Raw genomic sequence first — 288358 nt, 5'->3', positions numbered from 1 at the left:
CGCCTAGAACTTAGAACTAATTAAACCTAACTAACCTAAGGACATCACACACATCCATGCCCGAGACAGTATTCGAACCTGCGACCGTAACGGTCCCTCGGCTCCAGACTGTAGCGCCTAGAACCGCTCGGCCACGCAGGCCGGCTTCACACAGGGAAGCACTGGCTCCGCCACCGAACAAGGATTGGTACCGACAGGGTATACATGCCCTTGTTTCGAACAGGATGGAGATTACATGGAAAATTAGGGTGTGTAGATAAAACACCATTCTTCTGTGTGTGTAATTCTCATTATGTTCAATAAAGAATTGCTGAAGGAAAAAAACGCAGTGCATTACTTTTTGGGCAGCCCTCGTAGAAACGTAGTGAAACATCGTCACGACGCAGAATTGTGAGCGGGATCGAAAATCGAATACAGGTGTTCGCGTTTCGAAGACTTCACTCAGATCAGCTAGGTACCGGAGTGTGAATCAAACTGCATAGCTCTCCATATCTAACGGTCTGCGGAGTCTAATTTAAGTCGAAGTAGACTACATCCCATAATCGAAGAGTGACCAATGTCAACAATACGGAAAATTTGTACTGTTGTTCAGGTTAAGATTCTCTTTGAGGTTGTTTGCTAATTCGAGCATTACTCCAGGACTAATGCCTTCAGATTGTTAGCCATTCAAGAGGGGACTCAAAACTTACTTATTAGGGACGGTATAGCCACCATTGTTGTGCCCCTCCCATCTCTTTCTTTCTCCTCTCCATACAGCTTCGAATTTTACCATTCTATTTCTCTTCCTCTAACCTATCTACCTCTTATATATCTCTTTCACCCCATTCTATCGCCTTATGTCTCTGCTCGATGTGAATAACACACAAGCTGCAAGAACATAACGAGAAAATTCCCAACTAACAATGGAACTGACATTTACAAAAGAAAAGTATGTTCACTTTCATATACATAGTCACTATTATTATTATTATTATTATTATTATTATTATTATTCTTGATTGTTATAATTATTTTTTATTGTTATAATTATCATTGTACTACTTTTATAATCTCTATTTTTTTCTTTAACATCAATACTGCATAATACGTTATATGTCCTTAATGTTATGTAGAAACTGTAACTCGTTCAATCTGAGTATGCCTGGTTAGGTGTAAGAGAGGGCCTGAAGGCCCTAATCTTTCCAGGTAAAATAAATGCATAAATAAATAAATAATTTCAGTAATTTTTGTTGTCCTGTGACTGATGGCAGCAGCGGATGATCGTTCCAGAATGACGTCTATTATTAATGTGCGTACAAATCAGAGATGTATCATTTAATTCCTCACTGTTAAACAAACTGCGTCAATAGAAACCCATCACGGCTAGTTTCAGGTGTATGGAGACACAGCAGCAGACGTGAGTAATCGTAGGCAGTGGGGTTGGGATTTCAACAGTGGTGGAAAGGACGTGCACGATGGTCACGACCTGGTCGACTCCGCTGAGCTGTCATCCCTCATGATAATCAGCGTCTCTGTCAATTCATCTGTGATTATTGGCGAATTACGCCCGCGGAATTGTGTTCACAGCAGAATTTCGAATGTAATGCCTCAAAAAATGAGTTGCGCAAACTTGGTTGTAGCAAAGTGAGTGTAAGATTCGTCTCGTATATGCTTGCGTAAGCCAAAAAAATTAACGACTGGCAATTTTTTGGGACCTGTTGGACCGATACAAGGCTGAAGATGAGAATTTTCTGACTTCACATCTTCAGACATCCATCTATTTGGACATAAAAAATATGGGTTACGTGACCATTATTTCTCAGACACGGATGCTGCCGTGAAAGCTGTAAGACAGTGACTAAACTCAGGAGGTTCAGTTCTTCTATAAGCGAAACATGCACCTTTGGTAACCGATAAAACGAATTGTGGTGACTATGTAAAAACTGACAGTATGTAGCTCTATTTAACTACGAGGGCATCCTGAAGAATAATGCCTCTGAAATTTTTGTTTGAAAAATCTTAAAGCTTTTTCAACAAAACGAACATTATTAAAACTATACACCTTTATTCTTCATGTCCACATATTTATTTCTCAACATAGTCACCCTGGAGACGAACACATTTCTCCCAATGAGAGATCAGTTTGTTGATACCGTCACTGTAGAATGTTTGACATTGTTGACCTTTTCATGGCCTTACCTCTACTCACCGCTTCACCACTGTCAAAGTGAAGTCCTCACAGATGTTTCTGAAGTTTTGGAAAACGATGAAATCGGATGGGGTCAAGGCTGGACTGTATGGAGGACGAGCGACGACAGTGAAACCCAGGCCGTCCATTTGTTGGTTTGCTCCTATGTTGCAGCGTTCGTTGTGGCCTGCCATTGTCATGCTGATGGAGGCGGTGTTCCATGGATGGACTCTTCGAATTCGAAACTCTATTACACCACGCATCGACACAGTTACGTTACACATCGCGGTATTACACGCCACAATTCAGAGCCCTCTAGCGACAGCGGGTGCCAAGTATGTAGAAATGAAACATGAAAATCTAAAATGTTCACAAAAAATGTTTCATTTAAATAGCTTTAAGAGCTTTCTCACAAAAAAAGTCGGGGACATCACTTTTCAGCACTCCCTCGTACGTTATTGTGCTTTCTGCGCCTACTGCAGTTACTTTGAAATTAAATGGGAGGCATTAGTTTCGGAAAGATCCTTCTACATTATCCTCAGTTCTTATCAAGTACGGAAGAACGATGATTTAGTTTAGCGTGTCATCGAAGACGAGGTCATCAGAGACGACGCACAATCTCAGATTTCTCATGGACAAGGAAGGAGATCGGTCGTGCCAGCCCAGCATTTCGCATCCGGGATATGCACCCCCGCCGGCTGTAGTGACCGAGCGGTTCTAGGCGCTACAGTCTGGAACCGCGCGACCGATACGGTCGCAGGTTCGAATCCTGCCTCGGGCATGGATGTGTGTGATGTCCTTAGGTTAGTTAGGTTTAAGTAGTTCTAAGTTCTAGGGGACTGATGACCATAGATGTTAAGTCCCATAGCGCTCAGAGCCATAAACTTTCGGTGCCTACAGTGTCACAATTTTCAGTGTTACACAAATTTTTATTTTTAAAGGGGATCACTTAAGACTATATCCATGGGTTCGCCCCTCAAATGTCTCCCTCATATCACAAAATTGTTGTCTGATGTAGTACAAACGGAAAAAATAAATTCCTTTTTAAGCACAGTTTCGTATATAATTTTTATTCCGAACCTTACACCTGTGTCGCAGAACAAATCTTACATCGAGAATACTTCATACAAGTTTAAGGCACATAGACGCAGGCAACAGAGCATGCACAATGTCGGCACTAGTACAGTGTATATCCACCGTTCGCAGCAATGCAGGCTGCTATTCTCCCATGGAGACGATCGTAGAGATGCTGGATGTAGTCCTGTGGAACGGCTTGCCATGCCATTTCCACCTGGCGCCTCAGTTGGACCAGCGTTCGTGCTGGACGTGCAGACCGCGTGAGACGACGCTTCATCCAGTCCCAAACATGCTCAATGGGGGACAGATCCGGAGATCTTGCTGGCCAGGGTAGTTAACTTACACCTTCTAGAGCACGTTGGGTGGCACGAGATACATGCGGACGTGTATTGTCCTGTTGGAACAGCAAGTTCCCTTGCCGGTCTAGGAATGGTAGAACGATGGGTTCGATGACGGTTTGGATGTACCGTGCACTATTCAGTGTCCCCTCGACGATCACCAGAGGTGTACGGCCAGTGTAGGAGATCGCTCCCCACACCATGATGCCGGGTCTTGGCCCTGTGTGCCTCTGTCGTATGCAGTCCTGATTGTGGCGCTCACCTGCACGGCGCCAAACACGCATACGACCATCATTGGCACCAAGGCAGAAGCGACTCTCATCGCTGAAGACGACACGTCTCCATTCGTCCCTCCATTAACGCCTGTCGCGACACCACTGGAGGCGGGATGCACGATGTTGGGGCGTGAGCGGAAGACGGCCTAACGGTGTGCGGGACCGTATCCCAGCTTCATGGAGACGGTTGCGAATGGTCCTCGCTGATACCCCAGGAGCAACAGTGTCCCTAATTTCTTTGGAAGTGGCGGTGCGGTCCCCTACGGCACTGCGTAGGATCCTACGGTCTTGGCGTGCATCCGTGCGTCGCTACGGTCCGGTCCCAGGTCGACTGGCACGTGCACCTTCCGCCGACCACTGGCGACAACATCGATGTACTGTGGAGACCTCACGCCCCACGTGTTGAGCAATTCGGCGGTACGTCCACCCGGCCTCCCGCATGCCCACTATACGCCCTCGCTCAAAGTCCGTCAACTGCACATACGGTTCACGTCCACGCTGTCGCGGAATGCTACCAGTGTTAGACTGCTATGGAGCTCCGTATGCCACGGCAAACTGGCTGACACTGACGGCGGCGGTGCACAAATGCTGCGCAGCTAGCGCCATTCGACGGCTGTGCCGTGCGTGTGATCATTGCTTGTACAGCCCTCTCGCAGTGTCCGGAGTAAGTATGGTGGGTCTGACACACCGGTGTCAATGTGTTCTTTTTTCTATTTCCAGGAGTGGTTGATGTTACAGCTTGTTGTGAGCGGTCGTGACTACGGCCGTGTCAAAAGGGAGCGGCAAGGTTCTCAGCCCGAAAGCTCATACTGTCAATATTTGTTCTTTCTGCCTCTGAATAAATTGTAACTTGATACTTAGAGGGTCCTTGATGATTATAATTTTAAATCTGTTTTAGAAAAAGAGGTTTCTAGGAATAAAATTTCCATTTGTTGAAAGAAATTTAATTTGTTTTCATCATTTACCCACTGGCAACTACTTCCACGCTCACATAGTGTGATTAAATGCGTTAATGTTCTTGATGAATCGCTCGTAAATAAAGCAAATTCTTAAGAAAAGGATTTGAAAGTAAATTCACGGTTCACCATGCCACTTCCTTTTGTCTTGTATGAAGTTTCGGGTGTGTGTATGCATATTGGGATTGTCTGTTACCAGTGCTTGTATAGTGTAATGTTCCCGTTACTATGAAAGAGACTGGAATGAAACAAAGGATGATACGGAGATAACAGCACCAAGGTGGCGGCTGAAATTATAATCTTCATCCGGTTGACGGATTATTACGTTTGAGGACTATTTTGTCTTGTTTAGTGGTCATAGTCGAATGAAACGTATAACAAAATGACGTGATTCTCGCTTTTGTCTGTTAATATTTCACTACCTGCCACGAACACATCCATGAAAATTTCTCTGTTCTTGCCGTATCAAATTCAGATAAAATTCTAAGCTTTCGGTGATATCCACCATCTTCTTTGTCAGAGACTAACTGTTGTGAGCTGTCAAGAGCTTTTTTTCCTTTATTGCATTTCAATTCCCTCCCAAAGGGGGGGGGGGGGAGGCTGGCAGCAGCGTAGTAAGCCACTCTACAGCCTACACAAGAGCTAAAGAAAGAGAATGAGAATATAACAAACAATGAAAACAAGCGATAAAATGGCGACTTTTTAAAAAACTAAAATGGCAGAAATGGAAGGTAAAAATATAAAAATATGGGGTTGACAATGGAAATGAAGACGCATAGTAAGTAGACAGGTACAATTAAAAAACACAGCAATAGTCTGATTTCAGTTCGCAAGAGTTAATAAAAGCACACCTATCGACAGTGTGGTGTATGTCCGCAACACTGAAAGCAGATGCACAACAGTGAACACTCACTTAAAACTGCACAACAGAGGAGATGTTATGGCAGAAGACGGGGGGGGGGGCAGACCGATGAGTGATAAAAAAGGGGTGAGGACACATAAAATGGGGTGGGTCAAGGCGGACATGGGAAGGAGTGGGGAAGGCAGAGGAGGGGAAAGCAAAAGGACTTGGGGGAGAGAATGCATTTAAAGAGAGGGTAGTTGTGGAAAAAAGGAGGGAAGGGGGAGAGGAAGCCCAGGAAAAGGACAGAGGCAGGGAGTGTGAGGTGAGGATCAGAGTTGATATGAGGGATAAATGGAGGGAGAGAGGGCATCATCCAGCAGGGGGAGTTGACAGAAGCCACCTTGAGAAAAGGAGATGTAGGGTGTAGAGGTGGAGGCTATGGAGGGTAGAGGGGACACAACAGTGAAGGCGCAGCAGCAGGTGGGGTTTGGAGAGGAGAGGAGCAACCAGGGGATTGGTGTATCGAGTAGGCAGGAGGTGTAGAGCATGTGGATATGTTCAAGAAAAAGGAGCAGATGGAGGAAAGGAATCAGATCATAGTGGAACTGCATGGAGGACAGGAGGTGTAAACAGAACGCGAGGTGGAGTGCGTGGCGCTCGAGTATCTGGAGAGACTTACACAATTTGGGGGTGGCGGATATCCAGTGAGACTACCACAACAGAGGATGGGATGAATTAAGGATTTGTAGGTGTGGAGGATGGTAGAGGAGTTCAACCCCCATGTCCAGCCAGAGAGCAGTTAAAGGAGACAGAGGTGGTTGTAGGCTTTGGATTGGATAGAGTGGAGATGAGGGACTCCAGTGAGGTGATGGTCAATGGTGAGTCCAAGGTAGGTGAGGGCGGGGCTGAGGCAGACAGGATGGGCACAGATGGTAAGGGAAAAATCAAGGAGCCAGAATGAGCAAGTGGTATGACCTACAATGATTGCCTCAGTCTTGGAAGGATTGATTTTGAGGAGCCACTGGTTACACCAAGTGGCAAAATGGTTAAGGTGATTCTGGAGAAGGCATTGGGACTGTTAAAGGGTAGGAATGTGGGCAAAGAAGGCAGGACAGCATACTGCAGGAAGTGGACTGGGAGTGGAGGGAGGGGGGGAGGGGGAAGAGTTGGGGCATATCTGCTGTGTACAGGAGGTATAGGGGAGGGGAGAGGACTGAGCCCTGAGACACACCTGGGGAGGGGTAGAAGTTGCGGGAATTTGCATTATGTATGGTAATGTAGGAGGGTGGCAGGAGAGGAAGGAGGCAATCAGACAGACATAGTTGATAGGAAAAGCGTAGTTCTGAAGTTTAAACAAGATACGTGATCGTCGGCCTTTTCAGGGTCTAAGGAGACAAAAATGGCGGAGCTGGAGGGAGAAAAGATGGATCAGGCGCAGGAGCTGGTCGTTGGCAGAGAAAGAACGTCGAAAGTCACTTTGCGTGTTGGGGAGGAGGTGGTGTCGGTGGAGGTGGTGATGGATGCGCTGGGTGAGGACAGATTCCAAGAGCTTGCTGAACACTGAGGTGAGAATTATAGGGTGCCAGGAAGAGGCATCCGATGGAGGCTTGTTAGGTTTGGGGAACATCAGGATACGGGAAGTTTTCCACAGATCAGGGTAGAAGCCGGTGGCAAGGCTTATGTTGTAGAGGGGCTGTCAATAGCCGAGCACAGTCTGTTAAAAAAGCACAAGATCTTGTTTAAACAAACGAGAATACTGGCTCATGCTTCGAACTTCTAGGACTTTGTGATCAGAGAAGCTGTTGATATCAGACCTTGTGAATACAAATTCAGTATAGAGATCGGCTATGCACTTATCAACGCATGGAGACGCGCTTTTGATAAGGGAAAAAACGCAAAGGAATTCTTCCCGCAGTTCATCTCCCAATGCGGTGGATGGCGCTGCAAGCAGTGATAGATAGAGAGCGCAAGCAAAATTGTGGAATAGAGCACGCCACGCGTCGTCATTACGTAATCCAGCCAATTGGCGTTCTGGGCTATAAAAGAAGGAATCTTGCCAGTCTTCAAAAGAATCGAATTTTGAGAAACCGTAAAATTACATTACGAGAAAGCAGTGGTCAGACTTAAGAGCGCATATACTCAAGTCAAAAAATAAAACACGTTACAATTATGTTAGTTTCAAATGCGTACCTAACTATGAACATCAGACTGATGATGTTCATAGTTAGGCATAGATGCCAAAGGTTGGAACGTGTTCCATTATTTGACTTGAGCATATCTGCTCTTAGTTCTGACCATTGCTTTCTCGTAATGTAATTTTACAGTTTCTCAAAATTTCAGTCTGATGAAAACATCCATGGAGATGTCGAAAACTAGGTCAATGTACCAAACAGTTGTTTGCAACCGGTTGGGTGTGTGATTCCTATGTTGTAAGCAAGAAATAATGGCAGCAAAATGGAACAATATCACTTGACGATATGTAACAGCAATGTCTCGATGCGAAGGACCTGTTACAACAGATGCAAGCGAGTTTGCTCCATAAGTTACCAAGGCTGTAATGGTGCATGAATCCAGGCCAGACAGGGTACAATTTCATACTGATAACTGATTTAATACTGTCAAGTTCATAGTAAATCTGACTCAGTTTTGCAATCAGTGCAATAACATCACTTACCATCTCAACCCGTTAAGTTTCATTTCATTTCTACCTTCCCTTACGAGTGCTTCACTGCTTATGTCGAGACTGTATATGTTTGTAAAATCCACTATTTCAGTTTCGGACTTGGGTGATTTTCGTGTGGAACACAGCAAACACGATTTGTGTGTGTGTGTGTGTGTGTGTGTGTGTGTGTGTGTGTGTGTGTGTGTGTGTGTTGTGTGTGTGTGTGTGTGTGTATGTGTGTCAGCATCACATCGCTCATTTTCATTGGCGTATGTGATTTTTTGGTAATCTAGTAGTAATCAAACTACTGCACATAGTCACCTCCAACTGTTAAAATTATTTATTTTTGTAATCTACAATTGACACCCACTGCGTATTTCGCACTTTAGTTCACACAGACTTTAAAATTATCGTATAAATATACAGGGTGTTACAAAAAGGTACGGCCAAACTTTCAGTAAACATTCCTCACACACAAAGAAAGAAAATATGTTATGTGGACATGTGTCCGGAAACGCTTACTTTCCATGTTAGAGCTCATTTTATTACTTCTCTTCAAATCACATTAATCATGGAATGGAAACACACAGCAACAGAACGTACCAGCGTGACTTCAAAATGTCCTCCGTTAGCGAGGATATATGCGTCCACCCTCCGTCGCATGGAATCCCTGATGCGCTGATGCAGCCCTCTGGAGAATGGCGTATTGTATCACAGCCGTCCACAATACGAGCACGAAGAGTCTCTACATTTGTTACAAGGGTTGCGTAGACAAGAGCTTTCAAATGCCCCCATAAATGAAAGTCAAGAGGGTTGAGGTCAGGAGAGTGTGGTGGCCATGGAATTGGTCCGCCTCTATTAATCCATCGGTCACCGAACCTGTTGTTGAGAAGTGTACGAACACTTCGGCTGAAATGTGCAGGAGCTCCATCGTGCATGAACCACATGTTGTGTCGTACTTGTAAATGCACATGTTCTAGCAACACAGGTAGAATATCCCGTATGAAATCATGGCGGTGAATCGAGGTAAGTACAGTACAAACTGACGAAACTAAAATGTGCTCTAACATGGAAATTAAGCGTTTCCGGACACATGTCCACATTACATCTTTTCTTTATTTGTGTGTGATGAATGTTTCCTGAAAGTTTGGCCGTACCTTTTTGTAACACTAAAGTAAGAAATACCCAGAATGTTTCAGTTGCAGATTTCAAAAATAAATAATTTTAACAGCCGGAGGTGTCTACGTTATTATTTTAAGACTACATACTACACTCCTGGAAATTGAAATAAGAACACTGTGAATTCATTGTCCCAGGAAGGGGAAACTTTATTGACACTTTCCTGGGGTCAGATACATCACATGATCACACTGACAGAACCACAGGCACATAGACACAGGCAACAGAGCATGCACAATGTCGGCACTAGTACAGTGTATATCCACCTTTTGCAGCAATGCAGGCTGCTATTCTCCCATGGAGACGATCGTAGAGATGCTGGATGTAGTCCTGTTGAACGGCTTGCCATGCCATTTCCACCTGGCGCCTCAGTTGAACCAGCGTTCGTGCTGGACGTGCAGACCGCGTGAGACGACACTTCATCCAGTCCCAAACATGCTGAATGGGGGACAGATCCGGAGATCTTGCTGGCCAGGGTAGTTGACTCACACCTTCTAGAGCACGTTGGGTGGCACGGGATACATGCGGACGTGCATTGTCCTGTTGGAACAGCAAGTTTCTTTGCCGGTCTACGAATTTTGGAACGATGGGTTCGATGACGGTTTGGATGTACCGTGCACTATTCAGTGTCCCCTCAACGATCACCAGAGGTGTACGGCCAGTGTAGGAGATCGCTCCCCACACCATGATGAAGGGTGTTAACCCTGTGTGCCTCGGTCGTATGCAGTCCTGATTGTGGCGCTCACCTGCACGGCGCCAAACACGCATACGACCATCATTGGCACCAAGGCAGAAGCGACTCTCATCGCTGAAGACAACACGTTTCCATTCGTCCCTCCATTCACGCCTGTCGCGACACCACTGGAGGCGGGCTGCATGATGTTGGGGCATGAGCAGAAGACGGCCTAACGGTGTGAGACAACGTAGCCCAGTTTCATGTAGACGGTTGCGAATGGTCCTTGCCGATACCCCAGGAGCAACAGTGTCCCTAATTTGCTGGGAAGTTGCGGTGTGGTCCCCTACGGCACTGCGTAGGATCCTACGGTCTTGGCGTACATCCGTGCGTCGCTGCGGACCGGTCCCAGGTCGAAGGGCACATGCACCTTCCGCCGACCACTGGCGACAACATCGATGTACTGCGGAGACCTCACGCCCCACGTGTAGAGCAATTCGGCGGTACGTCCACCCGGCCTCCCGCATGCCCACTATATGCCCTCGCTCAAAGTCCATCAGCTGCACATACGGTTCACGTCCAGGCTGTCGCGGCATGCTACCAGTGTTAAAGACTGCAATGGAGTACCTTATGCCACAGCAAACTGGCTGACACTGACGGCGGCGGTGCACAAATGTTGCGCAGCTAGCGCAATTCGATGGCCAACACAACGGTTCCTGGTGTGTCCGCCGTGCAGTGCGTGTGATCTTTGCTTGTACAGCCCTCTCGCAGTGTCCGGAGCAAGTATGGTGGGACTGACACACCGGCGTCAATGTGTTCCTTTTTCCATTTCCAGGAGTGTAGTAGTAATAGCAGTATCAGTGGTTGTTGTTGTTTTTGTTGTTTTAGCCATTCTTAGATTATGTTTACTAGGATGGTGGATATAACATAGTATTACAGTTAAAGAGGGGAAAAAGGAAGATCGATGTTTGCAGGCATTTACATGGTTCCAGACCTTGTTTGAGAGGTATCGGACAGGAGAACCTACAGTATTCTGTACCCCCATTCGATGAGTCTCAGCCGCGAGATCTAAGTTTTAACCAAAGATAATGATGCACCGTTTGATCAGGAATATTACGCAACCACTCGCCCCTTACTGTCCAAATTTTCCTGAACAAAACTGATTCTACTTGCATCAGGTCGAGATGATATACACTCCTGGAAATGGAAAAAAGAACACATTGACACCGGTGTGTCAGACCCACCATACTTGCTCCGGACACTGCGAGAGGGCTGTACAAGCAATGATCACACGCACGGCACAGCGGACACACCAGGAACCGCGGTGTTGGCCGTCGAATGGCGCTAGCTGTGCAGGATTTGTGCACCGCCGCCGTCAGTGTCAGCCAGTTTGCCGTGGCATACGGAGCTCCATCGCAGTCTTTAACACTGGTAACATGCCGCGACAGCGTGGACGTGAACCGTATGTGCAGTTGACGGACTTTGAGCGAGGGCGTATAGTGGGCATGCGGGAGGATCCTACGCAGTGCCGTAGGGGACCGCACCGCCACTTCCCAAGAAATTAGGGACACTGTTGCTCCTGGGGTATCAGCGAGGACCATTCGCAACCGTCTCCATGAAGCTGGGATACGGTCCCGCACACCGTTAGGCCGTCTTCCGCTCACGCCCCAACATCGTGCAGCCCGCCTCCAGTGGTGTCGTGACAGGCGTTAATGGAGGGTCGAATGGAGACGTGTCGTCTTCAGCGATGAGAGTCGCTTCTGCCTTGGTGCCAATGATGGTCGTATGCGTGTTTGGCGCCGTGCAGGTGAGCGCCACAATCAGGACTGCATACGACCGAGGCACACAGGGTTAACACCCGCCATCATGGTGTGGGGAGCGATCTCCTACACTGGCCGTACACCTCTGGTGATCGTCGAGGGGACACTGAATTATGCACGGTAGATCCAAACCGTCATCGAACCTATCGTTCTACCATTCCTAGACCTGCAAGGGAACTTGCTGTTCCAACAGGACAATGCACGTCCGCATGTATCCCGTGCCACCCAACGTGCTCTAGAAGGTATAAGTCAACTACCCTGGCCAGCAAGATCTCCGGATCTGTCCCCCATTGAGCATGTTTGGGACTGGATGAAGCGTCGTCTCACGCGGTCTGCACGTCCAGCACGAACGCTGGTTCAACTGAGGCGCCAGGTGGAAATGGCATGGCAAGCCGTTCCACAGGACTACATCCAGCATCTCTATGATCGTCTCCATGGGAGAATAGCAGCCTGCATTGCTGCGAAAGGTAGACATACACTCTTCTAGGGCCGACATTGTGCATGCTCTGTTGCCTGTGTCTATGTGCCTGTGGTTCTGTCAGTGTGATCATGTGATGTATCTGACCCCAGGAATGTGTCAATAAAGTTTCCCCTTCCTGGGACAATGAATTCACGGTGTTCTTATTTCAATTTCCAGAAGTGTATTTCCTTGAATCGTTTTATATTATTTATCATGGTATATAACAGTATTACGTTCTGTCACTCTGAAAGAGGCACCCATTAATGGCATAACATCACATTTAGTGCCTGCACTTATACAGAAGCACGAATGGAATCCAAAGCTTATTTTCACGAGGCAGCCGTACTATTCCTGTGTCCCCGTGCGATCCTCACCGGTTCGAATCCACACGGTAGTTTTATGACTGTTGGTATCGCTCATTAGACACCCTGGGTAGATTTATTGTTTTGTTTTCATCGCTTATCACTCCTCATCTGACACTGCCGTATAGACTCACAACACAGTTAAAAATACGAAAGCACAGAGATGTAAATCCAGAGATAAATTACTTGTCCATAACAACACTTCGTGCTCTTTCGCCTTCTTCACTCCATACGAACATAGACAGGTCGGCCAAGAAACTGCGGTTTCATTGAAGTTGCTCTGAGTACCGTCATACTGTAGCTCCAAAAGCAAATTACAGGCATAAAGGTCTTCGCCACAGTCGTGATTTCTATCGGTGTGACTCAATAGTGAGCTATGGTTGGCTAAAACACAGCGCTCTTAAGAAGTTCACAAGTTTAAACGTGCCACGGAGATTTCACAGGAATAACATGTGCTCTTCGCCTCTTTTAGCGATGTTGTTGGAAACTATATGAATGAGGGATGTGTTGAACGCCAAAATTACACTGACAAGCCTACGAAACTAACTGATGTTGATTGTCTAGATCTAAAACCCGACTTACGAACCAGTCGTTACACTGAAAAGCGATAAGACTCGGTGCTGCTATCTAGAAGGTTGTTGAGAGTATTCTAGCGTTCCGCACGAAACTGTCAGCTCAGGCTACCTGCTATGACGTCACTGGGAAAGACACCCCAGCAGACCGGACTTCGACGCTATCTCCACTCTCCAAGTAGTGTTGATTTTCTGTGCGGCTAGTGAAGTGTTTTGGGTTGACGTTCTACATTTCTAGTGAACACTGACTTGCCCATGAAACAAATAAGTAAAGGCATAGTCACCAAAGCGATAAGCCCCCTAAAATACTAGACTTTATGTTTCATCTTTCTCCGAAAATACTGAATCTATTCTGGGTTTAGCCACATTAGTAACACTTATAATTAGCACCTTACGAAACAACTATTAAGAACGAAATTAACGCTAATGACAATATCACTTACTCATATCTTTCAAAAATGTAAAATGGAAAGCAAGACTTTTTCTAGTAGCGTACTGACAGTTTTATCACAGGGGTTCGCGCCGGCTGGAGTGGCCGAGCGGTTCTAGGCGCTACAGTCTGGAGCCGCGCCACCGCTACGATCGCAGGTTCGAATCCTGCCACGGGCATGGATATGTGTGATGTCTTTAGGTTAGTTAGGTTTAAGTAGTTCTAAGTTCTAGGCGCCTGATGACCTCAGAAGTTAAGTCCCATAGTGCTCAGAGCCATTTTTGAACAGGGGTTTACGTCAGGACACACTTGATCTTTACTAAGAGAGTGAAATGTGTTATCTGCTGTACAGTCTTCTGGCCTTGTTAAGACGTCAATGGACATATTGATAGAGAACTCAATTCTGTCCTCAGCAATAACAACACAATCAGAAAAAGGACTACCTTCAACATTTCCGGTGAGTTTTCTAAGAAGTGTCTTTTGAACTTCTTGGAATTGTTGTTAACTACACCTAGACCGCAAACTCTGGAAAAATAATTCGCTGGTCAGTCTTGGTTCAACCTAGCAGTCATTATGTGTCATTACTGTCGTTCACATAAAACTTGTAATTATCTTAATATATTTTGGAATAATGTTAAACTTTGCTCATTGCTTGACCAGTGGTATTCAGGTTCATCTGACAATTGTCTTGAACTATAAACTTACGGAAATGCTAATTTGAGTAATCTCATTCTATTTTAACCCATTTATACAGACCCTTCACCTTGACTAATTTCAACACTAGCTGTATTAAAATGGACCGGAACTGAAGGATGTAACTGTTTTACGACCACTACGACAAATACACTGAGTAGGATCACGGTTCGTACTTAGCGCAACGAAGAACAGAAGTCGGCGGCACAGGCGACGTCAGGGAGCGCTGGCCAATGAGAGCGCGTGCTTGCCGGGGAACCGCCTACATGTTCAATTTCTACCAACCGTTTTCGACAGACACTGATCGCAAGACTTATAGCACTGCTTAGAATAGTGCTTACAGCGACGTCATTGTCCTGCGGAAGAGTGTGAAAAGGTTTTATGGACTGAAGGGCCACGTTACATAGCGTGACAAGTGGAGAGTACCTTCCAAACAGTATTTACCTGATTGTGTTGTAGCGACAGTACATTCTGGGGAAAGAGACGTGACGTTACGGTCAACAATACACTTCCCAAAGTGTGAGAGCAATTTTAAAACGAATATTTACTTTATCGGCATTGTATGTTTCTCTCAACAAAGCAAGGACCATTTTACTGCAGTTCTAAGAAAATAAAGATTATTTGGACTGAACTGCTACGGTCGCAATCTGCACCCAGCAATTCCCTATGTGAATATCTAGTGCGTTGTTTGCATGGCTCCTACCAAATACTGCATAAAAATTCAAGACCCATTAAGAGATAAGGATGTATTTGCTGCCAATATTTGTGCTCTGGAGTGCGGTGTGTTGCATAAATCTAGAAAAAGTTTTTAGAACGAGCACTTCAGCGTCGACGCAACGAGAACACAAAGAGTGAACTGCCCTTGGCTAGCCATCTCTGTCGTTTAATCGACGATAATCGCGTAATATGGAGGATTTTTAATTGCTGCACAACGTCTCATTTGAGCCGTAAGTTCCAGTATTTCGGTTTCCATCGCTCGAGTCAACCAAATATTGTGATACTTCAACCAGATCGACAGTTCTGTTGCATCGTTCTCTGATCGACAAGTGTCATGAAGCATCCAGTGGTTGTCTCATGGCCTCGAGTGCGCTTCCTGTTTGATCCACGAACCTGAGTAAACTAATAATAACCAACGGAAAAATGCTCCTACCGGAGCACGAAAAAGCGAATATGCTCCTGTTGAAGAGACTCTAACTGAGAAGTGAGGTACAAGCCGCCTCATTCTACCATCCTCAACACCTTTAAAAATTTGCCCAAAAATTTTCGCACTCGAACAATTCCACGTTCTTTGTAACATAACAACTCACCTCCAACTCCCAGAAGCTCCCCTAACTGTAACTAGCTCACACCATCTATGTAAGTCGTTTATATCCGAATGCACGCACACCCGCCCTTCTCGTTCATTCATTCTCATCATCTCTTTGTGTCTCTCTGTCACTATCTCCTGTCTCACAGCCGTAGTCTCCACCGTTCTTTTCTACTACCATTGTCTCCTTATCACTGTCTCCTTCTTGCTGTCTCTTACTACTGCTAACTCATTCGTTCACTGTTTCTCTCTTTTTCCATTGTCATTGTCACAGAGTCCTTTTCTCATTATCACTGATTCTCACCTACTTTCACTTTCTACTTCTCTTTATTCCTCTCTCTGTGGCCTGTCTCCTTCACTCTTTTCGTGGTACTGTTCCGTCACTGTCAACTATGTTCCACTGCCATTGTGTCCCTCTCTTTCTCTCTCACTTTGTTTCCTTCGCTCTTTCTGTACCACAACCACTGTTTACAATCATTCAGTATTTATTTCTTTTCCTTCTCTTTCCCACTGCCACTGTCTCCTTCTCTATCAACATAAAAAATGCAAATATATTCGCATGTCAAAATTCTTGGAAAACTTTTGAAGATGCTGAGGAAGGTAGAATGAGACACTTTGTACCCCAATTCTCAGTCAGAGTCTTTTAAACAGAATCATACTCGCCTTTTTTGTGCTCTGATAAGAGCTGGTTCCATTCTTATCCCTTCTACAACATAGCATGTCACTCTTATGAAAAGAACTTAATGGATCACTAAAATTTTGATAGTTGACATTGAAGTAAAGTGAAACTAGTTTTACACCTCAGGCTGTTTTTTAGGTGCACAAATATTATGTACGTGCTTCTGTACCACAACATAAAGTTCCCTGGAGTATTCTGATGAACCAAATTTTCGCTTCACACTGTAATTTACGTGCGTGTTTTACATGTACAAACAGGGATATCTTGAAAATGGATGAAGATATGAAGAAAATTGTCAAGGTTGTTAGAGATCGGAATAGTAATCATATATCGTAAAACTTTCGACCGTTTGCCATGCAATAGCCGTCTTGGAATCCGCGCTTCGGTTTTAGTATCCACAAACCACGTTTTTCGGGTTTCCTCATGAACCGCCAATGAACTAAATGGTGCCTTCACAAGCTCCTTAAGGCGCATTATATACCACATATAATGCAAAACGAACCAATCGATTTGCTCCATTTGCTTAAGCTGGAGGAAGTGTGCAATATTCAAACTTTGACCCTGTACAAGACGATCCTTCTGTTGGTTATACAAATGGTCACTAACCTAACGTCTAGCCAAAACCCTTGGCTCTATCCTTCTATTACCAACAGAAGCAGAGGTATGAACCCTGAAAAATCCCTTTTTATGCGCACCGTTTTGGAACATACGCATTTGGTAGTGGGTGTTGTAGCATACGTACCGACTGCAATAGCGATTGCAGCTTTTGCCTGATCGGCCAGCAGATGTCTCACACGCTGGCCTAACATTGCAGGATAATTATGACAGACTCTCGATGAACTTAAATTGTGACACAAAGCTGCGCACGAGGCCTATGACCGTGATTTAGAGCACTTGCTATATCCCCGCTAACTGCGTCGCTTGAAAAGAGCTGATCGTTTTTTGTTCAAAAAAGTTTTATACTGACGCGTCCTAAACGAAAAATGTACAGAATTTGCAGAACCTAGCAGGAGAGCTTCTGTAAAGTTTGGATGGTTGGAGAGGAAATACTGGCAGATGTAAAGCTGTGAGGACGGTGCGAGAGTCGTGTTTAGGTAGCTCAGTTGGTAGAGCACTTGCCCGCGAAAGGCAAAGGTCCCGAGTTCGAGTCTCGTTCCGGCACACAGTTTTAATCTGCCAGGTTCAAAAATGGTTCAAATGGCTCTGAGATCTATGGGACTCAACTTCTGGAGTCATCAGTCCCATAGAACTTAGAACTACTTAAACCTAACTAACCTAAGGACGTCACACACATCCATGCCCGAGGCAGGATTCGAACCTGCGACCTTAGCGGTCTCGCGGTTCCAGACTGTAGCGCCTAGAACCGCACAGCCACTCCGGCCGGCAATTTGCCAGGAAGTTTCATGTTTAACATTGTCCGACCGAAACTGGACGTGCCCTCCCCCGTCCTCCAACAGTGAATGGAGAAGTGGAGCGAGTGCCCTCTGCCTACCCTCTCCACCTGTTGGTATGACGTTGATGTTCGTTAATCAACGTGCTATTCGAGAGCGGAAGGCGCGATAAACATTCTGCCAGCGGTTCTTTGACACTTCTGCCAGACACTTTACATAGATGTAGATGTATACTTGAACTGGGTCAGTAGCCCTCCCCCGGCCCATCCTAGATTATTTAAAGAAATGAATGCCTGGATGTACCACCGCATGATGTTTGAGTTTTACCGCTTCAACAGTAATCATTTAGCGAATGATAAACTATTCTCTTGTTATTATTTTGTAGGGCTGTAAGCAAGAAATAGTTAGCAAAGGCTTGAAACTACGTTTAAAGTTTGTTGAAACCCGCTAACTGTTCCCTTTATCAAACACTGCATGAGTATAGTCTGGTTATTTTGGTCCAACTTAAGAATGCTTATGCCGTCATATCTGTTTAACTATGCTTCGTACAGTGGTACAATTTTGCTGGCACAGTCAGTACTACAGATACTCCAGAAAATTGTATTAGCAGTAGTAGTAATAGTAAAAACGAAAACATTAAAACGCCATGCCCCGATGCTAAAGTTTTACTTCATGAATAGCAAAAATTAGACAAGCTACCAACTTCTCTCCTTTCATGTTTTTTAATTATGTTTAAAGTGTTTTGGAAGCCACTAACGCCCTTATTCTGAAATAAGGAATGAATACATTCCGGATAATTTGCGCGCCGTGAATTCTCCTACCTCAAGACAAATACAGAGTTCCTAACGTTAATAACTGGCTTCTTGTACTAAACCTTTAACGTAAGATTATACCTGTTACTAAGTATATTATGACAGATTTTTGAATTTTTAAATTCGGTCAATATTATATGAAATAATGAAAATGAAAGTTTTGTTGTCCCTCGAAGCCTTTAGACAGGCAATGTGCAGCTGGAACGAGATGACCGTTTTTGCCAGTAAACAATACCTACATTACTAAATGGTTAATCTGGTTCATGGTTCATGCTTGATGGTGCAAGGGCAGGTTGCCTTACAGCTTTCAGGAGCAACAAAAATTTGATTTTGCAGTCTGTTGTTGTTGTGGTCTTCACTCCTGAGACTGGTTTGATGCAGCTCTCCATGCTACTCTATCCTGTGCAAGCTTCTTCATCTCCCAGAACCCACTGCAACCCACATCCTTCTGAATCTGCTTAGTGTAGTCATCTCTTGGTCTACCTCCACGATTTTTACCCTCTACGCTGCCCTCCAATACTAAATTGGTGATCCCTTGATGCCTTAGAACATGTCCTACCAACCGATCCTTCGTCTGGTCAAGTTGTGCCACAAACTTCTCTTCTCCCCAATCCTATTCAATACTTCGTCATTAGTTATGTGATCTACCCATCTAATCTTCAGCATTCTTCTGTAGCACCACATTTCGAAAGCTTCTATTCTCTTCTTGTCTAAACTATTTATCGTCCATGTTTCACTTCCATACATGGCTACACTCCATACAAATAGTTTCAGAAATGACTTCCTGACCCTTAAATCTAGTCTCGATGTTAACAAATTTCTCTTCCTCAGAAACGCTTTCCTTGCCATTGCCAGTCTACATTTTATATCCTCTCTACTTCGACCATCATTAGTTATTTTGCTCCTCAAATAGCAAAACTCCTTTACTACTTTAAGTGTCTCATTTCCTAATCTAATTCCCTCAGCATCACCCGACTTAATTCGACTACATTCCATTATCCTCGTTTTGCTCTTGTTGATGTTCATTCTATATCCTCCTTTCAAGACACTGTCCATTCCGTTCAACTGCTCTTCCAAGTCCTTTGCTGTCTCTGACAGAATTACGATGTCATCGGCGAACTTCAAAGTTTTTATTTCTTCTCCATGGATTTTAATACCTACTCCAAACTTTTCTTTTGTTTCGTTTACTGCTTGCTCAATATACAGATTGAATAACATCGGGGAGAGACTACAACCCTGTCTCACTCCCTTCCCAACCACTGCTTCCCTTTCACGTCCCTCGACTCTTATAACTGCCATCTGGTTTCTGTACAAATTGTAAATAGCCTGTCGCTCCCTATATTTTACCACTGCCATCTTCAGAATTTGAAAGAGAGTACAAATTGTAAATAGCCTGTCGCTCCCTCTATTTTACCACTGCCACCTTCAGAATTTGAAAGAGAGTATTCCAGTCAACATTCTCAAAAGCTTTCTCTAAGTCTACAAATGCTAGAAACGTAGATTTGCCCTTCCTTAATCTAGTTTCTAAGATAAGTCGTAGGGTCAATATTGCCTAACGTGTTCCAACATTTCTACGAAATCCAAACTGATCTTCCCCGAGGTCGGCTTCTACTAGTTTTTCCATTCGTCTGTAAAGAATTCGCGTTAGTATTTTGCAGCTGTGACTTATTTTTTGGGATTGGAATTATTATATTCCTCTTGAAGTCTGCGAGTATTTCGCCTGTCTCATACATCTTGCTCACCAGATGGTAGAGTTTTGTCAGGACTGGCTCTCCCAAGGCCGTCAGTAGTTCCAATGGAATGTTGTCTACTCCGGGGGCCTTGTTTCGACACAGGTCTTTCAGTGCTCTGTCAAACTCTTCACGTAGTATCGTATCTCCCATTTCGTCTTCATCTACATCCTCTTCCATTTCCATAATAGTGGCCTCAAGTACATCGCCCTTGTATAGACCCTCTATATACTCCTTCCACCTTTCTGCTTTCCCTTCTTTGCTTAGAACTGGGTTTCCATCTGAACTCTTGATGTTCATACAAGTGGTTCTCTTTTCTCCAAAGGTCTCTTTAATTTTCCTGTAGGCAGTATCTATCTTACCCCTAGTGAGATAAGCCTCTACATCCTTACATTTGTTCACTAGCCATCCCTGCTCAGCCATTTTGCATTTCCTGTCGGTCTCACTTTTGAGACGTTTGTATTCCTTTTTGCTGCTTCATTTACTGCAATTTTATATTTTCTCCTTTCATCAATTAAATTCAATATTTCTTCTGTTACCCGAGGATTTCTACTAGCCCTCGTCTTTTTACCTACATGATCCTCTGCTGCCTTCACTACTTCATCCCTCAAAGCTACCCATTCTTCTTCTACTGTATTTCTTTTCCCCATTCTTGTCAATTGCTCCCTTATGCTCTCCCTGAAACTCTGTACAACCTCTGGTTCTTTTAGTTTATCCAGGTCCCATCTCCTTAAATTCCCACCTTTTTGCAATTTCTTCAGTTTTAGTCTACAGGTCGTAACCAATAGATTGTGGTCAGAGTCCACATCTGCCCCTGGCAATGTCTTACAATTTAAAACTTGGTTCCTAAATCTCTGTCTTACCATTATATAATCTATCTGATACCTTTTAGTATCTCCAGGCTTCTTCCATGTATACACCCTTCTTTTATGATTCTTGAACCAAGTGTTACCTATGATTAAGTTGTGCTCTGTGCAAAATTCTACCAGACGGCTTCTTCTTTCATTTCTTTGCCCCAGTCCATAATCACCTATTACGTTTCCTTCGCTCCCTTTTCCTACTACTGAATTCCAGTCACCCATGACTATTAAATTTTCATCTCCCTTCACTATCTGAATAATTTCTTTTATTTCATCATACATTTCTTCAATTTCCTCGTCATCTGCAGAGCTAGTTGGCATATAAACTTGTACTAGTGTAGTAGGTGTGGGCTTCGTATCTATCTTGGCCACAATAATGCGTTCACTATGCTGTTTGTAGTAGCTTACCCGCATTCCTATTTTCCTATTCATTATTAAACCTACTCCTGCATTACCCCTATTTGATTTTGTGTTTATAACCCTGTAGTCACCTGACCAGAAGTCTTGTTCCTCCTGCCACCGAACTTCACTAATTCACACTATATCTAACTTTAACCTATCCATTTCCCTTTTTAAATTTTCTAACCTACCTGCCCGATTAAGGGATCTGACATTTCACGCTCCGATCCGTAGAACGCCAGTATTCTTTCTGCTGATAACGACATCCTCTTGAGTAGGCCCCGCCGGGAGATCCGAATGGGGGACTATTTTACCTCCGGAATATTTTACCCAAGAGGACGACATCATCATTTAATCATACAGTAAAGCTGCATGCCAGCGGGAAAAATTACGGACGTAGTTTCCCCTTGCTTTCAGCTGTTCGCAGTACCAGCACAGCAAGGCCGTTTTGGTTAATGTTACAAGGCCAGATCAGTCAATCATACAGACTGTTGCCCCTGCAACTACTGAAAAGGCTGCTGCCCCTCTTCAGGAACCACACGTTTGTCTGGCCTCTCAACAGATACCCCTCCGTTGTGGTTGCACCTACGGTACGGCTATCTGTATCGCTGAGGCACGCAAACCTCCCCATCAACGGCAAGGTCCATGGTTCATACTAATAATAAATCTGTACAACTGTTGTTTCTGTTTGTTTGTCTGTTTAAACGCTTCTCCTAAACTACCAGACAAAAGGTCATAGAGTTTTCGCATCTAATCGTAGTATAGCTTGGGGCGCCGTACAGACTTTAGTTCATCAACAGTGGATCACGGAAAAAAGATATTGTGATTTAAACTTTTACCAAAACTCATGTATCTGTCTGTTTCTTTGTCTGAACATGCTTATCTTAACGAGACAAATTTTCGTGGAATTTTCACAGACCACTTCTCAGCTTGAAACACCGTATAGGCTTTAGTTCTTCAAAATCGGATCACGGAAAAAAAGACATCGTGATTTAAAATTTTATCTAAACGCGTCGTATTTGCCTGTTTTAACACGCTGATCACTTTCATGGGGTTTTAGTATGCAATTTGAGCATATTTTGAGTCACCGTCTATTGCTCAGAATGGGATTGCGGAAAGAGAATATATCGTAACTGAATGTCTTATACATACTAATATTATACATACGACAGTAATTCTGTCTGTTAACGTTTTCATGACTAATCCCCTGAACAATTCCCGATGAAATTTGATAGGGAGACAGCTTGACCCCTGAGGAAGAATATGGACCACTTTAAAATGTGTGTGGTACAAGATAGTTATTCATTTGAAGAATATTCCGCGAATTATGGAAAATATTTACTCTTCGCGAAAGCTTTTGATATTTATTTGTGAAAATGCTTTTATTGGTCGACATATGCAACATAGGACTGTGTTCGAACACGAATCGAACTGTTCGAACAGCTTACGTCACACTTCGGAATATCTCAGGAGTGTGTTCGATCTTTCGATCGGGCTGCGATCTAGTGGCTTTTGTTGGTACTAACACAATAACTTTTCCTAGCGTTTCTAATCCACTGTGGACTTTAACAACAAAAAACTGTGAAACACGCAATGAAATATCTTCTGGGGTGCAGGTCACGTGTAACAACGGAAACTATCAAACAAATAAATGATTGCAATCATGATTCTACGTGAAACTTCCTGGCAGGTTAAAACAGTGTGCCGAACCGAGACTCAAACTCGGGCCCTTTGTCTTCGGCGGGCAAGTGGTCCTTCCTTCCAGGAGTACTAGTTCCGCAAGGTTCGCAGGAGAGCTTCTATGAAGTTTGGAAGTTAGGAGACGAGGTATTGGAAGAGTTGAAGCTTTGGGGACGGGTCGTGAGTCGGGCTTGGATAGCTCAGTTGGTAGCCGGCACGGTAGCTTAGCGTTTTCGGTCTGATGGTTTAGCCACCCTCTGTAATAAAAAAAAAACTGAGTGAACGGATCAAAAAGAGTTGGTAGAGCACTTGCCCGCGAAAGGCAAAGGTCCCGGGTTCGAGTCTCGGTCCAGCACACAGTTTTAATCTGCCAGTAAGTTTCAAATAAGCGCACGGTCCGCTGATTCTGCGTAATCCTCGAGCTTTCGATCGTCCAAGACGGAACATTGCGCTATAATTTATTCTCGCGATAAAAATTACAGTTACTTTATTGCGATACAGTTCGTTTGTTCGGCGTTTAATTGTTGGTTGCTTATCTTGATTGTTTCATCTGAATGTTGTCGTCTTGTTTTCAAACAGATTAAAATCTGGTAAAGTTTTCATCTGTTATTCAAATATGTAAACAGATATTAAACTGCTCACTTGCAGCCCACTTGGTAAGCCATTAACGCCTCCGATAATTGAATAAAAGATTATACTGGATTCAGTAAAGTAATATTTTGGGAGGGCAACATTTTCATTTTTCTGGTAACTTTACTTAAAAAGCGACATAAATGCAACCAGCTGATTGCGTCATTCACCAACTATCATTAACAGTCGCTGAGTTAAAAGATCCAACAGAGATAAAATAACATATAAATGTTTCTTATATCCATACATACTGTATGAGAACGCTTATTGTAAATTTGTTCAAACGCAATAGGAATTTGTGCACTTGTAGGATTTATTATTGTTTCTTCCGCTGTTTCACGAAATTATGAAGTATATACAGAGCCATAGGTTATTATTGTGGCCAGTTCGTAGTTTCTTGCGTATCCCTTGTACCAATGCCGCGCGAGTCAAATGTCACGTGATTGTTCGAACAAGCTCGACACTGTATCGAACGCTGCGGTGTATTTGGAAATCTGAGCCCGTTCGAACGCCTGTCTCGTTTGTCCAGCGATAGTGTTCCGTGATACGATTCAAAGTAATTAATACAGTTCATGTACAACCTTGAATATGTTTAATCCATACTTCTACACTATTAGTTGCATAATGTACACGTTGCATAGTGTGCACCTACTTCAGTAAGCATGATGCTATAGATGTCCGCCGGTGCCTTGGGAACAGCTTGGAAGGGACGAGACTCTGGTGCACATCATGCGTCATGCTTACCTGAACACGAAGACACGTGAGGGCAGCTTAATGACTCACCATCTCTCATCATAACAGAACTTTGATATATGGATGCAGTTGTGGCTTATAATTATTGACCGAATTTAAAAATTTAAAATCATGTATTAACCTACTCAATAAAAGGTATAATCTCATATTAAAAATTATTGACCAAATTTAAAAATTTAAAATCATGTATTAACCTACCCACTAAAAGGTTTAATCTCATTAAAAATTTAACACATGAGGCCAAGTATTTGGAGTATGAATTAAAATCCATGGAGAAGAAATATAAACTTTGAGGTTTGTCGATGACATTGTAATTCTGTCAGAGATAGCGAAGAATGTGTAAGAGCAGTTGAACGGGTAATCGGCTGTGTCTTGACTGAAGGATATAAGACGGACATCAACAAAAGCATAACGAGGATAATGGGATGTAGTCTAATTAAATCAGGTGATGCCGAGGGAATTAGATTAGGAAATGAGACATTTAAAGTAGTACATGAGTTTTGATTTTTGGGAAGTAGAATAACTGATGATGGTCGAAGTAGGGAGGATATAAAATGAAGACTGGCTATGGCAAGGAAAGCGTTTCTGAAGAGGAGAAATTTGTTAACATCGAGTATAGATTTAAGTATCAGGTAGCCTTTCCTGAAAGTATTTGTATGGAGTGTAGCCATATATGGAAGTGAAACGTGGACGATAAATAGTTTGGACAAGAAGAGAATAGAAGCTTTATAAATGTGGTGCTACAGAAGAATGTTTAAGATTGGATGGATAGAACACGTAACTAATGAGGTTGTAGGCCTACTGAATAGATTTGGGGAGAAGAGGAATTTGTGGCACAATTTGACCAGAAGTAGGGATCGGTTGGTAGGATGCGTTCTCAGGTATCAAGGGATCACCAATTTAGTATTGGAGGGAAGCGTGGAGGGTAAAAATCTTAGAGGGAGACCAAGAGATGAATACACTAAGCAGGTACAGAAGGGTGTGGGTTGCAGTAGTTACTCGATGATACGCCCCGCCTAACTGCAGGACAGGACAGGTAGTTTAAATTGTGGAAATGGGTCAATATAAGGGGCTGTCAGTTACACTCGAACATACAACTTTATTATTTGATCAAACATTACAAGAAGCCAAAAAAATTTTAATCATCCAGCTTTAATCTTAAGGACTTAATTACCAGCTGAAAGCCAATTTAATTTAAAACGGCTGAAGGCCAGTAACTTAAAACGCAAGCATAATCGTAAATTTAAAAGGCAAGCCTTATCCTACAACAGTTCTTTAGTTAGGCTGAAGGCCCAAAGAATCAGACACTTCAATAGCAAACAAGTTAAATTCAAATTGGCTGAAGGCCCAACACTTAAAACTCTATAACATTAATTTTTCTTTTAAAAAAATTTCTAAATCCAAAGGCCTTATGTGAAACAGTTCTTTAATTTAGGCTGAAGTCCTTAATAGCAAAACAACTCAAATTCAAAATTGGATGAAGGCCCAACACTTAAAATTCAACATCATTAAAATTTTTAAAATGCCAAAGGCCTTAGGTGAAACAGTTCTTTAAATTAGGCTGAAGGCCTCAAGAAACTTACGCCTAAAATGCAAAACAAACTTAATTTTTAAAAAAATCGGCTGGAAGCCATAAAAGTACAAACCACAAGAACAAATTTTAAAAAACGCAGCACACCCAAGGGCGCTTAGTCGCTTAGGTGAGACAGGCAGTCTGCCCAACAATTCTCAATCCGACAGCAACTCAACAGACAGACAGTCAACGGACCAATCGACAGGATGTCGCAACAGTTCACAACGAAATTCAGACGAAACAATGTGAACAGTTGGGACTGATTGGTAGGTTAAGTAAAAACATTGGTGTCCGGGATCGGTGACCCTCGTAGCGATGGGAACAGCCCCTTACACTCCGACCGCGCTTGGACCCCGCCAGCGGCGCCGGCCAGATACGCGCCAAGGAGACTTCCTCGCTGTTCCACGCCAACGTATCACCCGCCCAGGCCCGGAAACAGTGAAATACACGTCGGCCTATGAGACGACCGACCGAACGACCAACCAACGATCGTCCCGCTCCAATCTCTCTCTGTCGCACAGTTCACGCGTGTCGCCAGCGGTCGGCGAGCACTGGCTGTCGACGCCTCACCGGCGCTCCGTCCTCCGACTGCACTGCTGCTGCTGCTGCGTCTCGACTGCACTGCTGGTCCTTCCCGAACTGACTGTTGGACACATTTTTCCCCGTTACTGAGTTTCGATTCCCCCTGAAGGAGGCGGGCTCGCAGCAGCTTATTACGACGCTCTTCAGCCTACAGAATTTGTTTTAAAAAGATGAAGAAAATAAAAAAATAACAGTAGGCGATAAAATCGGTGACTTAAAGGTAAAATGGCAGAAAATTCTGGAACTTAAAAGATAAAACACAGGGTTGATGATGCGAATAAAATACACAGGAAGCAGAAAAATAATAGACAGGCAATTACAAAACACGGCGACAGTCTGGTTTCTGTTCGCAAGAGATATAAGATGCACAGCCAGCGACACCATGATTTCTGTTCGCAACACTGTGGAAAGACTCACAACACTGAACACTCACTGAAACACTGCACTAAAAAGTTGGCACAAATATGACATACCACAGCCGAGAGCAGGTGAGGGGAAACTGGACAGATGATGGGAAAAAATGGGGGAAGGAGAGGAAAAGTGAAGGGGAGAGGGGGGAAAGGAGCCAATGGAGGATGAGGATCCATAAGAGGGGTGGGGGCGCCGAGCAGTCGTGCCAGGGAGTGGGGAAGGCAGAGAAGGGGAATACAAAATGACTGGGGGGGGTGAGAAGGGAGATAGGGAGAGGTTAGGTGGGGAGAAAACACATGGTGGAAGGGGGGGAGGAAGAGAGAGCCCAGGGAAAGGACGGAGGAAAGGAGTGGATTGAAAATCAGAGTTGATAGGAGGGATAAATGGAGAGAGAGAGGGCATCATCCTGGAGGGGAGTTGATGAAAGTCACCTTGGGAAAGTAGATGTAAGGTGTAGAGATGGAGGGTAGGGGGGATACAACAGGGAAGACATGGCAGGGGGTGGGGATGGGAGAGGAGAGGAGCAACCAGGGGGTGAGGGGGTTCAAGGCGGCGGGAGATGTAGAGGTTGCGGACATGTTCGAGGAATAGGAGCAGATGGGGGAAAGGAATGAGATCATAGAGGATCCGCGTGGGGGACGGGAGGTGTATACGGAAGGCGAGGCGGAGTACATGATGCTGAAGGATCTGGAGGGACTTATAGAATTTGGGGGGGGGGGGGGGCGGGGCAGATATCCAGGCAGGACTGGCATAGCAGAAGATGGGACAGATTAAGTAGTTGTAGGTGTGGAGGATGGTAGAGGGGTGCAACCTCCATGTCCGGCCAGAGATGAGTTTGAGGAGTCGGAGGCAGTTGTGGGCTTTGGATTGGATGGAGCAGAGATGAGGGATCCAGGTGAAGTGACGGTCAATGGTGAGGCCAAGATAGGTGAGGGTGGGGGTGAGGCGGACAGGACGGGCGCAGACAGTAAGGGAGAAATCCAGGAGCCGGAAGGAGCGAGTGGTATGACCTACGATGATTGCCTGTTGGACACACGACGTCCTGGAAATACTATCGGTCGCTCCAGAGATGGTACTACAGTGCACTTATCGATACGCGCTGCTGCTGCTGATCACGAGCAAGTAAGTCAGGAAGTTAGTGACGCCAGTAAATGGTATAAGAAAACGAGGCGGCAGTACTGTAATAGAAGATGGCAAACAATAAATGTGATAAAAGCGAGGCGCGCACGGCTCACTCGGAACTGAAGTTGCTTGCACAGGATAGAGTAGCATGGAGGGCTGCATCAAACCAGTCTCTGGAATAAAGACCACAACAACAACAGGACCAGTATTACAGTTAGAATCTGTGTACACATCTTGAGGCAGCATAGTTCACGACACACAAATTACTCCGTCCAGTGTTTGTGTAAGAGAACAGTTAGTGACTTGCAACGAACTTCATATGTAATTTCAAACATTTTCGAAACTTTTTCTCGCTGACACACCCCCGCCGCCCCCCCCCCCTTTAGAAAATGACGCATGAAAAAACGTTTATCTCTTACTTTCTAAATTTTCTCTGTTCAGCATCATTAGACGTGACGTTTTAATTTACTACTTCTTTGTTACTAACTCCACCACCAATAAATTTTGCAGACAGTATCCTCAAACACAGGGTGACAATTATTGAACTATATGAAAAAACGTAAATTAGTTACAAACTATGGCGTGCACACACTTTATTCAACATGTAAACGTCAAAAAAATGGTTCAAATGGCTCTGAGCACTATGGGACTCAACTTCTGAGGTCATTAGTCCCCTAGAACTTAGAACTACTTAAACCTAACTAACCTAAGGACATCACACTCATCCATGCCCGAGGCAGGATTCGAACCTGCGACCGTAGCGGTCTCGCGGTACAGACTGCAGCGCCTAGAACTGTACGGCCACTTCGGCCGGCTGTAAACGTTACTACAAATATTTGGAATCAGGTTATGACGTTTTCGATACGCCTGCCATCATTGGCGATGATGTGGCGCAGACGAATAGCGAAATTCTGCATGACCCGCCGAAGTGTCGGAACAGCGATGTTGTCAATTACCTCTTGAATGGCTGTTTTCAGGTCAGCAATGGTTCTGGGGTTATTTCTGCACGCTTTGTCTTTAATATAGTCTCACAAATAGGAGTTTCATGTTTTCACATGCGGAGAATATGGCAGCCTGTTGAGGCCCATTCCAGCGGCGACTTGATACCCCAGAGCCAGAATGTGGTCCACAAACTGCTCCTCCAGGACATCAAACTCTCTCCTGCTTCGATGGGATAGAGCTCTGTCTTGCATGAATCATATCTCGTCCAAATCAGGATCACTTTGGATTAAAAAAAAAGAAACTCGGTCCGAACAGGCCTTGGAAAGCCCAATGGAACCGACTGGCCGCTCTGTCATCCTCAGCCCACGGGTGTCACTGGATGCGGATGTAGAGGGGCATGTGGTCAGCACACCGCTCTCCCGGCCGTATGTCAGTTAAGACACCAGAGCCGCTACTTATCAGTGAAGTATCTCCTCAGTTTGCGTCACAAGGGCTGAGTGCAACCCGCTTCCAAACAGTGCTCGACAGACCGGATTGTCACCCATCCCAGTGCTAGCCCAGCCCGACAGCGCTTAACTTCAGTGATCTGACGGGAACCAGTGTTACTACTGTGGTAAGGCCGTTGGCGGTCCCTTTGGATAATGGAGATGAAATTATCTTCCAAAACTTGCACGTAGTGTTCGGTAGTCATGGTGCCATCAAGAAATATCGCACCGATTATTCCGTGACTGGATATTGCACACTACACAGTCACCAGCTGAGGATGAAGAGACTTCTCGATTGCGGATTCTCAGTCCCCCAAATGCACCAATTTTGCTTGTTGTCGAAACCATCCAAACGAAAGTGCGTGACAACAACAATGCGCATACGTACATCCATACTAATCCCCATCATGCCCCGGCACCAACTGTGCAGTAGGAAGGTGCTAACGGAAACCGTTCAGAAGCTATGACGATTTTGTTTCATATGGCTCAATAATTGTCACCTCGTACCACTGAATGTAACTGCAAATTTATATCATTGTACGGCACAGTTCAGGCTATATGCCGTCATAAACATTGAGACATGCAAAAAATTAGCTCTTGCTTAAATCGGAGTGTATATTATCATATTGAACTCATCCAGTGTTTGATAACGGGGGTGACGTCTAACATACGTTAGGCATCATTTCAACTCATTTTTCTTGCATACGTGCTTCAAGTCAGACATTCAATGCTTTAACCCAATTGCAAGGTAGTATGACGTTTGTAGCTATTTTATATATGAGTGTTAAAATAGAGAATAGGAAGTTCAATACTTGTGGTATCTCTCTCAACTAAACATCACAACGCCTTCCTTTTTACTTTCTTGTTTACCTCGTATTACATTCTCGCCGTCCTTATATTCGAGTACTTCTGGTCCGTTTCGCTGTTCGTCCCTCTTCTCGTGGTGACCACACCAGGCACTGACCGGAGCAGACTCCACGGTATATTGGCTACGTCGTAAAACAGAGCAGGACGTGGGAGGTGCGGCTAAGTAATTACAAGCGGTCCGCCGCGAGCTGAGCCGGGCTGAGCGAGGTGGAAGTGGAAGGGGTCGGGTCCTGGCAGTGGATGTCCGTCCTGCCCCCCCCCCCCCCCCCCCGCACCTTTTATTGCCCCGCCTCTTGCCGCGAGCGCGTCCTGCTGCCACAACTGTAACTTTGCCGCAGGACGAGGATTAGACTCTTCAAGGGCAGCCGACATGAGGTGTGACGTAGCCACTACTGGCGCATCGATGGCACTGTCTTCAGAGCCACGATGGCTGTTTCCACTGTGCCTTCTTATTCTTCACACTTTATCGGTTTACTGATTCCATAGCAGTGTGTAAACTGTTACTGAAGCCCCAGACAGATTAAAATTCTATACCAGACTGGTGATTGGGCTCAGATGCTCTTTTGTGACCAAACAATTCCAGATTAAAATTTTATACCAAGCTGGTGATCTGGCCCAGTTGTTCTTTTGTGACCAAACAATTCCAGATTAAAATTTTATACCAAGCTGGTGATCGGGCCCAGTTGTTCTTTTGTGGCCAAACAATTCCAGATTAAAATTCTATACCAAGCTGGTGATCGGGCCCAGTTGTTCTTTCGTGGCCAAGCAATTCCAGATTAAAATTCTATACCAGGCTGGTGATTGGGCCCAGATGTTTTTTTGCGGCCAATGCAGTTCCAACAAGAGCCATCCACTACAGCCTCAAAGCACCATTCAAGGAAATCTCTCCTATGCTCTCTGAGGCCTCACAGAAATTGTTTTATTCATTTTCAGTGTTCTAGTGGCTGAAAAATTCCGGACATGTCACTTCTGTCAGGCTCTCTGTCATCTAAAGCTAACATTACCAGCATAAAGTTAATGTCATGCAGTCCTTGCGAAATTACATTTCATTTTTGGAAATCACTAAAGAATTTTTTTACATTTTTGTGATTTCGAAGTTACATTTGTTATGTAGATAAGGATAATGTTATATCTTCCGCAACTGAACGTTTATTCTAGTTTTTACTTGAACATGTTCCACCTACTTGTATTAAAACACGCAGATTAGCTTCTATAAAAGCAAAATAATTATTTAAATATTCACTATTTTCTGGTATCGCATTAAGGTTACGTTACCGTCTACTCTACTTATAGGTCTGTGATTTAGCGCTTACTTTGATGCCTCCTAATCTTTCTATGTTCCCGTTGTTTCTCACGTTATTACTAGAGGAATACAATATATGGTTCAAATGCCTCTGAGCACTCTGGGACTTAACATCTTAGATCATCAATCCCCTAGAACTTAGAACTACTTAAACCTAACTAACCTGAGGACATCACACAACACCCAGCCATCACGAGGCAGAGAAAATCCCTGACCCCGCCGGGAATCAAACCCGGCCGTGGGAAGCGAGAACGCTACCGCACGACCACGAGATGCGGGCAACACAATATATGTTTTCAATTAAATGTGTATCAGAATTGATATTTCACTGGGCACAACGTTTCACACTGTGCATCACAATTGACTTTGCTGATGTACAGGGTGTTTGAAAAAGATTTTGGACGGTGATACTTACGAAATATGGAATGTGACAGCAAAGACTTGTGTGTTGTTCGTATGGTCCTGGTCTAGAGTTTCACGAAATCACTGTCAGATGTCAGCCAATGCGTCTTCTCAGTTTTCAGTCTTCTCAGACGAAGGAGTTCTGTTTGCTGCAATTTGCAAAGACTAAGTCAGTGATTTCTGTCCACTGTGCTTTTCGTTGGTGTTTTGACATTGGTCCGCCTGCACCCAAAAACATTCATCGTTGGTATCGTCAATTTCAAGAGACAGAATGCTTGCGCAGAGTTAAAACTCCAGATCGACGTCGCACCTCTGATGACATCGTGGAAAGAATTCGGCAAACGTTTGAGCTGACTCAACGAAAATCTACTTGCCACACAAGCAGAGAACTGGGGATTGCTTACCTGGCAAGTCTTTAGGCGTAGTTTGGTCTATAAACCTTGCACACTACTATTAGTGCAGGCCCTTCGATTTGATAAAAGGAAATGGGATGAGTTCAGCATTGCTCCGCTACAGGACATCGAAGACAATATATTTTAAACGCAATTAATTTTCAGTGATGAAGCAACATTTTATGCTAGCGGCAGCGTAAACTGACATAAAGTGCACATATGGGGACTCCAGAACCCTCTTGACTTCACTGATCATGAAAGAGACTCACCTAAAATGAACATGAATGGCTTGCTTGTGCCATACATACATGAAGGTCCTAATCAACCTAAAAATATACTACACATAATACCTATAATTATTAGTCTGCAAATGAAGTAAATAGTGATACACTGTTATTCAGTACACTTTTGTCAGTCAGCAATAAAAATATCTGCTCGCATACCCCTACCACCCTATACAGGGTGGTCCATTGATGGTGATGGGCCAAATATCCCACGAAATAAGTGTCAAACGAAAAAACTACAAAGAAAATTGTGAGCCGGACTATTACAGCGAAAAAAGCGAAAAAAGTGGCCCAACTAAAACATTCATATTTCTTTATGTGCTACACGAATATGTAATAAAAATGGAGGTTTCTATTTTTAAAAAAACACAGTTGATATCCGTTTGATCTATGGCAGCGCCACCTAGCGGACCAACCATAGCGCCGTCTGGTTTCCCCCTTCAGGCTAGACGAGTTTCGTTCTTTGTAGTTTTTTTCGTTTGATGCTCATTTCGTCAGATATTTGGCCTGGTTTACTACCAATGGACCACCCTGTATATACTCATAGATTCTACATATGCATAACACCAGTTTATAGAGAGAGAGCATGTCTATAAACTGGTGTTATGCATATGTAGAGTGCTGACATTCTCTCTTTAATGGCATTATGTGACCTTGGTATCTGCTATAAAAATTTATTTTAGTACTGCCAATATATTGTAGTTTCAGCTTTTATTTTTCAGTTCATATGTCTTACATTTATCTTAACTCCTTTATTGCGTTATTTGTTGTGAAGCCTATTTTTCAACTCTGTATTTTTGAAGACGTTGCTAATTTTGTTTGTGATTTGGCTTTCAATTGTTATGGTGTGCCATTTCCTGTTTATGCTCTGAGATGAGTTAGTACATCTGCACCAATTCTGGGCATTTCCATGTAAATGCTGTGTTGAACGAAGCAAAACCAGTGACTCCAAGTGTGCGTGCTAGTGCATGGAGGGGCCAAAAACAAAGGATTGGGCCCCTCCACGCCCGCACCAACGTGGTGACCAAACCAAAAGTTCTACTGTCACCTCCGTATAACATGTTAGTTTTTAGAATCAGGAGTCACAGGATGCAGGCTGTGATGTTATCCATGCGTCTGGGTAAGATTACTCATTTACATGGTCCATCAGGAGATAGAAGTGGTCGAAAGCGATTGAAGGGTAGCGGTTTTTAAGGGCAGAGGGAAAAAAGTGCCAAGGCAAGCGCCAAGGGAAGAAACCTCTGCGATAGTAGGACGGGTAGTAAGGGCAGTAGCGGATTACTAGCTGCGACAGCGCATGCAAGGTGTGGTTATGTTAGTGCGAGGTATCGTGCATCGTTACCGTTGTCGTTGCTGGCGCTCGTTCCAGGATCTGCTGCTGCTGGGTCCCTGAAACATTACATTGTCATCATATATTAGTGGGCGATCGGTCATAGATCAGCTCACAGTGTGGGGGGTGTGTGTGGCTGGTTTGCGTGCTGTGTGCAGTACGGTTTCCCTGCGATTGCCGGTTTTTCGGCGGGTTAAGCATCTGGGGTTGCCAGTAGTAGCTGAGTTGCAGGGGCTCGCCAGTACTGTCATGTTAGCGTGCTATGGACCATAGATGTTTAGTTTCGTGCTAATAGTGTTTTTGGTCTATTATGTTTCCATCTATGGTTGTGGTCGTAGTTACCCAGAGAAAGAATAAACGGGTTACGCGAGTGTCTGGTGTTTCTGTATAGTCGTGTGGAGAGTTTTTGGAACACCTGCAAGATGGTATCTAGCCGATATTCCCGGTGAAGGTCCGCGGTGCGCGTGTAGCGCGGAGCGTTGCTTATGATTCTGAGTACTTTGTTCTGTATGAGCTGCAGACGGCGCACACGTGTGGGCGCAGCGTACCCCAGACGGGAGCAGCATACGTCATCAGAGGTCTGATAAGTGTGGTGTACATGGACCTGGACACCCTCCTATTCAGTGTGCTACACCTGTTAAGCATAGGGTAGAGTTGTTTGAGCCTCGCGTTTGCTTTGTTGGTCACGTGTTGGATGTGGTCCCCCCAGAGTAGTTTCCGGTCCAGCCAGACACCGAGGTATTTGACCTTCTCTCGGAAACGTATTGGGCGTGCGTGTAGTGTTATTTGATTGCAGTGTTGATGTTTGCGCAGTAGTTTCGGTCTTCTGGTGAACAGAACGGCTTCGCACTTGTCGACGTTTACTCTAACACGCCACTTCACCAACCAGGGCTCTGCCGTTCTGAGTGCGGTCTGTAGTCGTGAGTTGATGTTAGACGGCTTCCAATCTTGCGCTAGGATGGCAGTGTCATCCGCGTAGATTGCCATCGTCGTGTTATGTGTATCTGGGAGGTCGTCAATGTAGAGGTTAAACAGTAAGGGCCCTAGGATGCTTCCTTGGGGTACCCCTGCCTGCATACCGTGTCGTGTTGATTGTTTGCCCTGCACGTCAGTGTTGAAACTCCTGTCCGTGAGATATGAGTGTATGAGACGTACGAGCCCGCCGGGGAACGCTGCGTCGTTTAGTTTGCGTATGAGGCCGTTGTGCCATAGACGATCGAAAGCCTTCTCGATGTCCAGGAACACCGCACCAGTTGCTTTGTTCATGTTGTATCCGTGTGTGATGTATTCGACGACGCGGAGGAGTTGTTGTGTTGTCGAGTGGTGATTCCTGAAGCCGAATTGCTCCGGCCTCAGGGTGTCATTTGTGATGCAGTGCCTAGTGAGTCGTTTTAGTATTACCTTCTCAACAATCTTGCTGAGCGCGCTCAGCAGGCTGATGGGTCGGTAATTTTGTGGGAGGGAGTGGTCTTTCCCCGGCTTCCTGAACATCAGGACCTTGGCCGTCTTCCAAAAGGCGGGGAAGTGTTGGTGTTTGAGTATGGCATTCGTGATGTGCGTGAGATAGTCTATTGCTTTATCCGTGAACTCCTGGAGGACACGGTTTTGAATGCCATCGTGACCAGGGGCCTTCCTAGCAGTGGTATGCATTATGGCCCATTTCACTTCAGCTGTGCTAGCCTGGCGGATGTTGTTGCGCGCTGGTTGGGCCAGGATGCGAGTGACCTCCTGCTCTGTTGCAAGTGTGAACGCTGGATCTGACGGATCCATGTTCGGTGTGAATGACGCTGCAAGTGTGAGGGCCATCAGTTCAGCTTTTTCTTCCGCAGAATATGCCGGTCCGTCGGGCCCTTGTAGTGTGGGTGTGTAGTGTTTCTCCCTGGTGAAGTGTCGGGCCATCTGCCACACGCCAGGTCGCGTGGTGTCTAGCCCTGCGAGTTTTTGGTCCCACTGTTGTGTTTTAAATGTTTGTATTTTGTCCCGGATTATTCCCTGGAGCCTGTTAATGTGCCGTTTGAAGTGCTGGCGCCTGGTACGCTGCCAATACCTCCTGAGGCGGTTCCTCATTGAGATAAGGCCCAGGATCTCCTGGGGCAGGGCAGCACTGTAATGTTGTGGTGTGCGGATTGGTATGGTGCCGGCTATTGCGTCTTGGACGGCGTTAGTGAGGGTTTCAACAGCATCATCTATTTGGGCTGTCTCATTAATTGCATGGGTAGGTGGGATGTGACTGTCGAGCGTTTCCTTGAACAATGTCCAATTCGCGCGCTTGTAGTCGAGCATCCTGCGTTGGTCAATGTGCTGCAGTGTTTCTTCAATGTATAGCATAACAGGTTGGTGATTTGAGGGCAGATCGTTTTCAACAGCAACGTTGAGTGTCGTTGTTATGCCCCTGATGAGGGCCATGTCTAATACGTCTGGCCTGTGTCCCCTCCGGTAGGGAATGTGCGTCGGTTCGGTCGGCGCTAGTGTAATGTAGTTTCGTCCTAGCGCGTGTTCATATAGTTTTTTGCCGTTGGAGTTTCGTATACGTGAATTCCAGTCTGGGTGTTTCGCGTTAAGATCTCCAGCGGCTATTACGCGCGGTGATATGTTGAGTATAGTGCTGATGTCGCGTGTCACTATGTTCTTAGGACTGTTGTATACTGACACCAGTGTGGTATAGGCTCCGTTGAACTTGACCCTGACGGCGGTTGCCTCTAATTTTTCAAGTTCAGGGAGCACTATGTTTGTGTGTTCAATGTCTTTGTGTATGATGATGGCCGTTCCACCGAAACCAGAGCCGTCCGGTCGGTCGGTACGATAGACGCAGTAGCCGGTAAAGTTTAGGTGGTTGTGCGGTTTGAGTTTAGTTTCGCTCAGTAGTGCGATAAGGATGCCCTTACGCTCCATGAACGCGGCAAGTTCCGCCCTTTTGTTGTTGATCCCGTCTGCATTCCAGAACAGGATCTGTGATAGTGTCTGGTTGTTTGCGAAGGGGGCCGGGTGTGGCGTATTATCCATGTAGGGATATAGACAGTGTGGCGAGAGCTGTTTGTATGGCAGTCCAGTACTGTCCGGGTTGGGCAGACATGAGCTGTGTGAACAGTGTGGTGATGACCGCGAAGATCCTGGCGAAGATCTGTTGGGTCGTATGCTGGGGGAATAGTGTTTCCATTATTCCCCCTTGTGTTGTGTTTGTGTTGTGCGTGTCGGCCTGTGGCTTGTTTGTGGTGTTAGCGGCCGCTGGTGCGGGTGTTGGCGTTGTGTGTGGGCTGGCGCTTGTGTTGCTGCTGTGTGCTGCAGTCTGTGGTGCCTGTGTTACAGGTGTGGTGATGGGTGGAGTAGTGTGGGTGCTGGTGTCGCTGGCTTGCTGACTGTGTGTCTGCGTTTCCGTGTTCTGTTGTTGCCGAGTGGTTTGTTGTGGCGATCTTGTGTACCCGTTCCTGTTCCCTTGAGGTCGCCTACGCCTTCTCTGGGTTTTCGGTTCTGGGGGTCCTTGTGTGGGTGCGTCTTCCTGTGCGGTCTGCGTGGTTTCGCATGCCGTGGCCTCAGGGAGTGGGGTCGTGTTGTTTTGGGGAGCTGGTGTTGGAACCGGTGTGGTTGATGTGTTTTTTGTTGGCTGAGACGGTTGTATTGTTGTCGCAGCGGTTGTGTTTTGTGCGTGTGATGGGCGCGGAGGTTCCGCCGCCCGCACCGCTCCTCCAGGGCTCGTAGCCATGGCGAACGTTACACCGTTCCTGACAGGGTTTGGTGCGGGCCTTGGACGTGGTATGGCGCTGAGTCCTCTAGCTTGTTGTATTTTACGCCTCTGCGCCTCTCTGTATACGTCGCAGCCCCTGTAGTTGGCCGCATGGCCTTGACCACAGTTGGCGCAACGGCGTGCGTTTCGTTGTGCTTGTGTACAAGCGTTGGATGCGTGTTTGCCAGCGCATCCGCGGCAACGGGGTGCCAGGCGACAGCGAAGGGCCGAATGACCGAATCGCTGGCAGTTGTTGCATTGTTGGGGGACGAGTGGTGGTTCATATAATTCTACCCTTACGTCCATCCGCAGAAGGCTTTTTATCTGCAGAAGGCCGCGGGAGTCAGCCGTATCGGCCATCTCGACCAGGTAGTGTGGTAGGCGGGTGTGTGTGCGGAAGCCCGTCATCCGGTTAGCACTTCGGCAGTCGTAACCAAGGAAGTTGAGCGCCGCTTGAACTGTTTTGTTTGGTGTGCTGGGGTCCACTCCCTTCACCACGTACTGCTGTGTCCGCTCTTCAGCCGTTCTGTACGTGTAGTGCTCGATCCCCTGTTCTTTGAGGAAGAACAGGAGATCTTTGTACTCTGTGTTAGTAGCCACGTACAGTGAGGCCCTATCCCCAGAGTATTTAGTGTGGAGCGTGCAAGGTGTGTGCCTCGCTTCGAATGTGGTGTTGAGGACGCTAAGGTCCCCATAGTTCTGTATTACGACTGGGGGAAAACCAGTCTTTTGTTGTGCGGGCGTAGCTGCGGTTTGTGTATTTGTGTTATTACTGACCGCAGGTCGGTTCGTGTTGGTTATAGTGTTTGTGTTCCTAGCCGGAAGTGTTTGTTTCGGTGTAGGCAGCAACGCCTTTCGGCTGCCTAGCGAGTTTGGTTGCTCGCTTGTACCTCTTGTGTTTCATGGAGGGGCAGTGATGTCACAATACAATAAGGCAGCAAGCCCCATCCCTTTTCCAATGATGTCGTCATCATCACATGACAAACGATGACCCCCATCCCTTTTTCTCTTCCCCCTCCTTCTCTCCAGCCAGTCTCAGTGTAGTATTACAATACCACATCATTAGATTTCATTGCACAAGGTGGTTATAATCAAACTTTCGGTATTTGAGCGAGTGTAGATTAAAAACTATTTACCATATGGTTACCAGCTTTATAGAAATGATGTTCAGTCTGTGTGCTGCAGTGTTAGTAGTGTTAGTGTCAGGTCACGCCATTATGCACCGCTACTGGTACTGTAATACAGCATTGGAAGACAAGCATAAGCGTGCGTTACGGTTGAAGATTGACGACATGACCCTGGGCAAGGTGAGCAGGGCATTTCTTGTAGAGCTGTTTTGTCCAAACAACAGCAACAATGCTACTATTCTTCACGAGTATCGACGTGCAATGTTCCACTCCAGGGTTGAAGAACATGGTTCAGAAGCTCGAATTAATTGGCAATTTGGGAATTGCTCCTGGGAGAGGTCGAGAGCCAGTAGCGATACTAATTGTTGAAGAAGTTGCTGTTTACAGGCCGAGAACGCTGCAGGCAATTTGCGATCTTCAAACAGTTCACAAGTTGTGTCACAACAACTGAACCTTCTACAGTCCACGACTTGAAAAGTACAGCAAATGATTATGATATGCTATCTCTCTTCTGGTTCCAGGGAATCGTTGATGCACATTGCCAGTACATTGAGCAGCATTTGTGACCTCGAACATAGACACTGAATGCAATCAACCAATGTTACCCTCTCACTTGGAAATTAAAATATGTTTATTTCGTGGTGTTTTCGTTATATCTCTTCCGCTTATCCTTAAAAATCTTTTCACGAGATTTCATTGTTTTATCATCACTTGTTTTTAATGGTGGCTGGGGTCCTCTCAAGTAGGGAAAATTAAATTATATCCACCTTGATCTCCACGCCTTTCGCATCAACACCTCTATTTCTTTCAGCCCCTCCCTCATAATTAAATCTCATCATAAATTACGTCAATATTTCCATATCTGCCTCATCATCATGATTTCAATGATTATTACATCACAGTGAATCTCATATATATATCTCTCTCTTTCTCTCTCTTTGCCGCATGGGGTAGCCACGCGGTCTAAAGCGCCGTGCCACGTTTCTAGCGGCTCCTCCCATCGGAGGTTCGAGTCCTCCCTCGGGCGTGGGCGTGTGTGTTGCCCTTGGCGTTAAGTTAGCTTAAGTTAGATTAAGTAGTGCGTCAGCCTAGGGACCAATGACCTCAGCAGTTTGATCCCATAGGAACTTACCACAAATTTCCATATTTTCTCTCTCTTTCCACCTCTGTCCAACTGTTAAACGTCAAAAAAAATTTCAAATCTACCTCAGCTCCATCAAGGCAGTATTTCATAGAAGAAATGAAGAAAATACCATACAAACATATTACAGCCATAATTTTTATTATAAATAATTTTATACAATAAATTAGAGTGAAATATGTCTTGTACAACAAAATGTTTGACGGTTTGTGCTATCAGAACCAGAGTAAACGTATGAGTTTAATATACATTCTACTTCGTCCTCAACATTTTTCAGAATATCGTTTATTGCAAACTGTAGGCTTTTATAATTTGAGTAAAGATTTGAAACATCTCCATTATACAACCACATTTTGACTGCTGTATGTGTCATAAAGAAACGAAACGGCTCCAAACTGAAATTTTGTGAGCAAACTGTAAATATGAATAATGTATCCTTAATGTACCGATCAACCAACTCATTATACCAAAACAAAAATATGTCAGTCAATAAATACATTCGTACCTTATAGTTCAAAAACAAGAAAGTCTTCAGAATTTGTGACGTGCATTATTTTCACATTCACTTCCGAAAAGGCAGTTAGATTGCAACCCAAAGCAATTACTTTACATGTGAGAATCAATCGATTCTGCAGCTTAAAAAAGGAGCCACAACAATGTTGAGATTTGATATTGATATCTCCTATAGTTCCATTGGTTAATACTTTATCGATAGGAAATGACATTTTGTATGCTCCTTTTTTTATACAGGGGAAATATTTAAAAAATGTTATGTAGCGTTATTTTTGAAATCAGCTGCGCCCATGTTGTTCACTCTGTTATGGTAAATCACGCAAATGCCACTACTCTTTGAGAAAGTCAAATTCACCCACGCTGAAGGTCACAGATCTTGATGGCAGATATATTTTGCAGTCTTTCAGATGAACCACAGCTTCGAATCTGATGTTGACACTTCTTGAGCTCAGTACTGGAAGGTGCTACCATCCCTCCAACGCTGGTAATCCTTCAGTATAGACTGCACTTCCCCCCACATCAAAATGCTTCAACTCCTGTAAGATACATGTAGAAAAATGCCTGTTTTCATATATTCAAACAAGCAACTGATAAGTTTCTGTTAGTAGTAGTAAGTGCGGTGCTTGTAAATGTCATACTTGCATTTTTAGTACAGAAAGATGGAATGAAATTAACGATGATGATGTCGTCTCTGACAATGCAGCACCAACGACAAAGCTACTGCCGAAAGTCTTCCAGCTAATAGAGCACACCACCATGCTGAGTCGGCAATTTCCAATAGACAAAAAATATTATTAGTAAGCATTAGTAAGCAAGTTCTATCTCACTGATGCATCATCATATTTTGGGTTACCAATATTCACAAAAACAAGGTCTTGGAGGAACGCAAGTTCCAGGATACTTTGAATCATCAAGGAAACTGAATCTCGGATGTGTGTATTGAATCTCTGCAATAGGAAACGGACATGTGTACCCAATACCTCAGCATCTCTGTGCTATAGCTGACAACAGTTTGTCGGTAAGAAACGTTTTCTTCTGTCTTACTTATATCACATAAAATAATCCAATATATGGAGAAAAAGAAAATTAAGGGTCTGTTAGATGATCAGTTTGCCTTTAGGAAAGGTCAAACCACAGGAGAGGAAGTCCTGATGTTGCGACTGATAATGGAAACACGAATGAAGAAAATTCGAGACACATTCAAAGGATTTGTGGTATGGAAAAAGTGCTCGACATTGGAAAATTGTGCAAAATGTTCGAAATTCTGAGAAAAATAGACGTATGCTATAGGAAAAGACGGGTAATATATAATATGTACAAGAACCAAGAGGAAGCAATAATATTGGAAGACCAAGAGCGAAGTGTTTGGATTAAAAAAGGAGTAAGATGGGGATCCTCTCTTTCACCTCTACTGTTCATACATCGAAGAAGTAATGACAGCTATCGCTATTCGTCCACGAGACTCAGTGGGCCATAGACACGGGTTTACAAGTAGATGACGTGTTTCTTGACTTCCGCAAGGCGTTCGATACAGTTTCCCACAGTCGTTTAATGAACAAAGTAAGAGCATATGGACTATCAGACCAATTGTGTGATTGGATTGAGGAGTTCCTAGATAACAGAACGCCGCATGTCATTCTCAATGGAGAGAAGTCTTCCGAAGTAAGAGTGATTTCTGGTGTGCCGCAGGGGAGTGTCATAGGACCGTTGCTATTCACAATATACATAAATTACCTGCTGGATGACATCGGAAGTTTACTGAGGCTTTTTGCAGATGATGCTGTGGTGTATCGAGAGTTTGTAACAACGGAAAACTGTACTGAAATGCAGGAGGATCTGCAGCGAACTGACGCATGGTGCAGGGAATGGCAATTGAATCTGAATGTAGATAAGTGTAATGTGCTGCGAATACATAGAAAGATAGATCCCTTATCATTTAGCTACAAAATAACAGGTCAGCAACTGGAAGCAATTAATTCCATATATTATCTGGGAGTACGCATTAGGAGTGATTTAAAATGGAATTATCATATAAAGCTGATCGTCGGTAAAGTAGATGCCAGACTGAGATTCATTGCAAGAATCGTAAGGAAATGCAATCCGAAAACAAAGGAAGTAGGTTACAGTACGCTTGTTCGCCCACTGCTTGAATAATGCTCAGCAGCGTGGGATCCGTATCAGATAGGGTTGATAGAAGAGATAGAGAAGATCCAACGGAGAGCAGCGCGCTTCGTTACAGGATCATTTAGTAATCGCGAAAGCGTTACGGAGATGATAGATAAACTCCAGTGGAAGACTCTGCAGGAGAGACGCTCAGTTGCTCGGTACGGGCTTTTGTTAAAGTTTCGAGAACATACCTTCACAGAAGAGTCAAGCAGTATCTTGCTCCCTCCTACGTATATCTCGCGAAGAGACCATGAGGATAAAATCAGAGAAATGAGAGTCCACACAGAAGCATACCGGCAATCCTTCTTTCCACGAACAATACGAGATTGGAATAGAAGGGAGAACCGATAGAGGTACTCAGGGTACCCTCCGCCACACACCGTCAGGTGGCTTGAGGAGTATGGATGTAGATGTAGATGTAGAAATAGAATGGTTCAAGTGTGGGATTATGATTTAGGATGGAAGGAACTCAGATGTAAGCAACATTGCTATCCTCAGTTAAAGTGAGGGAGGACTGCAGGGCCTGTTAAACAGAATAAACAGTCTAATGAGTACAGAAAATGGAATAAGGATAAAAACGAAGAAAGACGAAAGTAATGAAAAGAAGCAGAAATGAGAACAGGGGAAAAACTTAACATCAAAAATGATCAAAAAGTAACCTTGGAAGCAAAATAACTCATGACAGACGAAACAAGAGGACGTTAGTAGCCAAGTATCACAGGCGAAGAGGGCATACCTGGCTGAAAGAATTCTGCTAGTCTCAAATGTAAGCCTTTGAGAGTGTACATTTGGAGCACATCATTTTGCGGTAGTGAATTACGGGCTGTAGAAAAACCGGAACAGTAGAGAATCGAAGATTTTGAGATATGGTGCTGCAGAGAAAAGTTGAAAATTAGGTGCATAGAGAAGGTAAGGAATGAGGAGGATCTCCTCACAATCGGCGTAGAAACATACATATTAAGAACACTGACAAGAAAAAGAAGAGACAGGGTGATAAAATATGTGTTGAGGCATCAAGAGAACAAATCCATGGTACTAGAATGAACTGTGGAGAGTAAAAACTGTAGGTGAAGACAGAGACTGGAATACATCCAACAAACAACTGAGGGCGAATGTTGCAAGTGCTACTCTGAGACGAAAAGGTTGGCACAGGAGAGGAATTCGTGGTGGGCGGCATTAAATCAGTCAGAAGACTGATGACTCAAGAAAAGACACAAAGTAATCGAAGAGTTCACAGCTCAACTCCCATCAGCAGTTGCCTACCTCCTTTCTTTGGCGTTGCAACCTGCACTCTGTTGAGCATCCAGCCAGAGGCCCATAATGTTGACGCTATAATTCGATCTATATTTTTCAATTTTCCTGTCGGATCGAATATGATCTGTAGTTATCGATGCAAACACCACACACATTGTGTGTGTCTCTCTGTAAATTGGCTGTGATTCACAACCTTCCGCATGTACACCGACAGAAAACAATTGCAGCACCCAAAAATAATTAATATAGAGCAATGAAGTTTCGGCAATACATTTGTCCAGGTAACATATTTAAGTGATTGATACTGCAAGATCACAAGTTAATGTAAGCGCGAAATAAGCCATTGCTATTGTGAAATTCTGTTACATTAATAACCAGTGTAACAGCCAGACTGTTGAATGCAAGTCTGCAAACGTGCATGCCTTGTGTTGTACAGGTGTCGGATGTCAGTTTGTGGGAAGAAGTTCCTTGCCTGTTGCAGTTGGTCAGTCAGTACAGGGACGGTTCATGCTGGATATGGATGACGCTGGAGCTATTGTCCAATGATGCCCGATATTTGCTCGATTGGAGACAGACATGGCGATTGCGCAGGCCAAGGGGGGAGGGGGTATTTGGGCGATCGTTATACTGTTGGAAAAAAGACCCTTGAATGCTGTTCGCAAATGACAGCACACAGGCCGCATCATCAGACTGACGTACAGTTTTACAGTCAGGGCGCATGGAATAGCCACCAAAGGGCTTCCACTGTCATACGAAATTGCATCCCACACCACAAATCCTTATATAGGCCCAGTGTATCTAGCACCTAGACAGGTTTGTTGCACGCCCTCAGCTGGTGTCCTTGTAATCAACACATGGTCATCATCATCACTGACACCATCTTTCATCAATAAACACAATAGGCCTCCGCCCTGCCCTCCAATGAGCGCTCTCTTGACACAACTGAAGTTGCAAACAGGGGTGGTTTGGGGTCAACGGAATGAACATTACAGGACGCCTAGCACAGAGCTGTCTACATCCACATCTGCGTCTACGTACATATGCCACAAGCTGCCGTACGGTGCATAACGGAGGGTACCCTGTACCACTACTAGTCTTTCCTTTCCTGTTCCACTGGCAAAAATAGTGAGGGAAAAACGACTATCTGTATGCCTCCGTTCAAGCCCTGATTTCTCGTATCTTATTTTCGTGGTCCTTATGCGCAATGTATGTTGGAACAGTAGAATCGTTCGGCACTCAGCTTTAAACTGCAGTTCTCTAAACTTTCTCTGGAGTGTTTCTCGAAAAGAACGTCGCCTTCCCTCCAGGGATTCCCATTTGAGTTCCAGAAGCGTAACGCTAGCTTGTTGTTCAAACCTCCTTAGTACAAATCTAGCAGCCCGCCTCTGAATTGCTTCAATGTCTTCATTCGATCCGACTTGGTTCGGATCCCAAACAGTACTCAAGAACAGATCGCACCAGCGTCCTATATGCGGTCTCCTTTAAAGATGACCCACTCTTTCCTAAAATTCTCCAAATAAACCGAAGTCGATGATTTACCTCCCCTACGAAAGTTCTTACACACTCGTTCCATCTCACATCGCTTTGCAACGTTGCGCCCAGATATTCGAATGAGTTGACTGCGTCAAGCAGAAAACTAGTACTACTGTATTCCAACATTACAAAAAAAAAAGGTTCAAATGGTTCTGAGCACTATGCGACTTAATTTCTGAGGTCATCAGTCGCCTGTAACTTAGAACCAATTAAACCTAATTACCCTAAGGACATCATACACATCCATGCCCGAGGCAGGATTCGAACCTGCGACCGTAGCGGTCGCTCGGTTCCAGACTGTAGCGCCTAGAACCGCACGGCCACTCCGGCCGGCCCCAACATTACAGGTTTGCTTCCTACTCATCAGCATTATCTTACATTTTTCTTCATTTAGAGCAATCTGCCATTCGTCAGACCGACTGGAAATTTTGTCTAAGTCGTCTTGTATCTTCCTGCAGTCACTACACTTCGACGCCTTACCGTGCACCACTGCATCATCAGTAAACAACCACAGATTACTGCCCACCCTGTCCTCCAAATTATTTATGTATATAGAGAACAACAGCGTTCCTATCACACTTCCTGGGCCACTCCTAATGATACCCTTGCCTCTAATAAACACTCACCTTATTTAAGAGGTCTGCGATCCACTCACATATCTGTGAACATATTCCATATACTCGTACCTTCGTTGACAGCCTACAATGGGCACGGCGACACATGCTTTCCGGAAATCTAGAAGTATGGAATCTGTCTGTTCCCCAGTTCGCATTACGTCATGTGAGAAAAGGGCAAGCTGAGTTCAACATGAGCGATGCTTTCTAAAACCATGCTGATTCGTGGACATAAGCTTCTCAGTATCAACAAAGTTTATTATGTTCGAACTGAGTATATCTTCAAGTATTCTGCAGCGAACAGAAGTTAGGGATATCGGACTCTAATTTTGCGGCTCCGCTCTTTTACCCTTCTTACACTGAAGCGCCAAGGAAACTGGTATAGACATATTCAAATACAGAGACATTCCAACAGGCGCAATACTAGGCTGCAGTCGGCAACGCCTATATAAAACCAGTGTCTGGCGCAGTTGTTAGATCGGTTACTGTTGCTACAATCGTAGGTTATCAAGATTTCAGTGAATTTTAACGTGGTGTTATAGTCAGCGCACGAGCGATGGGACACAGCATCTCCGAGGTAATGATAAAGTGGAGGTTTTGATGAGTGTACCATGAATATCAGAAGTCCGGTAAAACATCAAATCTCCTACATCGCAGAGGCCGGAAAAATATACTGCAAGACGGGATCAACGACGACTGAAGAGAGTCGTTCAACCCGACAGAAGTGCAACCCTTCAGCAAACTGCTACAGATTTAAATGCTGGGCCATCAACAAGTGTCAGCGTGTGAACCATTCAGCGAAACATCATCGATATGGGCTTTCAAAGCCGAAGGCTCTCTCATGTATCCTTGATGACTGCACGACACAAAGCTTTACGCTTCGCCTGGGCCCGTCAACACCGACATTGGACTGTTGATGACTGGAAACATGTTGCCTGGTCGGACGAGTCTCGTTTCACCGAGAGGATGGACATGTACGGGTATGGAGACAACCTCATGAGTCTATGGGCCCTGCATGTCATCAGGGAACTGTTCAAGCTGGTGGAGGCTCTGTAATGATGTGGGGCGTGTGAAGACGGAATGATATGGGACCTCTGATACGTCTAGATACAACTCTGACCAGTGACACGTGCTTAAGCATCCTGTCTGATCACCACTGTTCATTCCAATGGGCGTGGTCAATTCCAGCAGGACAATGCGACACTCCACACTCTCAGAATTTCTACAAAGTGGCTCCAGGATCACTCTTCTGAGTTTACACACTTCCACTGGTCATCAAACTCCTCAGACATGAACATTATTGAGCATATCTGGGATGCCTTGCAACGTGCTGTTCGGAAGAGATCACCACCCCTCGTACTCTTAGGGATTTATGGACAGCCCTGCAGGACTTATGGCGTCAGTCCCCTCCAGCCCTACTTCAAACATTAGACGAGCCCATTCCATGTCGTATTGCGGCACATCTGCGTGCTCGCGAGGGCTCTACACGATATTAGACAGATGTACCAGTTCCTTTGGCTCTTCAGTGGATATACCGCAGTCACCTGGGCTTTTTTCCAGTCTCTTGGGACTTTGTTCTGGGCGAGAGATTCACGATAAATGCGGGCTAGGTAATGGGCCAATGCAATAGAGTACTCTTTGTAAAATCGCACTGGGATTCCAACCGGACCTTGTATTTTATTTCCATTCAAATCTTTCAATTGTTTCTCTACGCTAGGGATGCCGTCCATACACGAATTTGTTCGATTGTCTAATGATGGTATGTTTGCACGATTTTTCTGTGTGAACGACTTATTGAATGTGTAATTTAAAACTTCGGCTTTTGTTTTGCTATCTTCAGCTGCCACACCAGAGTGCTCAACTTAGCAATTTTACATAAGACCAAAATTTTCTCTATACCAGATTTTTTGCTAAGGTTGTATGCTTCGCGCATAGAACTCTTCACAGATGCACGAATCTTTTCTAATCTTCCTTCGTCGTCATTGCTGCGTCCCCTTTCGAGCCGAGAGTGCAACAGTCTCTGCTTCCTCGACATTCTCCGAATTCCGTTGTTAAACCATGGTGAGTCTTTTCTATCCTTTACCCACTTACTAGAACATAACTCTCCATACCACGATTTTGCACATAATTCCTCTACCTAAACCTTAACGGAACTAAATAATGCCATTTCACCGTCCAAGTGAGATTGTAACTGCTTACATGCTCTACCTAGCGTAAAACACTCCCCCAACCTTCTACACTAGTTAATAAACTTCCGTAATCATAGTTGCTAGAATGACATCATTATCGCTAATCCCCGTTCTACACTGACACTGTCGATAATGTCTAGCCTACTTGTAGCTGCAAGGTCTAAAATACTTCCATTGCGAGTTGGTTGTGGAGCTAGCTAAGTCAGTTTTCAGAAAATGTGTTGAAAACTATTTCGCATGACTGCCTGTCTGCACCTCTCACAACGAATGCATAGACATCCCTGTCTATGCGCGGTACTTTAAAGTCACCTCCAACTAGTATTGCATGATCTGGGCACTTACACACTACTGACCGTAAACTTCCTTTGAATGACTCTTATAACTGTCACAGCAGAATCTGGTGGCGGGTAGAAACATTCAACAATTAACTAGGTTTCACCTACACCTGTGATAAGTGGCCAGGTAACTTCAGTGTAACACTTAACTTCAACCTCAATAGAGACAAAATTTTGCCTACTGTAATGGAAACTCACCCTCCTATAGCATTTAATCTGTCTTCCCGATATACGTTCCACGACTTGCTAGATAGCTCAGAGTTTATTACTTCGGGTTTCAGCCAGCTCTCGGTCTCAAGAATAATTTGAACGCGAGAACTTGAAGTCCTTGAACTCTCCTTGAAGTATCCGATTAGTGATACCGAGCGAGGTGGCGCAGTGGTTAGCACACTTGACACGGGAGGACAAAGGTTCAAACCCGCGTCCAGCCATCCTAATTTAGATTTTCCATGCTATTCCAAAATCGCTTCAGGAGAATGCCGGGACGGTTTCTTTGAAAGGGAACGGCCGATCTTCCTCCCTATTCATCCCTGATCCGAGCTTGTGCTCCGTCTGTAATGACCTCGTTGTCGGAGGGATGTTAAACAATAATCTCCTCCTCCGATTTGTGATAGTTCGTTGTACCACAGTGGTGCCAACTGCCGATCAAATTGCTGCTGAAGATGCAGTACGATGCACTAGAGGCTTAAGTTGAACACTATGATCTTCCCTCTCGGTAGTGGCACGAGGCCGTCTGGAGACCGGACTTCTTGCGACCGTGCATTCTGGAGCCATCGCTGCCAGCAATCAGGTACAGCGGCTACATTCCTACCAATTCTTCCTGAAATGTCGCAGAAGGAGAATTCAGCTTCTCGTTGCCCTGTTACACGACCACACTGTAACCCACTGAGGTGTAGATAAAGGCGTCTTTGTTGCCTAAAAGGCATTCTTCACTCACCACGTCCAATCTCAAAGAAAACCAACGTTCACGACCGTTATAGCGTGTGTTTAAATCAAACTTGATTTACTTCGTCATAGTGGCGCTACTTGGTATTGTGATTTTTTCCATCAGTGTATATGCGCTACTAGTCTAGGATTAATTGTGCTAAATTGATGCAAGCTGATGGTTAACCCCAAGGATGAAGCTTCAGTATATTTTATAAACAATATGAATTCATGAAATAATTTATCTGTGCTAGCATCAGATTACATAGAAATCAAAGCAGTACAGTCGTCTTCTTTCACCCTACCTTATCTTATGTCCTGAGGTAGCTCAAGGTCATCCTTTCTCAAGGTGATCCTTATTAGATATCACATCAGTCATCCCATGCAACAAAACTATAGACTTAGTGCACATCGATGCCCTTCGATACCATGTTCTAATTGGAAGAAAAAAGAAACAGACAAATATTTTTGCTTGTATCACTTTCAGCAAAGGAATCTTTCATTTTTAAATCAAACTGAAATCACCATATTGAACAAACTGTCCGCATCTCGTGGTCGTGCGGTTACTTTCGCGCTTCCCGCGCCCGGGTTCCCGGGTTCGATTCCCGGCGGGGTCTGGGATTTTCTCTGCCTCGTGATGGCTGGGTGTTGTGTGTTGTCCTTAGGTTAGTTAGGTTTAAGTAGTTCTAAGATCTAGGGGACCGATGACCATAGATGTTAAGTCCCATAGTGCTCAGAGCCATTTTTTTTAACAAACTCACTCCTGAGTGAGAACGCTCTTATATACGGTGTTTTACAGTTCATGTTACACACTTCAAGAGGATGCAGAAAGAACCTCATAGAACCTTTCGTTTCCATATTACAAGAAAAACAAAAGCTCTTCCATCGCGCGCTGGATTTTCTTGCGCAGTCTGCCTGTTGTGTTAGGCTCTCCACACTCATGATACTATGATGACGCGATGTCACGTGATGTCCTGTCTTTCGTGCTACCTGCTGATGCGCCGGTTGTCATTACGATGACTGGTAGTGCAGTAAGAAGATGTCTGAGTTCACGTTCAAAGCATACACCAATATATTGTTAATGTACAGTGAAGCTCGCCGTAATGGAAGAGAAGCTCGACATCTGTACCACGAGTACTTTCCAAATCGTGTGACTCCATCTCATCCTTTGTTTGCCAGAGTGGAACAACGGCTGCGGCAAAGTGGAAATTCACAAGAGAAAGAACAAACTGTGGGGCTCCAGCAACGCGGTGCAGTGTCGTATTGGAAGAGGAAGTGCTTCATCAAGTTGGAGAGCACCCATCTACGAGTACTCGAGGCATTCCACGTGACTTGCATGTGTCTTTCTTGTCTGTTCAAATGGTTCAAATGGCTCTGAGCACTATGGGACTTAACATCTGAGGTCAACTTTCCCCCAGAACTACTTAAACCTAACTAACCTAAGGTCATGATACACATCCATGCCCGAGGCAGGATTCGAACCTGCGACCGTAGTGGTCGCGCGATTCCAGACTCTAACGCCTAGAACCGCTCGGCCACTCCGGCCGGCTTTCTCTTCTGTTTGGCGCGTTCTGCGTGAACAGCAACTCTATCCATATCAGTCACAGAAGGTACACGCCATGCTCCGGGCGGATATTGTGCCACATGTACTTGGCTTTTGCACTGTTGTGTGGATTTTTCGCAGTTTCCAAGGCGTATTTTGTTCACCGACCAAGTGCATTTCAACAGCAGAGCCGTTTTGAGCACTTGAAACTGCCACATTTGTGATCGAGGAAACCCCAAAACCACGTGTACGCTAAGATTTTGGCACACCTTCGCCATCACAGTGTCTGGCCAGCTATCTGCCTATCTGCGATGGTCGTGTGATTAGGCTGTACATCCTTTCTCCTCACTAACGGGTGTCAGGTACTTGATATTCCTGCAACAGCTGCTGGCGGAGTTTTTGGAAGATGTGCCACTGGATATTCGGCACGAGTTGCGGTTCGAGCATGACTGCGCGGCAGTACATTTTGCAATTCGGGCCGGCCGCTAGGACCGACGGTTCTAGGCGCTTCAATCCGGAACCACGCTGCTGCTACGATCGATGGTTCGAATCCTGCTTCGGGCATGGATGTGTGTGATGTCCTTAGGTCAGTTAGGTTTAAGTAGTTCTAAATCTAGGGGACTGATGACCTCAGATGTTAAGTCTCATAGTGCTTAGTGCTTTTTTTTTTTTTTTTTTTTTTTTTTTTTTTTTTTTTTTTTTTGCAATTCGCTTCCGAAATCATCTGAACGTAGTCTGAGGTGGCAGGTGGATCGGTCGAGAAGGACCATATGCTGGGCCACCAATATACCCAGATTTAACCACTTAAAACTTTTTCTCGTGGGGGCACATGAATTGTCTTGTTTAGGGGACCCCTGTACAGTCGGAGGAAAATCTGGTTGCACGGATCATGGCTGCAGCGGAAGTGATCGACCATACGCCCCGTATATTGGATAGAGTTTATTTGAACTTGCTGCGCAGATATGTAGTGAATATGTTGGTCGTCATATCGATCAGCTGTTGTAATATAACAGTAAATAGGAGTGAAATCTGTACATTTTGTATTCCTTGTAATATGGAAACGAACCGTTTCCAGACACGGTTTCCTACGTAAAACTTGACCTACTAATTACCCTCTAGGACCTATAGAAGGGTGTAACGTGAACTGTGAAACACCCTGTGCGAAATTAACAGCGAGCAATACAGAAATTATGTACATTACATTAATAAGAAAGTCACAGAATCTTTTACAAAAGTAAAGATACACACTGAAGCGCCAAAGAAACTGGTATGGGCATGCATATTCAAATACAGAGATATGTAAACAGGCAGGATACAGTGCTGCGGTCGGCAACGCCTTTGTAAGACAACAAGTGTATGGTGATTACTGCTGCTACAATGCCAGGTTATCAAGATTTAAGCGAGTTTGAATGTGGTGTTATAGTCGGCGCACGAGCGATGGGACACAGAATCTCCGATGTAGCGATGAAGTAGGGATTTTGCCGTAAGACCATTCCATGAGTGTACCATAAATATCAGGAATCCGGGAAAACAAAAAGTCTCCGATATCGCTGTGACCGGAAAAAGGACCTGCAAGAACTGGACCAACGACGACTGAAGAGAATCGTTCAGTGTGGCAGAAATGCATCCCTTCCGCAAACTGCTGCAGATTTCAATGCTGGGCCATCAACAAGTGTCAACATGAGAACCAGTCAATAAAACTTCATCGATATGGGCTTTAGAAGCCGAAGGCCTACTCGTGTACCCTCGATGACTGCATGACACAAAGCGTTCCACTTCGCCTGGGCCCTTCAGTACCGCCATTGGACTGATGATGATTGGAAACATGTTGCCTGGTCGGACGAGCCTCCTTTCAAATTGTATCGGGCTGATGGACGTGTACGTGTATGGAGACAACCTCATAAATCCATGGACCCTGCATGTCAGCAGGGGACTGTTCCAGCTGGTGGAGGCTCTGTAATGGTGTGCGGCGTGTGCAGTAGGAGTGATATTGGACCCCTGATACGTTTAGATACGACTCTGGCAGGGGACACGAACGTAAGCATTCTGTCTGATCAGCTGAATCCATTCAGGCCCATTGTGCATTCCGACGGACTTGGGCAATTCCAGCAGGACAATGAGACACCCCACACGTCCAGAACTGCTACAGAGTAGTTCCAGAAACATTCTACTGAGTTTAAACACTTCCGCTGGCCACCAATCTCTCCAGACATGAACATTATTGAGCATGTCTGGGATGTTGTACAACGTGCTGGTTAGAAGATATTGAAACTTCTTTATTTAATTCGGACGCTGCTGAAGGAAAAAAGTGCTTAGTGCAACTGAACCTTCTAAAACTGCAGAGAGAAATTGATCGGACTGTCACTTCGCTTGTCTTTATCGTTTGAACACTGACCTACAGAATTTTCCCTGAGAAATACAGCTCAAACTTATTCAATTAATTAATAACCCACAATATACAAGGATAACACAATCTGACTATTAATTAACACAAAAGAATGGCCCTGAATCAGAAGAAATTCTAGCAATAACCCATACATTTCATAAGTCACTTACCTCACAGAAAATCTTCATGTCACGAACTACAGCAGCAGCTACAGCATGTATACATCCAGCTAAATAAAAAGATTCTAACTACTGTAAGCTCTAACTGCTAATAGGCATGTGGTTAGCAAAGGAAAGATTTTGTTGCAGAGCAAACAATATATTTAGCAGATTTTACCTTAATCATGTGACATCCAGATCCAAAAATCGTATAATCGTCAGTGACATACGGTTCCAAAAATTATATCGTCAATAATTACATTGCCCACATTTTACAATCCATGTCGCACCAATATTAAATCTTCATGACAGACACATGTCCAGACCGCCCGCTCGCTCTAACACTGCTTCTAACCTCCATCAGTGCTAACTACTCAGGAACACTCATCTTCAATAATTTGCCAGCAAACATAAAAATTTTAGTTACAAATAAAGATCAGTGCAAAAGGAGCCTGAAAGACTTCCTAGTGGCCAACTGCTTCTACTTCATTGACGAATTTTTTTAATAGAAACAAATTGTGTATCGTATATATTCATACTATTAGTATTGTTATTTCAGCTTCAAAAAAAAAAAAAATGACATGTTTCATATCCACGAGGATCTCCTCAGCACGGATCTATGGAACGAAATACTAATCTAATCTAATCTATTAACTTTTCAATGCGAGTCCTTCCAGCCACAGTCTCTCTTACAAAGGGCGGACAGCGCTGTCAGTGAACTTAATGCAGTCTATAGCGCTGCATAGCGCTGGCAACATACAAACACAAAACTAGGCTACCTGCAAGATCTCCACCCCCTCGTACTGTTACGGATTTATGGACCGCCCTACAGGATTCATGGTGTCAGTTCTCTCTAGCACTATTTCAGACACAGTCGAGTCCATGCAACGTCGTGTTGCGGCACTTCTGCGTGCTCGAGGTGGCAGGTGTACAAGTTTCTTTGGTTCTTCAGAGTATAAAAATGTATTTGAACGTAGGAAGACCTGAACCTACTTTTTTTGATTCCATAACTCCATTTCTGCAGCCATTACACAGCTGAGAATGCATGCAACTTTCAACAATAGTGTCTTTTCTCTTAGGGTCTCCTAAAGGTTTTGACTAACGATGTGTCATTAAATGACATTTAAATATATATGAAATCGTACCAAAAATACTGTATTTGTGATAAATCGTCACTGTGTCATTCCCATCTGTCTTACATCATAACAAGCAAGTTGTAACACAAACGACCAAATACGACGAAATCCAATGTGGCATCTTCAAAGTTCATTTGTCGACTGTTATCAGGTTTCTTGTTTGTATCAAAGACACTTTATTTTGTCGTCACTTCCTAGTGAAACTAGGGTGAAAGCGGCTTCCCCCTTAAAAAGCAATCATCCCTGAAACTTAGTGCTGATCCCAGAGATGCTTAATTACGCGTAGTTGCCCTTCACAGAAGTTGCATTGGTTCTCATATCGATGTACATGCAGCAAGAGTGACGTCATATATGTAAAGTGTGAATTTTCTCCTACAGTTCATCTGTGAGGCTTACAATATCGTCTACATGTCTGTACCAGTATAAGTTTTTATTGTTTTTGTTCTTATTCTTTTTGGAAAAATTATGTTTTCTGTGTGATTCATTAAGAAGATACACTTTTGGAAATTGAAATAAGAACACCGTGTATTCATTGTCCCAGGAAGGGGAAACTTTATTGACACATTCCTGGGGTCAGATACATCACATGATCACACTGACAGAACCACAGGCACATAGACACAGGCAACAGAGCATGCACAATATCGGCACTAGTACAGTGTATATCCACCTTTCGCAGCAATGCAGGCTGCTATTCTCCCATGGAGACGATCGTAGAGATGCCGAATGTAGTCCTGTGGAACGGCTTGCCATGCCATTTCCACCTGGCGCCTCAGTTGGACCAGCGTTCGTGCTGGACGTGCAGACCGCGTGAGACGACGCTTCATCCAGACCCATACATGCTCAATGGGGGACAGATCCGGAGATCTTGCTGGCCAGGGTAGTTGACTTACACCTTCTAGAGCACGTTGGGTGGCAAGGGATACATGCGGACATGCATTGTCCTGTTGGAACAGCAAGTTCACTTGCCGGTCTAGGAATGGTAGAACGATGGGTTCGATGACGGTTTGGATGTACCGTGCACTATTCAGTGTCCCCTCGACGATCACCAGAGGTGTACGGCCAGTGTAGGAGATCGCTCCCCACACCATGATGCCGGGTGTTGGCCCTGTGTGCCTCGGTCGTATGCAGTCCTGATTGTGGCGCTCACCTGCACGGCGCCAAACACGCATACGACCATCATTGTCACCAAGGCAGAAGCGACTCTCATCGCTGAAGACGACACGTCTCCATTCGTCCCTCCATTCACGCCTGTCGCGCCACCACTGGAGGCGGGCTGCACGATGTTGGGGCGTGAGCGGAAGACGGCCTAACGGTGTGCGGGACCGTAGCCCAGCTTCATGGAGACGGTTGCGAATGGTCCTCGCCGATACCCCAGGAGCAACAGTGTCCCTAATTTGCTGGAAAGTGGCGGTGCTGTCCCCTACGGCACTGCGTAGGATCCTACGGTCTTGGCGTGCATCCGTGCGTCGCTGCGGTCCGGTCCCAGGTCGACTGGCACGTGCACCTTCCGCCGACCACTGGCGACAACATCGATGTACTGTGGAGACCTCACGCCCCACGTGTTGAGCATTTCGGCGGTACATCCACCCGGCCTCCCGCATGCCCACTATACGCCCTCGCTCAAAGTCCGTCAACTGCACGTACGGTTCACGTCCAAGCTGTCGCGGCATGCTACCAGTGTTAAAGACTGCGATGGAGCTCCGTATGCCACGGCAAACTGGCTGACACTGACGGCGGCGGTGCACAAATGCTGCGCAGCTAGCGCCATTCGACAGCCAACACCGCAGTTCCTGGTGTGTCCGCTGTGCCGTGCGTGTGATCATTGCTTGTACAGCCCTCCCGCAGTGTCCAGAGCAAGTATGTTGGGTGTGACACACCGGTGTCAATGTGTTTTTTTTTTCCATTTCCAGGAGTGTATTTTACGTATGAATTCCCAATGGAAGGGCCTGCTTTCGTAAATGTCACTCTTAAGACAAAAAAAAAAAGACTCGGAATTGTCCGAATAGGACGAAAATCAGTAGTTGTGTTGTTCATGTACAGTCAAACAAATTATTACAATTGCTGGAAAACTTGATGATTTATTTTAGAGTAAGAGCTTTAAAAATTGAGCAAGTCAATAACATGTTGGTCCATGACTGTCCCTTATGCATGCAATTATTCGGCTTGGTATTGATTGGCAGAGTTGTTGGTGTCCTCCTGAGGGATATCGTGCCGCATTCTGTATAACTGGAGTGTTAGATCGTCAAAACTCCTAGCTGGTTGAAGGGTCCTTCCCATAACGCTCCAAACGTTCTCAATTAGGAAGATGTGAGGCGACCTTGCTGGGCAAAGTAGGTTCAACATTTTAAAGAACATAGTTCTTATTATAGGAAACAGCGATCTATAATTATTAAAAAATTAACTGGAAACAGTCTGAGCTCTGAACACTATGGGACTTAGCTTCTGATGTCATCAGGGAAACAGTCTTGGTCGCATAATTTTTTTTAATCTGGTTACCGGTTTCGATCTTATTATAAGATCATCTTCAGACCTACAATAAACAGGACTCCTTACAACATATAAAGGACGAAATCGTATATTGATAAAACAGTAAATATCGCTGATATAACACAATTGTCTGCCGGAGGCGGTGGCCCATAGCACCCCTCTTACTTGTGGCTGGCGGTGTACTGCAAAGTGAAGAACACCAGCCGCTAATTAAATACTTGAAGCCCCATCCACCGCCTCCGGCATAACGTTATGGATACCCAATCACGTAAGCTGCATTTCTGCCGCTTAAGAAAGTAACATGGTAGTTACTATTAAATCATTATTACCTTTTATAGAACTTATAAAACAAGTTACAATCTTATAGCTTATAAAACATAGTGCAACGGGTAATTACTGCTACCTAAACAGTGTGGCCCTCTATCATGTACTGTTATCGACCAAAGCAAAGATGATAGCAAGGACGCCACTCTAGTAACCATGGCTACCTACTCGTCTTGCTAGGGCCAAAGAGGTTATCTGTGGGGAAAGCGTCGTGGTCGCTCTAAGGTTTCCAGGGATCAACACTGTTTCCAGTTTATTTATCAAAGTAGGTTGGCAAGCATAAAGAGTAGCACTAGAAACTCTCGTTGTGAGCGGTCGGGCATTATCTTGCTGAAATTTTAGTCCATGATAGTTTGCTACGAAAAGCAACAAAGAGGGGTGTAGAATATCGTCGGTCGACTGCTGTCCATAAGGGTGCCACAGATGACAATCAGTAGGGTTGAAACGTCCCCTTAGAACAATTGTACACGACTGTGCTTAAACTGACACACAATAGTTTTTAGCGCAACGCAATCTGACTTTCAGTAATCCCTACAAGAGAATGGCCCCGACTAACATTAATCTATATGTTTCACAAATCACTTACCTCACAAAAATCTTCGTTACTCGAACTACTGCAATACAGCGAGCGCCACTACTGCCAGCTAACCAAAAGATTCAAACTACGGAAGTCACTAACTACTGATAGGCACAGTTAGCAAATGAAAGATTTTAATAGAGAACAAACAATGTATTTACCTTAATAGTCATAATATATATAGCAGTTCATGACACCAATTCTTACAAATTTCAAAACTCCGCCACCTCTCTCCCCACATCCACCACTGCTGGCGGCTCACCTCCAACTGCGCAACGCTACGCGCTGTTAGCATCCAGCTGCCGCTGCCCGACACTACAATGGCAGACAACAATGCAAACTAGCCACATACTGCGCACGGCACTGCCAGTGATTTTCATACAGAGCGCTATGTGGCGGCGGCGTTGCGAATAAAAAAACGTAAACAGCTTACTTACAGGGTCCTGCTATAAAATGTAGTGGTGCCTAAGACCATCACTGCTCATTGTCGGGGCGAATAGCGGGCGACGGTCAGGTTGGTATCCCACCGCTCTCAGGGACGTCTTCAGACATGTCTTCAAGCCAGAATCTCATAGACTGGGGCAGAACTGTCTTCAGTGATCCACTTCCAAATGAGTTCTGATAACTAGCGAAGACGTGTCTGGAGGCTCCCTCGACAGTGATGGGATACCAATCTGACTCGCCCGGCATACTGCCCGACAATGAGTAATGATGATCTGGGATAGCATTTCATTTCATAGCAGAAGCCCTGTGGTGGACATCCGGGGCACACTTATAGCACCCTTACAGCAAGCTGTCTTGGGCATACATTTCAAAAAGACAATGCCTGCTCGCACACAGCGAGATTTTCTATTGCTTCTCCTCGTTCTTGCCAAACCCCACTTTGGCCAGCAAGGTCGCATAATCTCTGCACAATTGGGAAGGTTTGGAAGCAGAGTCCTCCAAACACCTGGAATTTTCACGATCTGATGTGTCAATGGGCAGAATTTGGTATGATATCCCTCAGGAGGACATCCAAAAACTCTATCAATCAGTGCTAAGCCGAATAACTGCTTGCATAAGGAACAGAAGTGGACCATTGCGTTACTGACGTGCTCAATTTGCGAATCGTCTAATTTTCTTTGTCTCTAAATGTCGATCACATCTGCCGATTTCCGTCCTATTCGGATAATTCCTTCACGGTGTATTCTTGTTTTCCTTAAATTGTATTTTTATGATTTCCGTCAGCTCTTTAGGAATCATATTCAAAGGAGAATTTTTGCGGAAGTAATAGAAAAGGCCGACTTGTGCTTCATCTCGTGCATATGGAAGGCGGCTTTGTGACCGAGCGGTTCTAGGCGCTACAGTCGGGAACCGTACTGCTGTTACGATCGCAGGTTCGAATCCTGCCTCGGGCGTGTATGTGTGTGCTGTCCTTAGGTTAGTTAGGTTTAAGTAGTTCTGACTCTAGAAGACTGATGACCTCAGATGTTAAGTCCCATAGTGCTTGGAGCCATTTGAACCATTTTGCAAGTGGAAGCGTTAGACCTCAGTAATGGTGGGTTATTTTATCAACTTACCAATATCGCTTCCATTTACCCCAACTTGCAAAACTGATGTCATTTACTTTCTTCCAGGTAATCCAAAAATATGTTTTAGCAACAGGTCACACCAAGTTTCAGCACATGTATTCATTTATCCTAATAGCACATTCTTATTACTTAGTTTTTCTGGCGTGTATAAAGTCGCTGGAAAATTCTTGCCCCCACCCCCTCCCCCCCGCCGATGCTCTAAGGACGCGTACTCCGTGAAGCAAGGAGCTGTGATTGACAGAACTTCAGCCAAAGGTAAGCAGCCAGTCTTGACTGGTCGATCCACTAGCGAGCTTCACACACCAGCACTAAGCCTCGCAACCCTGAAAAGTTGCCCTTTTTAAAAGGGAATGGTCCCTCAGAAGAGCAGCTCTTTTATCCGCCAGGCAGGAGTAACAAAATCACCAACTGGTATCTGCAGCTAACGACACTGAAATGGCGGCAGCTAAACATCCGTAAAAACTTATAGCGTATTTACGAAAAATATTACACAGCACGCTTTTTGAAAGAGAAGAAACAAAGTATCCTTAATCTGCCATTTCCGTGACACCATCCGCCCAAGCGTTGGTTTTACCTTCCCATTAACTGCCCCTCCGGCGAGCATTTGCCATGAAAAATGACACAAATAACTACAAAGGCTTAGTATGTGACAGACCTTATCACTTGGTGTCCACCCCATTGCCATCACGAGAGTAGCATGGAAGCGCGATTGATTTTATGTTGACATACTTAACCGTTACGGCATCTGATGTGCGCCAAACGAGATGCATGGTGGCTACATGATTCAACTTTGGGAGGAGGGAGGTTCGCACCCAGATTTAGTTTTGCTATTGTTTCTGTACACTGAGGTGACGAAAGTCATGGCATACCTCGTAATATCGTGTCGGAATTCCTTTTACCAGCGTAGTGCAGCAGCTAGGTAAAAAGACGAGGGCTGCTAGAAATCCTTGGGAGTTGTTGTTGTTGTCTTCAGTCCTGAGACTGGTTTGATGCAGCTCTCCATGCTACCCTATCCTGTGCAAGCTGCTTCATCTCCCAGTACCTACTGCAACCTACATCCTTCTGAATCTGCTTAGTGTACTCATCTCTCGGTCTCCCTCTACGATTTTTACCCTCCACGCTGCCCTCCAATGCTAAATTTGTGATCCCTTGATGCCTCAAAACATGTCCTACCAACCGATCCCTTCTTCTAGTCAAGTTGTGCCACAAACTTCTCTTCTCCCCAATCCTATTCAATACCTCCTCATTAGTTACGTGATCTATCCACGTTATCTTCAGTATTCTTCTGTAGCACCACATTTCGAAAGCTTCTATTCTCTTCTTGTCCAAACTAGTTATCGTGCATGTTTCACTTCCATACATGGCTACACTCCAAACAAATACTTTCAGAAACGACTTCCGGATACATAAATCTATATTCGATGTTAACAAATTTCTCTTCTTCAGAAACGCTTTCCTTGCCATTGCCAGTCTACATTTTATATCCTCTCTACTTCGACCATCATCAGTTATTTTACTTCCTAAATAGCAAAACTCCTTTACTACTTTAAGTGTCTCATTTCCTAATCTAATTCCCTCAGCATCACCCGATTTAATTTGACTACATTCCATTATCCTCGTTTTGCTTTTGTTAATGTTCATCTTATATCCTCCTTTCAAGACACTGTCCATTCCGTTCAACTGCTCTTCCAAGTCCTTTGCCGTCTCTGACAGAATTACAATGTCATCGGCGAACCTCAAAGTTTTTACTTCGTCTCCATGAATTTTAATACCTACTCCAAATTTTTCTTTTGTTTCCTTTACTGCTTGCTCAATATACAGATTGAATAACATCGGGGAGAGGCTACAACCCTGTCAACATTGTCAAAAGCTTTCTCTAAGTCTACAAATGCTAGAAACGTAGGTTTGCCTTTCCTTAATCTAGCTTCTAATATAAGTCGTAGGGTCAGTATTGCCTCACGTGTTCCAATATTTCTACGGCATCCAAACTGATCTTCCCCGATGTCGGCTTCTACTAATTTTTCCATTCGTCTGTAAAGAATTCGTGTTAGTATTTTGCAGCTGTGGCTTATTAAACTGATTGTTCGGTAATTTTCACATATGTCAACACCTGCTTTCTTTGGGATTGGAATTATTATATTCTTCTTGAAGTCTGAGGATATTTCGGCTGTCTCATATATCTTGTTCACCAGATGGTAGAGTTTTGTCAGGACTGGCTCTCCCAAGGCTGTCAGTAGTTCTAATGGAATGTTGTCTACTCCCGGGGCCTTGTTTAGACTCAGGTCTTTCAGTGCTCTGTCAAACTCTTCACGCAGTATCGTATCTCCCATTTCATATTCATCTACATCCTCTTCCATTTCCAAAATATTGTCCTCAAGTACATCGCCCTTGTATAGACCCTCTATATACTCCTACCACCTTTCTGCTTTCCCTTCTTTGCTTAGAATTGGGTTTCCATTTGAGCACTTGATGTTCATACGAGTGGTTCTCTTTTCTCCAAAGGTCTCTTTAATTTCCCTGTAGGCAGTATCTATCTTACCCCTAGTGAGATAAGCCTCTACATCCTTACATTTTTCCTTAGCCATCCCTGCTTAGCGATTTTGCATTTCCTGTCGATCTCATTTTTGAGACGTTTGTATTCCTTTTTGCCTGCTTCATTTACTGCATTTTATATTTTCTCCTTTCATCAATTAAGTTCAATATTTCTTCTGTTACCCAAGGAAGAACCCTGGAGATACTAAAAGGTATCAGATAGATTATATAATAGTAAGACAGAGATTTAGGAACCAGGTTTTAAGTTGTAAGACATTTCCAGGAGCAGATGTGGACTCTGACCACAATCTATTGGTTATGACCTGTAGATTAAAACTGAAGAAACTGCAAAAATGTGGGAAATTAAGGAGATGGGACCTGGATAAACTGAAAGAACCAGAGGTTGTACAGAGTTTCAGAGAGAGCATAAGGGAACAATTGACAGGAATAGGGGAAAGAAATACAGTAGAAGAAGAATGGGTAGCTCTGAGGGATGTAGTAGTGAAGGCAGCAGAGGATAAAGTAGGTACAAAGACGAGGGCTGCTAGAAGTCCTTGGGTAACAGAAGAAATATTGAATTTAATTGATGAAAGGAGAAAATATAAAAATGCAGTAAATGAAGCAGGCAAAAAGGAATACAAACGTCTCAAAAATGAGATCGACAGGAAGTGCAAAATGGCTAAACAGGGATGGCTAGAGGACAAATGCAAGGATGTAGAAGCTTATCTCACTAGGGGTAAGATAGATACTGCCTACAGGAAAATTAAAGAGACCTTTGGAGAGAAGAGAACCACGTGTATGAATATCAAGAGCTCAGATGGCAGCCCAGTTCTAAGCAAAGAAGGGAAGGCAGAAAGGTGGAAGGAGTATATAGAAGGTTTATACAAGGGCGATGTACTTGAGGACAATATTATGGAAATAGAAGAGGATGTAGATGAAGACGAAATGGGAGATACGATACTGCGTGAAGAGTTTGACAGAGCACTGAAAGACCTGAGTCGAAACAAGGCCCCCGGAGTAGACAACATTCCATTGGAACTACTGACGGCCTTGGGAGAGCCAGTCGTGACAAAACTCTACCACCTGGTGAGCAAGATGTATGAGACAGGCGAAATACCCTCAGACTTCAAGAAGAATATAATAATTCCAATCCCAAAGAAAGCAGGTGCTGACAAATGTGAAAATTACCGAACTATCAGTTTAATAAGCCACGGCTGCAAAATACTAACGCGAATTCTTTACAGACGAATGGAAAAACTGGTAGATGCAGACCTCGGGGAAGATCAGTTTGGATTCCGTCGAAATGTTGGAACACGTGAGGCAATACTGACCTTACGACTTATCTTAGAAGAAAGATTAAGAAAAGGCAAACCTACGTTTCTAGCATTTGTAGACTTAGAGAAAGCTTTTGACAATGTTGACTGGAATACTCTTTTTCAAATTCTAAAGGTGGCAGGGGTAAAATACAGGGAGCGAAAGGCTATTTATAATTTGTACAGAAACCAGATGGCAGTAATAAGAGTCGAGGGACATGAAAGGGAAGCAGTGGTTGGGAAGGGAGTGAGACAGGGTTGTAGGCTGTCCCCGATGTTATTCAATCTGTATATTGAGCAAGCAGTGAAGGAAACAAAAGAAAAATTCGGAGTAGGTATTAAAACCCATGGAGAAGAAATAAAAACTTTTAGGTTTGCCGATGACATTGTAATTCTGTCAGAGACAGCAAAGGACTTGGAAGAGCAGTTGAACGGAATGGATAGTGTCTTGAAAGGAGGGTATAAGATGAACATCAATAAAAGCAAAACGAGGATAATGGAATGTAGTCGAATTAAGTCGAGTGATGCTGAGGGAATTAGATTAGAATAATGAGACACTTAAAGTAGTAAAGGAGTTTTGCTATTTGGGGAGCAAAATAACTGATGATGGTCGAAGAAGAGAGGATTGGCAATGGCAATGAAAGTGTTTCTGACGAAGAGAAATTTGTTAACATCGATAAATAGTTTGGACAAGAAGAGAACAGAAGCTTTTGAAATGTGGTGCTACAGAACAATGCCTCTTTTTGTCCGGCGTAGTGCGGCAAATCGACGTGGCATGGACTCGACAAATCGTTGGAAGTCCCCTGCAGAAATATTGAGCCATGCTGCCTCTACAGCAATCCATAATTGCGGAAGTGTTGCCGGTGCAAGCTTTTGTTCACGAGTTGCCCCCTCGATTATGTCCCACGAATGTTCGATGGGATTCATGTTGGGTGGTCTGGATGGCCGAAACGTTCACCCGCATTGGCCAGTAGGTTCTTTAAACCAGTCACGAATAACTGTGACCTGGTGACATGGTGCATTATCATCCCTAAAGATTCCATCTTTTAGGAGCAACGGCTTCAAATGAGCTCCATGTAACCGACCATTCCATAAAAAAAGCCTACACCATTATGGAGCCACCATCAGCTTGTGTAGTGCCGTTGTCTTCTCCAAGTCATGAGCTCTGTCCCGATATTTGTCTGTCCCGTCATTTAAAACTCCGGACCACCTATCTCACATCACCAGGATTCCACCCTTTTCCCTTTCGTCCCCATCTTTCTCTACTCCTATTCGCCTTCATATTACAGCCCTACCCACACCCCGAACCTTCTTTCAGTTTCTGTCTTCTCAACAGCCACTCCTTCTGCATAGATATTGTCCAGCTACTGTACTTAGACCCACACTGTAGTACCTAATAAACACCTTCTTTCCCCTCCAAAAACAGCCAGTTTTTTCTAATGCAGATCCTTTAATTATTAGTGAAAGTACTATGTACCGTTTTCTAGATTACCGTTTATATAACGTGCTTAAAATACATTAGTATTTGACAATATTTTTGAGATATTCCATCGGTTCTTGGAGGAACATTGACATATTAATAACTTGAATAGAACTTATTAATGTTCCACAATAATATTTATAGTTCGTTATGAACTGGCTTTCGTTTCCTTAGGCCATCGTCAGATAACTTAATGCTAAACAGATACTCCACGCCGGCCTTGGTGACCGAGCGGTTCTAGGCGCTACAGTCTGGAACCGCGAGATCCCTACGGTCGCAGGTTCGAATCCTGCCTCGGGCATGATGTGTGTGATGTCCTTAGGTTAGTTAGGTTTAAGTAGTTCTAGGGGACTGATAACCTCAGAAGTTAAGTCCCATAGTGCTCAGAGCCATTTGAGCCAGATAGTCCACACAACTTCAGAGTGAATTCATAGCTGTACGAGATATGTGACTAGATGTTTAGCACTGACAGTGGCTTAAGAAGCCGAAAGCAGGTTCATAATGAATTAATAAATATTATTGTGGAGCATTAATACGTTGTATTCAAGCTATTAATACGTTGTTATTGTTTTTATTTTACCTTTTGCTTTTCTCCTGTTTTAATTTCTAAAAAGAAACAAAGAAAATCAAGTTTCTTTTGGACAAAGGCTTTCTTTAAATTAGTGCTTTCCCATTATTAAACTCATTTCCGAAATTTTTACCATTTAATTTATAGTTTTCGTGTTGTGTATACATAATACCTTTGGCTCAAGAGCGGGTTGATTGTACCACTGCCTGCTTACCCCGTACGTTATGGGGCTAGGTGGATAAACAACAATAAAGAAAAAAAACTGTTCGCGGTAAATGTATGTCGTTGGCTCAGCTGTTGTTTGTACTGACAACATTTGATTTATTTCGATAGTTTCTAACAAAACTGAGAAGTTTCAGTCCATGTTTGATTGGAGATAGGCAGCTGATCAACAGTTTTCTAACACCTTTCTTGCTACCAGCAGTGATAAGAAGAGTAAAATAATAAACTTGAATTGTTCATCAAATCCGAGCTTTGAACTTCAAAATTTCGGTTAACTGTACTATCTAATGATAGAGGGAACACTGCGGGACAATATTTTGATTCTGCCCATTCATATATACGTCAGTCATATCTCTGTGAAGCATTAGCCTTCCAACACTCAAAAACGACAAATATTTGCTGACACCAAGCAGACCATTTTACTATTTAATCAATTTCAAAACTGAAGTTATGTCGTTATTAGTCTGTGTTATGCCGGTGATGAGATTCCGCGAGTCTGAATATCCGGCCCGCGCCTGTGAAGTGACGGGACTTCTCGTTTCAGAATTTTCTAATTTCGCTCGCAGCACTCGAAAGCAGCGGATGTTTATTTATCCAAATTAATTTCATTTAACTGTTGAGATGAAAAGTTGACGAATTTATGTGGGAATGGTAGACTGAAATGAGCAGAATTTAAACGCATTGGAATACGTCGTGTTATTTTTTCTGGTGTGTTTGCATTTAATTTTTAACTGGACGAACAGTAATTACATGCACCTAATGGAATCGCAGAGCCAGCTTCAACTCTAAGCCCATAGGAACTGTGTCAGTCGTCGCCATCGACCAATGAATCGGTAACTCTGAATATGAAATGCAGTGGTTCTATACAGAATGGAAAATGAACAAGAATTATTCTAATATCTAAAGTTAGAAACTGTTTTTATGTCTTAAGGCAGCATGTCATTCGAAATACCCAGAATATGTTCATCCAGTATTTGCGAATGATGGCACTTAGCGACTTCCAACAATCTACACACATAATTTCAAACCTTTTCGAAACTTTTTCTCGCCGACAGCTCTCACAAGTTAATCAGAGGGAAAAGTTTATCGCTTACTACAATTTCGCTGTTCACGCAGTAAAATATGAGAAATGGCGGGTTAGTTTATTACTTCTTTACTACTAACGCTATCCACAACACTTCCCTCAGACACTAACCGTATATGCCACTGAATGTACCTGCAATATTATATCATTGTACTTTACACAGTTCAGCAGATACGAGGCCTAAATATTAAGACGCGAGGAAAACTAGTTTTTCTTAAAACGGAGCGCTAATTGACTGAAGTATGGTCTTCCACGTTCTGATAATAGGAGCGGTTAGTGACTTCCACTAAACTTTCGACTTAATTTCTAACCCTCTTCTAAACTTATTCTGGCTTTAAATGTTTTAAATGCTTACAGTCAAATTACAATATAGGAATTTTAAGCGCTGTTCCTGCACATACAGAAAATATTTGGTTGGTGCATAAGTTGGTAGCGTTTTTGTTTTGCATGTTGGTATTCCTGTTGCTATGGGTTTATTTATCGATTGCCATTTTTCATTTACAGTTCACTGTTGATATATGAGTCTACACATTGTCATTTTATTATTTAGAGATAGTGAGTGGAGCTGTGGACGATAGAATATGTACTGCCAAGTGGAGATATTGGAATATTTAAGCCATGTTCTATTTAGGTTTAACACAGGGTTAAATTCCATTGGAAGAACACAAGAAGACAATTTCTTCTCTCCTTATGGAGGACCGTTTTGACATTAGTGACTCCCCGCGTTCAGGAAAACTTTCGGTGTCTGATGAAAATCGTTTAAACGCATTAACCCACGATGATTCCCGTCAGTCTACTTGAGAACCGGCAAATGTGATGAACTATGATCATTCCACCATCTTGCGACACTTGTATGCAGTGGGTAAGGTTCAAAAATCGGGCATATGGGTGCCGCATGCTACAAGTCAAAACCACAAAAATCAGAAGTTGAGCCGGCCGAGGTGGCCGAGCAGTTCTAGGCGCTGCAGTCTGGAACCGCGCGACCGCTATGGTCGCAGGTTCGAATCCTGCCTCGGGCATGGATGTGCGTGATGTCCTTAGGTTAGTTAAGTTTAAGTAGTTCTAAGTTCTAGAGGTCTGATGACCTCAGAAATTATGTCCCATAGTGCTCAGAGCCATTTTTTGAAAATGCGCTCCGAACGTGGCTCGATGAGTTCTCACCTAAAAACCATACGCTCTCTAGAGTCCTGGAATTGAAACGTTACTCCACCGTTGACACACTGTTGTAAATAGTGAAGAAGAATATATTATTGATGACTAAAATCTCTGTTATGTCTATCTGTTGTGCTTATTAAGCTTATGGAAAAAGGCTACGAACTTAAGCACCAATCCAATAATGAATGAAAGGTGGTCCACGTTCTTACAAAACGGCTTTCACACATACACATTCTACCAATACAAAGCAAGTTGCTTAGAAAAACATCAGTTATCAGACTCACAAAATCGAAGACAAAACACCCGACACATCTACACTGTTATCATCTGACATCACAACAATGTGCACCGATATGCCATCGGAATAAACTATCAAAATAATTCAAAAACACTAGAAATCTCAAACATTTTAAGAGTAATCACAGGTTCAAATATTTCAAGTTAAAGGAAGAATTTTACGGTCGACGGGATAGACTCGCCATGTGATAACACGTAATTGGCTTACCTTGTAAATATCTTTCTTGACAGTCTTGGAAGCAAATTATTTGAAGAAATATTATATATTCATGCCATTATGTTAATGACATAGTTACCGTGGTAGATGAAACACATGACAATGCCTACGCAGCTGAAATGACGAAGTACACAATATAAAAAGAAAATCGAAATGAATAACAGCTCATGAGAAACATTTCTTTCTCGATTCTTAATAAATTGCCTTAAAGAGGTTATGTTGTACATCAAATTAGTTGCGTTACTAATGTTTGTAAATATATTTGTAAATAACTGATTAAGCACAAAAGTAGGGAATGTACTACCTGCAGTCAGCTGTAGCTAGGCAGTAGTGTTTAGCAGTCGACGTCTGGACGTGCCGTGAATTCAGGGTAAGCAACTGAAGCACTGCTTCGGTAACAATAACTGTAACAATATATTGTTACACGGTTATTCAACAATAGCTAGACAAAACCATTATCTTTCTTCGAAACACGCAGAACTAATAAGTTCATTACGTTACATTATTGATAGAGCACTGCGAGCCGGGCCCAAGCGATACTAGTGGAGGTTAGCTGAGCAACGAGAGACTTGCGCACGTTCCTCCATTGCACATGTGCAGTTTGCACATTTTCTTTCCTGAAAAGTTGCTAGCTTAGGACTCACATATAATACAGACACAGAGTGCATTAATAATCGTACGGTACTATCTTACGGAACTGCCGAATCTGTATGAAGGAGAGTGAAGATGTCAAGAAGTATGTAGTAATACATTGAAGCGCCAAAGAAACTGGTATAGACATGCGCATTGAAATACAGAGATACGTAAAAAGGTACAACACGGCGCTGTGGTCGGCAACGCCTACATAAGACAAAATGTGTCTGGCTCTGTTGTTAGATCGGTTACTGCTGCTACAATGGCAGGTTATCAAGATTTCAGTGAGTTTGAACAGGGTGTTGTAGGCGGCCACGAGCGACGGGACACAGCATCTGCGAAGTAGCGATTATGTCTGGATTTTCCCGTACAAGTGTCTCTTAAATATCAGTAATCCTGTAAAACATCAAATCTCCTACATTCCTGCAGCCGGACAAAGATCCTGCAAGAACGGGACCAACGACGACTGAAATGAATCGTTCAACGTGACAGAAATGCAATCCTTCCGCAAATTGATGCAGGTTTCAGTGCTGGGCATCAAGTGTTAGCTTATGAACCATTTAACGAAACATCATCGATATGGGCTTTCGGAGCCGAAAGCCTACTCGTATACCCTCGATGACTGCACGGCACAAAGCGTTCCGCTTCGCTAGGGCCCATCAACACCGACATTGGACTGATGATGACTGGAAACAAGTTGCCTAGTCGGACAATTCTCGTTTCAAATTGTATCGAGCTGATGGACGTGTACGGATATGGAGACAACCTTATGAATCCATGGACCCTGCATGTTAGCAGGGGACTGTTAAAACTGGTGGAGGCTCTTTAATGGTGTGTGGCGTATGCAGTAGGAGTGGTATTGGACCCCTGATACGTCTAGATACGACTCTGACACGCAAGTAAGCATCCTGTCTGATCAAATGCATCCATTCATGTCCATTGTGGATTCCGACGGACTTGAGCAATTCCAGCAGGACAATGCGACACCCCACACGTACAGGATTGCTACATAGTGGCTCCAGGAACACTCTTCCGAGTTTAAACACTCCCGCTGATCACCAAACTCCCCAGACATGAACATTATTGAGCATATCTGGGATGCCTTGCAACGTGTTGCTCAGAAGGGATCTCCACTCGCTGGTACTCTCTTACGGATTTATGGACAGGCCTGCAGGATTCATGGTGTCAGTTCCCTCCAGCACTACTTCAGACATTAATCGAATCAATGTCGCGTCGTGTTGCGGCACTTCTGAGTGCTCGCTGGGCCCCTACACAGTATTAGGCAGGTGTACCAGTTTATTTGGCTCTTCATTTTTTCCTCGGTATTCTAATAAACATTCAGACGGACATTGGCTATTTGCTTTTGTTTTTTTTTAATAAAAGTGTACTGCTTTTCTGTTAAAACTGAATGTGAGAAAGAATTTGCTGTGCTGTGAAAATGTGTGGTTTTGTTCTCATTCTCTTAGACAGCTTTAACAAAGATAGCAGGGCATTTAAGCCATTAGACAAACAGTTTCTCCCTTACATATTCTTTGCCATCATTTACATTTTTAAACAAAAATACTATACACAGCAATGTGCTGTTTTGTTTCCTGCCCCGCTGTCAGTTTTCGCAGAAAACAGGGAAGTTGTATTTATGGTTTACTGGCTTATGATAAGAATGCTACAAAGGAAACTGAATTTACAATAATAACAAACAAGGCTGAAGGTCGGAGAGATGGGAAAGGTGAGACGAATAGTGAGGGGGAAGGGAATGACCATAGAGAGGGGGAAAGAGGAGATGAACAGAGAGAGAGGGAGCAGGAGGATATGGAGGAAGAGAAGAGGAGGAGAAGATGGACAGAGTGAGTAGAAGGACTGGATGGACACGAAGAAGGGGAGAGCAGGAGACTTCTGTGAAGCCTTGCCGGGTTCAGTAGTGTTTAATAAAAGAGCTTTTGCCCAAGCTGTTTCTTTGCAATTTTCCCAGAAAAAAGGATATAATAAATTTGCACAGCCAACAACAACACTACCGAACTTGGTTCAAAAGACCTGTAATTTACTACACATTCTGAGTGTAGTATGTATGCCAACCGTGACTGGTTAGCCAGTAGCGTCGACCTAAAAGTGGGGTTTTGGTGGTATTACCAGTTGTTTTGAAGGGATGGAAATGCTAGTTGGATCATAAGTGGATAGCGGCATTTGAGAAATTTATTAAATCGATAACGGAGCACGGACTGTCTGTTAACCACCTACGATCGCCTCTAGCTGTAGCTGCTTCTGGCGAAAGAAACTGCACATAATGAGTAGTTTAAAAGTAAAATATCTCTACACAGTTAAAAGATCAGATGGAAAAGGGTCGTCCTTAAAAGGGGTATCAGTGCAGTGTCTCTTCTGGGAGAACAAGAATTGGTCTTTCGGAGACACGATGAAACAACAGATTCAGGGCAATTGTGTGGGTTGTTGAAGTACACTACGGAGTGTGCCCATCTCTTAGAGGAACACATAGAAACGTCTACCGTTTTTAAAGCAAATTCTGATCTATTCAAAATTATCTAATACATACCGTAGGTTTCTACCGTTTTAACAGCTATAGAGTGATAAATTGTGGAGGTTCCTTCTGTTGCCGTCAAGGTTGGCGAAACTTCAGATGTAACAAATAAAGCACATTTTTCAGTTGTCATGCATAATGTATATGAGGGGGAGCTGAAGGAAAGATTCTCGGATTTCTGTGATATAAGTAGTGAAAACAAGCCCTGGCTCCTGCAGAACTTACCTGGCACTTCTTATCAGAATTAGGATCTAATGAAAATTAGACGCTGCAGCTACTATGGCGGGAAATCCGAATGGGGTTCTATCATTAATCGGAGTCGTACTGACACTTTTTACCTTTATGCCTATCTACTAAATCTTGTTTTTTCTCGTTTATCAGATACGGAAATGTAAAATAAACTATAGCTAACTAAACTCCGTCCGAACAAGCCACGAAGACCCATAGATACCGACCGGCCGCCGTGCGATCCTCAGCCCACAGGCGTCACTGGATGCGGATATAAGGGGCACGAGGTCAGCACACCGCTCTCCCGGCCGTATGTCAGTTTACGAGACCGGAGCCGCTACTTCTCAGTCAAGTAGCTCTTCAGTTTGCCTTCAAGAGCTGAGTGCTCCCCGCTTGACGACAGCGCTCTGTAGACCGGATGGTCACCCATCAAAGTGATCTGCCGGGGCCCTGTGTTACTACTGCGGCAAGGCCTTTGGCAGTGTAAAATAAACTACCGGGAAAAATGCTGCACCCTCATTTATTGACAAGTGAGTTGACAGGTAACTCATCGTTGTAGGAGTATATGGTAAAAAATTCAGAGCAAATGAAATACACACGTCACACTAAGAAGAGCACGAACACTCTCATCTATACACAGCGGAACACAGGCGTATATTCTTACATGCAGATGATTATAAAAGTACCGAATGGCATCCTGCGATAGATTGTTCCAAGCATCGAGCGCCTTTTGGTGTAATTCGACAATGGTTCTTGCCAGGCCTTGGAGAACGAGTAAGTTCCCGCTTCATAACGCCCGCCGGCCGGGGTGGCCGAGCGGTTCTAGGCGCTTCAGTTTGGATCCGCTCGACCGCTACGGTCGCACGTTCGATTCCTGTCTCGGGCATGGATGTGTGTGATGTCCGTAGGTTAGTTAGGTTTAAGTAGTTCTAAGTTCTAGGGGACTGATGACCTCAGAAGTTTAGTCCCATAGTGCTCAGAGCCATTTGAACCAATTTTCATCACGCTCAGTAGGTGTTCAGTTGGCGAGAGATCTGATGATCTTGCTGTCCACGGCAGTTGTTTTACACTACGAAGAGCAGGTTGGGGTTGCAGCAGCCGTAAGTGGACGTGCATCGTCCAGCTGGAAAAGCACACCACCTTCCTGTCCAAGAAATGGCAGTAGTACAAAGATAATAGCCTGTGCAATGTAACGGGCACACCAAATGTTACAGCGAGTTGTAACAGCGAGCCTCTATGAAGCCTGGGACCTGAATGTCGTGGAAATGCACTCCGGGATAGGCAGTTCACCAGGTCGACATCATACACATGTATCTCCACCACTCGCATACAGTCCGAACCTCTTCCCACTACTAGCCATAATAAAGGTCTACTCCACTCTCTAAGCGACCCTTTTTTGGCGGTGTCGTAGAGTCAGTGGTAGCCTGTCCAGAGGCACACGTGATCTTAGACCTGCTGCAAGCAGATGGTTCCCAGTTGTCCCTGGTAACACAGCAGGTGCTCCATGTGCCTGGATTGCGTCACTTGATGAAGTTCGATCGGCCACCGCTACTCGCATAATACGTCGCTTTTGACTTGCGCATCTACTACATCACGTCGAGAACTTTGTCTACGGGTTTGGGAACGTTCCACAGACCATTGCTGGAACCACTGACACACCATCAATACTCTCTGCTCAGCATGTGCTGCAAACAGTCGATAAGTGCATCCATCTTCCAGGAGGCCCACGCTGTTGCCCCGTTCAAAAGGGTTAAGCTGTTCAACGTGATTTCGTGTTTGTCGATGTGGCATGATTGTACCCGAGAATGGATGCAACAATCACTGTTCACTCTAAACTCAGCACATTTACTGCCTGAAGAGTCAAAACATCCTGCACACAGAAATGCCTCCTTAGCGCCAGTTGTTCATAATGACTGTAACAAGTCAATCACTAACACTACAGCCCTCACTATGCGCTAATTATGCCCAGGTGATGCTGAACATGCTTCTTGAGGGTGTTGTATTTTTTTCCGGCAGTGTACTTTTTAGATCTCTTGATGGACTTGCAGCTTGTTTTCTGACATCATCTAAACATCTTAAATTTCTGGATAAATTTTTGCAACATTGTCTTCCTCACGTCTGTCCGACGCGATTGAATTACTCATAAAGATTTGCAAACACTGTGCAGATGTGGAATGGTGCAGATGTGTTTAGTGCTATACTACAACATCCTCAAAAAATAGATTTTGATATTTTAGCATCTGTTAATGACTTTTTTGGCACTTTTAGAAGATTTCATATTTGTTTTTATCTTGAACGCATTCGACAAAATATTTGCCTTCACCGATGTGTGGTACAACATCCTTCAGAACCAAGCAAGTGACATTTTGTACTACGAATAGAAAATTCAAGAAATTCGCCGCACCATCGCAGCGCTACGTGACGACTGTGAACAAGTTTTCCAAGCAACCGTGTTTCAAGCAAGAGAACCTTCTAAGAGAACAGATATCAACTATAAATGCATTTACTGCGAAGTATTTGATAACATTAACAGCCACTTAGATTTAGGATTTCATGACTATTCTAAAGCGAAATTTTTAAATTTACTGTCACATGGAAACTATGGCCAATTTTCTAACCAGTTCCCCGAAAGGTGCTTCCCAAGTCTCTTAGATGCATGTGTAAAGTTCTTCAACGCCATTCGACTGAAAAAAATGAGCTGACTATAGAGTATAGTGGTGAAGAGTTTAGAAATGTAACCATGAGTGAACGTGCAAAACTACTGAGCAGTAATTAAATGCCAAACAAAAGTTAATATGTTGGCGTCATTACCGTGTACAGTTCCTGTGAGTACGGCTTCAGTAGAAAGGTCGTTTTCAGCGCTGAAGAGAATCAAAAGCTACTCTCGAAATTCTGCTGGATAAGAGAGGGACTGTCTCGTCCTGGAATTATTTCAGCTGATATTCACTTACAGGGAGATATTAGAAACAAGGAAAATTTATTTGAACAAGTCGTTACCAAATTTGCTTCACAGGAGATAAGAATGGAATTTCTATTTCGTTCATCTTGCAGAGGGGATCTACCGAAGTGTCAGGGATGATTTTAAAGCCAGAAACAGGTTTTTCCTATTAGAGTTTCTTTGTAGTAATGTAAACTGATGTTAGGACTAATCACTTTAGTATCTATTCGTTTAATTTAAACTAATACGAGTTGTGATTTCGGTTTTTATAATTTATGCTTGTGTAAAGTTCTTCAACGTCATTCGGCTGAAAAAAATAAGCTGACTATAGTGTATAGTGGTGAAGAGTTTAGAGATGTAACCATGAGGAGTGAGACAGGGTTGTAGCCTCTTCCAGATGTTATTCAATCTGTATATTGAGCAAGCAGTAAAGGAAACAAAAGAAAAATTTGGAGTAGGTATTAAAATTCATGGAGAAGAAGTAAAAACTTTGAGGTTCGCCGATGACATTGTAATTCTGTCAGAGACAGCAAAGGACTTGGAAGAGCAGTTGAACGGAATAGACAGTGTCTTGAAAAGAGGATATAAGATGAACATCAACAAAAGCAAAACGAGGATAATGGAATGTAGTCAAATTAAATCGGGTGATGCTGAGGGAATTAGATTAGGAAATGAGACACTTAAAGTAGTAAAGGAGTTTTGCTATTTAGGAAGTAAAATAACTGATGATGGTCGAAGTAGAGAGGATATAAAATGTAGACTGGCAATGGCAAGGAAAGTGTTTCTGAAGAAGAGAAATTTGTTAACATCGAATATAGATTTATGTATCAGGAAGTCGTTTCTGAAAGTATTTGTTTGGAGTGTAGCCATGTATGGAAGTGAAACATGGACGATAAATAGTTTGGACAAGAAGAGAATAGAAGCTTTCGAAATGTGGTGCTACAGAAGAATGCTGAAGATTAGATGGGTAGATCACATAACTAATGAGGAGGTATTGAATAGGATTGGGGAGAAGAGAAGTTTGTGGCACAACTTGACCAGAAGAAGGGATCGGTTGGTAGGACATGTTCTGAGGCATCAAGGGATCACAAATTTAGCATTGGAGGGCAGCGTGGAGGGTAAAAATCGTAGAGGGAGACCAAGAGATGAATACACTAAGAAGATTCAGAAGGATGTAGGTTGCAGTAGGTACTGCGAGATGAAGCAGCTTGCACAGGATAGAGTAGCATGGAGAGCTGCATCAAACCAGTCTCAGGACTGAAGACAACAACAACAACAATTTATGCTTTAAATTCAAAATGTTGACCAGTTGTAGGTATTATAGAGATGAGGCTCTTTCCTGGTTTACTGTTTTTTACTTAATATAATATAATGTTATTAATTAATGAACAGAGTAATCATATTTATTGTGTAATATATACTAACATAATATTAAGTGCTTCGGCTATCCGAACGGTCACTGGAGTCCACTGATGTCTGGTGTGCACAACAAGAATTATTTGTGAACATGAACGTCTTACACGTTGATGAGGATGTCTATGTAGTAAATTTACACTAATAGGTCGCCTCAAATATGTAATACCCTCGGATGTAAGAATTTTTCAGACTAAATAATAAGCAGTTCAGCTGGCGTTGTCGTTAAGGGACGCACTACGGCGAGCAGCTGGTACACCTTGGTTGTTGTTGTGGTCTCCAATCCAGAGACTCGTTTGATGCAGCTCTCCATGCCACTCTACCTTGTGCAAGCTTCTTCATCTCCCAGTACCTACTGCAATCTACATCCTTCTGAATCTGTTTAGTGTACTCATCTCTTGGTCTCCCTCTACGATGTTTACCCTCCAATACTAAATTAGTGATCCCTTGATGTGTCAGAATATGCCCTACCAACCGATCTCTTCTTCTAGTCAAGTTGTGCCACAAACTCCTCTTCTCTCCAGTTCTAATCAGTACCTCCTCATTAGTTATGTGACCTACCCATCTAATCTTCAGCCTTGGTTATGAAATAAGAATTAATTTTTTATGGCCGAGTTCTATTATTTGGACCGAGAGCAGCAACTGAAAAAGTTATAGTTTAACTATAAACCAAAGATTTACTTATTTACCGGAAAGTTCAGTTGCTACATTTCCTGATCAGTTTGATTTTTAATATCTTGGATATTAATTTTAAACAACAAAATTAACAATGGATATCATTTCTCTTTGATTAAGTCCAGTAATGTTGTTTTGAAAACTAGAAAAAACTAATATGTGCTTGCTTGTTTCATTTTTTTCACTAAAACCACGGTGTAAAATTTCAAGCGAATTCTGTTAATGAAGCTGAGTGCAGATACAAAAACAATTTTCAGTTTTATCCCCTCAGGACCGGGAACCGACTTATTTAGTTAACAAATTTTTTTGCAGGTCGAAAAGGCACACGGTAAGATTGTACTGACCTTCGTTCCGGTACTGAATACTAGCGGTTTGTTTTAGCGGGTGTTTCACAGTCATTTGAATAATGAATATGGTAACGACTGCAGTATGCGTGTATAGTGTTACAGAACGACCCAACTTAACATCTGTCTTAATGTGATTCTCTTATTAATAATCCAGTAAATTTCGGCTTACGGTCAAACGCTTTTTTTACATCCAAAAACACTAAAAATCTTAGGGAAGATCATTCACTATAGTGCTCAATTGTCACGGTATTATCCGTACTTATGCAGAGGTAATACGCTTGTAGCAGTACATAAGTGTGTCTGAATCAAACAATTGTAAAAACGTGACATGACATAAGGAAGTTAAAGTCTCTTCCAAAATTCCAGGAATCCTGTGTATGGCTGTAACACGTGTATCACACCTTGCTCGTTTAGTTTCGTCGTTGCATGCAGGGTTTCCATTCTTTCTTTCTCGTTAGGTATCTGTTACCATCGATTAGACGCTCACTTGAACAATTTTGTTTCTGTCACCGTCTTATTTTCAGTCAAAATAAATGAAAGGTGCAGATGTTATTTGTGTTCATGTGGTGATAGCTGAACTGACGTAAAAAGCCGCGAGTTCATGCTTTGTAACACATTTTACGAGGGTCAGTCAAAAAGTAATGCCTCCTATTTTTTTTTTCTACGTTTAATTGTCAGGAAATTTAAATGCAATTACATAGGTTAAAAACCACAACATTGAGGATCATTTTGTCATTTTTCAATGTAATCTCCGCCCATCTCTACAGTTTTGGTCCATCTTTGAACAAGGGCATGTATCCCAGCACGGTAAAAATCACAGCTCTGCTTCCTAAGCCATTGACGCACGGATGTTTTGACGGCCTCCTCATCTTCAAAATGAATCCCACGATGAGCTTCTTTTAGTGGCCCGAACAGATGGAAGTCTGATGGTGCCAGGTCAGGGCTGTATGGGGGATGAGGCAAAACTTCCCATCCAATTTTGACAATCTCGTCAGAGGTGTGACGACTGGTGTGTGGTCTTGCATTGTCATGCAAAAGAAGAACATCTGCCATTGATTTTGTTGGGCGAACTCGCTGAAGACGTGCTTTAAGTTTTTTGAGGGTTGTGACGTATTGAACAGAATTTCTCGTATTGTGCATCCCTGCTCCAAAAAATCAACCAGAATCACACCCTCTGTATCCCAGAAAACTGTTGCCATAACTTTCCCTGCCGATCGCACAGTTTTGAATTTTTTCTTCCTCGGCGAGCTTGTGTGACGCCACTCCATTGACTGCCTGCCTCTTTGATTCGGGTTCAAAAAAATGCACCCATGTTTCGTCCCCGGTCACAATTTTTTTCAGAAACTCATCTCCCTCCAAACGGAAGCGCTGCAAGTGTTGGGAGGCTATTGTTTTCCTTGCCTCTTTATTCTGATCGGTTAACATTCTTGGAACCCACCGTGCACAAACTTTTGAGTACCCCAATTGTTTAATAATCGTGATCACACTGCCTTTACTAAGAGAAGTAATGCGACACACTTCATCTGCAGTCACCCGACGGTCACCACGAATGATGTCATCAACTTGCTGAATGTTGTGTGGAGTCACTGCACTCACCGGCCTGCCGCTCCGCTTTTCGTCAGTCAACGGTGTTTGCCCTTCAGCTTCCTTACAACGACGAACCCATCGTCTAACAGTGCTGACATCCACTGTCACAACACCATACACCTTCTTCAGTCTTTCATGAATGCATATGGGCGTTTCACCTTCTGCATTCAAGAATTCAATCACACAACGCTGTCTCAAACGAACATCGATGTCGGCCATCTTACAAACTTCTGCTGTGCTGCCACCTGTTGACACAGAAAGTTACTACTGCAGTGGATTGCAGAAGGTTTGAGGAATGGCGCCAAATTCAAATTTTTCACTTAACTTAATTTTTTTAAGTAGAAAAAAAACGGGAGGCATTACTTTTTGACCGACCCTCGTATTAAAAAACGGTGTACTTCAAAATACTTTTGTGTGGATATCATTAATTTATAACCGGTTCAATTAGTTTATCTTTATATTATTAGAAGGACAAAGGAAAAGAGTTATCCTGAATGGAGGGGAAATATTCCCTCCGGCTGTAGCTGTCTTGATATAAAGCATTACAAGCCCTGCGGGATGTTGCTAGAAAATATCCGAAACGTTTGTTATTTTGGTGTGTTACTAAACAATGTATGTTTCAAAAGAAGTTAATGAAACTGAAATCGTTCATGGAAGCCTTCGCGTTCATGCCACATTTATGTTCTTTTTCGTCACTGAAACCATATAATGGGATATTCAATTTAGTTCATCTACATCTACATGTACATATACATGGATACTCTACAATTGCATTTAAGTTCGTGGCAGAGTGTTCGTCAAACCACCCTCCCAATAATTCTCATTATTCCACTTATAACACTAACGTATATCACTCTCGGGAAAGGCACATCAACACTCTAAGGTGCCGTGAATCACGCTAATGTTACCATCTGAGAGGATTTTGAGCTTCGACCGTGCGTGTGTCTAATGGACAAGGGTATCGGACTATAATTTTGAATTTGGTGAAATAACAGAAAAAGCAAATTGGCTTTAATCTTGGGAGTTAGCGAAAGTGGTAAAATAATATTGAAAGACAAAAATGAACTGTCGCCCGCCCAATTAGGCACATTAATTTGGAAATATATATTTGAGAAAACTGAATATTGGTTATTAGAGTTACTTTAGTTGAGATTCACGTTTTAATAGCGAAAAGGATACAAACTGACACAGTACACTCTGTACTATGTGTAGCAGCAGTTACCTATAACACACACCAGTAAATTATGGGGAGCAAATTTGGACCAAACTCATACTAATGACAGCCACACTCAAGAGCATTACTTAATCAAATACTGAAATGTCACTGCATGAGGTGCAGAACTAAATTTGGACATGAGGGGCTTCCATCTTGACTGACATGAAAAACACTAATAAAGATGAAGAACATCATAAATACGCTGTTTATGCTCCTCTACATATATCAGTTTTCCTTAGCAATAGTAATAGTTCAATTTTTTCCTAATAGGTGGAGAATATGATGGGGACCCATAAACTAGTGTAGTTTCACTAGTCAACGTTCTTGGGTTATTACAATTTTAGAGCCTAACTCCAAAAGCTAATCATTCACTTCACTTGGAGTAATTCATAAATTACTTTGCAAGACAATAAAATACAACACGGGTTTAATTAACTTCAAAAAAGGAACCTTTCGTGATAGGTACCAAAAACACACCTTCTTCAAAACTGTACATAATTTTTCTTCTAACAATACGATTGTAAATATGTTCATTAAAGATTTTTTCGTGCTTGAACTTTAATTACCTGTGAAGCAGGTATTTTTTGCAATAATACTTACACAATCTTACACTGTAATCCTACAAAACTATATTTTATAACAAACTAACGATATTTTAGCAAAAGCCTATCCAACTTCACTTTTGTGGTTTTGGCTTCAATTTTCACTGCTCCTTTCACTTTTGGCAAAAAAATAACTTTTTAACATATGAATGCAAGAACTGTTCTTTTAAATCAGGATACTCGGTTTTAGTAGCACTTAGGTGAGGACCCTGAGTAGGTTCGTGATCAGGATTGAAAATATGGCTCCGGCCATACATTTAGGTTTTAAGTGATTGAAACAACACACAAATTGACTGGTCCATGCTCATATATGTTACTTAACAGAATGTATGAAATTTGTGAAGCAGTGTTGAAAATTGGTGGCAGGCGACATGTCAGCTAACTGTACTCACGGCTCTTGATATACGAGTGCTCTATAAAATCTCTTATTGGCGTCGGAATTTTATCATATTAGAGCCATTCCATTATGCCCTGAATACCAAAAAATTGCCAGATCCACATCTGAGGCAAATCCCTTATAATGCAGTTTCCAACTGCCTCTCTTAGCACCGTCGAAACGTACCGTGCTAAGGCTAACCACATACTGGGTGCCGTTCACACAAATGAGCCGCTCAGTTCGACCGCCAAACCCACCTTTTACTTCGCGCCATGCCACTCCCGTTGCGGAGTGACTTCCCTACAGCGTTTATATGTTAGAAATACAAGTGCCCTAAGCAAGACCCAGCTTTTAACAAACATTTTATTTTTATAAACATATTCATATTACAATAATTTACCATTTCAACATATTCTTTTGCTTTTTCATATATACATTACAAAACTCTTTTTCTTGCCATAGATCAAGCAGTTTCAACAATACAGAAAACACACGTCATAAATTGCAGTTACACAGTTACGTATTATAAGCCTACTTCTAATCGATATAAGTGCTACACACTCTCGAAAAGCGCGTGTGGAAAACGAACACCTGTACCTTTCCGTCCAAGCTATGATTCCCCTTATTTTATTATGATGATCGTTTGTGCCTATGTAGTTCGGAGTCAGCAAAGTATTTTGCATTAGGAGGAGCAAGTTGGTGATCAAAATCTCGTGAGAAGATTGCGCCGCAACGAAACATGCCTTTGTTTTCATGGCATCCATCCGAAATCCTGTACCATGTCTGTGACACTCTCTCCCCTATTCGTGATAATACAGAACGTGCTACTCCTCTTTGAACTTTCTCGATGTACTCCGTTAATCGTACGTGGAAAGGATACCACACCGCTCAGCAGTACTCCAAAAGAGGACGGACAAGCGTAGTGTAGGCAGTCTCTTTTGTAGACCTGTTGCATCTTCAAAGTGTTCTGACAATAAAACGCAATCTTTGGTCCGCTCTTCCCCAAAACATTTGCTATGTGTTTTTTCCAATTTAAATTGTTCGTAACTGTAATTCCTAGGTATTGAGTTGAATTTACGGCCTTTAGATAAGACTGATTTATAGTGTAACCGAAGTTTAACGGATTCCTTTTAGCACTCATGTATATGACCTCACACTTTTCATTACATATGGTCAATTACCAATTTTCGCACCATTGAGATATCTATTCTAAACCATTTTGCGATTTGTTTTGATCTTCTGATGACTTTACTAGACGATGAACGACAACATCATCTGCAAACAACCAATGACAGTTGCTCAGATTGTCTCCTAAATCGTTTATGTAGATAAGGAACAGCAGAGGGCCTACAACTCTGTCTTGTGGAACGCCAGAAATCACTTCTGTTTTACTCGATGACTTTCCGTCGGTTGCTACGAAGTGTGACCTCTCTGACAGGAAATCATGAATCCAGTCGTATAACTGAGACGATATTCCATAAGCACGCAATTTCACTACAAGTCTCTTGTGTGGTACAGTGTCAGAAGCCTTTTTTGGAAACCTAGAAATATGGAAACAATTTGAAATCACTTGTTAATAGCATTCAACACTTCGTGTGTGTAAAGAGCTTGTAGTGTTTCACAAGAACGATGTTTCTTCAATCCGAGTCGACTGTGTGTCAATACACCGTTCTCTTAAAGGTAATTCATAATGTTTGAACACATTGTATGTTCCAGAATCCTGCTGCATATCGACGTTATGATATCGGCCTGTAATTTAGTGGATTACTCCTACAACCTTTGTCGAATATTGATGTGACCTGTGCAACGTGTAATGTCATATAGTGCTCTAGAATATCGTGGTCGTAGCATTTTTTTCAGCTGTTATTTATAGAAGTAAACTGTAAAATTCCAGTCACAGTTTGAAACGACGTCTTTTCATTCTGGGAATGAAAAATGGGTGATACATAGCTGAGACGAGAAGAGAACAGAAGCTTTTGCAATATTGTTTCACGTAAGAATACTAGGGATTAGATGGGTAGATTGAACAACTAGCGAGGTGGTGCTAAATCGAACTGTAAAGAAAAGAAATTCATGGCAGAACCCGATTAAATGAAGGGATAAGTTGATAGAACACATCCTGAGACGTCAGTCAATCATTATTTTTGTAATGTCTTTAGTGGTAGGAAGGGGAAAACAGACAGGACGGCGCGGGGGGGGGGGGGGCGAATTGGAGAAGGAGGGAGATCTATATTTACATCTACATCCATACTCCGCAAGCCACCTGACGGTGTGTGGCGGAGGGTACCTTGAGTACCTCTATCGATTCTCCCTTCTATTCCAGTCTCGTATTGTTCATGGAAAGAAGGATTGTCGGTATGCCTTTTTGTTTTGATCCACCTGCCGCTTTGACATAAGACCAAAATTTCTTAGAATTTTCTACTAAGTCAGTATGTAGAACTTTACTTTCAAATGCACTGAACGCCTCTCGCATAGACCTGCTCACACTACATTTTGCTTCGCGTAATTTTTGTTTGACTGCAAGGCTTTGGCTATATTTATGTTTGCTGTGAAGTTCCCTTTGCTTCCGAAGCAGTTTTCTAACTCGGTTGTTGTACCACGGTGGCTCTTTTCCACCTCTTACGATCTTGCTTGGCACATACTTATTAAATGCATATTGTACGATGGTTCTGAACTTTGTCCACTGATCCTCAACACTATCTGTACTTGAGACAAAACTTTTGTGTTGAGCTGTCAAGTACTCTGAAATCTGCTTTTTGTCACTTTGAAACGTCCCCTTAGAACAATTACACAAGACTGGTCTATATGAAACGTCCCCTTAGAAAAATTATACACGACTGTGCATAAACTGACACACAATAGTTTTTAGTGCAACGCAATCTGACTTTCAAAAAACCCTACGAAAGAATAGCCCTCACTAACATTAACCTATATGTTTCACAAATCACTACCTCACAAAAATCTTCGTTACTCGAACTACTGCAATACAGCGGGCGCCACTACTGCCAGCTAACTAAAAGATTCAAACTACAGAAGTCACTAACTACTGATAGGCACAGTTAGCAAATGAAAGATTTTAATAGAGAACAAACAATGTATTTACCTTTATAGTCATAATATATATATATATCAGTTCTTGACACCAATTCTTACAAATTTCAAAACTCCGCCATCTCTCTCCCCACGTCCACCACTGCTGGCGGCTCACCTCCAACTGTCCAACGCTATGCGCTGTTAGCATCCAGCTGCTGCTGCCCAACACTACAATAGCAGACAACAATGCAAACCAGCCACAGACTGTACACGGCACAGCCAGTGATTTTTTTACAGAGCGCTACGTGGCGGCGGCGTTACCAATAAAAAAACCTAAACAGCCTACTTACATAGCCCCCATGCTCCCCACAAAAAAAATTTACAAATTGTTTTGGGCAGTGGCCAACACAGATTTGAAAATTTTTTTCATAATTACAATGACAAACAAATGAAATGCACACACTTATCGATACAATGTTGATCAAAAGCTAAAATTTTCTCACAGTCCATAAAGACAGTCCTGATCGTTCATCACAGTAAAATTGCAGTGTTTTTCTCAAAGTCTGAGCTATAAAAGAGATTGCACTTGCAAGTAGTGGATTTCTAGGCAGTCTTGATGAAGTAGTGTCGTCCTTCCAACGGAAACACAGTGCTGACTCTTGACATGCAGACAGGTAATGGGCCACAACAGAGCAAACTCACAGTAGAGTCAGTGAAGTTTTGAAGAATATTGGTAGGTAGGTCAACACAGAGTAGACCCATTGTAGTAGTCCTGGTAGATATTACGGTATTGGTGGGCCACCAGAGGTGCAGACCCACTGCAGTCCTTGTAGAAATAATGGTATTGGTGAGTCATCAAAGGTGTAGACCCACTTCAGTCCTTGTAGAGATAGCCAGCAGCCATCTGTTTGACCGTGCAGGCGCACAATCACCATTGACGAGTCTTGCGGATAATATAGCAAGTCCATAACCACCACTTGTGCACTCACAAAAATTGTTTTTGAAATGTCCTTAGAACCAGCAATGCTGTTATCCACTCCCTTACTGAATTATTAACACACGTACAAACACTATCAGTCCCTACTTCTCACATATTGTCCATATACTATGACCAACAGAAACGTGTGCAGTGAAATGTAATTTACAAGTTACTTAATTTGATGAACTGGTGTCAATTACAATTTTATAACATAAGAATACAATAACAAAGGTACAAAATACATCTTTAAAGAACATAACAATACAGATAACATTTGCAGTAGTACAGGCTTTAGAAAAGAATCGAAATAGCAAATACATCAGTGTTACAAAAATTATAAGTACATACATAAAAGATCAGAATAACTTTTGAAACATCAACTTCACACATGAGCATTAGAACAAAACAGAATAAATAATGTGTAAACATCTTTACAAAGTAAATAACATGTTATTAATGCAAATTATATTTGAGGATAACAGTATTCCTCATCACAGTGAATGTAGATTAGTATTAGAAAAATTCTGCAACGTAAGTCTTATCAGATAAACATATAAAGACCGGTAGAACATAAATACACAAGGGTACACAAACACATAGTGGGATAACAGAAGGAAAGGACAGGGTTTGTTTTCAGTGTAACATTTGGTACTGCAGTCCAACCCAAAACTTCATTCTGTAGATCTTTCGTCATATCTCAACATTTGTTTCCACCAAAAATATCCTATCCAAGCATACTTTCTGTATTTTGTTCACATCCTCTTCTAAAAATAGTTTTTATCAACTGTACACTACTTTTTTGGCCAAACCATTTTCTTATAGCTTCTCAATGCTTTTCTTCCAATTCATCATAGTTAGTTTCTTATATGGTCTACCCCCTCTTAAGCTAACTTAAACGTACTGAGCTCAGATGCTAAACTAAGGGACGAGGCAATGCAGCAGCACAAAACAATTAATACAAACAGCAATGACAAAAAAGTGCAAGTAACCAAAGCAAGCAGCAAGAAATGTAATAACTTATACATAAACATGACAAACCCACAAGCAGAAAAAATGGTACACTAAAGACAACAATGCAGATAAGGGAATGTTATAATCACATCTTAATGACTATGTAATGAAAGTGGCGCACCACAACTTATTCTACGAAATAAATTACCATGTACTTGAAAAGAAAATTATGTATGCAGTTCCTGTTACTAGTCCCTTCTTATTGTTCTTTCCTTTCCAAGTGCTCCTTTTTTTAAAGAATGTGGATCATAAAATTATTATTTAACAGATCTGTTGACAGAAAGTTTTCACATTAGCAAATGCATTTACTTTTATTTTATAAAACCAATGTTGTAACACAGCTGGAAAACAGATATCAACTGAAATAAGCAATTATGCAAAGTAAAGAATAAAAACATCATTCAATAGCTATGTGGCATTCCATAAGTCAGAAGAAGTTCTCTCAACTCTCGTAGAAAGACACTTGTCATAATCAGGTGTGCTGATGTAAGAACGTTTCCAAGAAATGAGCGTGTCGTATTTGCGGTGCTTTCTACAAAGGAATGTCAATAGCGAGGATAATGGCCTCCCTTTTTTTTTCACCTGTGCCTCTGAAAGGCACACACTAATAGCTTGTTTCCCGGTGGCTGTCGCCCAGCTGGGTGCCCACGACGCATTACGTGCAGGTGGTCACTTAACTGTCTTACCGGGTATTTGCGGTGCTTTCTACAAAGGAATGTCAATAGCGAGGATAATGGCCTCCCTTTTTTTTTCACCTGTGCCTCTGAAAGGCACACACTAATAGCTTGTTTCCCGGTGGCTGTCGCCCAGCTGGGTGCCCACGACGCATTACGTGCAGGTGGTCACTTAACTGTCTTACCGAAATATTTACGACACCAGTTTCCGCTACAGTGGCAGTCTCATATAAAAAATTTCACAGGTCAAGAACTTGCGTTACAAATCTGTAGAAACAAAATCCTATTGATATAACAGTGTCCAAAAAAGTTCCGTCGGCATTGTAATACATTCACACATTTACATACATTTCATAACTCTTAAAGTACGATTCTTGGTTTCCAACCACTTTTTTCATAAACCAGAGTCCCTAACCACTACTCATTATTCCTTACATTATTCGTCGACACTTCTTCAATATTTCATCACAAAGATATGTAGCATAATCAAGTAACTCATATAGCATCAGCTTATTGATCATAAACATACCGCAACAGCGTAATACACATCATCATCATAACATCATAAAACCTCAGCCAAATCTCAAAATCGTCGTAGCTTCTTCCAATAATTTCAAAACTTAAAAAAAATTCTCTGCTCATGTCAAAAGTGTCATCTACCTCAAACATACTTTAAAAATCATGATCTCATACCCAATTATGTCATTCAAAGCTCTCATAGTATCACAATGGTTCCGAAAAAGTATGAACAGTTCACAAAGTACAGACAAAATACAATTTCGTAAGTGTGAAGTTATCCAACTGTGTAATTACGTAAACATCTGTCACTGATGTAGTATAATAAATGTTTGTCTCTCAGTTAAATGATCAGATAGCTGTGTAATTTATGTGTTAGAGAAATATGGTACCGATGTGTAAAGTTGTATAAGCAAATACCATATTAGCTGGGGCTCCTTGTGCTTGCCACACACATGGTACACAAAGTAGACGTGTACCCCCCTGAGGATTAATGTAGTTATATCCTCAGGTGTTACAGATTACAGCAATGGAATGAAATGTATCACGGAAAACCTTTGTATCATTGTATGTCAAATATCTTTAAAAATAAATGTTTTAAGTACAAAATTAATCACTCAAATACGTGTACTGTAGCGATAAACTGTGCGTCTTGTTGTAAGATAATTATGTGGAAGTGTCGTTGTTATCGTCCTCTGTAAGCAAAGTTCTGCTGAAGTCAATGTACTTCCCTTGTAATAAACGAAGTGAATTGCTTTGCGTATAGATATATTAGTTATTACGCTTATTGCCGTGGTGAAGAAAGTACTGTGCTGTAAAGTATTGTTGTGCTACAGAAAAGGCTGTCTCATTGTAGCTATACCACAAAGTTACTACTAAAACACGTTTTCCTTTCCAGAAGAATTCAGAAAAACTGTGCAGATATAAAACAGATACACCACAAAATCACAATGTAAATTGTGTCACACATTAGTAGCGTCGTGATATAATCATGTAGCTATCACAGAAACCAAATGCTAAGTCATCTTTAATCTCACAGAAAGTACTTCAAATAAAGAATGGCTATTCAACTAAACCAAAATGTTGCATTAAAACCTCATTGACAGTATATGTTCTAAGTATGTAAGCCTTATAGTCGTTACGTAATCGTGCAACTAACAAGCAAGAATGTACATACATAATGACACTATGACGTCTGTTCACTATAACAATGCATTCGTAATTTCTGTTTAAATAAGTTCTCGATTCTTGACTGGATATTGAACTTTAAACATGCTTGCATGTTAACAGATTCTAAGTCTGACAAATAGTACTAGTAGCGTTAAGTGAAAAATTTTATGGCAAACACATTGTTAAAAAGCAGATTATCTTCCAATAGACGGTTTTACATGTGAAATGTGGTGCAATCTTTTACCCTTTATAGTACTCAAAGTTTCAACTTGAACGCAATTATCATGCGGTATACGTCGGTAAAGAATACTGTAACTTTTCTCAAGGTTAGAGTCTATGTTATTTCTCGCTAAGCCAGCCGGCGCACGTGGCTGCCTGCGGTGCGAGTCATTGTCTGCCTCTTTGTTGGCGTGCGTCGTTATTGGGATTAGGAGACCTAACTTCTATAAATTCACCTTGCCGAGAGGGCCCCGCCCGTTTGAATCCCGCCAGTTCTGATGCAATTCAGGTCTGTCGTTATGATCATATCGTCTGTCGTCAGGTCGATAGATTCCATAGTTTCTTTCTTGTCGGTCACGTGATGGAGAATTTCTCCCTGAATCGTAACTGCGCGCTGGACCGTTGCGTCTAAAGTTATTCTGTCTCCCGTGATAATAATAGTTCCGGTTGCCATATTGTCTGTTTCTATGAGTGTCTGTGTGATATTCATTACTACGGAAATGCGATCTTTCTCTGTAACTATTACTCTGCCAGTGGTTGTCATATGGGTGGTGTCTGTTTTGTTCACGATTTGCGTTGTAAGAATAGCCTTGTCGTGTCCAGTTATTATTTCTTTCATCGCGGAATTGCGACGGATTTGACCTGTAATTGTTGTGTTCCTGTTTTCGAGTTGCGCGATTGTCAGTGTCAATTTGTAATTCTTGTAAGAGTCCCCGAAAAACTTAACTGTCGTCTTTGCAACATCCTGCCAAAATAATATGTCGTAAATGTTCAGGTAATTTGACTAAGCAAATGCAGATTAGTTCTGAGGGGCTGTGTGGGTTTGACAGGTGCTGATTCTTGTGCGACATGTCTTCAGAATATTTCACAAGACTGGAAAATTCAGATTGTTCGAAATGTTTCATGATTATGATGCCATGTTTTACTTGGTCTTGTGTGGCTTGAGACCAATATGCTGAGAGGAAGGCATGATAAAATTCTCCTTCAAAGTGACAATCGTGAATGACCGATCACATTCTTACAGCTGGTTCATTCTCTAAGTGACCGCACATAAATTCTAATCTGTGCTCTAATGACCAGTTAGGAGGAAAACAATGAGAGAATTGATGGAGCTACGCTTGTGGATGAATGTCGTTGCCAGAATTCTTAAATGTTTTGAATTTACGTGTAGTAATGAACAGCTTATAGTCAAAATCATCATGTCGGCGAGTCGCATGTCGGTCATTGTTACGTCGTTTCGGCGGTTCCATCTCAAAATTCGGTGTACCTTGCCAATTTCATTCATAGTTTTCGAAGTGCCCTGTGTTATTATTTTGTGGTTGTTCTGTGTTTCTATGTCCCTCTTCCCGTAATGGAGCGCGAGTGTCCTCTGAAATATGTAATTCTTGTATTACTTGAGCCAACTGATCTTGTACTTCCCGCATTTCTCTTTTGTACTGTGTGTTGATTTGATTTTGATTCTGTTTGAATTTTCTAATTTGTTAATACTCTTCAGTGTCAGTGAAGGCTACAGGTTTTGTGTCATTCAGATCCATCATCTACCTTTGTAGATAAGTTAGTGAACTGATCTGAAAGTTCGGCTACTTTATCTGATAGTGAAATTATTTCCTCTGTGTGTTTTTCTGAACCAAGTTTCAGAGTGTCCATTTGTGTTGAAATCGTATCTACTGTGTCCTTTAAGTTTTCCTGAGTTTTTGCAAGATGCGTAACCGAATCGGTAAATGCAACTGAGTCAATTTTAGCTTGCAAGCTCTCATGATTTTCATGAACAATAGTTTGCAGTTCTTTTATGGCTGCTTCGTGATTCTGTAATGCATTTTCATGCCGCGAAAAAATAGGTTGAAAATGCTCACAAATTTGTGTTTTTACGTCATTACAGAGTTTTTGACATTTCGATTCGATTTTATGTAATTCCGTAGTTAAATCTTCAAGTGTTTGTTCAAGCGTATGTTCCACTGAGTCTAACTTTTGAAGCTTTTGTTCCATTGTGTCTCACTTTTCAAGCTTTTCCTGTGTTTGTCTCTGATTTTGTTCCATTGTGTCTAACTTTTGAAGCTTTTGTCCCATTTGTTGCATTAATTGTAATAACAATGCACTGGTGTCTGAAACATGTTCCTTAGTGTTATTCGGCAATGCATTTGAACCGGCAATATTCGCAGTTTGAAAAACAGAAAATGTGTCTTGACTTATTTGAGAAAACGGTGAGGACGCAAAATCTGAATCTACAGTATTTGCAAGATTGTGTCCTGTCATTTCGGAATCCTGAGGCGAGCTGTTGCCGACCGATCGATCGATAATGCTTCCCTGTTCACTAATTGTTCCACTGCCTACACCATTATTTGCAACCCGCTCCATTTCCCTATGCACAATTACCAAATTACTACTTTGAACATTAGTTAATTCATTACATGGTGGCGCTAACACACTGCTTTCGTCTTCACTGTCATTTCTCAGTTTACTTTGGAGCCTAGTATTACGTTTTTCACACGCCATTATTGTCACAATATTTCACACGATAACACAGAAAAGAACAATTTGAAGAGCAAAAATAAGAAAACACATTAACATAGCAATGAAAATAATATCTTGTTAATTGCAAGCCCAACTGCGAAATACTTGGTGCAACTCTGCATGCATGCCACAACTGTTTTACTGTACAACAATGAAAGACAGCAACTACAGAGGAAATTCTCTCTACAATTACGCGCTAGCAATAAACAAAGGCTACACTAACTACACAAACTACAAGAAAAAAATCAGAAGATTCCAGTGAGGTATCCTCGGCTAAGTGTCGACATATGAAACGTCCTCTTCGAAAAATTATACAAGACTGGTCTATATGAAACGTCCCCTTTGAAAAATTATACACGACTGTGCTTAAACTGACACACAATATTTTTAGCGCAACGCAATCTGACTTTCAGTAATCCCTACAAGAGAATGGCCCTGACTAACATTAATCTATATGTTTCACAAATCACTTACCTCACAAAAATCTTCGTTACTCGAACTACTGCAATACAGCGAGCGCCACTACTGCCAGCTAACCAAAAGATTCAAACTACGGAAGTCACTAACTACTGATAGGCACAGTTAGCAAATGAAAGATTTTAATAGATAACAAACAATGTATTTACCTTTATAGTCACAATATATATATCAGTTCATGACACCAATTCATACAAATTTCAAAACTTCGCCATCTCTCTCCCCACGTCCACCACTGCTGGCGGCTCACCTCCAACTGCGCAACGCTACGCGCTGTTAGCATCCAGCTGCCGCTGCCCAATACTACAATGGCAGACAACAATGCAAACCAGCCACAGACTGCACACGGCCCAGCCAGAGATTTTTATACAGAGCGCTACGTGGCGGCGGCGTTACCAATAAAAAAAACCTAAACAGCCTACTTACAACTTTTGCTAAACAGAAAAGTCTTCCTACTTTATTTAATATTTCTATTTACGGCTGAAATCATCAATGCAGTAACCGCTTTATGATCGCTGATTCCCTGTTCTGCGTTAACTGTTTCGATTAGTTCGGGCTTGTTTGTCACCGGAAGGTCTAATATGTTATCGCCACGAGTCGGTTCTCTGTTTAACTGCTCAAGGTAGTTTTCAGATTAACGACCGAGCCTTGAATACAGCACGACTCAGTTCAAAAAGATATAGGTATTCAGAAATGAAGAAACTAGCATTGGATAGAGTAGCGTTGAGAGCTGCACCAAACCAGACTTCGGACTGAAGAACGACGTGAAATGAACGATTATAACACAAACAAAATCATCTGTAAAACGGTCGTATTTTTTTACTTTTTTTGGTTCCTAGGCATATTTCGAGGTAAACACTCATCCCCGGTTGGTTCGTTTTTCAATAGCTTCCATTCCTGGCTCAGTCCGTTTTGAATCCGCGTGCTGCTGTGTTCTGACAAGTATCGATATATAAGGCGGGTTACGAACTTAAATCACAACACCCGGAAATTATGTTATAGAACTTGGAATACTGATTTCTCTGGCGTTACCCTTGTTGTAGGATTCGCACGATGTCTAGTGAATTTTTGTTCTAATAATTTTTATTACAGTCTCTTGTTGCATTTCTCTTTGTAATGACATCCGAATTCGTCCAAACGTAGAGCCTGTAGTTGCAGAGCGACCTGTAAGTTTTAACTGCTGTGTGCAGCCTCCGTAAGTCACTAATACGATTTAGGCAAGATCAGAGTAATTACAGCAGGCACAGAGGTATTTAGGAAAATATTCTTCTATCGCTCTGCGTGCGAATGCGACAGAACGAAGCCCTATTTAGTGCTGCAATTGGGAGTATCCTCTGCCATGTACTTCACAGTAGTTTGCAGAGTAGATATGCAGGTAAAAGTCAAAGTTAATGCCTTGTTGTTAGATAAAAGGAACATACTATAGTTGGTTACTAAACCTACGCACAGAGAATCGCAACACCTGAAACCAATTATCGTAGAGTAATGAAAATACGAGAATACATTTGTTTAGATAATATATGTGAGTGTTTAACATTGCAAGATGACAACTTAATGTAAGCGCTATATAAGCTATCGCAAATGTGAGACGCTGATACATTAATAACCAGTGTAACCGCCTGAATATTGACTGCAAGCATGAAAACGTGCATGGATTGCGTTGTACAAGGGCCCGATGTCAGTTTGCGGGATGGAATTCCATTCCTGTTGCACCAGGTCGGCCAGGACAGGAACGGATAATGCTGGTTGTGGGTGACGATGTAGCAGACGTCCGATGACACCCCGTATGTGCTCGACTGGTGAAATAAGTCGTGATACCGCGGGCCCAGACAACATTTAGTTAAGTACAAAACATTTTTAAAAAATTTAACATTATCGCCGACAGCTGAGTGAGTAGCGTGAAATTGTTGCAGTCGTGAAGCCGATGCTTGAAATCACGCTAGTAGCCATTTGTTTTTAGTTTTATTTAAATTCCATATTTATCATCAAAAGAAAACATTAACTGACAAATACTGAACCGCACTTTTTTAAAAAAAATAGCATATTTTCATTTTTAATTACTAACTGCATACGAATTAATTAAAATTTGGTGCAGACACGTGACATGCCTTATTGTTGAATGAGAAAATTACACACCTCGGTAGCACAGTTTCATTTCTGGAAATGAGGAAGTACCGTTTTATTCCCTGCTTGATGTTTCGCATTTTCCTATCAAATTTTAACTTATCTTGAATACCCGTACTTTCGTGCAGTCAGTAGTTAAAAACGCGAATATTGAAGTTTCATTTAAAAAAAAATATGATTCCTTTTCTTTAATTAACTTTCTCATTGGATAATAAATGTAGAACTTTAATAAAAGTAAAAAGAACTGGCTGCTAGTGAGATTTAAACCATCGGCTTTACGTTTGCAGGAGTTTCAGGCAACGCACTCAGGTGCTACAAATGTTACTGCCATTCATTTGTCTTGTACTTAACTGCGCTCGTAAATCTTCTAATTTTGAAAGTAGATTGTTTTCAAGGTTGTTTTCCTTTTTTAACACTTGCACCGTACTGCTTTAGGAAATTTGATTTTCGGTCATTAACCTTCGTATTCTGTAAGTACGAGGGTAAGTCAATTATTATTCTCAATTTAGTTATATATTGTTTATTTTGGTAGTACTGTCGTTTTACGTTGATGACGCATGCCTTTTGTTGTTATATCTTTGCAATTTTTAAGCTGGTAGGTTAGTTTCGTTATCGCTGCCATCCTGTTAATCATGGCTGCTCCGCTGTCTATTTCCAGCAAAGAAGAGTAACGTTCAGTGATCCGTTTTTTGTGGTCAGAAGGCGTTATCAGGGGCTGAAATTCATCTGAAACTTTGGGTACAGTACGGGAACAATGTTTTGTCACAACGGAGAGTCTACGAATGGATTTAAAAATTCCAAAATGATCTCACAAGTGTTAAGCACGATGAAGGAGCCGGACAACCGTTTACTGCCACAAGTGAAGAAACCATAGAGCGTTCACGTGAAATGATTCTCTTAGACAAACGATTAACTACTGACAATTTGGCACATCGTCTGCAAATTAGTCACGGTTCTGCCTACGCAATCATCCACCACAGATTTGGGTATCATAAAATTTGTGTATGATGGGTCCCAAAACAACTCACACAGATGCATAAATAATCATGCTTGGACATCTGCAAAAAACATTTGGATCACTTTGGTAACTAAGGGGACAACTTCTTAGACAGGATCACTACTGGTGAAGAAACATGGATCCATCATTACGAGCCGGAGAGTAAACGGCAGAGTATGGAAAGGGAACATCCAAACTCGCCGTGCAAGAAAAAGTTCAAGCCCCAACCGTCCGCACGAAAACATGCTTACGGTCTTTTGGGACGCACTAGATCCAGTACTGGAACACTATGGGGGAGGGGTCACAACAATAAACAGTGTACGTTACAGTGAGATGCTTACTGCCAGGCTAAAGCCTGCAATTCGAAGCAAACGCTGAGGATACTGTCAAAAGGTATTGTATTGTTGCACGACAATGCCTGTCCACATACTGCTGCCCACACTGCTGAAACGCTCCAGAACTCAGATTTGAAGTACTGAATCATCCTCCATATTGTTCCGATCTTGCTCCTTATGACTATCACTAGTTTCGTACACTCAAACAGGTATTAAGGGGCCGTCGATTTGCCACGGACGAAGCAGTGAAAGAAGCGGTGCATTTCCTGGCTCGTAGCTCAACCGAGAACCTTCTTTTATGAGGGCATCAGGAAGCTTGTAGAACGATGGACCAAGTGCGTTGACACGCAAGGAGGCTATGTCGAAAACTGATGTTCTTGTAAGTTTCCTATTGGATTACAATAAAATTTAACTACTTTGCGGATAAAAATTGACCTACCCCCGTATAAAGACAATCGAGGAGCTCAGTTCGTTAAGATTCCAATGCCAATAATGAAATTAATCGTTCATCAGTGCTACTATAGGTTTTGTGAAAATAAATCAGTAATGTTCCTGTGAGCATCATACCTGCATTAGTCGTGCAATGTTTTCAAAGTGCTCCGATTTTGCCTGAAAGTAACACTGAAACTGAAAGCGTATCGGAAACGCACAACTTGGGCGTTGCACCGGCTACTTCCCTGACGGCTCGCTGCGCAACGGCGATGTTCCACTGTTGCCCTCGGGCCTTGCACAGAGGCATTATTTGCTACACTCCCACAGACGTAAACACTGCGGCCTGCTTTGTTGCCACTTCCGCCGGAAGGAGCCTCCCGCGCCGTTTACCTCTCGCTATTCCGCGCTCTGCGCTGCATGACCACTAATCGCCCCCCCCCCCCCCCCCCAGCCAACACAGGAAGGAGCACACATGAGCTACGATGGTCAGCTTAGCCCGGCCTCTGATTCACACGCAACATCGCTACGGTGACAAGGATTTATGCTGTAGATCTGCTCTGTACGTTTTGCATCTGAGAAACAAATTTATCAGGCTGTATTAAGAACAGTGCTGTCACTGTTCCTGGACAAAATGTAAATGTATTGGTATTCTTTTCACTTTATTTTATCACACTTCATTAGCATGGTTCTCTAATTAACTGTCTTTACTTCAAAGGCAAAACTGCATTCACGAAACACATATTAAATTTTGCATTCACAACACATATTAAATTTCATGTATATACACAACACCTGTAAACTTTGCAAAGTATGATAGAACCTGGTTGCTAAAATTGCAATACTGCATGCCCTTAATGAGTTTATTTAGTGTTTCATATCATCAGCTACAGTGCACTGTGCAGGTTACAAATCTTGATATTTACTTTTTAACCTTTTTTTCCATCCCACCTCTGAAGGAATGGTGGGATGTAGGACAGCATAACCCTTTTCAGCCAATAGTAGTAGTCTGTGCTGTTGGGACACCGATTATTTGGGACTGTTTTCCACTTATTAAACTTTGCAAGATTTTTAATTCCATATAGATGGATAGTCGACATGAAGACGGTGGTCACTAAGTTTCCTTTATTCTAGATCCCAAAATTTGCCTTACTGCTGAGGGAGAAACCTCTCGGTCGAAAAAACCCCAGCTGGGATTGATTGCCTGTTGATCGGCTTATATATCTACATATTATCTCAGTGCTCTTGATAATGTTATATTGTCATCTTGGAATTTTGTTGATGTAGAAATATTCCATCTATTTCTGCAGGAGATGAGAAACTTCAAAATCTAGTTGATGTAGAAAATATTGTCTCCCATTATAGGAGATGTTGAAGTAATTTTTCTCATTAAATTGCTCTTTCCATATCAGGCTGTTACATCTTCCCAAATCCTTGTAGGTGTTGTTAATCTTTTGACAGTTTCATTTATTTCGCCGTTTTCTAGAATTTTCTGTTGGAGTGAATTCGATACTGCTTCGAGAATAATGTAGAGAGAAACTGTACAATTGAATTTTGGAAAATTAAACGTTGTAGGATCGTGCTACAACAGTGATTTTCTAAGTCCATTGTTACGTAGCCTGGTGAGCTCGAATCTGGTGATCTGTTCTTTTATTCTTTCTAGCATCTTCTTAGTTTTAACTGTTCCATGAATGGAGTTTGTTGAGCGTAGATCCCAGCTATTCGCAGTATCCTCTGGTCAGCAGATTATTTTTTTTTTGTTTTTTTTTACGCTTGGTCAGATGACAGTCCACGCTTCAGATCCCTATTTGAGAATGTGTCGGACAAAAATATTTTGTATGTAAGAAGCGCAACTGGTTGCTCCGCTCCAAGTGTTCGGTATTTCATGAGACGTACTAAATTAAGTCGTCTTTCAGGTTCTTTAATCTTTTCAGTCCCAATTTAAAGAGTTCATCAAGATACCGTACAAGATATTTGACATTTGGTTGTGGAGTAATTTCTTGCCTCCAAAATCGAATGCGAATTTTGTAGGTGTCCTGTTGATTACGATTAATGAGATTTTGTTGGATTAGTTCGGATTCTCCATTTACTGAGCCAGGTTAAAAGTTTGTTGATGTAGCTATTCCCTTGTCCATTGGTTGCATTGCAGGTGAGTGCGTAGCTCCAATAAGTTTTGTCATCTGCTTAGAGACCAATGTCTCCAATCAGCCACCTGGGTATTGGAATTCCAGCTGATATATCGCATATGCCGCACACGTATATACAGTGTGTTACAAAAAGGTACGGCCAATCTTTCAAGAACCTTTCCTCACACACAAATAAAGAAAAGATGTTATGTGGACATGTGTCTGGAAACTCTTAATTTCCATGTTAAAGCTCATTTTAGTTTCGTCCACCTGCGCTCAATGGGTCACGTTATCATGATTTCATATGGGATACTCTACCTGTGTTGCTAGAACATGTGCCTTTACAAGTACGACACAACATGTGGTTCATGCACGATGGAGCTCCTGCACATTTCAGTCGAAGTGTTCGTATGCTTCTCAACAACAGATTCGGTGACCGATGGATTGGTAGAGGCTGACCAATTCCATGGCCTCCATGCTCTCCTGGCCTCAACCCTCTTCATTTTCATTTATGGGGGTATTTTAAAGCTCTTGTCTACGCAACCCCTGTACCAAATGTAGAGACTCTTCGTGCTCGTGTTGTGGACGGCTGTAATACAATACGTCATTCTCCAGGGCTGCATCAGCGTATCAGGGATTCGATGCGACGGAGGGTGGATGCATGTATCCTCGCTAATGGAGGACAGTTTGAACATTTCCTGTAACAAAGTGTTTGAAGTCGCGCTGGTACATTCTGTTGCTGTGTGTTTCCATTCCATGATTAATGTGATTTGAAGAGAAGTAATAAAATGAGCTCTAACATGGAAAGTAAGCGTTTCCGGACACATGTCCGCATAACATATTTTCTTTCTTTGTGTGTGAGGAATGTTTCCCGAAAGTTTGGACGTACCTTCTTGAAACACCCTGTATGTGTGCAGTATATGTGAAGTATGTATACAAGACTGAAGTTGCGGATAAAAAGCTAGTATACATATAAATAATTATTTAATTAAAGAATATAATCTCGTAAAAACATTCAAAAGCCATTGAAAACATTCAGACACAGAAGACTAAAAAGCAGAAAATAATTGGTTAAATAAAAATAAAGTTTTAGTATAACACGTTTTTACAGTGGACTAAATGTGTAAAATAATTTCTCCTGGTTCCATATAGATTTCTTATCTCATACAAATAGTCCTCAGATTTTGTGCTTGTGAATTTTTAATAGCCATGATAATACTTGTAAGTTTTGTAATGAAAAACGTGGTGCATATGCAAATAGTTATCACTTTACATGGGTGAACTATTCATGCATCAATTATGTATTGCACATGACCCACAATTTTCGGTATAAATCTTACAAGTACTATCGTAGTAATAAACGCTGGAACCGCGTTAGAGACTGTAAGGCCTGGAAATAAACATGCACTGCTCTCCTCTCTCTATTCACTGGGCTCAATATATCATTTGTTACTACAGGAGTAATCCTAAGTTTGCTACATACGTGATCGTAAAGGAATAGATCCGAAGTGATGGTTCATTAACTAGGGAAACTTGAAGCAATAGGCATTGGGGGACTATCAAAAAATGGTTTGATCCTACCTGCAAAATAGGTCACAAGCTCCTGAAGTGAGGCCATCTCACAATTTTCATACTTTGAAACTCGTATCAGAACCAAAACATACTGAAATAGGTATTCCACAGGGCAATATCCTGGGTCCATTTTTGTTTCTAATTTATATCAGTGATGTACAGGTGCCAGACAGCTCAGCCAAAATTCTGTTATTTTCAGATGACACAAGTGTCATAATCATTGTGTACTACAGCAAAAGAAGATCTCTCATATTCGCAGTCATGGTTTTTTAAAGTAAGAAAACTTTATATACAAAAAATTAAGTTTACACAGTATGAAAGTAAGTGTTAAGAGGAAAATATGTATGGTACATGATGCTGGAAATGCACATTGGCCATCATTTAAACTGAAACGAAAGTGTTATGTATCTTACTCGTAAACAAAGTTCAGCATGTTTTGTCTGAAGGATAATAACCAAGATATGTAGCCCAGAATGTACTATAACTGTGTGCTTTGGTTGCAAGCTATGGCATAAGTTTTTGGAACACAACCAAGTCAAGATTAAAAACAATTTCTGTTATACAAAAAAGAGATATTCATATCATGACTCACAGCACATCACAAACAGACTGTAGACGTTTAAACCGCTATCATCTATATAAATTTTAAAATACCTTGAAGTGACCAGTAAAAATCACTGTAATCTTCAAACCAACTCTAGCTACTATAATCACAATGCAAGGCATTATACAGACTTCCACATTCACTATGTAGCAAAAACCAGAAGTCAGAATCATGTGAGCCACTTAGGAATTAAGCGTTTAAATGCACATCCATTCCCAGTTAATGATCTGGAAGGCAAAAGTAATTTCAAGCATAAAGTAAAAAAAATATCTGGTGGATAAATGCTTCTACACTGGCAATAAATACCTGTCTCAGACAATAAATTGAAAACTTCACTCGCTTTCTATAATTTAAACGATTTTAAATTTATTTTGAAATCATGAAATACTTACATAACATTCTGTTAAATTCCCCAGTACATTTTGCATATAAGGCGCAGTTAATGCCCTACGTATGTTTGTCATGAGCTTGTGTTTTTTGTGCCCTAAGCGTTTGTTCATTATTTGCTTTGCTTGTTTATTATGTTTTGTGTTGTTATCATGTGTTAAATGTGCACATTGTGATGACAAATCCTATATCGCATGTGTGATCTTTTGGACGACGAATAAAGAAAAAAAATAAAAAATGATAATAAACAATACTTCAGGACGTAGGAAGAGTAGATCCACTGAAAGGACAATCGACTAAAGACTGTTTTAAACTTGTATAATCTGAACAAAATTGTGGAAGTCATGCAAGATTTAAGAAAAAATGGGGGACTCTGAAATCGGTGGAAAAATTGCCTCGGTGCAAGACGGAGGTTGCAGGACCGACAGACAATGTCTGCCAGTCGAAAAAAAAGGTACACGTAAATTTTTAACTAACACTTGGCAAAAGGGAGATGTACGACGCATAATGATGACATACAGCAGTAGAACAGAGCAGTTTACATTAGTTGCCGTCTGGAGGCGTCGGTGGTCCGACGGCAAACACGAAGTGCCATCGTAATTTCGGGTGGTCAGATCGTCGCAAATTGGACAACAGGACCATGGACTGACTCTCCAACTGAACGGTGGTACTACACTGAAGCGCCAAAGAAACTGGTATAGGCATGTGCATTCAAATACAAAGGTATGTAAACAAGAAGAATACGGCGCTTCAGCCGGCAACGACTATATAAGAGAACAACTGTCTGGCGCTGTTTTTAGATCGGGTACTGCTGCTACAATGGCAGTTTATCAAGATTTGAGTGAGTTTGAACTTGGTGTTATAGTTGGCGCACGAGCGGCGGAACACACCATCTCCGAGGTAGCGACAAAGTAGAGATTTTCCCGTATGACCATTTCACGAGTGTACCGTGAACATCAGGAATCCGATAAAACATCAAATCCCCGGCATCGTTGTGGCTAGGAAAAGATCTTGCAAGAACGGGACCAACGACGACTGAAGAGAATCGTTCAACGTGACAGAAGCACAACTCCTTCTCAGTGCTGGACCATTGACAAGTGTCAGCGTGCCAACTTCTCAACGAAATATCATCGATATGGGCTTTCGAAGCCGAAGGCCCACTAATTTACTCTTGGTAACCGCGCGACACAAAGCTTTACGCCTAGCCTGGGCCCGTCAACACCGTCATTGGACCGTTGTTGGCTTGAAAGACGTTGCCTGGTCGGGCGAGTCTCATTTCAAATTGTATCGATCGGATGGACGGAGGCAACCTCATGAATACAGGGACTCTGCATGTCAACAGGCGACTCTTCAAGCTGGTGTGGGGCGTGTAGAGCTGGAGTGATATGGGACCCTGATACGTCTAGGTACAACTCTGACAGGTGACACGTACGTAAGAATCCTCTCTGATCACCTGTCTCCACTCATGTCCATTATGCGTCCCGACGGACTTGGGTAATTACAGCAGGACAATGCGACACTCCATACATCCAGAACTGCTACAGAGTGGCTCCAGGGACACTCTTCCGAGTTTAAAATTGAGCGCATCTGGGATTCCTTGTCAATGTGCTGTTCAGAAGAGATCTCCACCCCGTCGCAATTTTATAGATTTATGGGCAGCCCTGCAGGATTCAGGGTGTCAGTTCCCTCCAGCACCACTTCAGACATTAGTCGAGTCCATGCCATCTCGTTTTGCGGCACTTCTCCGTGCTCGCCGGAGCCTACACGATATTAGGCAGATACACCAGTTTCTTTGGCTTTTCAGTGAAGATCTACTTCCTGCTGCCTCTAACGGTGAGTTAACCATCCCTACATGGCATCGAAGTGGTAGAACCATGTGATCTGGACTGAATGTACTAGCCACGGAAACATTTTGATACTGCAAAAGAACTAGGGTCAGGAGGAAGGCGAGCTCCTGCTATGAGCGCTATTTAACACTTCGGGTTTCGGAGAAAACAGCGACTGCGGAAAGGTTCTACTTTTCATAGCCAACCTAACATTGCTCATTTATAGAGTCTTCATTCAGAACGCTACAGAATTAGCGTGCAAATGCGGCCGTCTCATCAGCCATGAACAGTGATTTTAATGCAGAAGTTTACAACCCTACGGCATCTCTGTCACTGACCATGCCTCAAGACGAGAGCCAGGGAAGGAGAAATGGAAGTGGAGAGTTTGCCGAGTTCTTAGTTAGTTCCAGCGGCGACGGTGGCTCTTTTGCTTGAATGAAGCCAGTGGTTTTCGTTGCAAATATTGAAGATCGGTTTCAGGAGGTTGCAGCAATAAAAAAGATGACAAATGGGTCTTTGCTGATCAAAAAATCACACGCCAACCGTCTCAGGCAACTTCAGGCATGTGCCAAGATCGGGGGTATACCAGTCACCATTTCTACTCATAACAAGCTCAATAGCCTTCAAGGTGTCGTACTAATCCAGCTAGGAGTAGAGTCCATTTGTTTCCTCCATCCAGAAGGGACCCAAGGATAATAGTGGACACTGGAGTTTTTATCCTAGCCTTCGACGGCAACATTTTGCTGTTAAGATTAAGGTCATGATTTATAGGTGTGATGTCAGTCCTTATTTTCCTCCTCGAATGAGATGTTTTAAGTGCCAGAGGTTCAGACACACATCCTCCCACTGTTCTAATGAGGCCTAGCTGTAGGATATATGAACAGGCGTCCCACGAGGGCAGCGTTTGCGACCAACACCTTCAATGTGTCAACTGTCCAGAACTGCACTTCCCTCGTTCACCGCAATGCTCAGTGCTCAAGATGGAGAAGAAAATTCAAGAGTATAAAACACTTGACCGAATTTATTACCAAAATACCAAGAACAAATTTGAAAGACTTCATCCTACTAATCTGGTCCCCAATTTTGCGACTGTCGTCTCACAGTCCATACCTCACATGATAACAATGTCTCGCATGACGACCCCAGGCCCTGGTCTTATTCCAGGGCCTACCATACAGCTGGGTGTAGGAATGTCAGTTCTCTCATCCCCTACACCTACAGTGCCCAGAGATGCCTAATCATCCTCTGGCATCAGGGATGAGGACAGCTGTCACGGTGGCCCCCTCTCAAGACAAGAACCAGCAGGCACAGGCTGCTGTCCAAAGAAACATATGAACAGAGATGTCCCCTGAATTGAAAAGAAAAATATGGTCCTTTTCGCTGCTATAAGAGGAAATGGGGAAATCTTCACAGAAATCGAAGTCTCAGAGGGATAAGAAGGATAAGCAGAAAGGTAAACTACTTTCTGAGGCTACCAATGTGCCACTTCCCAGCCCTGCAGCAGTCGAGCCCATGCACATGGGCGACGGATCGCGCAATAGGGTGGACCACGATCTGGAAGCAAGACTTCGTCCGATTCATATGGTTTCCAATTTTGCGACTGTCGTCTCACAGTCCACACCTCACATGATGACAAGCCTGGCACGTCACCTTCAGACCCTGTTCGCATTCCAGGGCCCACCATTCAGCTGGGTGTAGGAATGTCAGCTCTCTCATCCCCTACACCTGAAGTTCAGGTGGTGCCCAACTCATAATCGAACCTGTATTTTCCATTCGCCACTTTCTCAGACCTTACAGCAACGCTCCTTCAATGGAAATGAACAGCTACTATCGGCATTTGCCCCAACTCCATCAGTTAATGACAAATTACTCTGTAATTGGCATAGCACTTCAGGGGCCGTGGTTTATGTCAATACACCTCCCTGCTCTGAAAAACTGTTAACCCTACTGTACTAATCACGTTAATGTCGAGAGAGCGTCCGGTGTGGTGTGATATTTTCAATGAGCAGGTGCCCCTTACCACTGCACTACAGGCTATAATAGTTAGAGTCTACCTATCAGTTCGGATGACAATATGTAATGTTTATCTACCCTCAGACAGACCTTTCCATTATGCCGAGCTGTTAGAGTCAGAGCTCCCTGTCCCCTTCCTGTTATTTGGGGACCTAAAATGCTCATAATCCTTTGTGGGGTGGCTGCACTATGTCTCACAGAGGTCGAGTATTAGAACATCTCCTTTCAGAATTGGACCTCTGCCTGCTCAACAGAGGAGCTGCATCCATTTCAGTGTGGATCATGGAAAGTTTTTAGCTATCGATCTTGCATTTTGCAGCCCGAGTAACTTACCCCTGATTCAGTGGAGCATCCATGGCGACCTTTGTGACAGTGACGATCTTTGTATCCCTCTATCCCTCTCCACTCATAGACGTCTAGAACATGCTCCACGTTGCTCACTTAAGAAAGTTGACTGGCAGGCATTTTCTCTGCAGCCGCTTACGAAGGCAGCTGTGTGACAGATATCGACAGACTGTGCAAGATACTGTTGATGCTATTACTCATGCTGCAGCAACAACGATACCCTACTCGTCCGGCTCACCCTGACGTCCGCCGGTGTCATGGAGTTCTGAAAATATTGCCACAGCTAACTGGGATAGTCGCAAGGCGCTTCAGCAGCACAAGCGCCGTTCCTCTCTGGATAATTTAATAGCATTCAAGAGACTCCAGGCGAAAGCGTGGTGTTTAATAAAAAATAGGAAGCAGAAGTATTGGGAGCAGTATGTCTCAACTATGCGATCCCACACCTCATCGTCCCAAGTGTGGACTAAACTCCATCGCAGTTGCCGCCATCCACCGCCCACGGCGGTTCCTAGCATCCTTGTCAAACGTAACATCGGCACTGATACTGTGGTATTGTAAGGTGGCGGTATAATTTTGCCTCTTAGCATGCTATTTTAAATGTAGAAACGTAATCAAGCCAACGAGTTTGGTGCCATGTATGCCCTACTTCAAGTAAAGTGATACTAATTTGCATAATACAGAAAGTAATCCTTCATACATGGCCGACATGAACTCTATACTAACAAGTATTCCCTGCTCTGCATGTTAATAGTCACATAGTATTGCAATCACTTTGAACTGAAGTGGATGCAGGGAGGTCCCAGCCGTCGAAAGAAGTAGATCATGGAATGGATTCCGAGAGGGGCCACAAACCTTCGACCCTTTGCAGCGGGAAGGCAAGCACCACTAGCTAACAATAAGCCATTAAGCAAGCTTCGTTGACTCACACCTTCATGGAATGGAAAGACACATCTCAGCAATGCTGGGCTCCACGTGGCCGCTCTTAGAGGACCAATACACAGAATTCGCATTTTCGAAAAATGTTGTGTCACACAAAATAAAGTTAACGGCGGGGCAGAGACGACGGTACAGAACACGCTTAGAAAGGCCACACCTGATGCCTGGAAAAGCTTCTAGGAAAGGAATGCTTTCAGAATCACAATGGGAGGTCTCTGAAGAGCACGAAATACACTCCTGGAAATTGAAATAAGAACACCGTGAATTCATTGTCCTAGGAAGGGGAAACTTTATTGACACATTCCTGGGGTCAGATACATCACATGATCACACTGACAGAACCACAGGCACATAGACACAGGCAACAGAGCATGCACAATGTCGGCACTAGTACAGTGTATATCCACCTTTCGCAGCAATGCAGGCTGCTATTCTCCCATGGAGACGATCGTAGTGATGCTGGATGTAGTCCTGTGGAACGGCTTGCCATGCCATTTCCACCTGGCGCCTCAGTTGGACCAGCGTTCGTGCTGGACGTGCAGACCGCGTGAGACGACGCTTCATCCAGTCCCAAACATGCTCAATGGGGGACAGATCCGGAGATCTTGCTGGCCAGGGTAGTTGACTTACACCTTCTAGAGCACGTTGGGTGGCACGGGATACATGCGGACGTGCATTGTCCTGTTGGAACAGCAAGTTCCCTTGCCGGTCTAGGAATGGTAGAACGATGGCTTCGATGACGGTTTGGATGTACCGTGCACTATTCAGTGTCCCCTCGACGATCACCAGAGGTGTACGGCCAGTGTAGGAGATCGCTCCCCACACCATGATGGCGGGTGTTGGCCCTGTGTGCCTCTGTCGTATGCAGTCCTGATTGTGGCGCTCACCTGCACGGCGCCAAACACGCATACGACCATCATTGGCACCAAGGCAGAAGCGACTCTCATCGCTGAAGACGACACGTCTCCATTCGTCCCTCCATTCACGCCTGTCGCGACACCACTGGAGGCGAGCTGCACGATGTTGGGGCGTGAGCGGAAGACGGCGTAACGGTGTGCGGGACCGTAGCCCAGCTTCATGGAGACAGTTGCGAATGGTCCTCGCCGATACCCCAGGAGCAACAGTGTCCCTAATTTGCTGGGAAGTGGCAGTGCGGTCCCCTACGGCACTACGTAGGATCCTACGGTCTTGGCGTGCATCCGTGCGTCGCTGCGGTCCGGTCCCAGGTCGACGGGCACGTGCACCTTCCGCCGACCACTGGCGACAACATCGATGTACTGTGGAGACCTCACGCCCCACGTGTTGAGCAATTCGGCGGTACGTCCATCCGGCCTCCCGCATGCCCACTATACGCCCTCGCTCAAAGTCCGTCAACTGCACATACGGTTCACGTCCACGCTGTCGCGGCATGCTACCAGACTGCGATGGAGCTCCGTATGCCACGGCAAACTGGCTGACACTGACGGCGGCGGTGCACAAATGCTGCGCAGCTAGCGCCATTCGACGGCCAACACCGCGGTTCCTGGTGTGTCCGCTGTGCCGTGCATGTGATCATTGCTTGTACAGCCCTCTCGCAGTGTCCGGAGCAAGTATGGTGGGTCTGACACACCGGTGTCAATGTGTTCTTTTTTCCATTTCCAGGAGTGTACATTGTTGCTATGTTTCTTTTTTTATATATAAAACAGAAAACAGGCCACAGTGGGAAGCACCACTATTTTTAACAAATACTCCGTTATCACTTGATGAAAGCGTGGAGAACGTGATAGTGCGCGTGGACAACTCATATATGGGAGGCGTCTGCGAGTATAAGGGCGAAACATTAATGCTTTGGGCCAGAAGGAAAATAGTTTCCTTTCCACTTCCAATATGCTTCTCGAGCTTTATTGGGCCAAGAAGCGACGCAAGTCATACCATAATCAGCATTGGCCGCAACGACTTGTGGTAGGGGATAAACACAAGGTACAGTGGGAGGGGGGAGGGGGGGGGGAATAAGGAAGATATTCAGACTGGGTCCTTGAGTGAAAAGGAGAGAGGTTTCAGATCGCGTGTGTAGACGGAACATTTCCTGTTGTCAGCCTAGAATGGTTCAAATGGCTCTGGGCACTATGGGACTTAACATCTGAAGTCATCATTCCCCTAGAACGTAGAACTCCTTAAACCTAAATAACCTAAGGACATCACATACATCCATACTCGAGGCAGGATTCGTACCTGTGACTGTAGCAGTCGCGCGGTTCCAGACTGAAGCGCCTAGAACTGCTTGACCACCACGACCGGCTCTGTCCGCCTATAAGAGCCTTTTAGTCAACACTTGCGTTCACAGGGTTCGAAAATCTTGTGACATCTCCGGAGTGGAGATTATGGATTTCGACCCAAGGTAGTTAGGTTCTGCAGAACAATAACAGAGGGCAGAGGTATACACGTTGTTAAGCCAGAGCGAGTGGACATTGCCGATAGCTTAGCTAGGGAAAAACACAGTTTTTCGCCTCACGGAAAGTCAGGGAAGTTTCTGACTGCTGATACAGTCAAGGCCAGAATAGTATTGAGGTTTACAGGCCCCCACAGCTTCAACGCGCCACCGTCATCATACGCATCTGCCGACCACAGCAGCTGCTGACAAATCACGGTAAATATCGCATTTCTCAGGCACTCAGTAAGGGAGTCACTAGCTTGTGTGTGCACTTCAGTTCTATTGGAGATTGGCCGGCCGCGGTGGTCTAGCGGTTCTAGGCGCTCAGTCCGGAACCGTGCGACTGCTACGGTCGCAGGTTCGAATCCTGCCTCGGGCATGGATGTGTGTGATGTCCTTAGGTTTGTTAGGTTTAAGTAGTTCTAAGTTCTAGGGGACTGATGACCACAGATGTTAAGTCCCATAGTGATCAGAGCCATTTGAACCATCTATTGGAGATAGGAGTGGCGTTACGTATTTTCTTCTCATTCCGTCGTGTCCAGACTAGCCATATACCGGGTGATCAAAAAGTCAGTATAAATTTGAAAACTGAATAAGTCACGGAATAATGTAGATAGAGAGGTACAAATTGACACACATCATTGGAATGACATGGGGTTTTATTAGAACCAAAAAAATACAAACGTTCAAAAAAATTCCGACAGATGGCCTTTCATCTGATCAGAATAGCAATAATTAGCATAACGAAGTAAGACAAAGCAAAGGTGATGTTCTTTACAGGAAATGCTCAATATGTCCACCATCATTCCTCAACAATAGCTGTAGTCGAGGAATAATGTTGTGAACAGCACTGTAAAGCATGCCCGGAGTTATGGTGAGGCATTGGCGTCGGATGTTGCCTTTCAGCATCCCTTGAGATATCGGTCGATGACGATACACTTGCGACTTCAGGTAACCCCAAAGCCAATAATCGCACGGACTGAGGTCTGGGGACATGGGAGGCGAAGCATTACGAAAGTGCCGGCTGAGCACACGACCATCACCAAACGACTCACGCAAGAGATCTTTCATGCGTCTAGCAATACTTTTTTTGGCTCTAATAAAACCCCATGTCATTTCAAGCATGTGGGTCAATTTTTACCTCTCTATCTACATTATTCCGTGGTTTATTAAGTTTTCAAATTTATACTGACTTTTTGATCACCCAGTATATCACGTGTGTGTTCATAGGGCTTAAAAGTCGATAAAGATACTGGTAAATATACGTTATTGTCCAGCAAAAATAGCATAGACAATAGGGCATGTTGAAGTGTTGTGAGTGTAATATTTTGGATGGTAAATTGTTTTGTGATCATTGTATTGTTAAATATTTTGGGGTTCTTTTCTCAAGTAGGAACGCTTTTGAAGGTTATTATGTGTTCATGTTTATCATGATTAATTTCATTTAGTTTTGTGAATACATTGTCAGCATTTTCCTAATTATAGAAGATTTTCCAACATCACCAACTATACACTTGAACCCAACATGTATGGTGATTCTGTAATAAAAAGATTTAGTACAGGTAACTGTTGTTTGTGTGTTCTAAAGTAGAAACTACCCATTCCTCACTAAAATATTTTAGGACATGTATGACTGCTGTTATTCTGATGTCTAATCATGACTTCATCCGGTATCTCCTTACCTTGCAGGGCCTGGGTTCACAGGCACTTTAAATCTGTCAGATATATCCATGTGTGGCAAGTGCTAAGGGTGGGTCATAACAACAGGGGGAGTACGTTAGAGTATTTGCTGAATTTTTGTGGCACATGTCTCTAAAGTGTCTGCTTGCAGTAAAGACCTTCCCCATTTCCTGACAAAGAAACACATTATTGAGCACTGCCCATTACCTTTCTATGCACATGGCTCTCTTACATATAATGTTCCTTTTAGTGAGTGGGAGCTTTGCAGCGCTTTGGCAGAATGTCGCGATACAGGAGTTGGACCTGACAAAATCCACAAACAAATACTCAAACATCTTTATGTTGACAGCATGAAACATGTCCTCAAGCTTTTCAGTCGCATTTGGCGCGAGGGAGTATTTCCCTCTAAATGGCAGAAAGGTATTATTATTCTTGTCCTGAAATCAGGAAAGGATCCACATATTTTAACTACCTACCGGCCAATCTCTCTAACGAATGGGCTGTGCAAGCTATTTGAAGAAATGGTTAACTGTCAGCTTTGTTAGTACATTGAATCCAGAGGGCGTATAGCAGATTCCGAAGTGGCTTTTGGGCTTTTTCGTATCGCCAGCATCTGATTGCTGTGTTCTTTGACCTACAGAAGGCATAAGATACCACCTGGTTACATGAAATCCCGTCTATACTTCATGAGTGTGGTTTCCAGGGCAGTTTTCACATTTTTATCCAGAATTTCCTATCTCTACTATTTTTTTGGGTTCAGACAGGTTTGACTCTCAGCACCTAGTAGGTATAGGATCGGTTCTGAGCGTAACAATGTGTGCTATCGCCATCAATGGTATAGTAAATGCAGTGGGCCCCACAGTCTCTCTGTCACTGTATGTGAATGACCTTTGCCTGTACTATTCCTCAGCACCACTGCACGCTATTGACCGCCAACTTCAGGGAGCTGTCTGGGTAGTCCATGAGTAGGCCCTTAATCTCAGCTACCAATTTTCCCCTGCAAAACCACGAGTTATGCATTTCTGTCGACTCTGGACTGTGCACCTGCACCCAGAAATTTGTCTTAGTGACCAACTACTTGAAGACATTGAAGCTTTCCAATTCTTAGGTATTTTATTTGACCACAAGCTAACTTGACTGCCGCATGTCAACCAGCTCAAGGCAGCTTGAATAAAGAAGCTGAATGCTCTCCATTTCCTTAGTCATTCCCTGTGGGGTGCAGGCCGCACAGTTTTTCTGAGTTTTTACAAAGTACTGATTTTATCCCGCATGTACTACGGATGTGTTGCCTACGGGTCAGCAGTACCATCTGTACCGAGTCTGTTGCACCCTGTTCAGCACACTAGCATGTAGGGTTTCTGTATGAGCCCTGGTGACAGCCTTATGTTGGAAGCCAGTATCCCGCTGCGGGTTAGACGACAGCAGCCTACCCAACCGTGTCACTCAACACTATTCCAGAACCAGCAATTCAGACTGTTTGTGCAGCGCTGGAAACTGTGAAGACTGGCTAGTACGAGATATTGCAGGGCACTCTCACTTTTGATGTGGTGTCAGGCTGCTTAATGTTCATAGGGAAGGTGATCTTTATTACTTAGTTGCTGTATTTGATACGACCTGCCTTCATTCAAATTATGAAATGGTTATCAGTAGTTAATTCTCTTGCTTGTGTGCTCTAGTGAAGGCATAGCGATAGGTTTTAACTGTGGTGGAAGGAAGGGGGTGCCGAGTTAATTGGCAGCAGTAAAAGCGTATGGCGGCTGAGAGCCAAGGGGAACTTTTTCTGTGGAACCTCGTGAACGTGTTTGCTGACAGCCAAATCCCCCGATCTCATTGACGCATTGGGTGGCGCTGGTTGGTCGGCGGCTGTGTCCAGGTAGGCTGACTAACGCCGAGCTGTCTCTGCAGCTATGAGGGGCGCATTGTAAGATCTGATGGCCGGCAATAAAGCAGGTAGAAAGCAGATGAGATGGCTGAGAGTTTCTGCGAATTCTGTAGAACAGGGCAGTGGCGCTCAGGCGTCCAGACTCTGCTACAAAACGTATTTGTGAAGGCACGATGCTTTTAGCGAGTTTAAGGCCGTTCTTTGGTCAATGTTTACTCGACTTTTTTGTCTCTAATGATCGATCCTGTCATATCCTATCACTAATCTGACGAAGAAATTTTTGTGAATGCGTGTTTGGAGCACAGCACTATATGGTAGGGAATTATGGACTGTGAGAAAACCGGAACAGAAGAGAATCGAAGTGTGAAATGTGGTGCTACAGAGGAATGTTAAAAATCAAGTTGACTGTTAAAATAAGGAGTGAGAAGGTTCTCCACAAAATCAGTGAAGAAAGGAACATACAGCAAACACTGACAAAGAGGACTGGGTCATAGGACATGTGTTATGACATCAGGAAATTAACTTCTTGGCACTAGAGGGAGCTGTAGAGGGTAATAACGTAAGGGAAGACAGATATTGGATTGCATATACCGAACAGTTGAGGATTTAGGGTGCAAGTGCGACTCTGAGATGAAAAATGTGGCACATGAGAAGAATTCATGGTGGGCTGCATGAGACTAGTGAGAAGACTGCAATAAATAAATAAATAAATAAATAAAATTAAAATAAAACATCCTCTTCCTTATATCCAATCCGACGGAATACGTCGATCTGTTTCCTGTTCCAAACAAAATTAATTTTAAATCGAAATTTTACGTATCCTTTCGATATAGCGCTACCAGAGTAGTCTAGCGCAATACTCGTTTTACCGGTATGTATTAATGGGGATACTAAAATACGAGGAATAATCAGTACTCCTGCAGCGATTGCATTGCCCTGTCCCCTGCTGACTGCTACTGCCTTGCACAACCGTGCTGCTCAATCACTACTGGATTACTGTTGATTCTACGTGTTTCACTGCTATACATCGATAAAACGAATATCGCACTTGACGCATCCGTGGCGCTATATCGAATAGAGACTTAAATTTACGATTCAGTCGACGCTAGGCCTTGCCTGAAACGTGATGGGTAGTATTTGTCTATGCTGACACCAGCTACACGTTTCAAAAACGTAATTACTAATACCTACTGCAACATCAGAGATAAAGCACGTGACGATTCTTAGGAGATAAACCCGATATAATAGCGTCTATATGTATATTATGACACACTGATGAAATTTGAATAGTTTGCCACACATTTTTACTTGTTCAGTAACGGTAGGGGAAAAGTCTGAAACATGTTCTGCATTTCAAAGTAAAATAAGTGAATTGTTTTGGAGCCGAAGGATAGAGTTATTCAATACATGTTTGGTTACTCCAAGGTATGGAATGTAAAAGGTGTCTGGTGTACTTTCGAATATAAGCTTTTCAATAGTCATACATACATACATACAAAACAAAACTAGTATTCCATTGTCAGAAAAGCAGCTATGAAAAGTAAGATCAGGCCTTATGTATTCAATGGAATGCAAATGTAAGGGATGATGAAGTGTTACAGAATAGTGTGATTTTATTTCTGCTATACCTGGCTCTTATTTTTCTTATTGATTACTGAGAACAAATGCGAGTGTTAAAAGATTCGAATCTTTTTTTTATTCTGACATTTCATAACACGGAAACATGGTTGGTATTACTGTGATTAACAAAACCGTAAAATTAAATTTTCTATCCTGAATTTCTATGTTCACCTCTGTAGCTGAGCCGTCGGTGTCTTGGACTGTCATGTTGATGATCTGTATTCAATTTGTGGTACTGTCAGTGTTTTTTTGGGGGGAGGAGAGGGATGTGAAGACTAAAACAAGGAACACTCAGTCTCATGAGGTGACGTGAGGAGCTGTTTGAAGATAAAATACCTGCTCCAAAATTTGAAAAGTCGACGACAGCTGAGAGTGTGGTATACTGATCATGTGCCCCTTAATACCAGTTCCAAACGTGACACTACTGGAGGATGATATGGCAGATTGTCTGCCTTGTAGAGTCTTCTAGGTTCGATCAGAAAGTTTTTTTAAAAGTTTGTATCAACAACAAATATACTAGTTCGAATTCCTAATGGAAGGCTGTAAAGACTGACCAAAGCTCACGACGCTATGGCTTATATCAGAAAATGTGTTGAACAGAGGCAAACCTACATTTATAGCTTGTAGGTTCAGAAAAAAAGCCTTTTGGCTATGTTGACCAGATTGCAGTCTTTCGAATTCCGAAGTTATCAGGAATGAAATACAGGAAACAAAAGGTTAACCACAACTGGCATCTCTACAATTTTGAGCACATCAAAGAAAGGAAGTAATTCAAAAGAGAACAGTACAAGATTATAGCCTTGCTCCATGTAATTGGATCTGTACGATAGCCAAGCAGTAAAGGAGACCAAGAAATAATTGCAAAGTAAATTAATAACCAGGAAGAAGAGAATCATATTTGAGGTTTGCCAAAGATATTCATTTTCATCGAAAAGAGCAAAATACTGTGAAGATCAGTGCAATAAAATGGACAGTTGAACATCAACAACAGTGAAACAAGGCTAATGAAGTGTAGTCAAATTAACCAACTGAGGCTGAGCTTATTAAATTAGGAAATAGGAAACCAAAAGCAGCAGGTACGTTTTGTTAATTGATGAGGTGCTAATTTGAAACACTTCCATAATAATAGCATTTTATTCAATCTGACAATGGTGACACATCGTCACTCCACTGACTTCATAAGACAACAGGAATTTTAGGGAGGCATGCCTATCCATGATCACTCATTGCTCACAAACACGGATTTTGTGTGAAGGTTATGAAGAATTGATGGTTTTAAAAATAGCATTTCAGATGTGCTGGATGCTGTATTATTGGGGTCAGGTTAACTTTGGTGGCAGGCATGTTCTCTCAGATCACTGATGTGAACCATTTGGACTTCGTATTATAGGATTAGAGCACTGCTGATCCTGAATATCCTGGACATTTGTTCTAGTATCACATGATTTACCACCAAATCCCTTTGTTAACTGATTAAGAAGGTTTCCTACAAATGGTTCTCATATTGAAATGTATACCACAAACCTAAACTATACTATTTATCCTCTTCTCATCATTCATGAGCGTCATATACTTTTAGGTTACCGTTTCGAGATTTAAGGACCATATACGGTAATTTGTTTGCTCTGCTCACTTTCTGTGACATTAACTGAAAAGCTGATTTGTATACAGAATTTACTGGTCACTGTCTTGATACAGATATTTTCACTCTCTTGTGGCATCTGCAGGTCTAAATTGTTACCAAAAATTTGTGTAGTGCATTATTTGTTATGCAGAAGCGACTTTATGTGTTCTTTGAAAGGTTTTGAATGTTAGGCAGGCCTACATTTAGCTTGTTTTAATGTTAGCCAACATGGGAACGCTCCCCAAGATGTAAAATAGTATATATATATATATATATATATATATATATATATATATATATATATATATATATATATATAATGTGATATATTTCCCCATTATATTTCCTATTATATAAAATAGAAAATAAAATATGTGTAAAAACGACATGCAATGTAGATGTAAAGTTATGTTACCATAAATTGAATTTAAATACCGGTTCTGCATGGCCCAGACACATTAACCTCTGCCTACGTTTGACGTCAAAGTGCGGTAAACACTCACAGATTGGAGGTGGAAGCACTAGCAGTGGAGCGTGCTGAAAGTCTGTTTGGGGGGACATGGAAAAACAGTGCAGTCGTTGTCGTATTGCGGAAACGGAGCGATTTATCTGACGGCCAAAAAGGCATGATCACTGACTTTTGGGCCAAGAATGGAGGCATCTCTGAAAACATTAAGTTTGTAAACTTTTCGTGTGCCGCCATGGTTAATGTGTAGTGTGCATGGTAAAAAACCGCTATCCAAAATCCATACCAATGCAGTTATGATGGATCACAGGTCATATACGACAGGGGTGATCGACCCCTACAGAGATGTCTATGGGCAGACAGATGTGCAACGGTTGACCAACGGGCTACCCAGATGAACCACACACCTACAAGAAGAGTCTTCTCAACGACCATTCAGCGAACATTGCTACATATGAGCGTGTGCATCAGGTGCTCTGTTCATGGATGCCTACTGACAGCTGTTCATTGGTGATGGAGGCTAGAATTTACACTCCAATAACGCAACTGAACGTCCACTGAGTGGCGATAAGTGGTCTTTTCGAACGAACCTTGGTTTATACTCCATCAGATGCATCAGCGTGTAAGGCGTGAAACATCTGAAAATAAGCATCCTGCAACCAGGAGCATTTATCTATCCTTCAGGAACATGCCACTCCTATATGTAATTTGTTTTTCCTCAGCATGATGGCATCTACGAGCAGCACAATGCAGCCTGTCAGTTTTATTTATATATTTATTTATTTCGTATCCATATCACCATACAAACGACACTGGACTTGTCACACATAGAAATTAAAAACATTGAATGTACAAAATGAAACATGTTATAAAGTAGTGAGGTATAAACTAAAACATACAGAGATAGAAACTTCTCATAAGAGGTATCACACAACTCCATTACTTGTATTGAAGATTACTTTACATCCTTTCCTTGCTCATCAAGATTTTCATTTACTGAGTAGCAACATTTATCAATTAGAAGTTTTCTGCGTTCTGATTTAACATGTATATCATCCTTTAACTCTGTCTACTAGTCTGTCATTCAGTTCTAGTGTGCCTCCATCCTGAATCATTTAACCAAACTGTTAGTTTTCTTTGCATTGAGTGTAAATTTATTTCTATTGAATCAATTCTCAATATTTTTACAGTTTTATCATTAGTGGAACGTAGAGAGTTTTTAAAGTCACTCACATATGTGTCATCTGCTTGTTATACAGTTTTGGCTGTATCACATTGTAAGTGTAAATCGTTCACATATGTGAGAAAGAGCAGTGACCCTAAAACGCTGCTCTGGGGTACTCATAGAAGAACTTCCTTTGCTTGAAACTAAACTTATTTTTTTATTTGAATTATAAGTGGTGAGCTCATCAATCTGAGATCTGTTTATGGGATATGACTGAAGCTACATTTTAGCTCTTTCCCTAATAACTATTGCTTCCAACTTTCCAAGGAGGTTTCAATGGCAGATAGTACTGAAGGCATTAGACAAATATAAATTGATTCCTACAATACTCTTCTTGTTTTTCTCCAGAGCTTTAATTATTTCCTGGGTGTAGTGTATGACTGCAGCTTCTGCACTGCATTTTGCATGAAAACCATGCTGATTATAATTCAAAAGCGAATTGTTGTTTAGGCAACTAGTGACTACTCTCAGTTTGTCAGTTCCTCTAATATTTTGGAAGAAGCAGAGAGAGAAGTGATATGGTACAGTATTTTTCTGCTTCATGTCTGTCTCCACTTTTAAATTGTGGTCTTACTTTTAAGACTTTTGTCAACTGAGGAAACTCACCTTCACTACTCTATAAATTTTTAATGTGTGGTAAAGGTTTTGCAATCTGCACTGCAGACTTTATTATGACTGAAAGTCGTACTTAATCCATGCCTGTTGCCTTTTTTAGTTTCAAGCTCCTTGAGAGGTTTGTGGTGTACACATTTGTTGAAAGTACTATACTACAACTTTTCCTGTCCTGGGGTGGCCATGGGTCCACATCACTGTCAGTATCTTCCAGAACATCACTGACTCTCTTCCTATACGCCTTGCACTGCAAAAGGTAATTATTCAGGCATCTGACAAGTGGTCACATCAATGAGACTGAACAGTGTACAGGGCTTAGTGAATCAAAAGTGGAGCTCATGTTATTGCTTCTTGCCACATTGTACAGATGAGCCTAGACATTGTGATAATATTATATTTAAGAACATTAAGCAAAAACAGACAATTATGGAGTAGTATATTGCTGAGAAGTAATTTTTATTCTCTATAACAGATTCAGCATCATGTCAAATAATATTGCTTAATTCTGCAACAACCAAGCACAGGCAAAAATTACACGTACACTTTTCTTTTATTGAAAAATCATAACAAATATTGTGGGCTGTGTGTAAAATTTTATATCTTAATTTTTGTTGTTAGTTTACACAGTACGCCGTCTTTCTCATGTGAGCCTGGCAACTATTTTTGTGGTCAGCCAGAAAGCAATGGAGAACTTACTGACCATAGTTTCCATTCTGCACGTCCACATTCTGCTCCAGACCATGAAAGAAATGTTTCTGTTCTCTTTCTACTTAGCAGGATCAGGACGATGATTATAAATGAAGGTATTAAGCTCTAGTTCATACATATATTTAATAAAGTATCTCATCCACAAAGATTTGAAAGTCACTATCTTCAATCGACAGTAAACCTTTATATCCTAAACAGCACTATTATCAGTTAAGAGGCGATCTCTACAGTATGTTCCTAACAAACTGTCTTTCGCCCTGACTACTAATACTCAAATAAATGTTCACCACAAAAGTGGAAATAATAGTCACTATTTGCCACATGTATTTGTAATTATAACGAATGGCACACTAACAGATACATAAGCGAAATCTAAGAGATCCATGATGCTGTACAGTCCTCGCAAGTTCACTGTCGGTTATTACAGAAAATCACTATTCTGTCACAGTCCGTCTGAAATGAATCTTTTTCCTGCCTCTCGGACTGTATTCATACATGTGCCACAGTGGACGTCCAAAGGAACACCACCTGTCATCTGCCTTATACACATGGCAGCAGTCCCTGAACGACCGCTTTCTCGGACACATAATCTTTAATAACAAAGTTATGAATTAATTTAGAATGTTCTTAATTTTTACCTGCATTCAAGTAAGTTGCTTGAAATCACAGAAAAATTTTAAGCTTTCTTGAATAAAAAATTTACCTTCTAGAATTTGTAGATTGGAACTGATGGTAGATTATTATCTTTGAACTATAACTTGTTATTAATATTTCGGTCCTAAAATTTGTTATAGCTCTATTACTTAATAAGTTTTCTCATGTGCTGTAACCAAAATTTTCTAGTATTAAAATTACATTTGCTTAATCTACTACAAACAGGTATGTTTTAGTTGTAAATTTGGCTTTCATTAAATTACTCTAAAACTACTGTAGGTAGCTTAACGCGGTGTCTTAGTTATTATATTTAGGTTGAACTGAAGTGTCATACAAAGTTTTACATTTCTAAGTCTAATATTTAGAGACTTCAATTTTCCTTGAGAATGTGGATTCTGACTATAAATTTTATTCTATCCTGTTGACATGCATTGGCATATTTTGACCAATTTCTGGCCCTCTATTTTTATTATTTAGTGCCACTTTTTTTTTCTTAAAATGATATTTTTGTGAAAACTAATCATTTAATTATTTTAAGACTTGACATTTAAAACATTATTACATTAAGTTACATATTGACAAAGTTTAAGTAAGAAATTTTGACTTTTATTTTTATACTTAATTATGGTGCAATACCTTTGTTCTATGTGCAGATGCTACTAGCAGTAAAGTCGGGTAAGTCCCAGCACACTCGCTCGCCTCTGTATCTTCCACACTATTCAGCCCTGTTTCGCTTCACCTTTTGTGTTTGCAGAATTTTTATATTTGTCTTTCTCCTTATAAGGTACTATACTGAAAATTTCAATGGTTAAAATTTTGAAAATTGCAAATACAAAATATAAATTTTATGCCCAAGTGCATATTTTGCCCTGGGTTGGTTCTACTTCCAACCATAATTTTGTTGCCTGCCCACAACCACAAAGCATGGATAAAAATTGCCCATACATTTTTCTTTCATTAAATTTTATTTAGCAACCTTCAATTTGAGTATTGCAATACCTTGTTAGAGTCTAATTGTTGGTGTTTCATTTGCATTGTTGAGTACTAACCATTATTATTAGCAGCTTGTCACACTAGAGCAAACGCTTTTCTTGTAAAGTACTTTTTCTAAAATGTGTTATACAGGCTTTACCGACACAGAATTCTATTTGAATTTTTAGTAGACAACGAATTATCAGATTCCAGTGATTTTCAGTTGGACCACTCAGCAGTAGGAGAGAATTCAAATGCAGGAACAGAGGAAAATTAAGAAACAAACCATGCAGGCAATGTTCAAAACAAATATGTTACAAATTCTGGTGGAGTGTATCTCGCAGAAGATATGTGGCATGGTAAAAGGGATTTTGCCCAAAAGTTCATGAACATCAGGAAATGATTAATATAGAGAAAGTAACAAGCATATGTGAATCATCAATAAATTTTTCACTCCTGAAATAATACAGAATATTTTTGACCATGAAGAAGCTAAGAGAAAAACTGTGTTTCCTGCTAGTGTTTCCGAAATATATGCTTTGATGGGAATTTTAATTCTAATGTGAATTTACCAGGATACAATATTTCGTTATCTGATTTATGGTCAAATTTATTGAGAATATATATATATATATATATATATATATATATATATATATATATATATATATATATAGAGAGAGAGAGAGAGAGAGAGAGAGAGAGAGAGAGAGAGGGAGGGACTATTTGCGGCACTGTGGGGAAGTATTTGAAGAACTGAATGGAATCTTCCCGAGATACTTCAGAAGTGGAACTCACAATACAACTGATGAAACGCCATGTCTTTTCAGAGGTTTTTGTCTTTTTAAAGTTTTCCTCATAGCAAACATGGAAAATGTGTAAGACTTGTTAGAATTCTTACTGGTGCAACTGAATAATAAACAATAAAAATGGAAGTGTATGCCAGAAGAGACTGGTGGAGCCAATAAAGAATACAGGCTACTATATCACAACTGACAGTTTCTGTGGTACTGATGGACATTTGTTATGAAGATTGTAAACTTATATTAGTTGGGACACTCAAATCCAACAGAAATACACACTGCAAGAACTTAAGATGATAGGAGGTGGAGAACTGTATTCCTCCAAATATTCACTCACTGGTTCATCTACTGTAAAGTCTCTATTAACAACTATCTCTTACATCACACACGAAAATAAATACATAAAGATCTGTTGATGTTGTCAACACAACATCATGATGCACCAAAAAAGAAAACCCATATAAACTTACACTATAATTCCGCTAAGGGAGGGGTGGGTGACATGGGTCAAATGGCTAGGGCATACTCTGCAAAAAGGGGTGCGAGAAGATGGCGACTGTCATTGTGTAGTGTCTACTTCATATAGCTACAGTAAACTCATGCATGCTATTCAGAATGAATGTGTCTAAGTGGAACAAAAAGAAATCAAACATGAGAACACTGAATCTCCATAAATTACGCCTTGAACTTTTGAAACCATATATAGAAGAGCGATCCAAGGACTTCAAAGGGCACTAGTTGCCTATTGTTTGTGTGATCACAGAGATCATTGGAAGGAAACTAGAATTGCTGCAAATGAGGAACCAATTAGCAAAACAAAATGCTACCGATAAGTGGGGTTTATGTCAACAAATTTTAACTTTGGAGGAAAAATTTACTTGTTGTTTGTCAAGTTTAAACAAAAAATACTACCCAAAACTCAGGTCTGTATTGGTCTTATCAGCTTATGATATTATTTTCAAATTATTTTCTTTCAGTAAAATAAAAAAATTTAAACGTGGTGTTTCTAATCAACCTACGGATAGGGGTGAATAGAAACAGTGTAATAAAACAATCATTGTTTCTTTTAAAAACAAAGAGAGGTTGATAAAAGCTTGAAATATATTTTTTCTATTATTAAATAAACAGATAAACATTTATTTCCAAAGAAAATGTTTTATTAATTTTATAAGTAAGTAAAATATACAAAAGTGTTTGTGTCACATGACTAACCTATTCAAATTTAAGCTGGTCAAACAGAACACAGCTGTTTATCTTGAGCCTGGTACTGTGTTATCAATAAATTGTTAAATCAGTCAGATCATCCTCAAAACATATCATGTCTTTGAAAAGAACAGTTGAACTGAGATACTTCGACGATAATTTTAGGATGACATCATTTCTTCAGACAAAATATCCTTATTCAATCATTGTGAACTTTTTGGTTTGAGGAACTCTTTTTAAAAATGTTCCAACACAACCGTTGTCAATAAGTTAATTAACTTTGCAAACATAACCTGGAAAAGATGTTTTACCACATACTTTGACCACTATATAGTCGTTTTGCTTTATGGAGATACCAAAACTTTCATCTTGATCTGAAGAATCTGAATAGGACAAAATCAAGTCGTGATCACTGTCCTGTACTGAATATGCATCTTCACCCTCTGATGATGAATCCAGACTTTTCTGTTTTATTGGTATTTTTTCGTTGTCTTGGCTTGTTTGGATGTACAAGGGCTTGGATCACTGTAAAGCGAAGAATTTGGGGTTACATCCTTCCCATCCATATCCTGAAAGTCATTAACACTAACACTTCCCCACAATTGGACATTAACTTTTGACCTTTTTCTCCTTTGTTCAGGAGTCTGGGCTTGTCTAACACTCTGGAAGAGTCCTTTAAATCTATTGTCAGTAGTGTTAGAGAGTTCTTCAAGATTGCTCTTATCCTGGCCTTCATTTACTGGTATACCAGTACCAGTACCTAGGAGCACTGACAACACTTTATTACGGTCTAGAGACACAATCCCACATTTCCTGCAATAACATTTTGTTCCTTAAAGGAGTCACACAACTTTTTCAAAGCAGAGGAAACTTATCCTTAGGAACTGTTTCCTCATTTCTTCCTGGACCTTTATTCCATTCTTCTAATATTTGGCTCCAAGTCGTTTTAAGAAATAATGCCACATCCAGTGGTTGTGTCAGGTGTGTTGTATTTTCTGGTAGGAATATAAATCATGTCATTGTTCTGCCACAGCTTAAATGATTCTATGGACAGATGCAAAGATAAATTGTCTCCAATGAGAAATTTCTTGCTGCCAAACTTTTGCAGGTATGGGACAACAACATTAAGGGCCAAATTGTCGAAGCAAAACGAATCGAACCAAACAGATTTTGTCTGATTCTATCTTGCATATTTTGGCCCACTTTCGGTCCAGCTTTGGTATAAATGCAAAGCCTTATACATGACATAAGGGGATAGTATAGTGCCATCAGCAGCAGCTGCATTATGGAGATTGATGCCTTTGAGGAGTTCATGACCCTTTCGTGATATTTCTTTCTTGTCTGTGTGACTACCTTTCATTTTCCTGGATTATCTGTAAGGTTCATCTCATCATAATTTATTATATTAGACAGTGGCACATTCTCCAATTCCTTTGACAGTTTATCAAAGTAAGTGTTGATAGTTGCTGGTGTATCATTAGCTCTGGAGCATTTTATGGTTTGGCACATTCACATTGCTAATTGATCTTTGTGTCGCTTCATAAATGGTTCCACAAAGTCATGACCAGGGAGATTATTCGTAAACCTTCCCACTTCCTTCTCCCTTCTGTCCAGAGTATCCTTTAATAGACATCTTAAGGTTGTAAAGTCAATAGGATTGCCCCATTCGCTGCATATTTTCAATCTGTCTACAAACATCTTCTCTTCTTCAAAAGACAAGGCAATTCGTCCAGCCTGAGGTTTAATGTCGGTGCCTCTTTTTAAGTGTCTGTATAGTACACTAAAATGAATCCCATGTTTTTCAGCTGCTTTCCGCAAGCTAATCCCCGGGTTGATGTCAGAGAGGGCATTGTTTTAATGATTAGGTGTGTGTTTTTTGTAAACACCTCCTATGATGGGTTTGTATTTCCGTGGCATATTTGAACAGCAACTCTGAAACAAGGTACATATGTTCCTTGTGCATGTAGCATAATTATAGAATTATATAGTATTAATATGGAATACTAATAGTTCTTTTAGGGTGAATAGAAACACCAGAATTCGTATGTTTCTATTCACCCTGCAAAGTTTATAAACATAACCTAAAAAAAAAATGAAAATTCACAGACCTGATTTCATTGAAAGCGAAACAAAAACCAGCCCTTATTGTTTTATATAGATGTTATACCTAGTACTTACAATGCCATTAATTGTCATATGTAGAATACATATTTACTTACCGGAGAAGTTCAAAGTAGATAGGAAAACAACTTAAAAACTATCGACACAGACATAAGGGTAAACATCAATCTACAATGCTGCCAACCCAACAAAACATAATTTCCTTGTTAGTCTGAAGTGTTGCCAACCTGAAAACAATCATAGTTAAAATAAATGTCCTGTACAACCTTACAGAATTCAAAGTAAATGTGTATATGAAGTTTTGTTTCTGTTCACCCTGCCTTTTCTATTCACCCCGTTTTATGGTACATATACTTGAAGAAAGCAAGTAACCAGAGACTACGTCACGAAACCCAAGTTAAAATGGGGAAGTCATGGTCTTCATTCAGAATGAACCATTTTGTGTTCAGGAGGTAAATGTCATCTGTAAATTACAGTATTCTATCCAAGTGGTAAGCGGTTTTCGAAAATTTTGAATTTACCATAACCTATATTTATGCAAGTGTTTTTATTTCTGTTTTTGAAACTTTCTATCAAGGAGAAAACTGTATTTTTTAGTTATTAGAGCAAAGAGCACATAGAGATTCTGGACAGCCTGTGTATTCGAGTACAGACTTTGTTTCTACTTTATATCAACTTTCATTATCCAAGATTTGGTCACTGTTGCATGTTATATTCAAAATTTTTGTTCAAAAAATTAAGTTTTAATTAGGTTGTCACTATTTTCTGTTAAACTGATTTCACAATGGAAACTCAATTACTTAAAATAAATGCATACTACAGGATTTACAGCTTGTGTGACACGGAAAAAATTAGTCTTGTTTGGTGCTCCGAATAACCTAAATTCCTGGGTTTCCTAGGGTTAAGCTGAACACACTTTATATCCTGGAGGTCTAATTTCAGTACCCAGTAACTTTTAATATTTTGTTAATGTAGGCAAACTACCTTTATTGAAATACTTTGCTTCTATAAAATAATAATTCCGTAGCCTAATATCTGTGCAATTATATGCGTAAGATCTTTGAGTAACAGGGTACAGCATGTGCGAGTGGGAAATACGAAATGGTGTTTGTAAACTTGCAGAGTCAACATGTTCTTTCTCAAGCATTTGTGTTTCATTTGGGAAAACTAAATACCCAATGGTATACTAGGGAAGAAATGAACGGTATTTGTTAAGTCTGTATGTGAAGGTTGTCAGGATATAATATGTTTCAGAACCCATCCGGTAAGTTTAGCTTTTAAGAGCTACAATTTCTGTAACACAGTCCGGGGCGAATATTTTTATTAAGTTTCTCGATATATGAATGATATTATTCCTCACAGTTATATGCTACTTGAAAGTCACAGCGCGTATAGTTCACGTGCATATTGGAATTTTGTAAAACCATTTACTGTTCTGGACCCATGCAGATTTATGAATTCTTAGACTTGGGAAATTATAGAAAGATTTAATGTCCTGTGGTACTGACAGATTTTAATTTCAAATATCTGTGATGATAACTTTATAAGTATTGTACAGCAGGCGCTGTTTCTAGTGTTTGTATAACCTTCTGTAGTCAAATACTATTGCTTTTGTTATCTTCTTCGCTACTCATCAGTGAGTTTATGAATGTAAAGTTTTTTGTATTTGCATCCAGGTATTAGTGAATATTCTCCGTATAAAATGAACAATAGATGCTATAGCATTCTTTTGTGGTTCTCACTTGAGATTATATGTGCCTGTTGGAGATTATTTGCCCAGAACAAGATGCTACGTCATGCCTGTCACGAAATTTTCAATCTTTATACAAATGTAACCGCATTTCTCACAGTAGTATTGGAGTTGCAGTGAGTCACAAACTTGGCGGCACTAAAGACCTAATATTTCTTACGAATCAGTTCAATATGTAAGTTTTATGACAATGTAAAATTCAGCTATTACGTGATACATGTTTGCATAATTTCTGTATGCCTTTATATACAAAGACATTATGTTTGAACCGAGAATACAGTGTGAACTTTCATGACAAAACACTCTTATTGGTAAAAGAAAGTAGTTTTGTATAGCGGAATTGGGTCGACCGAAGCGTCCGATCCCACCCGTAGGCTTAGACTTGTGACGTAAGGCTGTGTGGTGTGACGTCACGACGGCACGGAATTTAGTTTGTGAGAGTGGCGTGTTTGTAGGTGTCGTTTTGATGCGATCGGTGGTGCTCTCTGGTGGTGTGTTAGGTGACGTTTTTGGTTTAGTTTGCTTGTGTGAGTTTTGGTAAATTGCTTTTTTTTATGTCTTTGGTAGGTAGGGATATGACTGACAGGTTCAACAGTTTTCGGTTGTCGGCTATGATGGGCGGACAGTGCGTTGTCTTTAATAAAAAAAAAATTCAACTATTCGGATTTTTGGATGAAGTCATGAAGTGAAGTGTTCAGTATGTCGTGAAGAAATGAGGCTTACTTAAAGTTCCGGCGTCTCGGGCCATGGACGGCTGTATGTGGAGATTTCGTAAGGATAACAGGTCAATGGAAGTGTTCCATCCCAATGTGTGGCTGTGAATGTTGGTATTTGGAAATGTTTTTGAGCTATATAGGTCAAGGGAAGTGTTAGGTCGTAATCTATGGGATCGGGAGCTGCTGTTAAGCTATACAGGTCAAGGGAAGTGTTCGATTCCAGATGATATTGTGTTTAGTGGTATTTGGGGAGTTTTGTGATGTCGGTATTTCGTCTTTTTTGTATGGTTGTGGGTGTCTAAATTTGTTTATTTAGTTTGTCCCCACCCAAAAACGGGATAACGGAAGCGGCCTATTCTGCCCTTCTGCTCCCATAGTGCTCCTATAATGTCATCACGTAAATATGACACCAAACACGAAAATAGATCACCAAACAGATATTCCTCCAAAAATGTAATGAGACTAATAGGACAAGCGGGGGAAATTGGGGGGTTATTGGGTGGGGTCAAACTAAATATAAACACGCCACTACACCAAACGACAAAAAAACAAACACTAAAATAGCAAGATCTTCCCAGATTCCACTATTCACCAAGTCCACTGGCATCGATCACTTCCCTTGACCTATATAGATCAACAGCAACTACTGATACCACACTATAAATCTCAAAACTTTCACCACCACACTTAATCCTACCACAAAAAATAGGAATTAAACACTTCCCTTGACCTGTTATCCTTAAGACATATACACATATAGCCATCCCTGGTCTGAGACTCCAGAACTTTAGTAAGCCTCATTTCTTCACGACACACTGAACACTTCACGACTTTAGCCAACAGGCCAAATAGCTAAATAAATTTTATTAGAGACAACGCACTGTCCCCCATCATCGCCGACAGCCGAAAACTGTTCACCTTGTCAGTCATATCAGTACCTACCGAAGACATAAACAAAGCAATTTATCAAAATTCACACACGATGAACAGAAAAAATCTATAATAACGTAGACATAACAAAACCAAAATCATTAAGTCGCTGAAAAATATTCCACTGAAAGCACAGTCACCGCCAATACCAAACACATGCAATGCTACCAAGCAAATGAACCCCATATGCCACATAACACGCTGCCCATAAACTCGCCACCAGAGAGAACCATCGTCCACAACAATACACCACCTATAAACACGGCACACATGCAAACTAAACGAAAAACAATCACCTAACACATAACACAGAAACACACCACCAGTAAGCACCATTGATCACAGCCAAACACTCTCACAAACTAAACTCTGTGCCATCATGATGTCAAAAACCACAACAGCATTATGTCGTGGGTCAAAGTCGACAGGTGGAATCGGACGCTTCCATTGACCTGGCCTCTTCTACTACAAGCTCTTTGCTTTCCATATTTGGGTAGGAGGTAGTGTGAACCAAAATAAGAAAAAAAAGTCTAGTAAACATGAGCTCGAAAGTGCGTATCTCAAGAGACTATAACTTTTGACTTGATCTTTTCTAGACAAAGGCCACTTACCTTCAAGTGAAACACGAACACTTCTCCATCATTCCTGGAAGTTTGTAACATCACCACAAAGCACACTATATATTCCTTGTAGTTCTGGGAGTGTAGGGAGATAAACTGTCTTCTGTGTCTCTGCTAAAATTAATAGGTGGTCAGATTTGTGGATCAGTTAATGACAGGATATTTCAGAAGCATTGATAGGTATTTTCTGGAGATTATAGATTAAATCTTACTGTTTTCTTTGTCCTGCAGAAGTTGAGATGTAAAAGTGACTTAATAATGTGCACACTATTTACTTGTAAATGTTTGTCACTTGCATTGTTTAGTTTACTATTATTATGTATTCCTTTTTTTGTATGCTAACAGAAGAACTAAAAGAGAGGGTAAAACTTGCCCTTGCCATAGCCATAGTCAGATCAAAACCAACAAACATCACAGCAAAACAAGTAGCAGTATCACTTAAAAAGAAGCTTGAAACTGAGCAATCTACTGTAAGTATGTAAACTATATTTTTTTTAGTAATTATAAAGTTTTAACACAAAACATTATTTGTCTCTTGAAAAGAAAATATTCATTAATTCGTTTATTGTTACTTTGTTTATAGGTCTATGTCATTTACCAATAGTGACTGGAGAGGGTTACATTTGTAAGATTTGGTTAAATTTTATAAAACATACAGAAAAGTATTCACAATAAGGGCAGATATAACATATTTAAGACAATCTTATTTTGTCCATTCACTTTGGTCAAAATTGATAAATTCTCCAGTGGAATATAATGAGTGTTCATTCAAGTCATGTGCAGTTGTCCTTTCGAACAGTCCTAGCAACAGGGTCTGCACTTCTCAGTCCAGTGTACTGAACATTTTTAGGACTACTGCTGGAAAATTGTGTTGCGTTCCAGTCAGTTGACATCTTAGTACTTCAGTGTTCCTCTTGATGCAGGTCTAGTGATTATGAATGTCTTTCCTCATGCTGAAATCACCTTGGTTTTCTTTTACACTGCTGAGGCATAGAAACACATATTGGGTAAATATTGTCATTATCCCGAACCTGGTAAATATAGGTTTGCAGAGCTCCTGTTTGTTACTTGATGTAATGATCCTGACAGCTTTGAGCTTTAACACCTCCTTACAACCTGCAGAGTGTCCCCATAATAGCAGACCATAATTAATATGGCTATGAAAGAGTGCATAATAAACTGTTATTAGGTATTGGTTAGTTAATACACCTTTCAGTTTTCTTACCAGCTATATAACACGATATAGCTTGGAACACACACACTCTTTGTGCTTGACACTCTTTGTGCTTGTTCACTGTCAGCTTGCTATCTATCATGAAGCCTAGTAGTTTGACAGCCTCTATGTTATCCAGGCAGCCTACAATGTTGATAGTGCATATCACGTGTTGTGTTTTTTCTTGATTCATTTTTACTTTATTTTTGATAAACCACTCTTTAATGCTTTCAAAGAGTACATCTGCTGCCAACAGAGCTCATTCAGCCATTTTTTCCCTTGGCAAAGAGTGTGGTATCAGCAGCAAACTGTAGAATGTTGTAGGTACAACCTATAGTATTGACATAGATAAGGACCAGGAGAGGTCCTATGATGGATCCCTGGGGTACACCATTCTCAGATTTTTGCTCTTGGGAGGTTGCTCTATGGACTGATACTATTTGTCTTCGGTTTTCAAGATAGGATTGAAGAGTAGCTAGGATTGCACCTTCAGTACCATGACACATCAGCTAATTAATCAGTATCTTGTGTGAGATGCAATCAAACACTTTGCTCGGGTCGCTGAGTGTAAATGCCAAACTCTATATTCAAACCCCTCCCTTATCTTGGTGATTAAGTCCAGTATCACTGTAACTGTTGCCTTTCACTTGCGAAAACCATTCTGTGGCTCCTGGAAGCGTTTATTGTTTTCGAAGTAATTTTGTATCTGATGTTTCATTACGGACTCCATGACTTCAGCAAAAATGGGTATTATTGAAATAGGTCTGAAGCTGGACACTTTGCATGGGTCACCTTTTTTGTAGACTGGTACTGTCCGTGCCACCTTTAGGAAATCTGGGAAGACACTAGCAGGTAAACACTTGTTAATTATTGTGGTTAGTGGCTGAGTAAGCTCTAGTATTATTTTCTTCAGTACTGTGCAGGGCATACCATAGAGATCTGGAGTTTCTGAATGCTTATAGGACTTCACAATTTTTACAAGGTCCTCAGGGTCTATCTCCTGTCAGTTTTTAAATGTGCAGCTTTCACTTTTTATATTGGTCGTGGGATCTAAACCTGAAACTGGAGTTTCCTTTACCGTACTTTCGACTATGCTAACAAAGTACTGGTTGATGGCATCAGGACTACTGGAATTTAAGATGGAACTAGGCTTCTTCCTGTGCTCATTTATCAGATTCCATGCTGCTTTACATGGATTATGAGCCTCTTTAATGAACTTGTCATTGTGTTTCTTTTTTCCATCCTCTGCTGCCTTTCTGTAGTTCCGCCCCCCCCCCCCCCCCCCTCTGAAATAGTTACAGTGAAGCAGGTCTTTAGTTGGAAGATCTACAGCTAGTTGTCATTTCTTTAGCTCAGGTGTATACCGTATCTCCTCTTTAATGCGGTTTTCCCTTCCTTGTTACTTGCTCGCAGGGTTCTCCTTGGGGATTTCTGGGGAAATGTCATCGAATTTTGTTCTTAAGGTTTGGAAGAGACATTCAAACGAGTCACTGGCCCCCATTTCTGTAGGTTTACACTAGACAGTGCTGCTTTAAGGTCATTAAATCTTTCTTCTTTGATAATCCTTTTACTGAATGTGTAACTTGAGTGCCATGAGATTGGTTGCTCTCCATACTAAGCTCCATTACCAATGCACTGTGGCCTGCCATCATTGTTTCACCTACACTGATATTATATTCCCAAGTACTGAGGTTGATGGCAACTGTGTCTAGACATGCAACACCTCTTGTTGGGTGCTGGTTTGCTACAAACAACCCATAGCTGTTCATTGAGTTCATGAAAACCCTCTCTTTAGTACTTCCACTTCCTATGTGTATGTTGAAGTCACCACACAATGTGAGTTTAGACTTAAGGTGTATAAGGTAAGATAAACAGTTATCCATCAGTGGAATAAAGTTTTCGAAGTTACCATCAGGTGAAAGATATACAGAGATAACAGTAAGATCATTGTTTTGCAACGAACCCTCAGCTGCATGGTACGAGTGAAGATATCCATTGAAGAAGTGAATCAACTGTTCAAAACTATCAATAACTGACTATGGTTAAATTACTTTAAACTATTTCTGCTTACTGAAGCTAAATTTAATACAATAAAACTGATGGAAAAATTCCTACTGTGAAAAAGCCATTGCTTTTTCAGTGACATAAAATGCTTGTTGGTGATAAAGAGCCAGCTAAATACTATGTAATAACACCTATATTTATCATAGTTCTTTACACTGTTAGAAACTGTTAAGACTTCCTCTTCATTAATTAATTTGATTATTGTATTAACTGACGTTTTCCATATTGTTTGACCTACTCATAACCAAGTTCGAAATATTAATACAGACTCAAAATAAATATTGTTAGTGTTTTCTTCTCTTAATGTTTATACACACATGAGATCACATGATCATTAAGCTATAGAATGAAGCCTACATTCATTATAGTTATGTTCAGTTGGTCCTGATATAGCCTGTTGTTATGTTATTGTCTTTTTCTCCTCAAAAGTATGGTCAACCTAAGTGCTGTCCGCCCCCGGTAGCTGAGTGGTCAGTGCGACAGAACGTCAATCCTAAGGGCCCGGGTTTGATTCCCGGCTGGGTCGGAGATTTTCTCTGCTCAGGGACTGGATGTTGTGTTGTCCTAATCATCATTATTTCATCCCCATCGACACTCGAGTCGCAGAAGTGGCGTCAAATCGAAAGACTTGCAGCAGGCGAACAGTCTACCTGATGGGAGGCCCTAGCCACACAACATTTCATTTGACCTAAGTGCTTTCTCATAGGTTCATCCAAAAAGTCACAGGAAGATATGAAGAACAGATTATTGAATTAAAGATTTTTCTTGTAATGGTGTAAATTGCTATACCTGTTCATAATTCTACCACTTGAACATTCTCCAAGCCTCTTCATCTCTGAATAACTACTGCAATTTACACCCCTCAGAATCACTTCTGTATTTGTCTCTTGGTCAGTTAATCTACAAATGTATTTTTTTCACATTTGGCACAAATAGATACTGTGAGAACACCATAAAGGAAGCTCAGAATAAACACAAAATGACGGAGAGAAAAATCAGTGACAGATTGTGTGTTCAGCATGTGTACAAATATTTGCGACACTGTGGGAATTTTTATCCATGGCTTCACTACACACAGGGTTAAATGCTGTTCTAATATACATAATAGAGCACGAGATGAACGAAACTTTAATGACTGAGTTTCTGGAAAAATTTAAAGGCTGCAGTTGCTTTTGAGACAAGATCTGTGATGAGTACACCAGTAGAGATGCATGAAATGAAGCACTTATTTCATTTTTTGATGAATCCATGGTTGTTTCACGTTGTACATAGAGAGAGCAAAAGATTTCTGTTATATGAAACAAAAGTCTCTCGACCTTCTGTATTTCAGTTTTCAGGTTTTCTTTATAACACTTATTGGAAGTGAAATCTAAACACTGAAATACAGACAAACTAGATCTTAGATTTGATTTTCAGTATGTTTTGGAAATAAAACCTAAAAACCAAAATGTAGATAGTCAGTTGACTTTTATTCATAAATACTCTATACTTGCTTCACTGTTACAAATGTTAAAAAATCGAGCCTGTATCCAAGCCCTCGTCTATGAAGAGCAAAGGGTAGAATTTTTTGTACAGTTCTAACAGTTGCTAAGTGATTCATTCCCTGTGTATCTGTTGTTATATTTGAGTTGCAGACAAGCATGATGGAAAAACACTTTTACAGACATGCTTCCAGCCAAAGCCCTCATCAGAAAGGAAGACCCATTCACACAACCAAACACATCTCGCGCTCACACGACTGATATCTCTGGCCTATTTAGCCAGAAGGCAATTATGTCGCGATCAAGAGTGAGGCATGAAAGGAGGAGGGGTAGTAGGGTATGGATGGGGGGAGGGAAGTCATTGATGCCTGGTGGAGCATGCAGGGACTAGATGGTTGGGGGGAGGAGGGGGGGGGGGGCAGAATTGCAGAATAGCAGTGAAGGGGAGAAGACAGTGGGTGCATTCGTAGAAAGTGGTGCACAGTGAGGGTAGAAGGACGTGAGCTTGGAGAATATGCTAGGACAGAGGGGGTGGAAATATTTTGGTGGATGGTGTGAGGCAGTAGGTTAACATAGGCTGATGATTTCGGAAATGGAGAATGTGTTGTAAGGATAACTCCCATCCGCACAGTTCAGAAAATTGGCTATTTTTTTTTTTGGGGGGGGGGGGGGTGGCATTTCCAGAAGATTGTGCAGGCTGTGAAGCAGCCATTGAACTCAAGTATGCTATGTTCAGCTGCATGTTCTTTACAGTAGATTTGGAAAACTGGTAAAAGCTGACCTTAGGGAAGGTCAGTTTGGAGTCCAGAAAAATGTAGGAACATACGAGGCAATACTGACCCCTGCGACTTCTCAAGGAAAGGCAAAGCTACTTTCGTAGCCTTTGTAGACCTAGAGGAAGCTTTCAGTCATGTTGATTTGAATACTCTCTTTCAAATTCTAAGGGTGTCGGTGGTAAAATACAGGGAGTGAAAGGCTGTTTACAAGTTGTACAGAAACCAGACGGCAGTTATATGAGTCAAGGCGCTTAAAGGGGAAGCAGTGGTTAAGGGAGTGAGACAAGGTTGTTGCCAGTCTCTGATGTTATTCAATCTGTATACTGACAAGCAATAAATTAAACAAAAGAGAAATTTGGAGTAGGAATTAAAGTCCAGGGAGGAGAAATACAAACTTTTGAGATTTGCCAGTGCCATTGTGATTCTGTCAGAGACAGCAAAGGACTTGGAATAGGAGCTGAACAGAATGGACAGTGTCTTGAAAGGGTGAGATAAGATGAATATCAACAAAGGCAGAATGAAAATAATGGAGAGTAGTTGAATTAATTCAGGTGAGGCCTGGTGAATTAAATTAGGAAATGAGACACTCAAAGTAGTAGATGAGTTTTGTTATTTTGGCAGCAAAATAACTGATGATGGTCAAAGTAGAGAAGATATAAAATGTGGATTGGCAATGGCAATAAAAGCATTTCTTAAGAAGATAAATTTGTTGACATTAAATATATAGGGTGTACCAAAAAGAACCACCTTTTTTTTTAAAAAAAATCATAACTGTTATGTTATTTGAGATATGTGTGTGAGCAATGTACTGTTAGAAAGATCAAACTCTCAAGTTCTACATGGTTCCTGCTAGGTAGCAGCGGTGTGTGCCCACTTTAGTTTTAGTAAAAATAGTGTTGAGACAACAGAAAGTGTTTTGTGTTCTACATTTTGCACAGTGCGGATCAGTAATAACAGTTCATTGTAACTTCCGCACAGGATGGGTCTTCCTACAGCACAGAGCATTAGATGATGGCATGAACAATTCCAAGAAACACGTTTTTTGTGTAAAGGCAAATTGCCATGTTGCCCCTGATATCTGACAGAGACATTGAACACATCCGCCATAGTTTCACAAAGAGTCCACAGAAATCTATATGCTGTGTAGCTCCACAGCTCGGCCCCAGTGACCATCTGGCATGTGTTGCATCGACATTACCACATGAAACCATACAAAATTCAGCTACTACAAGCTCTTCGTGAAGGTGACAAACAGTGTGTGGAGTTATGTAATTGTTTCCTTGGTAAGACGGGGAATGATTGGTTTTTTCCATGCTTAGTGACGAGGCAACATTCCATTTAAATGGCTAGATGAACCATAACAATGTGAGAATATGGGGTATGGAACAACCACATGAAATTGTACAGCACAAGAGGGTCACTCCAAAATTTAATGTGTTTTGTGCAGTTTCATGGGAAGAGGTGCATGGTCCATTTTTCTTTGCCACGAACACTGTTCCAGGGAGAACATATCTTGATATGTTTGAGAACTTTCTTTTCCCACAGTTGGAGACTGATTTTATCGACTTCACCTACAGGATGGGGCACCGCCACACTGGCATCTGGAAGTGCAGGAATTTTTAAATCAAAGGGTTACTGAACAATGGATTGGTTGCACTGAACCAAATGATTAAGCCTTACATTATTGGTCTCGAGGGTCACTGGACCTGACTGTATGTGATTATTTCGTGTGGGGGTTTATAGAAGACAGTTTTTGAGTGCCTGTGTTACCAACATCAGTGAATGTATTTAGACATGGCGTAACAGCAGCTGTGCATGCTTGCTGCAGTGTGGGAACAATTTGAATACTGCATTGACATGTGCCGTGCACCTCACGGGGGGCCATATTGAACATCTGTGAAAAGCTATGAAAAACATTTTTGAGTTTCCCATTTGTCAAAAAACAAAATTCACTGTATATGTTTATTAGTTTCAGAAATATAGACGTGCCAAATCAGATGATTCTTTTTGATACACCTTGTAAATTAAAGTGTCAGGACGTCTTTTCTGAAAGTATTTGTATGGAGCCCAGCCATGTGTGGAAGTGAGACATAAATGATAAACAGCTTAGACAAGAAGAAAATGGAAGCTTTTTAAATGTGGTGCTAGAGAAGAATGCTGAAGTTTAGATGAGTAGATCATGTAACTCATGAAGAGGCACTGAATAGAATTGGGGAGAAGAGGAATTTTTGCACAACTTGACTAGAAGAAGGGATCGATTTTTAGGACATGTTCTGAGGCATCAAGGGAGCATCAATTTGGTATTTGAGGGCAGCATAAAGGGTAAAAATCATAGAGGGAGACGAACACAGTAAGCAGATTCAGAGGGATGTAGGTTGCAGTAGTTACTCAGAGGAGGAGAAGAAGAAGATGCTTCCACAGGATAGAGTACCATGTAGAACTGCATCAAACCAGTCTTCAGACTGAAGATCGTAACAACAACAAAACAACAGTACCATTATAAATTGATAAACTGTAGAGGGAAAATATCATGCACACGTGGTACAATAGAGTGCTGGAGTAGTACCTATAATATTAAATTAAACAATGGAAAATCCAGAATGGAATGTGACAATATTATGAAGAGGGTAGTTGCTACTCACTATGTAGAGGAGATGCAGAGTCACAGATAGGCATAACAAAGTCTGTCAGAAAGTAAGCTGTCAGCCAAGAAGGCCTTCATTGGAAATAGACAAAAAACACATACACAAACACAAGTCACACACATTTGGGCACAGCCTCTTTCTCAATCATGTCAATACCATCTTGGCCAGTGTCAGGAAGTCCTCCACATTGTCTGGATATGATGTAACAGTTCACTGTTCCACAGTGTGATGGGTCATCTCGGGTCTCTCACTATGACTGCAAGATGGGCTGGGCATCTTTTTCCACTTGAAAGGAAGTCCTTGCTTACTCCATGGTTTGAGCAGATTATACTAACTGTCTCCCTTATTTTCCAAGGCAGATTGAAGGCCTCTGATTTAGTCAGGTGTTTACGTCAGTTTGTTCTCCTAATTTTGCTTGCCTCATCCATATTTGCTCCCAGTAATGGGATATATCTTAACCCATAAAGAAGTTACACAACTGTTTTATTGCTTTGTCTGGATTTTTATTTGTCACACGTAGCACATCCGGTAGACACGAATGGACAGCTCGGAGTTGACTTGTATTTTCTTATAGTCAGTAGCAAAGCTTCCTACCTTTTGAGTTTAAGTGGAGAGATATGACTTAGAATTTAAATAAAGCAAATTGATGTAGTTTGTAGACAGCCGGTGATCGTACACTTTATTGTATTGAGTTGGATGTCAAACTTGATGGTATGATTGCAATTTATCAGACAGTAGCACAGTATTGTGTCATGCTATACACTAATCCCAGTACAGAGTAGCTCAGTGTTCCAGCTATTGATTCCTAAGTGATAGCCCACAGTTTTTTGGAATATATTGTCCCTTAGTGTGAACTTTGACTGTGGTATTAATCAAGTATGACTGATAGGTCAAGGGTCATTGCTCACATCCTTAAGATTACATTCAAATTCCCATACATAGCTGGGTGGTGCTAAATGATCAAGAGTAACTGAAGGTTGACCAGTCAGCATTTCTCAAACTCCTGTCCTTAATGTACATGGAAGGTTTAATTTAAAAAATATTATGTGACTGACAGAAATGATTACGGCTGCAGAACCAGAGTTGCTTTACAAATGAATTGTTTCGGCTTTTCTGATAAAATCGATATATAATTAATACTCTTTATGGCTGAAGCCACACAGAAATGGTAGTTGTAGAAATATACTAATATATTCTTAAACTGAATCTTGGATTTTGTTAGACTCAATTGTTGTGACACATCTTCTGAGTAGATGTATGTCATACATCCCCTAAGCACAAGTGAACTAGTATGGTTGTAACATATGAGAGGCAGCTGTTTTATATGACTGTTGAGATTGCTAATGCCAAAATGCAAGCAGAACACATCTAAAAGTCACAGTTCTGGTACGAGTAGGTTGTGATTCTAGTCAGCTAACTATCAAAGATAGTCTGTGATAAAATTAAAAGTGGAAACTAGTACGCACTGTAATGGTCAGTAGAGAATTCGAGGAGGTCTATGGTGCAAGTAGGTCAAATAACAATAGGAGCAAATTGTCTGGTTTGTGAAATACTACTTTCCATCTGGGAAGCAATAATCAGATGGCTGCTTTTCAGTACCACCCTTACATACTGCCATCGGCAAAGGGTTGATTCAGGGGTGCCCTTTTGATGGTTATTGTAGTATTGCTGGGTGCTAAATTTGTGCCATCACATAGGACTGCAAGCTTCTCACCCGTTGGTGACTTCAGGAAAGTGACAGGGAGTCAGTGCATAGATTTTCAGATTTGGAACATCATCCTGAACCTCGTAATCTATATGTATGGAGATCACATCAGCATAGTCAAACCATTGGCTGGCAGACACTGCAGAAAGGCAATACTGTTTTTTCTGACCAAAATATCAGTTTGCAAGACCTTGTTTTGGTTTAAAGGGCCATGTGTATTTTTCTGCATACCTGGTGATGATGATGCCAATAAGCTGTCTGTTTATGTAGATGGCCACCAACAAACTGTGGCCAAGAAACAAGTGGACCACCTTGTTTCTTAATACCTTGCCAGACATATCCTACATTTCAATGACTGACTCACAGCCTGTGCCACATGGATCCTTCCCACCAACACCAGCTTTTCTGAATTGCTCAGGTGGGAAATATCCCTGCAATTCATTCTATGTTTCCATAATCCTCCTGGGCTCCACCTTCGTTAATCACTGTCCTCACCCACTTCCCTGTTCCCATTCCAGCATACACAGCGATCATTCCACCATCCCACTCAGTCTTTTTACTTCTCTCCTTTTCCGCTACTTCTCCATCTCTTCCCTGCCCTCTGTCTAACCTGCAGTGCTTCACTGTTTGCCACCCCCACCATACTGTCCTTCCCCCTCTCTGCCCCAGCCTCCTCCTTATCCCCATCCAGTTACCACTTCCATCATGCACCGGTGCTGCTGCTGACAGTGTGGCTTCAGTTGGCTAAGACTGCAGTTTTTGTGTGTGTGTGTGTGTGTGTGTGTGTGTGTGTGTGTGTGTGTGTGTGTGTGTGTGTGTGTGTGCGTGCATGCGCGTCTACGTCTAATGTTGATGAAGGCTTTGATGGCTAAACGCTTTATTTATATGTGACAGTCTTTTTGTTGTGCCTATCTGCAACTCAGCATCTCCGCTATGTGGTGAGTAGCATAATTTTTGTAATATTATTACATTCCATCCTGAATTTTCCATTGTTTATTTAAATTATGTCTACATAATTTTGTTACAACTGGTTACCAAACAATGAATTTGTTTGCTAACAGAAGACATTTTTATATTATATACAGGTTTGAGAGTGATTGAAGGTAGTTATGTTATGACATAATTTTATATCAGGATCATGTCTAAAAAGTCATAAAATAATTGTAAATAGACTGCTAAGGATCACTACAACCATTTTATTTGGGGGATTAAAGAAAGTCTGAAGACTGCAGCACAATTGTACATTTTCAGTAAAGCAGTCATAGTAATCAAAAAGTCTTTTTTGTATTCCATAGGTTAAGCAGTACTATATATTTTGAGAAAAAAATTATGTGACTTTAAAATATTATTTTCTGCCTCGTTTGTTAGGTTTGGAGGAGGAAGACAGATTTAAATCTAAGACAGAGAATACAAAAGCTGAAACATGAGCTACTTTACAGTGCTCTTCCATCAGAATCAACAAATGTATCAGATTTCCCTTTGGGCGGAGACATTCCTGGTAAAGATATTCCAGATGGTAAGTCTGTGAAGTATGTTTCCTTTTACCTCAAATCCATGTAATGGTTTAGTGGCCACAGGCTGCTACATTCACCAGTCTGAATGTGGATTTTAGGCAGTTACCCATGCTCATTTAGGCGAAGTTTATATGATTACCAAATTCTGCTCCAAAGAATATGATACACAAACAATGAAAATACAATAACACACAGAGCAAAGTGTACACAGTTCAGACAGATGGCACATATTGTCTCCCTCCCTTAGGTTACCTTCACAATTGCGGCCTCAGGAAGGGCATCCAGCCACAGTGTGAAATACAGCAGAACTATAATTATCGAAACTCCCACTATCTGAATCACCAATTATCCAGGTTGCTTTGAGAATAAAGAAATTTGTACTGTATGACTAAAATTGATGGTTATTATGGTATACAGCACACTTTGCATTTGTTTATTCTAAAATCAGTTAGCAGCAAATGCATTAAAAGACAAAAATCTTCCAGCGTGCAATGAATACAGTATCTGCATTGTTGTATATGCATTATTGTACGCATAATACATACACTGTTGCATTTATGGTTTCTGTCATTCAGTGCAGCCTACGCCAATCTGTGTCATGATTTTAACAGATACATTGATTTGTCACTGTAGTTCTTCCTTCTGTGTCTTTTTTGGTTTTGTGTGTGTGTTTTAATTTAATGTGCAGAATATATCTTCTAAAAGGAAATGTGTTGTCTTACCATTGGCAGACAGAATAAAAGTCCTTGAATACTTAGACAAAGGTGTGAGTGGTAAAGCAGTTAGATGAGATGTTTAGCATGGGAATATTAACAATGGAAGACATAAAAAACAAGTCCTTAATTTTAAACATTGTGTTTGCCTTGAGAATGCAGTGGGAGTTCCTCAAGAAGAGCGATGAAAATGGCAGAGAACAATGGGCTTGAACAGGCCGTATTCAAGTGGTTTCTGCAGCACCAAGCATTAGGAAGACCTCTTCCAGGGCTGATTGTTTGTGAAAAATCATAAGTTTTAGCCAAGAAAATCAACAGTTTGTCTTCATTTAAAGTGAGCAATAGCTGGCAAAGGAATTTCAAGGCACGTCAAGATATTTGTGAGTTGGATTAAAGTGGTGAAAAACTATCAGCAGACCCCAAGCAGAAAATTTTATTCAAAATTGAGGCAGGATCTTATGACCCCGAATTTTAAAGCAACACATATGTGATAGGACTTATGTAAAAAGCTTTGGTGAAAACATCTTTAGTTTCTAAAAGGGAAACTAATGCTCTTGACCATAAGGCTACTAAAGCTTGGGTTACTATGCTGAACTAGCCAACAGCCTTGCTGCAGTGGTAACACCGGTTCCCATCAGATCACTGTTGGACTCAGCTAGTACTTGAATGGGTCACTGTCCAGGTCTGCTGGGTGCTGTTGGCTACTGGGGTACACTCAGCCCTTGTGTGGCCAATTGAGGAGCTACTTGATTGAGAAGTAGTGAGACCAGTCGGGGAAACTGACAAAGGCTGGGAGAGCAGTGTGCTGACCACATGCTCGTCCATATCCACATCTGGTGATGCCTAAGGGCTGAGGATGATATGGCAGCCAGTCAGAATCACTGGACCTTCAAGACCTGTTCAGATCATATTTGTTTGTTTTGCTATACTGAACAGTGCTAACTCTATGGAAAATCGCAAAATACCCCTTCTCTCAATAATAAAAATGAGAACCCCCCAGGCTTTGAAAAACGTTGAAATCTTTGCATATTTTACAATAATCAACTAAAGGCCTGGATGAATGCACTTTGTTATGGTACTGGCACAATTCAGTTTTCGTACCTGATGTAAAAAGAATAAAATACCATAAGGCCATAGTGAAAGAAGGTAGTAAGGTGGTGTTAATTCTGCAGAGTTCACTCACCCACTCCACAAAAAGCCTTCTTAATAGAGAAGATGGCTGCAGCCAATGGACCAATCAATTATTGAAACTGTGAAGCGACATTACAGAAGACAGCTGTTAAGGAAGCTTTTGACAGAAGAGGAAAATGAATAAGGCATTGTCTCTCATCACCAAAAATTGAATTTAAAAAAATGCTTTCTCGTGGTTGCGGAAGCAAGGAATTTGGTCAAGACAGCCCAGACTGTGGAATAAATTAACAGGCATTTCAACGAAAAATGAAATACATAAAGATGAAGATGAAAAGAAGTAGAGTGGAAAAAAAGAAGAAAGACAAGTGACAGAGGACGATATATCACTTGAAAACATAGGAAAGATATGAAACTTCCTGGCAGATTAAAACTGTGTGCCAGACCAAGACTTGAACCTTTGCCTTTTGCGGGCAAGTGCTCTACCATCTGAACTACCCAAGCAAGACTCACGCGCCGTCCTCACAGCTTTGCTTCTGCCAGTACTTCATCTCCTGTCTTCCAAAATTAACAGAAGCTCTCCTGCGAACCTTGCAGAACTAGAACTCCTGAAAGAAAGGATATTGCAGTGACATGGCTTAGCCACAGCCTGGGGAATGTTTCCATAATGAGATTTTCACTCTGTAGCGGAGTGCGTGCTGATACGAAACTTCCTGGGAGATTAAATTGTGCCCAAGCATAGATCCCGAGTTTGAGTCTCGGTCCAGCACACAGTTTTAATCTACCAGGAAGTTTCATATCAGCACACTCTCATTCTATAAGAAAAATACGTTTTGAATTCCAGGACATTCCAATGGCAGTGCAGGGATTTGTGTGTGAGTTTTTGGACTTGGATACCAAATTCTCATTGATGATGAAATCGTTCAAGGGATAGATTGCTACTCACCATCTAGTGGAGATGTTGAGTCAGACAGGCACAACAAAAGGTTGCTAAACAAATAAGGCCAAAAGGCTTCCTTCTGAATTAGACAACATAAATGCACACATTCATGTAAATACAGCTCACCACTGTCTCTGGCTGCCAGATAGAATGTTAAATCAAACATCCAAATGTGGATGAGTTGTACAGGTGCTGGATGTCAGCCTGTTGCACTTGGTCAGTCAACACAGGGACAGTTAATACTGTTTGTGGATGATTCTGGAGCTGACCGATGATGCCCCATAAGTGCTTGAATTGGAGACAGATCTGTTGTCAAGCAGGCCAACATGTTAAAAATCTGTAGAGAATGTTGGGATACAACAGCGGCATGAGGGCGAGTGTTATCCTGTTGAAAAACACCTCTTGGAATGTTATTCTTGATTGGTAGCACAACAGATCAAATCACCATATTGATGAACAAGGTGCATAGGATAACCATGAGAGTACTCCTGCTATCGTATGAACTTAAATCATTGATCGTAAGTGCAAGTGTAGGTCTAGTGTGTCTAGCGCACAGGCAGGTTGGTTGTGGTCCCTCAACTCACCTCCTCCTAACCAACACACAGCCATCATGGGCACCAAGGCAGACCCAGCTTTCATCAGAAAACTCCACAGAACTCCACTCTGTGGACATGATGTTGGCATTTTTGAGATAATAATATATTATTATTATTACCACCAGCAGCAGTAGCAGAACCACCTGCATCATCATTATCCAGATTCCAATTAAGAACAACTGTGGTATTTCCCTTGGCAGGCAGAAGTACCACAAGATCTTCATTTTCCACAATGCATGGAGTCTCTCTCTCTCTCTCTCTCTCTCTCTCTCTCTATATATATATATATATATATATATATATATATATATATATATATATATATATATATAATATGGGAAAAATATATTAAAAACAAAGATTCCAAAGACTTATCAAGCAGGAAAGCGCTGGTAGACAGGCACAATAAATAAAACACACAAAAACAGAATTTCTAGCTTTTGCAACCAACAGTTGCTTCTTCAGGAAAGAGGGAAGGAGAGGGAAAGACGAAAGGATGCGAGTTTTAAGGGAGAGGGTAAGGAGTCATTCCAATCCTGGGAGCGGAAAGACTTACCCTAGAGGGAAAAAAGGACAGGTGTACACTCATGCACACACACACATATCCATCCGCACATACACAGACACAAGCAGGCATTTGTAAAGGCAAAGAGTTCGGGCAGAGATGTCAGTCGAGGCGGAAGTACAGAGTCAAAGAAGTTGTTGAGAGACAGGTGAGGTATGAGCGGCGGCAACTTGAAATTAGCGGAGGTTGAGGCCTGGCGGATATCGAGAAGAGAGGATATACTGAAGGGCAAGTTCCCATCTCCGGAGTTCGGATAGGTTGGTGTTGGTGATAAGTATCCAGATAACACGGACGGTGTAACACTGTGCCAAGATGTGCTGGCCGTGCACCAAGGCATGTTTAGCCACAGGGTGATGGTCATTACCAACAAACACTGTCTACCTGTGTCCATTCATGCGAATGGACAGTTTGTTGCTGGTCATTCCCACATAGAAAGCGTCACAGTGTAGGCAGGTCAGTTGGTAAATCACGTGGGTGCTTTCACACGTGGCTCTGCCTTTGATCGTGTACACCTTCCGGGTTACAGGACTGGAGTAGGTGGTGGTGGTACGGTGCATAGGACAGGTTTTACACCGGGGTCGGTTACAAGGGTAGGAGCGAGAGGGTAGGGAAGGTGGTTTAGGGATTTCATAGGGATGAACCAAGAGGTTACGAAGGTTAGGTGGACGGCGGAAAGACACTCTTGATGGAGTGGGGAGGATTTCATGAAGGATGGATCTCATTTCGGGGCAGGATTTTAGGAAGTCGTATCCCTGCTGGAGAGCCACATTCAGAGTCTGATCCAGTCCTGGGAAGTATCCTGTCACAAGTGGGGCACTTTTAGGGTTCTTCTGTGAGAGGTTCTGGGTTTGAGGGGATGAGGAAGTGGCTCTGTTTATTTGCTTCTGTACCAGGTCGGGAGGGTAGTTGTGGGAAGCGAAAGCTGTTTTCAGGTTGTTAGTGTAATGGTTCAGGGATTCAGGACTGGAGCAGATTCGTTTGCCACAAAGGCCTAGGTTGTAGGGAAGGAACCGATTGATATGGAATGGGTGGCAGCTGTCATAATGGAGGTACTGTTGCTTGTTGGTGGGTTTGATGTGGACGGATGTGTGAAGCTGGCCATTGCACAGATGGAGGTCAACGTCAAGGAAAGTGGCATGGGATTTGGAGTAGGACCAGGTGAATCTGATGGAACCAAAGGAGTTGAGTATGGAGAGGAAATTCAGGAGTTGTTCTTCACTGTGAGTCCAGATCATGAAGATGTCGTCAATAAATCTGTACCAAACTTTGGGTTGGCAGGCTTGGGTAACCAAGAAGGCTTCCTCTAAGCGACCCATAAATAGGTTGGCATACGAGGGGGCCATCCTGGTACCCATGGCTGTTCCCTTTAATTGTTGGTATGTCTGGCCTTCAAAAGTGAAGAAGTTGTGGGTCAGGATGTAGCTGGCTAAGGTGACGAGGAAAAAGGTTTTACGTAGGGTGGCAGGTGATTGGCGTGAAAGGAAGTGCTCCATTGCAGCGAGGCCCTGGACTTGCGGGATATTTGTGTACAGGGAAGTGGCATCAATGGTTACAAGGATGGTTTCCGGGGGTAACAGACTGGGTAAGGATTCCAGGCGTTCGAGAAAGTGGTTGGTGTCTTTGATGAACGATGGGAGACTGCATGTAATGGGTTGAAGGTGTTGATCTACGTAGGCAGAGGTACGTTCTGTGGGGGCTTGGTAACCATCTACAATGGGGTGGCCGGGATGTTTGGGTTTGTGAATTTTAGGAAGTAGGTAGAAGGTAGGAGTGCGAGGTGTTGGTGGGGTCAGGAGTTTGATGGTGTCAGGTAAAAGGTTTTGTAGGGGGCCTAAGGTTCTGAGGATTCCTTGAAGCTCCGCTTGGACATCAGGAATGGGATTACCTTGGCAAATTTTGTATGTAGAGTTATCTGAAAGCTGACGCAGTCGCTCAGCCACATACTCCCGACGAACAAGTACCACGGTCGTGGAAACAGCTTTCGCATCCCGCAACTACCCCCCCGACCTGGTACAGAAGCAAATAACCAGAGCCACAAGGGTTCCATCCTTCATGAAATCCTCCCCACTCCACCAAGAGTGCCTTTCTGCCGTCCATCTAACCTTCGTAACCTCTTCGTTCATCCCTATGAAATCCCCAAACCACCTTCCCTACCCTCTGGCTCCTACCCTTGTAACTGCCCCCGCTGTAAAACCTGTTCCATGCACCCTCCCACCACCACCTACTCCAGTCCTGTATCCCGGAAGGTGTACACGATCAAAGGCAGAGCCACATGTGAAAGCACCCACGTGATTTACCAACTGACCTGCCTACACTGTGAAGCTTTCTATGTGGGAATGACCAGCAACAAACTGTCCATTCGCATGAATGGACACAGGCAGACAGTGTTTGTTGGTAATGAGGATCACACTGTGGCTAAACATGCCTTGGTGCACATCTTGGCACAGTGTTACATCGTCCGGGTTATCTGGATACTTCCCACTAACACCAACCTATCGGAACTCTGGATATGGAAACTTGCCCTTCAATATATCCTCTCTTCCCGTTGTCCACCAGGCCTCAATCTTCGCTAATTTCAAGTTGCCGCCACTCATACCTCACCTGTCTCTCAACAACTTCTTTGCCTCTGTACTTCCGCCTCGACTGACATCTTTGCCTTTAAATATGTCTGCTTGTGTCTGTATATGTGTGGATGTATATGTGTGTGTGTGTGTGTGTGTGCGAGTGTATACCTGTCCTTTTTTTCCCATTAAGGTAAGTCTTTTTGCTCCCGGGATTGGAATGACTCCTTACCCTCTCCCTTAAAACCCACATCCTTTTGTCTTTCCCTCTCCTTCCATCTTTGCTGAAGAAACAACCGTTGGTTGTGAAAGCTTGAATTTGAACTCCACAATAGGTACAGTGCATGGTATAGGAGCAAAATTCAATCCATTAAGGGCTGATATGGCTCTTTGGTCCAGGTCCTTGTCCAACAGGTTGATTACAATGTGTGACATTCCATGAGAAGTTACTGATATTTACATGGTTGCAAGTTGCTCAAATTACTTTGTTTGTTTTATATTGCTGTGGTGAGCTCTTTGATCAGCTGCCGTCGACATTTTGGCCCACTCCCATCTGACAGATAAGAGAATGGCAGATAAAAGGAAATGGCCGTTATGTAAACTACATGCATGACTACTGAGTTTGTACCTTGTATGTTGTACCCTTTCTTTGACGGTGACCAGTCGGCCTTGCATAAAATATTATTCACTCCTGCTGACCTTATGTGAGCACAGCCTCTCAGACAAACATAAACACTGTTTGACTAAACAAAAGTTTTGTCCCAGGCTTCTACATACCGGGATTCTTTAATTAAAGAGGCTGTAGAAAGAAGAATGTCTGAGAAAATTTTCAACTGTGACAGCAGATGTAATCTTAGTGTTTCATAGGATGAGCTCTCGATTCAGAAAAGAGCCAGAGATATTCTTTCCAATGTTTACACTGGCGTCTCATGATGCCTGCAGCGCCGCTAGACTCAGTGCCAGCTCCGTCAATCCAGATGCGTTGTTAATCCAATTGCGTCGTCCACATGCACACGTAACACTATCACTGTTGTATTACTCAGTTGCATATCGTATTTCACTCCCAAATCCAATTATTTAAAAATCACTTTCACTTTTCCTCAGTTTCTTTCCCGTTCGATTGCCAACATACGTGGGGCGTTGGGTGGAAATATTGTTATGAAATGTTCCTTTCATATATTTAATGCTGTTGTTTGCCGTTCTCAACACTGGCTCTCTAACTACAATATTGGCAACCAGAAAGTGATTAGCAAAATGTGAAGCGTGTAATTAGAATTCCTAGTGCCCACTTCATCTGAGGAACACATTTATAGCTACAGCTTATAGCTCTGAGGAATTAGGAGATTGTCTGGGATTCGTAATCAAAAACGATTCTCTCTATAATGTTCACTATATTCTGAAAGTCACAGACCAAAAAGAATCCACACAATCCAACTACCAGAGCAGTTCAGAGTCTAATGCGCTGATGCAACTATAACTGTTCAAATTAAATGTTTAAGCGAATGTTCCCCATAATTTGAGGATAATGTTCATCAAATGCCATGCTAAATAATGGTAGAATGTCTGTCCATCTGTGGCATGTGAAAATACGACATACGCAAACTGAAGATAGATCATTGAAGTCATCCCAGAATTAACAATTCACTCAAAAACGATTTCATGGGTACGCGTATCCCGGGTAACGTATTACAGCATCCGAGTCTGTTTACAGCAATGATACCGACGCGACACGACTCCTGGCACAGGTGGTGCGCTAATCAGTGTCTGGAGAGAACTGGGGCCTTCCTTTCTCAGGCAGCGTTCTTATATATAAAGCCGCGGTGCGGACGGCTAAGGGAACGCCTGATCAAATCCGCACTCCCGACTAGTCGCTGGACTAGTAATGCACCACTTTAAGTTATCGGATAAATCATTGCTTCCTTTGCTGACGGCTGATCAAGCTCTCAATTTAAATGTGCAATCAGCACACAGGTAAGTAATCATAATAAAAGTCTGACGTGGCTAAGTCAAATATTTTGGCGAGAGAATTAATTTAATTACACTACACGCAGTAGACAAGCTCTGAACTTGCCCTTTGGAGATATGCTATCGCTATAGTTTTATAGATATTCAGTTGAAACATCTCACATCTTTATGATTATAGCGGATCACCCTTCTACTTAAATTTAAACATCCTAGCTTTATTTATTCGCCTGCTTAATCTATCTTGCTTCCTCACTTTCTAAGACAAAAACCAGAAAATCATGAATTTCAACAAAAATTTTAATTTGTGAGATCCAGAATACTGTTTCTACTAAATTATTATGCAAAAGGAATCTAAATATAAATTTTTAAGTTTCTAGCTCTTTTCTGTTGCGCCAATGATTTTTACAGAAAAACATCCAAATTTCGAAAATAGTTAAAGTTATTGAACTGATATTCAATACATATTGATTTAGTATTACTCCTGACATTCTAGAAACATTTCAGGTTATTTACTTGATTTTTAAAGTATTGCGCAACATTTATGACATCAGAGCTATTTACAGCGGACTGGCTGGCACACAATGGAAAGACTGATGTGAATTTTATACGGTGTGAGTAGGCTGCTTCCCTACATCACCCCCAACTTAATTTTTTTTAATGTAAATGGAAGAAAAAAAATTAATTACAAAACGGGAAGCAAGAGTACAGCTTAACTCCGTATGAAAATTAAAATTGAAATGTAAACATATAAGAATATTAAAAGAAAACTTATTACCTACTTCAATTATTTAAATTGCTGGGATGCTTTTTTGCGTAATAAGCAACATTATCACTCAAAATTTAAGCAAAATCAATGAAACACTTTGGCATACATATTGCCTTAGACAGACAAACACATAAAATATGTAAAATTATGAAAATCTTAAATCCATTAAATACATTTTTAGATATACAATTTCAAAGAAAACAACACAGTTATTCATGATACATAAACAGATAATTATATCTTAGCAGTCTTTTTCTAAACCTGAAAGAAAATTTCACAAATCATGACAATTTCATTTTTACACACGTGGTTGTAGCCACTTTGGCTAGCGTTCTACACTTCCATTCACAAGGGTAGAGGAGGGGAAGTTGCTATGGTGTACGTCCTTCACATTCACTCTAAATTACATGGGGAAAGGGGAGGGGCTACTGTGAGTTGTGTCCAAGTGACTCCATGCTTTCACGCAGCTACCAGGCTGCCATTATCTGGTTTGTCCGGTAGAACAAACAAAAAGAGTGCCTCAGACTCTGTTCACTTAATATCTAAGGGTGGGTCACAATGAAATTGGAATATATACATTTTATCTTTCAATATGTTACTGGAACAATGTTAACAGAACTTTTTCAATTTTACTCTCGTAGTTACTTAACTGTCATAAAATCGGTAAACAAATGGCTCAAAACGCCGTTAGTCACGTACTAGATAAAATTTATGCTCAAGGCATACAATCATAAATCCTATTTAATTTCAATTTATTATTTCTGGGCTGGAACACTGAATCAATGCTCGGTACATTCCTGACAAATCTGTATTTTATTTACTTAGCTGACTCATCTTCGATTACCTTATTCTTAGAGATAGTATATTTGATTAGTAGTTGTCTTCTCAGCTTCTTTGTACATGTGAGTAACTTGTGGTAATAGTACAGTTCTGAGTGTTGAAAACACACTACTTTTAGTTGACTACTAAATCCACTTATTGGTTCTCTGCTGCTGTGTCCGTTCCACATCTGCAATTATGCACTTACTTACTTTGCTAGTGTATGAACTTAAGTAATACTCACTCCATTAAAATTTAAAGCATAGGATAGCACATTTATTCCATATCTATAGTGTATTGCAGTATCAGTTTGCTCGCGTGGCAATCCATTTCCACTTGATTGAATGCTGAAACCACAGGTAGTCTCTCTCGACCTACCACTAAAGTGCATTAAGTAATTATGGATGAGCGTAATGCTGAATTCCTTAAACCTATAGGACACCACGAGCTGCTCTATCTCATCTAACATATAGGTACCTATGGTCGCATTCACGCCTCCAACTCATAACCTCAGTAAGTGTAGGTGTGTCCTGTCACACACTACACCAAATAACAGCCAGCTCCAACCTTATAAATATTTCAAGGACATGTCCTTCATGTCTCAACCACAAACACTGTTCAATTCTATTTCTCTGAAATTCCTTGCTACACAAGGTGAGTTCATTCTTACAACTTATCTGCACATTTTTCATAACACTAAGCAATCTCTTTTACTATTAATTAGTCAGCTCTACAGCATACAATATGTTTCACTGCCTTTTCAGATCCTGCTTGTACACGAATTTGTATATCTTTGTAAATTACTGTTGGTGGACCATTTTCAATAAAACAACAACTTTGTACTTATAATATTACCAGGGTTCTATACATACTTGTTACTCAAATATGTTTGTATCTTCATTACGTCATACTTATCTATTGTTTATGTCACTGTTAGGTTTGTCACATTAGGTATTTTCTTCACTAATCGGTGGATAGAATGGTTACAGAACTCATGGCTTGATAGCCATGACAGAAAATTTTAGTATTGCAAAGAAGGAGTCGAAACTTTGGTGGATAGGAAAGATGAAGAATGAGTGAGACCTGAAATGGGAAAGAAGATCTCACACAGCTGGGACTGCACAGCTGCCACACTGTGTAGAGGTTACAGAACAACCTCCTCCCTACAGAATTCATTCACTACCTACGAACTTCTTTAGGTTGATCACGTTCCCGAGACCTAATAGCTTTTTACTTTTAGGGTACTCTAGGCTATATGCATTGACATGTGGTTTTCCTATGATCCTGAAAGGTCTGTGGTATACGAACATGAATTTCTTTGTTCCTGCATTTATTTTATTTGATTTTTCCTTGGTTTTGACAAGGACTAATTGACCTATTTCAAAACTGGTGGGTACAGCTTTTGCGTCATGACGCTTCTTTCTTTCCAGTGCTCTCTTTCTTATATTTGCCCTAGCCTTTAACTACTTCTCGTCTGTGGATATTTGCGTTAGAATAGGGAATTCTACCATATCTGCAGTCACATTGTGCAGTTCTTGGCCAAACATCAATTCACAAGGTGCAAAACCAGTTGCATCATGCCTTAAGTTGTTAATTACATTCTCAAAATACTTCACGTTCTCTGCCCAACTTGATTGTTTCCGAGCACAATTAGTTCTGAAAAGCCTATTCAATTCTCTCATAATACGTTCACTAATATTTCCTTGGGGGCAATACGCAGACATTTTCAGAAGTTTCACTCCGGCCTTATCCAGGCATTCTTTAAATCTATCAGAAGTAAATTGAGGCCCATTGTCTGACAGCAAATTCTTCAGAACGCCAATGTTCACGAAGAAATCTTTTTCCAACTTTTCTACTAATGTTTTTGCATTTGCTCTTTTAATTGGGTATAGCTTAACATATTTACTAAATCCATCCACAACAACAAAAACATGGGTGCACCCACCTCTCGAAGCAGGAAGAGGGCCAAACAAATCACAAGCTAGTAATTCTAGGGTTTCAGTTGGCTCTACTGAATGCATATCCTCTTGTATTCTGGTGTTAGCAGCACGGACTTTCTGGCACACTACACAAGATGCTAGACGCTTGGCAACACGGCGGTACATGTTGTCAAACACAACTTTCTCTTTTAATTTTGCAATGCACTTCTTTGCACCTTATGTGTCCATACCTCAGGTGTACATAGTCGATTAGTAAGTCTACACGTTGTGAGGGAAAGCACAGCTTCCACTCAGAAACACCTACCTTTTTCCTCTTAAACAGAATACCTTTATGCAGACAGTAGTATTGCGAAACCTTATGATAGTTCGCATCTCCCAAATAGCTCTTTACTAATTTCAGCTGGTCATCTGCATTCTGCTCACATCTCAAGTTCTTAATCACCCTCTTTAATGCATATTCTTCCTTTACTTCGTGCAATGCAAACATTCGTACTTCACTTAGATTTGTTGCTGCAATTCCCACGTCGTCACAGAGTTCCGAACTTCTAGATAACCCATCAGCTACCAAATTATCTTTCCCTTGAATATATCTAACCTCAAGGTCAAACTGCTGGAGATACAATGACCATCTTACCAGACGAGCATTCCTCAACTTACAGGTCTTTTAAAAGGTCAACACCTTATGGTCACTGTAAACAATTATCTTGTGACCTAATAGATACTGCTCAAATTTCTGTACCCCAAATACAATTGCCAATGCTTCCAGTTCTGAGATGCCATAATTTCTCTCCACTGCCTGTAAAGATAGACTTGTGAAAGCTATAGTCTTGTGCACTTCTTGTTCGTTCTCTATTTCTCCTTGGAATACCTCCACAGCTATACCATAGCCACTGGCATCAACAGACATACAGAATGGTTTCTCAAAATCAGAATGATGTAAAAGAGGATTATTAATTAAAGATTGTTTAAGCACCTCGAACGCCTATTGACATTCTGCTGTCCAAACCCAAGGGGTATTCTTTTTCAGCAGGAGGTGAAGACAGAGCTCATTAAAAGCCTGATCACTAACAAAACGCTTATTGAAGCCGAAAAGACTGAACATCAATCTCAACTGCTTCTTGTTTCTGGGAGCCTCAAATTTTTCAATGACTGCTAGCTTGCCTGGGTCAGGCAGAATACCCTTTCCACTTATCATATATCCCAAGAAACCTATTTCCTCTTTAACGCACTCTATCTTTTCAATCTTTAGTTTCATGCCACCTCTCTCAACAGCCTCTAACACTTCCTCTAATAAAACTATGTGTTCTTCCCAGGTAGGAGTTGCTATTAAAAGATCATCTACGTAGACTGTGATTTTATTAATTAAGTCTGGTCCTAAAACATGGCACATCACACGTATGAAGGCACAAACAGAGATATTAAGTCCGAAATGTACACACGGTATTTGTAACAAACTCCTTCGTACAAGAAAGCTGTGTACTTCCTTGAACTTTCCGCCAGTGGCAAATTCCAATATCCACACGTGATGTCCATAGAAGTTAAGAATTTTACTCCCCGGAACTTTTGCAATAACTCATCCATGTTCTGCAGTCTATCACTTTCCCTAACCACTATTTCATTCAACCTATGAGCGTCCAAGACCAATCTGACACTCCCGTCTCTTTTTGGTACAACAGCAAGAGGATTATTGTACTCACTGACCGCTTTTTCAATCGCACCCCACTCTAGCATTCTCTGTACCTCCTTTCGAATCGCCTCCTTCCTAGCTGCATGTATTTGGTATGGCTTCCTGAAAAACACTTGGCCAGGTTTCACCTCTAATTGACATTCATAACCTTTGACCACACCAGGTCGATTTGATGATGCCTTTTTAAAACCTGTCTCAGTTCTTCCTTCTGATCAGCTGAAATTTTATCGATTTCCTGCAATTTAGCTTCTATCTTGTCCAAAATAATTTTTTCTTCCTCCTCCTCCTCCTCTTCTTCTTCTTCTTCTTCTTCTTCTGTGTTTAGCTTACTTTCACTAAAATTAACACCTTCGTCCCAATATCTCCTATTTTTCAGAACTCGTATAGGCAGCTCCCAAGTTTCATCATTAGTTACTACATGTTTATCAATAAAAGGTACCGCAATTACTCTGGTTATCGGCAAGACCATTTTTAACTGGCTTCTTTCAAAGTCAACAACACTCTGATATTTCGACAAGAAGTTTATGCCAATTAAAACCTCAATACTGAGATTATTTACGATCAAGCATGGATGATCAATTAAATTACCATTAATATCAAAGGGCAGCAAAGCTTTCTGCTTTACCGTTTTTGACACCTTGCCAGTAGCAACAATTATTTTTAGTCCTGATACCCTCATTACTGTAAGCTTGTCTTTACCAGGTAATGCACCGAAGGAGGACTGAGATATCGCACTCACCTCGCTTCTACTGTCTGAGAGACAACATACATTGATACCCAACATATTCACTATTATTATAGGGTGGCTTATTCTAGTTTGTACAGGTGGTTCCTCAAACTCATCCAATAGTTCCTTTTGGATTTGTCTCCAACTAAAGTGATCGACATCTGTCTTCATTACATTTAGGTCAAAGAGTGTAGGGGTCTCCTGAATTACATTTTCAGCTGCCTTTTCCAGTCGGTCTATTAATTTCAAATTGAAACACCGCACAACTTCATTACGCTTATTTTGCTGAACATGACCCAAATTACTGTAGTCTGAGCGATTCTGCACCTCCAGACCGGGCATAACACTAGTTACAGCTAAACCACTTTCACTATTATCGCTGGGTTCCTTCTCCAGTGACAACTGGTCACAGCTACTGGGTTCATCGACCCCCAACAGGCTATCCTCTACATTCTCACTTACCTCCTGTCCTAAATCTATTAGTACAGTATCAACATCCTGCACAGGCACTTTAGATAAGAGCACGTCATCCTCATCGTAAATATAAGCATGAATTTATTCTGCTTCTTCACCTGACAATTCAGTATTTTGTAGCTCTTCCCTACCGCTACACTACTGCGCCTTCTCTTTCTCTTCCCACTTAGAAAGCATCTCTAACACGGTATCTATCAAATACTGTGAGTGATCTAATATTTCTGCTGTATCCTTCGACTCCTCATTCACATGTTCAGTCTAAGTATTCTGATCTGTCTCACCAATTACTGTAACTACTGGCTTAGGAAACATAACCACCTGGTGAGTGCCAGTGGCCTCATAGACGGGAACTAGTTTTCCTGCCTCGGCCTACTACTGTTTCCTTTATTTCCATTATAGCTAAGTGGCACAGCATTGCTTTTCGCACTCTTGTTTACCTGCATAATGTTGTTTGGAACAAAATTACTATCATTTGGATGCCATTGTTGGTTCTGATAATTATTTCTCCAATTCCTACCTCTCTTAGGATGGCGAACACCTACTGTTCTGATGTTTACATTACCATTCTGCTCGTTCTTAAAATTACTACTAGTGTTATTAGCATTTCTGTTATTACGTGCTTGCTCCTCATTGGCAGCCACACACTCTACACATTCCAAATATTCAATGAAACGATCAAGATTGTCTCTAGAGGCAGATATAATTCTAGTTTTCCAATACCATGGCAGTTTGACTTCAAGACGTAGTATTATCATTTCAGGTTTCAGCTTTTCCGCCAAATGTACAAACGTGAGATCCATGCCCTGGCAAACTCTTTAATAGATTCCTTGCCTGCATTGAAGCGTTTTCCACCCCAAAATTCTCTCAACACTTCATTTTGCTGATTACTAGACCAATACTCATTAATGAAAGCTGTTTTCAATTCCACTAATGTTTTACACTTCAACATAACATCAGCTGACCAACGCATGGCGTCACCTGCCAAATGGCTTCTAATAAATGAGATTTTCTCTCGTTCAGACAAAGTTGGTGGAATCACATCTTCAAAATTGTTCCAAAAATCTAGCGAGTGGATATTTTTATCTGGATCGAACTGCAAGAACTGCCGACACCCGATAAAAGCGGCGTTTGCAGCTACAACTTGTTGCATACTACCATTACCAGAAGTTACTGAAGCTACTTTACTCTGAATGTTAGCAATGTTAGTACTAATATTTTCTACTCTTTGCACAATATGAGTAGTATCAGTTTTGATTGCGTCTACTTCAGCTTGACATATGTTTACTTTTATATCAACATCTTTAAACCTATCTGAGCACAGTTCAGATTCCGCCTCAATCTTTTCTGTTAACTTGTGCTCCAGCTTCGCATCTTCCGTTTCGAAGTCTCTGTGAACCTCAGCAACTTCTGATTTTACTGCTTTATACATTTCAGAAAATTGTTGAGCAACCTTTTTCTTAATATCCTCATGATTGTAATCAATTTTATAATTCAAACTGTCCAGATACTCTTTCAACTTATTGCAACCAGCCATGAAGGTATTGTTCATTACCTCCAATCGTTTATTAAAATTAGTTTGGCTGGCCACAATCTCATACTTTAATTCAGCATTACTGCTTTTGACCTGTTCACTTATTTCAGCCTTTAATTCAGCTGTCATTCTAGCATTACTGGCAGCTATTGCTTGTAATATTACATTTAAATCCATAGCCCCAGTATCTTTGGGTTGCTCACTAGCTGGCTTTTTATCAAACTCAGGTGACAAAAAATTAGCTCTAACACCAGAATCACCAAAACTAAATGAAACTTCTGATTGATCAGTCATATCTAACTTCTCCTTCTTAAACTCTACCATCACTGATGACTGTTTCATTTTTAATTCATCAGAGAAACTATCATCCAATAAATTAACAATTTCTGATTTCTGCTTTACTACAGGGGTGTCTATTTATTGAATCATTGCCCCTTTTCACACTACTGTCAGAAGACAAAACTTCATATTTCACTTTAACATTACTATTTTCATGCATATTTACACTTGAACCGTTGTCTAGATTTACAGTTCCCTCAACAGACTTAAGTTCTGATTTAAGTTTAACCTCAGTTTCTTCTGGCGGTTCCATCGCCGACAGTCTTTTAGCGCAGTTTAGTAAAATTTTTAACAACTTTTCACTTAACTTAGTTCCTTCTGCACGACATATGGCGTTGCCGGCACGACATATGGCGTTGTCGGCGCGGCATACCAGGATTACTGATGCGATGTGGCGCATTGAACTGCAGGCGGCACTTCCACGGCTGCTGTGTGTTTTGCTTGGCCCGCAACTGCCGTCGCGGCTACGGCTGCTCAGGCGGACGACTGCAGTGAGGCGGAACTGACTTCTCGCGATGCCGCCAGCGCCGCTAGACTCAGTGCCAGCTCCGTCAATCCAGATGCGTTGTTAATCCAATTGCATCGTCCACATGCACATGCACATGCACATGCACATGTACATGTAACACTATCACTGTTCTATTACTCAGTTGCGTATTGTATTTCACTCCCGAATCCGATTATTTAAAAATCACTTTCACTTTTACTCAGTTTCTTTTCCGGTCGATTAGCAACATATGTGGGGCGTTGGGTGGAAATATTGTTATGAAATGTTACTTTTATTTATTTAATGCTGTTGTTTGCCGTTCTCAACAATGGCTCTCTAACTACAATATTGGCAACCACAAAGTGATTAGCAAAACGTGAAGCGTGTAATTAGAATTCCTAGTGCCCACTTCATTTGAGAAATACATTTATAGCTACAGCTTATAGCTCTGAGGAATTAGGAGATTGTCTGGGATTCGTAATCAAAAACGATTCTCTCTATAATGTTCACTATATTCTGAGAGTCACAGACCAAAAAGAATCCACACAATCCAACTACCAGAGCAGTTCAGAGTCTAATGCGCTGACGCAACTATAACTGTTCAAATTAAATGTTTAAGCCAATGCTCCCCATAATTTGATGATAATGTTCATCAAATGCTACGATAAATAATGGTAGAATGTCTTTTCTGCGGCGGCATGTGAAAATACAACATACGCAAACTGAAGATAGATCATTAAAGTCATACCAGAATTAACACTTCACTTGAAAACGATTTCATGGTTACGCGTATCCCAAGTAACTTATTACGGCATCCGAGGCTGTTTATAGCAATGAAGTCAGTTGACTTTGTAGCAGCTGAGGAGAACTCCACCTACCATCCTCCAAAGAAGCCATGGGTCTGAAGATGGTCACCTATGTTATTGAGACATAAGTGTTGTGATCAAAACTGAACTTTAGTTAAAATATAAAATATATACATAACACAGGAGAAACCTTTTCTAAAACATTCCTATATTAAAGTATCCTGCTGTACAAAGTCACATGAAATTCAAAGCTAGAATGCTTATGATTCACCTATAAACTACAGATAGGACAGGAGAAGAGTTTGATTGCCTCAGGAAACACAAAAAATGAGATTGACTGCTGAAGTAAGCCTTATCACCATTTAATGAATCCAACACAGAATGCTGAACTCTGTACCTGCTATTTGCACAAGAAATTACTACCAAATATTAAATCAATACTGAGATTTTGAATCACCAAGAAACTGCACTCCAACAGTTGTCCTGCCAATTCCACAGTTAATAACTGCGTTGTTGTTGATCTAACCAATATCGGATCCTCGTCTGAAACTCAGCTGTGGACTGAATGTCTCATGACCCAAAATTGGGCCCTTACATATCCTCACAATAATAGGTACTGAAACTACCCTTTGTTTGAAGTTTAATTTGCAGAAATTACAATAAAAACTTAACTCATTAAATTAACTGAATACTTCATTCTTTTTAACAGTTTCTTTTACTACAAGAGTTACTCTGAATTATTTGTTTAAATCATGAAATTAACAAATATAAGTATGCAAACAATACTTTGGACAAAACTATTAATTACTTAGGAACTAGTTAAGAGCCGGCTTTTCTAACATGTTTTTGAATAGAGCCAAATAGATCCTTTAAGAATACTATTAGTTGTTCATCCAAATGTTTGTAATTAGTACAGAATTTATATTTGTTTATACGTCAACAATAGAATATAAGTTAACAAAACAATTACTGATTTCACCCTATAACAAAAGGTACCAACTAGCAATATTCAAAATAAATTAGAAAATCAGTTGCATACACAAAACTAAGCACAAAATTAGATCAGGTGTTATATTCTTTAAAACTGAGGGCCAACCTTTCTCTTTAATGAAAACACAGATTATACTCGCATATGTTAATGGTAATTAGTCAGAAGTGAAAAAATGAATTTTAAGGAGGCAGGTGGCAAAACGAGAGGGGAAGTGAAATTATCCCAGTTTGCTTCGTCACATCATCCCCTCATTGGATTGACCAGATATATATTGCAAATACCTAACTGGGCAATTCAATGACCACAAGTGACCCCCAACAGTGGGTTAAAAATCTACACACAAAAAATATTACATACGAAATTTTCAAATTTATATTTATATGAACTGGCCATATGAAAATCCCCATACAAAATCTTTACATACAGTGTCTGTACAATTGCACAAAATATCCACAAGTTATACTTTCATTAAAAAATTAGTCATCTTCATCATAAGTGATGTCGTTTTTGGGTAAACAAAGATTCCATTTTAAGATATATATCATTTTGTACAAGTCCATTCCTGCAAAAAAATAAATCCTCATGGGTTGTAAAAAGTTAAATTAAACTGCGCATTGCAGTTCACTTTTTAGAGAGAAAATTTCACTTGCTCAATGTTTAGTATTTTTCACGAGCACTTTCACACTTTCAATGAGCTTTTACACATTCTCTCACCATGTTGTCCACGCCCTCGACAGGTCCAAGTGGCAGTCGACAAGGAAATGCACTGCTGGTTCTTTGCCGCCACATTACATGAAAAAATTAGACAAAATACCCTACTTTAGTATACTTACTTTTACTTCTCACATAAGTATAAGAAAAAAATTTAACACCAATGGCAAATGATAGTCACTACATCGTATATAAATACATAGATCTCATACCATTACAATAATTAGCACTTAAATTGACTATAGTACAAAAGGTGGTGACTAGAAATTTTTTTTAATATCAAGTGCACATTATACTGCTAAAACGTTGCCCAAAGTTGTAACTGTCTGAAAGTGGTTAAACTTGAAAGACTTGGGTTTCTTTCCCATTTGCAAAATATCACTTTAGTGGCTAAAATATGTACATTACCTTCAGTAAAAAGTCAAGGTGCGCAGCAGCATAGATTTACAAATCATTATGAAAAAATAATAGAGTCACCATTACTTAGTTTAATTACTATTCAAATCAAAATTACTGGGATGGAAGTTGTGCCAAATCATTGCCGCACTTCTCTACTCAACTGAGCATTTCTCTCATTCAACCTGAAAATTAAATCCTCACAAAATCACAAAAGTTACCAAATGGTTGACCTGTCCGAATATTCACATCACTCTCCCACCACAGTTATCAGATAATCAGTAAAATTACTTTTCTTCTTCCCAGTATTACCACTTCAAGCTCATGATTCCTCAGAACACATTTTCAGATAACCTATAAATCCAATGATGTACCTCACTAAAATTTTGCTCATTCCTAGCTGCAGTTTCATGAATTGCACAATATGAACAGTACCTGATGTTGCCTGGTTCAAAACTTGATCACCAATATAGTTACACCACATTCATTGGTATACAGTTATCTTTTTCATTCCTCAATCTTGTCTGTCAGTGCCATTATTTTACTTACATTTCTTACCTTGTAAATCTTGAAACTTTCCTGGTGATATGCTGACATGTTCAAAAACGGGTATCTGCCAGTTGTTTGCATCGTTCTGTCACAATATTTCTATAGTGTACCTCACTATCTTCATCAGGTACTACCTGAGACTGCCAGTTGTTTGCGTCGTTCTGTCACAATATTTCGATAGTGTACCTCACTATCTTCATCAGGTGCTACCTGAGACTGTCTCAGGTAGCACCTGATGAAGATAGTGAGGTACACTATCGAAATATTGTGACAGAATGACGCAAACAACTGGCAGATACCCGATTTTGAACGTGTCATTTCTTACCTTGTTAGCTAGTGGAAAGCATTCTCAAAAAATATACGTACCTCAGAGACAGGCTCCCTAATCATTAAGACCCTAATATTGTTTTATTATTTCATTATCGGTCATTCTAGACATTATCAGGAGATTGTAAATTGTTAAGTTTTACCAATCTCATTGTTAGTTCTCACAAGTTGTCAACCCTCTTCCCCTACTTTCAGGAAATGTTGAAGATATACATACGTAAATAAATACAAAATTTGTTTCATATATTTATTTATTTGCATTGTCGTTAGTACTTTGTGTTTCTCTTTCATATGATATACAGCAAACAGTCTCCAAGATGTAACGCAACTCCACCAGACTTACATATTAAGTTTCTTGTTCTTCTTTTTTGTTTTTGGAACTTACATAGCAATTTCCTCGTTTTCATCTATTTGTTTCAGGAATAAGTATTGGTTGGTGTTGGTTTATGTGAGCGGAAAGTCTGTCAGCCAGAACATGACACGTACGTGGTATAGTGGCAACCTCCAAGTTTTGCTCAGAAGCAGATACATGGTGTATTGTCCGCAAATCAGACACTTTCAATAAAAAATCGTGAAATCTGAGACTCTTTTTGTTCTGTATTGAAATATTGACATGTACGGAATGCATTAAATAATGCACAATGACCATTTTTATCGTTTTTCTGTGTTGTTGTTGTTGTCTTCAGTCCTGAGACTGGTTTGATGCAGCTCTCCATGCTACTCTATCCTGTGCAAGCTGCTTCATCTCCCAGTACCTACTGCAACCTACATCCTTCTGAATCTGCTTAGTGTACTCATCTCTCGGTCTCCCTCTACGATTTTTACCCTCCACGCTGCCCTCCAATGCTAAATTTGTGATCCCTTGATGCCTCGTTTTTCTGTATATAGGGTAATAACTCAAATATTGGTCTGCCCGGTCCACTCCATTCATGTATTTTTTGTAGTCAATTACACTTTCAGGTTTTTTTAACTGTGTAATATTTTTTCTACATTTTCTGCGAGTGGTAGTCAAAATGGCATTATGTATTGTAGAGATCATTGCTATCATTGTAGTTTTTGAAGCTCTCCATACCTGTGTGAGTACTTCACCTTTCCGTCGACGACAAGCTTCAAACACATTGACTTTTGCGCACTTTGATTTTTCTGGAAATCCTCCTCTATTTTGCAGTATCATTCCACTAATTTGAATTTTATTTTCTAGTAACTTCTTGCAAGTTCTGTGCTGTTACAATAATTATCCATGTAGAGGTGATGCCACTTTCCATAAGAAGGTGTCAATAGTTCCATCACTGTATTTGCTAAAGGCTGTCCAGTGTCGGAATACATCTTGAATGAAGATGTGTATCCCGTACTCATATCGCACAGCATTCGAAAGAGTATGCCATATTTCATAATTTTCGACGGATTGTAAACTTTAAAATTTTACCATCCACGGTATCATTCCTTCATCAGTTGAGATGTTTTGACATAGATTTAAAGTTTTCTTTAAACGCTTTGGAAATCTAATCAGTTATGAATTGCAGTTTGTATAGCCGGTTGGCATTATCCGGTTTATTGTTGTTGTCGGAAAAATGTAAAAATAATAATATTTGTCTGAATCGGTTGCGGGACAATATTTTGCGAAATATCGGTGTGTCTATCAATGGATTTGTTGACTGTAATCATTGATACCAGAGGAGCAAAAGTAAGTGCTACTTCATTAACTCACAAGATGCTGGCAGGATGTCAGATCTGGCTGACAAACAATATCTTGAAAGTGAAAGCGGGATTGGTTGTCAACAAGCAGCCCGTAAATGTTAAGCTCAAAATATAAAATAATAAATAAATAATTGTTTTTATTATTATTGTCCCTGCTGTTGCCCTTTAATTCAGTGTTCACACCTTTACAATGGTTATAATCTTAGTTTCACATAGTTTGCAACAACATCAAGGAAAGATACTCACAGAAAAAACACTCAAAAGCATTTTGACAGGCAAATACATATTATTAAAACAAAAGCAACAGACTAACAGTAAAAAGAGCATTACTAGCAGCAAAGCATCAAAGGATGTAACATTAGGATATAGCACTGTATAGTTGCTCTGATGAAATTTGTGAACAATTTGACAAGCGCTCGGGAACACAGACTTCTAAATGAGTATAGCGGGGCTTTTCTTGAGGTCAGTCTCAGATTTTCTGGAAACCTCTCCTGGATAATTCCTGTGCCTCCCACAAGGTAGGTAATACATAATGGGAGAGTCCAGGTAATACACCCCAGTTAACCTTTGTGGTAATACATATGGCCCTATTAATTTATCGCCAAGTATACCTGCCTGTCTGTTGATTGAGAATCTATGTTGATGCCCTCTTTCCTGTATTACTTCGAAATTTACTTCTGCCCATAGATGATGGTTATGAAAATTCACACCACCATCTATTGTGAACACTGCCTCATAGGTAAATAACATTTGGATGTGAACATTGGATCTGTGGTACACTTGTGCAACAGAGATTGACAGAACCGCCATCTGCCAAGATGATCTTGTGGTGTTAGGGCCTGAATGCGCTGTAGATGATATGAGTACAGCAATTGCTGATAGAGTACCCCCCCCCCCCCCCCCCCCCCCAGACAACAATGTGAGACACACCTACTGCTGCTGCTAATTGTCACACACTGGTCCCAGGGGTTTCATCCACAGAACATAGCACATGCTCCTCCATGTCGGGCATGTGGACTGTGCGCAGCCTTCCACTGCCAGTCTTCTGAGGTGCAAGTGTACCTACATCTCTTAAATGCTGGAAAAGTCTACTGAACAGCTTATCAGAGGGCACTCTGTGCTGTGGATGTTTCTCAGCATAGAGAAGACGGGCTCGCAGGCTACGTCCATTTGCTAAACCATAGCAGAATATCGTATCTCCAATTTCACTTGTCTAGTAGTATGCTGCTATTGCTAACAAATGGTGGCAGAGAGAAAATGTTAATTTTCTACATCATCTGTACAAACATACATACATGCATACAGACAGACAGCACAATAACAGTAGATATGTAAGTGAATCCCTATTTGGAAGAAAGTAAAACACCATGATAGGTACTCAGGGTAAGCAGGACTGTACAGTGAGGCACATAAACACAACGAAAACTAACATAGCCTACATCATGACCCGAATCACACAACTGACAGCAGACCACCTAATGATACATAGAGTACTGTGAATAAGACATCATAATACCCTGCTGTCGTATTTGACGGAGCACCATTGCAATGACTGTGCTACTATCTGCGACCAAGCTTCACACAGCCCTTTCTATAAACACATATTTATCTCGGAAAGTATGGCTTTCTGGACCCTTGTTTATTGGTCATATTTTTCTTGTTTTGTGAGTACTACCACCTTTCTTTTCAACTCCTGTATTTAAAACAATATATAGCCGATGTCCCTCTGAACATTTATTAGAGTATATATAAACATCTGAAGTAAATTGGTCTAGAACATTTTGACATTTTTGGTAACAATGTTAAGCAGTGACTTGTCTTTATACAGTAGTATACAAAATATATTAATTATATATAGTACATATTAAAATATTGCTGATTTCTGTCTGAACATTTATTAGAGCATCACTTATTCCATTATTAAAGTATTGTGTAGAAATTTGAAGAAAATCAGTCAAGACTTGCCATTATATAGTAGGATAGAATTAAAATAAATATGAAAATAAAAATGAGACTGCAGAAGTAAAAAAAAAAAGGAAAAGCAAGAATCAGATCCACATCTGTGTTGACACTGCGCCAGTGTTCACCATGGTAAAATTTCAGAGTAACTGCCTACTGACAATAGTGCTATTTCTGTTTAAAAATGATGCTTGTTAAACTAGATAAATGTGGAAAAAATACCACATGTAGGGTTATAGGCAACCTACCATCTTGAATATAGGTTGTGGAGAATGCTCAAAAGGTAGTGAATAAGAACACACAAGCCTAAAACATCTTGAAGATGTAGAATTAAATCAAAGATAATGATTAAAGGGTTCTGTTGAGAGACAAATCAATAGAGTTGTTCATCAGCAGACCTAGTTGGTTTTTAGATTTATCATTTTGTTTCAGTCATAATCTATGGAGCCTCTACAAGTAATATTTATAAGTAGATTCATTTTGATGCCTAAATATATATTTTGTCAAAGAACTGATTCTGAAACAGTTTCCCCATACACTACTAACAAAAAGTTGTGATTTCAGGAGCTGAAGAAGATGCCACAGAGGAGACAGAGTTTCATTTGATGTTCATTCAGTCAATGGTGCAACTGAAATCAGCTGTTAGTACCTGTACATTTCTGAGGGCATCTGTCTTGAAAACAATTGTTAACTCCATGACTACAGATGTCTTATATCCTGGCAAAGAATTTGGTGCAGAACACAACACTTCCATTGGCGACGTGGAATCAGTATATTCTTTAAACACCATGCAAAGTGGGCCGCAAATGACTGAGGACTCAGGATATAGTAGTGTTGAAGTAGGGAAGGAAAGTGACAGGAAAATTCCAAGTAGCCTTTTGAAATACATATTGTGTGATTCTGATGCCAATGACCTCATTGTAAAATCTGTTGAGACAGTGCTTAGTTATTTGGAGAAATCATTGTCAGATGATGATGAAGGAACTCTGGAAAAAATTGAGAGAGACTGGAGGAATTCTCTCCTTGAAGATGCTGTAAACATTTTAACTGATACAGTAAACATATTAACTCAGTATGACCAAGGTTCTGGTGAATGTCGTTCAGCTTGCTTGGGTTTTATCAAAAAACAAATCCATAGAATACTAACTCCAAGTAAAATATCGAAGGTAAGTCATCATTATTGTACTTGGTTTCAAGTGCTGTGGTTTATATGTCTCTGTTGAAGAATATTTGCAAATTAATAGCTTAACAAAACAACCTTTAATTCTTAAACTATGAATAATTTTAGAACACCAATGACTTTTTGCTAAGGTATTAAACTAGACAAGAGGTTGTATGAGATGTGAATATATATGCATGCATGTGTGTTGAGGTCCGCTCTCCCCTGGATGTGAAGAGATCATAGGAAACATATATCTCAGTGAACTATTCAATTTATCCCAACCCCCTTGATCAGAAATAAATGTGGTGGCTATCAGGGAACAAAGGTGCCAAAAAACTTGTTAATATATGTAGCCCAAACATGGGAACTACTGAAAACACCTTCAAATGCATACGAAACCTATATTACACTTAAAATAACTAATGATGATGTGAGATCAAACCAGTTACAGCTTAGGAATCATGAATTTCCAAAAGCTTTAATGTGATGTACACAAACTGCATGTGAAATTGTTGTAGTTTCCATGGGAACTACTGAAAAAAACTTCAAATGCATACAAAACCTGTACTAATCTCAGTATGGCTATCTTAATGTGAGATTGAACTCATTACTGCTTAGGAATTGTGGTTTTGGTGTAGTCAAATAACTATCAAAAGCAGATCTATAGACAAAAATTCAGATTTCCATGGAGGAGATTTAGGATTAGGTGTTTCGTATAATAAATCACTGAAAATTTAGTAAGTAACATGTGCAGAAGATGTGGTTCTTTCTCTGAAAGTTTGAACCACATTATTTATAGTTGTACATCATTCACCCAATGGGACTATGAGGTAGTCAACATACTATGCCAAGAGATTTTGTACACTTCAATAAAAGGAAAAATTAAAATGCCCTGCTGAGAATGCAAACCATTCCCTAACTTTGAAAACCCAGATTTCCTGATGTATGCTGATCATACAGTTCCAACCCACTGGTCAGTCAGTCACATTAGGATATCATTATAGTGACAAAAGAACAGTATCTTCCTCATAAGTAACAAAAACATTTAGTAAAAAAATTAAAAATATTCAAACAAGACCAAGAAACAAGTGGACCACTCTATTCTTGAGCATGCTGCCAAACATGACATCCTTCATTTCAATGACTGCTTCACAGCCTGTGCCATATGGACTCTTCTTACCAACACCAGCTTTTCTGAATTGTGCAGGTGGTAACATTCTCGGCAGTATATCCTATGTTCTCATAACCCTCTTGGCCTCAACCTTCGTCAGTCATGTCCTCTCCCATCCAGCCTCTTCCCTGTTCCCAATCCAGCACTACACAGCCCTCATTCCTCCATCGCATCCAGTCTTTTTACTTCTGTCCTTTTCTGCAATCCTGCCCCCCTCTCCACTGCCCTCCGTCTAATCTCCTGACTGCTCATAGTTGCCCTACCCTCTTTCCACCTTGTCCATACGTGCTCCCCAACAGCATGTCACTGTCTGCCACCTCTACCCTACTATCTCTCCCCCTCCCCACCATCATCCTCCTTACCCGCACCCAGTCGCCACTCCCATCATCTGCTGGTGCTGCTGCTCGCAGTGTGGCCTGAGTTGCCTCAGACTGTTCCTGGATTCTCCATTGTTTGAAATGTTCAGACATGGCGATCTAATAAAAAATAGCAGGAGTTAGTGAACTTCATATACTGCCATAATTATGTCAAGCACAGGAGTTATCCAGAAAAGATATCCAGAAAATCTGAGATTGACCTCAAGAAAAGCCCCGCTGTACTCATTTAGAAGTCTGTGTTCCTCAGTGCCTGTCAAATTGTTCACAACTTTCTTCAGAGCAGCTGTACAGTGCTATATCCTAATGCTACATCCTTTGATGTTTTGCTGCTAGTAATGCTCTTTTTACTGTTAGTCTGTTGCTTTTGTTTTAATGACATGTATTTGCCTGTCAAAATGCTTTTGTGTCATTTTTCTGTCAGTATCTTTTCTTGATGTTGTTGCAAACTGTGTGAAACTAAGATTATAACCATTGTAAAGGTGTGAACATTGAACAACGGCAAGGACAATAATATTAAAAACAATTCTTTATTTTATATTTTGAGCTTAGCATTTACTGTATGCTTGTTGACAACCAATCTCGCTTTCACTTTCAAGATATTGTTTGTCAGCCAGATTTGACATCCTGCCAGCATCTGGTGGGTTAATGAATTAGCACTTACTTTTGCTCCTCTGGTAAAAGCCCTCTCCAGCTTTCAGTTTCTGATTCCACCACAAAACCTTGATAGCTTTTCACCAACATTTTGAAGCTATACCTGTCATTATTTGATTCAAGAATGCCCATATATATATATATATATATATATATATATATATATATATATATATATATATATATATATATATCTCACTTTCTTGGAATCACCTTATCTTAAATGGCTTTGTTTTAGCAAATTCTATATTTTCTTCATGAGGCATGGGAAATCCTGTTGGAAGATGTGCCCATAGAACAGTTTTCTTCTTATTCTTCTCTTTTCCATCTTGCTGTATTTTTTTTTTTTTTCTGGGTATCAGTTAAACTTGCCTTGAGCTCATCTGTAGCCTAAGAACTTTTGTAGTGCCCTATGTTCTCTCTTTAAGTTACTGGCTGAGTTGTCCCCTTCAGTTCATTCTCCGAAGCCTACAAACCTTTTGGTTTTACAAAAGTGCAGTTATGTCTTATCTGGGTTGTTCGTAAACTTCAACACCATTTTATTATGGATGGGCTTAGTTGATTGCTATGCTCTGATTTATGGATACTAGTTGCCTTTTGTTCTAGCCTATTCTGTTGGATTAATTCACCCAGATACTTAAACTTCTTGACTCTTGCAGCCCTCTTGTGGTCCGTTATCATCCATTGTGGCCCATTGCTATTTTCGTATATTTCTTCTTCTTAAGAGAAATTCGTAGTCCTACTATCTCTGCTGTTTATTTAAGATGCTATGTCTTCCTGGTTGCTGAGCTGCTGCTGTTGACAAAAATAGTCAAGTCATCCAAAAAAGCCAGACTGCCAGCATACACTCCTTTGAGTCTGGGATCTAACCGACACTGATCTTCATTTCCTCCTCCTTTGTTATTTTCTCCTTTCTCAAATGACTTTTTCTGAGGTACAGTTGTCAAGAAGAAGAGAAAGTCTATCTCCTTGCCTGACACCAGACGTTATGTCAAATGTCTCTCAAATATTGTTCTTGACCTCTGATATTGTGCTGCCGAGAGTTCGCTTAATCACATTTCTGGAAGAATTGACCAAATCAAACGCTTCCATACCATTTGATATAACAGTTCTTGGTCAATAAAGTCATATAGTTTTATTAGACACTAAATACTAGCACATAGTCAAACCCTTCCAGTCTTCTCGTAATCTTCAGACTGGAATTTGTTCTGGGCAGTAAATCATCCTTTGTTATTGACTTTTGTTCTGTGTTACCTGTGCATGCATAATAATCACTCATGCTATAGAAGACCAAGTCACAAAATGATGATTATGTATGTTTTATTCGACATTCTTTACTGTGTTTATCAACAGTTTTGTCATTGCAACTGTTCCCAATTATTAAACCTAAGCACTTGAAGTGTTGAAGCTGCATATCTCTTCATGAGGCATATCTCTTCATGAGGCATCCTATGTGTGTATTTTTGAAGCCCATGTACTGTGTCTTCTCATAAGATATTTGGAAGCCAATTTTGACAGCAGTTTCATGAAGATTCTCGTGGGCATGTCTAACTTCAGAGGTAGCATTGGTAGTTAGTGCTAGACATTTTATATTGGTTTGTTTACTTTCCTTTCTCATATTTATTCAATGTTTTTCTTTCTGTCATACTGTGACAACTATTACCTAGAACCAAAGTTGAAAAGATTGGAGATAGCACATCACTTTACCTTGTGCCTGTTGGTATTTGATAATATTTGGAGATTTCATCTTTCTTCAAGTATGTGGACTACGTTGGTTGTTCTGTTATTGGCACTGCATTCATGTGTAATATTAATAAGGGTGGTGCAGTCACTTCAGTGTCACAATGACAGTATTATGAAAAGGATAGATATACTCACCATATAGTGGGAATGTTGAGTCACAGATAGGCACAACAAAAAGACTTCTAAACCGGTACACTTTCAGCCAAAAGGCCTTCTTCTGAATTATTCAAAAAACACACACACATTCATGCAAATGCAATTGTGATATGCGTAACCACTGTCTCTGTCTTCAGACGCCAGACAATGTGGCCTTGGCAGCCAGAAATGGTGATCATGTGTGTGAGAGCTTTATTTGTCTGTGATATCAGTTAGCGATGCTATAGTATCATCTTTAGGTTTCATATAGACATTGTCAGCCCTATCAAAAGCCCACCTGATATTCACTGATTGTCCATTTCTGTCTGTTGTTCTAATATGCCAAGAAGGGCACTGAAGAATATTTTGTACGTCAGTATCAGGAAAGTAATACCTAAGTAATTGTTTCAGTCCATATTATCTTTTTTTGTGTTGTGGATGAATCAAAAAAAGTTGACAATCTGTAGGAATATCTTCACGGTTCCACATAGTCAAAAATGATGACTTGTAGTCTGTCAGTCATGAGCTTGCCTCTCATCTTGAGCATCTTAGCTATTACACTACCTTTCCCCAGCTATGTGCTATTTTTATGATGTTACATTTCTCACTATGTGTCACTAGTACTTAGTCTTCATTGGCTGTCATAGCTGTGTTGGGAAAGTACCAGTGTGACAGGCACTAATACAAAGCACCAATGCTCAAATTGTTATAGGCAGTGAATGCTGGCTAAAGCCAGAGATAAGTTCAGCCGAAATTTTTGCCAAGAGACTAATGATGTTCCAAAAGGCTAGGCTAAACAAAATGGGTCATGTCTTGTTTATTGCTGTTAGAAGTAGTTTACCTTGTAGTGAAATGGTAGTTGATAGTTCCTTTGTGTTAGTATGGGTAGAGGTCACTCTTGGCAACTTGAGTAAATTAATAACTGGATCCTCCCACCAACCTCCCAACTAAGATGATACAATTGCTGAAAGGTTCAAAGAAAACTTGTATCTAATTTCAAACACATACCCAGCTCATACAATTATAGTTGGTAGTGACTTCAATTTACCCTCAATATGGCAGTAAAAATACATGTTTAAATCTGGAGGTAAGCACAAAACTATATCTGAAATAGTGCTCAACCCATTTTGAGCAGTTGGTTCATGAGCTCACTGAAATAGTAAACGGTTGTAAAAATACACTTGATCTCCTAGCAACAAATAATCCTAAGCTAATAATGATATAAATACAATAGAAAGAAACATTCCACATGGGAAAAATATATTAAAAACAAAGATTCCATGACTTACCAAGCGGAAAGCGCTGGTAGATAGGCACAATAAAAAAACACACACACAAAATTTCGAGCTTTCGTAACCCATGCTTGCTTCGTCAGAAAAGAGGGAAGGAGAGGGAAAGATGAAAGGATGTGGGTTTTAAGGGAGAGGTTAAGGAGTCATTCCAATCCCGGGAGTGGAAAGACTTAACTTAGGGGGGGAAAAGGACAGGTATACAATGGCAGAAGCGCGCGCGCCCACGCGCGCGCGCACACACACACACACACACACACACACACACACACACACACACACACACACACACACACACACACACACACACACACACATATACAGACACAAGCAGACATATTTAAAGGCAAAGAGTTTGGGCAGAGATGTCAATCGAGGCGGAAGTGCAGAGGCAAAGATGATGTTGAATGACAGGTGAGGTATGAGTGGCGGAAACTTGAAATTAGCGGAGATTGAGGCCTGGTGGATAACGGGAAGAGAGGATATATTGAAGGGCAAGTTCCCATATCCGGAGTTCAGATAGGTTGGTGTTAGTGGGAAGTATCCAGATAACCCGGACGGTGTAACACTGTGCCAAGATGTGCTGGCTGTGCACCAAGGCATGTTTAACCACAGGGTGATCCTCATTACCAACAAATACTGTCTGCCTGTGTCCATTCATGCGAATGAACAGTTTGATGCTGGCCATTCCCACATAGAAAGCGTCACAGTGTAGGCAGGTCAGTTGGTAAATCACGTGGGTGCTTTCACACGTGGCTCTGCCTTTGATCGTGTACACCTTCCGGGTTACAGGACTGGAGTAGGTGGTGGTGGTGGTACGGTGCATAGGACAGGTTTTACACCGGGGGCGGTTACAAGGGTAGGGAAAGTAGTTTGGGGATTCCATAGGTATGAACTAAGAGGTTACGAAGGTTAGGTGGACGGCAGAAAGACACTCTTGGTGGAGTGGGGAGGATTTCATGAAGGATGGATCTCATTTGAGGGCAGGATTTGAGGTAGTCGTATCCCTGCTGGAGAGCCACATTCAGAGTCTGATCCAGTCCTGGGAAGTATCCTGTCACAAGTGGGCTACTTTTGGGGTTCTTCTGTGAGAGGTTCTGGGTTTGAGGGGATGAGGAAGTGGCTCTGTTTATTTGCTTCTGTACCAGGTCGGAAGGCTAGTTGCTTTTCATGTTGTTGGTGTAATGGTTCAGGGATTCAGGACTGGAGCAGATTTGTTTGCCACGAAGGCCTAGGCTGTAGGGAAGGGACCGTTTGATATGGAATGGGTGGCAGCTGTTATAGTGGAGGTACTGTTGCTTGTTGGTGGGTTTGATGTGGACAGTTGTGGGAAGCTGGCCATTGGACAGATGGAGGTCAACATCAAGGAAAGTGGCATGGGATTTGGAGTAGGACCAGGTGAATCTGATGGAACCAAAGGAGTTGAGGTTGGAGAGGAAATTCAGGAGTTCTTCCTCACTGTGAGTTCAGATCATGAGGATGTTGTCAATAAATCTGTACCAAACTTTGGGTTGGCAGGCTTGGGTAACCAAGAAGGCTTCCTCTAAGTGACCCATAAATAGGTTGGCATACAAGGGGGCCATCCTGGTACCCATGGCTGTTCCTTTTAATTCTTGGTATGTCTGGCCTTCAAAAGTGAAGAAGTTGTGGGTCAGGATGAAGGTGATGAGGAAAGAAGTTTTAGGTAGGATGGCAGGTATCGGCGTGAAAGGAAGTGCTGCATTGCAGCAAGGCCCTGGACGTGCGGGATATTTGTGTATAGGGAAGTGGCATCAATGGTTACAGGGATGGTTTCCAGAAGTAACAGGCTGGGTAAGGATTCCAGGCATTCGAGAAAGTGGTTGGTGTCTTTGATGAAGGATGGGAGACTGCATGTAATGGGTTGAAGATGTTGATCTACGTAGGCAGAGATACGTTCTGTGGGGGCTCGGTAACCAGCTACAATGGGGCGGCCAGGATGTATGGATTTGTGAATTTTAGGAAGTAGGTAGAAGGTAGGAGTGCGAGGTGTCGGTGGGGTCAGGAGGTTGATGGTGTCAGGTGAAAGGTTTTGTAGGGGGTCTAAAGTTCTGTCGATTCCTTGAAGCTCTGCCTGAACATCAAGAATGGGATTACCTTGGCAAACTTTATATGTAGAGTTATCTAAAAGCTGATGCAGTCCCTCAGCCACATACTCCCGACAATAAAGTACCTTGGTCGTGGAACCCTTGTCAACCGGAAGAATGATGATGGATCGGTCAGCTTTCAGATCACGGATAGCCTGGGCTTCGGCTGTGGTGATGTTGGGAGTAGGATTAAGGATTTTTAAGAAAGATTGAGAACCAAGGCTGGAAGTGAGAAATTCCTGGAAGGTTTGTAGAGGGTGATTTTGAGGAAGAGGAGATGGGTCCTGCTGTGATGGAGGACGGAACTGTTACAGGCAGGGTTCAATTTGGATAGTGTCTTGGGGAGTTGGATCATTAGGAGTGGGATCAGGATTATTTTTCTTCATGGCAAAGTGATATTTCCAGCAGAGACTATGAAGGTGAGGCCTTTGGATAGGACAGAGGTTTCGGATTGGGAGAGAGGTTTGGAGGAAAGGTTAACTACTTAATCGGGGTGTTGTGGTTCCAGATTGTGTAGACTAGAATTTTGAGGTGTTGGGGGCAGTGGAGCTGGAAGTGGGAGATTCAGTAGATGGGAGATACTGGGTCTGTGTGCAATGAGAGGAGGTTGAGGTTTGTTGGAAAGGTTGTGGAGGGTGAGTGAGGTGACGTTCTGGAGGTGGGAAATAAGGAGAATGGATAGTTTTTTGAGGTGGCCAACCGCAAATTAGAACAGCATGCCACCCTCCACCTCAAAAAACTATCCAATCTTCTGGTTTCCCACCTCTGGAAAGGCCACTTCCAGGAATTTCTCACTTCCAGCCTTGCCTCTCAAGCTTTTTTTGAAAAATCTTAATCCTACTCCCAACATCACCACAGCCAAAGCCCAGGCTATCCGTGATCTGAAAGCTGACCGATCCATCATCATTCTTCCGGCTGACAAGGGTTCCACGACCAAGGTACTTGATTGTCAGGAGTATGTGGCTGAGGGACTGCATCAGCTTTCAGATAACTCTACATACAAAGTTTGCCAAGGTAATCCCATTCCTGATGTCCAGGCGGAGCTTCAAGGAATCCTCAGAACCTTAGCCCCCCTACAAAACCTTTCACCTGACACCATCAACCTCCTGACCCCACCGACACCTCGCACTCCTACCTTCTACCTACTTCCTAAAATTCACAAACCCAAACATCCTGGCCGCCCCATTGTAGCTGGTTACCAAGCCCCCACAGAATGTATCTCTGCCTACGTAGATCAACACCTTCAACCCATTACATGCAGTCTCCCATCCTTCATCAAAGACACCAACCACTTTCTCGAACGCCTGGAATCCTTACCCAGTCTGTTACCCCCGGAAACCATCCTTGTAACCATTGATACCACTTCCCTATACACAAATATCCCGCACGTCCAGGGCCTCGCTGCAATGGAGCACTTCCTTTCACGCCAATCGCCTGCCACCCTACCTAAAACCTCTTTCCTCATCACCTTAGCCAACTTCTTCACTTTTGAAGGCCAGACATACCAACAAATAAAGGGAACAGCCATGGGTACCAGGATGGCCCCCTCGTATGCCAACCTATTTATGGGTCGCTTAGAGGAAGCCTTCTTGGTTACCCAAGCCTGCCAACCCAAAGTTTGGTACAGATTTATTGACGACATCTTCATGATCTGGACTCACAGTGAAGAACAACTCCTGAATTTCCTCTCCATACTCAACTCCTTTGGTTCCATCAGATTCACCTGGTCCTACTCCAAATCCCATGCCACTTTCCTTGACGTTGACCTCCATCTGTGCAATGGCCAGCTTCACACATCCGTCCACATCAAACCCACCAACAAGCAACAGTACCTCCATTATGACAGCTGCCACCCATTCCATATCAATCGGTTCCTTCCCTACAGCCTAGGCCTTTGTGGCAAACGAATCTGCTCCAGTCCTGAATCCCTGAACCATTACACTAACAACCTGGTACAGAAGCAAATAACCAGAGCCACTTCCTCATCCCCTCAAACCCAGAACCTCTCACAGAAGAACCCTAAAAGTGCCCCACTTGTGACAGGATACTTCCCAGGACTGGATCAGACTCTGAATGTGGCTCTCCAGCAGGGATACGACTTCCTAAAATCCTGCCCCGAAATGAGATCCATCCTTCATGAAATCCTCCCCACTCCATCAAGTGTCTTTCCGCCGTCCACCTAACCTTCGTAACCTCTTGGTTCATCCCTATGAAATCCCTAAACCACCTTCCCTACCCTCTCGCTCCTACCCTTGTAACCGCCCCCGGTGTAAAACCTGTCCTATGCACCGTACCACCACCACCACCTACTCCAGTCCTGTAACCCGGAAGGTGTACACGATCAAAGGCAGAGCCACGTGTGAAAGCACCCACGTGATTTACCAACTGACCTGCCTACACTGTGACGCTTTCTATGTGGGAATGACCAGCAACAAACTGTCCATTCGCATGAATGGACACAGGCAGACAGTGTTTGTTGGTAATGAGGATCCTCTCTTCCCGTTACCCACCAGGCCTCAATCTCCGTTAATTTCAAGTTGCCGCCACTCATACCTCACCTGTCATTCAACATCATCTCTGTCTCTGCACTTCCGCCTCGACAGATCTCTGCCCTACATCTACATCTACATCTACATCCATACTCCGCAAGCCACCTGACGGTGTGTGGCGGAGGGTACCCTGAGTACCTCTATCAGTTCTCCCTTCTATTCCAGTCTCGTATTGTATGTGGAAAGAAGGATTGTCGGTATGCTTCTGTCTGGGCTCTAATCTCTCTGATTTTATCCTCATGGTCTCTTCATGAGATATACGTAGGAGGGAGCAATATACTGCTTGACTCTTTGGTGAAGGAATGTTCTCGGAGTTTTAACAAAAGCCCGTGCCAAGCTACTGAGCGTCGCTCCTGCAGAGTCTTCCACTGGAGTTTATCTATCATCTCCATAACGCTTTCGCGATTACTAAATGATCCTGTAACGAAGCGCGCTGCTCTCCATTGGATCTTCTCTGTCTCTTCTATCAACCCTATCTGGTGCGGATCCCACACTGCTGAGCAGTATTCAAGCAGTGGGCGAACAAGCGTACTGTAACCTACTTCCTTTGTTGTCGGATTGCATTTCCTTAGGATTCTTCCAATGAATCTCAGTCTGGCATCTGCTTTACTGACGATCAACTTTATATGATCATTCCATTTTAAATCACTCCTAATGCGTACTCCCAGATAATTTATGGAATTAACTGCTTCCAGTTGCTGACCTGCTATTTTGTAGCTAAATGATAAGGGACCTATCTTTCTATGTATTCGCATCACATTACACTTGTCCTACATTGAGATTCAATTGCCATTCGGTGCACCATGCGTCAATTCGCTGCAGATCCTCCTGCATTTCAGTACAATTTTCCATTGTTGCAACCTCTCGAGACAACACAGCATCATCTGCAAAAAGCCTCAGTGAACTTCCGATGTCATCCACCAGGTCATTTATGTATATTGTGAATAGCAATGGTTCTATGACACTCCCCTGCGGCACATCTGAAATCACTCTTACTTCGGAAGACTTCTCTCCATTGAGAATGACATGCTGCGTTCTGTTATCTAGGAACTCCTCAATCCAATCACACAATTGGTCTGATAGTCCGTATGCTCTTACTTCGTTAATTAAACGACTGTGGGGAACTGTGTCAAACGCCTTGCGGAAGTCAAGAAACACGGCATCTACCTGTGAACCCATGTCTAAGGCCCTCTGAGTCTCGTGGACGAATAGCGCGAGCTGGGTTTCACACGACCATCTTTTTCGAAACCCATGCTGATTCCTACAGAGTAGATTTCTAGTCTCCAGAAAAGACATTATACTCGAACATAATACGTGTTCCAAAATTCTACAACTGATCGACATTAGAGATATAGGTCTATAGTTCTGCACATCTGTTCGACGTCCCTTCTTGAAAACGGGGATGACCTGTGCCCTTTTCCAATCCTTTGGAACGCTTCGCTCTTCTAGAGACCTACGGTACACCGCTGCAAGAAGGGGGGCCAAGTTCCTTTGCGTACTCTGTGTAAAATCGAACTGGTATCCCATCAGGACCAGCGCCCTTTCCTCTTTAGAGCGATTTTAATTGTTTCTCTATCCCTCTGTCGTCTACTTCGATATCCACCATTTTGTCAGCTGTGCGACAATCTAGAGAAGGAAGCACAGTGCAGTCTTCCTCTGTGAAACAGCTTTGGAAGAAGACATTTAGTATTTCAGCCTTTAGTCTGTCATCCTCTGTTTCAGTACCATTTTGGTCACAGAGTGTCTGGACATTTTGTTTTGATCCACCTACCGCTTTGAGATAAGACCAAAATTTCTTAGGATTTTCTGCCAAGTCAGTACATAGAACTTTACTTTCGAATTCATTGAAAGCCTCTCGCATAGCCCGCCTCACACTACATTTCGCTTCGCGTAATTTTTGTTTGTGTGCAAGGCTTTGGCTATGTTTATGTTTGCTGTGAAGTTCCCTTTGCTTCCACAGCAGTTTTCTAACTCGGTTGTTGTACCGCGGTGGCTCTTTTCCATCTCTTACGATCTTGCTTGGCACGTATTCAACTAACGCATATTGTACGATGGTTTTTAACTTTGTCCACTGATCCTCAACGCTATCTGTACTTGAGACAAAACTTTTGTGTTGAGCCATCAAGTACTCTGAGATCTGCTTTTTGTCACTTTTGCTAAACAGAAAAATCTTCCTACCTTTATTAATATTTCTATTTACGGCTGAAATCATCGATGCAGTAACCGCTTTACGATCGCTGATTCCTTGTTCTGCATTAACTGATTCAAATAGTTCGGGTCTGTTTGTCACCAGAAGGTCTAATATGTTATCGCCACAAGTCGGTTCTCTGTTTAACTGCTCAAGGTAGTTTTCAGATAAAGCATTTAAAAATATTTCACTGGATTCTTTGTCCCTGCCACCCGTTATGAACGTTTGAGTCTCCCAGTCTATATCCGGCAAATTAAAATCTCCACCCAGAACTATAACATGGTGGGGAAATCTACTCGAAATATTTTCCAAATTATTCTTCAGGTGCTGAGCCACAACAGCTGCTGAGCCTGGGGGCCTATAGAGACATCCAATTACCATGTCTGAGCCTGCTTTAACCGTGACCTTCACCCAAATCATTTCACAATTCGAATCTCCGTCAATTTCCTTCGATACTATTGCACTTCGTATCGCTATAAACACGCCTACCCCTTCACTGTCCAGTCTGTCTCTGCGGTATACATTCCAATCTGAGTTTAGGATTTCATTACTGTTTACATGTGGTTTCAGCCAACTTTCTGTCCCTAGTACTATATGGGCGTTGTGACCGTTTATTAATGAGAGCAGTTCTGGGACCTTTCTATAGACGCTCCTGCAGTTTACTATTAGCACATTAATATTGTTATTCCCTGTTGCATTTTGCCTACTCCTGCCTTGCCGTGTCTCAGGAGGCGTCTTGTTGGGCCTAGGGAGGGAATTCTCTAACCTAAAAAAAACCCCATGTGCACTCCACACGTTCTCCGCTACCCTCGTAGCCGCTTCCGGCGTGTAGTGCACGCCTGACCTATACAGGGGGACCCTACATTTCTCCACGCGATAGCGGAGGTCGAGAAATTTGCACCCTAGCTCTCCGCAGAATCGTCTGAGAGTCTGGTTTAAGCCTTCCACTCAGCTCCAAACCAGAGGACCGCGATCGGTTCTGGGAATGATACTACAAATAGTTAGCTCTGATTCCACCCCGCGAGCGAGGCTTTCCGCCTTCACCAACTCTGCCAACCGCCTGTACGAACTGAGGATGACCTCTGAACCCAGACTGCAGGAGTCATTGGTGCCGACATGAGCAACAATTTGCAGTCGGGTGCACCCAGTGCTCTCTATCGCCGCCGGTAGGGCCTCCTCCACATCTCGGATGAGACCCCCGGCAAGCAGAGTGAACACCGGTCTTCTTTGCCTTTAAATATGTCTGCTTGTGTGTGTGTGTGTGTGTGTGTGTGTGTGTGTGTGTGTGTGTGTGTGTGTGTCCTTTTTTCCCCCTAAGGTATGTCTTTCTGCTCCCAGGATTGGAATGACTCCTTACCCTCTCCCTTAAAATCCACATCCTTTCATCTTTCCCTCTCCTTCCCTCTTTCCTGAAGAAGCAAGCGTGGGTTGCGAAAGCTCGAAATTTTGTGTGTGTGTTTGTGTGTTTTTTTTATTGTGCCTATCTACCAGCGCTTTCCTGCTTGGTAAGTCATGGAATCTGTGTTTTTAATATATAATGAGTGTCAAAACGGGTACAGGGATTAGTGAAGAGAGCGTTGTCGTAATGAAACTGAATAATTTAACTGAAATCCTACAAAAATAAATGAAAAAATATACCTATTCAGAAAAGGAGATAAAAATTCACTTGACATTGACAGGAATTGAGAGATTTATACAAAATAAATTAACAAATGATGGAGGTGATGCCCCTTGGTACACAAAGAGGTTTCAGAAACAACAAAGAAAGCATGCCAGATTTAAATGAACATAGAATCTCCAAGATTGGCAGTCTTTTACAAGAGCTCAAAATTTAATGTGGACTTTAATGCAAGATTCTTATAATTATTTGCACAAAAAAACTATGTCTTGAAATCTAGTAGAAAATCCAAAGAGATCGATCATATGTAAAGTATGCTAGCAGCAAGAGAGAATCAGTGCCTTCTGTGCATGATAACAGTGGAAATACTGTTGATGACAGTGCTGTTAAAGCAGTGTTACTAAACACCAAAGAAGACAAAATAAATATTCTGAAATTCAAATCAAGAACAGCTGTCAAAATGAGTAACTTAGAAGCAGATACCCATGGAGTAATGAATCAGCTTAAGTCACTTAATATAGATAAGTCTTCCAGTCCAGACTGTATATCAATTACGTCCCTTCCAGACTACACTGATTCAATAGCTCCATATTTAACAATCACATACAAGCACTCACTCAACGACAGATCTGTACCCAAGGACTGGAAAGTTGCACAGGACACACCAATATTCAAGAAAGGCAGTAGGATTAATACACTAAATTACAGGCCCATATCATTAATGTCTATATATACCAGGATTTTGGAACATATATTGTATTAGAACATTATGAATTACCTGGAAGAGAACGCACTATTGACACATAGTCAACATCATTCTTGTGAAACACAACAAGCTTTTTACCCTCACAAAGTGCTGAGTGCTATTGACAAGGGATTTCAAATTGATTCAATTTTTCTAGTTTTCCAGAAGGCTTGTGGTGAAATTACATGCTTGTGGAATATCATCTCAATTATATGACTGGGTTTGTCACATCCTGTCAGAGGGGTCACAGTTCATAGTAACTGAAGGAAGTCATCGAGCAAGACAGAAGTGATTTCTGGTGTCCCTTTAGCTGGTATTATAGGCCCTCTGCTGTTCCTTATCTATATAAATGATTTAGGAGACAATCTGAGCAGCCATTGTAAGTTGCTTGCTGATGATGCTATCATTTATTATCTAATAAAGTCATCAGAAGATCAAAACAAATTGCAAAGTGATTTAGAAAAAAATTTCTGTGCAAAAATTGCCCATTGACCCTAAATGACGAAAAGTTTGAGGTCATCCACATAAATGCCAAAAGGAATCTGTTAAACCTTGGTAACACAATAAATCAATTGAATCTAAAGGCTGTACATTCAGTTAAATAACAAATAAAAAATGTTGTGAGGAAGGTTAACCAAAGACTGTGTTTTATTTGCAGAGCACTTAGAAGATGCAACAGATCTACTCAAGAGACTGCTTACACTACATTTGTCTATCCTCTTAAAGAGTACTGCTTTGCATTGTGGGATACTTACCATATATGATTAATGGGGTACATTGAGAAAGTTCAAACAAGAGTAAATGTTTTGTGTTATCAAAAAATAAGGGAGATAGTGTCGCCGACATGATACAGAATTTGGGGTGGACATCATTAAAACAAACGCATTACTGCAGAATCTTCTCGTGAAATTTCATTCACCTCCTTTCTCCTCCAAATGCAAAAATATTTTGTCGACGACAACCTACATAAAGAGAAACAATCATCATAATAAAATAAGGGAAATCAGAGCACGCACAGAATAAGACAGATGTTCATTTTTTCTGCACGCTGTTTGAGAGTGGAATAATAGATAAAGATGGTTCAGTGAACCCTTTGCCAGGTACTTACGTGTGATTTGTAGAGTATCGATGTAGATGTGTTGGATCTGCCAAATTGCTGTTTTTTTATAGGAGATTCACAGTAATGCAGTTTCTTGAAGTAATGCTTTTGGGTTTCTAAGATCTTATTTTGTCTCAAGTGTTCCATCTAGCCAACAGAAACAAATATTTGATGGTTTGTAGTTTGCTAGTTCTTCTCTGAAAGTCCTGTAGAAATTTTGTGTGTTGTTCTATTTGAAATCATCATCAGTTACCTCCAGTCTGTTAAAGTTTTTACATACAGTACCTGATTGTTTTGTATGTGTGTTGTTGTATTTGAAGTCACCGTAAATTTCCTCCAGTCTATTGAAGTAGTTACATACAGTAGTTCACCTGATTGTTTTGTATGTTTTCTTTTGTATTTCTAAGAAGTTCTGCCAGTTCACTAGACTATGGTAACTGTTCCAGTTTTGTAAGGCTCGGCTGTGGAGTTCCAGGCCTCTGTCATATTCTGGGGTCCATCACCTGTGTTTACATTTTTGTGGAGGTTGCATTCCAACTCTTGAATGGTCTCCAGAAGTGCATCCTATGTATGAATGTTTGCCTGCATTTATTCTATAAATTTCTGTGTGTTCTCTTTTAAGTACAGTTGTTGTTGTGGCCTCCAGTCCAGAGACTGGTTTGATGCAGCTCCCCATGCTACTCTATCCTGTGAAAGCTTCATCATCTCCCAGAACCCACTGCAACCCACATCCTTCAGAATCTGCTTAGTGTAGTCATCTCTTGGTCTCCCTCTACGATTTTTACCCTCTACGCTGCCCTCCAATACTAAATTGGTGATCCCTTGATGCCTCAGAACATGTCCTACCAACCGATCCCTTCTTCTGGTCAAGGTGTGCCACAAACTTCTCTTTTCCCCAATCCTATTCAATACTTCCTCATTAGCTAGGTGATCTACCCATCTAATCTTCAGCATTCTTCTGTAGCACCACATTTCGAAAGCTTCTATTCTCTTCTTGTCCAAAATATTTATCGTCCATGTTTCACTTTCATACACGGCTACACTCCATACAGACACTTTCAGAAATGATTTCCTCACACTTAAATCAATACTTGATGTTAACAAATTCCTCTTCTTCAGAAATGCTTTCCTTGCCATTGCCAGTCTACATTTTATATCCTCTCTACTTCGACCATCATCAGTTATTTTGCTCCCCAAATAGCAAAACTCCTTTACTACTTCAAGTGTCTCATTTCCTAATCTAATTCCCTCAGCATCACCCAACTTAATTCGACTGCATTCCATTATCCTCAATTTGCTTTTGTTGATGTTCATCTTATATCCTCCTTTCAAGACACTGACCATTCAATTCAAATGCTCTTCCAAGTCCTTTGCTGTCTCCGACAGAATTACAATGTCATCGTCGAACCTCAAAGTTTTTATCTCTTCTCCATGGACTTTAATACCTACTCCGAATTTTTCTTTTGTTTCGTTTACTGCTTGCTCAATATACAGATTAAATAACATCGGGGATAGGCTAAAACCCTGTCCCACTCCCTTCCCAACCACTGCCTCCCTTTCATGCCCCTCGACTCTTATAACTGCCATCTGGTTTCTGTACAAATTGTAAATCTTATTAAACTGATGGTTCGGTAATTTTCACATCTGTCAACACCTGCTTTCTTTGGGATTGGAATTATTATATTCTTCTTGAAGTCTGAGGGTATTTCGCCTGTCTCATACATCTTGCTCACCAGATGGTAAAGTTTTGTCAGGATTGGCTCTCCCAAGGCCGTCAGTAGTTCAAATGGAATGTTGTCTACTCCGGGGGCCTTGTTTCGACTCAGGTCTTTCAGTGCTCTGTCAAATTCTTCACGCAGTATTGTATCTTCCATTTCATCTTCATTTACATCCTCTTCCATTTCCATAATTTTGTCCTCAAGTACAGCGCCCTTGTGTAGACCCTCTATATACTCCTTCCACCTTTCTGCCTTCCCTTCTTTGCTTAGAACTGGGTTTCCATCTGAGCTCTTGATATTCATACAAGTGGTTCTCTTTTCTCCAAAGGTATCTTTAATTTTCCTGTACGCAGTATCTATCTTACCCCTAGTGAGATAAGCCTCTACATCCTTACTTTTGTTCACTAGCCATCCCTGCTTAGCCATTTTGCATTTCCTGTCGGTCTCATTTTTGAGACGTTTGTATTCCTTTTTGCCTGCTTCATTTACTGTAATTTTATATTTTCTCCTTTCATCAATTAAATTCAATATTTCTTCTGTTACCCAAGGATTTCTACTAGCCCTCGTCTTTTTACCTACTTGTTCCTCTGCTGCCTTCACTATTTCATCCCTCAAAGCTATCCATTCTTCTTCTACTGTATTTCTTTCCCCCATTCCTGTCAATTGTTCCCTTATGCTCTCCCTGAAACTCTGTACAACCTCTGGTTTAGTCAGTTTATCCAGGTCCCATCTCCTTAAATTTCCACCTTTTTGCAGTTTCTTCAGTTTTAGTCTACAGGTCATAACCAATAGATTGTGGTCAGAGTCTACATCTGCCCCTGGAAATGTCTTAAAATTTAAAACCTGGTTCCTAAATCTCCGTCTTACCATTATATAATCTATCTGATAACTTCTAATACCTCCAGGGTTCTTCCATATATAGAACCTTCTTTCATGATTCTTGAACCCAGTGTTAGCTATGATTAATTTCTGCTCTGTGCAAAATTCCACCAGGCGGCTTCCTCTTTTATTTCTTAGCCCCAATCCATATTCACCTACTATGTTTCCTTCTCTCCCTTTTCCTACTACAGAATTCCAGTCACCCATGACTATTAAATTTTCATCTCCCTTCACTATCTGAATAATTTCTTCTATTTGATCATACATTTCTTCAATGTCTTCCTCATCTGCAGAGCTAGTTGGCATATAAACTTGTACTACTGTAGTAGATGTGGGCTTTGTATCTATCTTGGCCACAATAATGCGTTCACTATGCTGTTTGTAGTAGATTACCCGCGTTCCTATTTTCCTATTATAACATCCCAGCTTCCTCAACCAAATTATAACGTCCCAGGACTTTCTGCACCAAATTATAACATTTCAGCTCCTCAACACCAAATTAAAACGTTGCATTAGGAGGTGTCTGCTTCGTGCAAAAGTTCTTGAGTTCATATTGACGACAACAAGTAATTCTTCATTACAGACGTTTATTTACAAACAGAACTGACAGACTTCACAGACTCAACAACTGACTCTCCGAGCTAACCGCACTGCATATCCGAACTGGCCACTGACAACTCCTAGGTGTATTAATATCTTTCCAAACAATGAGTCTTTGACAATGTTTTGTTTACAATACGATAGCAATTCACGACTTAAAACTAAATTAGACATTACAGAATTTTAGTACAGATTAAAGTAAGTAAAAGGATCAGTACATATAAATTCTTACAAGCATAATTTCCAAATAGATTTTATAACATTTTTCTACCAGCTTCTGGATAACCTTCACCAGATTTGTACCGATGTTTCCAGAAATATCTTGACATTTGATTCTGGATATTTCTTGAGTGATTTAGAACAACTATTTATATGTAAAATGATTTAAATCGTGTTTCAATACGTAAATAAATCTTTTTAGCAATATTTCTTGATACAAATCGTCTTTCGAAATTAGGTTATGAAACAGTTTTCACAAGTTTTCGTATTTTTGCGATCATAATATAGAATTTCTCCATAGAAAGTTCCAGAAGTGTGCATTAAACGTTCATTTACAGACTTTCTCTTTAGCTGGTGAGTTTTTAAAAGTATCTTGTCCATATTATACGAAATAATTTAGCTCAAAACTGATAATTTATACAATTAATCAGAGCTACAGCAAACAGTGAGTCTTTCTTTTACAAAATGAAATATAATTACAAAATTGAATGAAAATAGGTTACTAACACTATTATATATTTACATTAACTCTATTTTTGTTCTTTCTGTGCAAAATGTCCTAATATTGACACAGTACAATATTTAAACATCACCAAAGTTTCCCTTTACATTTTGCATATCTGTATCGACATCCCCTAAAAGTCTACAGTATCGAATACTTCAATATGTCCCAATATGTCCTGTAATGTTACACAACCCCCCCATCAGCACTTCCACGTGAAACACGTCAGGGTTGATGTCCTTACATTACAAAACAGAAAAGTTTTACACATATCTTTGGTGTCTTCTTTCTTGAAGACCGGTGATCTTCTTTCTTGAAGGTCGGTGATCTTCTTCCTTAAAGGTCGGTATACCTCAATGCCACACACTGTATTTCAGTCTCATCTTCACAGTCCGTATGGTTTCCATATACACTGCAGGCTATCACAGGCTGCAATAGATTCAGATTCAGATTGTTTTTTGGTCATTCAGCATTATTACATGCAATAGACTTCGTCAGTTCACTTAAACTAATATTTTTATTAAATATATTTAACACATTTAACTTAAGTTGATATTGGGTATTTCTAAAAATTCTTCTATTGAATAGAATGGGTTCATTAACAAGAAGCTGTGTAGCTTTTCCTTAAATAATTTGATTGGCATGCTTGTGGCATATTTGTACAATTTGTTATATATTTTAATTGACATGTACTTATGGCTATTGTTTGTTTTTGCTAATCTATTCTGTGGCAAGATCAGAGAAGTACAGTTTCTTGTATTGTAGTCATGTCTTTGATTCATTACACTTAAATTAGGTAGTTCCGCAAGTATGAAGTTAACACTATCAAGAATATATAGATTAATAACTGTTAAAATTCTATATTTAATGAACAATGGTTTACTATGTGTCCTATTATCTACCTTTGCTATTATTCTGATTGCTTTCTTCTGGATCACCAAAATTTCATTTATTTTTTTGCTATTTCCCCAGAGCGTTAACCCATACCTTAAAACAGACTGAAAAAAAGCAAAGTACGTTGTCCTTACATATTCCGATGTCACACAGAACATCAGCCTCTTCAACAGGTATATAACTCTTGACAGCCTAACTGCTATGTGTTCTGCATGAGAGTCCCATGTTAGTTTGTTGTCCAGGATTATACCTAAAAATTTTGCACTTTGTTTTTCTATTTTTGTAGTCTTTGATAGACTGAACCACATGTTCTGGGTCTTTGTCTCATTTAATAGTAGCCCATTTGCATTAAACCATGATGTTGCATTTTCTTTTGCCAAATTCATACTGCTTACAAGTTTATCAAAATCATGGTTTACAGACAGCAGAGTTGTATCATCTGCATACATATATGTCTTTACATTAATATTTGCCGGTAGGTCATTTATATGTATGAGGAATAGAAGTGGTCCTAATTTAGATCCCTGTGGCACTCCGTGTTGAACCTCAAGTGTGTTTGACACATTACTTCCTGAGCTTACCACTTGCTTCCTATTATTAAGGTATGATTTGACGAGTTTTAAACTTTTGCCACATATTCCATAATATTCGAGTTTAGAGAGTAAAACAGAGTGGTCAACACAGTCAAAGGCCTTGCTCAGGTCACATAAGGTTACCTGTATGTGAGCCTGGTCCTCAAATGCTGCTAAAATGTCACTCACTAAGAGTTCTATGGCATGTATGGTTGACCTTTCTTTCCTGTAACCAAACTGTGATGTACTCAGCATATCGTTTGGTTCTAGGTACTCATAGATCTGCTAATACATTATGCCTTCAAAGACTTTGGCTAGTGTTGGAATTAGTGAAATTGGCCTGTAGTTAGCAGGCTCAGCTTTGCTTCCCTTCTTAAAGATTGGAGTCACCATGGATAGTTTGAGAGAATCAGGAAAGACCCCTTCTCTAAGACACAAGTTTATAGAATATGTTAATGGTGCTGCAATGTAAGGTATTACTTCTTTCAGTAAATTGTTTGACATATCATAAATATCTGTACAATGTGAATTTTTCATTTCTTTGACAATTTTGATAACTTCGTCTTGACATACCTCTTTCAGGTGTTTCAATGAAGGTCCGGCCTGATTATGATTTCGGTTTGCAGTCTTAAGATAATCTGTATGCGTCACATTGGGTTTACTGATCAAGTTTTTTATTTCATCTGCACAGCCTACAAAATATTTGTTGAATGTATCTACTGGTATTGGAACTGTCTCATCAAAGTTTCTTATTTGACCTTTAACAGTCTTGATTATCTACTACTTTTTGTGAGATTAGTGTTGTATCTTTATTTAGCCAATTGTAGCTCTTTCTTATACAATTTTTTTGCGTTGATTTCAAGATCCTTAATTTCTTTAGAATTAGTTACTTTGCCTAGGCGCTTTAACAGCATTAGCTTATTTTTTAGATTCTCCAACTCTTTCGTGTACCACATTTTACCCTTTCTCTTTTTTGTGATATTTCTTTGGTACAAGATGAGCTTTTAAAACCCCTATTAAGTAATTGTGGAATGTTTCATACACTAACTGCGCATTAGAACCACATGTTTGAAATAATTTGTCCCAGTTAGTTATGTTTAGTTGGTGTGTTAGTTTTCCGAGATTGTTTTTTGTTAGTATAAAGGTATTGCATTTTGATATTTTTTGTGTGGCCTTGTTCCCATTCCTTTTCATAATATGTCTTAATTCTACTGTTAGGATAGAGTGGTCAGAGAAAGCAAATTCCTTTACATTGGTGGAGTAAATATCACAAGTACAGTTGACAAAAGCATTGTCCAGGCACGCTTTTAGTCTTGTCGGTTCAGAATTTACATTATGGAAGTTGTGCTGCCTTAGCATGTTTAGTAACTTATTTACACTTGGTTTGTTACATGTTACATCAAAGCCTGAATTAAAGTCTCCCCCAATTATAGTTACATATTGTTTCCACTTTGTTATGTGGCAGAGTATACTGTCTAACTTATCTAAGAAAGGTTTTTCATCTGAGTCAGGGGTATGGTATATACATACTAAGATAAGTTTCATTACATCACATATGATTCCAGCAATTTCAAAGTGTTTCTCTTCACATGCCCAACTAAGATCTAGTGGTCTAAACTCTATTTCCTTTGAAACGAAGATAACAGTACCTCCTTTGCGGTACTGAGATCTGCAAAAACTGTTTCCATGTTTATAGCCTTCTGGTACATAGTATTCAATTTGTCCTGGTTTAAGCCAATGTTCAGATAAACATAGGAAGGAGTACTTATTATGTGGCATTGCCTCCTCCAGTATTTCAACTTTACTTTCAAGACCCTGAATGTTTAAGAATATGATACTACTGTTACTTATCTGTGAGTTTGCAGGCAGTTTTTTCACATTTTTGTCTTCTTTTTGGCTTGAAACCATAAAAAATTATCACTAAGTGGCACAGATGTATTTTTCCTTCCTCCTTAAGCTGCACTGTACTGCTACTGTTGCTTCCTTTTCCACCGCTGTACTTGGTGATGTGGTTACTGCTGCTGGTGAAACTTCTGCTGGTACTGCCTTTTCCACTACTGTTACTGGTGATGTGGTTACTGTTGCTGGTGAAACTTCTGCTGGTACTGCTACAGTTACTTCCTTTTCCCTTGCTGTTACTGATGATGCCACTGGTGACTGTGATACTTCACATGTTGGCACAGATGTAATTTTTTCATCACAGAGTGTATCTGCAGATGTTTCTTCCTCATATGTTGTAGGTGCACTTTTCATTTCTGTTGTCATTGGCAGAGAACCTGTTGCAGGTAGTGCTATTTTCACATGGGTGTCCACTCCTGCAGTTTTTATCACCTGGAGAATTTCTTTGGCCAGCACTTTCTTGCCTAGGTTGTTTCTGTGTAGTCCATGTCTAGTAAAATGCTCTCTTACTGAAGTCGTCGTTTCAATGAAAGTTGTGTGCACAAAACTGCTACAAATCTTCCAGAATTTTCGATTTGTTGCGATGTTTTTTCTGTTTACACATGAGTTTTCTGTTAAGTCGTGCCTATGGGGAATGTTTACAACAAATACTTTCGCCTGTGAAATTTTTCTTAGCGATTCTTTCAGTGCTCTTACAGCAAGGCTGCTTTCGTTTTTATAGACATCGTTTGCTCCTCCGATGATGACACAGTTGATGTCGCTTTTTATGGCACTTTCACAGTTTTTCAGCACTTCCCGTAGAGGAGCACCAGGTTTCGAAATTCCAGTCACTTTGTATTCCGATTGCATGTCAGACATGATTGTGGCCAGTCCCTTACCATGACTCATTGATAATATGTATATTTCTTCTTTCTTCTTCACTGTTTCCTTTTTTGTCTCATATTCTGCTTTATTAAAAGTTGCTGTAACACGATTTTTTCATTTAAGAGTACTTGTTGGTAACGAGTTTCCGCTGGCACTTTTTCGTTCAATAGATCCTTGTGAGCAGTTACCAGCTACACTGAGATTTTTTGTCCGCGATTCTGAACTGTCTGCATTTAGTACATTGTATTTATTCATTAACGGAACACGAAAAATGTTGGTATTTGACACAGGGCGAGAGAATTTCTTAGGCCTAATATATACACACACTCGTTTGTCTGTTTGCGAGTCTGTGGGAACGTCCATATAGTCAATCAAACTTTTCAGCATTTCTGCGTATTGTCTGGCTTTACTTAAGTCACTTTCCAGTTCTTCCCTCACGCTTATTTCGAGTCCAGCATTGCACATTTCAAATGCAGTTTCAAGACCGTTGCACTCTGTTCCGCAGTCGCATGTATGTTTACTGAGATTTGCTTCCACGAAACAACATGAATGATACCACTTATGTGCCACTACACATATTTTAACACCTTTTATCACTTTTTTTTGCACATAGTAGACATTTTACTGAGGGTAATTTTCCGATATTTACGGAGCGATTTGCCACTACATCCATATACGCCGCCATCTTAAACTTCATCATGATGATCTCTCCATTGGCAGAAGACTACGAAAATAGCACAGTCCGCTATGAGTATACAGCATACAGTGGTCAAACCCAGTTAAACATTAGCAAAAGCATTTAATAGTCGGTGGACCAGTTTTTAAGGACACAGAAATTTGAATTCTCTAAAGTCTAATTACTCAAGAAAATTTTACTCTAAATAATTTCTTAAAGCTAAGAGAGGATAGACTGACAGATGGAGAAAATTGATTATACAGGATCACAGAATAAGTGTAAGATGCAATGCCAGAATACGAAAATGAAATATGACAATTGCATAGCTAGGGGACCTAGTGCTCGCCAAACACTTAGCAGACAAAGAATGTATGCTCCCCTGAGGAATCAGATAAATACAACATAACAAAGTATACAAAAATATCCTGGTAAGATTACATATAAAAGTCTATAAACATCTATTATCTAAAATACTTTTTTACATTTTTTTATACAATTTCAGTTCGGTCACGTTTCGTAGGCCAAACAGTCTGCCAGAATTTGGGTAGACTAGACGGTAAGCATTCGGATGAGGATTGTCCTGAATCTTGAAAGGTCCAATGTATATGTCAAAAAACTTTTTTAATTCACCACTGATGGCTTTAGACTTCTCTTGTGTTTTAACAAGGACCAAGTCTTCAATTTTAAATTGAGTAGGCTTCAATCTTTTGTCATGTCTACATTTCCTCTTATCACCTTGAGATTTGATGGTCTTTCTCACTATTTCCTCTCTCTCTTGAGTACTTAATGGTTTGCAGACTGGAAAATCAATGAAATCACTAATTGGATGTGGTGGTTTGCTATTATACTGTATTTCATAAGGCGAAAACCCTGTTGAGGAATGCTGTAGGCTGTTCACAACATCTTCGAATTTCTCAACATAATCAATCCAAATAGCATGATCAGTATTGCAGTAGGTTCTAAAGAATCGCCCAATTTCCCTCATGTATCTCTCCGTAGGGTTTCCTGACGGATGATAAGCTGAAATAAGAATGTGACTTATATTTTCATCTTCAACAAAAGCTTTCCATACTCCAGAAGTAAATTGAGTCCCATTGTCTGATAAGATTTTCTGAGGTTTTCCAACCCTGCCAAAATAGTCTCCTCTGATTTTTGAAATAATGCTCTTACTGTTTGCCTTGCGAAGAGGGTATAACTTAATGAATTTTGAAAAAGCATCAACCATAACAAAAATGTAGCAATAGCCTCCTCTGGTCTTCGGTAATGGTCCATATAAGTCGACAGCGACTAACTCGTGTTGTTCTTTTGGTAAGATGTTTTGCATCAATCCTCGACAAGTTTGGTTGGATACTTTTACTCTTTGGCACCTGTCACAACCCGTCAAAATTTTTCTAACCCTCCTGGCTATGTTGTTAAAGTACACATTTTCTTGGATTTTCTGGATACACTTTTGAATCCCACAATGACCAAAACTTTCATGAATGTACTTGATGAGTACATTGATGTACTGTTCAGGCCAACATAATTTCCATACATCGCTATCTACACTGTTTCTCTTGAATAGAATCCCCTTGTAGATTTTGTAATAATCTCCCACTTTTTCATGTCCCTTTTTCCCTAAATTACTTTTGACCAGTTTACAGTTCTCATCGTGGTTCTGATTCCGTCGGATGCCATTACAAATGTCTCTGATTTCTTGTTCATTGTCCACCCCTCTTAAATACATAATTTTGAATTCTTTTTCACATTCCCCACTGTCATCTTCAAAGTCACCCCCCACAGGTAGTCTAGATAAAGCATCAGCAACTACATTATCGGGTCCTCTAAGATATTTTATTGAGTAATTAAATTGTTGTAACAAAAGTGCCCACCTGGTAATCCTTCCATGATGCAACCTACATTCTTGAATATAAATTAATGCCTTATGGTCTGTGTAGACAACTACCTGGTTTCCCAATAAATAATTTCTGAATTTAGAAAATGCCCAGTAAATGGCCAAAAGCTCTTTCTCGGTAACAGTGTATTGCCTCTCATGTTTTTTCAAGGTTCAACTAGCAAAAGCAATAGACCTGTGTTCTATTTTCCCATTTATATTTACTTCTTGGAAAAGGTGAGCACTTAGGCCATAATCACTACTATCTGCCATAATGCAAAAAGGTAAACTTAAATCAGGACGGTACAAAATTTGACTGTTACATAACTGTGTTTTTATTTCTTCAAAAGCAGCTTCACATTCCTGATCCCAAACCCACATTGCGTTTTTCTTCAGCAATCTGTTAAGACTTGGAGCATTTAGAGCTTGGGTACTAATGAACTTTCTGTAGTAACCGCACATCCCGAAAAATGACTTTAGTTGTTTCTTGGTTTTTGGAATTGGGAATTTTGCAATTGCCTCGAGTTTTTCAGGATCTGGCAAAATACCTTCCTCAGAAATACTGTACCCCAGAAACTTCAATTTTTTCATACCAAACTTACATTTAGATAATTTAAGTGACATTTCCCCTTTCCTTAATCTATTGCAAACCTACCTCAAAGTATTAACATGTTCTTCCCAAGTTTCTCCAGTGATCAAAATGTCATCTACATACACAGTTAATTTTGATACAAGATCTTTTCCCAAAACAAAGTCAAGTGCTCTAATGAATTCGGCTACTGAGACATTCAGCCCAAATGGTACCACACAATACTGGTAACATCTTCCCCCATACAAAAAGGCAGTATACTTTCTGGAATCATTTTTTAATTCTACTTGGTGAAATCCTGATGTGAGATCTAAACTGGTCATGTATTTCATTCTTTCAAATTTATGAAGTAATTCGTCTATATTCTCGGGATGATCGGTCTCTCTTTCCAGATACTTATTTAGGTGTCTTCAATCTAGTACAAGCCTGACACTGCCATCACGTTTTGCAACCACTACCAAAGGATTATTGTATTCTCTCTTACTTCTCTCAATGATGCCCCACTCTTCCATCTTTTGAAGTTCCTTTTCTACATCTTTTCTCTTTGCAGTGGGTACACTATAAGGTTTTATAAAGAATGGCTCATGTGGTTTTAATCTGAGTTTACATTGATAATTCTTTACTCTGCCAGGTTTATCATCAAAAACATTACAGTAATTCCACAATAATCTTTCTAACTCTACCTTCTGTTCTTGGTTCAAATTATCTGATTCCCGTAATTTTTCTTGAACTATATCCCCATATTCTCCATCATCATAATCCTCAGTAATTTCCTCTACACAATAACCACTGTCTTTAGAAAATGTAACGTCCCCAATTTCAATTCCCTTATCAGCACAGTTTTGAACCGACATGTCAGTACTGGAACATACTCTCGTCTTAGGATCAATAAAGGTAAACAAACTCTTTTCCCAATCAAATGCTGCATTAGCTTTTAATATCCAGTCCATACCCAACAGTACATTCTCATTTAGGTCACTTATTACAAGACATCCTTGAGTAAACTGTACATCATTTATACTGAAGGACAACAACACCTGTCTATTAACAATTTTGCTCAGTTTGCCGGTAATGCCTCTAATTTTTATTCCAACAACTGGTAATTCAACAAAGTCAGGATCATGCTTAATTATATCTCTTAATTTGCTTGAAATGGCACTAATTGGACTCCCTGTGTCAATCAAACAATACCCTTCCCAACCTGCAGCTTTAATTTTTATGTATGGACTACCAATAGTGGTGTTTTCCCTTTCTTCCTGTTCTTCATACAAATGATCTTCTGCTATCTCATCATACCTCTGTTCCATATTTAGGTTTTCTTTATTAGGCAATACTTTCTTCAAACTTCTAGGTCTACTGGAATTTACTGGAATGTCTGGATTACTATTTACCTCACACACATCCTGATTAGTACCCCATTTGATGATTTCATTAGGCTTAAAAGCAGAAACTGGTTCACAAATTTCCCTTAATTTGATCTTAACATCATTGTCATCACTGTAATCTTTAAATTTGTCCCAAACAGATTTCAAAATAATCTCAGATGCATCAGCACAATCAACCCCCCCCCCCCCCCCCCACTGTCTCCTGATGTATTACTAAGCTGAACTGGCACAATCTGATTCTCATGTGGAATGTAGTTGGAGTTCCTGGCACAACTATTCTCAACACTATTGCTTATAACATCCTCCTTAACTTCAACATAAACTATTCCATCCAACTCACCATCAAAATCTTCTAGTACATAATCACCATTAGCCTTAACATCAACATTATCATCATCATTGCCTGAGCTTACACTACAAACACTACTAGTATCACCAACATTACTCACAACACCATCTTCACCAACCACATCCACATGAATATCAGACTTTCCAGAAACTTCAGTACGAACATCATTATGACAACTTACATCTAAAACATCACCACACATATCATCTTCTAAGCCTACTTCATCAAAGGTAGCCTGGTTCCTATTACAGTTGTTTCTAGTATTTTCTCTGATGACATTCCAAAATTTCCTGTCAAATTTAATTTTTTCGTTACCTCTATCTACAGATCGATCATAAGCATACTGTCTATACTGGTTAGGTCTCTGATTATAGTGCTGTCTGTTCCGGGTGAAATTAGCCTGATTTTGAAAATTCCTTGCCCCAAACTGACAGACTCCCAGTGGAGCATTTAGTCGTTTAAAGGCCTGTGTCTGTCGTTTCCCTGCCTCGGGTTACCTTCTCTCATGTCATTACCCCAGGACCTGTTTCGATTTTCCCATTCTCTGTTTGAATTAAAGTGCTGATCATTCCTACCAAAATTTCTTCTGTCATTGCTATTATAATTATCCCTGTTGTTGTTAAAGTTTCTTCGTTCACTATTATTGTTATTATTTCCACGGTTCGGTTCCCACCCTCTGTGTGATGAACCTACAAAGTCGTTAAATCTGTTGTTTTGTTCAAAGGCTCTATCAAGTTTGTCCACATATTTCAAGAATTGTTCTATGGACTCATCTGGACCATATACTAAACCCCATTGTACTCTTTTCGGAAGTCTCCATTTTAGTGCATCAATTTGAGTTAGCTCATCAAATGGCTTATCCAGATGCACTAATTTTTGCAACTGTTTCTCACAATAGGCTTTCATTGGCCCATCAGATTCTCTGTAACTAGGACCATTCAAGAATTCACTTTTGATTCGAGCTTGCTCAGTTTCAGACCAAAATTTGGATAGAAAACATTTTTCGAAATCTTCAAAGGACATTTCCGCGGAACAATTCTGATTGGCCCACGAAAGCGCCTCACCATCAAGTAATTTCTTTACAAATTTTATCTTAACACTATCTGTCATTATGGACGTGAACTGCTCCTTGCAGAATTGCATGAAGTCTTTTGGGTGTGTATATTCTTGTCACCGGGATAAGTTTTAATGGGAAAATTTCCCCATACCCCATTACAACTATTACTAAAACCTTTTTGCAACATAGTTTCTTGTATTTCTACAAATTTTCTGTCTACAGTTTTTTCGACATTACCTACTCTACTACAAATTTCTGTGACCTTTTTGTCAGAATCAGATTTGAAAGATTCAATTTCGCATTCAAAAAATCGTTTTGTCTGGTCAAATTCATTTCTCAATTGAGAATTTTCCTCATTTACAAAATCAACAACTTTTTTAAGTTTTGACTGGTTATTTGAAATTTCGTTACTTAAATCAGTTTCAAGGACAGAAATTTTGCTCTCAACCGTGTCCACACGACAACTAAGTTCTTTTTGGTTTGACTCAAAAGTAATTCGCCATTCTTCGAGAACTTGATTAGTGTGACCAATCTGTTCTGTATTTGAATTTATTTCTGATTTTAAATCACACACAGCCTTCGAAATCGACCTGTCCATCTGTTGTTGTGTCTGTTCAATTTGTTGACGTAATTCGGCACGAGAATCGTCCAACTTCGAGTTTAACTCTGAAAACATTTGTTTTAACATTTCCAACATTCCTACACTGCCAGAAGCACTTTCCCTAATAGGTGTACTTGCTACACCGCTGTCAATACTGAAATCTGCGTCTTTTTCCATTATTTTAGAAAGCAGGTACTTATCTTAGTGTCCGTCGGCAGTCGTTGGTGTCCGTCTTTTGCGAAATTTCTTCAATTCCAGGATGGTTTCGCTCGGTTGATTCACTCCTCTTCTTGTGACCCCAGAATCGACGTATTTACTTCTGAAGAGCACAACTTAATCATAGCTAACACTTGGTTTAAGAATCATGAAAGAAGGTTGTATACGTGGAAGAACCCTGGAGATACTAAAAGGTATCAGATAGATTATATAATGGTAAGACAGAGATTTAGGAACCAGATTTTAAATTGTAAGACATTTCCAGGGGCAGAAGTGGACTCTGACCACAATCTATTGGTTATGACCTGTAGATTAAAACTGAAGAAACTGCAAAAATGTGGGAAATTAAGGAGATGGGACCTGGATAAACTGAAAGAACCAGAGGTTGTACAGAGTTTCAGAGAGAGCATAAGGGAACAATTGACATGAATAGGGGAAAGAAATACAGTAGAAGAAGAATGGGTAGCTCTGAGGGATGTAGTAGTGAAGGGAGCAGAGGATAAAGTAGGTACAAAGACGAGGGCTGCTAGAAATCCTTGGGTAACAGAAGAAATATTGAATTTAATTGATGAAAGGAGAAAATATAAAAATGCAGTAAATGAAGCAGGCAAAAAGGAATACAAACGTCTCAAAAATGAGATCAACAGGAAGTGCAAAATGGCTAAACAGGGATGGCTAGAGGACAAATGTAAGGATGTAGAAGCTTATCTCACTAGGGGTAAGATAGATACTGCCTACAGGAAAATTAAAGAGACCTTTGGAGAGAGGACAACCACGTGTATGAATATCAAGAGCTCAGATGGCAGCCCAGTTCTAAGCAAAGAAGGGAAGGCAGAAAGGTGGAAGGAGTATATAGAAGGTTTATACAAGGGCGATGAACTTGAGGACAATATTATGGAAATGGAAGAGGATGTAGATGAAGACGAAATGGGAGATACGATACTGCGTGAAGATTTTGACAGAGCACTGAAAGACCTGAGTCGAAACAAGGCCCCCGGAGTAGACAACATTCCATTAGAACTACTGACGGCCTTGGGACAACCAGTCCTGACAAAACTCTACCAGCTGGTGAGCAAGATGTATGAGACAGGCGAAATACCCTCAGACTTCAAGAGGAATATAATAATTCCAATCCCAAAGAAAGCAGGTGCTGACAGATGTGAAAATTACCGAACTATCAGTTTAATAAGCCACAGCTGCAAAATACTAACGCGAATTCTTTACAGACGAATGGAGAAACTGGTAGATGCAGACCTCGGGGAGGATCAGTTTGGATTCCGTCGAAATGTTGGAACACGTGAGGCAATACTGACCTTACGACTTATCTTAAAAGAAAGATTAAGAAAAGGCAAACCTACGTTTCTAGCATTTGTAGACTTAGAGAAAGCTTTTGACAATGTTGACTGGAATACCCTTTTTCAAATTCTAAAGGTGGCAGGGGTAAAATACAGGGAGCGAAAGGCTATTTATAATTTGTACAGAAACCAGATGGCAGTCATAAGAGTCGAGGGGCATGAAAGGGAAGCAGTGGTTGGGAAAGGAGTGAGACAGGGTTGTTGCCTCTCCCGATGTTATTCAATCTGTATATTGAGCAAGCAGTAAAGGAAACAAAAGAAAAATTTGGAGTAGGTATTAAAATTCATGGAGACGAAGTAAAAACTTTGAGATTCGCGCATGACATTGTAATTCTGTCAGAGACAGCAAAGGACTTGGAAGAGCAGTTGAACGGAATGGACAGTGTCTTGAAAGGAGGATATAAGATGAACATTAACAAAAGCAAAACGAGGATAATGGAATGTAGTCAAATTAAATCGGGTGATGCTGAGGGAATTAGATTAGGAAATGAGACACTTAAAGTAGTAAAGGAGTTTTGCTATTTAGGAAGTAAAATAACTGATGATGGTCGAAGTAGAGAGGATATAAAATGTAGACTGGCAATGGCAAGGAAAGCGTTTCTGAAGAAGAGAAATTTGTTAACATCGAATATAGATTTATGTATCAGGAAGTCGTTTCTGAAAGTATTTGTTTGGAGTGTAGCCATGTATGGAAGTGAAACATGGACGATAACTAGTTTGGACAAGAAGAGAATATAAGCTTTCGAAATGTGGTGCTACAGAAGAATACTGAAGATAAGGTGGATAGATCACGTAACTAATGAGGAAGTATTGAATAGGATTGGGGAGAAGAGAAGTTTGTGGCACAACTTGACTAGAAGAAGGGATCGGTTGGTAGGACATGTTTTGAGGCATCAAGGGATCACAAATTTAGCATTGGAGGGCAGCGTGGAGGGTAAAAATCGTAGAGGGAGACCGAGAGATGAGTACACTAAGCAGATTCAGAAGGATGTAGGTAGCAGTAGGTACTGGGAGATGAAGCAGCTTGCACAGGATAGAGTAGCATGGAGAGCTGCATCAAACCAGTCTCAGGACTGAAGACAACAACAACAACAACAACAACTTCTGAAGAATGACTGGTCCGTCGTATATCCTCTTCTTGTGGTCCCAAAACAGACGTATTTTCTTCTTGTGATCCCAGAAGAGACGTATTTTATTTTGAAGAATCGCTGGGTGGTCGTCAAATCCTCTGCTTCCTCCACCAAATTATAACATCCCAGCTTCCTCAACCAAATTATAACGTCCCAGGACTTTCTGCACCAAATTATAACATTTCAGCTCCTCAACACTAAATTAAAACGTTGCATTAGGAGGTGTCTGCTTCGTGCAAAAGTTCTTGAGTTCATATTGACGACAACAAGTAATTCTTCATTACAGACGTTTATTTACAAACAGAACTGACAGACTTCACAGACTCAACAACTGACTCTCCGAACTAACCGCACTGCATATCTGAACTGGCCACTGACAACTCCTAGGTGTATTAATATCTTTCCAAACAATGAGTCTTTGACAATGTTTTGTTTACAATACGATAGCAATTCACGACTTAAAACTAAATTAGACGTTACAGAATTTTAGTACAGATTAAAGTAAGTAAAAGGATCAGTACATATAAATTCTTACAAGCATAATTTCCAAATAGATTTTATAACATTTTTCTACCGTCTTCTGGATAACCTTCACCAGATTTGTACCGATGTTTCCAGAAATATCTTGACATTTGATTCTGGATATTTCTTGAGTGATTTAGAACAACTATTTATATGTAAAATGATTTAAATCGTGTTTCAATACGTAAATAAATCTTTTTAGCAATATTTCTTGATACAAATCGTCTTTCGAAATTAGGTTATGAAACAGTTTTCACAAGTTTTCGTATTTTTGCGATCATAATATAGAATTTCTTCATAGAAAGTTCCAGAAGTGTGCATTAAACGTTCATTTACAGACTTTCTCTTTAGCTGGTGAGTTTTTAAAAGTATCTTGTCCATATTATACGAAATAATTTAGCTCAAAACTGATAATTTATACAATTAATCAGAGCTACAGCAAACAGTGAGTCTTTCTTTTACAAAATGAAATATAATTACAAAATTGAATGAAAATAGGTTACTAACACTATTATATATTTACATTAATTCTATTTTTGTTCTTTCTGTGCAAAATGTCCTAATATTGACACAGTACAATATTTAAACATCACCAAAGTTTCCCTTTACATTTTGCATATCTGTATCGACATCCCCTAAAAGTCTACAGTATCGAATACTTCAATATGTCCTGTAATGTTACACTATCCATTATTAAACCTACTCCTGCATTACCCCTATTTGATTTTGTGTTTATAACCCTGTAGTCATCTGACCAGAAGTCTTGTTCCTCCTGCCACCGAACTTCACTAATTTCCACTATGTCTAACTTTAACCTACCCATTTCCCTTTTTAAATTTTCTAACCTACCTGCCTGATTAAGGGATCTGACATTCCACTCTTCGATCCGTAGGACGCCAGTTTTCTTTCTCCTGATAACGACATCCTCTTGAGTAGTCCCCACACAGAGATCCGAATGGGGGACTATTTTACCTCCGGAATATTTTACCCAAGAGGACACCATCATCATTTAATCATACAGTAAAGCTGCATGCCCCCGGGAAAAATTACGGCCGTAGTTTCCCCTTGCTTTCAGCTGTTTGCAGTACCAGCACAGCAAGGCCGTTTTGGCTATTGTTACAAGGTGAGATCAGTCAATCATCCAGACTGTTGCCCTTGCAACTACTGAAAAGGCTGCTGCCGCTCTTCAGGAACCACAAATTTGTCTGGCCTCTCAACAGATACCTCTCCGTTGTGGTTGTACCTACGGTATGGCTATCTGTATCACTGAGGCACGCAAGCCTCCCCACCAACGACAAGGTCCATGGTTCCTGGGGGGCATATGCATAGTAGTGTGTTCTAAATGAAAATATTCATTCTAATTACAACACAGCACATTGTCAAACTGTGCACAGAGAATTTTTAAGCTGGATAATACATAACACGATGATCGGGAACTTGCTGTACTCTGGATCGATGTGTAGGTTTTTGATATTTTGTCCAGTTAGGTTTGAAGTGGACTGTGATTTGTGATAGTCAGTCTCTATGTAATATTTGTGTACTTGCACCATCATTATTTTCAGAGAGTATTTGGTGGTGGGTGCTACAGGGTTGATCTGGTATTCACCTATGTGACCATATTTCCATGTGGATAATTTCTGTGATGATGTCTTAAATTACATGGACATTGAAACTTCCTGGCAGATTAAAACTGTGTACTGTGCCAATAATCAAACTTGGGACCTATGGCTTTCATGGGCAAGTGCTCTACTTACTGAGCTGCATAACCACAATTCCTGAAACATCCTTACAGCTTTGCTTCCATCAGTACCTCGTCTCCTATGTCTCCCAAACTTCACAGAAGCTCTCCTGCAAAATTTGTGGGCCTAGCACTCCTGGAAGAAAGGATGTTGCAGAGACATGGCTTAGCCACAGTCTGGGGGATGTTTCCAGAATAAAATTTCATTCTGGAGTAGTGTGTGCCCAAAGGCTTACCTACCCTTTCACTGTCTCCTGCAAGTGTCGCAAGAGAGCTTCTGTGAAGTTTAGGAAATAGGAGATGAGGTACTGGTAGAAGTGAAGCTGTGTGGTAGAAGTGAAGCTGTGAGGGTAGGTCATGAGTCATGGTTGGGTAGATCAGTTAGTAGAGCACTTGCCCACAAAGGGCATGGGTCCTACATTCTAGTGTTGCCCGTCACATGCTAGGAAGTATCATATCAGCATACCTTCTGCTGCAGAGTGAAAATTCATTTTATGTACATGGAGTTTATTTGAAGTTTGGCTGTACTATATGCATTTATTGAGAGCTTTACAGTAGTATTTATCATCTTGTGTGCTGAAAAATTCCCAGTGCCATATTTGTGTTTCCATTCTTTGCCAATTTGTGCATTAATGTGTCATAGGATCTTAACATGGCACTGGGGGATCTTTGGAGTGTTCATTCAAGTTCTAATTAGAACTTTCCGACTTTGCTTTTCATCAGGTTCATTGTTCACTGGTGCTTGTGCATTCAACAGCATAAAGGCCTGTTGGCACAGTTAACTGTGAGAATGAGGGTTTTTCTGAAAATGATGTGAAAGCTAACACTGAGTATTTGATGCTATTAAATAGCAGGAATTCAGTACCCAACTTATGTAGCTTACAATTTGTGTGCAAAGCTAAGTTTTCCTCTCTAAGTACAATATCCGCCAATAAAAGCGATCAAAAACTTGATCACATGTTTTTTGTATTTCAAGTATAAGAATCGGCCACAAATATCCATCAGTTTCATGAGTTTTAAAGTTCTGGTTGTCATCTGTATGCTGCGGGTGCCATTAAATTTCATTTTCTGTGTTTCGAGGAAGTTGTGGCAAGCTCTGAGATTTTGTGGCATGATTCCTTGGTCCCCCGAGAATTTGAATGACCAGGTTCATCTCAGCAATTACCACCTCGAACCTGAGGCAATTGCTCCGTTCCTTTTTTCCCTTGAGGCTAAGGTAATGGTTGAATTTAGCAGGTGGACATGAGCTTGGGCCAAATGAATCACTGGCTGTCAGTACACTCTCAACGTAAGGCTTATTAGTTCATATAGGTAGTTGGTGGTTTTGCTGTGGAGATATGAAATAGAGCGTCTTCACTTGTTTTCTTCCCTTCGGTAATCATTTCCTCCTAACATTGCTAAGATTCAGATGACTGATTGCATCATTTTTATTACTTAACTACTATTACCACCACCACCACCACCGCTGTACAGTGATGTGGCAAAAGTCATGAGACACTTTCTAATATTGTGTTGGACCTCCTTTTGTCAAGTGTATTGCAGCTACTTTGAGATTAGCTGACAAAATTGTAATTCTGTCAGAGACAGCAAAGGACCTGGAAGAGCAGCTGAACAGAATGGACAGTGTCTTGAAAGGAGGTTATAAGATCAACAAAAGCAAAATGAGGATAATGGAATGTAGGCAAATTAAATCAGGTGATGCTGAGGGTATTAGATTAGAAAATGAGACACTTAAAGTAGTAAAGGACTTTTGTTATGTGGGGAGCAAAATAACTGATGATGAGTAGAGAGGATATAAAATGTAGACTGGTTCAGGAAAGGAAAGCATTTCTGACGAAGCAAAATTTGTTAACATAGAGTGTAGATTTAAGTGTCAGAAGTCTTTTATGAAAGTATTTGTATGGAGTGTAGCCATGTATGAAAGTGAAACATGGACGGTAAACAGGAAGTACTGAATAGAATTGGGAAGAACAGGAATTTGTGGCACAACTTGACAAGAAGAAGAGATCGGTTCCTAGGATACGTTCTGAGGCATCAAGGGATCACCAATTTAATACTGGAGGGAAGTGTGGAGTGTGAAATTCATAGAGGAAGACCAAGAGATGAATACACTAAGCATATTCAGAAGAATTTAAGCCGCAGTAGTTATTCAGAGATGAAGAGGCTTGCGCAGGGTAGAGTAACATGGAGAACTGCATCAAACCAGTCTCTGGACTGAAGACCACAACAACTGTGCCAGTGACACGGCATGACATGGACTCAACAAGTCATTGGAAGTCCCCTGCACCCAAAATGTTGAGCCATGCTGCCTCTACAGCTGTCCATAATTGCGTAAGTGTTTTTGGGCCTTGGATTTTGTGCAGAAACTGTTGTCTCAATTATGATCTGTAAATGTTCAATCAGATTCATGTTGGGCAATCTGGGTGGCCAAAGCAATCACTCAAATTGTCAGAATGTTCCTCAAACCAATCGTGGACAACTGTTGCCCAATGACATGGTGCATTTTCATGCACAAAAATTCCATTGTATTTTGGGAATAAGTAGCCAAATATAACTGTTTACACTCAATGATCAGTTCATAGGACCAGAGAAGCCAGTTCATACCATGTCAATACAGCCCACACCATTATGGAACAAAAATGATCTTGCACAGTGCCTTGACGACAACTTGGATCCATGACTTCATGGGCTCTCACCACACTCAAACCTTACGATCAGCTGTTGCCAATTGAAATCAAGACTCATCTGACCAGGTCAGGGTTTTCCAGTCATCTAAGGATCAATGGATGTGGTCACGATCCCAGTAGGGGCACTGCAGGCAATTTCATGCTGTTAACAAAGGCACTTGCATTGCTCGTCTGCTGCCATAGCTCATTAATGTCAAATTTTGCCGCACTGTCCTAGCTGATATTTTTTTCAAGTTTCATACACTGCTGCTCTTGGTTGCCCAGCAAAGGCCATCGACCACTGCATTGTCTTTGGTGAGAAGTAATGCCTGAAATTTAATAATTCGGTATGCTCTTGGCACATTGTATCTTGGATCATTGAATTCCCTAAAAATTTCAAAAATGGAATGTCCCATGTGTCTAGCTCTAACCAACTATCATTCATGTTTGAAGTCTGTTAATTCTCATAGTGAGGCCATAATTACATCGGGAACCTTCTCACATGGATCACCTGAGTAAAAGTAACAGCTCTGCCAATGCACTGCTCTTTTATACCTGGTGTACGCATTGCTATTTCTATCTGTATCTGTGCATATTGCTATGCCATGACTTTTATCACATCAACGTATGTCTTTATAATGAGAGAAGTGGTCTTTGTTGTATGTGTGAACATGTGTAGAGCATCATAAAAACATAATTACAAAGGTGAATGAATGCATCAGTTATGGCAAAAAGCTTTATCCTGTAATTATTTGTGTGCAGAACCATCTGTATGGAAAGTTTGAATCGTATACAGTCAGTGACAAAGACTTCCATCAAAATTGTCCTGCCCCTCCTTCCCCATCTCCCCCTCAACTCCATATAGTTGCTGTTGTTTGTCTATAGATTACATACATCTATTCACTTTGAAGAAAATAGAATACTGCATGTCAATAGTGTAAATTGAAAAAGTGAAATTTTGGAGATAATTTATATCAAGGCTCTACAGGATTCTAATGTTATATGGTCTATTTTTGTGCCATTAAGAGTATATTAATGTTTAAGAGCATTAGTAAAATGTATTGTTTGGTATTTGTTTGTAGGAATAATCACTCCATTGACATCAGTGAGAACAGACGAGCAGAAGGAGATCCTTCCCAAAGGTGGATGTGGAATTGGAAATTGGTTCCAGCATGGCAAGGAAACAACTGGTTGACACATCATACAGGCAGCACAGTGACAGAAATTCTATGCAATAGCTACTTTACTCATGTTATTACTTGGAGCACAATCTTTACCACACCATCAATCCCTCTTCCTTTGATTTCCTCAATACCAGTTCCCTGAAAATCATATTCTTTACTCAATTTCATTTTTCATACAAGCCCTTTTATATTGGAGTTGATGAGTAAAATGCATTAAAAACAAAATAATCTTCAGCTGGTGGTAGAGTGACCAAATAGGCTCCTCATCGTCCTTTGTTGTTTTCTGGCTTATGATGTCGCTATTTTCTTTCATGCAAGGAAAGGAAAGTTTTTGTAAATTCATCCAAGTTGCACTGCTGTAGCCTGCGCTTATATGACATTCTGTCATTCCCACAGTCATTTTATTACCATTTACTGAAATTACCTTTTGTTATAAAGTACTGCTACAATAATTTTTCTCTTGCATATTATTCTTCTTTATACATTCTGTATTATGCTTCAGCCAAGTGTAGATTTAAGAAGAAAAAAAACAACTTTTTATGAAAATTACAAGTTTTTGCAGCGCCATTAGAATACCTCAGTGAACTTCTCCCTGTATATCTCATTGGTTTTTCTTTCTTTCAGTTTCCAACAATTGATGATATTTGTGTGTCTCCTCTCCCCCTCCCCCCCTCCGCCCAATATGTACCTTTTCTGAATTTCTTCAGTGTCCCTGTGTCCTCCACCAGTAGTCTCTGGTCACAGTCGAGATTAATGCTTGGCTTCACTTGCACTTCTTATGTCTTCAGTTATTATTATATAGTCTATTATGGATTTCACTTCCAAATTCCAACTGTATCTTGTAAACTTGTGACCATCTCTCTTCTTATACCATCCATTACCAATTATTCATTTATTTCTTAGACACATGTCTGCGATCTTCTCCATGGCTTCCTATGACTGTTTCATATCCTCTTCTGTCATTCCTTACTCTGACATTAAAGACTCTTATAATTATAAGTCTTGTTTGATGTTACAGCATCTTCCAGTTTAGAACAAGTTATTCCTTTTCATCTGTTTGACATCCAATTTGAAGAGCATAAACTGGAACTACATCAAGACTATTTCCTTCCATCATCATCTTAAATTTAATTATTCTTTCACTGCTTTTGTCTCCTTCTGACCACCTTACTACCAGCCCCTTTCTCTCTTAACTTGCTTAGTCCCATTATTGGTACGTTCCTTTCCATCGTTATCCATGTGATTTCATTTCATTCATTCTTTCCTAAGGGTACAACATTAATATTCCCAATTCTTATATATTTTGTTGGACAAATCTGTCTTTCATTGAGACCATGTTGGCAACCATACCTGGCAGATCTTCTCAAAGGCATTGTCACTTTTGTTATTGGTTTTAATCTGAGGCACATTTGATTGCTGAAAGCAGTTGGGTTTGCACTACTAGCTTGCTGGGTCTATTGTAGCTTCAATGGAGACCCTTTGGTCATCACTTTTTGGAGTTCCTATAGGGCCATTACAGCTGCTGTAGCAGTCTCGGGGCACACACCGTCTCCACTGTACTTTGCTCCTACAGGCACTCCCCTAAATCATGCCATTGCCCATATCCCATGGTGTGGGGGAGGTGTTGGACTTGTTTATATCTACAATGATTACCATCCAAAAGTAATGGTGGAACAAGTTACCATCATCTTCATCATCATCATAACCATATAGCTTAGCTTTTTCTGAAATCAAGCAGTTCAAAACTGATCATACTCTCTTCTTCTACGCTTGAGTTTGTAGTCAGAGGTTGTCCTTGGTATACAGCTTTGCCCATACATAGTAGTTAGTAATGACATTCCTTTCTCTTCTCTTGGATCTTTTCTGCTATTCCTGTAATGTGTAGCTCCTCTCTTATATCACTGTTCCTCTTATTATCTTGTAATTTGTATCCAACCAAATATGTAGGAAGTCTCACTTCTGCTGCTTCAGTTCTCTTTAATCATTTGGTCACTAAAGTCCATACTTCAGATCTATAGAGCAGTATAAGTTCAGTTATAGCATTATAGAATTTATGTGCTGTCTGTTCCCTGGTTTTGTTCAGGAGCCTTCTTTTGATTGTACCTGACATGTGCAAGTATCTTTGTAGTTTCTTTTCAGGATCATTATAAAACACACAATAAATATCACAGACCAGGTAGCTGAATATATGGAGTTAGGAACAAGTTCTGACACATAAAAATGTTACATTAAGGTTAAAAAACTTCAATAACTTCAGGTCTGGCTTCAGGAGTGTGTTATTTCCATTATTTTATCTTGGTTTTCCTGGGAGCTCTTGACTTGTATGCCCAATCATTTCTTCATCATCATTTCTAGATGCTGATTCGGGATTAGATTTAATCACTACAAGATCCAAATCCTAAAAAATTTTGTGGATCCAGTGGCCAGACTCCTGTTCTGGAAAAGTCACTGATACTATTTTCTGTGGTCGCAACCCTGCCGTATGATACTCCTAGCAGCTGAGCAATCGTTGTCTGATATTCCTGTCAGTGTTCGGTGTGAAACCATTTGTCAGCTGCTTGGTTGTATTAACCCAGATAGTCCTGAATGATTTGTTTTTCAAAATTTATTTACATCTTATCTACATTTATTCACAGAGTTGTAAGGAAGAAAGTAAAAACAATTGTGAGTATTTATTTTTATTTAGTATTTCCAAAAACGGCATCCTTCCAGAAGGACGGCAGGACAATTAGGGACCACGTTTTTAAAGTATATGACATTGCACAATTCACTTGTTTTGGTTTTTGCACTTCCAAATAAACATAAATAAATTTTAATTATGGGCTAAAACGGCTAATAAATACAAAAAAACAAAGAAAATAACCTATACACACATTTTATGCACTTGTATGATAAGACAAAACAACAAACATGAAGTGGTTCCTCACATTTTACGCACATAGTAGTAGTTTTTTTGGATCAACTTTGACATTTCAGCTGCTTCTTCTTTTTTGTTATCTCATCTGTTGGTAATTCAGCAACATAATGTTCTCTTCCATCAAATCTAGAATCTAGTTTCCCCTCTTACTAAGACGTTTTCTGCCAGTAGTGACTCTTTTGTTACCTTCAAGAATTGCAGTGACAGTTCGACGACGAAATATCAGTTGATGTATGGGTTCTTCTTTGTGCTTGTAAAGATCCCAGGCATTTTGCTCTGCAATGTCTATAAAATGTGCAATGATCGGGAAGTACCAGTTTTTCCCTCTTATAGAGCATCTATATAGGGATACATTTTGGTCAGCTCAATCTATGCCTCCCATGAGAGTATTGTAGGAGTGTAATAGGTTAGGTTAAGGCACACTAATTCTTTTCTTTTGTTCCATGGTAAATCTTGCTACAGAGCATTGTGGTTGCACTCTGTCAAAGTTGGTGGCTACAGTAACAACACTGTTGTCATTCCAACGTACAACGGAAATCCTGGATGCTGAGTCAGATCAAACTTCATACGATCCTCTATTTTCTTTTATCATTTTATCTACAGATGATAGAGTACAATTCTTAACTCTGTTTCCTCTTAGTGTTCCTGTTGCTTCCACACCCCTCCCTTTTAGGTCATGTAGTAGTTCAATGCTGGTAAAGAGGTCATCAAAGTATATTTGATATGGAACATGTGGAAGTAACTAGTTTTCATTTCATAATCCTTACTACATGTGCCAGCTTCTTGGTAGGGTTTGAGCCAAATAATATAGCCAACACTTGCGCCTACACACCAAAATTTGAATCCGCATCGGATTGGTTTCCCTTTTATGAATTTTTTGCACCCGTGACTTCCGAAGTATGGGACCATCGATTCATCGACAGAATGATGCCGTACGTGAGGCACAAATTGTTTGAACATATCATTCAGCATATACAGTAATGGGTGGATTTTCCCAAAACAGCCTGATTTATCTAAATTGTTATTGTTGCATACATGAAAATTGGAAAAGATAAAGTGAAGTCGATCTCTGGACTTGGCATTTGTTACGAGGTTGTTGTGACTGTCTTTATCTGATTACCAGTACACCTTTCTGCTTGACACTGTTACATATCCACTTAGCAGAAGTATTGCAATAAACACCAACATCTCATCTTCTGAACAATTACCTAGTCTATTTCTCTTGGCTGCGTACTGATTTGTGTAAGTGACCATCATTTGAAGCACTTTGTCATCAAAAAACTGTTGGAAATATTCAAGCGGTGTTCACCCTTTCTTAATTGCAACTGTGAACATTAGAGGCCATACAGGTGTTGGATTAACTATTTCACCACTTTTGCAGTTATATTTCTTGAGGTTTAGAACTTTATTCTTCGATAGCCGTGCTGGTTTGTTTGTTGTTGTTGTTATTGTTGCTGTTTTTGTACTGCTGGATGGTCCTGGAACATCGGAGGTAAAGGATGGTTTCCTTGTTGCATTCACAGCATTACCATTGGTAGAAATGGCCAAATCACAAAGCGCAGTAGCATTGAGCTGACTTGCTGGTAATTTATCTACACTTGGATTTTCTTCAGTGCCCGAATCTTCATCTGTTACATCATCAGTTGAATTTAGAGGAGGGTGTAATGTTACATTCACACCAGTGTTAGGTATTTCCTCATTTTTTGATTCTAACATGTTCAAAAGTTCCATCAGTGTACATTGTTTCTTGTGGATACAAAATGACAACATATTACCCTGACGTCCTTCTGGAAGGACGGTTGAAAACATTATTGAATTACAACTGATGAAAACTTTCAATCGTAATATGAACCCATAAATAATATAGGTTAATTCTTTAAGATATTATATGACAAGTTTCAGAATTATTGAAGCAATATGAAAGAAAATATACATACCCATCGATGGCAAGGTCAGTCATTTCACCCATGGTAAAATCGGCCCTATTTTCAAGACACAGTTTCTCACTCACTATGAACGGCAGCGTCAAACTGACTGTCACAGCGTGCAACTGACTCTGCCTACTTCATATAACAATGTGTCACAACAATACGTTATTTGCAAAAATTAATAATTTCAACAGTGAGTCCTTCCAGAAGGACGTCAGAGTTATCTGGGTTAGCTGCACATGGCTGAAAAGTGCAATGTCTAGTCACTGTTGCCTATGATGGTGCATCAGTTTGTTATTACACCATTGTCTCTAGCTAAAGTTGTAGCATGCAGAGTTTTTGTGCGTTGCATGTTCATCTAATATTAGTAACACCATTCTGATAAAATCAGATTTTACAATTTTTATGAAGTGCTCCATCCACTGAAGAAACAGTTCACTAGTTCTCCAACAACTGTCTGAAACAGGAAATTTGGCAGCTGTTGGATCTCAAGAGTTTTAAATTTCCAAACCCAGGAAGAACAATGTGGCTTCACAGCTGATAGATCATGCGTAGACCACATTTTCACATTACAACAGATCCTAGAAAAATGCGGGGAAAAATAAAAAAATAAACAGGATTAATTTTCATAGATTTAGAAAAAGCATGTGATACCGTCCCAAAAAAAATACTTTGGAGAGCATTACGTAAGGGGAACATAAAGGGTCCTTTAATTACAATAATATGAGAAATATATAAATATAACATACATCAAGTAAAAATTAGTAGTACACTTTCACACACATTTAGGACAAGCAAGGGTGTATTCCAAAGCTGCCCCATGTCACCAGCATTGTTTAAAATCTATATTGACATAAGTCTTAAGACATGGTGCCATAAATGTAATGGGAAGGGCCTAGAAATTGAAGATGGAGTTTATTTATAGTTTGGGACTGCACTGGATGAGATTTGAAAACCTGAGAGTTTAAAGGTGGAAGACAGGTTAATTTGCAAGACAGTACTTGTCACTAAGTATTATCATGGTCTTGATTGTATTAATCAGCCATTTCAACAAATCCATTACTTCCTAAAACCATGACTTGAAATGAGATCCATTCTATCTGAGCTTTTACCCACCAAACCTTGAATGGCTTTTCATCACCCTCCCAATTCCACAATATCTTTGTCAGACCCTATGTTCCTCCTGCATCCATCTCCCTACCCTATGGCTCGTACACCTGTGACCGTCTCGGTTGCAAGACTTGCCCTGTGCACCCTCCTACCACCACCTATACCAGACCTGTAACTGGCAAAACATATACTATCAAATGGCAAATGGAGAGCCCTCTGTGAAATGACACATCATATACCAGCTGTTATGTAAACACTGTTTGGCCTTTTACATCGGCATGGCTACCTCCCAGTTATCAGTCAGAATAAATGGGTGTAGGCAGGGGGCATTACTTGAAACACACAATAACCTGTTGAAGAGCATGCTGTACAATATGATAGTCGTGACCTTATTGCCTGTTTTACCCTGTCTTGCACCTTTTTTTTAAGTTGTCATGTTCTCAAATCTTGCCCAATGCAGTCCCCAACAATGAGTCTTTCCATCTCATCCCATCTGGTAATCTCTCCTGACCCAAGGTTCTGTGTGACCTTTCCGAACTGTACCCCTTTTCTTAAGCCACTCCAGTCCTCTTTTCTTCACCCCTCTTCCTTCCCCAACAACCCTTCTGCTGGAAGAACGAGCCACTGACTCCAAAAGCTTGCATAAATTAAACCTTTTTGTGTGTGTGTGCTCCTGCCACTGCTTGGTGAATAGATTTTTTTTATCTATCCATTATATGAGTTCACATTTTTACTCTCCAGTCTTCTTTAAAAAGTGGGCTTTGGAACACTGTATGTACTGCATATTTCATGTTTGCCATAATTACCATTTCAGAAAGAATTAGTAGCCCTCTGCATGTCTTTTTGAGACTGTAGCCATATATCTTACGTGTCGCCATTTGAAAAAGTTGTAGTTTTGTAAGATTGGTTGGTTGGTTTGTTTGGGGAAGGAGACCAGACAGCGAGGCTATCGGTCTCATCGGATTAGGGAAGGACTATGGCCATGCCCTTTGAAAGGAACCATCCCGGCATTTGCCTGGAGCGATTTAGGGAAATCGCGGAAAACCTAAATCGCGATGGCCAGACACGGGATTGAACCGTCGTCCTCCCGAATGTGAGTCCAGTGTCTAAAGTTTTGTAAGAAAAGTGACAATTTGATAACATTATATAATTCGTCTCCTGTGCAGACCTCTTCATTTTAGAATAGCATTTGTGCTCCGCATCCCTAATTATTTGCTGAAAGTGTACCCTCTACACACCACTCTGGCACTATGGGTGCTATTTTCTGATGCCTTACACATGTGCTGTCATCCTGTCACTTCTTCTTGTCAGTGTTTTTATGCGTTCCTTTCTTTGCCAATTCTTTGGACAACCTCTTCTGTAGCATCACGCCTCAAAAACTTCGATTCACTTCTGTTCCAATTTTCCCACTGTCCTAGACTTCTCTTGACCAGGAATGCACTCTTTGTCTCTGGTAGTTTACTCCTTGTGTCCTCCTTCCTTTGTCTGCCTTGAGCTGTTTTGATACCAAGGTCACAGAATTCCTTAACTTTGTCTACTTCGTGACTACCAATTTCAATGTTCAGTTTCTTACTATTCTCGTGTGTGCTACTTCTCATTACTTTTCTCTTTCTCTGGTTTACTCTTAATCCATATTCTGTGCTCTTTAGACTGATCATTCCATGCAGCAGATCCTATAATTCTTCTTCACTTTCACTGAAAACCGAAATGTTATCTACGAATTGTATCATGGATATCGTTTCACCTTGATTTTTTAATCCCATCTCTTGAATGTTTCTTTTGTTTCCATCATAGCTCCTTCTATGTATGGGATAAACAGTAGGGATGAAAGACGCATGGCTGTCTTACACCATCTTTAATCCGAGCACTTCATTTTTGGTCTTCCTATCTCTTGACCCTTGTACATGTGTATATCGCCCATCTTTCCCTATAGCATGCTCATATTTTTCTCATAGTTTTGAACATCTTGCACCATTTCACATTGTCGACTGCTTTCTCTAAATTGTTATGAATGTATCTTGATTTTTCTTCAGTTCTACATCCATTATCAATTGTGAAGTCAAATTGCCTCTCTAGTGTGTTTACCTTTCCTAAAGCCAAACTGATTGTCATGTAACAGATCCTCAATTTTCTTTTCCACTCTTCTGTACATTATCCTTGTCAGCAGCTTGAATGCATGAGCTGTTAAGTTGACTGTGCAATAGTTCTTGCATCTATCCACCCTTGCTATTTTCAGAACTGTGTGGATTATATTTTTCCAGAAGTCTGATAGTACGTCTCCAGTCTCATAGATTCTACACATCAACTTCAGTTGCTTGATTACATTTCCCGAATTATTTTAGAAATTCTAGTGGAATGTTACCTATTCCTTCTGATTTTTTTTAAAATCCTGGCCCTAATACTGGATCCCATATATTTTCCTTATCGACTGCAGTTTCTGCTTCTGTCAAGTCATCAGCCAAGTCCTCCCTCTTGTAGAGGCATTTAGTGTTTTCTTTCACTCTGTCTGCTCTTTCCTCTGTGTTCAACAGTTCACTCGTAATGTTACCCCCTCGCATTTAACTTCACTAAAGGTTGTTCTGATTTTCTTATTTGCTGAGAAAGCCTGTGGATGATCATTTCTTTTTCAATTTCTTCGTATTTTTCCAGCAACCATTTTGCCGTTGCTGCCCTAGACATCCTATTTATTTCATTCATAAGTGATTTGTACTGCAGTAATCCTGTCATCTCCTGATTACCTCCTGTTCCAGCTAAAAAGACAAACAATGCCAGTCTTCATTCTTTTTTTAATAACATGACTCCCAAGTATTTTATGGTTATGTGTTTCATTACAATGATGCAGCACAAGAAGTTTAGTAAAACAGTGTTTGAAAATTGTGACTATGGATTTAGCATAATCTGTTTCATTTCTTGGTTAAATAAAATAATAGAATGTGCAAAATTCAATCTTTGAAACCTAACCTTTAAACATGTTTTTTGTATTTATATTTTTTGCAGTAAAATTTGTAGATATCAATTGTTAAAAAGTGTATAGTGAATATTATTTTAAAATGCTCCAATAGAATATATAAGAAAAGTAATGATACAACTTTTAAGATGATTCCATACTTTTAAAACGTACCTTTTGCCACACAGAATCTTAGGCGACTATAAATGTTTGTGTGCTGTGTTATCAGTGAAGAAGGGTAGTTAGTTATATGCTATACAAATTACAAATAGGACTTACATTCCTGTAAGATTACAAATACTTAGCTGAACAAACAAATATTTACTTCCTCAGAGCACAAAATAAATAGGAACCACCAAAATTCTTAGTGGCCTGTCTAACATACAACAGCTAGACATGATTTAAAAATTCTGTCCAACAGGAAGCATCACCATACAGATAGTTTGCTAGATATGGTATGGTACAATTTGAAAGGCAGTACAGTTAAGTGTATGACATGTAGAAAAATAGACCTCTGATATGAGAAGTTAAAGCAAGATTCAAGAGGAGGAGATAGGTGGATGGCTCATCTCAAGAGAGAAGAAATGAAAGAGGAAATAAAATTAAGACTTCAATCAAACAACAAGTTTACTGTTACAATCCTCAGCTTATTTATTTTCATAATACATTTCAAGGGTTAAACCTCCATCATCAGGTGAATTAATTTCAATTAATATGGTATGTATATGGCTGTGGAGTAATTTGTGGCACTGTCTCGTAAAGAAAAAAAAACAAACCACTATTTCAGTTCGTGGCTCATAGTTTTGTGGAGGTCTTTGATTGAAAGAATGAACAAAAGCATAACTGTGGAATTAAAGTAAATGAAATAAAAATACCTCCAGTTGTGAAATTTAAAATTTTCCCGGTGTGGCGAACTAAATATTCAAAACGATTTTGGGTTTGCAGCCGGTCGTCGTTAGCTTCCATCCAGGATATTTTGACTGGACGACTGCCAGCCATCCTCAAGTGAGCCATCGAAGGCTGACAAAGACACCCTTACTAAATACTGACAGGGTTTTAATTTTGCACGTACACCAAGAGCACCACCTTTGATAAGTTTTGTGAGTGGTGTTAAAGAAGCCGTACGACGCCTTCCTATGGAAAAAGCAGAAGAAGTAAGGAGGGAAACTTGCCGTGCACCTCCACAGAAAGGGCTGCACTGCGAAATCTCCGAGAAGATCCAGTCGTTGTGGTATTGAAGGTTGATAAAGGCAATTTAACTGTAGTGTTACCTCGCAGTTTGTATGTGGATAAGATGTATGGTCTACTAAATGATTCTGCCTACAGGAAGATTGATAACGATCCTACAGGGCATGTGCAACGGAAGACATCTACACTTTGGAATTCTTCCTCGTTGCCTCCAGAGATGATCAAGCGCTTAAGATCTCATGGTAGCATACCTCCAAGACTGTATGGCCTTCCGAAGGTACATAAAGATGGACTACCCTTACGGCCAATAGTGAGCAATACTGGGGCCCCAATTACGATTTAGCCAAACATCTTGGATCCTTGCTGAGGCCATTTGTGGGCAAATGTTCACATCATACGAAACTCAGCCGATTTTATCAACAGACTGGGGGCTCCCCGCCTAAGTACTTCTGATCTTTTAGTTAGTTTTGACGTGGTGTCTCTTTTTACAGAGGTACCTCTCACAGACTCCTTGCTTTGTTTCACCACGCTCTCTCCTCAACATATTTTATGTTCAACCAAGAATATTTTGAACAGTTTGATGGCATCGCCATGGGTAGCCCCTTGTCTCTCTTGGTGGCCAACCTTTTTATGGAGGATTGTGAGGAGAGAGCACTTGAATCAGCAGCCCTCAAACCAACTGTTTTTTGGAGGTACGTGGATGACACTTTTGTAGTGTGGCCTCATGGAGAAGACAAATTAATGGAGTTTTTAGATCACCTCAACTCCATCCAGGAGAACATTTGATTTACCATGGAATTAGAGAAAAATGGTTGCCTCCCTTTCTTGGATGTGCTAGTTAGACGGAAGAGTGATGGCTCTCTGGGGCATTCGGTTTATCGAAAGCCCACACATACTGATTTGTATTTACATTCGTCCAGCTGCCATCACCCATCGCAAACAATAAGTGTACTTAAAACACTTGTACACAGAGCTCATGTAGTATCAGATGCAGATAGTTTGCCTGAAGAACTTGCCCATCTGAAGAGGGTTTTGAAAGAGAATGGATATTCTACCTGGCAAATTAGCAAGGCACTTGCAATTAAGCCAAAGAAACAGAGAGTGGAGAAAGAAGAGAGCACATCTACTAAATCTTTAGCTTTTCTTCCCTTTGTTGGCAACATTTCCTTCAAAATTGCAAGAATCCTCCATGGTTTCAAAGTGAAAGTCATTTTCCGTCCACCATTGAAGATTTCCGACCTGCTGGGATCAGTAAAAGACTATATGGTATTGCGGAAGGCAGGAATTTATAAAATACCTCGTCAGTGTGGCATGTCATAAATAGGACAAACATTGCGAACAGTAGAAGAAAGTTGCACTGAACATCAGTGCTGTACTCGCCTTTTGCAACCTAGCAAGTCTGCAAATTGTTGAACATTGCATTTCCACTGGGCACTCAATTGATTGTGACAAGACAACAATTTTGGCCACAGCAACATCGTTTTGGGAGTCTGTCATAAATGAATCTGTGGAAATTCGCATGACAGACAATCTTATCAACCGTGGCAATTGCTACCAGCTAGGTAATGCATGGAACCCTGTCATCTCTAAGATCTGCTCCAGACGAAGACGTCAAAGTACTCCTATGGCCACGGCAATTGACAACACCAAAGAAAGCTGAGTTCTGCATTTCCACCAGCAAGGGCACAGCTGGCGGGCGGTGTAGTTCTTCTGTAAATATGATTTTGACGCATGCGCGGAATACTCGCTGCATGCTATATATTACAGAACGGAGGGCGCCTTTATCAGTTTTTGATGGCTCACCTGAGTATGGCTGGCAGTTGTCCAGTCGAAATATAGTGGATGGAAGCTAATGACGACCGGCTGCAAGCCCAAAATCTTTTTGAATATATCTCCAGTTGTCACAGGCTGCATTCTTGTGAACACTGGGGGAACAGAGATGGCACTTACAGTCTAATAAATGCAAATAACATATGGCAAAATGAAACACTAATTTGGAGCAAGTGTCAAAGTGTTGTCGACTTCTTTGGTTGTATAAATGAATAGAAATGTAAGTGCAAATATCTTCACTGATCACAGATTCTTTTCTGTCAAGTTTATATAACTTGTAATGGTACCACCAGTCGTGCCTTCTTAAAGGACAATCAATGCTAACATTGTACCTCTGTGAGGAATTGTTGAGAAGTTGTGACTGTGAGATAGCCTAATGGAAACAGAACAATCAAACTGGGGTTTGTTTCTGAAACATTCCAGCAGATTATAACTAACAGTAAACAAGTGGGTCAGGGAACAGAATTCCCCTAGCACAAAAGCAAGTTGTAACATTATATATTAATATTGGTTGCCAGCCTAATTAGCCATTCTTATGTCAAGCAATATAAAAAAGCAGAAGGCAGTGCTAAGGCCAACCTAACCTTCCATGGCACCCACACTAAACTCTTTCCTTGTACCTGTTCACACTACAACACAGTAACCTAACCTTGCAGATAAACTATAACTCTTTAAATAAAAATCTGCTTTGATAAGTAGTGTTTTAACCTACTCAATATATAATTGGCTGTCAAATGCCAACACCGTATTAAAGTCAAGTTCAAGCACTTTCTTATGAAATGAAGACTGACAAAACTTCATAATTCTGATAAAAGTGCTTAAATGCACCAATTAGTAATCTTTTTCATTTCATATTAAGTTTACTATTTTCAGACACCTTTTCAAGTAAGGCAAATTGTATAAGAAAATAACTACAGATTGATTTTAAAGTGCATTGGAAGTGGATTATCTCTCAAACTATAAAACTTAACTTTAAACACTATAACTCCACACGTTAGAAAGCAATCAGCAATCATAACTGTTTTTCATGTGCCAAATAAATCTTTACATAATAAATTGGGACACTCGGAATTAAATTCACTAGGATAGGATTCCTGTCTGGATTTGTGATTTGGAATAATCACAGGTGTAAGATAGAGTTTTAGCAGCACCACGATTATTTGTGAAATCAACCTGGTCCATTTACTGAGTACCAAATATGAACAATTTACTGGAAGGCTGGCGCTACTGGTGGCATAATTTGCAGTGGCTATTAGTGCGGCAGTGATGCAATCATGGCAGTACTATTGGCCTCATCCTGTTACAGATCTTCTTGGTGTCAGAATTATATTTTTACAGGGCCAAAAACCATGTTATGACAATAATATTACCAAGTGCAGCATCCCAGGCCCATAAATACTGCTCTCTAGCTCTTCTGGCCTCAAAACTCCAAGAACATGAGCCACAATGATCTGCTACTGTTACCAAGATGTTAACCACAGTACTGTTCATCTCAGATTCCTTACCCGTCACAAAGGACGAGTTGCCACTTATGCAGCAACCACACATTTTCCACTCCACCAGGCTACTTCCGGAGCTGCAGGGCTTCCCCACATCTTTTACATTCACTCCTATGTTCCTTAACTATGGACCAAGTCTTTTACAGTACATTATATATGTTCCTTAACTATGGACCAAGTCTTTTACAGTACATTATATAACAATCATTCCAGTAGTTATTTAAACATCGTTCAGAAGTTTCACATAACTGAAACATGTGTACATAGTCAAAGAATTTCCATGACAGATACAGCATTCCATATAAGCTACACTACAAAATGACTTAGAAGTATCAATACCGATAAAAAAAAGTGTTACAAACTTAATACTTTGTATGAATATAAGTAATCAGGGTGATATGTTAGAAGAATTAGATTTAACAGTTATATTGCTAACAGTAGAAGAATTGGTGAGATTCGGTCATGCGAGAGCTGTGGCTTTTTAAGATTTCATCTGATACTTGCTTATATCTAACAAGGGAAACTCTCCATTGCACTCCTCCCCCCCTTCCTCTCAGTACCCAGTGAGCTGTCCGTCAAAAACTCAACTCAGATAAAACATGGAAACAGGAAGAAGGTGTACTGAACTGTGAAAAAAGAGCAAAATAGAAATGGTGAACAGTCTAAGACTAACAAGTGAAACATAGAGCAGCTCTAAAGAGCAACGGCATCATCGTTATGTGGTCACGGTGTAGACCGCCAAGTGGGAAAGTCATGCTCAAACCTCCCTCATGCCCCCCCCCCCCCCCACACACACAATATTACGACACTGTCCCCTCTCTGAAATGTTTGTCCTCTTTCTATGATCTTGGAAGTTGTCTATAAACTGGTTATAGAATATGAGTCATGCAGTAAGACTACATTACTGTCACAAGTAAATGTGATGAATAGTGAGAGCATGTGAGATACCATATAGATGTTGCACAGAAATGAAAACAAAAAATGAATGGGTGGAACTATGTTACATCAAAGGAATTAGAGTCAAAACGGGATGAAACTTCAAAAACGTTAAAGACAGGTGTTTTGACAGAGCACAGAGAAACTGGGTAATTGTGAAACTGTTACATTTATTTGTTGTAGCTTATGTGACAAATTATTATGTTTTCATCATTTCCTTGGGAGTGATCACACACACATTCATTTAAACACCTAAACTGGGCAAGGAGGCATATCTCACTCACTAAACAGGCATACAAATTAGTTATGTCAGTAAGAGATTCCTATTGTATGACACACATACTGTCACTAATGCCGTGTATGACACACCAGACGTGTTTTCCATTGGAGGATTCAGTTGACTTGCCACCTTGCCATCAAATGTTTCCAGTTCCCATTTGGAAGCTACTTCCTTTTGGCTGCTAATACAGTATATGTGTAGAATCAACTGTCATTATAGGTCCCTTTCTTACACCTCGTTGTGCGAGCAGATGTTACAACATGACATAGTTTGGGGGAGGGGGGGGGGGGGGTGAAGGTTGGCATCAGGGAGGATTGGGCATGACTCGCCTGCTTGGCTGTCTGACACCATGACCACATAACCATGATGCCATTGCTCATTTAAGGTGATATATATTGCACTTGTCAGACATTTTTTATTTTGCTATTTTTTCACAGTTCAGTACATCTTCTTCCTATTTTCATGCTTGACCTGTGTTGACTTTTTGACGGGCTGTGCACTGGACCCTCTTACTACTAAATCTGGGGTGGTTGCAATGCAGAGGCTCCCTCATAAGTAAAGGTTGATGTAACACACTGATTATGATTTCCAATAATATATTATGGAGATAATGGAAATTCCAATACTACTCACTGCAAAAGTGACATGTTTAGTTGTAGACAGTCACAAAGAAACAGTGCTTGCTACAGTGAATGGCAATCTGTCCTTTCTACAAATTGTATATATTCTGAACTCTACTTTCCATTGTTTGATTTTACCTAATGGCTTTTATTCTATCCCACAACTGTGTAATGTTTTCCTCTGTTAATATTCTCTAAAGCATTACTTTATGGAGTGGTTGTTCTTTCCTGTGGGTCCCCCCCCCCCCCCCCCTGTAACCTTCCAACAAACCACTCAGGCTCTGACATCCTAGCCACAATGTATCAGTGGTGTCATCCGCACACAGCTGCATTACTGTGTGGATTGTTGGTGTAGCTTCTCATGCCTCAAATTTTTCCCGATAACAATCATAATTATTCCTATTGAAAAAGTTTTCTCCCTCATCCTTGCACATTTTTGGCTACTATTTTCCACCCTATCTGTGCCACATGAACTTGAGAACATCGACCTAACTGATCCTAAACATCTCTCTCTCTCTCTCTCTCTCTCTCTCTCTCTCTCTCTCTCTCTCTCTCTCTCTCTCCCTCTCTCCCTCCCTCCCTCTCCCCCCCCCCTCTCCCCCCCTCACTCTCCCCCCCTCTCTCTCCCCCTCTCCCCCCTTTATCCCATCACACACATATTACCATACCTCACCCATTTCACTCTTTCTTCCCATATTTTTGCACTTTTTTTTACTTATTTGTTTGTTCCTATTTTTATGAATTTTCACATATTTGTGTGTTATTTATGTATGTTTGTGTGTCTGTACATATTTTTATGCCTCTGTTTCTGTTATCCAGCACCCCTCACAACCACAGAATGCCTTCATTTGCCCATTCCGTATATCATTACCCATTTCCCCGATGGCATTCTTGCCACAATGGATCCCTACTCCATCTTTCTGCATTATTTGCGAAAAGTATCCCTTTCCCTGGCTAAATCACAGTCCCACATCCTGTTCCTTAAATGCTGCCTCTAAAATTCCTTTCTCTGGATCCCACCCCCTCCTTTCACAATGGCCTTCACCTGTCATGATTCCGCCAGTCCGTGTTCATCACAAACCTGATCCTGCAAAATGCCATCACCATTGCACACACATCCCGAGACCACCTCTGCTCCCTCCACAAAATTCTGGTATTGTGCAATGCCTACTACATGCATCACATCTCTGAAATATAACCCCTTGCTCTCCAGCACCTGGAAGACCATTCCAGACACCCCCTCCATGAGTCACCCATCCTGCTGACATTTTACTGCACCTTGGGGCACCACTATCTAACTCCTATCCTACCCATGCTGTTCTTCCTTGTCAATCTCTCAGTACCCAGGCTCTTCCTAACTAACCTTTTCAAATTGCCACATCCTTCAAAACTCCCTACCAATGCTCCACTAAATCCAGAGCTGGAACAATCCCAGAACAGTGTTGTTAACTTTTCCATAAAACTCCTCAGCCCCACGGAAGTTTCAGTCCTATCCAAAGGCCTTACCTTCATCCCTAAACCCAAATTTAACTATGTTGGAGTTGTCAAAGACCTACACTTCTTCTGCTGATCCCTGCAATGGAAACACGTTTTTTTTTTTTTTTTTTTCCTCTCTCTCTCTCTCTCTCTCTCTCTCTCTCTCTCTCTCTCTACAAATCCCTCCAATAAAAGTCAACCTACTCCCAACATTGAACCCTGCCTTTCCCAGTCCACACCACCATCCAATATGATCCTCCCACCGAACCCCTCCTCTGCCCTCCCTCCCACCCCGTCCTTTCACAATGGCCTTCACCTGTAATGATTCCACCAGTCCGTGTTCATCACAAACCTGATCCTGCAAAATGCCATCACCATCCTTACCTTGACCTTGGCCTCACTGACCTTTCCCAGGACTCTTCCTAAGAACACCAATCTTTCAGCATAAGAAAGGACAGCCAGCACAGCCTCAGAATAGATCCTGACATAATTATGCTACCTGCAGACAAAGGTTCTACCACTGTCATTATGAACTGCAGTGACTACCTAATGTCAGGCCTCTGCCAATTGTCTCACTCCTCCACCTATAAGCTCAGCCCATCCCAGAAGTTAAACATAACCCCCAAGCCCTGCCTAAAGTCTTTAGGGCCTTCCCAGAACCTCTCCCGTGAATCCATTTCCCTCTTCACCCCAATGACAACATGTAAACATCCCCTCCTCCCCCCCCCCCCCCCCCCCCACACACACACCTTCCACCAAGTCCCCAAAAATCCACAAAGCCCACAATCCTGGACATCCTATTGTAGCTGGTTATTGTACTCCCACTGCCCACTGAAAGAATGTTGGCCCCCATTGACCAACACCACCAACCAGTTTCCTAAAATCTAGCTTCCCACATCAAATATACTAACCACTTCACCAACTCTCCACCATCACCACCCCTACATCTTGTAATCATACCCTCCCATGCATCACCATTAAGTTTCTTCGTCTCTAAAAGTTTTGAAAGTTTTGAGAGCCATAAGACATATAAAAGAAAAAACTTTTTACTTATCTTCATTTTCTCTTGTTGTTGGCTGCAGTTTCCACATCTAGGAGTACATTAGTGAATCTGAAATTTTGATTTTATAGGTTCCTGTTGATGTGAATAATGTTTGAAGAATTGCCTGTTTTACTCTTGAATTTTATTTTTTGTCACGTTCTTCAATATCACACTGACTTTACAATTTTCATTTCTATAACACCACAAATTATATACTTAGTGTCAATCACAAAAACATGTCCATTCCAACCAGAGGGACGCCCACTACTACTTACATTGTGCAGTACTCACAATATTCCAAAGGGTTTACAAAGCAAAAGATTTTACAAACTTTCTTGACAAAAGAAGAATCATCACCAAGATATAACATTATTTTATAAATGAATCCAGAAATAAATGCAATAATTAGCATTAGATTGTGCAATTAATAACATGAATTTTAAGTATGCCAGATATTTCATAATTTCAAATATTTCTAAAAGAGGAATAATTTCAATGCTCGTTGTGGAGAGGCTCATCACACATCACACCAGAAATGGTTGTGAAAGAAATGCTTTCGTCTTGGACAAGTGCAGAATCACCATGGACGTGATCCATCGGTTACTGGGTATTAGTAATAATGCATCAACACTTGAAGTTTCAAAAAATGTGGTGAAGACAACATTGCAGCAGTTTCAGTGGGAAATGCTAGAACATTCACTGTACTGAGTGCTGACATTTCCCCATGTGACATTAATGTGTTTGGACCTCTAAAACAAGCTATTTGCAGACATCAATTCACAATGGACAACGAAGTGTGTGGGTCCAGGCCTTGATCTGACAGCAGCCTATCATCATCTTTAAAGATGGAATCGACCAGTTAATGTTGCAATGAGATAAATTTGCCAACAGTTTTGGCAACTATTTTTGAGTATGTTTACTGTGTATAACAACATTTTTGAGTTAATAACATCATTAACATAATTTTACACTTGTGACCAGGTTTTATTTGCATGCCCCTTATATAAAAAGCCATGCAATGATTGCAGTAGAGCTGGTACGCGACATGAATGCTATGTCAGAAATGGAATAGGAGGTGCTTGCTTGATGGATGGATTGGACAGGTCTTACATGTGGATCTTCCTAGGGAATTTAACCCTGTGGCAAGGGGATGGGATTGAGAATAGCAAAGAACTTGGCTAGGATGATGGGGAGGCTGGCTGGATAACAGAACATCACTTTGGAGGTGAGAGAAGGATGTCCTCCTGATCAGGGCATAATGATAGACAATCAAACACCTGATAAAGATGTGGTTTAGTTATTACAGTCCAGGACAAAGCTGTGTAGCTGGTTCTGAGGGTGATCGGGGGGAGAAGGGTGTTTGTGGGTGGGATATGACATGAGACGGGCTAGGTCTGAGGGATAGTTCCTGTTCATAAAGGCCTTTGTGAGACCATCAGTGTACAGGGCAAGGGAATTCTTGTCATTGCAGATATATCAGTTCCAGGTGGCCAGGCTGTATTGGAGGGATTTTTTTGGCATGGAAGGAATGGCAGCTGTTGAAACGCAGGTACTGTTGGTTTTTGGTGGGTTTAATGCGGACAGACGTGTGGTTTGGAGGCATCAGGGAGGAGGGGGGCCCATAGACATTGGTCTATGGGCATCATTAGAAACACAGAAAAATCCAACCAAAACAACGATTCCAACACAAGTTTCAAAGGCGTGATAATTCACGTAGGGACCAACTCTAGTAGATGCAGCACACAAGAAGAAATCACAAATGATATTCGTAATGTAATTCGGTCAGCCAAAGGTTTGTTTTCAAGTTCCAGTATTGTTATCAACGGAATTCTACAAAGAAGATCAACGAGTAACGTGTATATAAACAAAATAAACACTGGCATCAGGGAACAGTGCGACAAACTTCGTGTTGTATTTGTTGACCCAAATAAATTCCTCGGTGTCAAAATGTCTTGGTAGGGATGGCCTGCATCTAAACAGACTAGGTGCAATGAATTTCAGCAAAATGCTCCTGGACTTATGTAAAATTATAAAAAAATAAGGAAACTAACACAGTCTGCATCAGGTGACTATCCAAGAATACCATAAGCAAACAAAAAACGTGAGTGTAATCGTAATAAGGAAGCAGTTGAACCGACACAGAACTACATTAAAACGAAAAAAAGTGGGAATGCAAATAGTGTTGGCAAAAATTACTTAACAGTTGTTCACCAAAATATATGTTCCCTAGCAAATAAGACCCAACAGCTAGAAGTGGAGCTGGAGTCTACAGAGTGCTCAGTTGTTTGTCTCACTAAGCACTGGTGCAATGAGGCTAAAATTAATCAATTAGTCTTGCAGTCTTATAATTTAGCGGTTGCATATTGTAGGACTTCTATGAAGTGTGGAGGGTGTTGTATTTATGTAAAACAAAATTATCAGTATAAGACCAGAAGCGATTTAGGTGCAATCAGTGAAGAGCAGTTGAAATCGGAGACCAATACAGGTGTAGGAATTTGATTATCTTATGTATATACAGATCTCCTAGTGGAAACTTAAACATCTTTTTCTCCAAACTTAACCATGTTCTTGACAAGATATCCACTCCAAAGAACCACATTTTCACATGTGGAGACCTAAATGTAGATAAACTGAATCCTGATGCTACATGGGACTCATTACTAAGTCTTGCTCAAAGTTTCAATCTAGTTCCAATGGTTAGCAGTGCAACAAGAATAACAAAATACTCAAAGACAGCTGTTGATCAGGTATTAACAGATTTAGGCAAAGAAAACTGTGAGGTGGTGGTTGCAGAGCTAAGATTATCTGATCACTCAGGTCAAATCATTAATATAAAAGTGGCTCCAGAAGAAACAAAGAAAATGCATATTTACAGATTTTTTTCTACACAAAGTAGATATGAGTTTGCCAAACAGATAGCAGGACAAACCTGGGACTCAGTATTTTCAGAGGTAGATGCAAATGAAAAATTCAAAAATTTCGTGACATTGTTTAAATTAAATTTTGAAGAAACATTTCCTAAAGTGTTATGTCCATTATGAACAGCAGGAAAAAACAAGTGCGCCACAAAAGGCATCAGAAAATCGTCTGAAACACTAAAATACCTGAGCTCCACTAAACACAACCAAACAAATCCTGCTTTCTCACTACTTTATAAAAGATATACGAAAATATTGCTTGCAGCAAAGAGAGCTCATAACTCCAAACTGGTGTGCTCTGTTGAAAACAAAAATAGGGCAGCATGGAAGATTGTAAAGCAGGAAACTGGTACCAGGAAAATGAACCTGTCAAACTTCAAAATCAAAGAGGAAGGGACTCTAATAAAAGACCCAATATATTTGACAAATTATATAAACTATTATTTTAGTGGCATAGGTATAAAATTACAGGAAAATTTTCTAACAGCTCCTCAAGTCAAAAACCCAAATAATGGTGTATCACACTCAGTGGTGTTATTCCCTACAACACAAGTAGTAGTCTACAAAGCAGTCAGCAAACTAAAAAAAAAAAAAACATTCAGCTGGCCTAGATGAAGTCCCCATTTTCATAATTAAGGACTGTATCAAGAGCCTACTTCCACCTTTAGTTGATATTATAAATCAATCTTTCAAGCAGGGCTCCTTTCCAGACTATTTAAAATATACTAAATTACTACCTCTCTTCAAAAAAAGGTGATGCAGGAAAAATTGAAAATTATAGGCCAGTTTCTCTACCCTCATGCTTTGCAAAAATATTAGGAACTATTATGAAAGACAGGCTAATGATTTATTTAAATAAATACAACTTACTGTCTGTTGACCAGTTTGGATTTAGATAAGGGGAAAGTACAGAATCAGCAGCAGCACACCTCACAAAACTCATTCTAGAAGCATTAGATAAAGGGAACTACACAACAGGTATATTTCTTGGTCTATATAAAGCGTTTGATACAGTTTAGCACAACATATTGTTAAATAAGTTAGATGAACTGGAAATAAGAGGACTTTTGAAAAAGTGGTTCCAGTCATATCTAAAAAATAGAAGACAGATAACTGAATTCTCATATATTTCAAGTTGCTCAAACTATATTGTAAAGCATACTTCAGACCCAAATTATGTAAATATAGGTATCCCACAGGGAAGTGTCCTTGGCCCAGTACTATTCCTCATTTACATAAATGACTTCCCACAGACCATCAAGCACGGAAAAACAATATTGTTTGCAGATGACTCAAATGTTCTAATCAGTGAAAAGTCACCAGAGGCACTGAAAGAAAAACCCGAACAAACACAACAGTGTACATGAGTGGGCATCCAATAATAAACTAACACTAAATTTAAAAATATATATATATATATATATATATATATATATATATATATATATATATATATATATATATATATATGCTGTTAACTTCTATGTCTGCAAAAAACCACACTATAACAACTTTAAGTTAAACAATGAAACTATAGAATGTGTAGACTACACCAAATTTCTTGGTATGCATGTTGACAGTCAGTCAAAGTGGGAAGAACATATTAAAATACTTAGTAACAGAATCGCTACTGCATGCTATGCTCTTAGAATTCTGTCTGCAGTGTGTGATACTACATGTGTCAGATCTGCATATTTTTTCTTATATCCAGTATTTTATTACCTATGGAATAATATTTTGGGGAGTCAACTGTAAAAATATTCAAATAGTTTTCAAATTACGGAAAAGAGCAATTCATATAATAGCCAAGAGTGGCAGTAGGGCTCACTGCCTTGAACATTTCCAAAAGCTGGAAATCCTAACTGTCCCCTGTGAATACATTTTTCAAAGTATTACATATGTAAAAAAAAATATTGAGTGCTATGTTAAAAATTCTTCAGTACACAGCTATGAAACTAGAAACCAATACAATCTGCACCTAGAGAGGAAAAATGAAGTTAAAACTCAGCAGAGCTTGTTGTACAACACCGTTAAATTATATTATAAACTACCCCAAAATATAAAAGATATTGACACAATTGGAAAGTTCAAAACAAAACCAAAAAAAATGTATTAAATAAAAGTTACTACACACTAATGGGCTATCTGAATTAAAACACGTAGTGTAATTAAAGTAGCCTGCATTGTAATACACAAGGAAAAAATTATATGAAATCCAGAATTGTTCAGTACTATAAGAAAATTACATAAGGATCTAAAACTAATGTAAGATACCTTAAAAATGTGTGTAAATTGTAGGTATATTGTACTGTGTATGATTTTGCTGATGAAATCCACACAATGTAAATTGTTACATGGATTAATAAAGAAACAATCAATCACATACATCTTGCCTCATACAGGGCTAAGACATGAAGTAAGATAAAAGTCTATAATCAATTGTTCGTTTGTCTTTCTACATTAATCTCAGTCATTCACACAGTAAAGAATAGCCTATAATTACTCTGTGTTCTTTCACAGAGTGTCTGTGGCACTAGTGGCAAGCACTTTTCATCATCAGTGGACCGCCACTCTTACAGTCTTCTCATAACAAACTTCCAACTGCATACAGAAACAGGTGGTGTAGTAGAAACGCTTCCACTCTCCCACTTATATTTAAAATACCATCTGTTCGATACGGTAGTAGGACAAGTGGTTCTAGAATTTACGCGGGAATTCTCGAAGCACTACAAAGCTGCTTTGTGACACCAAGGATGTCTACTTCTATGTTTCTCATCTTGGCAGTTGGTCGCCATAGGAATACAGAAATATTTATTTTGTGTTCTTTGGTGAAGGAGTTTTATGTAAACTGTGTTTAATAACTCTTTGGCGACACTATCGTCAGTAACTCCAATGCTGTTATCACGCAGTGAAGGTATTAATAGCATCTTGCTACTGGTGTGTTCTATGTATGACCAGAATATCTTTAGGTTTTCTTCCAGATTTCGAGACAGAGTTTCATTGTGGAAATTATTAAAAGCATTTCACATTTAAGTACATGCTATATTTCGAACTTCAGCAAAACTTCGCCAGTTTTGGGGATTTTGTATTCTTTTAAATTTGACATGCTTTTTTTTTTTTTGCTGCTTCTGTAACAGCGATCTGACCCATTTGTGTAGCATGAGGGATCAGTACCATCACTTATTAATTTATGTGGTAATATCTCTCAATTGCTGTCAATATTATCTCTTTGAAATCATTCCACAACTTTTCTACGCTTACATGATGAGATTGGAAGGAGTGAAGACTGTCTCTTAAAACGTCCTTAGGAGCATTATAATCAGTGTTTTAAATAGATATACTTTGTGTTTCTTTTGGTGGTTGTAGGTATTACGGTATTCAGCCTAGCAGAAACTGCCATGTGGTCACTAATCCCTGTATTCGTCACGACACTCAGTATTTGTCCAGGATTATTTGTTACTAAGAGGTCAAGTATGCTTTTGCAACCATTTATGTTTCTAGGGGAGTCATGACCTAATTGTTCAAAATAATTTTCTGAGAAAGCATTCAGTACAATTTCGGATTACTTTTTATGCCTAACACCAGCTTAAAACTTATAGTTTTCCCCACATATTAAGGGTAAATTGAAGTCACCGCCGACTATAATTGTATGAGTTGGGTACCTATTTGAAATGAGACTCAAGTTTTCTTTGAACTGCTCAACAACTATGTCTTCTGAGTCAGGGGGTTGGTAAAATGATCCAGTTAATAGTTTAGTCAGATTGTCAAGTATAACCTCTACCCATACTATTTCGCAGGAAATGTCTACTTCAATTTCAGTACAAGGCAAGCTGTTTCTGACAGTAATAAATTTTCCACCATCAACCGTATTTAATATATCCTTTTTGAACACTTAGATTATTTGAAAAAATTTAGGCTAAACTTATTTCCGTCTTTAGCCAGCTTCCTGTAACTATAACTATTTGAGCTTCAGTGCTTTCTTTTTGGGCTTGGAGCTGTGGTTCTTTCCTAAAAGAGCCACGACAATTTACAACTACAATACCAATTGTTTCTACAACTAAATTACTGTGTTTTGTTTTACCTGCCCCCTTTTAGACAGATGCCCTTTCTGTGATTTCCTGTGACCCTCTAACAACAACAAAAAAACACGCCCAGTCCCTTCCACACAGCTCCTACTACCTGTGTAGCCAATTCCTGTGTGTAGTGGGCTGCTGACCTATCCAGAAACCCACTATCTGATGGTGCAAGTCTAGGAATCTGCAGCCTATACGGTCACAGAACTGCCTAAGCCTCTGATCAGACTCTCCACTCAGCTCTGCACCAAAAGACCACAGTCAGTTCTATCGACGATGCTGCAGATAGTGAGCTCTGCTTTAATCTCGCAAACAAGACTGGCAGTCTTTATCATTTCCACTAGCTGCCCGAAACCAGAGAGAATCTCCTCCGATCCAAAGCGACACACCTCATTGGTGCTGACGTGAGCCACCAACTGCAGTTGGCTGCACCCTGTACTGCTCATGGCATTCAGAAGCAGCCTTTCCACATCTGGAATGACTCCCTCCGTTATCCGTACATAATGCACACTGGCTTCCTTCCCCTCCTTGGCAGCCATGTTGCTAAGGGACCCCAATACCCATGTAACGTTGGCGCTCCCAACTACCAGCAAACCCAACCTCTGTGAATGCCCAGACCTCGCAGGCTGAGAAGCTTCCTCTGGAACAGTGTGGGCTACTGCTTCCAGCTTAGAGACATCATCAGCCATAGATAACGCCCGAAACCTGATCGTCAAATGAACCAGGGAGGCCCTTGGAAAGTTTTTCCCTGCCTGCCAGACTTTGGAATGATCTCCCACACAACCACGGGTGAGGGGGCAACCTCAGTGCAGGCAGTACCTGGGGCGGCCACAGCAGTGGACCAATCTGGGGACACGTGGGATGTGCTCTACGTCCCTCACATCCCCTCATCCAACCCCTCACAGTGATGCCCCTTGGCAGCAGCCTCAAGCTGTGTGATGGAAGCCAACACAGCCTGGAGCTGTGAGTGAAGGGTTGCCAACTCAGCTCACCCCTGTATACAACAATCACAGCTCCTATCCATTACTGCATTTGCTCCTGTTTGAAGCTTGTAAAAACACACTATGTGACACTTGGCTGAAAATGACAAGTTCATAGCGCCCTCCATTGGTAATCCTGGAATTCAATACAGTGTTGGCCCACCCTTAGCCTTGTGACAGCTTCCAATATCACAGGCATACATTCAGTAAGGTGCTGGAAGGTTTCTTGGGGAATGGCAGCCCATTTGACACGGAGTGCTGCACTGAGGAGAGATATCAATGTCAGTCAGTGAGGCCTGGCATGAATTCAGCATTCCAAAACATCCCAAAGATGTTCTGTAGGACTCTGTCCAGGCCACTCCATTACAGGGATGTTATTGTTATGTAAGCACTCCGCCACAGGCCATCCATTATGAAAAGGTGCTCAATTGTGTTGAAAGATGCAGTCGCCATTCCTGAATTGCCCTTCAACAGTGGGAAGGAAGAGGGTGCTTAAAACATCAACGTAGACCTGTGCTGTGATAGTGCCACACAAAACAACAAGGGGTGCAAGCACCCTCCATGAAAAACATGACCATACAATAATACCACCGCCTCCTGATTTTATTATTGGCACTACACACGCCGGAAGATGACGTTCACCGGGCATTCACTATATCCACAACTTGCCATCAGATCCCCACACTGTGTACTGTGATTCATCACCCCACATGTTTCTCCACTGTTCAGTTGTCCAATGTTTACCCCCCTTACACCAAGTGAGGCGTTCTTTGGCATTGACTGGCATGATGTGTAGTTTAGGAGCAGCCACTCAACCATGAAATCCAAATTTCTTCACCTCCCGCCTAACTGTCATAGTACTTGAAGTGGATCCTGATGCAGTTTGGAATTGCAGTGTGATGGTCTAGATAGATGTCTGCCTATTACACACTATGACCCTCTTCCACTTTTGGCAGTCTCTGTCAGTCAACAGACGCTTTTGTGCTGTACATGTCCCTTCACGTTTCCACGTCACTATCACTTCAGAAACAGTGGACCTAGGGATGTTTAGGAGTGTGGAAAGCTCACATACAGATGTAGTGAAGTCCATGAGTTGCGCAGAGCACCACATTCTGTTATCTCAAGATGTCTAATGACTACTGAGGTTGCTGATATGAAGTATCTGGCAGTAGGTGGCAGCACAATGCACCTAACATGAAAAACATATGTTTTTGAGGGTGTTTGGATACTTCTGATCACATAGTGTATGTAACAAACAAACAGTGTACTTGGCTTACTGGCAGCAGGAATTCGAAGTGCTCTCTCACTAATGGTCAAAACGACACCGAGCTTCACTAACCAAAGCAATCAAAAGCCTATATGATACAAGGGTCAATAATAATGGCAGTGCTGTACACTACACTGTTATTAAAATAAAAGCTTGGCCCTAGTAAGAATTCAAACATACAATAAATTACAAAAATAATCTAGTAACTACACAGGTATCGGTAAATAAGTCACTCCTGTTGGAAGCTAGTAAAAATATATAACAGGAACACGAGGTGCTCTGTCTCTGACAGTCTATCTGACACAAAAGATGGTATAGGTGTGTTAAACTCATTCTTCAGCAGTTCATTCAAAATATAACATCCAAATTTGACCAACCAGTTGATGACCACTAAAGTAACAAATAATAGATACCAGTTTTAAAATTTATCAGAAAACTACAACACACAGTACCATCCACAACACCTCTTGTCATCGCAGAGCTCACAAAATGCCAGCATTCTGGTATATGATCAACAGGAACAGCCCAACTACAGTCTCTAAAGTTAAATACAAGCAAGGAATGGAAATAATAAAATAAACAGCCATTGCAAATGGCTACAGTGGCTCCATGGTAGACACATCGGAACACACAGTAATGATGAACAATCACAGCACAAAAAATACACAAAGAGTAAGATCTTCCACACAGCCTGATTCCTGGGTAACATTTCAAATAAGATTTCCAAAGTTTTCAAATGCTAAGGCATAAATATATCTTACACCACAGACAACAGACACAAAGACTGATCAGGAACTGCCTCACAAGAGCAACATAAGAAGCCCACTACACCATAGAGATGCATACGAAATTGAATGTTTGGACTGTGACTTTTCTACATAGGTCAGTAAGGTAAGCCATTTGAGATTATATCCAAGGAAGACACAGCAACACTAGAAAACAAAAGAATAACAAACTTTACCAATAGCCAACTGCATCCATGACACTAATCACCATCTCAGCAACACATTTATCAGCATTCTACATATCTAGGCCAAAGGCATAAAACTAGACATACTTGAAGAGTGTTAACAGCAAAGAAAACAGTGTGAGCCAGTCCTGTACTATCATCTCTTTTGCCTATGATAACTGGAGATATTTTTATTTCATTCAGTTTACTTTCAAACTTGTATTTTCATTCATACTTTCGGTCAAAGACCTCCACAGAACTACGGGCTACGTACTGAAATAGTGTTTTTCCTTACAAGCTTTTCAGGCCGTTTGTGATCACCTTGTATAATTGAAGTTCGTGATACGTCATTTCACTATACATCCTGACACTTTCTTACAGGAACATATATTCACTATTATGTCATTTTCAAGTTACACTAATAATTGTACAATAAAATTGGAAATAATAATAAATATATTAACAATATTCATAAGATGATGGAATGATATGATCATTGCATAAACATATGTAAAATTTATAGTATTCACCATGAAATGGAAATGAAAAAAGCGTTTGGCATCATTGGCCAGGAGGCCCCTTACGGGGCAGGTCTGACCACTTTGGTGCAGGTCTTATTACATTCGACACCATATTAGGCAACCTGCACAGTGGATGGGGATGAAATGATGATGAAGACAACACAACACCCAGTCCCTGAGTGGATAAAATCCCCAACACAGCCGGGAATCGAACCCGGGCCCCTTAGGACGACAGTCCATCACACTGACCATTCAGCTATCACGGCGGACAGCATGAAATGAAGCACCTTTATTTGTAGAAAATGATATGGATTTGATATAGTTAGTGCTATTGTAGGCAATGAAAATGGTTGATGAAATCTTACATATTTGTATATTAGTTGATAAAAAAATCTATTTTCACAAAATATCATAGAAATACTTTTACTTTACAACGCAATTTCCTTAAACTCTGTTTGTTATTCATTCCTGCTGAATATGTTATCATCTAATTAATATGCACAAACTTGTTTACATGTTAAATTATTGAAAACTGGAATCGGTGCAGTATAAAAATAGTTGCACTTTTTCATGAATGTATATAAGAGCTGTTTTTCAGGCAAAGCAGTTGGTGTGAGTTAGTTCAAGTCAGTTGAATTTGGCGCAATTGCGAGTTGAGAGGCAGTAGTTGTTGAAAGTGAAAAATGTTAACCAAAAAACAACTTATATAAAATAGACATTGAAATTTAGTTGAAAAAATATAAAATCTTTTCCACTTCATATTTGTAGTTAATAAATGAAAAATCCAAGCCTTCACAGCAAAACAAGAGTTGATCCATTCATTCTAAATATTTGAGAAAGTATGCTATGTTTCATGTTGCAAAATTCTTAAGATGTTGGTAAAATTTCATCAGAAAAGGATCGTATTTCCTCATTGCATGGTTTTTCATTCCTGAGTTGGAAGTAAGGTGCATTATAATATTTCTGATTAGTGTCAGTATAGCTTTGTCCTCTCAAACATACAAAGCAACTCCTACTTAACCTATGTAGATCAGCAGCCCAGTTTTCATAAGACTTATGGGAACACTTTTTCCATTGCCAAAAGTCTAACCTGTCTGCAGTATCATTCAGGGCTGACTTTATGCAGAATTTGTCACAGCACATTCTCGCAACAAGCACCCTCTGGGCTGTTGTGTTACAGATGACAATAATGTTGCCCCCACAGTGGTTTCCACAGTAACATCACATGACATCACCAAAGGCATTTACACTGTGTAGTGTATTGAAAAATGTTGTTGTTGTTCTGGTGGTCTTCAGTCCAATGACTGGTTTGATGCAGCTATCTATATTACTGTATCCTATGTAAGCCTCTACATCTCTAAGTAACTACTGCAACCTATATCTTTCTGAATCTGCTTAGTGTACTCATCTTTTGGTCTCCTCTCCACATTTCCCTCAAATACTATATTGATGATCCCTTGATGCCTCAGAACATGTCCTACCAACCCATCCCTTCTAGTCAAGTTGTGCCACAAATTCCTCTTCCCCCCAGTTCTATTCAGTGCCTCCCCATTAGCTACATGATCTACCCATCTAATATTCAGCATTCTTCTGTAGCACTAGATTTCAAAAGCTTCTATTCTGTTCTTGACTAAACCTTTTACTGTCATGTTTCACTTTCATACATGATTATACTCCATACAAATACTTTCACAAAAGTTTTCGTGACACTAAAATCTATACTCTATGTTAACAGATTTCTCTTCTTCAGAAATGTTTTCCTTGCCGTTGCCAGTCTACATTTTATATCCTCTGTACTTCGAGACCATCATCAGTTCTTTTGCTGCCCAAATAATAAAACTCATGTAGTAATTTAAATGTCTTATTTCCTAATCTAATTATCTGAGCATTTTAATTTGACTACATTCCATTATCCTCATTTTGCTTTTGTTGATATTTATATTATAACCTCCTTTCAAGACACTGTCCATTCCATTCAGCTCCTCCTCCAAGTCCTTTGCTGTCGTTGACAGAATTACAATGCCATTGGCAAACCTCATGATTTTTATTTCTTCTCCCTGGATTTTAATTCCTACTCCAAATTTTTCTTCTGTGTCTTTTATTGCTTGCTCAATATACAAATTGAATAATGTCAAGGATATGGTAGAACCCCCTGTCTCACTCTCTTCTCAACCACTGCTTCCCTTTTGCACCCCTTGACTCTTATAAATGCCATCTGATTTCTGTACAAATTGTAAATAGCCTTTCACTCCCTGTATTTTATCTCTGCCACCTTAAGAATTTGAAGGAGAGTAGTCCAGTCACCATTGTCAAAAGCTTTCTCTAAGTCTACAAATACTAGAAATGTAGGTTTGCCTTTCCTTAATCTATCTTCTAAGATAAGTTGTAGGGTCAGCCTCACATGTTCCGACATTTCTACGGAATTCAAAGTTATCTTCCCCGATGTTGGCTTCTTCCAGTTTTTCCACTTGTCTGTAGAGAATTCGTGTTAGTATTTTGCAGCTGTGACTTATTAAACTGATGGTTTGGTAATTTTCATACCTGTCAACACTTTCTTTATTTAGGGTTGGAATTATTATATTCTTCTTGAAGTCTGAGGGTAATTCGCATGTCTCATAGATCATGCTCACCAGATGGTAGAGTTTTGTCAGGACTGGCTCTCCCAAGGCTATCAGTTGTTCTAATGGAATGTTGTCTACTCCCGGGGTCTGTCAAACTCTTCATGCAGTATCATATCTCCCATTTCATCTTCAGCTACATCCTCTTCCATTTTCATAATATTGCCCTGAAGTACATGGCCCTTGTATAGGCCCTCTATATACTCCTTCCACCTTTCTGCCTTCCCTTCTTTGCTTAGAACTGGTTTTCCATCTGCGATCTTGATATTCATACAAGTGTTTCTCTTTTCTCCAAAGGTCTCCTTAATTTTCCAGTAGGTGTACCTGCGTTACTCCTAGTGATATATGCCTCTACATCCTTACATTTGTCCTGTAGCCATCCCTGCTTAGCCATTTTGCACATCCTGTCGATCTCATTTTTGAGACGTTTGTATTCCTTTTTGCCTAATTCATTTACTGCAATTTTATATTTTCTCCTTTCATCAGTTAAATTCAATATCTCTTCTGTTACCCAAGGATATGTACTAGCCCTCATCTTTTTACCTACTTGATCCCCTGCTGCCTTCACTATTTCATCTCTCAAAGCTACCCATTCTTCTTCTATTGTATTCCTTTCCCCTGGTCTACTCAGTTGCGTCTAATGCTCCCTCTAAAACTCTCTACAACCTCTGGTTCTTTCAGCTTATCCAGGTCCCATCTCCTTAAATTACTGCCTTTTTGCAGTTTCTTCAGTTTTAATCTACAGTTCATAACCATTAAACTGTGGTGAGAGTCCAAATTTGCTAGTGAACATTTCTTACAATTTAAAACCTGGTTCCTAAATCTCCGTCTTACCATTATATAATCAATCTGAAACTTTCCAGTGTGTCCAGCTCTCTCTCACGTATACAGCCTTGCTTATTCTTAAACCAAGTTATTCTCTGAGCAAAATTCTACCAAGTGGCTTCTTCTGTCATTCCTTAACTCCAGTCCATATTCACCTGCTACCTTTCCTTCTCTTCCTTTTCCTACTATCAAATTCTGGTCCCCCATGACTATTAAATTTTCATCTTCGTTAACTATCTGAATAATTTCTTTTATGTCATCATACATTTTTTTTCAATTTCTTCATCATCTTTGGAGCTAGTTGGCATATAGACTTGTACTACTGTGGTAGCAGTGGGGTTCATGTCTATCTTGGCTACAATAGTGTGTTCACTTTGCTGTTTGTAGTAGCTTATCCATGATGAGTTTTTTTCCATTATGAACTCAAATTTAATTAGGGATTAGATGTCTTCCTCTAAGCCAACTAGCATGAATTTCAAAAACACTAGTGACATGAATTCCAATTCATGCTTTTCTCACATTGACATTCTGATAGGCGTGGATCAAGGCAAGCATGTGGATGCAGTTGAACTTTCAAGTAGCATTTGACTCAGTAGCACAACAATGTTTACCAATGAAAGGACAACCATATGAGGGATCAAGTACAATTTGTGACTTATGGAGATTTCCTTGTAGAGAGGATGCAGTGTTTAATCTTGAATGGAGTGCTCAGTAGATGTAGAAGTACTGTGAAGTACAGGAAAACCTGAAGTGTGTTGGCACACTTATTGTTAATGTTCTAAATTATTGTCCTATTATACTACTAATAGTAACCTTATAGTTTTTCAAAAAGTGATACAGTTACCTACAGGGTGTCCATAACTAAAGTTCCAGTTTCAAAAGAAAGAGAACCACTGTTCAAAATGATGTAAAATTTGAACAGCATGTTATAGACACAGGGAGAAATGTCAGAGAAATAAAAGAAGAAGAAAATTTTGCGAATAGATGGTGCTGTAAGTATCTGAATGTCAGTGGGGTCAGCTACAAATGACAGATGAATGGCAACACAATGGCTATGGTTTGAGTTACACATTAGAGCATAATGTTCAGTCTGCATGACTGTGCAAGTTTGGCAGTCAGTGGTTGTGGCACTGTTTGTTAGGTGAGCCAACTCACCACAGCAAGCTCATACCAAATCAGATGGGAAAAATTATTTTTTAATTGTCCTGGGGCCAAAAACTGCATAAAATGCAAAAATGACATTGCTCTCTAACTGTTGTGAGGCAGGCACAAGACATGTTCAGTATGCTGTCCACCATTTTCTGCCATGAGATGAAATCAAGAAACAGCTTATTCCACAACAGATCAGAGTGTCTGAGGCGTCACATTCAGAATGTATTGCGCAATGTGTGCCTTCAGTTCAGCTATATTCATAATTGGAGAACTGAACATGACATCTTTCAGATAACCCCGCAGCCACAAGCCACACGGATTAAGAACAGGTGACTTGGGCAACCAGACTGTAGGGAAATGATGGCTGATGATTCTAGCATTTATGAAATGCCTCTGCAGCAGTCACAGTGGCTGTGTAATGTGTGAAAGAGAAAAATCTTGCTCAAAAATGATTCCACTCAACCATCCACATTATCGAAGGGTTGGAATGACATTGGCGTGTAAAAGCCTCTCATGATAATATTATGAAAAGATGTAACTTAGTTAGTTAAGTGTTCCATTGATCAATAGCACAGAAAAACCGTTATGATGTGGGACGTGTCAAATGCACAAGAAATCCACTCAGGAAACAAGTTTTTTTTACATTATAGTGTTATACCTAAATATTTCTGTTATCTATCCCATTCCCTTAAATGGCACAAAATGCATATATTGTATCTCCAGATTTATTTACTCATATTCAAGAATTCATCTATGGTATAGAAGGAGTTGTCAAGTAGGTATTATTTCAATTTGTTTTTGAAACCATTACTGCTGTCGGTCAGACATTCTGTTTCATGTGGTAATTATAAAAAAAGTTTTATAGCAGTATTTTACCCCTTTCTGTGCCAAAGATAAGTTAAGTAAATGATAGTGAAGCTCATTCTTTTTTCTGGAATTGTAATCATGAATGTCGCTGTTGATTTTAAACTGGTCCATGTTGTTGAGAAAAAATTTCAGTACTGAGTAAATGTACTGTGAAGCAGTTGTAAGAATTCCTAACCTTTTAAACATATGCCTACAAGATGTGTGACTATGAACCACACACATTATTCTAACTACTTTCTTTTGAGCTGTGAATACCTTTTGCCTAAGTGTTGAGTTGCCCCAGAATATTATTCTGTATGACATCAGGGAGTGGAAGTATGCAAAGTATGTTAGCGTACTAATTTCTACATCCTCAAAATTGGCAATTATTCTGATTGCAAAAGTTGCTGAACCTAGTCGCTTTAGGAGATCCGAAATATGAATTTTCCAATTAAGATTCTCATCTGTATGTACACCCAAAGACTTAGTATGCTCTACCCTGGCTACTGACTTCTTTTGATGTGTTATGTTTATTGAAGGAATTATGCTTTTTGAGCAGAAAATTGGATGTACTGTGTTTTTTCAAAGTTCAGAGCAAGCCCATTTGCAGAAAACCAATTAATAACTTTTCCAAAGAACTTATTTGTGTCATTTTCTATCGGACTTTCTTTTACTGGATTAATAATTATGCTTGTATCATCAGCAAACAGTGTCAGTTCAGCATCTTGTTTCACATAAGAAGGGAGGTTCAAAAAATGGCTCTGAGCACTATGGGACTCAACTGCTGTGGTCATTAGTCCCCTAGAACTTAGAACTACTTAAACCTAACTAACCTAACGACATTAAACACATCCATGTCCGAGCCAGGATTCGAACCTGCGACCGTAGCAGTCGCACGGTTCCGGACTGCAAGAAGGGAGGTCATTCACATATATCAATAACAGGAGGGGACTCATGATCGAACCTTGTGGAACACCTAATGTAATTTCACCCCAGTTAAATGAAGTGGCAAACTCCTTTGAATCACTTGAAACATATAAAGATACTTTTTGCTTCCTGTTCTCTAGATATGACTTCAACCATTCGTATGCTGTTCCATTTATACCATAGAATTATAATTTCTCTAACATAATGTCATGGTTCATACAATCAAATGCTTTGGCTAAGTCACAGAATATTCGTACTCGTGACATTTTACTGTTTAAAGACTCTATTATGTGGACAGTGAAATTGTATATTGCTGTCTCAGTGGAACAACATTTCTGAAATCCAAACTGTGATTTACTAAGTATCCTATTACTGTTGAGATGGCTAACCACTCTTGAGTACATAACTTTCTCAAAGATTTTTGAAAATGCTGTAAGCAAGGATACTGGCCAGTAATTATTGTTGAATTGCAGACGGGCACAATAACAAGACAGCTGAACAAGGAAAAAAAAAAAAACCACACACACACACTCGACCACTTAGAAGTGGTGGGAGTAGGATAGGCCGTGGTAGTAAGGGAAAGGGAGAGAGATTTAGGGGGGGGGGGGGCGGGGGGGACACAGTGGAGAGAAGGTAATGCAGCTAGGTGTACTGGGGTGGTTAGACAGAGGTTGGGGGGGGGGGGGGGGCGGAAAAGGTGAGGAGCATTGGTGGAATAGAAGGCTGTGTAGTGCTGGAGTGGGAACAGGGAAGGGTAGAGGTGGGCGAAGGACAGTGACCACCAAAAGTTTAGTTGATGCCAGGAGGGTTATGGGAACATAGGACATATTGCAGGGAGAGTTCCCACCAGCACATTTCATAAAATCTGGTGTTAGTAGGAAGGATCCAGATATCACAGGCTGTGAAGAGTTCATTGAAATGAAGAATGTTGTGTTGGCACTGTGCTCAGTAACCAGGTAGTCCAGCTGTTTCTTGGCCACAGTTTGTCAGTGGCCATACATATGGTCAGACAGCTTTTTGGTTATCATGCCCATATAGATTGTAGCACAATGGTTGCAGCCTAGCTTGTAGATAACATGACTACTTTCACGCGTAGCACTGCCTTTGATGAGATAGGTGATGCTATAAGATTGTAGTAGACAGTGGTGGGTGGGTGTGTGGGACAGGTCTCGCATCATTAGGCAAAGGTTTGGGAGGAGGGTTTAAATAGAGATGGGTGAGGATATTGTATAGGATTGGTCTACAACAGAAACCACTGTGAGAGGGGTTGCAAGGATATTGGGTAGGACATACCTAATTTCAAGGAATGATGAGAGTTGGTAGAAATCCTGGTGGATAATGTGATCCAGTTGCTGTAGTTCAGGGTGATACTGAGTCACAAGGGGAATGCTCCTCTGTGGCCAGACAGTGGGACTATGGGAGTTGGTGGGTGACTGCAGAGATAAGGCATGGGAGATCTGTTTCTGTACAAGGTTGAGAGGGTAATTACAATTTGTGAAGGCCTTAATGAGACCCTTGGTATGTTTGGAGAGGAACTGCTTGTCACTACAGATACGATGTACATAGGTGGCTAGGCTGTATGGAAGGGACTTCACGGTATGGAGTGGGTGGAAGCTGCCAAAGTGGTGGTATTACAGGTGCTTGACAGGTATTATGTGGTCAGAGGTACTGATGTAGCCATTTTTGAGGTCAGCATTGGGATAGGTTGCTGTTGGTTGAGGAGGACCAGATGAAGCAAATAGTGGAGAGAAGTTGTTGAGGTTCTTGAGGAAGGTGTCCTGACTCTTGATCCAGATAATGAAGATTCGTCAATGAATCTGAACCCAGTGAGGGGTTTGGGATTTTGGGTGGTTAGGAAGGATTCCTTAGATGACCGACAAATAGGTTGGCATAGAATGGTGCCACGTGGTTGCCTGTTGCTATACCCTGGATTTGTTGGTAGGTGAGCCTTCAGGTCAGATGGCAGCAACCCCTGAACATCGTTAATTGTGTATGGATAGCAATGCAGGACATTTCGCAGGATTTTGTGTACCATGCTCAGTGCAATTCCAATATTCAGGCAATTCCTCACGCACTGCATGTTTGCGCACCTCTGCTTGAACCCTCCAGAATTGTTGTGGCCACAAGTTTGACTGACGTCGGACCAATTGATTTCCTCCTTCTGCGATATGCACTTCAAAAGAGTCTCCCTTTTCACATGTCATAATCATTTTCTCCACACACATAGCAGACATTGGAGGAATGCCTATTTTCATAGCTTTGAGTGTCTGGAACTTCTGCAGGGCTACTGGTGTGTCATCACCATTCTTGTAAAAAAGCTTTACCAGCAGTTTGCAATTCTTTACAGAGCCAGTCATTTTGAGTATTCAGACACAAGCTAAGGAAGAGACCTGTGCATATTCTGATGCTTGCAACATCATCTGTTGGTCAAATTGTCATTAAGGGTTTTTCCCCACATGATGTTTCCCCCAGCATCAACAGTATGCTGTCCAAATTTGACATCATTCTCAGTAGTGGCTCTCTGTCTGTGTCATTTGGAAACTGGAACTTTAATTATTGATACCCTGCACAATGAAGTACTAATTAAAAAGGTACACAAATATTTTGCCAGGTCTTGATAAGATTTCTAAGTAGTACAAGTGACTAGCATCTTACTTTAGATGTTCAGAAATGTAAAACTGTGTGCTTAAAAAATGCTTAAATGTATCCAAATACTGCAGTATCAGTGAGTCACGACTGAAATTAGTCAAATTGTACAACTAGATAGGTGCAACAATATTTGGAGTGAAGTGTAATGGTCACATATGCTAAATCATAGGTAAAGCAAGTGACAGGCTTCAGCTTATTGATAGGATGAAGGGAAACTGTAATCAGTATATAAAGAAGACTGCTTAAGAAAGCTTGTGTCACTCATGTTAGAATATCATTCAAGTTTGTGACACTCATACTGAATGGGTATGACAAGGGTTTTGAACATGTACAAACAAGGGTTGCATGAATGATCACAGGTTTGTTTGACCCACAGGAGAGCATCTTGCAAATGCTGAAGTAGCAGGTGTATGAAGTTAGGCATCATCTACCCTTCAAAAACCTACTTACAGAATTTCAACAACCAGTAGCAAGTGAGGGAATCTATGAATATAATACAACCCCCTGATTATCACTCCCAGCCTGCTGGTGTGGCCAAGTGGTTCTAGGTGCTTCAGTCTGGAACCCCTATGGTCGCAGGTTCGAATCCTGCCTGGGGCATGGATTTGTGTGATGTCCTTAGGTTAGTTAGGTTTAAGTAGTTATAAGTTCTAGGAGACTGATGACCTCAGATGTTAAGTCCCCATATCACTCCCATAGGAACTGTGAAGGAAAGATTGGCCTAATTGCACAGTCCCTTTTTGGATGTATTGAGAAGAGTCGGCTACAACGTGCAAAACTGCACATGTGCAGCACTTGTGTGGTCCATGGCCCAGCCTTACTTGGCAGTATTCAGTATGTCTTGGCTTTACTCTTGACTTTCTCAGCAGTTCTCAGTAGAGGGTGACGGGTGACATTTCATTAGACAGTGCGACACCCAGTTTTTGATCAGTAAAACTTTCTTCACTTTGTAGAATCATGGTGCCAGCTCTGTTCATCCTTTGCTGTTTGGTATAAAGGAAGTTCACAGATCCAGTGGCCATTCACTCAAAAAGAGGCAATCTAGTGGTGTATCATCACAAGTCTTTAAAAGTGAATGGAAATCACAGAAGAAGAATTTTCATTATCTATTATGCAGTTGCATAATCGTTGGGTACTACAAATTGGCTGTGGAATGACATTACAATGCTAAACAGAAAGAATTTAAATATTCAGTTGGCGATGAAAGAGCTAAAAATTATGATTGACACATGTTTTGTGTAGGATTCATTGTTCTGTACATGAAGTAGCAGCTGTGTTGGCAGGGAGTACATAATGAAACTGATTGTAAGAATAGCAAATTTTATGAAGTTGGACACATTAATACACTGTCAGTTGCAATTTCTTGATGGAAGTGAACAAAGAATATGGAAACGACATGTATTACCAGAAAGTACATTGGTTAGCAAAGGGTCACACCTGGAATGAATTTTTGATTAAAAACCTGTTAGTGTTGAATTTGTGAAGAAAAAAGGAAAGCAAGAATGAAAAATAGAACATCCAGATTAGTTTCCAGAACTCACATTGTAAGTGGATGTAAGTAAGACTTTTCAAGATGAGAAATATTTTTTTTGTGATTTGATGGGAATGTATTTAAAAAGAACTGTATTGTGCAGGGATGAATTCTGACAGAAAAAAGTGTCCATTTCTGTAAGCTCATTGCTGTTAAAGAAAATAACAATTTTGAAGAATTCATTGTGGTGTTATAAGAATTACAAAGACAGTTTTCTAAATGTTTTGAAAGCATTGCCAGTCTTACATCTGCTTTTGAGCTGTTTTTGAGACCGTTTGCTGATTCAGTTGAAAGCACCCCTGCGTATTTTCAGGTGGAACTGGTCAATCTGTAGTGTAATGCACATTTAAAAGACAAATTCTTTGTGTTAAAACCCTCCAGGAACTGTACATCATTTTCCCTGGGAAGAGTTTCCATGTCTCCATAGTAAAGTCGCAAATGTGATGCAATATATTGTTCAACATATTTGTGTGACTGGGCTTTTTTTTATTAAGAAATTAAATAAGTCATGATTATGTGGTAGCCTGGGTGATAAAAATTTGTGAAATTTTCTACATCTGTCTGTTTGCCGACAGTTTGTACGAGATAAAAATAGTATTATATCTTCAGTGCACCAAAAATAAATAATACTGTAAATTTGTTTTGTTTGTGATCTTTGTTGTTATGAAATATGAAAGCAGGCTGTTCAGTATTCCTTGCATGATTACATTGACATCTAAATGCAGTACATTCACAGTTTCCCTTCCACGACTCAGACAGTGGGAGTGGGGGAAATGTGCAACCAGGCGACAGCTCCGCTCATGTACAAGAGCAAAAAATGCGTGCAGATTTCTTGGCCATCCCTGCTCTAATGTGGTACAGCAGGAAGTACCCTTTGCCATGTATTTCACTACTTTTTGTAGAGTATGGATGTATTTATAGATCAGGATTGGTCACAATGTGCAGAACTTCGCGTTTGCACGATGTGCTACAGCTGTGCAGTCTGGGGCTCAGCCTGTCTCGGCACTACTTCGCTTATCTCAGCTTTGCTTGGTTCCTTTTGGAACTTCTCTGTACAGCGTGACAGTGTGTTGTCATCACTGCTTACAATTCACTATTTGCTTGTAATATAAAGAAGTTCACAAATCCAGAGGTTACTTTCACAAAAAAGAAAGTCTAGCGATCTGATGTCACAAGCCTTTAAAAATCAATGGAAATCATAGTTCTTTTCCAAGAGAAGGTTGAGAATTCTCATCTGTCATTTATGAAGTCACATAATCGGTGGTTACTGACATTTGATATAGAACAGTGGTACAATGCCATGAACAGAGAATTTATAATGATCGACAGATGATTTTTACAGGATTCATTGTAGTGTTGCACATTGAGCTAAATTTGCAGGCTTGGAGCACAAAATGAAATTAGAAGTACGAACAGCAAGTTTTCTGAAGTTGTATAAAATATTAGGTTACCATTTGCGACAGTTTTTGATGGTACTGAACAAACAGTATGGAGATGTTATATGTTACTGTGAAATACATTGGTGAAGTCAACAAACAACTTTTTTTTAAAAAATTTAAGGCCCACTATTGTTGAATTTCTCAGGCAAAAAGAAAAGCAGGAACAAACTTAAGATCCTGAATGGAGTGCAAATCATGTGTTTGAAGTGGGATTAACTGCACTCTGCTCTCAGGTAGACACTGCAAGCTGAAAATCAACTTATTTCTGTTTCGATAGGTACAGTGAATGCATTTAGAAAGGAGGAAAAAAGCTCACTGGCATTAAAGAAAACACAAATTTTGAATAATCCCTTGTGGCATTGAAAGAATTAAACAAGCAGTTTTCCAAACATTTTGGGACACTGCCAGTATGACATATGTTTTTGAGCTTTTTGCCATTTCACTCAAAAGTGCCACTGTCCATGTGCAGTCAGAACTGACCAATCTAGAACATAATGCCCATGTAAAAGACAAATTCTTTCACATTTAACTGTCCAGTAGTTCTAAGAAGTATTCCTCTGGAAGAGCTACGACATCTCCATAATGAAGCTGAAAACATGAGATCAATATTTTGATCAACATATGTGCGTGAAAGGCTTTTTTTAATTATAAAACTAAATAAGTCATGATTACATGGCAACCCAAGTAACAAAAATCTTCAAAACTGCATGTGTGTGTCCATATACCCACAGTTTGTGTTACACATAATTTATTTATGTCTTCAGCAGACCAAAAATAATAGAAAATATTGAAAATTTGTTTTGTATGTGATCTATGTTGTTGAGGAATATGGAATATGAAACCATGTCCCAAGGAAACTGACTGCATGGCCATCTAATATGACAATTTTTCAGTTTTGCCATCTTCCCATGTGTGGCGTGGTAGAAGGGAAATATAAAGCCGGGAAAGAGAAATTTGCTCATGTGCGAGACCTCCACAATTTTGCAGAGTACTTGAACACTTTGGTATTGATTATATGGGGCAATAGTTTGCATGCCTACAGAATATATCTTATATTAAGGCTTTGAGAATAAGATGAGAGAGACTGGGACACCCACCAAAGCAGACTGTCATTGTTGTCTTTGCTCCATGTGTGAATGGAATAAGAAGGAAAGTTGTTAATATTAGCATGAAGTACCTTCCACCATTCAGTGTATGGTAGGTTGTGAACAATACATTGTGTATATGTATAATTTGACACAGTAATGGTGTGCCCCACATGCAGCTCTGTATGCAGATCCACATGGTGAATGTGTCACTGTGAACCATTCACCTACAGGCAACAATGGCATTTGTGAAATATAATGTTTTTTCTGTTCATTATATCTTTTCCAACACTTTCTTAGATTTTTTACCATTGTAGTGATACGTGAACAATTTTAGTAGTTCATTCTCTTTTTTTTAAACCTAGCCTAATCCAGTGGCCCCCTGCCTACACTTTCTCTCTCTCTCTCTCTCTCTCTCTCTCTCTCTCTCTCTCTCTCTCTCTCTCTCTCTCTTTCTCTCCCTCCCCTTCCCCCCTCCCCACCCACCCTCCTCCTTCCCCCATCTTAAGTGCAGCAATGAGTACTTCCAATCAATCCAGTGTGTCTACAGGGTCATGTCTTTACAATGCATTTTTCAGAAATTGCGTATATTCTATAGTACTCCCTTTTACTGTTTCAGAACTGTTCTGATAAAATTAGAAATTTTCTAAATTAAAACCTAGCACTTTCAAAACAACAAAGCCTGTATATTGAGCTACAAATCCTACTGGGATCTGTCTCTTAAGTATTACAAAACTCAGTGCCCTTGTTGTTAGAAATTCTAGTATTGTGCAGACTAACAAACAGTTGTATGTGGAATGTGGAAGGTGAGGAGAAGTATTGAGTTGAGGCGTATATGTGTTGAAATTGCTAGTAGAGCATTCTTCATAACACTCAGAGCTCCAGTTAAGAATCTTGATCCAACATTCACTTTCCATCTGTCACTGTACCATTGAATTTGTGTGCTACCTCTAGTTCAAAGATTGTCACACAGTCCTGTATCAAGTCTTTGAAGAATTTAAAACTTTTAGCCACACAAATTCCCTTCTGTGTATCATGCATCTCAGCCTTTCCTTGTAGACAAATCAGGTTCATTTGAACACTTATTAGCTTCTCCAACACTTTCTGTTTTTCCACCAGTGACCTCCAAAGCAACAGCCATTGTCTGCCATCTTCGCCAGAAAATCTACAATAGAGATATCTGTGGAGGGTTATTCATGCCATTCGTAAATCTGTCATTGGAAGACCTTTGTGATGTACACCAAGCAGGTTGTGGTTTCTTTAATACAAGTCCAGAAAAGAGGCTATGCTATTCCTATAACCCTTTCCTACTTTTCTTGGTTACTAAATGCGAGAGTAATTTACCACAGTCTGTGACAGTATTACATAGTTCCTTTCAACTGCAAAAGTTGCTATTAGAATTAATGGGTACTCATAAACTGCTTCTGCTGACAGCTTTCGATACCATACAATACATACAACAGGATGCTGTGATGCTTGTTTGCGGCTGCAATTTTGAATCTCTTGTGTCTCACACTACGTGACATAATCTTCATCAATGTGGGCTTAAAATATTTGACCTTCTTCACTTCTCATTATTGTCATTTGTGCTTTTCAGTGCTTTTGCAAGTTATTGTGTGTCTACTGTATTCTTAGTCAGGTTTTAGCTTCCCTGTAATGTAAATTTTCAGTCTTTTCTTTTTATGTAGATGTAGATGTAGATGTAGATGTAGATGTAGACAGGGCTCAACAAGCTTTCAGCAGCAAATTGATTAAGAATGTAGGGAAGTCTGCAAAGAGAAAGAAAGTCTTGTTGCTAGGTAGTTCGCATGCTAGGGGTGTGGGCCAACTTCTGCAGGATGAATTAGGGTTGGATTACCAGGTCACAAGTTTTTTCAAACCTAGTGCTGAACTTGGGCAGGTTACAGAGGATTTAGGTTCACTATGTAAAGGTTTTACTAAGGAAGACACCGTGGTTATTGTGGGTGGGCCGGGCAACAGTATTGACAGAGATCCGGGGTACAGCATAAAGTGTGACCTGGCAAAGATTGCATCGGCAATGTTGGGTTTGTGTCGGTTCTGGAGCGCCACGACCGACCTCATTTGACCTCTTCTGTCAGGAGAGTTAATTTGGAGTTGGAACGGCTACTTGGATCTGGTGCAGGGTCACACATTGGTGTGGTTCCTGTTGATTCACTCTGTAGGTGGGACTATACTAGACATGGCCTACACCTCAACAGGAAAGGGAAGGGTAAACTGGCTGGGCTGATAGCAGGAAATTTAAAGGGGGGAGGAACTACATCTCATGGTGGAAACTCTTTTTTAGTGTAAGATCAGTGTCCAGTGGGAAACTCATCCAGGCAAGTACTAAAGATGTTAAAAAAGTTCAAGATACTCACAAAAGTAAAGTGAAAAATAATGTTTGTATATTTCATCAAAATATTGGGGGATTAAAGAATAAAAGTACTAAAGATGTTAAAAAAGTTCAAGATACTCACAAAAGTAAAGTGAAAAATACTGTTAGTATATTTCATCAAAATATTGGGGGATTGAAGAATAAAATTGATGAGCTTCTGCTTTGTTTAGAAGATATAGAAACCAAGAATGTAATAGATATACTATGCCTGTCTGAGCATCACATTGTCACTGATATGCAAAAGGTTAGCATCAATGGGTACAAATTAACTGCACATGTAAGTAGAGATAATATGATGAGAGGAGGAGTTGCCATATATGTCAAAAGCTTCCACAGTGCAAAAAATTTAGAAACTAAAAAATTTTGTGTAGAGCAACATATGGAAGCATGTGCCACTGAACTTAAACTAAATGATGGCACTTTCATAATTGTAACAGTGTATAGGTCCCCCTCAGGGAATTTCCAGCTATTTCTAGAAAACTTGGATGCTTTGTTGTGCTATCTGTCAGACAGGGGGAAGCAAATTATCATTTGTGGGGATTTCAATGTTGATTCCCTGAAAGAGTGTAATAGGAAGAATGACCTTTTAGTATTACTCAGTTCTTTCAATTTGAGCTCCGTCATTGATTTTCCTACTCGGATAACAAAGAACAGCAGTACATTGATAGATAACTTTTTTATAGACCAAGATAAGTTTAAGGACATAAATGCTTATCCTGTTGAGAATGGTCTTTCAGATCATAGTGCACAGCTTGTTACAGTACATGACATAGCTCCATGCAGTATAATAAATCAGACTTTCAAAGCAGTGCGTTCAATTAACAATATAAATATTGCAAACTTTAGGGAAAGCCTACAGCAGCTAGACTGGGATGAAGTGTATAAGGAACCCGATGCAAACTTGAAATATAACTTATTTCACAATACATTTTTAAGGGTATTTGAAAATTGTTTTCCCAAGAAAATAGTTAAACATAATTCCAAGAAAACATATAAAAAAACCTTGGCTAACTAAAGGAATAAGAATATCTTGCAACCGTAAAAGAGAACTGTATCTAACAGCAAGAGGGAGTACTGACCCCGAAATTGTTCAATATTATAAAAACTATTGTGCGGTACTAAGAAAAGTTATTAAAAAGTCTAGAAGCATGTGTATCATGTCTGAGATCAGTAACTCTGATAATAAAATTAAAGCAATTTGGAATATTATTGAAAGGGAAACAGGGCAATCAAGAGCACAGGAAGACTTTAGTGCAATAAAACTGAATGACAAGTGCACTAACAAACAATCAGAAATTGAAAATATTTTGAATAATCATTTTTTAAATGTTGTGGAGAAAATAGGATCTAGATCTTCACTAGAAGAGGCAAGGCTATTAATAGAAGAGGCCATACCTGCGCAGTTTGAAACAACTGTAATTCCACCAACCTCTCCCTCTGAAATCAGTAAAATAATAAACTCAGTGAAAAGTAAAAGCTCTTACGGAATTGATGGCATTTCCAGCAAAGTACTTAAAGCTTGTTCCCCACAGATAAGTAGGATTCTCAGCCACATATGTAATAGCTCTTTGGAGCAGGGTGTTTTCCCTGATAGACTGAAATATGCCATTGTAAAACCATTGCATAAAAAGGGGGATACGTCGGATGTCAACAACTACCGCCCAATCTCTCTTCTGACAGTTCTGTCAAAAATTTTTGAGAAAGTAATGTATTCAAGAGTAGCCTCCCATATTTGTAAAAATAAAGTACTAACAAAATGTCAGTTTGGTTTTCAGAAAGGCTTTTCAACAGAAAATGCTATATATGCTTTCACTGATCAAATATTAAATGCTCTGAATAACCGGACATCACCCATTGGTATTTTTTGTGATCTCTCAAAGGCCTTTGATTGTGTAAATCATGGAATTCTTTTAGATAAGCTAAATCATTATGGTTTGAGTGGGGCTGTGCACAAATGGTTTAATTCATACTTAACTGGAAGAATGCAGAAAGTTGAAATAAGTGGTTCGTGTAATGTTAAAACAACAGCTGATTCCTCAAACTGGGGTGCTATCAAGCACGGGGTCCCACAGGGTTCGGTCTTAGGTCCTTTACTGTTCTTGATATACATTAATGACTTACCATTCCACATTGATGAAGATGCAAAGTTAGTTCTTTTTGCTGATGATACAAGTATAGTAATAACATCCAAAAACGAAGAACTAAGTGATGTAATTGTAAATGATGTTTTTCACAAAATTATTAAGTGGTTCTCAGCAAACGGACTCTCTTTAAATTTTAATAAAACACAGTATATACAGTTCCGTACAGTAAATGGCACAACTCCAGTAATAAATATAGAATTTGAACAGAAGTCTGTAGCTAAGGTAGAATTTTCAAAATTTTTAGGTGTGTCCATTGATGAGAGGTTAAACTGGAAGCAACACATTGATGGTCTGCTGAAACGTCTGAGTTCAGCTATGTATGCTATTAGGGTTATTGCAAATTTTGGTGATAAGAATCTCAGTAAATTAGCTTACTATGCCTACTTTCATTCACTGCTTTCGTATGGCATCATATTCTGGGGTAATTCATCGTTGAGTAGAAAAGTATTCATTGCACAAAAACGTGTAATCAGAATAATTGCTGGAGCCCACCCACGGTCATCCTGCAGACATCTATTTAAGGATCTAGGGATCCTCACAGTAACCTCACAGTATATATATTCCCTTATGAAATTTCTTGATAATAATCCAACCCAATTCAAAAGTAATAGCAGTGTGCATACCTATAACACCAGGAGAAAGGATGATCTACACTATGCAGGGTTAAATCTGACTTTGGCACAGAAAGGGGTAGTAGTAGTAGTAGTAGTAGTTTTATTCATCCGTAGATCTCTTTTTACAAGGATATAGGACATGTCAAAGTATTTACAGGCTTAGATCAATTTACAATAAGCTAATTCGTATGCACATATATTTACAGACTTCTAGTTAGAGACAATCATTAGATTTTACTCCTGGTATACAATAATTTATTTACAAATAACTCATTAAATAATGTAATGCCACACTATTCACTCATATTTCACTATCAGTCACTGCACACACTATACGCACATTGTTTCATAACACTTCACTCATTACACACACACACACACACACACACACACACACACACACACACACACACACACACACACACACACAGGTGATCCTTGGGCCATTTTCTGTACTGCAAGTTCCCATTTGCTATCCTGAAAAACTGAGTCAGCATCCCTTCATAATGAGTGAGATGCTGAGCTCAAAAAGAGGAAGAGGTGTTAGTATTGTGCTATGCATAGCTTGAGGGGAGAGTGTCTTTAGAAAGGAAAAAAGAAGAAAAATAATAAAGTGAAGGTGTTATGTGGAATATTGGATGTTTTATAATCATCATTATTATTATTATTTGTTTGTATAACATTTTTTTATCAAACCCCTACTCTGCTTTATCTAAGTAATCCTTCAATGTATAAAATGTATTGCATAACAGGTACTTTTTAGCTGCCTTCTTAAATAAGTGTATTTTTGAAATTTCTTTAATCTCTTTTGGTAATTTATTGTACAGTTTTATTCCTTGGTAGAAAATGCTGTTTTGAGTTTTATGTTTATTTTTTCTTGGTAAATGTAAGTTGAGTCTATCTCTTGTTGCATGGTCATGGACAGAGCTGTTTGTGCAGTAATTGCCAATGTTACTTTTGATCTGTACAACTGACTGGTAAATGTGTTCACATGGAGCAGTTAAAATTCCCAGTGTTTTGAACAGATCTTTACAATGAGCTCGACTACTATTTCTGGTTATTATTCTTATGGCTCTTTTCTGGAGTTTGAAAATTGTGTTCATATTTTGTGGATTTGTTCCCCAAAAAAGAATGCCATAGCTAAGAATTGAGTGTACATATGAATAATATGTAACTAAAAGACACTGCATGTTACACACAGATGATAGAATTCTAAGGGCATAACATGCTGCCACAAAAGTCTTTGGGCACCTACCAAACAGCATCAAAAGCCTGACAGATAGCCAACTAACATTTAAAAATAAATTAAAAGAATTTCTAGATGACAACTCCTTCTACTCATTGGCTGAATTTTTAGATATAAACTAAGTAAAAAAAAAAAAAAAAAAAAACTTAATCATTAGTGTCATGCAATATTTTGTGTAATGTAATTTCTTTTACAGACATCTTTTATTAACCTGACACGTTCCACATCATTACGAAGTGTCGTATTCATGATCTATGGAACAAGTATTAATCTAATCTAATCTAATCTAATGTTAATTGATCAGACAAAACATCGTGACCACCTTCTTAATAGCATATTGGTACACTTTTGGAATATTATAAAGCAACAGTTTTATTAGAGATGGATTCAACATTTCCTTGGCAGGTTTCTGGAGATGTTTGGTACCAGATGTCCACACAATTCCCATAAATTACAGGCAGTTGGTGCCCAATAGCATACCAGATGTGCTCCATTAGGTTCAGATCAGATGAATTTGGTAGCCAAGACATCAATGTGAGCTCACTACCTTGCTCTTCGAAACACTGTAACCTCACTATGGCCTTGCGACATGAACAATTATTCTGCTTGAAGATGCCATCATCATTGGGAAAGACATTGAGCATGAAGGGATATAGGTGGTCCACAGTATTTCTCACGTAGTCCACAGCTGTCACCATGCCTTTGGTTACTACCACAGGCTCCATGGAAGCCCAAGTGAATGTTCCCCATAGTATAATACTGCCCTCACCAGCCTGTGTCTGCGGTATGGTGCACTTTTTGAGCAATCATTTGCCTGGATGATGGCATAACCAGACATGATGTAACAAGAAATATGATTCATCTGCCCAGGTAACATGTTTGCATTGATTCACAGGCAAATATCAATGAGCCCATGCCCATCTGATATGTAGCCCCATTTTCAGCAACATGCACTGTACGGTATGCTCCGAAAAACTTGCATGTGCACCAACATTGTTCTCTGTTGTCAGATTTGTCACAGATCACCATCTGTCCTGCTGTACAGAATAGACAAGCCTCTGACCTATATATTCTGTGAAGAGACATGAACACCCATCACTGTCCCCATGTTTGTGGTTTCACCACCCTTCAACAACTATCCTTAGATGCTCCAATTGTAATACATAAACAGCCAACCAGCACTGGCATCTCTGTTTTGGGGCTGGTTAACCATGACTGTTATATTAATTGGAACATACTTATCCAAATCACATCTGATTAATTTTTTCAGGTATTTTGTTTGTTTCAGATGATTATCTGTTTGTAAACTTTTCCTGCACCTCCTAAGCCCTCGCTGATTTATATCCCCGTTTCGTTATGTATATTTACTTTTAGATTTACCATGTAAGGTATTATTTTATAGTTTCATGACATGCTTCAGTTAATCTGTTGTTCTCAAATTTTCAGTACACAACTTGTGAATGCCGCTGTCTAATTGTTTGCGAAATGTGTAGCAGCTTATACCTCTGTTCAGACACCATTGAGTTCCTCCTGGAAAAAGTGATATTGTTATCTAGAGAAACAGTTTCTGCTTGTGAAGCAGACCTAGACGAGTATGTTGATGGAGTCTTAGTTCGGGAAACAGACCTGAATTTTTATATGTTTTATTTGTTAGAAACTCTCATTGTGAAGTACTTGAAACTGGTCAAAATTATGAAGCAATCATCACACAAGTTAAAAGAAAAACCAAAACCAACCATGAGAAATATATTAGAACTATGGAGAAACAAATTTTGCGATAAACCTGCTACTGAAAATACAAACTGTGAAGAGGAAGATGAGCATTTATCAAGAATAAATGTGTGGAGTTCATCATTAGAACAATGCCTCATCAAATTTTCAGAATCTAATCCAAAGTTGACTTTTGCTGTCTGGACATCTTTTGAGAAACTGAAGGAAAATATTCAGATGTAAGTCTATATCTCCTTTTAAGCACTTGTTTATTTCCTTACATTGTAATTTAGTTGTATCCTTTATTTAGACACTCTACGACGCCAAAATTCATGAGAACTGTTCTCAAATGTGACACTAGTGCATATATCTTTATTGTGCAGTCTGTCAGTTGCTGTGATAAGTGAATGTCGTGCAATGTAGCTTTGCATCCTGGGTAGCCATGGATTTGGCTGTATTCTGATAATTAAAGACAGTAATGGTTGAGACTAATTCTGTATGATCAGATTGTCTCATATTGGTGTTTGCTTCATTTGAGTTCTTACCTGACACATTACACAGAAAGTCATAAACTGAATGAAAGGAAAAATGGGAAAGAAATCCAGTCAATGGATACTCCAGAGCAACTGAATTATGCAGTTTGACAGTAGTGTGTAGCATATCTTTTCATCCTGATGGCATTGCTATCTAGAGTCAATTTATTGGGAAGGTAACCTGGCCTTTCAATTATCACCCACAACTCATGAATATTTCCTGAAGTTATGTTTAAGGCTGACACATCTCACTTAATAAGTGTTCTTACTGTGTTCAGCTTTAATGACCGTATTTTGCTAGAACTTGTCTTTCTATGAGTGGAATAAATGTGGGTTGGTTTTTGCAGACACATACAGATGTATAGGCTTGCCCTCGTGATACAATAATGAACAAAATTCTCTCGGGGGAGGGGGGAACAGTCAAATATTTGATGACTGCCATAGATATTAAATTGCAGTAAAAGTTTCAGGTTTATAAGCAAGATAACATCTCATAAGTCTCATGAAAGTATGAGCTTGTATTTCCAAACTGATTAGGTCAGTTGTCAATTGTGTAAAAGTCTTCATTCAAATAATAAGTCCATAATTTTTTTTAAAAAATTGGCCAGTGAAATCATTGTAGCTCTATAATCTGCATTACATCATGTAACTTGCACAAATACTTTGAAGGGACAATGGTCATGGGATAGCTCCTAATACCATGTTGAATCTCCTTCTGCCCAGCATAGTGCAGCAACTCGATATAGCAAGGACTCATCGAGTCATTGGAAGTCCTTACAGAGATACTCAGTGCCTCTATAGCCATACATAATTGTGAAAGTGTTGCTGGTCCAGGGTTTTGTGCACAAACTGACTCTTGATTATGTTCCAAAAATGTTTGATGGGATTCATGTCGTGCAGTGTGGATGGCCAAATAATTTGCTTGAATTGTCTAGAATCTTTATCAGACCAATTGTGAATAATTGTGACATGTTTTGCAACATGCAAATGGCCTCCAAGTGGTTGAATATAACCATTCCCAGTTAATTATCAGTTCAGCTGGACCAGAGGACCCAACGCATTCCATTTTAAGTACAGCCCACACCATTCTGGAGCTACTATCAGCTTACACAGTGCCTTCATGACACCTTGGCTCCCTGGCTTCATGGCGTCTGTGCCACAATCAAACGCTACCATCACTCTTACCAACTGAAATTGAGACTTATCAGGCTGGGCCATGGTTTTCCAGTCATCAAGGGTCCAACTGGTATGGTTACAAGTCCAGGAGAGGCACTGGCATGCTATGTCATGCTATTAATGAAGGCACTCACAGCAGTTGTCTGCTGCTAAATCCCATTATTCTTATACACCCCACATTGATTACTGAGGTTTTTTCATGAGGTATTGCTTGTCTGTCATCACTGGCAACCCTATGTAATATATGCTCAGAAGTAGTGGCTGAAATTTGGTATTCTTAGCACACTCTTGACTCTGAGGATTTTGGAATATTGGGTTCCTAGTGGTTTACAAAATGGAATGTCCTATACATCTGGCTCCAACTATCATTCCACATTCAAAGTCTGTTAATTCCTGTCATGTGGCCATAATCATGTCGGAAACATTTTCACATGAATCAGCTGAGTACAAATGATAGCTCCACCAGTGCTCTGCCCTTTTATACCTCATGTATGCAATACTATCGCCATCTGTATATGTGCTACCCTATGACTTTTATAAAAATGAAAATAATAGATAATTGACAATATAATGTAATTGGATAGATAAAAAAATCTACTTATCAAGTGGTGGCAGGAGAACACACACATAAAGAAAGGTCTTACATATGCAAGCTTTTGGAGCTAGAGGCTCCTCCTTCTGGCAGAAGGGTTGAAGGGGAAGGAAGAGGGGTGAAGGAGTAGGACTGGAGAGGTTTATAAAAGGAGTTAAGAGTTCAGAAAAGTCAACCAGAACCCTAGATCAGGAAAGGCTCTTTCCTTCTCATCCCATCTGATAAGTCTCTCCTGACTCAGGGTTTTGGTTGATTTTTCTGAACTCTAACCCTTTTCCTAAATCTCTCCAGTCCTATTCCTTCACCCCTCTTCCTCCCCCTTCAACCTTCTACATACTCTGAAAGCTTGCATATGAATTTATTTATTTATTTATTTATTTTAAATGTGTGTTCTCCAGCCACTGCTTGCTGATCAGATTTTTTATCTATCTAATTGCATTATCCTATGACTTTTGTCACTTCAGTGTATAGCAATAATAAACAAGCCACATAGGCATGGCTTATCTCCATTGTTGTGTGTAAATAAATGAATAGATGCAACAAACAGTAACGTTAATGAAGTGTGCAGGCAAACAATGTGTAACAGGAAAAATCGTAACTGAAAGAAATATACAGTAGCATAAGGAAATTCCAAACATTTTAGATAAATGTCTCATAAAAGTTGATGTTCAAACAAAAAGCAGAGCAACAAAATTTTTGGGATTAAATTACTTCTAAAGGAAGCCTGTATTTCGAAAGGAGTAACACAAGTAAATTCAAAACACAGTAGACAGATGGCTGATAAGGTGGTCACACATTAAAGCAGATCATGTTTTTTTAGTGAAGCATGCTGTGTCACTGGAAAACTTAATACTGAACGTAATTGTGCACACACCATAAAGATAATCTGATTTTTTTGTTCACTTGACTATCTAAAAGTTAACTGCAGATGATACTGTATGACATGTGGCAAATATGGAGTGAGATTGCTTTAATTACTAAGGAACTGTTTGTTGTAGAGCATTTGTGTGTTACTGATTGTAATCATGAATTGTGTCTTTCTGCTGTTTGCATGTCATTAAAATTGATTAACTGACTGGTTATGGATGAGCAGTTAGAACAGATGTGTTCTTGCACTTTTCTAGAATATGTTTTTTTTTCAAGATATGACTCAAAAAAAGATACTGATACTGCAAATATGTGTATACCATATATGTTCAGTAGTGGTGGTCAGTTTCGAAGTAGTGCTTACTTGAGTCTACAGACTTCTGAATTTGTTCTTTATGCTGCTCAGAATATTTCCACATATCGGTATCTACAAGAAAGCACTGTAATTCCACTGTTTTTGCCTTTTGGTGAAGTGTAACAATATGTGTGTAATAAATTGCTCATCCGTTGCCACTTAGTTGATCAATAGTTGTGAAATGTTACACTATATGGTCACAGGCTGAGGGAAAGAAAAGTGAGACAATGATACTTCGTAGCATATATTTTTCAAGCTGAGGTGAGCAGCCTCATTTTTTTGTGCAAATTAACATGCAAGAATATTATTTACATCCTTATTGTAGACATTACCTCTTAAATAACCTATCTTGCTGAATTATTTGTATAGCTTTAATAAGTATAAAATTTAAGGTGTGCTTATTGAAACCTGAGATAATAATAGAAGAAACAGTGTGTGACATTATTAATTAATGGAATAGTGGAAGTAAGTCTGATCTTACTAGGGTGTTCTTTTCTGTTTCAGGAAAGTGGAAGACACTTGATTTTGAATTTCTGAGGAACAACTGGTTGCAATATATGTTGCTACCAGCACTGATATTTTGCCAGTCTGTCACCTATTCTTTCAACTTGTGTTAAACCAACAGAGACATCAACTCATCTGAGCCAATTGTCAGAAGGAATGTAATAAACTATACTATTGTATTACATTCTGTGTTTATCCTTTACTGAAGCACTATGAGTATTGTACGTGACCCACAATGCTCTCTGTTCATTTTTTAAAATAAAGGGTAAAATTCAGGCCACATGAGGTAAAGGAAAGAATGTATGAAGAGCTGTGATGTAGTTAAAAGACTGGTCAGAGGGTACCAGAGTTGGTAGTTAATGAATGAAAATGAAACTAGTGGAAGCTGCAAGTTATTTAAAATGTGAATACTGGAATAAAAATTATGTGCTTTTTCATGTTTATTGTTAATAACTCTGGAAGAGTACAATTAATGCCATTGATATTTGGCTAAAGAAAAATGCATACATCACAAATGAGTACTGGGTGTGCTATTTTTTATATATTATGCTAATCAGTTAAAGTCGATCGTGTGACATAGTAGGAATTTTGAATTGCAAGAGGTGCTATTTATACCACACATTACATGGAAAAAAACCTGAGTCTGCAAACAAACCAATTTGGAGGTTCCTGTGCTATCTTTCATAATTGGGAGATGGGCACATACAAAATTTGGAATGATATACTGAGTGATACAAAGCCATTTAAGAATATATTTGACATATTTTTGTCATTTCATTTTTTATTTAATTTCATATTGTTATGTTTAGTGCATTTATGTTAAGCAGTTTTTGCTTTGTTCACACACACTTGTCATAGGTTCATGTGATATCAAACATTTCATGTTTCATTTTATGCATAATGAAAGTTAATTCACTTATGTAGCCGTTCATTCATTTGTAAAGAAATAGATTGGTTCTTTTATTGCTATGCAGCGCAAAGAATAGTTTGATAAACATTAAAGAGGCTATACCAGCTTAAACTCTAACTGTAAATAACTCAAATGCAGGCATAGGAATATCAGAGTAAAGGATATAAATATAACTGTCTTTAATAGTGAAAACCAAACAGTAAGGGTAACAGTTGACACGTGGTTGAGGTATTGAGCATTCAGCTGGCCAAAAACTTGATTGAACTCCTGGTTTAGCATTTGGACAATGTCCTTCCATAGAGACAACACACACAAACACACACACACACACACACACACACACACACACACACACACACACACACACACAAACTGTTGCTTTGTGTGTGTGTGCACGCAGGTGCGTGCTTGGTTGCTTGTTCCACAGAAAGAGATTCTGCCTGAAAGTCAAGCTATGAGTTCAGTCTGTTGTGTATGCTTATTGACACCTAACTGCTTCAGCATACAGTAATTGGTTACAATTTTTGTTCAACAGTTAAGTTTGTGCACCTTTTAGAAAGTTTACGGCAAAGATATGGTGTCATTGTAACACTGCTATTGAAATGTTTTGTGTGTGTTTATGAGTATGTGAAATTAAGACAACACGATTATGAAAAGATTTTCTGTTCCTAATTATAGCATGAATGTTATAACTATAATCATGTTCATTAATAGCCAGATACATTCAACATTACATTATGCTAAAAATATTTGCACAAATTGAAAGATGAAATTCATATTGTTGTGATGAATACTTATGAATTAGCATTGGTGAAATTGAGTCTTCGTATTAAGGATAACTGCTTGGCTGTAAGAACTTTCTATGTACATATTATTGTCAGTGAACTCTTGGTGTGAAGTATATTTACATATTATGTTCTCTTTTGACAAAATAAAAAATTTTATTAACAAAGAAGCAAATCCGTTTCTGGTTTCAGAGCTACTTCCTTTAAAACGTATTGACAAATTCACTATACTATCAACTGAGTATAGTGTAATTAATAGAATTTAATGGAGTAATGTTTACCATCTGTAGAATTTATTACAACATGTGTCCACCATTGATCACACTGAACAGCGAGCTGCTCTGCCTGAGGAGACTTGTATGCCATGTGCTCCTTTTTGGGAATAAAATGGGCATCTGCAACTTCCATAAGAACGCATCTGTTGGCATAGAAGGAAAGTTTTTTAAAAAGAAGGTACGTTTGATAATATATTGTCATCAGGCATACAGAAAACACTGTAAAATATTGTAGGAATGCTGAAAAGCATAAAAAGACTAGAAATGGGCCTTCTTATAAAAATCAGGACATCTCAAAGATCACTATGCTTTGGAGAATATCTGACTTCAATGATAATTCACAGTGTGTTAAATCACAGTAAAGGTATTGCGATATGAAAGGACTTTGATGCATGTTGAAACTGGCAGATGGAAACATGAGTGGGAGTCAATGACAAAAAACATCAGTTAATTTCTATCCACAAATAATCATGGATTTAAAGGACATTGCCCTTGTGATCTGAACTTGCACTTTTCTCAAATGATATCCTGTGAACCACATATGAAGGGCAACAGGCATATTTCATATTCATGGATTTCTGGAAAGCATTTCTCACAGTTCTACTCTACAAACTGTTAGTGAAGTTCTGAACATATGGAATAGGCTCTCAGATATATGAGCAGCTTTTGACATTCGCCTACTTTGTGTCTTCTTTGATAGTGCTCGGTGTGGATGTATTGTATTGTTATACTGGCTGAAAAATGGGGAGGTGGAAGTTCAACACTGACTACTGTAAATGATGTAACTGACAGTTGCACAGTCGTGTTTCATTATTCTTTACTTTCACTGTTCACAACCCCCTCAGTATTACAAATTTATATGGCCAGTTCACTATTGGTAAATGTTAAGCCTCATTAATAGGTTGCAAATAACATCAGCATACTGCTACAAGAGTTTGCTATTGAACATCTATGAGCAGTTAATACCTAACAAGCAGTTCTAACAGAATAATAAGGTATGTGTGACACAATTTCTCAAATAAATTTAACAGACACTATCATTGTCTTAACCCATGGCCAATTTGTATTATGATGCTGTTATTTGAAACAGTACATAATTTCCCTCAGAAAATAGGCCATGGACTGACTGTATAGAGACCAAAAATCCATCTTTTATACACCCTCCCAGTAATAGGCACTGAAACTAGGGTGAATTATTTGTTTAAATAATGAAGTTAACAGATATAGTTATACAAACAATAATTTTGACAACCCTGGTAATTATTTTGGAGTTAATTAAGGATTGGTTTTACTAATATAATTTCGAATAGAGCAAAATAAATACTTTAAGAATCGTTGCAGTTCTTCTTCCAAATGTTTATAGTTAATAAACAATTTAATATTGATTTCTAAGTCATCAATAGAACCTAAGTCACGAAACAGTTACTGATTTCATGCTAAACAAAGGTATTAACTAGGAATGGCCAAAATAAATTAGGAAATTAATTACATACACAGAACTAAGCACAAAATTAGACCTGGTGCTATAATTCTTAAGACTGAGGGCCAGCCTTTCTCTTTTATGGAAATGCAGATTATACTCATGTATGTTAATGGTAATTAGTCAAAAATGAATTTAAGGAGGCAGATGGCAAAACAAGTGAGGAAGTAAAGAGATCCCAACTTGCTTCGTCACAGGCTCACAGACTTTTTAAGAAATGGAATGCAACACATCATCCTGGACAGTTTTCATCTGGTGTGATGACTGGCAACTTGCTCTAAGTGTGGAAATATGTAATTTAATGCAGATGAGTAGAAAAAAACAATCCTGTAATGTTTGAATATGGTAACAGTAATGCGTTGCTTGCCACAGCCACAGTGATTAAATATCTAGGTGATGATCGAATACAGGAACAGTGATGTGTTGCTTGACACAGCCACATTGATTAAATACGTATCTAGGCATAATGTTGCAAATCAATATGAAGTGGAACAAGTAGATAAGATCAGTTGGTAAGGTGAATGATGGCTTCAGATTATTGGAAGAATTTCAGCTCATCTATAAAAGATACCACATTCTGTATTGTTGTGCAACTCATTCTTGAGTACTGCTCTGATGTTTCAGATCTGCAACAGGTAAAATTATAGAAGATATTGAAAGAGTTCTGAGCTGTGCTTCTATATTTTTTTACTGGTGGCTGTGATCGAAATGTAAGTGTTACAGAAATGCTCTGTGAACTCAAATGGGAATCCATGGAGGAAGAAGACATTCTTTCCATGAAATACAATTGAGAAAGTTTAGAGAACTGTCATTTGCAAGAGGCTGCAAATCAGTTGTAGTGCCACTGACATATATCTTGCATAAAGACCACGAAGACAAGATCAGTGAAATGAGTGCTCGTACAGAAGCATATAAATAACTGTTTTCTCTCCTTCCATTTTTGAATAGGCAAGCAAAGGGAAGTGACACATGATACCCTCTGCCATGCACTGTATGGTACCCCGTGGAGTGTTTATGTACATGTAGAATGTACACCTGTGTCAGTACAATGTAAACCACTATGATATACATTGCAGTAAGTACCTCCCATCATAACATGTATGAAGATTTCTTCCCTTTCCATCTTCATACAGAGCCTGGGAAGAACGACAGCTTAAATGCTTATATGCTCATGGTAATGAGCCTAATTTTGTCTTTGTGGTCATTTAAATATGTCTGCTTGTGTCTGTGTATGTGCGGATGGATATGTGTGTGTGTGCGAGTGTACACCTGTCCTTTTTTTCCCCTAAGGGAAGTCTTTCCGCTCCCGGGATTGGAATGACTCCTTACCCTCTCCCTTAAAACCCACATCCTTTCATTTTTCCCTCTCCTTCCTTCCTTCCTGACGAAGCAACTGCCAGTTGCGAAAGCTCGTAATTCTGTGTGTGTGTTTGTGTGTTTTGTTCATGTGCCTGTCTGCCGGCGCTTTCCCGCTTGGTAAGTCTTGGAATCTTTGTTTTTAATATATACAACAACAACATTTATATTTAAGAGTTGACATTAATATTGTCACCTTGGTAAGTAATATGCAACATGAACAATAAGTGTTCCAACACTCTTGTTTGGTGCATGCATGAAGTTACTTCTATATATGTCAATGACTGTCTATCCAAGATGACATGCAGCTTCCTCATGACAAAGAAATCCTCAATCCAGTCACAAAATTTGTTTGAGGCTTCACATGATCATATTTCCACAATAAGAATTGATGTGGCAGTGAATCTGCTGCTCACACCTGTTCTAATTATCACTATGTTACTGTGAGATCAACTTTAAGTTTTAAGATTAACATCCTCTTTTCATAATTATGGAAAATCATTTACTGAAGCGCATTTACAAGATTTATTTCATTTATTTAATAAGGTAATAAGGTATCAGGTTGATAAATATTCTTCAGTGGTATATGTTGTTTACTGTACATGATTTACTCAAATTCAGGTTAGGTTAATCTGAATTCAGTACACAATATTATGAAAAGGATAGATTGCTACTCACCATATAGAGACATTGAGTTGCAGACAGGCACCATGAGAAGACTGCTATACATCTTAGCTCTCGGTGAAAAGGCCTTCTTCTGAAGTAGAAAACATGCACACACACACACACACACACACACACACACACACACACACACACACACACACACACACAGCATCTCCTCTACACGGTCAGTAGCAATTTAAAAGTAATTCAGTCAGTAATTGTGTATCCTCTAAATTGCTGTAATGTTCGTAACCCCTCCTTTACAAAATACTTACAGAATTAATCTCAGCTAGTGCCTTCAAACCAGTGTGCTACATACCTAACCAGCTGAGATGTTTTCAATGCCAATAATACATATTAAGGATGAATGTTATGTTTAGTCTCAGTATACTGAACTGCACTGATAACAGCCCTGATTATGAGGATGGTGGTGGTGGTGGTGGTGGTGGTAGTGGTGAGGAGGAGGAGGAGGAGGAGGAGGAGGAGCAGCAGCAGCAGCAATGGGGGATAGCCTACTGTTTGGAGAAGAGCAATTTAGAAAACTTCTATCACTTCCAATGAAACACCAGTCCTTTGAAAATGAAAGCTGAGGTAGTTAGTATCCACAGTCAAGTGGGCAGACAAATAAAATGAAGTTTGTAACCCAAACAGACAATCATTATGGCATCTCCAAATCAATAAAAAAGAACATTCAGTGAAAAGCAGTATGAAGGCAAAAATATCTGGCCTGGAACTGTCAGACCATGCCACTTTACTGCTGTCTAATAGACCAGGTAAGAGTTATACTCTACAGATACTGACATCAGTGTCTACTTTTGTAGCAGTATCTGGTGAGTCTATGCATTATCCTCTTTCTATTCTGCAGCTATCTGTTCACTGTGGTATAAACCCAGGGCAAAAAATAAAAATAAATAATAATAATAAAATAAAAGAACTAGCAACAATGAGCAGTATGTGTTAGTAAGGAACACTTGCCACTCAGAAGATGAAGTCTTGAAATATGAAGTGCTGCAATATTTATTATTTTGCAAATGATGTAGGCATTGAATAGAAAAAGAACCATTCTGGTAACATGGTAATAATGAATAGAGATATGAATATGGTGCAGCTGTAGAGAAGAGCATTTATTTTTGTAAATGTCATAACACAGTGGCTCGTGGAGTATGAGACTGGATAAATGAAAAGTAGAGGAAGGATCAGAATTTAATGTTTCATCACAGACACAGAACACAAGCTCAGATTATGAAAAGATGAAGAAGGAAATTGGCTGTATTCTTTTCCAAGGAACTATTCTGGTATCTTCATGGAGGGATTTAGGAAAATCACAGAAAAACTACCTCTAGATGACTGGACAGTGATTTGAAGCATCATTTTCTTGAATACGAGTCTAGTATATTGGAAACTAAGTTCGGTCATATTCATTATAAAGCAGCTGTGACATTATACAGGCAAATAGTCACTGTACACAGTATATGAAGGGCTCTTTGTATCAAATGAGCATTGAGTAAAAGGGGAAACTCAGAAACTCAGTCAGTGGCACTACAACTGATTTGCAGCCTCTTGCAAATGACAGTTCTCTAAACTTTCTCAATTGTATTTCATGGAAAGAATGTCTTCTTCCTCCATGGATTCCCATTTGAGTTCACAGAGCATTTCTGTAACACTTACATTTCGATCACAGCCACCAGTAAAAAAATATAGAAGCACAGCTCAGAACTCTTTCAATATCTTCTATAATTTTACCTGTTGCAGATCTCAAACATCAGAGCAGTACTCAAGAATGAGTTGCACAACAATACAGAATGTGGTATCTTTTATAGATGAGCTGAAATTCTTCCAATAATCTGAAGCCATCATTCACCTTACCAACTGATCTTATCTACTTGTTCCACTTCATATTGATTTGCAACCATTATGCCTAGAAAAATATATATATATATATATATATATATATATATATATATATATATATATATATATAGGCATTGATAACTCAGTAGGCACAATCTACCATTTTTGCTATGTTATGTAGAAGGTTTAGCAAACAAAATAATTGATTTTAAATAATCATCATCCACAGGCAGTTAAATAAAACAAAATTATAGTTGTGCTCTAAAATAGCTATCATACTATCCAATCACTGTGAAACAAACTAGACAAACTCAGTGTTCTCCTTACTGATGCCTGGAGAGATGTTTCAGTTCTATCCATGTGTAAACACTGAATATGCAAAGACTATTTACAAACATCTTCAACACCATACTATTTACAAAACCTAAAAACCTGCAATGATGAGTGGTTCATCTTGAAATATACCAAGGGTCTCACTGAAGCCTTTACAGATGGCAATTATCCTCCCAACCTTGTACAAAAACAAATCTCCCATGCCTTATGTTTCCAGTCATCTTACACCTCCCAAAGTCTCACTCTCCAGCCACTGAGGTGAATTCTCCTCATAACTCAGTACCATGCAGGACTAGAGCAACTGACTTATAGTCTCCACCAGGGTCTCAACTACCTCTCATTGTGCCGTGAAATTAGAAATGTCCTGGCCACCATCCTTCCCACCCCTCCCACAGTGGTACTCAGCCATCCACCAAACCTACACATTATCCTCGTCCATCCCTACACAATCCTTCATTCCAACCCCTTACCTAGAGGCTCATATCCCATTAGTATACCTAGATGCAAGACCTGTCCCTTACATCCTCCGACGATCACCTACTCCAGTCTGGTTACAAACATCACCTATCCCATCAAAGTCAGGGCTGCCTGTGAAACCAGTCATATGATCTACAAATTAAGTTGCAACCACTATGCTGCATTCTAGATCTGCATGACAAACACAAGCTGCCTGTCCGCATGAATGGTCATCGACAAACTGTGGCCAAGAAACAATTGGACCACCTTGTTGCTGAGCACACCACCCAACACAACATTCTTCATTTCAGTGACTGCTTCACAGCCTGTGCCATGTGTGCACAGGTGGGAACTCTCTCTGCAATACATCTTACATCCCCGTAACCTTCCTGGTCTTAACCATCATTAGGCATTGTCCTCACTCATCCAGGCCCTTCCCTGTTCCCTTTGCAGCGAAACATAGTCCTCTATTCCATGAACAAACCCAGTCTTTTTACTTCTCTCCTTTTGCAGTACGCCCTCCCCCCATCCCAGCCCCCACCCCTCTTTTCCCCCGCCGTCCGTGTAACCTCCTGAGTGCACGTAGCTGCCCTACCCACCACTCTCCACCTCATCCCTGCACGCTCCCCAGCAGCACTTCACCGTCCCCACCCCTACCCTGCTATACCCCCCTCCCCACCCCAGCCCCCTCTTTACCCCCCCCCCCCCCCAGTTGCCTCTCCCATCATGCGCTACTGCTGCTGATGCTCATAGTTTGACTTCAGCTGCCAGAGACTGTGGTCGTGCAAGTTGTGCTTGTGTGTGTGTGAGTGTGTGTGTGTGTGTGTGTGTGTGTGTGTGTAACAGATACCTTGCTACCTGAAAGCTTATTTTGTGACAGTCTTTTTGTTGTGCCTATCTGCGACTCAGCATCTCCACTGTATGTTAAGTATCAACTATCACTTTCATAAAATTGTTACATTCCATCATGGATTTTCCATTGTTTGACAGAACCTAAAAGTTGAGAATTTTAAACTTACAATCTCCTTTTGTAGAATTTTATCAAAATATGGATGATGTAGTACATATGTCAAACAAAACCTCAATTATAAGATACTAGACTTTGTTTGAAAAGTGCAAAAGAGAAGGTGTTTGAGGTGACAGCCATAGATTTAACCATGGTAAAAGTAATAATTTTGTGTACTTATAGATTACCATACAGAAATATGAATGATTTTTTTAAGTATCTTGATCTTGCTGTAAGTAAACTCGAAAGTTACAAAAGGACTGAGATACTATGTGATGATTTTAATACCATTTTTTAAAGAAGTAGTACAGGCAGAAAGAACTTTCTTAATGTCATCCAAAGTCACAACATCCCCAGTCTGTATTACAAGATCCACTGCCACTTTGCCCGACCAGGTTTGTGGAAATGTAGGTAGGTACTCAGAAGAGACATTCAATGTGATAATTGGGCACAGCTACTGACAGTGCCCTCAGCTGCCCTCCATCTGTGGATGAATCTATTGTATATAAGAGGACCATCAGTGAGGAAATATGGAATATTTTCTGCAGTTACTATCTAATAAATCATGGGTAATGCTCTTAGAAAATCTAATACAAATGACAAGTTCTACCATTTCATAACACAATTCAGTGAAAATTTTAAAAAGCCTTCCACAAAATGAAATTCAACTGCAAAAACACAAACAGACCAAAAAACTGCATTACAGCTGGAGTTAGAGTCTCCTGTAAACAGAAAGAGAGGTTTATTTAAACTCTCAAAAACAAACAGTGATCCCGAATTTCTAAGCTATTTCAAAACTATAAATCAGTTCTGAAGCAGGTCATAAAAAAGCTAAATGAAGAGAATAATTAAAAGTTGACAGGAATCTGCCAAACAACACTAAGACGTCATGGAAACCTGTACTGAAACTTTCTGAGAAGAAGGCAACCCATAAGAATATTGCTCTATATCATAATGACAGGCTTACTGGCTGACTGAAAGTTAGTTGCTGAACTGTTCATTTCATACTTTGCTACAATTGCAAATTATTTAATGACCAAAAATTTGGCACATTAGATGTGAAGGACACCCAGGCTCTTGTAAATGTCGATATCAACAAAAAACAGCTGGTTCCTTGGTCCTGCTAGTCAACATGGCCAAGGAAAAAAGTCATAAGCTCATTAAAAAATAGCAGTTCAGTATGTGTTGATGAGATCCCTTATCATATAATAAAATTATCAACAAATTTTACTATCATACCATTATTAGACATTCACTGTCGCTTGGCCTTTTTCCAGATCTGCTAAAAACTGCTAAAGTCTTACCTCTTTACAAGAAAGGAAACTCACAGAAAATGTCAAATTACAGACCTGTAGCATTGCTATCTGGCTTCTCAAAGGTTATAGAACAACTCTTCCTATCTAGTAGTCGGAATAATACACAATCAGTATGGCATCATGGTTTTGTTCTTTGGAGACTGGAAACTTCCATCTTGTAAACCACATTGTAAGTGCTAAAGACAATCATTCCAAAATTGCAGGTATTTTCTTAGATTTAATAAAGGCTTTTGATGTTATAGATAATTCAGTTCTCTTATTCTCTCAAAAAATTAATCCCTGATTGTTATGGTGTGTGAGGAGTGCCAAATGAGTGGCTGCAGTCCTACTTAAGTAATCATTCTCAGGTTGCAGTAGTCTAACAAAGACACACTAACATTACACAGAACTACCATTCAGTTCCAGCATCACTGACACATGATCTACCAGTGGGTTCTGTCCTAGAACCATTTCTTATCCTAGTATGCATTAATGATCCTCCATCATGTATTAATGACCTCCCCTCATTTGTAAAGTGTGCAGAAGCAGTACTATTTGCAGAGATATGACTCTGCTTATTGAAGCAAAAAAAGGTGTCATCACAGATTAAATTTCACAATGGCTGTATAGAAACAGGCTTATCTTAAACCCACAAAAAACAATTACTCTGCACTGTAGGACAAGACACATTGCTACTTACCGAAAAGAAGACATGTTATGTTGCAGACAGGCACAATTAAAAGACACTTTCAATTGTGATACTTTTAATTGTGTCTTTTACCTGTGCCCGTCTGCAACTTAATGTGTCTTCTTTATGGTAAGTAGAAATCTGTCTTTTCCTACATTGTTGATATTCCTACCTGGAGTTTCCATTGTTTGGTTACTCTGCACTTATAGGCCCAGAAAAATAGATACACTGAAAAGCCAGCAATTTCCATGAACAGCCATGAAATTTGAAATTTCACTATGACAAAGTTTCAAGACATTTGCGCACAAGAAAATCTAAAATGAAACTCTCACCTAACACCCTTAAACTCTAAACTCTCTAAACTAGCATAAGTAATCAGAGTATTATCCAGCAATGCAACTCTGGAAACTGTTAAAGCTGTGTATTCTTCTCAGATACAGTTGCTATTGAGTTATAGTGTTATCTTTTGGAGAAATCCTTCTCCTACCAATTACACTCAGGAAGCAAAAGAAAATAATCCAAACAAGAAAAAACAAACAATAAAAGTTCCTGTAAGCCTTTCTTTAGAGATTTAATTATTCTCCCTCTTTCCTGCATTTATATCCTAGAAATTTTGTTCTTTGAGAGAGAGAAAGAAAAGGTATGATGAAGAAAGAGAATCTTTTTATCCAAAACACAGATATGTATGAGCACCATACTAGGTTAAGGGACAATATCCACATAAATTATTCCAACACAAGTATGTCTCAAAAGAATGCTTATCCTTCTGGTGTAACAATCTACAGTAAGCTGTCAGAAATTATTTAGAATATAAACATATAAACACACTAAAAAACTGCTAAAAATTTTATCATGAAAGAACTGTTTTTACATTTTGTCAGATTGTGTAAGTGTGGCGTCGATAGGTCACATCGACCACACAAATTACAATCTTTGAAATATTAACTGCTGTGACAGGCCGCCATATTTAATTCAGTCTGCCTTTTTACTTCATGCAGTGTTCATGTGTATCAGTCTTTATGGTAAAATATATGTGTATATAGAAAACTTGGGAACTGCTCATTGCGTACATTACGATCCGTATCTAGAATCCCAAACTGGTGACCCCGTGTAGGGAAGCAGCCTACTCATGCTGTATAAAATTCACATCAGTCTTTCCATTGTGTGCCAGCCAGTTGGCTGTAACTAGCTCTAATGTCATAAATGTTGCACAATACTTTAAAAATCAAATAAATAACCTGAAACGTTGCTAGCATGTCAGGAGTAATACTAAATCAGTAAGTGTTGAATAACAGTTCAATAACTTTAAAAATTTTCGAAATTTGGATGTTTTTCTGTAAACATCATTGGCGCTACAGAAAAGAGCTAGAAACTTAAAATTTTATATTTAGATTCCTTTTGCACAATAATTTTGTAGAAACAATATTCTGGATCTCACAAATTACAATTTTAGTTGAAATTCATGATTTTCTGGTTTTTGTCTTAGAAAGTGAGGAAGCAAGATAGATTAAGCAGGTGAATAAATAAAGCTAGGATGTTTAAATTTAAGTAGAAGGGAGATACGCTATAATCTTAAAGATGTGAGAAGTTTCGAATGAATAACTATAAAACTATAGCGATAGCGTATCTCCAAAGGGCAAGTTCAGAGCTCGTCTACTGCGTGTAGTGTAATTAAATTAATTCTATCGCCAAAATATTTGACTGAGCCACGTCAGACTTTTATTATGATTACTTACCTGTGTGCTGATTGCACATTTAAATTGAGAGCTTCATTGGCCATCAGCAAAGGAAGCAATGATTTATTCGATAACTTAAAGTGGTGCATTACTAGCCCAGTGGCTAGTCAGGAGAGCGGATTTAATCAGGCGTTCCCTTAGCCGTCTGCACTGCAGTTTTATATATAAGAATGCTGCACGAGGAAAAAGATCCCAGTTCTCTCCAGACACTGATTAGCGCACCACCTGTGCCGGGAGTAGCATCGCATCGGTATCATTGCTATAAACAGCCTCAGATGCCATAATAGGTTACTCGAGATATGCGTAACCATGAAATCATTTTCGAGTGAAGTGTTAATTCTGGGATGACTTTAATGATCTATCTTCAGTTTGCATATGTCGTATTTTCACGTGCTGCCATGGGACAGACATTCTACCATTATTTAGTGTGGCGTTTGATGAACATTATCATCAAATTATGGGGAGCATTCCATTAAACATTTAATTTGAACAGTTATAGTTGCATCAGCCCATTAGACTCTTAAATGCTCTGGTAGTTGGATTGTGTGGATTATTTTTGGTCTGTGACTTTCAGAATATAGTGAACATTTTAGAGTGCATTGTTTTTGATTATGAATCCCAGACAATCTCCTAATTCCTCAGAGCTATAAGCTGTAGCTATAAGTGTATTTCTCAAATGAAGTGGGCACTAGGAATTCTAATTACAGGCTTCACGTTTTGCTAATCACTTTCTGGTTGCCAATATTGTAGTTAGAGAGCCAGTGTTGAGAACGGCAAACAACAGCATTAAATAAATCACAGGAACATTTTTATAACAAATATTTCCACCCGTCGCCCCACATATGGTGCATGTGCCAGGAAATGCATCTTTTCTACATTAAATTCCATTTATCATTATTTAAAATTAATTCCACCTGCCGCCCCACACCCGGACAAAAAAAAAGGTCTACGTGTTCAATGCCGGTCATATAGAATCAACAGGTTTCATATCCGATGCCATGGCTACATCATCGAACAATCTTTATGAAGATGTGGAGGCCCATCTCTTATGACCAGGCCAACACAACCTTCCGTCATTGGTTATTTCACAACTAATGGACAATGATCTACGATCTTCAATGAGGATAACCTCTACTTTAGCAGTTCCACAACAACCAGGTGTTGCACAGTTACCCTAAACAATGGACTCAGGCTTTGTTTTGCTGGATTATGCACATAAACAAGTGGAAAGTGAAGTGGACGATCTACTAAATAGTGCAACAATTGATCACTCATACGAAGTTCAAAGGGACTGAAATTCACACATGTGCTTTGATCCTCTAAGTCCCATGACATCGATTACAGGAATGCTGTGTGCAATGCCGCCATTTTTGCAACATGCACATGCAGTCAACCATTAGCAAGCTCCCCCATCTACCCCCCCCCCCCTCTACACTAACTCACGGGGGTCCTCAATTCTGACCATACAACCTCTCGCTCCTTCTGCAGTACCGTCTGCGCCTGCCACATCGGCCGTCCGCATCATTTCTGAGTTGGACAAAGTCAGTGCTATTCTGGCAATTTCCAGTCCAGTTTATGGACCCTCATTACGCATCGCGCACCCATTCATTCCCACAGTACCAACCGTGGCTACCGTGTCATGTTTTCGGGCATCTTCAGAGACATTATAACTAGCTGCTGTTCTGAACGTGTGTGCTAGTAACATTTCCACTCTGGTGATACCAGATCCCAGCATGAACTCTTGTACAGCGGGACCGCAGGCCTTCCAAGACATGCTGAAGCCACCTTCCTCTCCATCTCCAGGCCGCCTACCCAAGCTACTCCCCAATATGAGGACAATCCAGTTTCATGGTTCGCACTGGTGGAGCCCCTCTTTGAGCAGCATCGAGTTACTGATGACAACTCCAAGTTCCTATCTTAGGTCATACACCTTCACGACCACTTGGATTTAAATTGTGATTTCCTACTTTCACCTCCACTGCCACTGAAGTATGAGTTCACCAAGAAAACAATACTGGACTGACTTGCCTGCTCGCCACAGGAATTGATAATCAATATTCTGTACAAGGAACACCTGGGGCTGTATAGAAACAGGAATGTGATGCGAATACATAGAAAGATAGGTCCCTTATCATTTAGCTACAAAATAGCAGGTCAGCAACTGGAAGCAGTTAATTCCATAAATTATCTGGGAGTACACATTAGGAGTGATTTAAAATGGAATGATCATATAAAGTTGATCGTCGGTAAAGCAGATGCCAGACTGAGATTCTTTGGAAGAATCCTAAGGAAATGCAATCCGACAACAAAGGAAGTAGGTTACAGTATGCTTGTTCGCCCACTGCTTGAATACTGCTCAGCAGTGTGGGATCTGCACCAGATAGGGTTGATAGAAGAGATAGAGAAGATCCAAAGGAGAGCAGCGCGCTTCGTTACAGGATCATTTAGTAATCGCAAAAGCGTTACGGAGATGATAGATAAACTCCAGTGGAAGACTCTGCAGGAGAGATGCTCAGTAGTTCGGTACGGGCTTTTGTTAAAGTTTCGAGAACATACCTACACCAAAGAGTCAAGCAGTATATTGCTCCCTCCTACGTATATCTCGCGAAGAGACCATGAGGATAAAATCAGAGAGATTAGAGCCCACACAGAAGCATACCGACAATCCTTCTTTCCACGTACAATACGAGACTGGAATAGAAGGGAGAACCGATAGAGGTATTCAGGGTACCCTCCGCCACACACCATCAGGTGGCTTGCAGAGTATGGATGTAGATGTAGATGTAGGCTTCGACTCTATAAGTTCTCAGCCACACATCGCAGGTCAGCTGTATATGCTCCAGCACCAGAAACACCCAGCTCACCCCCATCGTTGTGTGACACTACACCTCCTATTTACCGGCTGTCTGCAGGCAGGGGCAGGGCCCATTCCACTTTCTACATCCATACTCCACAAGCCACCTGACAGTTTGTGGCAGAGGGTGCTTTGAGTACCTCTGTCAATTCTCCCTTCTATTTCAGTCTCATTTGTTCATGGAAAGAAAGATTGTTGGTGTCTTTCTGTGTGGGCTCTAATCTCTCTGATTTTATCATCATGGTCCCTTCACAAGATATACATAGGAGGGAGCAATATACTGCTTGATTCCTTGGTGAAGGTGTGTTCTCGAAACTTCAACAAAAGACCATACCGAGCTACTGAGTGTCTCTCCTGCAGTGTCTTCCACTGGAGTTTATCTATCATCTCAGTAACACTTTTGCGATTGCTAAATGATCCTGTAAAGAAGCATGCTGCTCTTCGTTGAAAGTTTCTCTATCTCTTCTATCAACCCTATCTGGTACAGATCCCACACTGGTGAGCAATACTCAATCAGTGGGTGAACAAGTGTACTCTAACCTATGTCCTTTGTTTTCGGATTACATTTCCTTAGGATTCTTCCAATGAATTTCAGTCTGGCATCTGCTTTACCGATGATCAACTTTATATGATCATTCCATTTTAAATCACTCCTAATACCTACTCCCAGATAATTTATGGAAGGAGCTGCTTCCAGTTGTTGACGTGCTATATTGTAACTAAATGATAGAGGATCTTTCTTTCTGTGTATTCGCAGCTCATTACACTTGTCTACATTGAGATTCAATTGCCATTCCCTGCACCATGCGTCAATTCATTGCAGATTCTGCTGAATTTTAGTACAATTTTCCATTGTTACAACCTCTCGATATACCACAGCATCATTCGCAAAAAGCCTCAGTAAACTTCCGATGTTATCCACAAGGTCATTTATGTATATTGTGAATAGCAACGGTCCTACTGCACTCCCCTGCAGCACTCCTGGAATTGCTCTTACTTCGGAAGCTCTCATGTTTTCTACGCCACCAGGCAGTACTCATTCGCTCTCTCCTCTTTCTGAGCACTCAAGTCTCACCCACACTCCATACATCTCGGTTCCCAGAACAGATCAACAAGGACAAGCCTGCCCCACTATCACAGTCACCGCCACCGCCACATCCAGCTCATCCGTATTGTTGGTACCACAAGGTTTTTGAGGCTGGGGCCAAGAAGTGCAGATTACCTTGCCAATACCAAATGCTGACCACAGGAACTAAGTGACACTGAGTCCTAGGGAGAACTTCACAGGCGTCCCCTAACATTGCACTCTGTCCACTCGTCCCCTCAGCCAAGCGGTTATTTATACATGACAGACATTTCATCGCATTTTGTCTACTTAATTGACACTGGTGCTGACGTGTCTATCATACCTCGATTGTTGGCTCATATCGACTTTTCACTAACGAAGTCTCTCCTATAAGCTGTCAACACTTCAACGTTACAAACTATCGCTGTCCCCCGCATGACACCAGTGCCTCTCTCGCCCATGCCAGTTACCCAAGGCAAAATTAACAACAGACAGTCTCTGTGCGCCCCATTCCACTCCATGCTGCGCGTGCAGCCGACTTCTACAAACAATCACACTCTGCACTTGCGTAATAGGCATGTGACTTTCGTTCTGCCTTTTCCCACTTGTGCTAACAGCTATGCCACATTGTGCCCCACTTGTCCCATAACTCCACGTCAGTTTGTGTTCAGTTCTCAGTCTCTTCTGTCACTGATGGATCAACACACAAGATAATTACCACTGCCAGCCCTCCTATTAGACACAAGGTTAGACCCCTCGATTAAGCTGTGCATGGCTCGGCAGCAAATTAATGAGTTTCTGGAGGCAGGCATTCTACAGCCATCAGACAGCTATTGGTCTTCACCAATTCACCTCATCACCAAACATGACAGTTCTTTTCGAATGTGTGGTGATTATAGACATTTAAATGCTCGCACTGTCATGGACAATTACCCCATGCCAAACATAAATGATTTCACTCATTTGTTATGGGCGCCATAATCTTCAGTGTGATTGACTGCTAATGTGCTTATCACTAGATTCTCGTAGTGCCGGAAGACTGCGATCATCATGCCGCTCGGTTTGTTCCAGTACAACTTCACGCCATTTGGTTTGAAGGATGCGGCACAAACATGGCAACATTTCATTGACTCAATCTTACAACAATTCGAGTTCTGCTTCACATAACTGGGTGACATACTCATTTTCAGCAAATCGACTGAAGACCACGAAGATCATTTATCCCAGACTTTGGCATCCAACGGTGTTGAGGTCAACAAAGAAAAATTCCAGTTGTATCAGTCTTCTGTGACATTTCTGGTTTACACTGTCTCCGCAGATGGAATAAAGCCTCCCAAATCCCGCACGCAGGCTATCATGTCATTGCCACCCCCCGCTATGTACAAAGAACTCATACATTTCCTTGATACTATAAATTACTACTGCCATCATCTACCATCTGCCACCACCATGCAGGCCCCGCTGACGGACTCACTCACCGGCAAAAAAACTTCAGGTGCTAAACCAGTCCGCTGGACTGAATCCATGCTAGAGGCTTTCAGGGCTCTTAAAACAGCTTTAGCTCACGCAGTCGTACTTGCCCATTCTGATCTGTCTGCCAATTTTTTCATCACTATACTACAGACACCAGTGACATCACGGTTGGGGCAGTATTACAACAGAGTAAAGGTGACACCACAATTTTACCACTTCATTTCTTTTCCAAAAAAACTGTCTACAGCACGGAAGAGCTTCTGCCGGTGTATGAGGCCATCAAACATTTCTGCAGTGACATCGAGGACCATCCTTTCTTCATTTTTACTGATCACAAACCACTGGTGGACGCCTTCTGCAACCCAGCAACCCACCAGAGGATCCCCCCTCCCCCCTCCCCCTGGCGTTTCCGCTTCCGCCACTTCGACCTGGTCTCTCAATTAACTACGGACCTATGTTACATCAAAGACATGGTGCACATCCCCCCTGATTTCCTCTCACGGATCAATGTTGTTTCAAGTATTGTCGATTTATTCAACCTTGCTGCTCTGCTCTGATTGTTGCCAGCATCATATTTAAAGTATCGGGGAAGCAGGTTGCTAGCCTTACTTGCCCCAAGTCCCATTGAGTTTTACACCTAACGGTTGAGGGACTAACCGGTGGATTTGGTAGTCTTTGCCGTATGAGCACAAAGATGACCACGACTCAGAATATGTCCTAGATGCCCAGCCTTATTCCAAAGTAATTTGTTTCCCGACTGTTGGGACCACTAACTTGGCCATAGGTTCAGGTTACCTTATCAACAAGGTTGAGGTTACAGATGTGAAAGTAGCTAGGATGATTGCTGGTACTTGTAGATGGGAACAATGGCAGGAGGGTGTCCACAAATGAGGAAATCAAAGAAAAACTGGGAATGAACTCTATAGATGTAGCAGTCAGGATGAACAGGCTTAGACGATGGGGTCACGTTACACGCATGGGAGAAGCAAGGTTACCCGAGAGACTCAGGGGTTCAACAGTAGGGGGTAGGAGGAGTCGGAGCAGACCAAGTAGAAGGTACCTGGATTCGGTTAAGAATGATTTTGAAGTAATAGGTTTAACATCAGAAGAGGCACCAATGTTAGCATTGAATAGGGGATCATGGAGGAATTTTATAAGGGGACTATGCTCCAGACTGAACGCTGAAAGGCATAATCAGTCTTAAATGATGATGATGATCATGATGATGATGATGATGATGATGATGCTCTGCAGGCTTTGGACGAGGACACGCAGGTCCTGCTCATGGACCTGCAGTCTTCACTCGTGTTTACCAAGGCTAAGTTTCCTGGCACATTGGATGAAGTGTGGTGCGGCTCTCCTATGGGCATTCTGCGGTCTTTGCTCCCACCCAAGCTGCGCAGACAGGTTTTCAATGCCTTGCATAATCTTGCCCACCCCAGAATCCAAGCCACCAATCAGCTCGTCACCAAGTGATTTATGTGGAAAAATGTGAAACAGGACTGTCAAATATGGGCACGCAGCTGCATATCCTGTCAACAAAATAAAATAGGACGTCACATCTATCCATCACTCAGCAAGTTTGACATCCCTAAGGGATGTTTCCGTCATGTACATATCAACCTTATCAGTCCCCTGCTTCTGTTGGAAGGCCACAGTTATATCCTGTTCACAATAGACTGAATGTCTCATTGGGTGGAATCCATCCCCTTACTCAACATCGCAGCAGAAACTGTGGCCAAAGGATTCATTTCTTCTTGGATCACTAGGTTTGGCTGTCCATCCACCATCACAACCGACTAGGGTCAACAGTTCGAATCTACACTTTTTATGATTCTCTGTAATCTTTGCAGCATTAAAAAGATCCATAAGGCAGCCTACCACCTGCAAAGCAACGGGTTGGTGGAACGATGGCACCGCTCCCTTAAAACTGCACACAGGTGCCATAACTGTCTCTGGTCCGAGGCACTTCCTTGGATGTTGCTGGGCCTACGGTCTACATTTAAACAAGATGCTCAGGGATGACTCTGCCAGACAACTCTTACAATCCTCTTACCTCGACCCCTTGGAAGTACTCCAGAGGGGTGAGACAACATTCGGCATTATGATAAAAGATCGCTCACAAACTATTTCTCTACCAGCTCAAGCCTGCCTTCATAGACTCTGACACACCTCTGCCGCCATAGTCAGACTGCCCGGGCACATGTTCTTTTGACAAACCCACTAACGAGTCCGTTCAACCTAAGGTTGGGTTTTCTCTGTCCAACGATTCACCACCACACTTCGCGGGTTCCTCAGGCATGTCATCATCATCCCCTTTCACAGGTTTTGAAGACATTTCAGGTACTAGAGAAGCGGATGCCCCATCCTTCATTTTGCGCTGCAGCGTACCCCCTGACAGCATTGACGACATGTTGATTATGGTGTTAGATAATTGTGTGCTTGTACTGCTCGCTGACAGCACAGACTCGACCCTCACCAAGGAACTCAGCGTCAAGATAGTGCACAGCTTGTCCGTCCCACAAGAGTGCAACCTATCGTGTGTTTAAGCTTTCATTTCTTCGGATGGCTCAGTGTGCATTCAGAGAAGGCACACTCACATGCCCCCTCCTCTCCCATACCGCTACTCCCACGCCAACCCGACAGAGATGGGCTTCTGGTTGTGTGCCTGCCGCCTCACATCACTCACGCCGATACTAACCGCCCCCCCCCCCCTCCCCGCCCTCTCAGGTCTCATACGCTTATAATAAGATTTTACATTGATAAAATTTGTTCTGATCTTGATTGTAAAGTACACAATTCACGAATTTTATGCAAGTACATGATACATTGGAGTATTTTCAAGGTATACACTTTGCAAATTTGTTTATAATGTACAAAACATTTTTTTGACTTATGAAATGAAAAAATAAAGAACAAAAATATAGTCATTCTATTTATTTCACTTTAAAGGCAATCTGAATAGTTATTTAGTGAAGTATTTGTATCAGCAAACATTGTAATTTGTGTTCATTTAATTCATAACAAATGCCACATGTATTCACCAAATTTTATATAAATTATGCAAAATTGTAATTTATCACTTATTAGATAAATAATCATCATTCCATTCTGAAAACAATGCTAACTCCAGAAGAGACCATATCAACTGACAGAAAACCACAATATTCTCAAATGCAAATAAATCTTTTCATTTAAAATATTTTAGATATTACAGTTTTTAATTCAAGACTATATAAAATATCTTACATAACTATTTTGATTTTCCTCTTCATTTCCCCCTGCCCCCACCCTCGTTCTCTGGTCCTGCCCTCCCACCCCTCCCTCTCTCAATCCCTTATATACTCTACCCTCTGAACTTCTTTCAACTTATTATGCAGCTGCTGAGCCATCTGGAAAAGAACTACCCTACACTACTCTCCTGTTTCCTAACCCTTCCCCAGCTCCATCTACCCAGGCAACTCTGTGCATTTGCATGTGTGTGTGTGTGTGTGTGTGTGTGTGTGTGTGTGTGTGTGTGTGTGTGAGAGAGAGAGAGAGAGAGAGAGAGAGAGAGAGAGAGAGAGAGAGAGAGAGTGTCTGTGTGTGTGTGAGAGAGAGAGAGAGAGGGAGGGAGAGAGAGAGAGAGAGAGAGAGAGAGAGAGAGAGAGAGAGAGAGAGAAACTCTTACTAGAAGAGCTCGAAACCTAGTGTTTGTTCCATATTAGGTGTTTCTGTGTATCATGTACCAGTCTTCTACAGGTAAGTGGTTGCTATTCCCTTTACGTGTTTTTCATCCATGAATTTCCATTACTGTTGTACAATGCCAATTCATCTCTCTTCCATCCCATATTCTTTCATCTTTGTTATTTTTCTTTACTTACATGCTACTTATTTGTCCATTCTTTATTTCTTGATATGTCTATGTTTGATTCTCCTCTGTGGTGCCTGCCTTCAAAACCCTGGCCACTCTCTGTTGATGAATTTAAACACCTGCTGTTGTAATAGCCCACCATACTAATAAGCGCAGTACTACAACTCCCTACTCTCATGGCAACTTCCCCTTTTCAAACATATAATTCCAGTGTTTTTTTTACATTTCCTCCATTACCACTGCCCAACTTGATCATTAACCAGTCACAAGTGTTTATGCATGACCAAATTGTACATCATGCATTTTTTCCCATCCCATGCATCAATTTGCAATCAAGTATATCTACTTCTGAACATTGCTACTACCTCCTGCTAATTAAAACATATCCTAACCTTCCTCACAATTTCTTCATGTACAGGTTGTTGCATCCCGCTTTTGATGGCAATGTACAGATTGTTAAGTGGTTGGGATTTGTGAGTAGGGGCCCAGCGCTGATTTTGAATGATAGAACCGGAAATTAAGTCAAATAAAGAGATATATTTCAGTGTATGGGACACACAAGGTGCACCTAGGATATGAAATACCAGGTGTAGGCCAGCCTTCGAGGTCGAACAAGTAAGGAAAGTGGGCAATGGGAGAGTTGGTGGTTCATATTAGATCTGTTGGTGGCTGGTTATGGGGTGTACAGCCAGGAGCTCTGCCTCCCAAGAAACACTTCTGTTCAACTTGTGGTCTCGCTCACAAGAGACAGAGGCAACTATTTTCTTTTTTGCAGAACCCTCCAGCATCCACATGCATGACCTGTTTACCACACTTGCTTGTGGCTGAGCCAATGGCATGAATTTGCAAGCAACTTCAGCAGAGTGGTGAAGGCATGTCTCATTAGCAGCTTTAACTTGACAGAGCTGTCTTGGTTCTGAAAGGCAGGTAGCTCGTGTCATGTAGGCACATCTGAAGTTACTTTAGGAGAAAACCTGTAAAGGTTTGACTGAGGCCTTTGAAAACTTTTATTTATTTAACTAGTTTACCTAAATTTTTGCAACTTCCTGCACCTTGTACTCTACATAGCTTTATATATTTCACCTACCATCCACTTTGACCATAACTTTTCATTTTCTTATTTTCAACATTTTTCTAGTAATTCCTTTTGTCTCCTGATCATCCAATTATGAATTTCTGCTCATTCCATGCCACCAGTTCTAAAAACTCTCCTTTATCCTAGCAAAATCCAAGCACACATCCTCTTTCTGAAATCTTGTCTGGCACATGGTACCCCACCTAATGGACTTAACATTAAGAATGGTGTCTTGTAATGTCAGCGATCCTACCACAAGAACCTTTACCTTTTCTAATTCCATAAGCCTCTCATCCTCGCCAATCTGATCCTTCTTAATCATACAATACAAGCTCAAACCATACTTGAAATCCTCTACTTCTTTCAAAAAATCCTTTTACTCTGTGACCACTATTTAGTTAATTCTATTACTTACTTTTCTCAGACTCTTCTGCTCTTTGTAGCTTTAACTGCATTTTGTCACAAGTTGAACATGTGTCTTTCATTAGAATATTAAAATGTGGGTTTTCATCTGAAAACATTCTCCTGTAAATTGATTCTGACACTGGAGATACTTTATTTGTCTTGAAAATTCCATATACATATTATGCTTTTTTGCACATTCAAACCTGGGTTCAAATACTTATGGTTATTGATTATGATTCCTTGTGTAATGACTACTATGGGAGGGAAAATTTAAAATGTGGTCCCTGGCCTGTGATAACTGGCTGCTTTACCTCTCGCATCACTGCCAGGTTCACCTTCTCTGTCTTTTTTATGAGCTCTCACTAACTTTCTATCCAACATTGGGAATGTATAGATGAAGTACTATTTACAAACAAGTACACACTTGTTATCAAACACTTCAATAATATTTGCTTATGACACCTTTATTTTTTGTGCTTCCATCTCTTTATCTACTGTGCTTGACAGGTACATGTTTCATCAAGCCACACACGCAAATATTTTGTGTAGAAAATCATCTTGTTTTTCAAAATAGATCAAAAAGTCCTCTCCTTTTATTTTGATCAATTATCTTGTTGCATTGTTTCAAACATTTGCATTCACTTTCTTTTTTGAAGTTTTATAACTTTTTTTCAATATTTTTCTTTGCTTGTTTCACATTCCATTTTCATGTTTCCTCTCTACATGTCCTTTTCTTCTGTCCATCCTTTTCCACTCCCTTAGATGTTTCCATATTTTCTATATATTCAATAGCTCCCAAAGAAAGAAATCCCTCCCTGAAATTATTACCTTGAATGTAAACAGCATTGGCAGATAGAAACGTGGCAAAACATAGCTGTATGAAATCATGTTGACAGTAGATGCTCAAGTGGTGTCTCATCTTGCACCGTAATAATGATAATAATAATAATAATAGCTAATACACAAATTTTTAAAAAAGAAGGAAGTTTTTGCCATCTAAAAACAAGCAAAACTAAGTATGCAATTATAGCTTGATTAGAACTCTAGAAAACTGATTCAAAATAATGTTAATAATATTATTATTGTTTTATGTTTAGTAGTATAATTGTCATTATTGTCAGTTTCACTCTCTGGTGAATTTGTGCCACTCAGTGCATAATCTAGGTCTTCACCTCCACTACTGATAGACACCATTAATGTTATTATTCACACAAAATAATGATGAAGTTTACAAAACAAGTTTTACTGCAGAAAACAACAAATACACTCAACTGTCATGGCCACCAACCTTGCTGTCATACTTAAACCACAACAGATATGCACCACTCATGCATACACTGTCATGGCATGGCTATTGTATGCTGCTGGATAGTGCTGCCCCCTATGCAAAGCACAGTGAAGATATACCTGCACCATTCTTGAAGTAACCAGAATGAAGGTAGAGCTTTTGATTTCTGGTGCAAACTCAAAATTAACAATTTTTGACTCAGGGACTCATGTGTATTTTGGGTATTCTGGCCCTCTGCAGACCATGCCTGTGAGACACAGGCTGTAGTCATTTCCCAGACCACTCAAGGAAGATATTGGCTGGTTGGTATTCTTCCTGATAGTACTATTACTGTATTTTGGCAACAATGCCTGATATGTTGGGCAACTCTGTGATCGATGAGTTACTTCCTGGATGGCACAAAATTATCCCACTAAGTTCACTCCACTTCCACTGCATGAGCTGAGTGATTTTCTCTTAAGGAGTCTAACAAGGTTATCAATTTATGGTTTTGAGTACAGAAAAGTCATTCCACATGGAAATAGCAACTTCCTTATTACCACTAGTGTGATACTGCACCTCTTTGCTAGCTGTGAGGTAACATGGTCATCTGTAAAGTGAAGGCTGCTTTGGCTCACATTTCCACACTCACTGAAGGCCAGATTTTTAGTCGTTCTATGACAGAGCTACAGGTGGCCAGATTGAAAATCAATAAGGAAATCTTAAGATAACTCCTCCATCAAAAGTAGTTTCTCTACTTCCAGTACACTACAGCGTGAGTGCCAAAAACTTATGATATTGCACAATTAATAGTGCCCTGTTTACTTTGCCTATATTTTTTTGTTTTTGTGAACACACAATTACATTTATGAAATGCCACATTTCCATACTACTGGAGTGTGACACAGGGCAGAAAGTAAGTACAGAACATGCCAAAGTCCAATGTGTGTAACATCTTACTAATTTCTGTCAATGTAGGCATACTTGTGGTACAAACACTTTGTGTTACATTAAAACAGACTTTCATTCATAAGGTTATTGTAGTAAGTTGTATTTAGTTTGTAGTACAGGTTACATTTTAACAATGTTTTTCATTAGTGTATTGAACACAACTGTAAACATAAGAGAGAAATTAATCATCAACAGAACATTTTCTTACATTGTCTTAACTGTCTGACAAGGCTCAGAGGGTTTAGTTTTCATGCTTGCAGAAACTCACTGATCCTGAGTGAAAGAAACTGTCAAACCAGATTTGAAAGGGATTTTTGTCTGGAAAGGAATTTTCTTGATGCTTGTTTGACAAGGAGGGGGTCAGGTAAATGTTTGAGGGCAAAAGGTCAGAAGAATAATTATGTGAGGGATGACTTCTCAAACAATTTCCTGGCAAGTTCATTTGTTAAATCACGAGAGTGCATTATCATTTGGCAGTGACATATGGTGCAGTTCTGTCATTTGTTTTTCATACTCTGTGACCAAAAAGTGTCTCTGTTGCTGGCAAAAAATACTAGCTGCAATGGACACACCTCTGCAGAGGAGTCACTCTTTTGATTTTTGTTGATTTGAATTGGAGCAAGCCAAGCAATGCTCCTAAACATGACTTCTCAATCTTGCCTACTAATACTGAATTTAGAAAATCATTCACACTACAACAATCTTTCTTGAAATACTGAAACTCCTTTTCTGACGTGTTTTGCCCAAACACAATACCAATGTGTTCATCCAAAGAAAACGGTATGTTGCAAATGTTAGATGTTTGTCCACTTGAAACTCTATTTCACAATGCTTGAACAATGTTCATAAGTTTCAAGTATGCAAAATTCAGTATGAAACTGTAAGATAAATATTAGAATTTCCAATAAGAAATTGATAACTGATAAAAACACTCATAGCATCACACTGCAGTTACCTGGTGAGACAGCACCTGACATCTGAGGGCATGTGATTAGTAGGCGCTAACAACTGCAGGGTGAGGAAACTGATGAGTGTAAACTGTTCTGCGCAATTCTTTCTGGAAGTTTTTGATATTACTGGAGGATTCAAAAATGAAGGAAATTATATTTGAGGTTCCATCAGACTGATAACTTTAGCAGACACCCAAAACTTGATTTGAAAAATAGAAGAAGTGGACTCGAGTTCGTGACTTTATGTCCACATTGAGTGACGTTTACCACTAGACTACATGCATGTACAGCACTGTAATAGCTGCTTGAGAAGAAGATAATACTTTCTCCACATTGAGTGATGTTCACTTCTAGACTACGAGCATGTACTTCACTGTAATACCTACTTGAGAAGTAGATAACACTTCCTCCAGAAACTTTCACATCCTAAAGTCTTGCTAGATTGTGCATATGGCCAGACTGAATTCTGTGTGGCAGCCAGCTTTCTTGGCTGCTTTAAGTGAACAATTCTGACTTAGTCTTGCAGCAGCTGGCCAGTGATCAGTTTTTTTATCCCTAAGACTGTATGTATGTTCCACATCTCCTCCTAAACTACTGCATCATTTTCAACCAAACTCAGTACAGATACCATTTTTTGTCTGCAAAGAAGGTGGGTTGAAAACAGAGTGACATGGGGCATGGATAAAAAGGGAGACAGGAAGTGGACAGAAAGAGGTGGGAGTAGCAGATGGACAGAGGGAGGGGTCAGAGGATATAGCCAGAGAATTGGGGGAGGAAGACATGGGTTGAGAGAGGTGAGTGTAGGAGATGGACAGAGATAGTGGTTTGGATTAGATATCCAGATTGTGGAGGGGCAGGGGGGAGAACTAAAGAGAATGGGTGGAGGCAGAAATGGGGAGAAAGAGGGATGATGAGAAAATGTATGCAATGGGTGGAGGAGGAAATGGGCAGCGAGTGACAGGAGGACGTGCGTGCAATATAGATGACATATGCATTTGCGAGCAACCCCATGAGAATAGGCTTGTAAAGAAAGAACTGTAAGGGACAAAGAGTTAAATTAATTGGGACCATAAGTTAACTATCAGATTTCACACCAAGACTGAGGCAGTCATGGAGAAAAATATGGCTATACTACTGAAACTCACTGTAACAGATGCACCAGTAGGTTGACTCTTCAGACAACTTTGCACATATTAACGAAAAACTGATGCAAACTGTTTGGGTGTTGAGATAAAAATACATTTGGAGTAATTACTTGCAATAAAATAAAAATCATGTAAAACCCCTCACATGTTTCAGCTAAATATGCAGTGCCGTAAAAGCTCATTATGTTGAAGAAAATATGGAAAGTGTAATAGAGTACTAATATGTTCCCTTGAGTTTCTATAACAACAAAAATAATCAGTTATCGATAATATAGAGTAATTGGATAGATAAAAGAATCTACTCACCAACTGGTGGCAGGAGAACACACACACAAAAAGGTTTAACTTATGCAAGCTTTCGGAGCCAGTGACTCCTTCTTCCAGCAGAAGAGCTGAAGGAGGAGAAAGAGGGGTCATGGGAAAGGCCTGGAGAGGTTTAGGAAAAGGGGTACAGTTCAGAAAAGTCAGAAAGGTCATGGGAAACTTATCAAATGGGATGAGAAGGGAAGAGTGTACCGGATGAGATTTGAAAACCTGAGAGCTTAAAGGTAAAAGGTAGGGTAATGTGCAAGATGGAGATTACTACTGAAACATCATGCATGAGTCAATAAGGGTGAAAAGCTAAGTTCATTATATGTGACAGAGGAGGGAGAGGGGACTGTGAAAATCAGACAGGTCAGGAAATGAAAGATGTAGAAAACTAAAATAGAGTGAAGAAAGTAGTAGTTACTGTGAAAAATGCAGAGACAGAATGAATTAATGTAAATTAAGGGCAGGTGAATAGCAAGAACCAAGAACATGTTGTAGCACTAGTTCCCACCTTTGGAGTTCTGAGAAACTGGTATCTGGGGGAAGAACCCAGATGGTGAGTGTAGTAAAACAGGGAAACCTGCTTTTATCTTCTTCCTAAGATCCACAAACCCAACCATCCTGGTCGTTCTATAGTTTCTGGCTTAAAAGCACCCATCAAACGTATATCTACCTTACTTGATCAACATCTGCAACTCATACTACATATATTTCCTTCCCATATTAAAGATAACAACCATTTCCTAGAGCATCTGATATCTGTGCCTGTTCCCTGCCCAGCACACACCTTGCTTGTCATCATTGATACCAACATCCCCCATGTACATGGTCGGTCTGCTGCTGAACATTTCCACAGTCAGTGCCCACCTGATTCCAAACCTATGACATCTTTCTTGCTCACTTTAATCAACTGTATACTTACCAATAATTACTTCACCTTTGAAGGGCAGACATACAAACAGATCAGGGGTATGGCCATGGGAACCAGGATCGTTGCTTTCTATGCCAAACGTTTCATCAGTCACTTGGACGAGACTTTCCTTTGATTCATAAGCCTTCGGCCCCTGGTCTGGTTTAGATAAATTGTTCACATCTTTGCCATATGGGCCCAGGGTGGGGCTGACCTGTTAAAATTTCTGGAATCTCTAAATACTTTCTGCCAATTAAACTTCACATGGTCCTATTCTGAACACCATGCTACTTTTCTTGATGTTGATCTCATCCTCACTGAAGGCCAGCCTAACATTTCTGTCCACATTAAACCTACTAACAAACAACAGTACTTACATTTTGACAGTTGCCATCCTTTCCAGGTCAAACATTCCCTCCCGTACAGCCTTGGTATTTGAGGCAAATGTATTTGTTTGGATGCACACTCTTTACAGCAATACACCATCATTCTCACCAGTCTTCATTGGATGTAAATACCCCAACAGCCTAATTCAAAAACAGATTTCCCAGGCCATCACAGACAATTGTGATATTGCTGATCCCTCCAAAAAACAACCTTGGAGAACTCCATTTGTCACTCAGTATAATCCTGATCTTCGATGTATTAATCAGCTACTTCAACAAGGCCATGACTTTCTAAAATCATGCCCTGAAATGAGACCCATTGTGTGAGATTTTACCCACCACACCTAGAACAGCTTTTCTGTCGCTCTCCCAATCTCCACATAATTATTGTCAGACCCTGTGCTGCTCCTGCGCCCATTTCGCTGCTCTATGGCACCTATTCCTGTGATTTTAGCTGCTGTAAGACTTGCCTTGTGCACCCTTCTTGCACCATCTATACCAGCTCTGTGACTGGTAAAACATCTACTATAAAAGAGAGAGCCACCAGTAGAATGACCAATGTCATATACCAGCTATTATGTAAACACCGTTCAGCGTTTTGCATCGGCATGAGTACATCTAGTTATCAGTCAGGATGAATAGGCATATGCACAGGGCATTATACAGCAACACACAATATTCTGTTGCATAGTATGCTGTACAACATGACAATAATGATCTTAGTGCCTGTTTCACCATACGCACCATCTGGGTTTTTCCCCTAGACACCAGTTTCTCTGCAGGTGGGAACTAACGCTACAACATGGCCTTGTTTCTTGTCAACCAACTGGCCTCAATTTAGGCATTAATTCCTTGTGCACTTCTTCACAGTAACTACTCCTTTCTTCACTCAATTTTAGTTTTGTACATCTTTCATCTTCTGATCTGTATGTTTTTTGCCATGCCCCCATCCAGCATCT

At 40.5% G+C, this 288358-nt stretch overlaps 1 protein-coding gene across 1 annotated transcript; it reads left to right on the top strand.

Annotated features, from left to right (window-relative positions):
* Window positions 1–124859: 124859 nt before the first annotated feature.
* Window positions 124860–259788, top strand: LOC126283772 (uncharacterized). The gene is made up of 6 exons (XM_049982298.1): window positions 124860–125084; window positions 128182–128306; window positions 139089–139236; window positions 164474–165075; window positions 253628–254130; window positions 257919–259788. Exons 1-6 carry the CDS (start codon window positions 125066–125068, stop codon window positions 257935–257937), a joined length of 1416 nt encoding a protein of 471 aa, XP_049838255.1. The 5' UTR covers window positions 124860–125065; the 3' UTR covers window positions 257938–259788.
* The last annotated feature ends 28570 nt before the right edge of the window (window positions 259789–288358 follow it).

Source organism: Schistocerca gregaria, chromosome 1 (assembly GCF_023897955.1).
Source record: "Schistocerca gregaria isolate iqSchGreg1 chromosome 1, iqSchGreg1.2, whole genome shotgun sequence".
In the NCBI taxonomy this organism is placed as follows: Eukaryota; Metazoa; Arthropoda; class Insecta; order Orthoptera; family Acrididae; genus Schistocerca; species Schistocerca gregaria.
The sequence above is the reverse complement of the archived record's forward strand: the minus strand, read 5'-3'. Positions and strand labels throughout refer to the sequence as shown.

Coding starts and splice junctions, on each gene's coding strand:
- LOC126283772 (XM_049982298.1), top strand. Junction 128,307..139,088: donor TTGAAACTGAGCAATCTACT/GTAAGTATGTAA, acceptor CTCGTTTGTTAG/GTTTGGAGGAGGAAGACAGA. Junction 139,237..164,473: donor TGGTAAAGATATTCCAGATG/GTAAGTCTGTGA, acceptor TTGTGATTTCAG/GAGCTGAAGAAGATGCCACA.